This window comes from Gopherus flavomarginatus, chromosome 1 (genome assembly GCF_025201925.1).
Source record: "Gopherus flavomarginatus isolate rGopFla2 chromosome 1, rGopFla2.mat.asm, whole genome shotgun sequence".
In the NCBI taxonomy this organism is placed as follows: Eukaryota; Metazoa; Chordata; order Testudines; family Testudinidae; genus Gopherus; species Gopherus flavomarginatus.
This window is the reverse complement of record NC_066617.1, coordinates 86,561,925-86,850,282: the sequence shown is the minus strand read 5'-3', so window position 1 is coordinate 86,850,282 and position 288,358 is coordinate 86,561,925. Positions and strand designations below refer to the sequence as shown.

General features: G+C 42.3%; 2 protein-coding genes across 7 annotated transcripts; one reads left to right on the top strand and one right to left on the bottom strand.

Annotated features, from left to right (window-relative positions):
* Positions 1-49,551: 49,551 nt before the first annotated feature.
* On the top strand, positions 49,552-203,798 carry EEA1 (early endosome antigen 1). Of its 4 annotated transcripts, XM_050934246.1 has the most exons (30): positions 49,552-49,632; positions 60,798-60,890; positions 67,026-67,151; positions 88,367-88,494; positions 94,838-94,892; positions 95,001-95,060; positions 96,002-96,041; positions 96,931-97,038; positions 97,127-97,248; positions 101,125-101,280; positions 117,497-117,613; positions 127,766-128,104; positions 136,908-137,057; positions 138,493-138,612; positions 138,892-139,095; positions 141,386-141,586; positions 142,554-142,667; positions 144,268-144,423; positions 145,153-145,292; positions 147,397-147,727; positions 152,121-152,222; positions 152,936-153,130; positions 154,037-154,219; positions 178,595-178,780; positions 179,201-179,332; positions 182,307-182,492; positions 183,073-183,311; positions 195,394-195,514; positions 196,786-196,884; positions 198,688-203,798. In XM_050934246.1, the coding sequence occupies exons 1-30, from the start codon at positions 49,609-49,611 to the stop codon at positions 198,808-198,810; spliced, it is 4,350 nt and encodes a 1,449-aa protein (XP_050790203.1). In that variant the 5' UTR covers positions 49,552-49,608; the 3' UTR covers positions 198,811-203,798. The 4 variants fall into 4 exon arrangements, with proteins under 4 accessions (XP_050790203.1, XP_050790213.1, XP_050790221.1 ...); XM_050934256.1 differs by lacking the exon at positions 67,026-67,151; XM_050934264.1 differs by lacking the exons at positions 195,394-195,514; positions 196,786-196,884; positions 198,688-203,798 and adding an exon at positions 190,079-190,989.
* Positions 203,799-207,539: 3,741 nt separating this feature from the next.
* On the bottom strand, positions 207,540-272,354 carry PLEKHG7 (pleckstrin homology and RhoGEF domain containing G7). 3 transcript variants are annotated; one of them, XM_050934948.1, is made up of 17 exons: positions 272,126-272,354; positions 266,724-267,480; positions 265,729-265,751; positions 258,717-258,865; positions 256,955-256,995; positions 251,509-251,604; positions 250,350-250,499; positions 248,059-248,154; positions 244,464-244,559; positions 243,742-243,855; positions 240,693-240,867; positions 234,611-234,726; positions 233,493-233,586; positions 229,284-229,363; positions 226,732-226,891; positions 216,133-216,230; positions 207,540-208,204 (listed from the first exon to the last, which is right to left on the bottom strand). In XM_050934948.1, the coding sequence occupies exons 2-17, from the start codon at positions 267,450-267,452 to the stop codon at positions 208,097-208,099; spliced, it is 2,325 nt and encodes a 774-aa protein (XP_050790905.1). In that variant the 5' UTR covers positions 267,453-267,480; positions 272,126-272,354; the 3' UTR covers positions 207,540-208,096. The 3 variants fall into 3 exon arrangements, with proteins under 3 accessions (XP_050790905.1, XP_050790924.1, XP_050790916.1); XM_050934967.1 differs by lacking the exon at positions 244,464-244,559; XM_050934959.1 differs by lacking the exon at positions 251,509-251,604.
* Between the last annotated feature and the right edge of the window lie 16,004 nt (positions 272,355-288,358).

Here is a 288,358-nt window from a genome sequence, read left to right as displayed (position 1 = left end):
GGTTTCCTCAACCCACAATGTAAGATTAACTCTTCCCAGTCCAGTGCGGGGCAAGTGCGCCCTGTCACAGTCACCAACATTCAGATACTAGTCATCAACATTGAGATGAACGGCATGGAACAGCCCATGAAGAAATTAATAATTGAGGGTTTGAACAATGTGTAGGAAATAATGCCTGGGGCTACACATTGAATGAGTAGGGTAATACAAAATATTGAATAGCTGCTTATTGAGTTAGCACTGTTCCTCCTGTGCACTAAATAAGGGGAGGGTTCTGTGGAAGAATGGTATGAGATCATGTAAGTAAAGACAGCATCATACATTTGCACAGGGGGGCTAAACGAAGGGTGCACAGGCAATTCCAAACATCTGAATGCTTGATTTGCAGTTTTAATGCTCTTTTCATGTCATGGTTGCAGGTATGTAGTATTGAGATATAGGCCAGGATGCTATGCTATGAACACAGGCCTTCTCTGATGTGCTTTCTCCCAGTCTGGATCCACCTTTCAGAAGGGCAAGCAAGTGCCTTTCCAATGCAGTATCTGTCCCCTGAAGACAACCCTTCATCACAATACAGAATCTTCTCACTTTTCCCAGGTTCTCCAATCTGGTGTACCTTCCTGCCCAGTGCATATCCATTCCAAACCCCTGACCATGCACTTCTCTAGTGCAGACGATGGTTGGCGGTGGTAGGTGCTGTTTGTACAGATACTACTGCTGTGTTTCACTCTGTTATAAATCTAATTGCTTCAGTGGTAGATGCTTTCCCATCCTCTCTTCCTGAATTCTGTGAAATTACTTCAGATTTGTACCAGAGAGGAAAAACTTGTTTTTCTCCCACAGTAAATTGAACCAAACAAACCACCATCAACTAGGGTGATCAGATGAGAGGAAAAAAATATCAGGAGCAACAAACAAACAAACAAATAAATAAATGTGCTGCTGGCAGAGCAAAAAAAAAAAAATTTCGAAATATCGAGGCAAAGATCGGTCGGGAAGCGGGACAAACACCTAAATATCAGGACAGTCCCAATTTTATCGGGATGTCTGGTCACCCTACCACCAACAAAAATAGTGAAACTGCAAGATAATGTCAAAAATAATGTTTATCATTGTGACAGACCAACAGTACCCTGAACAAAGCTTATGGAATTAAAATAAACTTTATTTAATTCAATAAAGCATGAACTCTAATTCAATAGCACCTTTTGGGATACATTACATTAAAAATAGAATTGTGTATGTCTTGTGGCATTATGTGTACCTTCTCTAGCAGGAAAGGGATTGCTAATGTAATTCCTCCTTTGTCCGCCCTTCAAAATCACCCCTCTGGGGAGAAATGCACATGTTAGCTCAAACTGGATTTTTCAGGGTCCAACAAACAAAGAAAGGATTTTGAGATAAATAGCCTGGTGTTAAACTGCCCCTTGGTTGGTGTGTGTGTGTGTGGGTTGAAGGACTGCTCCTGTCGGAATCCATGTTAGGTGATCTCTGGTAAGCTAATGAACATGTGTTTAGGTTCTTCTATTCATTTGAATGTTTTCTCTGTAATGCTTTTATCTTAAGAATATAGTAGGCCTGTTTAGGAAATACTGTGTGGTACCTAATAGCTATAGTAGGTATACCTATTACCTGCCCTGAAGAAAAAGCAAGCAGGGTGCTTGGGTAGCTTGTCTCAGCTGGGAATAACAGTGAAGGCAGGGAACCCTGCAGCAGTCAAAGGGAGTGAGATAAGTGTCTTCACCTCCCGCTCTTCCCAGGTAACCCGCAGCAGCGAGATATCTGGCAGGATTATCTCCTGTGTAAAATGTAGGGATAGTGTTCGGTGCAGTTCCTCCCACGCTGCTCTCTGCCCTCCCCAATGCACAGAAACCCCAGTGCAGCCCTGACCCAAGCAGTTCCCCTTCCCAGGTGAGCCGCAGCAGTGAGAGCACTCATTTCCCATTACTCACCATGTCTTTGCTGCTGTGGCCTCTCTGTGCTGTGCTTGCTATGTGTAAAGTATGGTACAATGAGACTAAAAACTCCTTCACTGTGATTGTACACAATGCAGACTCTGTAATAAATGTTTCCATTTTTGTTTTGTTTTTTTAATGACAGTGTCCTTGACTACTAATAACATACCGGCCCTATCACAGACTGCTGAAAAGCTACAAAACCTGAGGAGGAAACCAAGAAAAAGCCAAGAAGATTTGGTGAAAGCAGTTATGAATCAGTCTGCCAGAGCGAGCAAGAGGCTTCAGGACTGGAGAGAAAAGATTCAGCAGTGGAGGGAAACACAAAGCAGGAGAAAGGAATTGGCTAAGAAGAAAAGCACTAAGCAGCCAATAAGCCTCCTGGCTCGCCAGACGGACTTTATGCAGTCACTGGTAGCCATGCAGGCAGAGCGCTACCGTGCTGCGCCCCCTCACCCCCCTGTCCCAAAGCTCTCTCCCTTGTGCCCCAATGTCAACTCAAAGCCCCCTTCTCCAGCATCCACGTTCTTACCACCACCAGCTGCCCCCAACACCTGTATGTTCACCTACCAGTCCTGAGAAGTACGACCCTTACCCTCTGCACTCCACCCCCATCACCATGCAGCATTTTCATCCTGAAGTGCAGCAGTCATTGCACAGCACTCCAGGCAGGACATATTCAAACCTCTGACTGTACAGTTCACCACTCTACCCCCCTGCCCTTTTACTTACTTTCTTTTCAATAAATGATTTCTTTGCTTTTAAAACAGTTTTTATTATTGCAGAAAGTGAGATACTGTACCCCAAGGAAAAAACAGGCACTGCAAATCATTGTAACCACTGCACTTCACTCCCGTGCAAGGCACCAAACATTACTGTTGGCTTTCAGCCTCAAATTGCTCCCTTAAGGCATCCCTAATCCTTGTAGCCCTGTGCTGGGCTTCTCTAGTAGCCCTGCTCTCTGGCTGTGCAAATTCAGCATCCAGGCGTTGAACCTCGGAGGTCCATTCCTGACTGAATGTTTCACCCTTCCCTTCACAAATATTATGGAGGGTACAGCATGCAGATATAACCGCAGGGATGCTGCTTTCCCCCAAGTCTAGCTTCCCATAAAGAGATCTCCAGCGTCCCTTTAAACGGCCGAAAGCACACTCCACAGTCATTCTGCATCGGCTCAGCCTGTAGTTGAACAGGTCCTTGCTTGCTCCTGTCAAGCTTCCCTGTATATGGTTTCATAAGCCAAGGCATTAACGGGTAAGCGGGATCTCCAAGGATCACAATGGGCATTTCGACGTCCCCTACTGTGATCTTCCGGTCTGGGAAAAAAGTCCCTGCCTGCAGGTTCCTGAACAGGCCACTGTTTCGAAAGATGCGTGCATCATGCACCTTTCCAGGCCAGCCTGTGTTAATGTCAATGAAAAGCCCATGGTGATCCACAAGCGCCTGGAGAACCATAGAGAAATACCCCTTCTGATTAATGTACTCGGATGCCAGGTGGGGTGGTGCCAGAATAGGAATATGCGTCCCATCTATCGCCCCTCCACAGTTAGGGAAACCCATTTGTGCAAAGCCATCCAGAATGTCCTGCACGTTCCCCAGAGTCATGGTTCTTCTTAGCAGGATGCGATTAATGGCCCTGCAAACTTGCATCAACACTATTCCAACGGTGGACTTTCCCACTCCAAACTGGTTCGCAACCGATTGGTAGCTGTCTGGAGTTGCCAGCTTCCAGATTGCAATAGCCACCTGCTTCTCCACTGACAGGGCAGCTCTCAATCTCGTGTCCTTGCGCCGCAGGGTGGGGGCGAGCTCAGCACACAGTCCCATGAAAGTGGCTTTTCTCATCCGAAAGTTCTGCAGTCACTGCTCGTCATCCCAGACTTGCAGGAAGATGTGATCCCACCACTCAGGGCTTGTTTCCCGAGCCCAAAGGTGGCGTTCCACGGTGCTGAGCATGTCCGTTACTGCCACAAGCAATTTAGTGTCACACGCGTCAGGCGACTCAATATAATCGTCCGACTCCTCACTGTCACTTTGGCTCTTAAGGAATAGCTCAACTGCCAAACGTGATGTGCTGGCGACATTTATCAGCAAAGTCCTCAGCAGCTTGGGCTCCATTTCCCACATAAATCGCGCTGCACAGAGATTCACAATGGCACCAAACTGCTGGGATGTGAAGCGATGCACCACGGGGCGTTTGAACAGGAAGCAGAATGACCCGCACCCTTCCGTCCCCTTCCCACAACCCACGGCGCCAAAATGGGACGAGGTGCTCTGTGGGATAGCTGCCCACAATTCACCACTCCCAACAGTGCTGCAAATGCTGCAAATGTGGCCACACTGCAGCGCTGGTAGCTGTCAGTGTGGCCACACTGCAGTGCTGTCCCTACACAGCTGTACGAACACAGCTGTAACTCCCGGTGTTGCACACCTCCAAGTGTAGCCATACCCTAAGAATGGGTGCTGTTGCTGCACCACTGGTAGGGGGATACAAATGGAGTTACCCTGAACTGTGACAATCATGTATTAACATTCTGTACTGTGGTGCAAATCTCACCCCACTGCCCTGCCTGCAGCAGGAACCAGTATGGCTCTGGATGTGGGCTGTGGCAGGAATTGGGGAGGTATATGCACTCTGTGTGCCATTCAGCCCAGCTCTTGGTAGAGGCTCTTTGCACACTGCTGTACAGGATTTGAGGAAGGATAGGCCTTGGGCTAGTGGAAGCCCTGCTATATGGATCTCATGGATGTTATCTGCCCTGTGGGTGAAGGTGCAGATAGGATGGAGGTTAGTATGCTAAAGCTGGTTCAGCTGCCTTGGGGGAGGATTGCTGTCTTCCAGCATCAGTGGAAATTCTAGCACACTAAGTGGTTTGCTCAGCCTGGGCACTGGGCAGAGAATGCGGAACTAAATATGCACATTTTAATACCTAATTGGGGTGTCTGTACTGCTTTTGGATGGTTAAAATGATAGATTCTTTAACTCTTAGCAGGTGGACTCTTAAATACACCCTCTGAATTTATTGGCCTTTATTAGCTTGGGTGTTTGGCAAGTGAAAGTTGGAGCATTAGTTTAAACACAGAACTGAATATTATCTGTAAATTTGCCAGTTTGGCATCTCTGCCCAGAATCGCAGGCCCTCAACACACCAGCTTTAGTTTATAATTTGCATGACTGGCTCTAAACATAGTTTGAGTCTACATGGGGTTACAACTCAGTTAGCTGCCATGGTTACTAAGTGTTTGGCCTGCCAGTGGCCTCAACTGACACGTGGTAGCCTTTAAGTTACTGGTCAGCACATTCTGTCTTCCTGAAGTGCGGACAGGATTCCTTCTTCATGTTTATGTAAATGGTTCATCTTGTTCTCTTTTTTCTAGCTGTGCGCAGTAGGACACCCCGGAATGCACTGTTCAGTGTGCTGCTGCTACCACTCCATGGGTGTCCATCTTCTGGGGCATGCTGTCCTCTGCCGGGATGCTGTGATGTAGCCACCCAGGCTTTCCCAGAATGCACTGATACAAACGCAGTTAGGCTTCATGGCAGGTGCTGATGCACAAATATGGTTGTACTGACTGAAAAGCTGCTGTCTGTGTTTGTTGCTTGTCATTGTGTAAAATGACTGGCCCCTTAACCAGATCCACAATGACAGATAAAAGCTGTAGTGTGGACACTGACCTGCTGCTTAGCTTCCTCTGTATAAATGAGTCTTCTCAAATGTCTTTCCAAGGTTCGGAAAGAAAGAAATCCTTCAAGAACTTGGGGATAGATCATCCACACTTAAGGAAGAACATTTATTGGGGGTAGAGTGTCAAGGAGAACAAATGGAAAACTGGAAGAGACTAGAGTGAGTATAAATACCCACTTTAGACAGAAAAGTAGGGGGAGCTGAAGATGAGGGATTTTCTTTTCTAATAAAAATAGAGATGGCTTCAGTTCTTTCCTCTCACCCACTGTGTTCTTGCTGTCTGGGATGTTTCATATCTATTGCTGTGTCACATGAGGAAGAAGAATGCTGTACTGAATTCTGAATTGTTGGATTCCTGTTGAACTCTCTGAGATCTGACAAAGGATTTTTTGTTACAATATGTTTACCTTGAAAGTAGACATGCAGCTAAGCTACCAAGTTCCCAGCAAAAGGCTCCTTCATCCTTCTTTAACGTTCTGTCCAAGTGGACAGGATCACTGGCACATCATCACTAGAAGCCAGATTTTTAAAGGGTAGTTTCTAGATTTTTGTTTTATTCCATAGCACACTGAGCACTGGGCTATAATTGACTTATTGTTCTTACACCAGCTTAAATGTTAAACTGCAGTTTTTGGCGGGGGCATAAGACTTACAATGTATTTACAGCCTCAAATGGAGCAAAACAAGAGTTAGGAGATAACTTAAGTGTAGCTATATTTCCTAAAATTGTATCATAGCCAAAAAATGTATGCTTCTAAACTACAGTTCCACTGGGGTATGAAGAATAGATCCAAGTGATCAGATTATTACCTTACAAGGCAAACCTTAATGACATAAACCTCACATCCTCCAGCACTAACTATTCCATGTTATGAAATATTCACTGTATGTCATTTTTCATAGCAGCTTTTTATAAAAGCACATGACATGCTATAATTAAGTGCACTGATGCTGTTTTTATGGGGTAATTATTGTACTTATGGATGAAAGATCAGGTTTTCATGTGTTTATATGAATTGCAGTCAGGGCTTCTACCCAGAAAACTATGTTAATGCAACATTGTGGATTTTGTTTATGTTCTTATACATTCCACATCATCATGGTATCTGAACATTTTCCAAGACTTCATTAAATGACATGACCAGTATCTGTTATATGTGGTTCTTTCTTCCCCCTCTCTTTCCCCAAGGATACATTTCATGTTCCTTATATTTTTAAAATACAATTTAAAAAATGTAATACATTATCTATACACTGTGCTCCGTTCCTTTTTATGTGCCTCACACTTGGCATGGAAGGTGCTGATATTTGAGGTGGAGCTTGATTCCTTTGGGCATTTATTGCACTGGCCCCAGCAAAAAACTGTCTCCTGCACAGATGAGCTCTACCCTGGATGCAGACAATTCAATTGTGTCTGAAGAGTGGAGCTGTTGTCTGCGGCCTTAGTCCTGGAGCTGCAGGTGATCATCTATGTTATCCTGGATCTGAGCCACTGAGTGCTTTTAAAAATAAGGATGAGATCTTGAACATGAGACTGTGTTCTAGGCACAGCTGCCAAGCTAGGCACAAAAGGTTACCAAACTCAGCAATGCTTCTCACAGCAATTGTAACCTGGCCCCTTAGACATCTTCAGGGGCTGATTTTCTGTTATGCTATGATCTCCTGGGCTAAGGAAGCTGGATGTAGGTTAGAGCAACTATGATGGCGACCCAAAATTGGGGAGATCCAAAGATGGAATAATGTGACCTTTCTAGCCCACTCATCTCCATCCTTTTCAGCTTTTCTAGTAGTGAGGACCAGTTCCTAGGTAACAAATTTAGTGTGTAAATACTGAAGCGGTGTCTGATCCACACAACAGCCATGAGAATTTTCCAGATCTCTTGGACTAAATGCTGCTGTTGTGTTTTCTGTGATTGGATATTGCTTTTGAACTGAAATTACCTGCAGCCTTCTCACTAGCAGGAGCAGACTGGAAAACATTCTGATCAAACGTGGACATTTTTTTTGTAAACGTAGTTCTTTTGCTGTTTGCTTGGTACTGCTGCTGTTTATCCATAATACCAGCTCCAGACAAGGGAAGAGCTGGCCATTTGAAATGTCTCCATCTCCATAGAGCAGCTGTGCCATTAGGCTTTATTTCTGCAGTGAGTTATCAACTGGTTATAATTCAGTCCCCTCTTTCCTCCCACCAACAACAGTCTTCTCATTTTGTGTACAAGCAGCAATGGAATTAGACCTCCAGCAGTTCAGAAGCCTAACTTTCTGTATGCCAGATTTAATGCAACATGTGTATAATGTGTGCAAGAGGTGGGCCAACTTTTCTGAATTTCCGCAACATAGCATAGAAGCCACACATCTATTTCTTCCTTCTCTACAAGTCACGGTGACCCTAATTCCAATTTAAATAAGGCAGAGGGGAGAAAAAGAGAAGAGCTGCTTATACTAAACTTTGATGCTGGAGTTTGGGTCAGGGAGCAGGATACTCCCCCCTAGAAAGTATTTTTAAAACTCCCAAAGCATTGTATCTTGGAGAGGTTGTGTGCGAAGAAGCAGAAAGATTTAGACATGGCCTGAATATCGGGGGTCAAAGATGAAGCTAAGATTACAGGGAAGACAGAGAGGATGGTTTTTTTGTTCACCATGATAGAGCAACCTGGGAGAAAACCTTTGTTGCAACAGGGCCAAATCTACTGCCACCAAAGAGCTAGGACTTGGCCCTTCATATGTACTGCACAGTCAGGTCCACTGGAAGTGAAACCTTTAATGTGTTCTCAGTGAAGCACTGGCCTGCTGGAGTACTGCCATGCAGGTGTGGTCCCTGTTGAGATAGACTTCAAGGCCTGGAGTCTGCCAAGAGATGAGTAGAAAGGAGATCTTGGATGCCTTCCCTCACTGTGCCCACCTGCAGTTATGCAAGGTCACAACCCCACTCCTGACTGACTGACCTGAGCACAGAAAGGATCTGTATGTAGAGATGGTTCACCTATGTTGTGTGAACAATTTGTTTGATGAATATATCCCCCCCCCCCCTTTCTTTTTCCTGTTTGGCAAGAGTTTGCAAACCAATTTCAGATGTTTGAAATAGACAATAAATAGCTTTTACAAATATGCTTTACAGTATTGTGAACCTCAAGCATTCAGAAGTCAGGAGTCAGGCCCTTCAAAATCATGAGATTGAATGTTTTTTTAACAAGCATGAAAACACTTTGAGGGTGTTTTTTTAATTTGTCATCTGGTTTCAGAGACTTTGGTGTGCACTTGAATCACATTTCCAAGATTGTCTGCAGTCATGATAGCTGGAAGCCTACTTTTTTTAAATGAAAGTTGAGATTCTCACAAAATAACATGATTCCAGGAGCTTAGGCTTTCAGAAAAACACCAAGTATCATGAGGTGTACGATAAAATCATGAGAGTTGGTGTCTCTGCATTTGATCATTTGATTGTACGCAATTTCTGTTTGAGCCTGTGATTGGCTGTGTAAGTTGCAGGGTATTGTTTCCGTCCTCTTATTGGATGATCTGATTTTTATAAACTATTTCAACTTTCAGCCCCCAACTAATTTGAAATTTGCTGTTTTAGCAAAATGTCATAAGAACAAAACTTAGGTCATATGAATATTTGTGAGCAGCGAACAGTGAAGGGGTAAGTGTGAAAAGGCCAACTGAAACCTGGTTTCTAATTCAGTGACCTTTGTTTCAAAAATATTTTCACGTTATTTAATCAGTTCCAAAACTGGCAACCTTCTTCTGGAAACAAAACAACTCAATTTTTAATACTCTTCTTTGGCTAGCCCTAAATTTGACATCTGGCTCCAAAGTCTGTGAGACTTGCTTATGCCTATGAAAAACTCTGGACCTCAATTAGCCGAACATTTTACAAACCTGGACACCAGAACCTTGCCAGTGGAGAGCTCCCACTGCTAAATGATACCTTAGCTAGGATGACAGAGTGTGTCTGTGGAAAGGGGCTTGCCACACAACCTCAGAGGATGCACACTGTTAAAATAAAACATGAGGAAAACAGGAACACATCAAGAACGGCAGCCTGTGTATTTCAGAGGCAACAAGCGCAATGCCAAGAAAAACATTGTCCTTTTGCTTCCCAGTTTAAAACAACATTAGAAAAGCAGTTGAAGATGGTTTCCACTCTGGCTGTAATTCAGTGCCAGTGTGGGTTGAAGGTTTGTATAACTTTTTTTTAAACTAGACATACTAAAGAAAATACATCTTTTTTTAAAACAAAGGCACAGAGAATTATAGCTTTTGAAGATCAAAACACATTTGTTATCCAGCCTGAAAACAATTCCTGGATGTGGGAAAATCCTAGAAGAAAGCAACAGGAAAATTGTGGCAGAAAAAATACTATTGTAGATGAGCTAATAACTGATTTATTAATCAGGCTAACATTAGTTGTAAACCTAAATAAAGGCATGTCTACAAGTGCAGCTGCACCGATATAGCTGCACTGCTGCAGCGTGTCTGGTGAAGATGTTCTATGCCGATGGCAGAAAGCACTCCCATGAGTATAATAAAACCATCTCTGTCAGCAGCAGAAGCTCTCCTGCCAACATAGTGCTGTCCACACCGGCTCTTATGTCGGTGTAATGTATGTCGTTCAGTGGGTGGTTTATTCACATCACTGAGTGACATAAGCTGTAGTGTAAACATAGCCTGAAGTATTAATTTTCCCAGGAGTGATATCTTTGTCCTTGTAGCTGTCAAATGGAGCAGTGAAGACAGAAACCCTTGTTTTACAGTTATCTAAGATAAATCAGGACAGTCTTACTGCAGCAGAACAAATTCTGTCCCTTTAATGAAGTTATATGGTGTTTTTGCCTTTTGCATATTGCCTAGGGGGATTATCTCCCCAAATAACACCATCTGTTGCAACAGTTATTAACAGCCTAGAAGTGGTACAGTGTTGGTAAAATAGATTTGTTTTTTCAAAACACTGTAGTTTTTAGTTCAGATGGAGAAGAGGTGAAAGCTGGTTTGAACTCTAAAGAGCATAAGCCTTGAACAGTAAAAGATTTAGGAGTAAAGCAAGCAAAGTGTAAAAATTGGCAAAGAGTCCTGTAGCACCTTATAGACTAACAGAAGTATTGGAGCATAAACTTCCGTGGGTGAATACCCACTTTGTCAAAAGTGTGTTATCTAGCAAGTTGAGCTGAACTGGAAAGGGAAGAGCAGCAAATAGGCTGGACTGAATTGTGGTAAGAAGGGAGAACTGCAGAACATTGGAATGAGGAGTTAAGGATCATAGGAACTATTGGAATAAAGAGAAATAACCTAAACCAGAGTCAGCAACAAAATGGAAAGGAAGGGGGAAAGGAGGGAAGCTGAACATCCATCCCACCCCTAAAATGTACTATACTCAGCCTTGCTTTCCAGATTTGCCCAGTTTTCACTTTTCTTCCTTATCCACTGTGGCATAGTTTATTTATCTTGGGACAGTACATCCTGTGTGTGTTTTTTCTTCTTCTTTCTCTTCTCTGTCTGTCTGACAGACATGAGTTGAGCTACAAAGTTCTGATCTGGTTTGATATGTTCCCAAAGTTTGGAGGAGTTCAGATCCAAGAACAAGGTTCTGGCACTCTTCAAAGAAAGGAGAAACCAAAATGGAGCAGCTATGGCTGTGTGCCTGACACTTCTGTTTCATGGAAAAGGATTCACCTCAACCAGCTACATCAAGGTAAAACTTGTGTGCTAGTTACCTAGTTGTAAAAATATAACTTGAAACCTGGAATTCTGAAATTAAACAATTTTTTTTTCTGAAATGGAACAAAAATTTGAAAGGTCGGATTTTCCTGCAGAACGGGAATTCAGAAATGTTGTTTTGACCATGTAACATGGTTTCAGAGGTAGCCTGGAGTCATGGCAGCTTCTCAGTGCAGGGAGCTGAGCAGGATGTCAAGGAATGGGGAGCTGCAGAGGTGGGAACAACTTTCTGCCAAAACTGAAATTTTCCTTCAGAGAGTATTGAATTTGCAGACAGTGAATTTTCCATGGGTAAATCACTGTGACAGAAAATTTCCAACTTGCTCTACTGAGTAATTTTCCTAAAGTAGACATGGCCTAGTTAGCACCCATTGAGATGAATGGGGCAGATCATACCTCTCAGAGCTGTTGTTTCAGGTTCCGTACTTTTGATGGTGTAGCTGATGTTGCTTGGGGGAGCTGGAGTAAGCTATACTGGTGAAAGCACAGTTTTGTTGGTATAGCTGTGTCCCCATTGGGAGCGCTTTGACAGTATAACTAAAGGTAGGTATAGGCCTGCTCGGTATAGCTAGACTGACAAAGCCTGCTAGTGTAAACATAGCTCAAGTCACTTAGAAGCCTAAGTCTTATTGACTTTCAATAACGTGCAGAAGTCAAGGTTCAGTGACAGTCACTTCTGAAAATGGGACTTAGGTGCTTTTGAAATTTTACCTCAGAACTAAAGACTTTTTTTATTATTATTTTTTTGAATGACAGCTCTGATTCTGCAGACGAAGAAGGCAGCATGACAGAGGTGCTGGTTCACTGTACTGGCTGAACCCAAAGCCTGGCTGAAGGAGTGGAGGAAAGAGTTCACGTTTCGGCTTTGGCTGCTGCTCTCCCCTTACCCCCAGTGATCTGCTCTGCACGTAACGGCAGGATCATATGGGTGAGGAAGACCTCTGAGGGAAAGGGGGGAAGTCCTGTTCCTCTTGTCTCTGAGGAGCCGTCATCCATTGATACAAAAGATTTTGGAGGAGGAGAAGGGTGTTTAGTTCTGTCCTAGAATCTGCCAGTCTTGGTGTTGCTCCCCTTCCCTCACAATGGCAGCCGCTCAGCTGCTGCTCCCTGCTTCTCACCCTGGGCTATAACTGCTAGTAAAGGGACTGGGCTTACTTGCTTGGGGGACAAGTACTCTGCGAGGCAGTAAAGGCCCTCAAAACCCCTTAAAATCTTAGCAGTTAAAAAAATGTAAAACCTACAGAGAGCGGTTACTGGTCTCATCCCTCAGTTTTCCAGTCAGCCAGGGACCTATTGAGTGTAGCTGTCTGTTAAAGATCTGCTTAAAAGTTGATCTAATAGGAGAATAATCATTACATGTGTAGACTGTTTGTAACTCAGAATTGTCCTTCTTTTCCTGAAGAGCAATGTGAGACGTTGATCCAGTAAATAATGTACAATATGAGGACTATAGGGATAATAAGGTATCACACGGTCTATACTATATTAATAGAAAGGAACTAACGTTAACCATACATAAATTACTTAACTACTCCTATTAATGACTAGAAAATAATTACTCTTTGTATTTCATTTCCAAATGTAATCTGTCATTCCCTTTGTTTTACTGAACTGGCCTTACATAACTAGTGAGCACAGCTGCCGGGTATTTTGAAGGCAAGAAATAAAAGTTTTTTTGCCACTGCCACATCCTAATCACAAGACCAAAGCTTGATGATTGGGCCTTGTCGTCAGAGGCTCCAAATAGTTACATAGTAGGAAATGACACTTCATAAATTTAAATATCAAGCTGTGCTGTTATCTACATTCAAGGCAGTTTTATGATTATTATTTATCCATTGTGCCTACAGTGTGCTAGGAGCTTTGCAGTATATACTGCTGGACTCATTCGCTGCCCTGTAATACTGACATTTTGGAATTACCACGAGAATGAATGGCTGTCTGATCTACTCTTGAAGTTTGTCAGCTATTACTCCTATTTATCTTTCTAAAATGAGAACCCTTATACTGCTTATAATGGCAACTCAACTCAAATAATAAATGCATGCATACAACTCAACTAATACAGTCCATGCACACTATCAGAATAAAATTAGCAGAAGAAGTACTACAGTTTTCCAGATGTTTGGGTAATTTTGTGGATGCTCATGTACCATGGGGATGAGTCATGCTAGGGCTTTGAAGGTGGTTACAAACTTAAATGTGGGGTGACAGCAGAGGCAAAGCCAGAGGAAGGTTTCAAAGAGAGGAGTTTCATGATCAAATAAACTGGCAAAGAAGATGAGCTTACAGGCCACATTTTGCGCACTTTGACAATGATATGCAAGAACTGGAGACCTAACTACTTTGCTTCTATCCTGCAATACATTTTACATTCTCTAGAGTTCCAACAATACACATTCTATTTAATATCTAAAAATGTTTGCTGATTTATTCCTTAACCTATCATGAAGGCCAAACCCTCTTGACTTTTTCTTGACAGGATTGGAACTACCCAGGTGATGAAGGTGTGACGAACTGGGAATGTTCTTAATGTTTTCTCTGAATACTGTGTTGGTGCCTCAGTGTCCCCTAGGCAGTTCTTAAGTATCTGGCAGAGCAAAGGGCCAGTGCACCTAAATGCCTGAGGCCTTGGCTACACTCACACTTTACAGCGCTGCAACTGGGGTGTGAAAAAACACCCCCCTGAGCGCTGCAAGATACAGCGCTGTAAAGCGTCAGTGTAATCAGGGCAGCAGCACTGGGAGCCCGGCTCCCAGCGCTGCACGCTACACCCGTAAGGGATATGGTTCATGTGCAGTGCTGGGAGAGCTCTCTCCCAGCGCTGCCGCTCTGACTACACTCACACTTCAAAGCGCTGCCGCGGCAGCGCTCCCGCAGCGCTGCCGGGGCAGCGCTTTGAAATTCCAAGTGTAGCCATACCCTGACACTCTGTCTCCTAACAACTGACGGCCTGGGCCCCTCCTCTGCAAAGGTGCCAGCTGAAGGTGTTGGAGACAAAGAGATCAGGTGACCTCCTGGCCCGGGAAAGGGGCTGAGCAGAGAGGAGGGGCTGGGGGGGGGTTAGTATTCAGAGAAAACATTAAGAACATTCCCAGTTCGTCACAGAAGGTGAGCAAGATTTGGTTCTATATTTATATCCTAGGAACAGTTGATCCCAGCTTCTATTGGACAAATCATACCAAGCTAAATATGTCCATCCTAAATGTTGTGTATTAAGTCATACCATAAGGCTCACCATAGGGTAGATGCTACATCAAGGAAGCCTCCTGGTACGTTGTTTTCATACATCTTACATGCTGAAGGATAGATGGATGTATATGATTTTAGGCAAGACTGCCGATTTGCAGCTTCTTCGGGAAATTGTAGTGTTCACTCAGACAATATTCTTAGTCTGAAGAGGTGAAACTCATTGCCAAAATGATGGCCACAATTAAAGTTAATTATACAGTTGCTGGAAACAATCAGGGAAAAAGACGATTTTTTCACTGTAGACAGTCCACCCACTCCTGGGGTCAGCTAGCCCCACATCATTGCCATCTCTTACCACAAACCAGAAGGGATTACTTTAATCCTACCAACTCTTTTTTTTTTCTTTTCTTTGAGATGGGCAGGGGACATGGAGCCAGGAGCCAGGGGCAGTAATAAAATAACGTTTATAACTTACCTCCAAAGTACTCAAAGTACTTTACAAGCACTATTTCATACCTTCCATCTGAGAAGTAGCTAAGTGTGTATTATTATCTTCAGTGTACTGAAACTGAGACAGAGAGGTTATGAGGGAACAGTTGTCGGGACTTTCTGGCTCCTGGATCTGTGTTCAGTCCACAGTCCATCCTAGTGGAAGGATATTTTCAGGATGATGGACTGTATTCCAAAGGCTTTTCACTGAAACTGAATGAGAACATTACAGAGCATTCCAAGCCCTTTTTTCCTTTCCTCTGAGATGCACTAGGAATGCAGAGCAAGCTGCCAGTAGGGATCCTGGCTCATCAAGCTTCAGGGTTGGGGGAAGGTGAGATAAGAAAGATACATCTACTTCTTGTTGCTGAAGAGTGCAAAGATTCTAGTGCTTGGTGTTTTGAAGGGAAACCACCAGGCTTGTGTGGTTTTGTGGGAGAGTTGTCCACTAGGTGTAAGAACACCAACCTGGAGGCTCAGAATGTGCCCTAAAATCCAAGCAAATAGTGGATCTTCTATGTACATATCTTCCCACCTTCCATGCAGAGGGGAGATGACCTGCTTTAGTGGCACCATCCCTTGCCACTCCCCACCACTCCCTGACTGTGCCAACCGTGTTCTATGATCCTGAAGACCGTGCTGCGGAAAAGGAGGGAAATGGAGTGAGAAGGGGACAGCAGGGAAACTGGGTGTGGGTTAACTCCACTGGCTAGTAGAGATTTTTCCTGGAAAAATTCCCTAAGTGGTACTTTATTGATTTATTTTATTTTATTCATTTTTCTGCTGAACCAACCCCAGGAGCATCTGCAGCAAGGAAAGTTCTTCCTACTTCAGCTCCACAGGGAGCTGGGCATTGGGAGGTTCCAGAGTCCAGTGCAGTGGTCCCCTGTTCTTTGCAAACAACTCTCACCTCAGACCTGACAAACTCATTACACCAAACATATGTCTTGCAGGATATGTATTGTGGCAAACTCAGGACAATTAGCTACCAGGAGAGGGGTATTAATTAGTCCCAGAGGGATTAAAAGGCCTCTCCCTATCCATTGAGGGGAGATAGCCACGGAGAAACAAGGTTCAACTGGAACAGGGGTTACCAGGGAACTAATTAGCTTCAGCTGGCCCCAATTGCTGGGGACCTTTTTAAACCCTCCCTGGCAGGGAAGCAGTGAGGAGAAGAGAAGCAGAGTAGTTGTCAGTGAGTAGGTGCAGCAGGACTCTGAAACGCTTCCTGCAAGGCAGATTGCACTCTCCCCAGAAGGAGAGAAAAACTGAGCAAGGGACTGACTGAGAAGGGATCGGCCAGACCCTGTGCGACCGGGAAGGGCTTTTGCTTTGCCCAAGCCTGTGGCTCCAAGGTGGCAAAAGACTGAGCCAGCAGAGGAGAAGCAGGTACTTTGCCACAGTATCCATAAAGAGTAATGATAAGGTATCTACAGAAAGCTTGTAAGTTGTCAAGATTCATAATCATTTCAAGATGTATGGATGGGTAATAGGTAAGGAATAATGTATTAATATTTAAAGTATCCTTCAAAGGCTTGGAGTGAAAAGTAAAGATTAGTCACCAGGATGTCTTTGGTAATGGCCCACTTGGGCAAGGGGGAGTTGTCACCCCACCCTGTGCAGCTGGTGTTGCAATGCAAGGCTCAATTGTTTAGCTTTGTGCAATTCTAAGGCTATGTCTACATGAGCACTTTTGTCCTTAAATTTTTTGTTGGTTGGGGTGTGGCCAACATACATTTCACCAACAAAAGTACCAGTGTGGACAGTGCTATGTCAGTGGGAGATGTTCTCCCACTGATAAAGCTACTGCTGCTCATTGGGGAAGGTTTAATTATGCCCAGGGGAGAGCTCTCTCCAGTCATGGAGACCTCACAGCGGTAGAGCTGTGCTGCTGTAAGGTCTGTAGTGTAGACATAGGCTAAGAGTTTGAATGGGAAACCATCAGAGGTGATGACAGTCTAAACCACTTTACAACAAGACCAGGGTTTGGCCTATCTCTGATTAGAAACAAAAGACTATTTTCAGTATAACAGAGTGAAGAGAAGGAGACTTTGCAAGAGAGCGTTCATGAATGCTTGGATCCTCATTTGTTTGAAACCAGCCAGCTCTGCTAAATACTGACCTTTCTGGGCAAAATCTACTTTGCATAGGAAAGGTAATTATTAGTAAGTGTAGACCCAGGACTGTTCTTATATCTTGTTCTGTACTGTAACCACTTGTCTCCACCATTCTCTCTCGTTTCTAGTTAAATCTTTATTCTTTCTTAAATAAACCTACTTTTGTTTTATTAGAAATGCCCACAAGTGCTGTGTGCTTTACAGCAACAGTGGTTTAAGGTAAACCTGGTAAGTTGGAGTACACTGCACTTGGGGTGCAGAGGATCTGGAAATTCTGTGAGTAGCTAGTATTGGGACTGAAGATCACCTGGGAATGATTTATTGTTAACCTGCAAGGTGAGGTTAGGGCTGACACAGCTTAGTGGAGAATTCTTGAGTGGCTGAAGATTGGTGTTGCCAGGGAGCTCACAGCCATCTACCATAAGAGACTCCCTCTCACTCATGGCAGGGGCTACCGTCTGTGCGAGGATGTTCAGGAAGTTTTCTTCCTTGAGAACCTGTTGCTGTGAAGTTTTCTATGGCAGGGAATAATTTAAGCAAAAGAATGAAACCCATTAAATTGTTTTTCCAGCATGTTCTTCCCAATCCATGCAAGTGGTAGGAGCTTCCTGGACTCTGCACATGTTTAATGTGTGTTTTTAAACACTCTACAGCAGTGGTGGGCAACCTGTGGCCCGTGAGCCACACGTGGCCCATCAGGATAATCTACTAGTGGACCGTGAGACAGTTTGTTTATATTAACCATCCACAGGCATGGCCGCTTGCAGCTCCAAGTTGCTGTAGTTCACCATTTCTGGCCAATGGGAGCTGTGGGAAGCAGCAGCCAACACGTCCCTGCTGCCTGCACCACTTCCCGCAGCTCCCATCGGCCAGGAATGATGAACCCTGACAGGTTGCATGCGGCCCATGGGGTGCAGGTTGCCCACCACTGCTCCACAGTGCCTGTGGGTGGCCTGTGCTACTTGTCTTTAGTACATAATGGTCAGAGCTTTTAAGCCAAAATGTCAGTGTCCCTCTGTAGATGAGTTAGAGAGGGGAGAGCCTGCATTCCAATCATCTACCTTGTTGTAACATGTGGATGATATTATTTACCTATATTTACAATTTGGGAAGTGCTTTTAAAGATGAAAGCACATGCTTAACTGTGAATAAATAAAATCAATGGGACTAATCATGTGCTTAAAGTTAAGCATGTGCTGAAGTGCTTTGCTGGTCAAAAAGCACTGGAAAGAATTGTATACAATAACAGACAAACCCAAGAAAAATTCTGAGAGATGTGGGATGCTTTCCTGGAAGTATATAAATGATCCTATTAAATGCATGGGTTCCTTTTTGCCTATGCCTCCTCTGTATCCATATCCTTTCTTCCCCATCTCTATCCCCCCTCCTCTGTCTTTTGCATCCATTCTTTATCTTATCTTAATAAGTTTTCTTTAACTAGTTAGAGTTTTATAAACAAATTTGTGTAAATTGTGTAATACAAATAATTGATTTATTTTTCAAGCATTGATATTACATTATAATTAAACATTTCAAGTATAGCTAAAGTTGAGTAGAAAATGGTTAATATATTATGAGAAGTTTATGGATTATGAGAATTATATTTATAGTTTATTTTTTCTGTATATATATAAAATACAAAATTAATAAAAAAGGACAAAGTGTAAAATATGACATTTTCTATGGATCATGTTCCTTGAATATCATTGAGACAAATTTCCCCAGATTGTTCAAATATTTTAAGCGAGTCTCTAGTCCTATGTCATGGATAGCCTCTTAGTTAAACATTAAACAGGATGAGACCTTCATGGGTTATTCTCTCTTCTCCTCCCACCCTCCCAAAATATCTGCTGTGGGGTTCTTCAACCTTCCTCTGAGGTATCTGCTGCTGGCCACTGTCAGAGAGAAGATGGTTTTAATATACACAAGTCTGGGCCAGTATGGCAATTCCTATGTTCCTTTGTAAATTGTAGTGGTTCCACATGAATACATTCTCTTTGCTAATTCCTTTTGGAGATGTTTGTTAATGAATGGAGGTCTGAAAATCCAGGTGACTTTTCATTATACATGAACACCTTCTTGTGGTGGATAACGTTTCACACTATATTGTCTCTGAAACTAACACTGTTGTTACCCATTCTACTTCTCCTTCAGTGATCCACAGAGAGCTCAAAGATTCCACTGCTCTGTGCTCTGCAGTAAAGGAAAAGACAATAGGGGTGGGCAGGCTCTTACAATGGAAAAAAATCAACCTGCCCTTGGTTTGATGAGAGGGTAACAAGGATCCTAGCTCAGTTAAAGGCTGCAGTGGCTTTGCCAAGCATAAGAAATAGAATGGTGATAGTCTCAGAGGACCTTGTGGTTCACTTTACTTGCACTTGCACATGTGTTTTCCACTCTGTGTTGTCCCTGAATTTGATGGATTGGTAGGAAAAGGAGGGAACCTCCTGACTGGAAATTGTCAGCTGTGGAGTTAGTTTAAGTCTGGTATGTTTAATATTTAAGAATCAGCTTGCTAAGCTTATGAAGATATTAAGAAAAAGAAGGCAAGGAATGCTCCCTCCCACTTCTAGAAGCAGAAGGACTGGAAAACTTATAATTAATAATCCTGTACTGAGCTTAGAACACAGGTATTGGTTTGCTCTTGTTGGAATTTAGCCTGTACCTTAACATTCAAAAATATGAGCTCTCCTATAGGCTCATAATGTATGCATTTATTTATTTATTTTTCTCTCACACACATACACACACCCCTGAGCTGACTAAAATATACTTATCTATTATTCAGTAGTCTCCATCTTTCACCCTGCTACTGGGTTGCTTTGTAAAACTTTAACAATAATCACATCTGATTGTAATGAAGATAAACAGCTAGTTCACAAATATAGATTTCTGCTGGAGTACAGATTGTGGAACCCATATATATTTGATCTGAATGGTTGCTTCAAACTCTTTTTAAAGAATGTAACTCTATGAAAATGCAGCACTGCTTGGATTTCACAGGCATTTTGAGTACATAATATAGAACAAATTATTCTCCTAGCCAACAGAACAAACAAAAGTCATATTGCTAATCAATGGAGTAGAAACTAAGTACCCTGGAGTAGCAAACAAATCACTCACTAGTACGGAACAGTGAACTGAGTAGAGCTGAGCTGAATGTTTTTGCCAGAAATGTATGTTCATCATCATAGGTTGTTTAGTCAAAGTCAAAATGATTTCAACAGCGTTTTGGACAGGAAGGCTTCTGAGAGACCTGAATCAAAAACTTGAACTTTCTGATAGGAAAAAAGGATGTTTTGACACAATTCCATTTTGTGAAAACCTTCTAAAGGTTTTGTTTTCTTTCCAAGGTGGAAAAAAATCAAATTTCAAAAGTTATCACAAAACGGAATTGTTGTCCTCCAGCCAGCTCCACTTCTCAGTATTCCGAACGCTGACATTATGTAATACTCTTCTTGTAGCGAAACGTCCAGTAGCACCAATTGTGTAAATTAAATATATGGCAGTGTCCACACTCACAAAGAATATCCTTAGCTACATGAGGGAGCTGCCCAGGCCTCTCCCCAACAACAAAACAAAACAAATGAAAAAAACCTCACACTACATCAGTGCTATAGCAGAACTGGAGGGAGCCCTAATGTAGACAAGTCTCTGGCAGCTTCTGGCAGCTTCTGGTGTATTATCCACCGTGACAATCAGATTTAACTAACTCTGGTGGCTTCCAGCATTGTTATCACAAAATCTTATTCCCACGAGGCGTCCCTCCAGTTCTGCTATGTAAATATAGCCAAAGCGCAAACCATCTGTGCTCCTTGTGAGTCGTTGAACCCCCAATATTGGAAGTTTAAAATAAATAAATATATAACCCCCCCAAATGTTCTCATTCATGCTCTTAAGCCTTGTCTATACTGGGAAAATTCACTGGATTAGAAAATGTGTTACTTAACAGTGATAAGTATGATTTTGCTTTCAGTGTGGAAAAGGACAGTTGTGTTTAATAATGTGCTAGCTGGTTATATGCCACTGTCCTTGCCTGCCCTGACGACAAAACAAGTTTGACCATTGCTAGTTAAAATGTATGAGTTACAATGTTTTCTAACACTGCATTTTCCCAGTACGGTGAAGGCCTTAGTTTTTCTAGTTTTATCTCCAGTTCCAGATTCCTAATTTTATTGTTATGGCTGTTTCTCCCGCAAGGAATTTGGAAATGAGATTCAGCATTTATGAAGAGGTTAGCTGTAACAGATTTTTAATAATGAAATCAAGGAAACTAATTTTTAACTATGAAGCCTGAATAGTTTTACATAGCTACACAAAATGTGTAAGTATTTGTTTACTGCTAAATCCCCCTCTCCCCCCTGCCCAGATTTAACCACTTAGTTGTCCAAAGATGTTTAGTGCAGGTCTAGAAAATACCATTCAGAAGGCCCTATGGATGGCATATGCCATACATTTCACTGAAGCTTTGTGGATCCTGACTGTCCAAGCAGTGGTAAAACAGGTTCAAGCTTTGTAGCCAGTGTGAGATTATGATGCTATATCCAAGAGCATATGCTTATTGTTAATTAGGATCAGATGTTTCCTTGGCTGAGACAGCAATAGGTGCAATTTTCCTTTAATTGTGTGAAGACATCTCTCAATCAAGGCACAAGAAACAAAGGAAAAACTAGGAGGCGGCACAAGGGGGTGGATTGTCGGGGAACTCTGTGAAGCAAGAGTTGAGCATCACATGAGTGGGTTCCTGAGAGGTTTTGGGAGGGTAGGACCATCTATAGAGAGTCCCTGTGCCTCTGCCTTGACCCTGAAAGTGCCTCTGACTCCCCAGCAGTGTTGTTTAAACTATTCATCTTATTTGAAGTTAGTAGGAATTTGCCTAAGTAAGAGCTTCAACATTTGTTTAGGATCCAGATAGTCCAGTGCCCATCTCCCTCCCTGCACCATGGTGACAGTTGAAAAGAGCTAATGAAGTCAATGAGTTCTAGAGAAATCAAGAGGCGCACACTTATAAACCACTCTTGAGTTACATGTCTGTACATTACATTACCCAAATAGGATAATATGCTTATAAAAAGTACTGTCATTTGCTGGGTCTTGTTTGCCAACTATCAGCTTGGAGCAAAATTTTACAGCTGAGTTACAAATGCCTGATAACAGTGTTTATTACCGAAACGCTGCCAGCCACTTAATGACAGCAACACACTAGTCACTTAGTCATTGTAAGACATTGTTGTTAAAATGATTACTACTTTTGCAAATGTGGATACATTTGGTGACTGTGTCTCAGTGATTCTAAGAGTAAAGGACTAAATGCTGGTTCATAGCTAGCCAGCTGGCAGTTACTGTGGATAAGCTTCCCCATAAGGTTCTGCCAACAATAATGCCTAATTCTTACATATGCAGTGTAGTTGTAACTATGTTGGTCCCAGGCTATTAGAGAGACAAGGTGGGTGAAGTAATATGTTTTATGGGACCCAAAAGCTTCTCTCTCATCAACAGAAGTTGGTCCAATAAAAGATATTTGTCTCATCCATCTTGTCTCTCTAATACTGACATAGGACTTTTCATCTTCAAAGTGCTTTACAGACATTGGGTGGAATCCTACCCTTAAGAACAGTGGCTACTGGTGGCTGTGCATCTGGACCTAGAGTTATCCTGCTGGCTCAGGGAAGGGTGGGTCAAGTTTATTTGTGGGGAGACATTGTTAAATGCCACTTCAGAAAGGAGCATCATGTGCAGTGGATGCTATCAGACGGCACAATACAGCATACATACTAGCTGAATGTGGGTTTGGTTATTTTGTCTGTCCAGCACACTACACCCCTGTGGAGCTAGGCTGAACTCATTGATGGGCATAATAGCCAAGGGCTGCCTTCCTGAGTGAGAAACATGCCACTATTGAGTGGGTGCACAACTGCTCTCTAAACCCTCTCCTCTGCCTAACACATCTGCCACTGGATTTGGCCCTTTAATGCCATTACATCAGTCCTTTCTGACATACTATCCCAGCCCTGGAGCTCTTCTGAGTAAAGATTGCCAAATCATTGTAGTACTTTTGCAATGTGGATAAATGTCCACCAAGTACTAGACTGAAGCCATTCAATCCTTTATCATGTCATAGCAAACTCACAGTATGGGCAGCCCAGTAACAGGTACCTTTTGGTTTTTTTTAGATCTGAATGGTAACATTTTTAATTGATATCCCCTTGGGAGATATTTAGAGAAGTCTAGTCTCACAGATTCAGTATGGATAGCAGGAATTTAGAAAAGAATGAAAATATATTTGCTGGAGCAATCTCTGGTGATATGATGACTCAAGACTCTCCAGGGCAATGTGTTCGGTGACATTGGCCTGGTTTGAGCAGCAGAATATTTTCAGCTAATTTTCAGTCACATAAATCCATTGAACCCAAAATCCATTGAAATTTTTCATGCTTAGCAGTATGTAGCCACTTTTACTTGCCTTAACGAATGCATACAAATAATATTGCAAATAGTGTATTCATACTGTACTGATAAAAGGAAGGTGTTCCCAGTTTCCATAAAGCTGCTGAGACACATCACTGTGTTGAATGCAATCCCTCTTTAACGTTGTAGAAGGGGAAAAAGACAAAGCAATGTATACCAAAGGGTGAAACATGTTATGTTTTCCAGTAAGGAACAGCTGTTCCATGCCATTAACACAATAATGCTACATCCTATAGTACCTATAAATCAGAGGACTTAAAGTGACTTTTGCTTTTAATGCTGAATTTCTTGTTTCTTAATTCTTGTAAACTTAAGATCTTCTCCTGCTCTGCTGGACGGCAATGATAAATCACCCATTCACAGACTTTCCTGTAAGCAGAGGAGTGCCCTTATTACAGTTTTTGATGTGAGACTATTTCATCCCAATTTATTCGTTTTTGCAGAAAGGTAAATCACCTAGTGCACACTCTGGCCAGTGTTCATAGAAGAAAATGCAGTAGATTCAACAGTTGGATTAATTTCCTGCATACCTGCAAGTCAATTATACACCTAATTTTTTGCACCCACTTTGATTTGGTAGAGTGCTAATTTGTTAATCAGATCATCAAATAGTGCTACCTAAAGCATCTGACAGAAGTTATTAAATAAAAACATTCAATTTTTATTAAGCTTTTGATCTCAAAGAATGATATAGAGTTTGTTTGACAAGACCTATTTTCCATGAAACTCCTTGGGCCCAGCTGTAAAATTAGAATAATAAAAATTCCTTTCTCCTACTGTCTTTTCTATTTATACTGTAAACTCTTCAGGGCAGGGACTTTTACTACATATTTGTATTGTAGCACAATGGGACCCAGATCTAAACTGGATCTTGTGATGGGGCATACTCCCAACACTGGCCCTGAGAGGGCTGAATTAGGCCAAGTGTGCCCAATCAGCCAAATAGGCTGCAAATAGGTCAGATTTAAGCTGGAGGAAGCTAATTAGAAGAAGGCTCACCTAAAGGAATAGGTAGGACTTCTACAAAGCCAACATATGATCATGCAGTTGAAGACTGTATCATAATTACAGGCACAAGGGGCATGAGTTAAGGTTGCATGGGCAATATTAATTTTGGCATTTCCGAACATATGAGTGCTTGACTCGGCAACTTTAATTTTTTTAATGTAGTGTGTGTGTGAGATTTACTTACACACACACACACAGTTACTTCATGATTTTTTGGACGAATAAATTCTGATGAGAAGTTCTAACCATGAAGAACTTGATTCTGCAATGTGCTGATAGCTCTGTATAGTGCTAAGTGCCCCGAACGCTCGTTTAAGTTGGTAAGCACTGAGGTTGCTCAGCACTTCACTTGACTCCTGACATTTCCATTCTTCGCCTGCTGCTTTCATTTTTGACTGTGCTGTGGCTTAGGGCAGAAAGCTCTTTTCATGCAGGAAGAAAAAAAGAGGACTTGTGCCCTCTATAGGCTTTTCTGCTTATTGCGTTAGTTAATTGACTAGATGGGGTAATACCTTTAATGGGGGGCATGGATCAGCATTCACATCACACTCCCCATCAGTATCTGGCCTAGATGGACCAAATTCGGTGATGAATCCTGGTCACGTGCCACCTAAGCCACATTGCGCATAAGCTAAGAAGATACGTTTAGTTATATCAACATGCAGGCTTGGGAGGCCATGAAAATCTCTCTTCTAAGTAATGCCTCTACTATAAGTGTTTTCAAAACGTAAAGATTTTGTTTCTGTAGCTATTATTTCTCCAAAAGTCCAGGGCTGCCCAGAGGAGGGGGGCAAGTGGGGCATTTTGCCCCAGGCCCCGCAGGGGCCCCCATGAGAGTTTTTCAGGGCCTCTGGAGTGGGGTCCTTCACTTGCTCTGGGGGCCCGGGAAAACTCTCGTGGGGCCCGAGCCCCCGGAGCTTCTTCCACTCTGGGTCTTCGGCGACAATTCGGTGGCGGGGGGGTCCTTCTGCCCCGGGGACCCGCTGCCGAAGTGCCCCGAAGACCTGTGGCAGGGGGTCCTTCTGCCCTGGGACCTGCCGCTGAAGTGCCACGAAGACCGGCGGCAGGGGGCCTTCTGGCCTGGGACCTGCTGCCGAAGACCCCAGGCCCCCTGAATCCTCTGGGCGGCCCTGAAAAAGTCATACATGGAAGTTTTTAAGTTTTTTTTTGATTTTTTTTTTTTTTTTAGTGTTATGGATTATTTTCATTTAAATCTATGTGTGTTCCTCTTTTGTGTATGTGTCTGAATTTAGCACTCATAAAAGGGGCCAGACTGACTGTAGACTGAAGCCCTCTATCTACAGCACAAGTACAGTGTAAGCAGTTTGCCAATGTACCTCAACTTTAATGTGGAGGTCAATGGGGGGATCAGTCTATATGTCAGTAACCCCTAAAGTAACACTTCAGGGAAGTAATAGGCAATAGTGACTTGGACTTATAAGCAATTGCTTCTCAAGGCAGATTTTGCACTAACAATCATAGCTATCTTTTCAGGGTGTCATTAAACACTGATAATTAATCCAGATTAATGATAACTGTTTTATATAGATGGCACAGGTAGGGACACTTTTATCTAAGGATACCTGACACTTTCTGCGGTAAGATACCGTTTTAGTTGCCTGTAATTATATCAAGCTTGTAATTGTTTAGGCTGAAATTTTCCATATTGAGTGTCTGCCTCAGTTCAAATTTTCTGGGAAAGATTCAGTTAAAATAGTTCAGCCATTTCTAAGAACAAGATTAGGGAAAAAACGTTGTTTCAGCCATTTAAAAAAAATTCTTACAGCTATTTTGTTGATGAATTATATTTAGGGCCCTACGAAATTCATGGTCCATTTTGGTCAATTTTATGGTCATAGGATTTTAAAAATAATAAATTTTGTGATTTCAGCTATTTAAATTTGAAATTTCCCAATGTTGTAATTGCAGGGGTCCTGACCCAAAAGAGGTTTGTGGGGGGATCAGAAGATTATTGTAGCAGGGGTTGTGGTACTGCTACCCTTACTTCTGCGCTGCTGCTGGCAGCTGAGAAGCTGGAGAGCGGTGACTGCTGGCTGGGAGCCCAACTCTGAAGGCACAGCCCCTGCCAGCAGCAGCAGTGCAGAATTAAGGATTGCATGTATTGCATTGCCACCCTTACTTTTATCCTGCTGCCTGCAGAGCTCGGTCCTCAGTCAGCAGCCACCACTTGCCAGCCACTCGGCTCTGAAGTTAGCAGCACAGAAGTAAGGGTGGCATGGTATGGTATTGCTACCCTTACTTCTGCACTGCTGCTGGTGGAGCGCTGCTTTCAGAGCTGGGTGCCCGGCCAACATCCGCCACTCTCCGGCCACCCAGCTTGGAAGGCAGTGCAGAAGTAAGGGTGGCAATACTGCGATGCCCCTAAAATAATCATTGTGAACCCCATGCAACTCCCTTTTGGGTTAGTACCCCCATTTTGAGAAATGCTGTTCTCCGCTGTGAAATCTGCATAGTACAGGGTAAAAGCACACTCAAGACCAGATTTCATGGGGGGAGACCAGATTTCATGGTCCTTGACACATTTTTCCTGGCCGTGAATTTGGTAGGGCCCTAATTATATTGCACTGTCAGTACTGTGTTCTCTGCTTTCTTTACAATGTATGAAAGAGTTTGTTCCATGCTCCACATTACAGTGCTCTGTTGTAGTACAGGTTGTGTTTATTATGAATTGAAGATATAAATAAATTGCTTAAACTTAAACACATCCCTGCCAAAGATGACAAATACAAGTGTAAAGGATAGTGCATCAGATAAAGAACTGTAATGATTCATGTAGCTTTGAAGCTATGGTAACAGTGGGGTAAGAAGAAACAAGGTGGGTTTCAATAATAATATTGCATATGTATCTGATAATATGTTCAATTTTTATTTTTGCTAAGCTGCTCATTAAATCAGTATTACATGACATAATAAATATTTATACTTATAGTTTCTGATGCACAATACATGTTATGAATGAGATTAGTTAAATAGTAGCATTTGGAAAATACATCACTTTAGGATTTTGGACATGTTATATTGGCCAAGACTGACCACATGAAACACAATACAGTGAATTGTGTACAATGCCATTCATACAATTTTGTCACAGTGCACTCCTGTTACAGCAATAGAAATGTTTCAGTAAAGGTGTTGGGGATTAAAGCTGATCAGGTTTTTTTTTTTTTTGGACAAAATATTTTTTCAGCATAAAATGACTTTTTGACCAAAACAAACTTTTTTGCAGAACAGTTTTATTTTGGTCAACGTGGTCTGTTTTTTGACTCTCATTCCCTATCCAAAAACTAAAACCTGAACTATTTTTGGCAAAATATTCAGTTTTCAGATTGTAAAAACTAACCTCTCCTGTTTTTTTCTGACAAAATATATACTTTAAATGACAATATTTTAAAAAGAAAAATTCAAATTTAAAAAATATTCTGTGGAAAAATAATTGGCACTTTCAAGGAGCTCAAGTTGAGACAACATTTATATACATATATTTAGAATAACAAGGCACCTGGAATAGGCCTCATTTAACATTATTAATAACACTTCAAATAAAATACTAGCAATACTAAAGCAATAACTTTGACAGAAACTCAGCCAGGCAAACACCTGTAGAGAATCCTTTCCACCCTTCATCATTATGGGAAGTGAACCCTCAGCCCTCTCCAATAGACAAAAAGAAATAGGTAGGGAATCAGATAATAATCATCAAGCCAACAGGTTATTGGAAGATTTTGGATTAAGCCATGTTTCAAGAAGAAGTGAGGAATTGGTGAGACAGAGGGAGATGAGGGAGTCATTTTTCTATAGAAGGCTGGCCTGTGGCAGCAAAGGATCAATCTATGGCAGGAGAGGAGGCCAGAATTAGCATAGCAGAAGGACTGAGTGGGAGTATAGGGACAGATGAAATCACAGCATGGAGTAGATGGTGTAGCCAGAAAAGAAAGATGCAGTTTTTCAGTGGCTAAGGAGCTAGTGCATGTACTTAGGGATAGGGTGATGTGGTTGTGTTTTATGTGTAAGGATACTGTAGCTAGACTTACATAGTTTCATTCTTTATAATGAAGCCAGAAATCTGATGCATTTCTCAATACCGGCAGTTGTTGCCAGTTTCTGGAGCACAATATGTCTAGGAGATTATGATATGAGGCCATAGTCAGAACTGCAAGATGTTTTGCACATAAAGCCAAACCTTCAGAGAAACAGAGAAAAGATGCTTGGTAAGTCTCTAAAGATCACCCTCCATGTTGGAATGCAGGATTCTGTGACTGCAGAGCAGAACAGTTCCTTCTAACAGCTGGCTCTAGTTTCTGTGGTGTTAGATTTATGTGAAGTATAAAATAAAATTATTTGATTATTAAATATAAAGGTTTCCTTGCCTTATAGTGAAGAAAACCACAGGTTTTTGACCTGCAACAAAAGTAGCCAACTGTTCCTTTCCTATTTTTTCTCTATGGCAATTGGCAAGAGTAGTAAGGCATTGACTAATATTTCTGGCTCCTAAATATGACCAAAAAGTCGTCTCTCCCCAGTTATTAGCTAGCTAATGAGTTGCCTCTTTTTAGTGCATACTATGCATGACTGCATTGTTAAAACCATTCTTAATCACTCAACAAGATCAATTCTATTGATCACTTCCACCTTTTAGTGACGTGCATTAAATGTCAACCTTAGTACTTATGAGTCGGTCTCAGGTCATGTACCATGGCAGAATGGGTACATTCTTGATCTTAGTTAGTTACAGGAACACTTTGGCTGTTGCTCTCTGTGTCTTCCTAGCAGACATATAATAAAGAAGATTTTTTTTAATTTCCTGGCTTTGTGTTTAACTAGAGATCACCATTTTGCAATTGAACTGAGACCAATTCCTGCACACGGCCTCAAAGGGGAGAAAACTATGATGACTGAATGAGTGACTTTCAACAGAGAATAGAGTAAAACAATTCCTACTGGCTCAGCAGGAGGGATACTTCCCTTCTAGAATGCTGTGAGTCATGAGGGCCTCCATTGATTTCTGCATTAGGGTTGGGCACACTATCCATACCACAAATTCAGCTACTGGGTCTGCTCTAATTTACTAGAATTATTTGTGTATGTCAACAACACAGTGGATGAAGGAGAAATAGATGAGAAAGTACCTTAGATATTTAAAACACCTTTGACAAAGACCCTAAAAAGAGGCAGTGGAGTCATGAGGTGATAAGTAAAGTCTCTCGTTGCTTACAAATTGCCTAAGTCAGGGACAGAAGAAAAAGAGAAGGGATAAGTGATCAGCTTTCAACTTGGCAAAAGTAGGTTGCCACATTTCATGCTCATGCTGAAATAAGGTTCCAGGATTGTGTCTGTGTGTGCCACTCTGGAGTCTAGAATGTCTCTTGAGTTTGTGTGAAGTGATGGAAACAGTGACAGGCATGGTTGAGAGCTCTCTTTGATCAGAATATCACCAGGTTCAATTACCGGGATTCACTGTCTGTTACCATCCTATTTTAAATTCTCACCCATTTTGACTTTATGAATTACAGCGGTGCAACAGCAAGGGCTTTCATCTACATTAAGCATGTATCTACACTATGCCAAGAGTCTTAGACCATTGTGATATCAGCCAATCACCACTCTTACTCCGCAGCTAATTTGCATGCAACAATTTCATTGGTTGTATGAGGCAGACTGCGCAGGTGGATTACTTGGCCTGACTGCCACACCCAAGCAACAGCAAGGGCTTTCAATTACAAGTGTAATTATTACTATATACATGTGTTTAATGTTTCCGGTTGCGAGTTCAAGCATTAAAAGGTAGGATGTACCAGAAGTAAAGTTCCTGTACAGCATTAATTCAGTCCTTTTGTGCATCTGAATTATGATCTAGTTTGTTTACTTTATTATATACTCTTTGTTTTGACTGGTTGAGGTTTTTACAGTTGTACATACTGTACAATCACATAGGACGATAGGATCCCTTGGTGTAAGAACAGACATATTAGCAAAGCGTCAATACATTTCTTGTTTGTTATGTTTTCTAGTATTTTTCCCCCAAATATCCCCTGCTACCATACACTCTTTCTAGGTACCTCTACCAAAGTGCTTGCCCACGGCTGATACTCTGTGCCCTTTTGCCACCCTGCAACCCCACAGAAATAGATTTAGGGTCAGTGGGGGTGGATGGTGGAAAGAAAAGCTGCCAGTCAAATGTTGCTTGTGTTGCAGTAAGTGAAGGGGCTTGTCTATATTACAACAATTTACTGAATTGCATCTGAAGAAGTGAGGTTTTTTACCTATGAAAGCTTATGCCCAAATAAATCGGTTCGTCTTTAAGGTGCCACTAGACTCCTTGTTGAACAATTTACTGTGTTTTGAATCAGGCTCTGAACAAACTAATTAAATGACACAATGCTGACCTCACTGAGTGGTCAGTGTAGATCAAGTCAAATTGTGTTCAGGGTTTAATTACATGATGCTGAACAGGATGTGTCCTGATCTACACTGTCAGATAAGTTGAGGTCAGTATCACATCATCTAGTTCAGTTGTTCAGTTTCATTCAAATACTGTAAAGTTTTGTAATGTAGATAAGCTCAAAGTATGAAATCATGGCTCCATTGACCATGGCAAAACTTCCATTGAGTTCAGTGGAGCTAGGATTTCACTCAAAATGTCTAAAGGCCTCTTCTGCCTCTTTGCAGTCCTTACTGGCAGTTGGAGCTGCATTCCTCCAAGGGGAAGGTTAGGGAGTAGGGAATCTCCCACCTTGCCTTTGGGGTTTCCCTGAGCTGGGACCAAGCATCATCATGTTGCTGCTTTTTTATTTTTATTTTTTTTTTAATTTAGAGCCAGTAAATAATTTTACTTGACTCTAGAAAGTACCCCCACAAAAAATTAATTGTATACTGAAGCCATTATTTGCCTTGTGTGAGGCAAATTGCTTAAGTTTACAGGGGTGAGCAGACATAGGTACCTGTACATAAATGAAATTACTAAATATAGCAGATGAATAGGAAGCATTGCTTAGGAAGGCACCAATAAGCATCATATTTGAGCCACACTTTGAAATTGTACAGGTTTTAGATTCTCTTTCATAAAGAATAGACAGAAATGTGACTGTAAAAATGACTCTGAAGGGTTCTGCATTTTCACAATGATTTCTAGAACAAATTTGCTTAATATATAAGTCAAAAGATTATTTTTGTATCTTGCTAACTCTTCGCCTGGAGCAGGGCAGTTGACCTTTCTGCTTCTTAAAGTTGTCATTGGTGGAGCTTACCAACAACCAATTTTTTTTTTTTGGTTTGGCCATGGAACTGAAAAAAAATCATTTCAGGTCAATGTGAAACAATAATTTTCAAATTTTTCAGCAAACCAAAGAAAAGTTTCAGGCTGAATGAAACATTTTATTTGTTTTTGAGGGTTTTTTACTTTCTAAAAAAAAGTAAGAAAATGGAAGTCAAATTCTAAATTTTCAAAATGTTTCAGTTGTCCCAAAGTTGCATTTTTTGACCAAAGAGAGTGTCTGAAAAATTTTGCCCAGCTCTAATCATTAGTAGTAAAGAATTTGAAGTCACATATGGGACTCAGAAAATTCTTGCAGAGCAAGAGAAAGTTGTGGCATTTCTGTTAAAAAGGGAAATTTTTCTTCAAAGCCTTTTCTTCATGTTTGGTGCTCCTGGTCGCTAGGAAAGGACAGCATCTGGGGCATGACTCCTTTCTGTGGAATCACCCCCACACTAAAGCGTGGGGATTTCCCTGTATAAGATACTGCTGGACTATATGGGCATGAGGTCATATAGGGCTCTGCTTGTTCTGTGAGTTTTCCATGAGGGCATTTTGGGAGTGGTATAAATAGCGAACGAATAAGAGCACAGACAATGAGGGAACCATGATGCAGGGCATCCCTGGGAAGTAATGCAGAGATTCTGGACTTCTGCTCAAACTGGTACCCAGGCATCCAGAGGTGTTTCAGTTTTTATTTCCTCTGGGGTCTTGAGACATCTGATAAACTGCGATGCAAATCCCAACCACCCCTGGATGTGCAATGAGTAATAGGAAACCCCCAAAGTTGAAACTTAGCAGCATTTCCTGGCCCTCAATGGGTGTCTTCTGGCTGGGGAGTGATCTGGCCCTCAGCAGATTATGGAATTAAAGATGCATGAGTCCAAACAGTGTGCAGTTGTCTCTTCTATAGCTGTAGTGGCCCTGGAGAGAAACTAGTAGTAGCAAAAACTTCTTTTTGTAAGTAAAGTAAACCCACGTGGTTCAAAGATGCACCAGGAAGCAGATATGTTGAGTAACAAGGTACTATTTTACAGGGGCTTTTCTGAGAGTAGCCATGCTCCAAAATATGTTTTAATTGGGTTTCTGGATAGACACTTTCTTCAGGAGTTAGTTGTGCCTTTAAGATAAAGTCCATAATAAGTGGTGGTGTGGAACCAAAGGGACACAAGGAGAGCATCAGGAGGCATCCTTTATAGGGTGTAGCTTATCCTTGTTTGTGTGCCAGTTGGTAGCTGTGGCCCCAGTCTGCCTCCTTATCTGACTCCCCTTCCCCTCCTTCAGGCTCTGTGTGCTCCTAGGGGAGTATGGTGGAATCAGGCCTTAGGCTTCTGCCTGTATTCGACAGAATATCTTAACTTTTGCCTTCTTATCTGGGTTTGCTAGAAACTTGTGAACCATATTCTCAGTTGTAAATCAGCATAGTTCCAATACGAACTCCATAGAGCTATGCTGTTTACACCAGCTGAGGTTATGTCCAGTATCCGTTAACCTAAATAGGAAAAAAAGGGCCTGATTCTGATCTATATTACTTTTAAACCAGTGTGTAACTCATTTGACTTTGGTACACTTACTCCTAATTTATACCAGTGTAACTGAAATCAGAATCTGGCCCAGGGTTTTTAATGTCATGATTACTGGAAGATGAAAAGAAAATAATTAAACATTATTAATGAAATAATTAAACAAATTTTCAACATTTCCACAAGCATTCACTTTTCTAGCCTGTACATCTGCTCAACATGATGTTACCAGCAGTGGCGGCAGCCCTACATGATATGTTCCCAAGAAGACAGAAAAGTGCACAGGCTGGCCCAGTGCAGAGGAAAAAGCTACCAGGAACCTGGTATTTAATAGCTGTTTGTTCTAAGGTGCTTTAAAAAATCATTCAACATCTGGGGGATTTTAAGGATGACACTTTGGCCCCATTGAAGTCAATAGGAGTTTTGTCACTGATGTCAATGGGACCAGGATTTGGAAGTATGAAAAATCAATACTCCAGTCAACATTTGTAACATTTTATCGCGCATGATCGGGCAAGGCTTTTTTAGTTCAGCCTGACTTTTGATTTATCAGATATCATTAAAGGTTCAGTCCTGAAATCAATAGTCAAGCAAAACGGCCTCTGATTTTAGTTACAGATGGGGGCAAAGAACAAATTTAAATTTAGATCCAAACTCCCTGTGTTCTGATTTGAACCCATCTCTAATTTCAGTGGACATTTTCACTGAAAAAGGATTACAGAAATGGGCCCTAAAACATATCTTTTCTTTGTGATTCTTTATGACTGAGTCATCTATGGAGACAGTCCAAGAATGTCTGTATTTTTAAATAAATTGTAGGGGACCTAATTACTACTGTTTATAGGTGTAGGGAAAGCTAGTAAATAAGTAAATTAAAACAAATGATTCATACCCCACTACCTGTTTTTCTTAGTGTTTCATGTTAAATTACTATGTTTTGGAGCTGGACAACTTGGCTATAAATAAGCACACCAATGTGAAGCTTAGAATACAAGCTCTTAAACCAGACTGACTTTTTCTTTTTTTTTAATAATTTTGGTTTCGACCAATTTGTCTGTTTTTAAAAATAACAATAAGGAAAAGAGAAAAACAGAAGTTTTCTGGTAACAGGTGACTCTTTTTCATACTGCACCAACCCCTAACAAACTTACGGTCTGCTTTTGCATTCCTTATGACCCAAATCTCCCAAGGAAGTCAGCAGAAGATTTGGGTGCCCCAAAAATACAGTATCAGGTGCAGATACCCGGAGGACAGGCAAGGCTCAGGTCTCCCTGTGCTGGCCACCACCCACTCTGGGGTCGTGCTCTGCTCACCAGTATTATGGAATCTGGCTGATAGACCGCAGTGCCCTGAGGGTAAAGGCTGTATTCCTGACTGGCCATTAGGCCGCACTGCCCTGAGGGCAAGGGCCATATCACTAACTTTGGCCATTGGGTCGCACTGCCCTGACAGTAAGGGCTGTAGTATTGACTTTGGCCATTGGGTCGCACTGCCCTGACAGTAAGGGCTGTAGTATTGACTTTGGCCATTGGGCCACACTGCCCTGACAGTAAGGGTTGTATTACAGACTCTGGCCATTAGGTCACACTGCCCTGAGGGCAAGAGCCGTATTATTGACTCTGGGCACTAGGCTGCACTGTGCTAATAGCAAGGGCTGTGTTATTGACTTTGGCCACTAGGCCAGACTGCCCTGATAACAGGGGTCATATCATTGACTCCGGCCGTCAGCCAGCCCACCAAAGGGTGACGGGTGCATCAGCCCTGTGACACTCCTGTACCAGTTCAGGAACTGAAAAAGTTCCCTTGACTCTGAGGAGATTGGGAAAAGAACCAGAGCCCAAGGAAGTGTTTGCCTTAGGAGAGCCAAAGTTCCCAGACCTTCTGGATCCCTCTACTTCAAGGGAATAGCACCAGACATACCATATTTGAGGCACTCCTCACCCCCACTCCGGCCGTGTACATGTGTCTGATGGTTCTGAGGGTACCACCGGTGGAACCAGTCTTTGCATTTTCGTGTTCGGAGGACACAGATGAGTGACAGAGATTGTCCACCCTTTCCTGCCACTATGAATATCAGTAGAGCCTTCTATATCATGAGAGTATCCTCCACTCCAGCTGCCATGGAGCCACTGTTTTCCTGCACCATGGGGCTCTCCTCAGCACTCTCCATATCTGTCATGCTGGGCCTACTGGGGATCCTGGCCCCAGTGCCCTCCCTTGGAACCTGTCCCTTCCACAAGGGAGGCTTTGCCTATTTCATTGTCTCTGGCGCCTTCGAGTAGATGCTCAGAACCAGCATGGAAAATAAGCCACTTTGTCTGGCTCTGATGGTACTGCTGGAACAGGAGAGATTCCTGTTATCCTCACTGGATGTGGCAGTGACTTCAACATTCCCCTCCCCCCACCTCCTCCTGATGACTTCTACCAATTCCAGGATCTCTTGTGTAGACTGACCGGAGAGCTTCACATCCCCCCGGAGGAGATCCAAGACACTCAGCATAAGTTGCCAGATAATCATTGGTGCCAAGCAGAGTCACTCCTACCAATCAATGATACCATCCTTGAGCCAGCTCGCACAGTTTGGCATATGTCAGCCACATGTATGCCTACCCCAAAGGGGCAGAAAAAAAATATGTACCAGTCAAGCAGTCTGAGTTTCTGTTCTCATGCCTGCCCCCCCCAAATTCACTTGTGGTCCAGGCAGTGATGGAACGGGCTAGGCAACAGCATCCATTCTCCATCACATTTGACAAGGAGGGCAAGTGACTGGACCTTTCAGACTGCAGTCTTCTCTTCATCCAGTCTTCAGTTCAGGACTTCAAATTATCAGGCATTACTTGCCTGTATTCTCACTATTGAGAACTTATTCAAATGAATTACTAGTGCAACACATGTACACAGCGACTACCAACAAAGCCAACCTTTATTATGTCTGCTCACGAACAACCCGTGAAGAAATAAATGTATTAATATTCATAGAGGGGACAGTGTTTTGAATCACAGGCATGTGAACTTTCATACATTTAGAAAGAGCTTCTTCTTATATTTGTTCAGATATGCACTGAAAACATCCAAGGACTCTCCGCTCTTCTAAAAATTACTCAAAAAGGTGACTTTTCAAAGAAATTCACTGAACTCCAGTACCATTAAATCCTCACACACATTGAAAATTTTGTTAATTATTACTCAGTGCCAAAAGGCTAAGTGATTTAAATGACTCAGTTGTATATACATATGACACTGAGATGCCTAGATATTGTGTATATATAATAAAGGGTTCCCTGCGTATCTTTCTGGAATGATAACATTCTCTTGGGAGCTGTCTGGATGATACTTGCAATTGCCCAAACAGTGAGAGGAAGGAGATGACCAAGGAAGAGCTCTTTATAAGACCTGAAACACAGACTAATTATATGGAGGTTAAAAGTGAACAGGTAATAAAATATAGCTATTTTTAACTGCCTACAGTTTATTCTACAATGGAATGTTATAAATACTTTCTCCAGTTGCCCTTTTTCAGTGCCACATGCTAGCGTACATATGAAGACTCTTTAGCACAAGGTAACTCTTTGGAGTAAGAGAGGATTAGAGTGGCGATGTGATAGGTGGGATCAGTGGCAGTTCTTCATAGTGGAATTTGGGCAGAGGAACCTATTGGCTGAAGGCCTTAGCAAGGGATGGACTAAATGACTCAAGAGATCTTTTCCATCTCTAACTCCTATGATATAAATATCTGGACTTATTTTTCAGATGAACTGGTGAAAGTTTGGTGGTTTTTTGTCACTGCTCTCTCACATGCTAGTCCTACCAAACTTCTGTCAGTTTTATGCACATCTCTTAAATCACTGCAGCAGAGATACATCTAGTAGAAATTTGAACATTCCCCAAAAGATTGTTCCAGGCTACAAACGTTTCTGGTTTCCCCTGGACCGAATCTAAAAAGAGGCTAAAGTGAAATATAATGAAATTCTAGGAGTTCAGACTTGCTTAAAAGCAAGATAAATGTAGTCATTGTAATAGTTAATATTAATTTTCCTGTGTTAAATTCTAAAATATAGTGCTGTAAGTATGTTAAATTAAATAACTGATGGAGATTTTCATATTTTGGCAAAGTCTCTTTTCTTTTAACACTAATAGTGAGAAGTTTTCTATTTGCTCCTAACTGGGCATTATTTTGGTTCCACTGTGGATTTAGTACAGATGAGGGATGATATACTTTGCAAGTCCTGTGAGCTCTGTCATACAGTGTGGGTTTTTTTGACTTTATATTAAATGGCCAGCTAGTTCACTAGTATGTTAATATATTTGTGGATGCAAGTCATTGTAATGCACACAAACTGAAGTTAGAACTGTGTAGACCTCTTGTGTAGACCTGCCCCTTGTCTTCATGAGACTATAAAAGTTGTGACTGAAACAAAATTAGACTAGAATTTTCTGAAGTCCAGATATCTTGTCCACCTTTCACATTGTTTCTCATTTAAAGCTGTTTTAGTTGAGGTTTTGTGCATCTTATTAGTATTATACCCTAGCCACTAATGCTTATTTCCTCTGATTTTCAGTCATGTCTATTTCTGTTTCTTGTATTGAACTGATTTCTGTCATTGGCCTCTCCAGACTTGGGGATCATAAAAATTGAAATGGTGATGTCTGCAAGAATGCAAGTTTCTGTTCCATTTTCTTGATTAAATGACTGTATATGCTCCCAAGTTGTACTCTACGTAATTTATCAGCCAATAATATGAATGGTGTATTTAGAGACAAAGAGGATCTATAGCTGAAATGCTTCTAGTCATTGCAGTTTCTTCCTTCCTAAATTTGTGTCAATATAGTTCTTCCTAATTTATATCAGATCGAAGAAATGATTTAAACTCATGAGATGGGATCTTCAAAAGCTCTTAAGTGATTTAGGAGCACAAGTCCCATTGACTTTCAATAGGGCTTCCATTCCTAAACCACTTAGGGGCTTTTGAAGATCCCATCTCATGAATATTTTCTATGTATTTTAGTGCTGTGGTAACTTATATTGCATGACTGAGTACAATCTTTAATTTGCAAAAGCTTGTTTCTTTTTCTAGTCACTACTTGACCTACTTGAGTTTGTTTATGAAATTTTGGCAATCATGTATTCTTCATTTGCCAAGTCATCTAATGAATAGATTAGGTAATCCTTTTTACTATTGTAATCCTATTTTTTTAGAATCCAGTTTCTAGAAGATGTTTCTTAATCCATGAGGAGTTCACTGTAGATGATGATCCATGAAGGTTTCTCTGTTGTCCCTTTGGCTGCTATTTCATAAGCACGTAGTAGATGTAATCATTTTATAAACATTTGCAAGAGGTAGTGTCTTGACTGTGCTGATCTTAGCATGAAGAATGTTAATACTTACATAGAAGCCTTGTTAAGGTTAATGACTTCCATATGCTAAATTGTATGACTTGTTGTAGTTTTTAGATGTGAAAAGGGGAAGAAATCTTGATTTGATTGAAAGTGCACCTGTTTTATTGCTTTATGGAAATCCAGTATTGCAGTTCTTTTTGTTTTTGTTAGTGTGAGGAAAAAATATTTTTTGTATCCTTTTGATCTTTGTTGCATGCTGCATATGGTAGTTTTAAATCTTTACTATGTTTTAAATCTTGTATTATTTCTCATTTATAATGGGCAATCCATTTAAACTAGAGGCTTATCTATTTAACTTAGATTCCTGGATTGTAAACTAAGTGTACACAGTCAAGGAAAAGGAAGTAGAGGTAATTGAAAACAGCTTGATGAAAATATCTGCTAAATATACAGCAACAGTCAAAATAGCAAGAAAAAATGTGAGGGTTTATAAAGAAAGGTTTAGAAAACAAAACCAAAAATATGTTGGCTTTATATAAATCAATAGTATACCCTCATCTGGAATACTGTGTTCAGTGCTAGTGCCAACTTAAAAATACAAGAGAAATATAATGGGTCCAAAAATCAGACAATGAAATGGATTTGAGGGAGGAAGAGACTTCACTGAAGAGAGACTGAAACAAATAGAACTCAGTCATCTCTTTAAGTTAAAAAGAGGGGACTTTTTAGAGACATAAAATAATGTTTGGTATAGTGAAGATCAGTTGTGCATATCTGATTACCTTTTCACATAATACTAGACCAAATCATGATGAAAGGGGCATTCAAAGAAACTGACAGGTAACAAATTTATATCTGATAAGCTAAATACTTTTTTTAACACAACATATACTTAACCTGTGGAACTTGTTGCCATAAAATATTGAGGCCAAGAGCTTAGTATGATTAAAACAAAGTATTAGAAATTTAAATGGATAATGAAAACTTCCATGGTTGTATAGGGTAGGATAAAAACGAAAGATGACAAACTCCGTTGCATCCAGGAATGAATCAAACACTAAGGTCCAAATCCACAAGGTATTTAGGCTCCCAACTTCCACTGGTTTTTGTATAGCACTTAACACAATGGGTTCCTGTTCCATGACTGGGACTTACAGGCGCTGCTGCAATACAGATGATGATTCATAGACTCTAGGACTGGAAGGGACCTCGAGAGGTCATAGAGTCCAGTCCCCTGCCCTCATGGCAGGACCAAATACTGTCTAGACCATCCCTGATAGACATGTATCTAACCTACTCTTAAATATCTCCAGAGGTGGAGATTCCACAACCTCCCTAGGCAATTTATTCCAGTGTTTAACTACCCTGACAATTAGGAACTTTTTCCTAATGTCCAACCTAAATCTCCCTTGCTGCAGTTTAAGCCCATTGCTTCTTGTTCTATCATTAGAGGCTAAGGTGAACAAGTTTTCTCCCTCCTCCTGATGACACTCTTTTAGATACCTGAAAACCGCTATCATGTCCCCTCTGTCTTCTCATTTCCAAACTAAATAAACCCAATTCTTTCAGCCTTCCTTCATAGGTCATGTTCTCAAGACTTTTAATCATTCTTGTTGCTCTTCTCTGGACCCTCTCCAATTTCTCCACATCTTTCTTGAAATGCTGTGCCCAGAACTGGACACAATACTCCAGTTGAGGCCTAACCAGCGCAGAGTAGAGCGGAAGAATGACTTCTCGTGTCTTGTTTACAACACACCTGTTAATGCATCCCAGAATCATGTTTGCTTTTTTGCAACAGTATCACACTGTTGACTCATATTTAGCTTGTGGTCCACTATGACCCCTAGATCTTTCTGCTATACTCCTTCCTAGACAGTCTCTTCCCATTCTGTATGTGTGAAACTGATTGTTCCTTCCTAAGTGGAGCACTTTGCATTCGTCTTATTGAACTTCATCCGGTTTACCTCAGACCATTTCTCCAATTTGTCCAGATCATTTTGAATTTTGACCCTGTCCTCCAAAGCAGTTGCAATCTCTCCCAGTTTGGTATCGTCTGCAAACTTAATAAGAGTACTTTCTATGCCAACATCTAAATCGTTGATGAAGATATTGAACAGAGCCGGTCCCAAAACAGACCCCTGCGGAACCCCACTTGTTATACCTTTCCAGCAGGATTGGGAGCCATTAATAACTACTCTCTGAGTACGGTTATCCAGCCAGTTATGCATCCACCTTATAGTAGCCCCATCTAAATTGTATTTGCCTAGTTTATTGATAAGGATATCATGCGAGACCTAATCTAATGCCTTACTAAAGTCTAGGTATACCACATCCACTGCTTCTCCCTTATCCACAAGGCTCATCCTATCAAAGAAAGCTATCAGATTGGTTTGACATGATTTGTTCTTTACAAATCCATGCTGGCTATTCCCTATCACCTTGCCACCTTCCAAGTGTTTGCAGATGATTTCTTTAATTACTTGCTCCATTATCTTCCCTGGCACAGAAGTTAAACTAACTGGTCTGTAGTTTCCTGGGTTGTTCTTATTTCCCTTTTTATAGTTGGGCACTATATTTGCCCTTTTCCAGTCTTCTGGAATCTCTCCCGTCTCCCTTGACTTTCCAAAGATAATAGCTAGAGGCTCAGATACCTCTTCTATTAACTCCTTGAGTATTCTAGGATGCATTTCATCAGGCCCTGGTGACTTGCAGGCATCTAACTTTTCTAAGTGATTTTTAACTTGCTCTTTTTTATTTTATCTTCTAAACCTACCCCCTTCCCATAAGCATTCACTGTTAGACATTCCTTCAGACTTCTCAGTGAAGACCGAAACAAAGAAGTCATTAAGCATCTCTGCCATTTCCAAGTTTCCTGTTACTGTTTCTCCCTCCTCACTGAGCAGTGGGCCTACCCTGTCCTTGGTCTTCCTCTTGCTTCTAATGTATTGATAAAAAGTCTTCTTGTTTCCCTTTATTCCCATAGCTAGTTTGAGCTCATTTTGTGCCTTTGCCTTTCTAATCTTGCCTCTGCATTCCTGTGTTATTTGCCTATATTCATCCTTTGTAATCTGACCTAGTTTCCATTTTTTATATGACTCCTTTTTATTTTGTAGGTCATGCAAGATCTCGTTGTTAAGCCAAGGTGGTCTTTTGCCACATTTTCTCTCTTTCCTACCCATCGGAATAGCTTACTTTTGGGCCCTTAATAGTGTCCCTTTGAAAAACTGCCAACTCTCCTCAGTTGTTTTTCCCCTCAGTCTTGATTCCCATGGGACCTTACCTATCAGCTCTCTGAGCTTACCAAAATCCGCTTTCCTGAAATCCATTGTCTCTATTTTGCTGTACTCCCTTCTACCCTTCCTTAGAATTGCAAACTCTAGGATTCATGATGATGAATAACTAATTAGGAAATCTGCCTCCTCCGCAGGCAGATTATTCCATAATTGTCAATTATGGGGTGTCTTTCACCTTCCTTTGAAGCATCTGGTATTGACTGTAGTTGGAGACAGAATACTTGACTATGAGGTGGACTATTGATTTGATCTGGTATGGCAAAACCTGGGTTTCAATCAGTTGTTCCTGCTGAACTATTTCACAGTGAGAACTGGGCTTTAAAGTGTATATGATGTCAAGTAAATGATCACATTCACCTAACTAATTAGTTTTGGTTTGTAAATATTTATTACACTCAACCTAATTATTAGTTGAATACAGTTTTATTGTGTCAGAAGCTTACTTGTATCCTTTTTGTTGTGTTCTAGATGGAAGAATGATAGTTTTAGACCAGATTAGGGTATTGGTTGATGCTGAGTAATTTATCCTGTTACATTGCCGTTTCAGGGAATCCCTTGCCAGCAGGACCCTATGTGTGTTTTGCCTCAGCATTAGTAAATACAGTCACTTTCTTTCTACTTGTTTTTCTTTTTGGCCTTAGAGGCCATTGTTTGAAAGAAAGGGGAAAAATTGTTACAAATTGTGGCCTGTGTTGTAGAGGTCAGACTAGGTTATCATAATTTGTCCCTTCTGGCCTCAAAATCTATGAAAAAATGTAACTAAGAGGCACAGGTGCTAACTTTCCATTGTGCCGGGAGGTGCTCGACCCCCGGCTCTGCCCCAGGCCCTGCTCCTACCTCACCCCTTCCCTTAAAATCACACCCCAGCTGCTCCCCACCTCTTCCCACCCCTTGCTACACCCTTGCCCCACCTCTTCCCACCCTGTTCTGCCCCCTTCCCTGAGCATGCCTCGTATTTGCTCCTCTCACCACCCTTCCAGCCTCATGCACACCTCGAAACAGCTGATTACGGTGGGCAGGAGACATGGGGAGAGAGGGGGAGGAGCTGATCTGCAGGGCCCGCTGGCAGGCAGAAGGTGCTGCGGGGGAGGTGCTGATGGGGGGTGCTCAGCACCCACAATTTTTTCCCCATGGCTGCTCATAGCTCCAGAGTCGGCGCTTATGATAAGAGGCATCACGTATGTTAATGAGTATGGATCAAAGTGTAACTGAGAGGAAAAAAGAACTTGTTCTGAGTGTTTTGAAAACCTGACAGTATTTTGCAATGTAGAATTTTCAGTTCAATGCTCAATTAAATGTGCAATTGCTTATGCAAATTTCCATTTCCAGTAGTACTAGTTCTTACTTATGTAAGCAGAGTCAGGATAAGCTCTACCCTGACATCTGGTGGAAAGAATTTCACAGAGTGTATTTGCATAGGCACGCCCACCCTATCCCAGACTCCCAAGCTGTGGGACTGCTTGGTGACAAATTGCTCACCCTCAGTTGGGTGGTACTGGCTAGACATGGGTTCCAAAACCCAGAGAATTGAGAGAGGTTGGGGGCAGGTATTTGTGCCTGGTGGTGCAGTCTCCTTGTGGAGCCAGAAGCACTAGTTGCACCTCCTCCTCTCTCCACTGTGGAATGTCAGAGTTGATTTTTTTTATTCCTTTAAGAATTTAAATACAGGTTACTGAGCTGAAATCACTTTGGGCTAATGGTGCACTAGCACTGGGGCTCCCCTACTATGAGCTGGAATCACTAAGAGCTGAAAATCACTAAAATCACTGAGCTGAGAGCACTGAGTATGGTGCTAACTAGTGGGGAGCCCAAAGCTATACTGTGGAACAGAGCTGCTGGCGGAGTGGAGCAGTTTGTGGGGACGGCTGGAGCGGATCACGGGACAGCTGGTGGCAGCAGAGCGGCTGACAGAGCGGAGTAGCTGTGGGACGGGTGGAGCGGCCCACAGAGCGAGCGGAGCTGAGCAGTTTGCAGAGAGAACTGGAGCAGCTCATGGAGCAGAGCAGCTGGTGGAGCGGAGCAGTTTCTGAGGACGGCTGGAGGAGCAGAGTGGAGCGGCTGGTAAAGCGGAGCAGTTCGTGGAGAAGGCGGAAGCAGAACCCACGGAGAGGCAGGGCAGTTGGCCCCGGACCGCGTAAGGTGCCCCTTTCTATCCATGCTGGGGGGAGGGACCTCTACAGATAAACTCTCGAACTCTGGGGTGGCATTGACCAGAGACTTTTGGGTTGTTGGACTTTGGGGTGATTGGACTTAAAACCCTAAGGGGAAAAAGGACAGTGCCAAACATACTTGGAGGTGGGTTTTTGTTTATGGTTTGTGTTATAACCCTGTTTGTGGTGTTTCTCCAATGGGATGCTGCATTAATTCCTTCCTTTATTAAAAAGATTTTGCTACACTCAGACTCCGTGCTTGCGAGAGGGGAAGTATTGCCTCCTAGAGGCGCCCAGGGGGGTGTGGTATGTGAGTGTCCCAGGTCACTGGGTGGGGGCTCGAGCCGGTTATGCATTGTGTTACTGAAACGGAACCCCTGGATACTGAACCCGGCCCTTGTTGCTGCCAACTCAGAGGGGCAGAAGGGTTACACTTAAATTACTCATGCAAAAATATTTTTATTTGAGCATGCAACTACTCAAGCATCTGCACCATATTTAGTGCTTAAAATACAGCCTTGCTATCTTTCACACCAACATTGTTTCTTATTTAACAAAACCAGTAGGGAATGACTTACATTTATTTTTTCTCTTACATAGCATGTCTCATCCACAAGATGGGAAAATTTCCCACAGGAGGTGCCACAGAGTCATATGTAGTACTTGCTTGTAGAAGTTTGTGGGGAAAGTCCCACCCTCTTCCAATCCTCTTCTGACTGGGCGAAAGTGCTGATGAAGTTAGAACCCACAACTAGATTTTTTTTGGAATCTTGAAACTTATCACAGGCTAAAGAGCTGCCTGTTGGGTACTGTTGAAGATAAATGGACAGATCAGCCAATCAGACACAGGTGAGGATGCCCATTTCAGGGGCAAAAGGTGTTTTGTACCTCCTGGTTAGATGCACAGACCTGGTGCTGTGATTTTAAAAAAAAAGTTCCTTGAAGAGGAAATAAAGTATTAGACGTAAACAATACATATTAGCAAATGAGAGGGAAGAAAGTACTGTACTACAAGTAAAAGAGAATTATCACTATATGTTAGGGACAAATCTTGCATTCTTTGTGCATCCAAAACATTTGAAGCCAATTAGCCTAAGTAAGGACCACAAGATTTGCCCTAAGAAAATTAGGAACAGGACGGAATTGAGTGAGTTTAATAAAGATCTGCTCCATGAAAAAGAAAGGGAGGCTGTGAAGGATTGTTTGTATGCAAGGCCTTTTATGTGTTCAGCTTCTTTAGTGTTTTCAGGTAGGTGAAGCAAGCGCTCTCCAATTACTAGTGACAGTTTGGTGGCATGCGAACCCAGGCATGTGACTCTATACACTGTGAATCTGCCAAGGCAATATATGCAGAAAACCCAGGCTGGTGAGTAAATTTAATAATTAAGTTTGAGAATTTGTGTTTAAGGTTGAGCTGAAAGACTGTATCAGAGGGAAGACCACCACACACACTGGGAAAGTGTCTGAATAAGAAATAGATTGAAATTTGATTTTTTTCTTTTTCTGTGGCCAGGACTTGGTTTGGGTGAGACAGTACTTTTTTTTTTTTTTTTTTTTTTTTTTTTTTTTTTTTCAGTTTCTTGAATTCTTAAGTTGAGATCAGTGCTATCGGTAAAAAAACCTAAACTATCCTGAGAAGTAGAAGCCTGATCCAGCAAGATGTTGGAGTCCTCCTCTGTAAGCTCAACATCCTCAGCTCTCCCTAACATCAATGGGAGTTAAAAGTGTTTAGGGCAGTGGTGGGCAGGCACGACTGCCTGCAGCTTCCATTGGCTGAGAACAGCAAACCTCCGCCACTGGGAGCTGTGGGCAGCTGTGCTTGTGGATGGTCAATGTAAAACTGTCTCGCGGCCTGCCAGTGGATTACCCTGACAGGCCGCAGGTTACCTACCACTGGTTTACGGTGACCAGATTTCCAAAGAGAAAATGGGACACCCCCAGCCACGGCCGGTGCAAGGATGTTTCGCACCCTAGGTGAAACTTCTACCTTGCGCCTTCCCCCCCCACGCCCCCACCCTGAGGCGCCCCCCCCCGGCAGCTCCCCCCCTCCGCCCTGAGGAGCTCCCCCGGCAGCAGCTCACTCCTGCTCCGTGCATGAGCACCCCGAGCGGTGGCCGCTTCACTTCTCCTTGCGGCGCAAGCATGGGAGGCAGGAGAAGTGAAGCGGCCACGACATGCTTGGGGAGGAGGCGAGGCAGGGATGAGCTGGGGCGGGGAGTTTTCCTGCGTGCCGCCCCCACCCCTTACTTGCTGCAGGAGGCCCTCCTCTGCCCCAGCTCTCTCCGCCTAAATGCTGGCGGCAACCGGGGTGGCCGAAGATCCATCCGCCGCTGTTGCTGCCAAAGAACATGGTGCCCCCCAAATGCCAGTGTTGCCTAAATGGTTGCACCGGCCCTGCCCCCAGCCGCTCATCTGAGGCCCCCCACAATGCTGTTGCCGGTTGCTCCCTGTGGGCCCCTCTTCCCTCCCCCCCTGGTGCAAAGCTGTTGCCCATGGCTGGAACACTGGGGCGGGGGGGGGGCCTTGCATGCTGGAACGCTTCCTCTCTCTCCCAGCCCTACCTCCCCCGCTGCAAGCGGCTGGCATCTCCGCTGGTCCCCGGCACCTTCTTCCACACAACACCCTACTTTTTTGACAAAAGTGAGCATTTGTCCCATTTGCTCTTGCCAGCTGATCAAACCGTCAAGAGCAAACCGGACAAATGCCTCCTTTTGGAAAAACAAGTCAGGATGGCTGAGACGGCTTAAAGGGACTGTCTTGGCCAAAATGGGATGTATGGTCACTGTAGTGTTCAGCATTATGCAGGATTAGGCCCAAGGAGAAGTAACCATGACAAGAGTTAGACATAGAATATTCTAGACTTCCCTCCCACTCCCATCTGTGACATCATGGAATGCCCAGCATTTTCACTGGTTGCAAAGCTCCTGACTGGGAGAACAGCAGTATTGTATACAGAGCAAGAGACAGAGAATTAATAATGTAACTAAAGCAATATCAAAAATTTTATAGTAAAGACAGCAATTCGACTTTCATTGTAGCTTTTACTGTCTCTGGTAAAGGCCTATTAGCAACTGCAACAAAGATTTTATTTGAGAGAGATTAGTTACAAACTAGAGACTGTGCTACGACATTAACACTTTTCTTGAATAACAGACTCCGGACTATGGTGTAACTTCTCAAATTCTCTCTCAAATGTTTAGCAGTATGCATGGAAGCAGTTAAACTAGAATTACATTTCCTTGCTTTCCCATTAGCTGCTTCAGAGATAAAAGACAGCAACCATCAGGTAAGTGAAGAGCAAATTTATTTGCAAATACAAAAAAAATCTGGACTATTTACAGATGTAGAAAAGGAAATAACAACCAAGCTCTCAAAAGTAACTATAAAACCATGTTAAAGAAGCAGTTTAAAAATAATTAAAAACACCTACTACATCAGTGGTCCCCAATCTTTTTGGCTGGGAGGCACCAGCTGAAGAACCACTGCAGCAGTGGAGCACCCGCCGTTCGGCGGCATTTTGGTGGCGACACCTCTCGATGACACTGCTTGCTGTCAACAAGTGACATCATCTAGAGGTGTCCCCCCCAAAATTCGGGGGTGACGCCTCTTGATAACATCACTTGTCGGCGACAAGCGTCATCATCGAGAGGAGTCCAGCTGAAATGCTGCTGAAATTCGGTGGCATTTCGGCAGGTGCTCTCCCGGGGACCAGGACGTGGGCGCATTAAGATGCCCCCACGGGCACCGCGTTGGGGACCACTGTATTATATCTATTATAAATAAAAACTAATTACCTAACTAAATTATCATACTATGAAATAGTCTTACAACTTTATCTTTCTTTAGGAGCTGGTGGTCTATCAATCCTGTAACCCAGGGGTCGGTAACCTTTCAGAAGTGGTGTGCAAAGTCTTCATTTATTCACTCTAATTTAAGATTTTGCGTGCCAGTAATATATTGTTTTTAGAAGGTCTCTTTCTATGTCTATAATATATAACTAAACCATTGTTGTATGTAAAGTAAATAAGGTTTTTAAAATGTTTAAGAAGCGTCATTTAAAATTAAATTAAAATGCAGAGCCCTCTGAACTGGTGGATGAGACCCGAGCTGTGTGAATGCCACTGAAAATCAGCTCGCGTGCTGCTTTTGGCACATGTGCCATAGGTTGCCTACCCCTGGTGTAACATAACAGATTCAAGGCTGGTAGTCTTTGCTTCCAAATTCTCTCTGGGTTACTACAACTGCATTTTCTACCTTTAAGACAATCCTGGTTCTTTGCATGTCAATGGCAGTTTGCCATTGAATCCCTTAGGACCAGGATTTGGCCCAGTAAAAAACATCCCCAGTCACTGAACACTTAGGCCCAAGTTTAAATCTCATTCACTGAGATTTAAGTGTATGTTTAACTTTTTTGAATTGTGCTTAAGTGAGAAAATTCATTCTTCAGTCATCAGTTGCAGGATAGTTGATTGTCTCACTAGTCTCTGCAACAGTTCAGGATGTCCTCATGGTACTGTTTCGGGTAACTATTTCAGTGTGTCCACAGCATTTATAGCCATGGATACACTAGGTATGGTCCTGTGACCCAGTGTTTTAAAGAGGAAGTTTATTGATAGCCCCAACTGGCTTAATGAGAGCAGGCTCCGGGCAGGTGCCACTCTCCTGCCCTGCTTCACTCTCCCTTTTGTCCTATGTCCTTAGTACTGGACAGACAGGGTGGTTGCCTAATAGCTTGTATTGGCCCCATTTCTGCTGCTGGGAGAGCCAGGCTTTGCAGCTGACAGAGCTCTTCCTGCCTGGCTCTCAACAGACGTGGGGGGCCATTAAAAGCGATTACCTCGCCCACCTCCCCGGTCTGTCTGCGCCTAACAGGACAGCACCAGCCCTGCCAGCACCTGCAGTGCCGCGTCCAGTCTGGCCCCGCCCAGCTAGTTGTTGCTGAATGTCCTGGGGGGCGACAGCCTGATCCCTAGTAGGGGCGGAAGGAAGCGATGGGGGGGCGTCACCCCCACAGGGCCCGGGCAGGCAAAACCAAGCGGGGTAGATGGACGTAGCGCGGCCTAGGCTGGGGAGCGGCGCAGCCCCGGCTCAGCGCCAGTTCCCAGGACTGCGGCCCGCGGGAGGCCAGGGCGCTCCCGGCCCAGCCTGAGTGACCGGCCGCTCCCGGGCAGAGGAGAGGCCCCTCCCCCAGGCCGGAGCCGGCCGGGCTCCCCGCCCAGCGGCTGCCTGTCAGTGGTGGAGGCTGGCGCCGCCGTCCCGCCCCTCGGCTGCGGCGGCGGCGGCTCCTCCTCCTCCCGGCGGGCAGCCCCCGCTGTCACCGAGCGCGCGGGCCGGGCGGCGCGGAGAGCGGGTGCCCCCACCGCGGCGCCGCGTCCGCAGGCGGGACCGGGCCGCCGTAGCCATGTTGAGGCGGATTTTGCAGCGGGTAAGCGAGTGACAGCGGCCGGCCCGGACAGCCGCGTCCTGAGGCGGCTCCGCTTCCCGCTGCCAGCGGCGGGTCAGGGCAGGGGGCAGGCGGCGCGCGTGGCCGCATGGCAGCCCCCGCCCCGCTGCCTCCCCAGGCCCGGCTCCTGCGGGCCCCCGCCCTGCCCCTTCGTGGGGGAAACGGGCGGAGGAAGCACATTCCCTGCTAGACAGGGCCATCCCCGCCCCCCAGCTGTGGGGCCGGCTGTACGGCCCGAGGGGGATTCCTCTCTCCCGTCTCCCCAGCGTCCACTGCCAGCTAGGATCCAGGCAGTGCCCCAGTCTGCCCCCCGCCCCCAACACACAGTCTGGGTGGGCAGGGCCCCCTCTTGTGCCCCAGATTGTTTCTGCACCCCCCTGGTGCAGGCCAAGGCCAGGGAATCCAGCGGAGAGAGGGCGCGGGGCGATGCAGGCCCAGGACCCCGCTCCTCTGCACCTGACCTCAGCTGCGCTAGGTGGTGTCCGCCTGATGCTGGGCTGGAGGCCCGTTCTGGCGTCAGGAGAGGGTTAATGACAAGGGCTCTCTGGCAGAGAGGTGTGTCTGCTGGGGTTGGGAGACATTACTCACTCTCCTAAGTCTTGTGTTATTAAACATACATTTCTTACATCTCCCTCTGAAGCTCTCTGAGCCATTATATGCTCACACACTCACGGAAGATCAAAATAAACTCAAGTCACACGGATTCTGTAACTCAAACCCACAGTAATCCTGGATAGTATATTTCCATTCTACTCCCCTCTGGACTCTGATTAATAAATAAACTCTAAAGTCAATTGAAATACAAATGCAAGCCAGGATACCAAAAACTACCAGCCAGCTGTCTCCTATTTTAGGAATTGGTTCCTGTGTAACTTTAGATAGGTTTAAAAATCAATTTGCGCTATTTGATTCTGAACCCTGTCTCTCCTTCTGCCCTCCTCATCTGCCTTTAAAAATAATCTCAATCGTTTACCTTGCTACTGTATTGTAGCCCTAATAGGTTGGTTGTGGTTTACATGGGTGTTGACCATGCAATATTAATGTGCAACAAAACATAGATGACAAATATAGTTGTCAAAAACATTTGGTTTCCACTGGAGTTGGATAACTGGTTCAAAGTGCAAGGGGAATGCCTTCATCTTTAGTGTTCAGCATTGGGATATGCAGAATAGAGTTGAGTCACCCAGCTAGTTGAAAGGGTGTGCTCTAATTCCTACATAACTTTCTTGCAATGTCAGTGTCATGTAGAACTTAGTCATGGCTATTTTCACCACTTATACAACTTTGGTATTTGACATCAGCTTTGAAAATTGCCCGTTTTCACAAGCATATTTGTGAAAGGGTTTGAAGGCTTTTGAAGTTGTTCTAATAATACTCTATGTAAGGATCATGTATTGCAACAATGATAAATCCTTGTTATTTGTGAGAGGAAGGATATCTGTGTACATATTGGTGTAGTTTGAAGTGTGGGGTGACTGATTTTTCTTGTGCCTCAGACTGTATTTCTGCCATAGTTTCAAATCAATCAAAGTTTTTCCCTTTGCTTATTTAAAAGTTACTGTTTACAAGGAATAGTTTCCTGCCTGAAATATGACTTCCAAAGAATTAATAAGATAACAGCAAAAAACAGGGAAACTTTACTTCCGGTGCTGATCACTTTAGGTATTATTAACATTAGTTTTTTTTTTTTAATTGATCCTGGGAAATGATCTACTTTTTAGAAAAACTTACACAGTTGTTGGAAATGTGGTCCAAAATATAAATTTAGTTAACATGATCTTTTATACAATCTAAGGCAAATATAAATGTTCCCACATTTTAAAAATTTCAGCGAAGATAGTTGTTTTTAAACAAATAAACATTCCCTTGTCGTTTTTGGAACTCAAACTAGAACTAACTGTGAGCAAAAATGAAACTGATTTCATTCATTTTTATTAAGTAGAAAGAAATACAAAATATAAACAAGAGGCATAGTGACTATGTGAACTTTAAAAACCTTACTTTTTCTTTGTTATTAGTAACATAGATAATCATATGTTGTAAGCAAACATTTCTTTAAGTTCACAGTGTCCCTTTAACAGAAAATTGTTAAAATTATACAAACAGTTGTATTCATGGGTTACATTAGAAGCAGCTCCTGGTATGTGATTAGGGCCCTACCAAATTCATGGTAATGAAAAATGCATCACAGGCCATGAAATCTGGTGCCCAGCTGGGGCTCCTACCCTGTACAGCAGTCTAGCTGCTGGTCCCAGTAGGGGCTGGGGAGAGACAAGACTTCCTCCATGGGCCACTCCTGGGGTGGGTCAGACCCACCTCTGGGAACCTGTCCAAGATGCAGGAAGCTGTGTGACTTGAGCTGTCCCCCTCCCCCATGCGGAGTGGCTGTGGCTTGAACTCTCTCTCTCTCTCTCTCTCTCTCTCTCTCACACACACACACACACACACACACACACACACACACACACACACACACACACACACACACACACACACACACACACACACACACACACACACACACACACACACACACACACACACACACACACACACACCCCTACCTGTGTGGAGAGGCTGCAGCTCCAGCTGTCAGCCATTCATGCTGCTGGGAAAACTGGACATATGGTAACCCCTCCACCCCTTTTCTGCATTGCTGCTGGTGATGGTCCTGGCTTTAGAGCTGGGTTGCTGGCTAGCTCTGAAGGCAGCACTGCTGCCAGCAACAGGGCAGAAGTAAGAGTGGTAATCCCACAATCTTCCTACAATAGCTTTATGGACCCCTCCTGCCCCTGACTCCTTTTTTAGTTGGGACCTCCATGGTTAGAACACCTGAAATTTCAGATGTAAACAAACGAAAACTTGAAATTGTTTTTTTTTAAATTAGTCAAACCTGGCCATGAAATTGACCAAAGTGGACCATGAATTTGGTAGGGCCCTATGCTGAGTTGACAAAATATGAGGAAGACTCCTGACTTGCACTGGGGTTAATAACTGTCCATAATTTTATGCGTAGATTGTATGAATACATACTAGGAGTAAAAGCTTTAAAAAGTGAGATTATGTTGTGAAATGGCTAATTTAAAGCATATATTGGTTTCTTCTATGCTTTTAAGTGTGTGATATTTGTACACATTTGGTTAATAATGAAGAAAATTACACACATTTTGCAGTCACTGAAACAGATATATTTGTAATATTTTTTTTCTTTGTGGCCATAACTTGAATTCGGTTAATCTTGTTCTTCCTAAGCCAACAGGTAGTCACGACTAATTGTATATCATAAATCCTGAAAGCGTGTAATATAGGGAAATCTCCACCTTTGTAACCTTTCACTTTGCATAGCAATTATAAGACAGCAGCAACTGATGCTGCAAAAGCACTGTTTTCATTTCATTTACAATTGTGATCTTTTTCTTTGAAGTATCCTTTCAATGTTTTTTTGATAATAGAAAGTAAACAGAATACTGATTACTATTCATCGTAGCTCAAATAGGTACTGAAGTTGGCATAACCAATCGGGGTGCATGTCTTTTTTCACTCACCTCTTCTTTTTTAACCAAGATGATGTGTTGAGTATAATGGCTTAGTCATCTGTTGTGTGTTGCATCCTGTGACTTATCTGTTTTTTATATATTGTCTATTAGGCTCCGTTCCTGCAGTCAGGTTTGGATGGATGGACCCTTGCGTTCATATGGAGCCCCATTGACTTCATTGGGTCTCCATGTGGATGCCAGGTCCTGCCTGCATGGATCTCATTGCAAGATGAGGGCTGAAGTCTTTGTCCTTTGAGGCAGGAGCTGTTTCATTTTACTTGTCTGTAAAGCAGCTTGCATTCTTCAAAATAAGTAAATAATAATATTATACAGTACACCGTGTTTCTAGCATGTGAATTAGTTTAAGTAATAGTATTGTGTAATTAATTTCAGTGGATAAAAAGTGATGTACTGAGGGCTTGGAATGATCTTATGTAATGTTAGTTTGAAATGTGAAATTACCTTTTAATAACTTGAAAATAATCCTTTCTCACTAAAATTCTGAAGGAAAAATTAGTTTGTGAATAGGCTGCTGCTTCTTCTTCTACAAATAGCACACACACCTAGTAAAAGAAAGGAACAAAGCTAATGTCCTGAAAATTGTTCAGGAGCAGAGACTTAAACGAGCAGTACTGTCTCTTTATGTTTTGATTCTTGATTTAATATTTGTTAGGGAATTCAGAATGATTGAACAATAGAAGCCTTATGCTGTATTTAAATCTCTGCTGGGAAAATTGTGTAACTTTATGTTCATAATATTGTTTTTTCATTTATTTTTAAAGAGGTTCAGTTAAAACTAATTTGAAAAATGTTTTAAAGGGCACTGCTGATAAATTTAAGTACAGTGATACACAGAGAAGTGACTGTAAAAGTGACATCGTGGGAACCCATATTTATATTCTCAGTGATTTCATCAGATGTATTAGGTTTCCAAATTTAAAATAAATAAGTAAATATATGTAAAGCATCACCTGATTTTTTTCAAAAAGGAAACTGTTCTCTTCCCCTTGCTTTCTTTGGTGGTGGTGATGTTTCTGCATTTGGTTAGCTTCCAATTTTGATGATGTATGAAGAATACTGTGTAGTTAACCTTGTTTTTCAGCAGCTGTATTGGCTCTACAGTGCTCACAGTAGTAAACTTGTACTTGTAGTTAAAATAAACAATTATGACTCAGGCACACAGGAAGCAGATCTGTTGAATAAGAAGGTGCTAGTTTTACATAATCATTTTTCCAGTGCTAACCATACTTTAGAATTCTAATCTTGTAAAAGTGTTTGTAATAGTTCTATGTATATTTTATATAGGTAGCTTTTCTCTCCCTCCCACCCACACCACATACATTTATCCAGGAGTGAATAATTAAAAGACAAACATACAAGAAAACTAAAAAGGGCATCAACCTTCTTCTACCCTCTTCTGGGTTATATAGTATGGACCATACTTATAAAGCTGTGTGTATACACTGATGTTCAGAGTGCATGGTACAGCAGTGTTTATGCTTGAAGCCTAAATTAAATGTATGTATTCATAAATATTTAATAATGAAAAGATCAGTTAAAAAGATTCGTTCTCGAATTGACCGATAAAGTCCATGCACATTATAATTTTGAAAGTTGTACTGTGGATTGATTTTGAGGTTTCAGTGTCTTCACAATATCCTACAAAATTTGCATTTAATTTTTTTATGATACTAAGTAGTTTGTCTCTGCTATATTGCTAATGGACATGTACGTTTCTCCAGATTTTGAAGGTTAGTTGTTTTTTTTTAAAAAAGCGCACACAAACCCCTTTGTAGGATGCTTTTTCCTGTGTTGTAGGCTGGAATTATGTCTGTTTTAAGTAAGCATTTTACTTTCAAAAGGTTAAAAAGATTTTACCATTATTGTTCCATAACTTTGGCTAGTATTTGCATAACACCAGGAATAAGACATGTCCTGCAGTGCATTTCAGTGTGACTATAGCACACCTAAGGTATTTCATAAAGCAGTGACTTTAATCAAGCAAGCAGTAATAACATCTTATGTTATATAGTACCTTTCATCCTGAACATTGCAATAACCATGCATTTGCAGGGCCTAATGCTTTAAAGCAATTTGTGTTTTACAAGCTATCAATATTTAATATGCATAACTCATGTTGAAATGCAATCCTCTCTGGGGTGAAGCCTGGCAGCTGTTTAACTGTGTATAGTAACATTATGTAAGAATTTACAATGGAAAGAAAACAATGTTTTCTTTATCATTAGTTGCTTCAGCAGATCTCTACTCTGACACAGAAGCACATGTTCCAGAAGTGTAGATCTAAAAGTGTCCACCCTCCCACTATCCCTTTCTTTCCTCCTATGTAGGTGGGCTGCAGAATAGTCTTCTTGTATCACTGCCAAGGCGAGCAAGTTTGCTCGTTTTTCTGTACTTCCATCTTTCTATTCTAAGGCTTCACTCCTAAAGTACACGAAGGAGCATTCTTTAATTTTTTGGTTGGAACCAAAGACCTGCTTTCATTGCAAGAGGTCCAGAAAAGGTACATCCCTTAGTTGAGACGCGTTCTTTGTATCAGAAAGGTCTGTTACCACTTGGGCTAAATTGTGTACTGGAGACATTTGAACAGATGGGAACCTAATTGGCTCTGAGGTTTTGAGAATTAAAGTTTCTCTGTTAGGGCCTGTAGGAAAGTCTCTCCATCATCCTCAGAGTTGAGCAGCTTGTAGTTCTAAGAATTCCCTTCCCATAAATAATGGGCTAAACAGCTGATCTGACAGTCTGAAGTTGTTGTTTCTCTGTGGGAGAAAAATTTAGTATCTGAGCCTCTCTGTCAGTGTGAACATGCATATATCTTCTTTGAGGTTCCTCAGTGCGAGGGGTACAAGAATGGTGTTTGAGCATAACGTTTGTTCAGCATGGCCACAGCTCCTGTACTGTATGGCAAGGTGCTTCTGCCTCAAATTCATAGAGTTTCAAGGTGAAGAGAAGTAGAATAATAACAAGATGCAGTATTCTTCCTCCCACTTGTCTAAGATAGATAAGTCTTTCGTCCGATATGTGCGCATTAAAGATGAAATTTTGCAATAGGAGTAGGTGAAACAGGCAACATTTTAGTCCTGTAGGCTCTTTGGGGAGGGGACCATGCTTTCCTTTATTTTATGTACAAAACCTAGTATTTTATGTGTATTACAGGAAACAGATTCTTAATAATTATATTTGAAGAGATTTCTTCTCTCTTCTCAGTGAAATCTTTCATTTTTTTCCTCCCCTCTGGATAACACACAGGTGCTGGGAGCAGTATGACTGTCCTTTTTCAAACTCCTGATTTCATTAGTTCAAAAACAGATGAAACCTAGAGCACATTAATGGAGCCAAGGATTATTGCCCACTACTTGGATGTTAGCGATTTTAAAAATGCTCACATACATAACTAGTTCAAAGCCCCTCTCCTTTTCACGTTAGTCTCACATAGAATCATATCCTGACTGTTTGACACCTATAAGATCTGTAGGGTCTATCTCAGAGGGATCAGTAACCTAAGGAGTGCCAATACCAATCTTGCTCAACACCCATGATGATATTTGGGCTTGATTATCCTCTTGCTTATGCAAGTGTAACTCCATTGACGTCAGCAGAGTTACTTCTTGTTTACACCAGTATGAATGGACAGTCAGACCCACTGTTAACATCTGGGTCCAAGTAGCGATTTTGCTGGTCAAGTACAGAGAGCCTTTTCCATTGGTCCCCCTCATCCATGCTGTTGAGGACTCCATTTTGTTGTACTTTACAGTTTGAAGGGCTATTATTATGGGCCATTGGGTTCTTGGTTATAAAAAATGGTTCCACCTCTACTTCTGATAAAAACCTAAATCTCCTTCTCCCACATCCATCTCATGTGAAGTCCTCCCTTTTTCCAGCTAGGAACAATAAAGTGGGTGCTAGGATCTTTTAGTTTTAGATTACAGGTTTTTACTCTCATTGCTTTTTCATTCCCATGAAGAAAAGGGGATCTGTGTCCAATGCTGATCTCAACAAATGTTTGAATAAAACAGAATTTCATATAGTAACATAATTCCTTCTGTTCGCAAGATTGTTTTGGAGTTGGACACTCAAGATGCATCCTTCACCATATCAAGAAGGCTAATGCACATGAGATACCTGAAGTTCAAGTTAGGTAATAATAATTTCCCGTACAAGTTGCTCCTGTTTGGACACACTGTTCCTTCACCAATTCTTTATTAGTGGCGTTTACTCACCTCTGTCATCTAGAACTTCAGGAATAGTCATACTTAAACAGTTGGTGTATTAGAGCTTATTACTACAACATGAGATTTGGATGTGGTTCAGAAATCCCTATCAGAAGGTTTTTTGGAACACTGGAGTCAGTGCTTCTATGCCTGTACCCTCTGTTCCCTTTACTGTAGCATAGCTGATTCTAAGAGCCCAAATTTGGGCAAGTCTGTTCTTGTTCTCAGACCTCTTTGCTCTAGGGAGAGAATCACTAAGTCTCTCAACCTGCCAGTTAGGCTCCTTGGACGTTAGTTGAGGAAGAGTTATATTTAGGTGAAATCTAGTAAAATTTATTAGCAAGTTTCTAGATCTTCACATCGTAGACATATGCTTCAAACATAAAAGTATTGCAGTAGTTTGACCTGAAGGTTGACTATTAACTGATTGTAGATGTAGTTGTAGCTCATAGGGTGTGCATGTGAGTTAGAAGCTGTTTGTCATTAAGAAAGGAAAGGGTAATTAGTGTCTTAAACATATACAAATGCTCTTACATCACATATTGTATCATTTAATCTTGTGCTAATATTCGTATGCATGAGGTGTTTCCCCAGGAGTATCAGGAGACTTTCCTGCTCCCTTTGCTGGTGGATATTTCATACCTTTCTAGAAAGCAATGATGACAGCAACCTAGCCCTCCTTGAGTATCTTGCCCATTACTTTCACAATGTAATATACATAACCCCTCTTCCCTGAACTGTTCTTATCACACTGCTCCCCACTTTGAATTCCTCCACTGAATCTCCACGTTAGCAGAACTTTATATAAAAGATATATTAGTTACTATAAAGAACATTATCTGCTGGTACAGAGGAATATGTAACATTGTTCATAACTTGTAGGTTCTATTGTGTTATGAACTGCAGCTTTTCTGCCACATGAAGCTTTTGTCACTTCTTTCATGGCCTGGCATGATACTTTTGCCCTGCCCTACTTGTCTGATCTCATTTTGTGCATTGCTCCCTGCCCTCTTCATTTCACCAGTGTTGCTAGCCTTGATACCTTGCTTTCCTATAACACACTCTGTACATTCTTCCATCCTACTCCCTATTTGTGGAATGCCCTTTCTGTGTTTATACTGATCTAATATTTAAATCTGATCCCAAGACCTACTTCTGTTAAGTACAAAATATATGGAGATAGAGCTGGAAGGGAACCTTGAAAGGTCATTGAGTCTAGCACCCTGCCTTCATTAGCAGGACCAAGTACTGATTTTGCCCCAGATCCCTAAGTGGCCCCTTCAAGTATTGAACCCATAACCCTGTGTTTAGTAGGCCAATGCTCAAACCAGTGAGCTATCCCTTCCCCTTGGTTGTGAGGGCTATAGGAAATTAACTGCTTGGTAAGAAAGCAATAGATGGTAACTTATTTTTTTTTACATTGTATCAGCTATGAGAAATACCAACGTAAGTGCCAGGTGCCACCTTGATGTATAAATTGTGTTTATATATCATATTCCTTTCTTCCACCTTTGATCCATTTTTTGCCTTTTGGATTATAAATTTTTAGAGGTGGGGCTATATCATCATCTGTGGTTAGAAATCTTCTACCATATTATGGGTGCTACTGCACTCTAATAATTTTATAGCTAGAATGAGACTATATTGTTCTCCCATGTTGTTTTTTGTCTTATTTCATATTTCCAGCAAATAGACTGAGTAACAAACAGGACACAAAATGGATAAACTTGTAGCAGTGGCCATTTCAGCAACAACTGAATGAGGAGGATGCAACAGGAAGAGGTTCTCTCTTCTCCTATCTCTTGTCATGGTCATCATTGCCCACCTCTGTTAGGTGGAGTGCATTCAGCTAATTTCCCCCTCCCACAACCACTCTCCTCATCCTATTTGATCTTCAAAGACTTCTTTAAAGTGTACTGTATGTTAGGAGCAGTACAGTAATTAGATGTAATCCTGGTGGGGAAAAAAGATATAGAATATTATAAACACAAATAGAATCTATACTTCAATTTCAAACTAAGGGAGAAAATTACATTTAGAGGCATCTTTATAAAGGGTTATTTTATTGATTTAAATTTTAAGATTTGGATTTTTTTTCCAAGACAAATAATATTATGATATTTCCATCTCTGAAGTATGTAGACAAAGCTTATTCCTGTAGCTCTCTCCCTTTATTTTAAAATTCTGTATGCAGAAAGTGTGACTACCTTATATAAGATCAAAAATATTTCCAGATTGCCCACAAAATTACAACATCAGTACTTCATTTGGGTTCTAACCCTGTCGATGGAATTCTTAAAGTAAACTTTGAGTTGGCTCTAGATTGGGAGTGATTGATGGTCTGGTTCAGAGACCAAAAGTAAAATTGTACTATAAGAGTAAACAAATCCTCGTTTTTTCAGAACAATCTGGACCCCCACAGAGTTTAAGAGGGAGAAAAATATTATGCTATGGAAGAATTTTGGTGTTTTTGATTGGCTGTTTCAATACATTTCCTTGCTAAAGTTTGCCTTGTTGAGGATGTTAACTTTCTTTTATGATTCTGATGAAGCAGTGGAACTTTTGAAGTAGATAAGAGAAGGAAAAATGAATCTCTTGCTGAAAAGTAGGATGAATTAGCTGAGGATTAGTAACATGAATCTATTTCATGAGACTTTGAATGAAGTAGTGTTTACATAATTTGTTTACTGGTTTGAAACTGTAATTTGGAAAGAAGCATATACTGGAAGCAAATGAAAATATACAACTTAATTTTATAGGATTCCCTGTTGAATAAACTAGTCTAATTTAATTGGAAGTTTGATCTATGAAGCAGTTTTAACTTTAGTTTTCTACTTATCCTCTATATTGAAATTTGGTGATTTGTAAAGTAATGTATTTTTATTTACTTACTACCTTATCAATGGGCCTACTTTTATCAGCTTTTCTACTGAATAATCTGACAAGTATAAAAGCATTGTTGTTTTAGTTAACAAAACTCCACAGTCTGAAGAGGAGTATGTTAGTATTTATTTAATATCTTGTTTAAGAGGCTAAATGTTAATTTCTAGGATTTTTCTATTAAATAACCATTTAACTGTATTTACCTGTAATCTGAATTATAAGAAGTGTGGTTTGGCGTAGTTCTTTATGTATTAGGGTTAATCTGAGGAGTGATTATTGCTAGTTGAAAATTCTTTTATATTGTTGTGTATTGATCTTTCTAATAAACACTCTTTACTCAAGTGATGATGTAAGGGCTTGGCAGTAATTTTGGATTGTACACTGTTGCATTGACTATTTATGCAGTATGCTTATCAGTTTGTTCAATTTACAAGGCATTCCTTTTTGCAACATAGACTTCAAACTCAGTTTAATAACATTTATATTTCTTCTGTTTCAGACTCCAGGCAGAGTTGGGTCGCAGAGCTCAGATTCAGATTCCTCTGCAGCCCCAGGAAATGCAGTGGATGTGAACAATGAAAGCACTTCAGAGGTATGGTAGGATAATGATATATGGCACTAGGCATCTTGGCATCTGATTCACCTCTCTTTTGAGAGGGACTTTGATTAAACATAATCTGTGTAAATGGACAAATGCGTGGAAATGTGTTGTACCAGAAAATTAACAAATGTTTCATAGCATGCATGAATTAGTGAGTTGAATTTGTGAAGTTTTCTAGCTTAAAATGAGCAGACATATTCTCAGTAGGCTTTATAGTGAAATGTCAGCACATATATGGTTAAATATGAACAAGAAATATATAAAATATATTGCTAATGTGAAATAATTTCATCTCAGAACTTTGAGTAAAGTGATATGATCCTGTGAATTTGGGTGGGGCATCAGTGATTCTACATTTGATATAAAAAAGAACCTGCATATTGGTGTAATATGCTTCAGATACATCAAGAATTGCTAAAGGATTGTGTGGTGTCTGCATTTTTATGTAGTCAAGTTGCTCTGAGAACTGATGAAGAACTCAGGCATAGGGCTCATTCATCACTTGCTTTTTCAAGCTACTCTCTAGTTGTCTTAAGAAATACCTAAATAAGTTGACTAATGCAGTAACTAGTGGCAGATTGGATTGTTCCTGTAATACAGTATGTTTGAAATTCCCTATGGACATGTAGTTAAATACAGTGGTGAATTTAATCACTACAATAAAGTATGGTTCCTTTGTGTTGAAGAGTCTAAGTTAATGATAGGTGAATCTCAGAAAGTTCAGATATTTACAGTATCTAACCTAAAAATCTGTTGTGGTCTCCTACCCAACTGGCTTAAAATGTTCCCTTCCTGTAATCCTTCTTTCCATGTACATTGTGATCTGCTGCCCATACCCATCATAGCCAGACCCATTGTATGACATCTGCCTTTCATTATAATCCCATCTGATCATCTAGTATTATATGGAATTGAGGGTCCCAATGGATCATTCATTCTGTTCCAGGCAGGCAGGTTTATCTTTCTAAATCTCCCAACCCAGAGCATTGTAAGATTTGAATGGAGATAATAACCTGGGCCCAACAGAAGATTTAGGGATCTATGTAGGCTGTGTCTACACTACAGAATTAAAGCAACGCAACTTATACCGATGACCATAAACTGTTATAGTTACAGCACTTGTGCATGTTTACACAACTCATGTCTGCAGAGTGTGTCCACAGTTGGTGCTTTAGCATAGAGAGAGAGAGCGAGCAGTGCACTGTGGGTAGCTATCTCATGTCATACAAGGGACATGACACTGAGGAGAACTCCCTTAATGGAAGCTCTCATAGTTGTGTATAAGTCCAGATGTCCTTAGGGAACCTATCCGAAGGGGTGGTGTGAAAGGGTTACTGCGAGATGCAAAGAATGTGTGTGGGGAGTGTGGGAAGGTTATGGCACGCAGTTCTGTATAGGCTGCAGGGGAAGGTGAGCACACGTGTTTTGACTGCAACATCTCTGGTCCTCCATCAGTTTTATCATTTGCTTGTGGCCCACTAAAATACATTCCTAGCCATGCTTCCTCTCCAGGCTATCTATTTTCAATTTTTCATCATTTGTCTTTCTTCGTTCCCTGTGCTCAATATCTGTGGTGTCTGACGAGCACACTTTCCTAAACATGTGCTCTTTACTCCTCCTGCTTTGCCTCCTTATCTGGTGGAGGTGCTGTGTTGGTGTGTAAGGGGTTCCCCTGAAGGGCACGTCTGCAGAAGCACAAGAAGTAATAAACAGAGGCACTCACAGCATTGAATCATTACACCTCTTTCTCACTCACTCTCCTTTGGCAAGCATACAGCTCATCGAGTGCCCTAAACATAGTGAGTTTGTCCCATCGTGAGGGGAAGGTCCAAGATGGGACAAAGGGTCTATGTGGCTTTTTAAGAGGATCACTGCAAGTGACTAGGGACACTATTATAAATTCTGCCACCATTTTTCACAGGTGGGGGAAATTGAAGCCGATATCTCACTCCTGAGGGTATGCAAGGGTGCATCTCTGGCATTCTTGCGGCTTCAGACCACGTCCCTATGCTGCTTGTCTGTGTCGGTTTGGTCCCCGCACAGGTGATTGCTGATTGATGTGACAGAGTTTCCTACAGCGAGGGAAGAAACAAAGCATGTCTGCCAAGGAACCTTCGGCAAAGGATTGGCAGGTACTTCCAGGAAAATTTCCTAGAGATCTCTCTGCAGGATTCCCGTGAAATCTCAGTGTGAATTAATGAACTTTTCTGCAGGGTCTGCAGTGCTTAGCTGTAGGGGAATGGGAAGCAGACACAAATACTGCTAGTCTTGTACATTTCTGCCCCTTTACCCACTTCTAGCACACTAAACGAAAGAAGGGACAGCACTATCTCATGTAACTGAGTAGTAGCAAATGAAAATGAGCACTTACCAGAGCTCCCCTCCTGTGTATCATGCGCGCCAGAGCCGGAGTGCTGGGACTGGCTTCAACCCTCTGGACTCAAGAAGAGACCCTGGCTTGCCACGCCTGCAGGACCACCCTGTCACCTGTGCCACCTCATGCTCCAACTCCATTTCCTCATCCACCACTTTGTCTTCGGGGTTCAGTCCACTGTCTCCAATTCCCGCTGAAGTATCCACGCGCCTCTTGTTGGTGGAGGTGGGGTTGCCGCTGAGGATGGCGTCCAGCTCCGTGTAGAAGCGGCAGATCTTTGTCGCAGCTCCAGAGCAATGATTTGCCTCCCTTGCCTGCTGGTATGCCTGCTTCAGTTCCTTGATCTTCACATGGCACTAATGCATGTCCTGTTCGTGGCCCTTCTCTGACATGCCAAAAAAAATATGATTGTAGGTATCGAAGTTCCTACGGCTGGAGCGGAGTTGAGAGTGCACAGCCCCCTTTTCCCACCGACCCAGCAGGTCCAACAACTCTGGTGTACTCCAAGCAGGATCATGTTTGCTGCAGGGAACTGCTATGGTCAGCTGGGAAGATACAATTTGAACAGTCCATACCGAGCAAACGGGAAGTGGAATTTCAAAAAATCACAGTCCTTTAAAGGAGAGTGGCAGATGCCTGTGTACCTGGCTGCGGGGCAGAGGAGTTTGAACTGCTGACCGCAGCAGCCAGCTGGGCATTGTGGGACACCTCCTGGAGGCCATTTACAGCAACATAATTAAATACAGTGTCTACAGTGACAGTGCATTGATCTAAGTTTGTCACAAAAAGCTCTGCGCCTCTCATTGAGGTGGTTTTATTTTGTCGGAGTAACAGGAAAGTTAAATCAGCGGGAGGAGCATTGTTGTGTGTACACCTCCACTGTTTTGGTTGATGAAAGCTGACTTTTTTCCGACAAAACTCTGTAGAGTAGACAAGGCCTTAGATCCTATGAGCCTTCAATAGATATCAGGATTAGGTTGAAGGGGGCTGGAAGAGGAGGAAGGGTTAATTTAATTGAATGGATCCAAGTCTTGGAGTTTCTTTTTTGGGTTAGGACTAGGGCTGAGGTCATGAAGCTGTTTTCAAATCAATGTGTCTGAATATCTTATGGCTAAGGTCAGTCTGATATAAATATGTAGAATTTTTACAATTGTGTAGGAAACAAACACCCTTGTAAATCCTCTTTGTTCTTTTCTTCATGTGCTGGGTTCACTGTGTGGTGAAAACCCTAAACAGAGAAAATCAGATCAGTGTATCAAGTATGTAATTAACTTATCCAGAAATACATATCCATCTTTGTAACCTCCCCATGTGTTAAATGATAATGCCAGATGTATTGTAGCCCAGCAGAGTCTTTCTGCTGTGCAGAATTATCTGTGCATTTACATGGCCCTGGTTTAAAACTAGTAAGACATTTGATTCTGTGTGCATCTATCCAAATGCCTGTGTATACATTGGTGACTTTATCTTGCCACTTGATGTTGAGCATGTGGTGTAAACAGTGTAGGTGGAAACTATTTAACCTTTTCTCCTGATGAGCATCAGTTATCCATGTTCTTCCAAATGTGACAGCCCTGCTCAAGCAAAGATGTCTGCGCTGGCTGGGCCATCTGAGTAGTTTGGAAAATGGATGCATACCCAAGGACATGCTATATGGGGAGCTATCAGACGGAACAAGAACAACAGGATATCTCAAGCTTCGCTATAAATACACATGCAGGCGAAATATGAAGGAATTTGGAATTGATCCTGACCGATGGAAAACCTTGGCAAGTGATCGTAAAATGTGACGCCAACTTCTCTATCAAGGCATCAGAGTCCATGACAGGAGCTGGCTCCTTCAGCTTGAAGAGAAATGAGCCCATAGGAAGCAAGCAGTTCCCAACCAAGAAACATACATTTGAAACAGCTGCCAAAGGTCATGCAAATCTCGGATTGGACTATTCAGTCACATGAGACACTGCAAACCATCTACATCATATCTCTACATCATATCTCTTGCAGATGAAAGGATGCCAACTATGTGTGCATGCATTTCCCATTTTACGCAAACAAGTGGCATGCACAGTTTTGAAAATTGAGCTCCAGAAGTTAGCTTGCGTATATAGCTTTCTGTTTTTTAACAGTTTCTGTAATAAAGCTTATTTTAACTGGAAAGCAAAATAAACCAAAAAGTAGGTTTAACTAATGCAATTTGAATCTTGGATCTTTACTCTTATTTTCCTCTTTCATCAGTGAGAGAGACATATTATTAAGGCATTGCACTCTTTTGGATTGACTTGTTAGCACATACTTCAGACAAGAGGCTAGAGGAAAAGTACTTCTGATGTTGCAAGATTTTCTTACAGCTGTTTGGATTAACTTTGTAAGTTAGGTGGTTGAACATGGTAGTGCAGTCAACAAGTGATCCTTTAAACTGAGGTAAATGACCATTCTGGGTGACAAATGTGTTGTAAATGTTGCTAATTGGTTAAAGCTGTTCTGAATTAAAAAGAGATTACTAGAGTTTTTTTGTTTTGTGTTTAATAATTTATGTAAAGTGCACTCTTACCTTGGTTACAGTTTCTTCAGAATTTAAATTTTACTTCCACATGCATATTATTGCCTCACATATTCTGAATCCATAAAAATAGTGCTTTTGTAACAGTACTAAGATAAATTTAAAAAGCCTTTAAAAAACTGCTTACCATTTAAGAAATAACTTAGGAGAAAAATAGTTGAATTTACTTTGTATAGCTCCACATCAACAGATTTCTTTTTAAAGGGACACTGTCTTCAATTTTTTCCTCCTGAAACTGTTTTTATATTCTGTTTTTCACAAGGAGCATTTAACATTACTGTAACTGAAGGAAATGAGAAGGAAAAAAATATAGTACAATCATTTGTCAGAAAAACTTTGATTGAACCCCCCCATGAAATGTTGACTTGAGTCCTCTTGTTCATGTACAATGGTATTCTGGCTCTTTCACATCCTCTTCCAGTTTATTTTTATAAAAGGTCTGAAAGCAATGTTACAAAATGTCCTGTCAGACCTTTGTACAGAACGTTGACCTAGGCTATGTCTACACTAGAGAGCTTACAGTGGTGCAGTTGTACTGATGCAGCAGCATCACTGCAATATCTCTCATGTAGCTACTCATTGCTGATGGGAGAGAGCTCTCCTGTCGGCATAATTAAACCACCCCCAACAAGAGCCCAAGTGGTGGTAGTTATATTGGCAGGAGAAGCTCTCCTGCTGACATAGCGCCGTTCACAGCGGCACTTATGTTGGTGTTACTTATGTTGCTCAGGGGTATGTTTTTTTTCCCCACACCCCTGGGTGACAAGTTATACTTACATAAGTGGTTGTGCAGACATAGCCCTAATATTTTACAATGGCTATATCATGATACATTATGCATAATGTGCCCCTTTGTAGTGTGGAGCAGTACCAAAGGCCTAGTAAAACTGATGAAAACAATTAACAAAATGAATGTACTGCCTACTGTCAAAGCTCAATGTCTCAGATATGTTTTGTTTTCAATTCACTGAACAACATTCTATTTGTCTTCTCTGTGTTTTGGACTCATGATCAGCAAAATTTCATTTTAAGAAACTTACTGAAAAGTAACAAGCACCAGCTTTGTTTCTTGCACATAGGCAATAGCATGCTTTTTAAGAATTTTAATACATATTTGACACGTAAGGTGCTCTTTCTGTTTATATTCTTACATTTTAAAAAAAGTACATACCTAAAAGTTACTGTTTCACAGGGCTTCATCTGTCCACTATGTATGAAAATGTGTGTAAGTGCCACTGCTCTGTCTGAACATTACCAGAATGAACACATTGGGACAGAGACAAGAAGACAGGAGCATCATGACCTGCCTGCTGTTACTGTGGGTCTTGTTTATTTTGTTTTGAGTGGCTTGGTAATGGGTTGCTTAAAATAAACGTCTTTCCTTTCTGGTTGCTTGGGTACCAGCCTCTTTCACTTTGTTTCTTGTGATTCCCTGCTGTAAGGAAATATGAGTTGATCTTTTTACGCATATTTACAATAAGGTATCTCTTGAGATGCTTTCTTTTGTTATCTTTCTGGTTTGCAGCCATCTCTCGTGGAATTTCTGTAATATCAGAAATTTGCATTCACTTTTTAAAAACAGTTTTTGCATGATTGTTCTCTGAGTTAATATATGTTACTTCTGCATTAGTTAATGTACTTTACTTCTGTGTTAGTCACAATAATGAACCTAAGTATAAGAATTGGGAAATCATTTATACAGTTAAATGTTTTAGAATTTCTGTTTAGCTATCTACTTTACTCTTAAGACAGACTTTTAATGGGAGTCTGGTTTTGAGGTACAGTTATAATATAGTTAGGAGGAGATATTTTAATAATATTTGGGATGGGGGAATAGGAACCTCTAAAAAACATTCAGAATTTTCCCTTTAAAGAATTTTACTAAGGAGTTTCAAGTACACTGACAAAATCACAATACAAAACTTCTTATAAAACAATTCTGAGATTTACAACACTATCATTATTTTATATCTCTCTGAGCAAATGTAAAAGCTTTTTGTTTAAGTAGCTCTTGTGTTTAGAAGTATATTTTAATAATTCTTCCATCCCTCAGTGTGGTGTTACTTTTATGTTGGTCAGTCTTCTGGCAAATCAAGTCATTTTTCCTCAATACTCATGGACATCAGATACTGAAACAATCAGTTGCAGGTGCAACTGTAACGATCAGTTGCAATTAGTCATGTGTCTAAATTATCAGAAAGGTACAACCCCTTCTCTTCTCCCCCCTCCAGGGGGAAAAGCACCCAAGCTACGCAGGTTCTGCCCTTTCTGGAAAATGGTGAATGTTTTAAAAAAAAAAAATCACTTCCATTCAGGAAAACAACCGCTGAGGAAGAATGAGAATGGGACTAGGTGATTTTTGACCATCTGACGGCCATTGGTTTGATACACAGGTGGACCTATTTACATCACGAGGCAACAAGAAAATTATAGCATTTGCCCCAGATATTGGCACTAGTGGACACTGAGGGTGAACTACTACTTTTTCCTGGGATTAGACTAGCTAATGTGTTTTTCTCCAATTCCATTATGTTCTAGGAAGATTATGGTGGCCAAGTGAGCCTTGTTTCATGCAGCAGGACCTCTGCAAACAAGGGAACCGCCTTAGCTGTTCTTGTCACCATTTCAGGATGCTCTTATCAGGGCTGCCTGGGGAAGATGGAACAGATGTATGTATTCACTAGCAAATAACAGCCAGGCTTTGTCAGGCTATCTGATTGGTCCCCCTCTGAGCTTTAAGAAAGTCTAAGCTAGGTTGGCTTTGAGGGATGGGCAGCTTGCCACTTATTAAATGATGCTGGAGTGCCGAGGAGGATCCTTTTGCCTCCCTTCTTCCAGCATCACTTTTGCCTGTGTGTGAAGGTGTTGATTGTTTCAGCGATATGAAGTACATGAAGTGGTATTTTTTTTGCATTTTCATTTCTCCACTGAGAAGTTGATACTATCATTGAAATGGTGTAATTTAAGTTATTTTGTTATTTATTGGTACTTTGCAACATTAACTGCTTGTAGGACAGTCCATGCAGAGGAAACTTTACAGCCAGATGACAATTAAATTAGGGGAAGTGATCTTTGTCCTGTGTTTTGATGACTGGGGAATCTGGGGATTGTGATATTTCAAGACAGTGAAACTCACCAATTGGGACTCCAGGGATTGTCCTGAGATTACTCTAGATCTCATTACAAGGATCAAGTATATGCTGTCTTATTGTTGAAGTGAGCTGGCCTAATTTTTGTAAGTCATATGGCCAAATTGGTCCATGAACCAGCAGGAAAAGAACTAGGGTACTGCTAATTATCAATTGGAATTAGGTGCTGCCTTTGATTAGGAGATGGGCTGCCCTTACTGTGAGAACGATTCTTTATTTCCCATATTGATGATGATTATGTTAAATAAAGTGAGGTCTTTGTTACCATGCTGTTCAGTCAAAATACATCAGAAGCAGGAAGCCTGCCTGTCAATCAGTGGGTCTACTGGATGATTGCGGTGCTAAAGCAGCACTCAAGGAAGATAAGGCCGTTGCAGAGAAGTTAAATGAATACTTTGCAGAGGTCTTCACTGCAGAGGATTTGAGGGAGATTCCCATACCTGACAAAACTCTTTTGGTGACAAATCTGAGGAACTGTCCCAAATTGAGGTGTCCATAGAGGAGATTCTGTACCAAATTGAGAAATTAAACAGTAATAAGTCATCAGGAGCAGATGGTGTTCACCCAAGAGTTTTGAAGAAACTCAAATACGAAATTACAGAACTACTAACTGTGGTATGTAACCTACGATTAAAATCAGCCTCTGTACCAGATATCTGGCGGATAGTTAACGGAACACTGATTTTTAAAAAAGGCTCCAGAGTTGATTCTGGCAATTACCGTCTAGTAAGCCTAACTTTAGTACCAAGCATATTGGTTGAAACTGTAGAAAAGAATATAATGATCAGATGCATAGATGAATACGATATGTTGGGGAAGAGCCAACATGGCTTTTGTAAAGAGAGATTATGCCTCACAAATCTATTAGAGTTCTTTGAAGTTGTCAACAATCATGCGGACAAGGGCAATCCAGTTAGGATGGTGTGCTTGGATTTTCAGAAAGTGTTTGACAAGGTCCTTCACCAGTGTCTCTTATCCCATGTCTGCTTACTTTGCTTAAGAGGGAAGGTCCTCTCATGGATCAGTAACTGGTTTAAAAAAATACAAATAACGCATAGGGATAAATGGTCAGTTTTCACAGTGGAGAGAGGTAAATAGCAGGGTCCCCTAAGGATCTGTACTGGGAACAGTGCTCAACATAAATGATCTGGAAATGGAGATAAACAGTGAGGTGGCAAATTTTGTAGATAGTACAAAATTACTCAAGATAGTTGAGTGCAAAGCTGATTGTGAAGCTACATAGGGATCTCACAAAACTGGATTACTGATTAACAAATTGTTGCTGTTTTCAAAGTAATGCACATTTGAAAACGTCCCAACTATACATATAAAATGATGGGTTCTATATTAGCTGTTGCCATTCAAGACAGAGATCTTGGAGTCATCATGGATAGTTCTCTGAAAACATCTGCTCAAGGTCCAGCGACAATCAAAGAAGCTAACAATGTTAGGAACCACTAAGAAAGGGATAGATAAGACAGAAAATATCATAATGCATTATAGAAATTCATGGTAAACTCACATCTTGAATACTGCATTCAATTGTGGTTGCCCCATCTCCACAAAGACATTAGAACATAAGAACTGCCACATGGGGTCAGACCAATGGAATTGGAAAAGGTACAGAGAAGTGCAACAAAAATGATTAGGGATATGGAATAGCTTCCATATGAGGAGAGAGAAAAAAGGCTGAGACTGTTCATCTTAAAAAAGACGTGACTGAGGAGGAATATGATAAAGTTCTATAAAATCATGAATGGTGTGGAGACAGTGAATAGGAAAGTATTATTTATCCCTTCACATAACACGTGAACCAGGGGTCACCCAATGAAATTAATAGGCAGCAGGTTTAAAACAAACAAAAGGAAGTACTTCTTCACACGACTCAGTCAGCCTGTGGAACTTACTGCCCGGAGATGTTGTGAAGACCAAAAGTAAAACTGGATTAAAAAAAGAACTGGATACGTTCATGCAGGATAGGTCCATCAATGACTATTAGCCAAGATGATCAGGGATGCAATCCCATGCTCTGGGAGTCCTTATACTTCTGAGTGCCAGATGCTGGGACTGGATGACAGGGGATGGGTCACTTGATGATTGCTGTGTTCTGTTCAATCCTTTGAAGTATCTGTCATTGGCCACTATTGGAAGGCAGGATACTGGGCTAGATGGACCATTGATCTGAATCAGTGTGGCAGTTTTTATGTTCTAATAAAAATTTACTTTACTCCCCAAGCAATTTTTGCATCAAAATCACAATTAGATGTAAAGTATTAGGGAGTAAAAGTACTGTTTACAATCTGAAATTTGGTAATTTAGCATAGCTCTTAAATTCTGTGTAGCTGTGGTAACCAATACCAAATTGTACAGCATATTAAAAAAATAAACCAGTTGAGTTATATTTATTAGTGTAATATCAGAGTGGATAGAGAATAGGAATTGCTTTTATTTTAAAATATGTTTATGAAAATGAGAGACTAATTGGAGTGACTTTTGAACTAAGATGTTGGAGCAGCCCCTGTCTCCAGTGCTCCATATACCATACCAGTGTACCTGAATTCCATCCTGCAAAAACCCAACTATTATATCCCTGAAACTCTTGAGAAGGGATGTAGGCTATGTCTACACTACACAGCTTTAGCATCACTCCTGCTAACAAAGCACTGTTCACAGCGGGGCTTGTCTGCAACATTTTTGTCTTTTGGTTTTTTTTTAACACCTCTGAAAGACAAAGGTTTTGTCATTCAATTGCCAGTGTAGACAGAGTCTGAGTGGGGAAGAGGTTGTCCCTGGAAAGATGAGGCCACATTGAAAACTTTGCTGTAGGTCTGGCCTGGGATGAGTGGCAAGTGGCTATGAAATTCCAGTATAAAGATAAGGAGATGATTCTCTGTAAAGACTGAAAGCATTATCTACATCATTCCCCCTTCCCTCCAAAGCCAGATGTGAGCAGAAAAAGTAGCAGAGAGTCAGAACCAATTCAGTCCTGTGGAATGGTCTTTCTGTGCTGTGTAAACTGTGTCTAAATCAATATTAAAATAGTTCTTTGGAATGGTTAGAGATTAGGAGGCTTCTATAATATCATTCTGCCAGTAATACTCATTGGTTTTAGACAATATTTATTTCAGTCTGTACACTGAAACTGTTTGTGGGTCTGTATATGTGTGTGGGATGGTGAAGTTTTTGTAACCATTGCAAGTTATATTGGTACAATTAAAAATATATGTATTGTAATTGATCGCAAGGAGTGCTCTGCTTTTAGTGTACTGACTTACTTCCCAAAGAATACTCAATTGCTGCAATGATGCATAAGAATATTAATGCTACCCTAAATCAAATTTGTAAAAGCAGCAAAGAGTCCTGTGGCACGTTATAGACTAACAGACGTTTTGGAGCATGAGCTTTCGTGGGTGAATACCCACTTCGTCAGATGCATGTAGTGGAAATTTCCGGGGCAGTGGGAAATTTCTAGATGCAGGCAAGCTAGAGATAAGGAGGTAGTTCAATCAGGAAGGATGAGGCCCTGTTCTAGCAGTTGAGGTGTGAAAACCAAGGGAGGAGAAACTGGTTCTGTAATTGGCAAGCCATTCACAGTCTTTGTTTAATCCTGAGCTGATGGTGTCAAATTTGCAGATGAACTGAAGCTCAGCAGTTTCTCTTTGAAGTCTGGTCCTGAAGTTTTTTTTGCTGCAGGATGGCCACCTTAAGGTCTGCTATAGTGTGGCCAGGGAGGTTGAAGTGTTCCTACAGGTTTTTGTATATTGCCATTCCTAATATCTGATTTGTGTCCATTTATCCTTTTCCGTAGTGACTGTCCAGTTTGACCGATGTACATAGCAGAGGGGCATTGCTGGCATATGATGGCGTATATTACATTGGGTCGAAATGACAGTCTGGACCTCTACATTGAATGCTTCCGCCGACGTGCACAGTCAGAAATTGTGGAAAAACATCATCGCTTACCTCATAACCTAAGTCGTGCAGAATGCAACGCCATCCACAGCCTCAGAAACCACCCAGACATTATCATCAAAGAGGCTGATAAAGGAGGTGCCGCTGTCATCATGAACAGGTCTGACTACCAAAAGGAGGCTGCCAGACAACTCTCCAACACCAAACTCTACAGGCCACTTCCCTCAGATCCCACTGAGGAATACACTAAGAAACTACAGCATCTACTCAGGACACTCCCTACACTAACACCAGAACAAATCAACATACCCTTAGAGCCCCGACCAGGGTTATTCTATCTACTACCCAAGATCCACAAACCCGGAAATCCTGGACGCCCCATCATCTCGAGCATTCGCACTCTCACTGAAGGACTGTCTGGATATATGGACTCTCTACTCAGACCCTGTGCCACCAGCACTCCCAGCTATCTCCGTGACACCACTGATTTCCTGAGGAAACTACAATGCATTGGTGACCTTCCAGAAAACACCATCCTAGCCACCATGGATGTAGAGGCTCTCTACACGAACATCCCACACACAGATGGAATACAAGCTGTCAGGAGCAGTATCCCTGATGATGCTACAGCACAACTGGCTGCTGAGCTCTGTGCCTTTATCCTCACACACAACTATTTCAAATTTAATGACAATATATATCTCCAGATCAGTGGCACAGCTATGGGCACCCGCATGGCCCCACAATATGCCAATATTTTTATGGCTGACCTGGAACAACGCTTCCTCAACTCTCGTCCACTCATGCCCCTTCTCTACCTACGCCACATTGATGACATCTTCATCACCTGGACCCATGGAAAGGAGTCTCTGGAAAAATTCCACCACGATTTCAACAGCTTCCACCCCACCATCAACCTCAGCCTGGACCAATCTAGACGAGAGGTCCACTTCCTAGACACCACGGTGCAAATAAATGATGGTCACATTACCACCACCCTATACTGAAAACCTACCGACTGCTATGCCTACCTTCATGCCTCCAGCTTCCATCCCGGGCACATCACACGATCCATTGTCTACAGCCAAGCACTGAGGTACAACCGCATCTGCTCTAACCCCTCAGACAGAGACCAACACCTACAAAATCTCCACCAAGCATTCTCAAAACTACAATACCCGCATGAGGAAATAAGGAAACAGATCAACAGAGCCAGACGTGTACCCAGAAGCCTCCTACTGCAAGACAAACCCAAGAAAGAAACCAACAGGACTCCACTGGCCATCACATACAGTCCTCAGCTAAAACCTCTCCAGCGCATCATCAGGGACCTACAACCCATCCTGGACAACGATCCCACACTTTCACAGGCCTTGGGTGGCAGGCTAGTCCTCGCCCACAGGCAACCTGCCAACCTGAAACATATTCTCACCAGTAACTGCACACTGCACCATAGTAACTCTAGCTCAGGAACCAATCCATGCAACAAACCTCGATGCCAACTCTGCCCACATATCTACACCAGCGACACCATCACAGGACCTAACCAGATCAGCCACACCATCACCGATTCATTCACCTGCACGTCCACCAATGTAATATACGCCATCATATGCCAGCAATGCCCCTCTGCTGTGTACATCGGCCAAACTGGACAGTCACTACAGAAAAGGATAAATGGACACAAATCAGATATTAGGAATGGCAATATACAAAAACCTGTAGGAGAACACTTCAACCTCCCTGGCCACACTATAGCAGACCTTAAGGTGGCCATCCTGCAGCAAAAAAACTTCAAGACCAGACTTCAAAGAGAAACTACTGAGCTTCAGTTCATCTGCAAATTTGACACCATCAGCTCAGGATTAAACAAAGACTGTGAATGGCTTGCCAATTACAGAACCAGTTTCTCCTCCCTTGGTTTTCACACCTCAACTGCTAGAACAGGGCCTCATCCTCCCTGATTGAACTACCTCCTTATCTCTAGCTTGCCTGCATCTAGAAATTTCCCACTGCCCCGGAAATTTCCACTACATGCATCTGACGAAGTGGGTATTCACCCACGAAAGCTCATGCTCCAAAACGTCTGTGAGTCTATAAGGTGCCACAGGACTCGTTGCTGCTTTTACAGATCCAGACGAACACGGCTACCCCTCTGATACTTAAAACAAATTTGACATTTTAGTTACTTCAATTGGCTTCTGTATTAATTGCGAGAGGGTGACAGGACACCTGGAAATTTAACTAGGTAACCAAGGCTGAATTTTAACTTTGAAAAATTTGGCTATAAATGTAGGCAGGATGTTCTGATATAGATCTTGTTGTAAGACTTCTCCTCCAAAGCTGATAAGCTAGCCTGAACTGTTACCCTGGAGACCACAATGTTTGGTGAAGTTTAGGCATTAATGGCACCCTCCTCTACTCCATTTCTTTAGGATTCCTTTCCCTCTGCCTAAAGAGCAAGTCCCAGACTCTGTAGAAATGTCAGTTACAGGAGTTTTTAGGAGTTTCCATGCCACACCATTGCATACCGAACGGTAAATGGAATCTTTGTCCGCTGTGTAATCATGGGATGAATAATGTTAAATCTATTTCAGATTGCCTTGGTTGTCTTTTGGCAGTTTAAATATTGCATACATTTTTAAATATATTTACCCAGTGCCCAGTGGTAAATGTGTTTCATAAGAAATATTATAGGTATTGCAGAAGATACCATTTGGTTACTCTCTTCCCCCCCGCTCAATATACAAAAGAGCTAATTTAATGAAAATCAGACCCCAGTATGTCTACTACACAGCAGTTTAAGACCAATTCTAAGCCTGGGCTCAAGCCAAGCCCTCTTGTGTCCATATTGCAAATGTGCTAACCAAAGGCTTGAATGCAGAGTCCAAGCCAGGGTGGATAAATATCAATGATTTTTTAAAAAAATGGATTTTTTTGATAGTTTTTTTCCTCAGAAAGCATTTTATCTAAAGATGGTTTTAATTAAAATATATTATAGCTCAAAGATATCTCATCATGGAATAGGTCTTACAAATTCTAATTCTATAGTATGAGACAATATATACATGTAATGTTTAAAAAAAGTTTTGTAAATGAGTTCCAGTAATTCATGGATTAGGGACCCAATCTTATGGGGTTCCAGGGGCTACTGTACAGATTATTTAGGCTAATCTTTCTAGCTACCTAACGGGAATCAGTGCTCAGTCTAAAAGATATCATCAGAGAGAGCCTAATTTTGGCAATTAATTTGTCAACTGATCTTTGATTATCAGAAGGTAAGTATGCCCAGTGGTCTGTGATGGGATGTTAGATGGGGTGGGATCTGAGTTACTACAGAGAATTCTTTCCTGGATTCTGGCAGGTGAGTCTTGCCCACATGCTCAGGGTTTAACTTATCGCCATATTTGGGGTCGGGAAGGAATTTTCCTCCAGGGCAGATTGGCAGAAGCCCTGGAGGTTTTTTGCCTTCCTCTTCAGCATGGGGCACGGGTCACTTGCTGGAGGGTTCTCTGCAGCTTGAGGTCTTGAAACCATGATTTGAGGACTTCAGTAACTCAGACATAGATTAGGAGTTTATTACAGGAGTGGGTGGGTAAGATTCTGTGGCCTGCTTTGTGCAGGAAGTCAGACTAGATGATCATAATGGTCCCTTCTGACCTTAAAGTCTATGAGATGCTTAGTTTTGTAGTTCTCAAACTGTGGATTTTTATCTTCAGAGATAACGTTTTGTTAACAGCAAAAACATTTTTAAATAAATAACAGACCTCAACTCTGTTGTCCCTCTGCAAATTTGTGTACACAGAGTCAATCCCTTACCTCTCTCTGAAAGTGCAAAGTTTCAGGAAGTTCAATTAAAAGAAGATTGTTGGGGGTGGAATAGATTTGGACAAAGAGAAGAAGTCTGGAGATAAATGTGAGAAGGGAGGGACAGGTAGTAGAAACAAAAGTGAAACTGTTTGAGCAGCATATTCTAGAAGTCTTGAGGTCTTTCTGAGTGTAGCCTTCATTGATTTGAAATCTACCATATCATTCTCACTAGAAGGGAAAACCTATAATGACAGATGAGACCCAAACTGGGTCTCTTTTACTGCCTGCTATCTCCTGTGTCTCTGAATTGTGAAGAATATGTATTAAAGTTTTAACAAGAATGCACTTTTATGTAGAAATACATGATTAAATTGAGTCTTCCTGACTAGTCTTTAAATCATGATTTAAATCAATTTGATTTAAATCAAATCCACTGTGGGCCAAGCCTGTGTTAAGCTGGCATCTAGGGTCTGAACTCTATTGATTGCCTGTGTACATGCGGCCACAGCTTGACTCAGGTCCTGTAAGTCCTCTGACTGTATCCCACAGGTCCTGGCGGCACCGGAGCAGTGTTGCAGGCAGCTAGTGCAGCATATTGGAGGCACCATTATTGTCTGGCTGAGCATGCTCCCCCTTCCTTCTCCCACAGCAGTGGCTCTGACTTCTTCTCACTGCTGCATGGAGTTTACCCGGAGCAGGGAGCAAACCTGGTTCCTGGCTGCCAGGATGTTGAGGATCATCTCTCCCCTGGCAGGGCTGCTCCCCCTCCCTGCAGGCAGCAGCTTGGTCCCTGCTCTGCTCTCTGGCCCTTGGTTCCAGGTCCCCAACCCTCCCTGGGGCTGCTTGTGCAGAGGAGCTAGGGCAGCATGCACTCTGATGGCAGTGAGTGGGAGACAGTCCCAAAACTTCCATGCAGCCTGCTGGGTATCCCTTCTCCCTGCACCCCAACCTTTGCAGATTCACTTCATTGCTCAGAAACCTACATTTTATGTCAAACTTCAAAACAGACAGAAATAAATACAAAACACATTCATTGAGCATCCCATTTTTAAAATTAAGAATTGAAAAGTTTCATTTTGGTGGCTTGGCAGCCCTATTTACCTTCGTAACTGGTGCACACAGACAATTTACCTAAGAACATAAGAATGGCCGTACTGGATCAGACCAAAGGTCTATCCAGCCCAGTATCCTGTCTACCGACAGTGGCCATTGCCAGGTGCCCCAGAGGCAGTGAACCTAAGAGGTAATGATCAAGTGATCTCTCTCTTGCCATCCATCTCCACGCTCTGACAAACAGAGGCAAGGGACACCATTCCTTACTCATCCTGGCTAATAGCCTTTAATGGACTTAACCTCCATGAATTTATCCAGTTCTCTTTTAAACCCTGTTATATTCCTAGCATTCACAACCTCCTCAGGCAAGGAGTTCCACAGGTTGACTGTGCGCTGTGTGAAGAACTTCCTTTTATTTGTTTTAAACCTGCTGCCTGTTAATTTCATTTGGTGACCCCTAGTTCTTATTTTATGGGAACAAGTAAAAAACTTTTCCTTATTCACTTTCTCCACACCACTCATGATTTTGTATACCTCTATCATATCCTCCCTTAGTCTTCTCTTTTCCAGGCTGGAAAGTCCTAGCCTCTTTAATCTCTCCTAATATGGGACCCGTTCCAAACCCCTAATCATTTTAGTTGCCCTTCTCTGAACCTTTTCTGGCTCATGTGACTCAGCCTAGAGCTGGAGAGCTCAATATTCAGATTAGATGATAGTTCAGTATAAAGCCTTCTCAAACTGCAATTGTTCTATTGAGACAGCCATCAAAGGAGCTAATTATGCACTTGAGCCCCTTAGAGTCACAAGTCCCATCACTAGCACGACCACAGTTAGGAAACAGGATGGGCAGTAGAGTTTTCCCACAGTGCATCATGTTCCTAGGGCTAGAGTGTCGACATTTGGGGAGGAGTGTACTAATATCTTTGATATATAGTTACTTTGACTCGGGTCTGTGCACTGCAGTGTGGGTGCCATAGCCCTAGGTTTGAACAGGGTCCAGAAAATTTTCCACGTTGGGTTAAAATGCAATGTAGATGCTCAAGCCTAGGGTTTCCTGACACGAGTCAGCAGACCCACTAATCCTACGCTTACATTACCATGTAGGCATAGCTTCTATTACATAAACATCACATTCTAGATATAAGTGTCTCAGACTCTTATCTTTCTTGTCCCTACTTACAGCTTTAAATTGGCAAAAAATATTTCTTGATATATTTTTTAAAACTAGCTCCCATGCTGACTTTTTGTTCAGTAACTCGATAAAAGGTTGAGTTCTCAGCGTGGGACACTCACAGCCAGTTTACAAGCATGCAGGCCACACCTTGAGTGTCTGTGTGCTAGACAGCTCTGGTTCAGCAGCTCTTATCCCAGCAGCCTGTCTGTGGCTCCACTCTGGGTTCCACCAACCTTGGTTACAATCAGCAAGGTGACCCCAACACACCCTGAGTCCTGAATCTCCCCAAAACAGTGTGCCCTGAAATGTTCAGTCTTCACCTGGGCCATTCAGAGAAATAAGGTTGTTGCTCCTTCATAGAGACAAGAGTGCATTACGTCTTATTAACTGGGTTAGATACCCCCTTCCCTTCAAACATAGCACTGAGTTGGTATATAGTACAAATAAAACAAATTTATTAACCATATGAATAGGTTAAGTGATGCCAAGTAGAAGAAATAATAGTAGAGATGATTACAAGCAAATAATAGTAAAAACATGCATCTAAAGGGCTAAAACTAGATTTACCAAGGTACAGACTTTGTTGAAGATGGTTTCTCTCACCAATCTTCCTTCTTCCCAACCATGGCTGATTTTCCCTAAGTCAGGATCTTCCACAGAAGTACAAGCTGCTGCCTTCCCTTGTTTTCCTGTGGAAAGGTCTTTGCCTAAGTAGGTTTCTCACTTGAATTCAGGCCCAGAGACTTCAACCCTCCTTGGTTGAAGGACTGATCTTTCCAGCTTACACGAGTTCTGGTCCCATGTGTTCATCTAGTGATGGATGCCAAAATGGCGTCTAGGCTTGTTTATATCATCCTAAATTCAATAACCTGTTTTTGGGAGGCAGGATAACCTCATGCTGTTCTTCCCTTGTTCCCACCCTCTTGCTGATTTTTATGTAAATAGGGCTTCCACTGTTTTTCATCACATATTGCTCAGTTTCTCGGATACAAGTAGATAGCTGTGATGTTTCTCTCTGGGAGAGATCTTTTTCCTCTTTGTTTTGGTCATAGACTGTAAAGCATAATATAAATAAGTATCCATAATTCCTTATGTAGTGTTAGTACATACAGTTCACAATGATATTGCTCACCAGTGTGTTATAGGCTTTCATAAAACACCTCACTTGATAAAATGCATGTACAGCAATATTATATACCTTCAATTGATTATATTACTTATCACCTGAGGGTCAGACCCTGTTCTTTATAGCCCAGATAAAGTTTCTCTTCCCTGCTGGAAGCCATTTCCTCCCCTGCATGTCTTTGTTTACCTAGTATGTAAATAAGACCTTTATTGTGTCTGCCTGATGACGGGACTGGTCAGAGAAGCAAATATACATTCCTTTGTCTAGGGCAGACCTATTTACCAACTTCCCCAACATGCCTGGTTTAAATGCTTTTTAGTCATCATTCCAGCATATATCCATAACTCTTAATACATGGCATGCACATGCATCACACAAGAATATTAATGATCAGAAAATTATTGGTTTTCCAATGTCACTTTTTTAGATACAAACAATAACTACAGTGAGTTGAGGTACACTGAGTTGGTCAGGCCAGCTGAAACTCATTACCTGATACCAGTGAGCTCCTTGCCTTCTGACACTCTGATGCTCTTAGCGTCAGACCTCCCCCTCCTACAGAGCTGCAGGAAGATTAATCACTGACTGACTCAGAGGCAGCAGGTCAGACCCTTCCTTTCTGGACAGGGCATCTGCCATCATTTTTTCTTTCCCCTTTAAATAGGGTTTTTGGCACCTTTATCTGTTTAGTCTACAGAACATAATATCAGAGAGTATCCATAATTTCTTCTTCGACTAATGGTCCCTACTGTATTCCACTGTGGATTCTGCAAGCACACCATGCGTTACGGAGCTGGAGAGTTTGAAAGTAATGTCCATTGGTCCATGCATCTGTCCTGGTTCACCTTGTGTCTCCGACTGGGATAAAAGGAAGCACAGACTGCCTCCAGTTCCTTCTCACTGCTGTATGCTCTGGGTCGGAACCATTAGTGTCCTCAGCTTTGGCTTGATGCTACAAAACAATTGCCATCTCAACTGATTCATTCACAATTCAGATTTTGTGTAGTCATATTGGCAGCAATAATTCCATCACTCTGTGGTTCATGGCTCTCAATAGAAAGGGCACTTACTTTCACATAGATAGTGTTAGAGGGATAGCCGTATTAGTCTGTATCCACAAAAACAACGAGGAGTCAGGTGGCACATAGATATTCACCCCACATACAGACACTTTCTTGGATTTAAGCTAGGCTCTGACCATTTTCAGTATAGAGTATTGCCCTTCGACACAGCAGCCCCGCCCCCGGAATCTTTACCAATGTATTTTCAGTCATAGTGGCTCATGTCAGACTTCATGACTGTCCTGTCTTTCCATACCTTGTCAATTGGCTCCTTGCTGCCAATCGCACCAGGAAGCCTATGCATCAACCTCTATGATGCTCCACCTCCTTTCTTCACTGGGAATCAGCATAAATGCAGAAAAATCTGGTCCTTCCCCAATCTGTAGACTTTATCAGTGCAGTCTTGAACTCTGTCACTGCAAGGGCATACCTGCCCACAGACAGATCCCAGACCATCAGCAGTGATTTCCTAGGTCTCATTGCAAGCAACCCTCAGGTACTGGCCAAAACATATCTTTCCCTACTTGGCCACATGGCTTTGTGCACTTACATCACCCAATTCGCAAGACTCCACCGTCAGTGCCTGCAAGCTTGGCTACAGTCCTGATACTCCTTAAGCCACCATTCCATGAACCTTGTGGTGACATTCCCAACCAATCTACTGTCCTCCCTCCTACGATAGACAAATCCCCATTATGTAAATATAGGGGTCCCTTTTCTCCTCTCCTCTCCTTTCCTGAGAGAACCATAATTATGGACACATCCCTGCTAGTTTGGGGAGCCTATATGAACAGCCACACAGCTCGAGGGGCTAGTGCAGTGGTTCTCAAACTTTTGTACTGGTGACCCCTTTCACATAGCAAGCCTTTGTGTGTGACACTCCCTTTATATATTTAAAAACACATTTTTATATATTTAACACAATTATAAATAGTGGAGGAAAAGCAGGGTTTAGGATGGAGGCTGACAGCTTGCGACCCCCCATGTAATAACCTTGCAACCCCCTGAGGGGTCCCGACCCCCAGTTTGAGAACCCCTGGGCTAGTGTATCTTGAAAATCCAGATGCACATCAATATCCTAGAATTATGAGCAGTATGGAGGGTGTGAGAATACTTTTGACCATTCATCTACTCTCACCGTGTCCTTATAATGTCAGACAACTCTGTGCCTGTCTTCTACCTCAATAAGCAAGGGGTAGCGGGATTCAGAAGCAATCAACCACTGGAATTGGTGCATCAACAATTACATCACACTATCTCCCGCTTACCTTCCACGAGAGCTGAATGTGCACTCCGACTTCCTCAGTAGACACTTTACACTCTACCATGAATGGGAACTTCACAACATTTTCACTCTGTGGCAGTGGTGGGCAGCCTGGTGGTTGCAAGCGGGCCGCATGTGGCCTGACAGGGTAATCTGCTGGCGGGCTGCCCGACCATTTGTTTACATTTGCATGGCTGCCCGCAGCTCCTAGTGGCTGCGGTTTGCCAATCCCAGACAGTGGTAGCTGTGGGCGGCTGTGCAAATGTAAACAAATGATCTGGCTGCCCACCAGCTGATTACCCTGATGGGCTGCAGGTTGAGCACTACTGCTCTGTTGGGAACCCAAACCAGAGTCGCTTCTCAAACGAATAGCAGATATACCACAAATTGCTCCAGAGGGGCCCTGGGTCATCGCTCCCCCGGTGATGCTTTGCTACTTTCCTGGTCAGACTAGTTCACTTATGCCTTCCCTCCATCACTGCTCCTGCCACGAGTTCTACACAAGATCCAACAGGACAGAGCCAAGGTCATCTTGATTGCCCCCTTCTGGCCTAGATAGTTCTGCTTCCCCAACCTCTGGTGCATGTCATCTTGCCCACCGATTATCCTCCCAACATAACCTGAGCTCCTGACCCAGTGCAATGGCAAGATCAGACACCACAATCCGTGATTGCTCCACCTTATATTTGGATGGGCATCATCTCTAGAATGTTCATGCTCCTCAGCTGTATGAGAGAGCCTCTCTAATAGCAGAAAGGACTCCATGAGGAAATGTTATCTAGCAAAATGCACTCTTGAGGGAATTCTGCACCAAAAAATTTAAAATTCTGCAAATTTTATTTGTCAGTAAATAAATGTGGCTCCAGCATGGCAGTGGGGAGCACAGGCAACAGGTTGCATTGAGGTGGGAGATCACCCTGAAGCCTCCACCTCCCCTGGTACAGCGACTTGGCAGTGAGGCTGTATCTGACCCTGACAGTGCAAGGGCCAGGCCTGCCCCAGGAACACCCCTGGACCCTGCCCCTCTGCATCAGGTGCACCAGGTGTGGGTGGGCAGGCTCAGCCCAGTAGGACCCAAGTGTGGAGGCTTAGTGTGTGGGAGATACAGGTTTGGGGTGAGAGTTTTCTATGTGGGGAAATCTGGGTGCGGGTGGCTCAGTGAGAGATATGGATGCACAGAGGCTCATTGGGGGGTTCCAGGTACAGGAGCAATGGGACTCCGCAGGGGATCCAGGTGAAGGTGATTGGAGCTCAGCAGCGGGGGTCTGGGTGTTGGCAGATGGGGCTTGGTGGGGGATTCAGTGGGCGTGTCCCGGTACTTGGGGAATGGGCTTGATGGGGTGGGAGCCCAGGTGCAGGTGTTTGGGGATCGGTGGGGCTGTGGGTGGGTCTTGTTGGAGAGCTTCAGGTGTAGGGGGGTAGGGCTTGTCAGAGTGAGAGTTCGATGGACCTGCTTAACTGGGGAGCCTCGGCTGCTGCTGATGGGATGCCGCATGCTGAACTCCCACTTCCCCCCACCCCCGCCGCAATTCCCCTATCCTCTTTTTTTCCTCCATCCTCCTCCCCTCACTCCAACATTCCCCTCCCCCTGCCCTATTCCACCCTCCTTATTTACCTACTGCCTCTTCCCCCCACACCCTCACCTCACTTTCCCTCATTTTGCCACCCACCCGTATCCAGCTCCACTGCGGGCACTCACTGTTGCACAGAAAAAAGGAAGGCTTCCAGCACACAGAATGGGAGAACGACTGGCACTAGGACCCAGGAGGTGGTGTTCAGCTGAAGTCAGCAGAGTGCAGACAGCCTCCTTTAGCTAAGCAGCTCTCCACTTGCAGAAGTGAGTTGGGGGGGCACATAATCCCATGTGCCCCCCCCAATGTCTCAGCTCCGTTTGGTGGGGGGAAATCCCTCCCAAAAAACTGCACCCATGGTCATCCCCACATGGCTTCTCTTTGCTTCCCTGCCATTTTCTGCAGGGAAGCATAGGAATTCTGCGGGGAGAGGGGGATTTTTCTGCAGGTATGCAGTCACGCAGAATGCCCCCAGGAGTATAAATGGAAACGCTTCTCATCTTGACTGCAGCAAAGTGGCATTCTACCAGAAACTACAGCTATTGTGCTCAGCTGTATCCTATTTTTAAAGACATAAGTTCTATCCATCAGCTCCTTACAAATACCCTTTGTCGCGATCAATGCATACCATCCCAACTACTCAGGTCTACTTGATTTCCTTACACCCTCTAACCAATAGATTATAGAAAGGCTTAATAAGGACTTTCCTGCTTACTTAGAAGGTTCCACCCCAATGGAACTTCAGTCTCTTTCTCTCAGTGCTAAGAAGGCCCCCTTTGAGCCTTTAGCTACTTATTCCATGTCCCTACTGTCCATGAAAGGAGTGGTGTAACGATCGGCACCTGCCTCTGTCAGTGCTCTCTTTGGCCAATTCAGTGTCTGCAGTCTTTCAGTTTGGAATGGGGAGGTACCAACCTCTTGCAAGCTTCCCCCTTCTGGTTGGGAGTGAGCCTGCCGTTTCTTAGTTCTTGATGATGAGGTGGCACCCACTGCTTGCGAGTGCCGCCTCTCCGCCACCGATGGTTTCTTCAGTATGTCTTCAGTGTCACACACACTGTCTGAGGGTGGAACAAACAAACAAAACCCCTTCTGGGGTATACAGCTTTACTTTCCTGCCTACTTCCTCCCTGGAGACACTGTTCTCCTGTAACAGTCCAACAGGGGCCCATTGTGGTACCCTCAGTTGGTATGTCCTTTTTGGCAGATCTCCCTTGGCTCTAGTCAGAGCAGCAGGGCCCATCACAGTTCCCTCACTTGGTCTGGCTAGGTTCTGGGCTCAGTTCTTGCTCGGTCCTGCAGCTAGCCAGGAGCTCCTTCACTGTCCCATTCTTCTGCAACCTTTCCTGGGCTCAGTCTTGCTCCCGCACTGAGCTATCCGTGGTCCTGCTGTTCTCCCAGCAAATCAGGAACCCGATTTCCCCTCTTCTAGCTCCATGCAGCAACACACTGCTTTGCCTCTGCTGCTGCTTTTTACATGGCCCATCTCACTCCTGATGGGTCACTCCAGCAGCTCCTCTGATTGGCTGCTTCCTCTGCAGCCACTCAAGGCCGCCTGGCAGACTTCTCCTTTGCTCTTTTCTGGAGCAGGGTGAGGCGGGGGCCTCCAGATGTAGTCCACTCCGTCACAGTTGGTGAACTGGGAGCCATGATAGTAGTATACTGTATTCTATAAAGATAAAGTTTCTTTGAACCTACATCCCAAGTATATCCCTAAGGTATCTGTTGAATTTCACCTTAACCAATCCCTTCACTTACCCATGTTCTTCCCAAAACTGCACGCTTCTATGGAAGAACAAAGACTTCACTCCCTTGATGTTTGACAAGCCTTGGCCTTTTACCTGCAGAGAACAAAACCAATCAGGAAATTTCTGAGATTGTTTGTCACCATAGCAGAGAGAGTCAGAGGGTATGAAATCTACATCCAGTCTCTCTCCAAATGGATGTCTGGCTGCATTCTACTCTATCAGCTCTCCAACTCTCCCCTCCTGCAGCTCTCCAAGGTGGTATGAGCTCATTCCACTAGAGCGCATGCAACAACTATGGCTTCTCTACAGATGTCCAGAAGTGGTACTCCTGAAAAGTGACCACATGGAGTTCCGTTCTCATGTTTGGAAGATGTTATGCTCTGATACAGGATTCGGCTCCTGATGCGTCTTTCAGGACAGTGGTTCTCAATTCAACCCTCCTTATCCACATCCTCGCACCCTCCTCTTACTTAAGTACTGCTTGTCAATCACCCACAATGGAATACAGTAGTAACCATCACTTGAAGAGGATGAGGTTGCTTACCTGTAACTGGAGGTTCTTTGAGACCTGTGGTCCCCATCTGTATTTCACTACCTGTGCTCCACCCCTTCTGCTACGGATCCTCTCTGATTTGTGGTGAAGAAGGAACTGGAAAGGTGGTCAGTCCCCCTACCCCACCCTTTATCACCTCAGTCAGAGGCATGAGGTGAACCAGGATGGATGTGCAGACCAACGGACAGTACTTTCATATTATCTGTCATGGTGTGCATGCATAACCCACAACGGAATACAGATAGGAACCACACTTCTTGAAGACCCTCCAGTTACAGGTAAGTAACCTCCTCTTCACTGACTGAGTTACAAATATTTTTACAGTGACATTATTGATTGGCGTGTTTAGATTTCAAATGATATAATACATGTCATTTTTTAAATAAATATGAAACCAGTGTGTGAGGTATAGTGAGTATGTCAGGCATGACACAGAGTAGTGAACCACAAATAAGCCTCTTGTGTTACACCTTACCAATCGTGCATAGGGCTTGTGTAGCTTGGTGTTTTTTACTGGGAGTTAATTGATTGTCAGTTAAATTGAGGTATTTTAACTTGTCTGCTGAAGGCTAGTCTGGACAGATCACTAATGTTTGTTACAGGGCACATCATGCCAATCATTTAACTTGAGTGTAGACAAGCCTGAGGGAGGGAGGCAATCCAAAAAGAGCATACTGCGTGAATTTACAGTGAATCTTCTAGAGTGTAAATGGATGATGTCATATTCTTTAGACCAAATAGATATGATTTTCATGAGGTAGTTATCCATCACTGACTTAGTTAGTTTGCTCACTTTTGCAAGATCAAAAGACATTTTCCCCTAATATTAGTATTGTAGACTCAAACAGGTGTCTGAATATTAAGCTATTGTTGTTGTCTTTTATTATTATTATTTAACGTTTGTTCTGGTAGCACCTATGGCCCAACCAACTGGGGGTCCATTATGCTATACAAACATAGAATAGTAGATGGTCCCTGTTTCAAAGAGCTTACAGTCTAAATAGACAAGACAGACGCAAGTTGGGGGAAAGAGTGTAATACACAAGCAGAGTGAACAGTGTGATGAGAGCAAACTGCATGTTAGTTCCATGATTATTTATTTATTTATTTTTGGACGGGAGATTTACTTACAAGAGGATCAGCTAACTGGAGAGAAAAGGGAAGGGACGGAAAGGAGGGTGAGGGGGAGAGGGCAGGGGTGAAGAGTGTAGAAGGGACAGTGAGCTGAAGTGAAGAGCTTAGACTGTGGGGGACGGGTGGGTTGCAGCAACCAGTCAGTCAGCACGGAGCAGAGAAAGTCGAGTCAAAATTGTGGCAAGTTCTCTGAATGTCCCAAGGTCCCTGCATTGGCTGCTGCTTCTTCTACTGGCTGGGGTTTATGGCTGGCTCTCCTCTGCAGTTTTCTCCCAAGCCCTCATAAGAGGGAGTTGGGGAGGCTACACCTGGTCCTACTTCCTCCAAGAGGGATGTGTAGGGGTGTGTGTGTGTGTGTGTGTGTGGAGGGAGTGTGTGTGTCTCTCCTGCACAACTCAGTGTCCAGAGGATTACTGGGGGAAGAAATGGGCTTGGCTGGGCCCCATTTTACCCTCTCCCTCAGTGCAGCAGCCCCAGCTTTGGCTGCTTCTGCCCCTGCTTGCTGGCATTTCTGGCTGGCTCTTTGCAATTTTTTGTCGTCTCATTACTATGAGTGTGGTTCGTGGAAGGTCTCCATCCTAGGAAAATCTTTGAAAGTAACAGAACTCTTTTTTTAATAAAAACTTTGTGAAAGTGCCTTTTTAACACCGCCTTTCCTCAAACATTTAAAAAAGTGACAGTCCTTTGTGATGCTACATTTCTTAAATTTGTTACAATTCTGTGTGCTAGTTTTGGGAGTGAAATTTAGCAATAGCTACAGTTTTACTGGAGAACAGCACTACATAATGAAATGGGTGTTTATTTTATGCTTTCTAGTCTTCTCTACTTTCCATAATGTATTAGATAAGTGGTATTTTTTAAGGTAACTACTCTCCTACATTTTATTTTTCCTATTAAATGGTACCAATGAATCTCTTAATTAGGATGAAAAGGATGGGAAAGGGCAAAAACTACTGTTGAATTTTCTTTCCTTTATAATAGGGCTTTATTTGTCCTCTGTGTATGAAATCTCATGGATCTGCTGAAGAACTTTTCAAGCACTATGAAGTAGTTCACGGATCTGGCATCGATTCAAGTCATGGAGGAGATGAGCATCCTTCACCGAAAAGGTAGAACAATATTAATTTGTGCATATAGTCTTCTGTCAAGGTTAAGTATTTCTAATTACTTTTAAGCATGTGCTAATCTGAACAGTTAATTATGCAATGAAGTATTTAAATCGTAATGTCCCATTTCTAAAAGCAATAAAAATATTAGTTTAAGACTATGCTAGCTGATACAGGACTGGTGATAGATAAAAATTGGGTTTACATATTGATATTGTTAAATCCATTGGTCACCTTAAATGCTGTTGATCAGTTGGTGCTGTTGACTCTTATGTCTGTAGCTGGAGTTGATGGGGGTAGCTCATGAGTGGCTTGATTCTCTTCCTATTTGAGCATTCCCAGAAATTGATTTTGGGCTTTGTTCCTTGTCCCTGAGGATTCGTTCATGCAAGGTTCCACATTGTTCCAGCTTGTTTCCCCTTCTATTCAATGGATATATGGGGCTGTTGTAAATTTCAGCCTGTATTACTTCCAGTTTATGCATTCCATGATTTTTGTCTTGGTTGTGCATGCCAATAAGATGGTGAACAGCTTTTGAGGGCGTTCACATACTATGTGGGAACATATGATGCTAATATAATAAAGGCATAGATTGTATAACTCTACTGGGTTCAACTAATATCTTGACTAGCTGTTGTCTTAGCCGTGGAGAAAACCCTTTGTGATTGACAAAAATAATAAATCAAAAATGAGAAATTATTTAATTAAAACATTGATAACCTATTGAACTCATGAAGATGAAAGATAGGGTATTTGCAAAGAAAAGAACGTAAAATTTAACATGCTGTGGCTATTAAGTTGGAGTCCATTGTGGGAAAATAAAAATAAAAATATCCAAAAGAAAATCCAAAACCTACTTGTGACTGTCTGTAGGAAGAAGGAGCTCCCATTTCTTCACAGTTGCATCTTAGGCATTGACAGAAGCAAGGCAGCAGGTCACAAAATAGCAGGGCAGGACATCCATCAAAACCTGTCATTGGAAATCTTCTTTTCACACACTGATCTGGAGGCTTCTCCTAACTGACAGTTCTCCAGTTGGCATGGGATCTTGATGACTTCACTCAGCTGAACATGAGCATTCTATTAAATACCTTAGCGGTAGTGGAGCTGTCAAAGAGTTTGACAAGACCCTTTCTCTGTAGCTCAGCAAAGAAAAGTGTCTGCACTAACATTTAAGGCTTTTAAATGTTTTGAATGTTTTTTAACATGTTTATCTTATGACATGTAAAACAAATTATTTCTTCTCAAATTGGTGAAACAACCATTCAAATAAACTAATAAAAATGATTTTTCTAGGACATTTTTTAGGAAGTAAAAAGTAGCATGACTTAATGATGACATTAAAAATGAATTAGGTAGAGCTAACATTAAATACCCTCCCCAGTCATTCATCAGTTAAGACTTGTGAACACAGGGGCTAAGGCTGGGGATTAGGCCTTTGGGAAGGTTTTGGTCTTTGGGAAGGTATGGGGCTACTCTTAAAAGTGAGTCTGTACAATTGGCATTGTAGGTTTCAATGTTTATATTCATCTGTTTATCAGATGTGCTCAGTTTACAAGTAAAAAGATGGGGATTCTTTTGTTTGCTTTTTTTTCTGTCAGTGTGCCAGCCCGGCAAATTCAACATAGTCTCTGAGAGTCAAGCTGAGTTCTTTCCATCTGGTGTATCATCACCAGTAATTAATAAAGGTTCTATAGGTCAAATCGTGCCCTCAGCAACACTGTGCCTTCAGTGAGGTTGCACAGGTGTAACAGACTGGAATGCAGTAAACAGTTCTGTTGATGATACACAAGGTGGATTGAACCAGAGCTCACTCAGTCTTAATTTTGTGTTTTGTGGGGAAAGAAGACAAAGAACAATACAAATTTACTTTTCTCACTAAAGTGAGTAGATGTGACCCTCAATATACATTGCGAACAGATTTGCTGAGTAAGATAATGTTTTTATAGTCATTTTCGCACATCACATAAAAGAGCAACTTTAAGTATATCTGGATCAAGCATGTTATATTAGATTTAGGAGAGCTGCATAGGAGAAGGCTGAACACAGAAGTGGGAGAAGGACTGGGAGTCATGCAGCTCAAGGGGAACAAAAAGAAATAAGAGTTAGGGCTTGTCTACACATGAAAGATTTAACAGTTCTTAAGCTGATATAGTTATACCAGTATAAGTCACTGTGTGGATACCCTTTTATTGCAGAAGAAGAATGGCCTTTTCAGTTTAACATAAGCCTCTTTCCAGAGTGAGATAAGCATAAATGCAGAAAAAGACTCTTTTACTGAAATGAGTGTCCACACACAGAATTATACTGGCACAGTATAAATATATTGGTTTAAATTCGTGCCTCAGGTTATGCCAAATAAACTTTTCCATTTAGACAAGGCTAAGAAAGGTGAGATATAGCTAACTATTTTGGAATTGAGCCAGGAAAAGCACAGTATTTTGAAAAGTGCCATTTTTTTTAGTATAAGCCAAGGTGTGCATTTAACCTGACAAAGTTATCAGTATAACCCCTCCGCATAAACACTTTTATTCAAGTATAAGAGAGCTTTTTTAGTTTAGCTTAAATCTCTTCCTAACTCACATAAACTAAACTAAAAAAAACCACTTTTATAAAGAATAAGTGTGTCCACACAGGTGGTTATGGTGGTATAACTATATCTGTATGAATATGTCAGTATAACTGGTAAAACATTCCTATGTGGAGAAGATCTAAATCCCATTATTGCTTTAAATAGATAACTTACAATATAGACATAACTAGTGAGACATTAGTAATATTTATTGGAGATTTTTTTTTTCTATTTACTGACCCTGAATTATTGTGTAGTATTTTTTATATTATTGTTTGGTTGTGACTGAGGCCTCAGATTATTACTGTATAGCAATAATAAAAGTAAGAAATAATGTGGTCTTGGCAGTAATATGGCTGCTGCATTCCACATTAAGGGTGGCTGCATTTCAGTGATGTGATGTGATCCTTATGTGTATAGTTTTCTAATTAATCAAGGTGAGTTGAGATTTTAGAAAGGTGCTATGCAAACTGAGTAATAACTATTTCATCCTCATATTTTGTTTTCCTGGGCGACTAGAACATCAGGCTTCTGAGTGTAATTTGAGAGTTACAAGCCCTAGGGTTTTGAGTGTCAGCGCACTCAGGCCCTCAAATTGATGTAACTGTTGGGCACACTGAATTGCGGTTTGGGTTAAATATTATATAACTGCATATTTCAGAACAAATAGGATAGCATGCTGTCTCCTACCATTGCCCCTTGACATTATATGGGAAATGAGAGGGAACTAACCTGCACTTTTAATAACATGGACTATAACACAGCTAAACATTTTAATACACTATCTTGCAATTCTAAAGTGCTATTATTTAGTTGATACAATCCAGTAAAACAGAATATAGTCTAAATCAGTTTATTTGCATATTTAACCCTTCTAATGTTTTGGGGTCTGTCTGACCCCAACTCACACAAAAATGTAAATAAAAATTGTTATGACAAACCTGTACTTCTTCATCTGTTAAGTATGCTCAGACTAGGATGGAGTCAATCTTTCCACATTGGGTTTATTATCTTACCTATTGTGATTTTTGTGTAGCAAAAAAAAAAGTAACTGAAAAGATGATGGGGTCAGTTAGACCGCCTCAATGTTAGTCAGTGGGGAAAAATGAAAGTACTACATTTTCAAGGTCTTTGGGGTCTCCTGCATCCCAAATACATAATAAAATAAAATAAATAAAACATGATAGGCAAAGCACTGGCTGTTTTCTTCAAGTATTCTCTAAGTATGATAAGGACAACTCGTTAGCATTGGTTTTATCTTCATACCCTAGTGTGGTTTTAATGTAGCAAAAAAGGTCATTCAAAAGTTATTAGGGTCAGTTAGACCTGAAATTAATTATGCAATTATTCCAGCACAGATTGTTTTTATGTTAAGGCAGCAATTATGATATGATTATATCAGTCTTTCAGCATTGTTTTTATCTTAACTGTTTCAGTGTTTTTTGTTTAAAAAAAAAAATGCTCCAAAAGGTTCTTGGGAATCTGTGAGACTCCAGATAACATTTTCCTTATGTATCATCACAGTTGTCCAGCAAATTGAGTTTCTTTGAAGATAATGGCATCACATTGGTTTTTTTGGGAAGCCTACAGTTGCTCGGAAGAGTTTCTGGGGATGCAACAATTGTCAGATGCATTTTCTGAAAAATCTATACTTGACAGATGCTGTGGCTGGGGCAAAGACACTATTGGATTGCATATGCACATTGCATGTCTGAAGGCATATGTTGTTTAGATTTTGTTGAATCACAAGTGGCATAATACATCTTTGAATAAGAGATGAATATTTCTCAGGGATTTGGGTACAGACATTTTTTCCCACTAGTACATGAATGGAACATTCCAGCCTTGCCAAAGGCTTCTAGGGAAATGTGTCTAGTGTCCTGGATACTGATCCAGAGACTAATTGGTAAGATGTTGCATCTGTTCCAGGGAATGAGATAGAAAAACACATCAAAAATGCGTGAAGTATAAAAACTTACTATTTTTAGAACATACATCAGGTATTAGCTCCATTTGTTCAAAGTAGTAGGCCCTTTATTGCAACTTTGCTGTGTTTGTGCCTTTTTTATTGTTGCTATCTATTTTCATTGTCTAAACATGGGGTCAGTTAGTCCCCAACACCTGTAGAGTGTTCCTTTTTTAAAAAACGTGTTTCATCATGGGATCAGTTAGACCCCAGCACAAGTATTGTATAATATGCTTCTTCGAATTATGTCCCTAGGGGTACTTCACTGCAGGGGTGCTTGCATCTCTGTGCTTTTGATTGGTTAGGAGATGAAACAATTAGTTCATGTGAAACAGGGAGGTTACCTTAGGAATGAATTTTGGATGTGACCAGAGTGTTTTGTGTTCTCTGTGTGTGTGTGTGTGTGTGTGTGTGTGTGTGTGTGTGTGTGTGTGTGTATATTCCTACTGTGTTTTCCACTGCATGCATCCGATGAAGTGGGCTGTAGCCCACGAAAGCTTATGCTCAAATAAATTTGTTAGTTTCTAAGGCAGTGGTCCCCAACCTTTTCAGTGTGGCGGGCACCTGACGACTAGCCGCAGAGGAGCGTGGCCGCCAGAGGGGTGGCCGCTGATATGCTGCCAAGAAGCGGCAAAGCCAACAAGTCTTGCCACCAAAATGCTGCCGAGAAGTAGTGTCATCAAGAGGAGTTGCTGCCGAAATGCCGCCAAAAATCAGCAGCATTTCGGTGCCAGTGCTTCTTGATTTTGCCGCTTCTCAGCAGCATTTTTCCGGTGGCCAGTAGGCGGGCGCACATAGATGCCATGGCAGGTGCCATGGCGCCCGTGGGCACCGGATAGAGGACCCCTGCTCTAAGGTGCTACAAGTACTCTTGTTCTTTCTACGGATACAGACTAACACAGCTGCTACTCTGAAACTTATCCTGAACGAATACTGTGTAGGGGTAATGTGCACCAGAGCCACTATTTCTCGTTTTCTCCTGGCCGAAGTAATTGCTTTCAGGAAGGCCATTTTCATTGAGAGGTATGTAAGTGAATAGGTGGCCCTGGGTTCAAAAGGAGGCCTAGTCGGTCCTCTCAACACCAGGTTTAAGTCCCCTGTGGGAGTAGGAAGGCAAGGGGGTTTAGCACATTGACTAGCCTCGTGGCACAGCACAAGGAGAGACAGTGCATGTGTGGGCCTAACGGACACTGCTACCAAAGTTCTGTGATCAGCAGCCCAGAGATGCAAGCACACCTATAGTGGAGCACCCATAAGGACACACATCTCGAAGAACCATTGTTACTGCACAAGGTGAGTAACTTCTTCTGAATCTAGAAAGTTTTAACTTATTCATAATTTTATAGTTCATTGGTTACAAGTAAAGTCAGTTTTAAATGCATCCCATATGTTACCTCCAATTTTCACATATTAGGGGTCTCCAAGACCCCAATATGGAAATAGTTGGGTTATTTTTGGTGCAATACAAGGGTGAAAAAAAAATTCCATAAACCTTAGTGCAATTACTCATTCTGAGAATAGACCAAGTACATTAGACTGAAAATTATTAAGATATTTAAGGTGACTAAGCACTTTTAAAATCTGGTGATTAGTGTGAAAATGAGATAATGGATGGCAGTTCAGTTTGTGTTAAATTTCAAAAAATAAAAAATGTAATACTGTATTAAGATGCGGATCAAATGTGAGGTGTTCTGTATCCAGCTTATTTCATAATAAATCTGAACAGGAACTATTACATGTACTGGAAGTTTAATCAACAAAATTTAACCATAACGTAATCATTTCTCAACTCCCGGATCTTTATTCAGCAATGAAATATCACTACTCCGACAAGAAGTCCAAGATTTGCAAGCTTCACTTAAGGTTGGAAATTAATTTTACTTGAATATAGTTCATGATTTCAAATTGTGAAGTGTTCTAGCAGCTTATATTGTGAGCCTGTAATACTTTCTCTTCCCTCCCCTTGTCTAGGAGGAGAGATGGTACTCAGAAGAGCTGAAGAAAGAATTAGAAAAAGTGCAGCGCCAGCAAGTAATTGCTTTAAAATACTTGAAGCAGGTTTACAACAAGCAGTTTATTATCATCTTTGACATTGAAGATTAATACCTTGTTGTAAGGCACGTGGCCCAATTCGATTAGTTCCATAAATTGATTCCTGAAGTTTTTTAAAAAATCAGTTGTATATACAATGAAATAACTGTGTATGAGGTTAAAGGGATGTTAAAGGTGCTATGATTATTCATTACTACATGCCCTTTAATTTCCAGTCAGATTTTTCCTCACAGTAGGCTCATTCAGACCATGCTCAGTTTATCTGTCATTCACTTTTGTTGCATCTATTTATCTGTAGTGAATTATTACTTCCAAAGTATTTCTGAAAATGGCAATATAATCTTAAAAACCCACAAAACCTTCTCCAAAAATATCCACCAAACAAAGTTAATTGTAGCCTCTTGCACCTTATTAAACTTGCCTCCTGAAACAATGGAGCTCTAATTTATTTTCATATATAGCAGAGTTGCTTCAGAACTGATTTATACAAACCTCAGAAATAGGCATTAGGGGTGAATTTTGCTCTATACGTGAAGGATTAAAAGTATAGAATTGCTTGAACCTTTTGGGAAAATCTGTCTTTCCTTTCGTTGCTGCTGCTTCTCTTGCAAGTTATAGTGCAGATAACATATATTGCTGTAGAGGCAGATTTCAATATAACAGAAGGCTCGTTAGATTGGAGTCTTGCTGTTCTGCATCAGTATGATAGCTAAGTGATATAAGAGGATGGCAAGTCATCTTGGCCTTTTCTGTCCTAAATTGCTCTGCAGCATTGAAGCACATCAGTCTATTTTCGTAACCATTCTAAGAAGCTTCAAGTATGGAATTCTTTCAAATGCTCAGGAAATGTCTGCTACTGAAACTTTTATTGCCTTTACTGTCTAGTGACACACTTATTCTTCATTTTTTCTTTTCTTAAGGAATCTAAGCCTGATGGAGTGACAACTGCTGCATCTGCAGGTGAGAAATATTTTAATAGAGAAGTTTCTACATTGCATTGAAATACTACAGTACTGTGTGTTAGAAAAATTAAGTTAAGTGAAACTTCAGACGTGATGAAAAATACTGTTTCCTATATTAAAAGGCTAAAATGATGCAATTATGCAATGTCTTCTCTTGCCTACATTTTTTTCAATAAGTTTATAGGGACACGCAAGGTTGCCATGTTCATTTTTAGAGTAAAGAAACATTAGAAAGAGGTTGATTGGTTCTATCATTTCTAGGAAAAAGAAGGTGAAATTATTGTGCCCATAAAAGTACTTCTGATCGTGGTTTTGATTTTTGAACATGTTCTTAATGATTTTAAATATACAAACAGTCATTGTGCTGAGTAAGACAGAGTGATTGTTGACATTTAAATTACACCAATTGTCAATGCTCATTCTGTTGACTTCAGTGCCAGTCTTCCCTACTTGCTGCCAAAGAAAACACTTTTTAAAAAATCTGCATGTTCTTAATTTTTTTGGTCCATGTTATATTTGCATGAGACACTCATGGAATAATAATGTTCCTATGTACACACACAATCTCTGGCTGATCCTTATTAAATAACTTCTGACTGCACCTCAGAAATTAGCAGTGTACAAAAAGTGACCAAAATGGATAAACTAATTTCAGTTGGTTAGTTAGATTATGAGCTCAGTCCTGCAAAATGCTATGCTCACTGTCCTATTCCAGCGAAGCACTTGAGCACATGCTTAACTTTAAGCATATGAACAGTCCTATTGAAGTGAATTGAAGTTTAAGTGAGCTTTGATGAGTTACTCTTTGTAATGCTCTTTATCAATAAAAGTTTCTGTATAACCTCTGATTTTAATTTTTTCAATAAATACTACTGTTTTTGAGCTAGAATCATTAGAACGGCAACTTGAAGAGACTCAAGTAGAAAATTTTAATATTAAGCAGATGAAAGACCTGTTTGAGCAAAAAGCCGCACAGTTGGCTACTGAGATTGTAGGTAAGTACATAAAATTATTATGCAATCTTTTCTTCTTTTAGTTAAAACCTGAATGAATGATCTTTTGCATAACTTCCTTCTTAACTAGATATTAAGGCAAAGTATGATGAGGAAATGAGTCTTCGAGAAAGTGCAGAGCAGAAAGTGACAAACCTGATGCAAGAACTACAGAAAGAGAGAGCCATAATAGAAGATTTAAAGACTGAATTGGTAATTCATACCACATTTATTATTATTTATTTATTTGGCCTTTCTCAAATGAGAAGGAGAGGGTTTTTAGTCATTTGCCCATTCTAAACATAATCTTAAAATAGACTATCATTGTTTACTTGGACAGTGATTTATCTGTGAGAGGAAGAGGGGCTCAAAAAATCCTCTCTTCTAAACTATCTATTCCATTGCTCTAAACGTCCAATAGCTTCCTAGCCAAGGAATCAAGTATCAGAGGGGTAGCCGTGTTAGTCTGGATCTGTAAAAGCAGCAAAGAATCCTGTGGCACTAACAGATGTTTTGGAGCATGAGCTTTCGTGGGTGAATATCCACTTTGTCAGATGCATGTAGTGGAAGTTTTCAGGGGCAGGTATATATATGCAAGCAAGCGAGAGATAACGTGCTTGCTTGCATATATATACCTGCATGGACCTCGTTATCTCTAGCTTGCTTGCATATATATACCTACCCCTGGAAATTTCCACTACATGCATCTGACGAAGTGGGTATTCACCCACGAAAGCTCATGCTCCAAAACGTCTGTTAGTCTATAAGGTGCCACAGGATTCTTTGCTGCTTTAGCCAAGGAATGTATATTTTGCCTGCTCTGTTTATTCAGTTATTTGCATTATTGCTAGATATGTATGACATGATGCTTGTTTGTGCTCTATTCAGAGGCCTGTGTGGCTTCCCTCATTTCAGGACTTTCATAAACAAAATATTAATCCTCATACGTGTTTTACTTAGGCCTAATTTTGCAACCCTTGCTGACGATGATTAGAATATACTCATGTGACTAGCTCCATTGTTGTTGACTTCAATGGGTGTCTCTGTATTAGCCTTTTTCCCCTCATGTTTTTCACTGTTGCTGTCACCGGGCAACTGCATTCATAAGAGCAGCTCTGCCCAAACCTTGGTGATGTGCTGGTTAAAAGGCTGGCACCTGTCATCACTTTGTCTACACTGGTGTTACCGTTGTTGCCCTTGGCTGCCCAGGACCTATATATTCCAAGAGTGTGCCTCCACAAAGGCAAAATACTAAAGAAAAGTTATTCCTAATAACACTTTTTCACCGTCATGGTCTAAGAGGAAGCTACCCAGCAGCCTTTCTTCCATATAAGGAAAAGCAGAGTAGCCTGGAGGAGCTTTCTAGCCTCCTATCATCTTCATTCACTCACTCAACTGAGAAACTTGGGCTCTGGATTTTTCTTTCTCTTCTGTATTGCTGTTGATTAGTGGCCTTTCTGCATTTCTCTGTCCACCTCTTCCTGCCACTGCAATCCTTCCATCTGCCCAACTTCACTCTCCCAGCCATTTTGCTTCTGTCCCTCCTTCTACCCTTCTTCTCTCTGTCCCGTCTCATCTTTTGTCTCTTTCCCGTTCCCTGTCCAAAACCAACAGTCCCTTTCTCCCACCCTGCTTTCCCCTCCAAAAGCCTACCTAAAACCTTTTTTTGGGTAACACATATAAAGCAAATATGTAAACAACCTATCCATCTGTGGAACTGGCATGATGTATGGCTTTATGTAGTGGTTGTATTGCTGTGTTGGTCCCAGAATATTGGCAATACAAGGTGGGTAAGGTAATATCTTTTATTGGACCAACATCTGTTGGTGAGAGAGACAAGATTTGAGCTACATAAGGCTCTTCTTGTCTAGGAAACGTACTCAGAGTGTCACAGCTAAATACAAGGTGGAACAGATTGTTTAGCATAAATAGGTAACACATATTTCAAGGGACCATTCAAGGTGAAGTGGCCTGTTAACAGCTCTCCAGTCATGGGGGCATTTACTACACTGGATAAGGTATACCATAGGTTGTGATAGGCATGTGTAGGACCCATGGACCTTGAAAGGTATGTTGTGGGGAGTGTTGATTATAGCAGAAATGGAGATATGTCTACAGTTTTGCATCTGTTCTGACAATGTCTGGTGCTACTTTGAGTTGGTGGGTCCTGATCTGCAAGGAGCTTGCGTCTGATGAGGAGCTTGGAGAGGGGTTGGGGGGTTGTTTGAAGACCAGAAGAGGAGGTTCAGGAAAGGTTTATTTCAGGATAATGTCCACATTGAGTATGAGTTGTAATTGTTTGATGATACCCTGTATGGGTTCTAGTGTGGTGTGGTAGGTGAAAAGTAGTGTTGTGTGGTTGGAGGAGGTTTTATTTCTGTGTTGAAGCAGATTCTCTCAAGGTGTTTGGATGGCTCATTCCATGATGCTATCTACTTGTCTGGTGGAGAGTCCTTGTTTGGTGAAGGTGGTTTTAAGTGTATATATCCCGGACTCTCTCCTCAGAGCATATTCTGTGGTATCTGAGTGCCTGGCTGTAGATAACAGATTTCTTGGCATGTCTGGGGTGGTTCCTGGATCTGTGAAGTGAGGTGTGGTGATCTGTGAGTTTATTGTATATAGTTGTCTGTAGGCTTCCGTTGTTGAAACTGGTTGTGGTACCCCAGAAATTGATGCTAGTGTGGGAGTGTTCTAGAGAAGGAGTTCTCAGCCTTTTTCTTTCTGAGCCCCACCCCCAACATGCTGTAAAAAACTCCATGGCCCATCTGTGCTACAACAACTGTTTTTCTGCATATAAAAGCCAGGGCCAGCATTAGGGGGTATCAAGCAGGGCAATTGCCCATGCCCCACACACCATGGGGCCTTATGAAGCAAAGTTGCTCGGGCTTGGGCTTCAGTCCTTGATGGTGGGGCTTATAACCTCGGGCTTCAGCCCCAGGGGATGGGGCTTCGGCTTTCTGCCCTGGGCCCCAGCAAGTCTAATGCTGGCCCTGCTTGGTGGACCCCCTGAAACCTGCTTTGGGCCCCTGGACCTCTGGTTGAGAATCATTGTTCTAGAGGGAGTTTAGTGGATGGATGGTGGTTGTTGACGTTGTGGAGGAGCTTAGGTCATCTGTGTAGAGGATGAAAATGTCATCCATGTAGCTCAGGTATATCATTGGTTTCATGTGCATTTGTTCAGAAATTCTTCTTCAAGGTGGCCTCTGAAGAGGTTGGTATATTGGGGAGCCATCTTAGTAGCGATGGCTGTTCCCATGGTGGCAAAGGAACTTTTTTTTTTTTTTCCTTCTGAATGTAAAATTGTTAAGGGTGAGGATGAAATGGATGAGTTTGGCAATGTGCTTTGGGGTGGAGTTCTGAATTCATAACTTTGCTAGACTCCAAAAAACATGGATTGAATAGACACACTGGATTTATATGGCTTATTACAGCAATCTATAACCCACTAACCCTTCCTCCCCCCAACTTCCCTCTCCTTCCCCGCTTCACCTTGAATGGTCTCTGGAAATATGTGTTAACTACTAGGCTAAACAATCTGTTACACCTTGCATTTAGCTGTGACATTGTGAGTACATTTCCCAAACCTGACGTCGTGCTCTGTGTAAGCTCAAAAGCTTGTCTCTCCCACCAACAGAAGTTGGTCCAATAAAAGATATTACCTCATCCACCTTGTCTCTGGGATCTGTAGCTGGGATTACGACCCTGGCTGCTTTGTCTGTAAGGTGTATCTTTTCCTTCCACTCCTCATCTGTTCTGTTGTTCTTTTGTATTGTAAGCTTTTCTGGGCAGGCACTCTGTCTTTATGAAAGTGAAAACAATGCCTAAGGCCCCACTCCTGATTGGGGTCTTTGGGTGCTACAGCAATATTTATAATAAAAACACTGATAAATAATACCATTCTCTGTTTAGATGAGAAATGAAAGTGTATTTGAAAATAAAGGGTCTGGAAATAACCCAAAATAATTTCAGCAGGAAATCTTAAATGGATTGGAAGCTTTTGCGGAGAGTGAATATGAAGTGATTCTGAAAACGTATCTGTCAGTATTAGAAATCCTTATAGGTAGTAATTATTGTTATGCTGCCTTTCAGCTGCAAAGGCCTGGTGTGGAGGATGTTTCTGTTTTAAAGAAGGAGCTGGTCCAAGTTCAGACATTGATGGACAAGATGACTTTGGAGCGTGAAAGAGAATCAGAGAACCTGAAAGATGAGTGCAAGCATTTGCAGGCAAAGTATGCGAACTCAGAGGTAATGAAGCCAAACAAAAAGGCTTAGAACATGTTTTAGCTTTGTTGTGATTTTCATATTATAATGATGAATGTTAATCCATCACACTGAATAGAATTTTGCTTTCTTCCCTAACTAGTCTGGTAGGGAGTGTTTCATTAGATTAGAGTAGATTGATACAATCTGTGCATTGGTATCCGGACACTAAATCTTTTTTAAAAAAATTCTCTTTTTAGGATGAAAAGTTAGTTTCGTACAGCCATGTAGAGGAGAAGCAACCTCCTCTGCTGGTATATGTTGTGATCTCTCAAGTGAGACAGGGAAACAGACAGAGCAATACATTTCTGCCTCAAAAATAAATTTTTTTTTTGAGTTTTCCTAAATTGTGTGCTGTAATACAGAGACAGAAACTAATTGTTACCTAAGGTTATGATTGCTACTTAACATTAAAATTGAAACATATGTTTACAAAACAGGGTTACAGTTTTAAATAACCCCCCAACCATGTAAATATATGAAAATGAACCATCAATGCAAGGTAGATAACTATTCAAATGTACTCACAGTTCATATAGTCCCTTAAATAAATGTACATGCTTTTGTAGAATATGCATTGTGACTTTTTTTTAATCATTGTAACTTCCGCAAAATTTTTCCAGCATTAACCTATTAATCAGAAGCCTTTTGACACTTACCCTTTATCACATCTATATTTTGCATATAAATTACAAACATTAAAATCACTAACAGACTCCCCCTGCCCTCCTCCTCCACAGTATCTTTCCATTCACCTGCTCATTATTGGCCATAGAAATCAACATTTTGCCTATTATCCTCCATATACAAACCAGAAACTAAATTCTTGCCAGTCCCAACTACCTGTTTTCGCCAGTAGACACCAATATATCATGTCTCATCCTTCATGGTCAGACCAGAGACACAAGTATTTTTCTTCATCCACTATTCCATTCTGAGGTTGAAAACAAAATCTGTTACTTCCACCTTAATTATATGTCCTGGAAATATATATGCCTGTATCACCCCATGCCCTTTTTTTCCTGTTTATCCTTTCAAAGTGAGACTCCACGCTCCGTATGGGATACAGATTGTAGGTGGGTTTTTCAGAAGTGCTCAGCGTTAGGCTAACCAGCATCTGTTGAACTCAATGGGAGCAGAATTAGACCAGTGTTGAGAGATCTGAAAATACTTAACAATATTTATTTAATCATGCTGTACCCAGTAGGGCACAGATCTCAGTATACCCTTTTGTTTACATGAAACTAGTACATTACCTAATCACCTAGGAAGAAGAGAAAGCAGGCCAAAGAAACTTGGAGAATGATTGGTGTTTTCATCTGTAACTAGTGATTTCAAATATTCTTAAAACTGTTGTTGTTCCAATAAGCATTTCCTGTAAAATGTTAGGTGGGTAGATAATGGAAGTCTGAATTAAGGTTGTTTTTGGAATGTGCAATGTGATTTTTATTTTTACACTTGCATGTTTATTTCAGAGAATGTCTGAACTGTGAGGATACTTGCATATTTATCTTCCTTCCTTTAACTATTCGTTTCCAGACTTTTGAACGCTTAGGCTTTCTTAAACTGGAACAATCCTTGGTGTGAATATGTTTGCACTTCAGCGAGAGGTAGCAATCTTAACACCTATAACCTTGCTGTAATTTTTGGCTTGGATCAATAAAATTTTTGATGAGGAGATGTGTGTGCTAAAAGTAACAAAATTATCTGTTTGTTAATTTCCTTCTTTTGAATATAGGGCCAATATGGAACTCAGGAGCTCTGCAAGGTCCCTACTCCACCATGACTATGTATTTCCCTGTCCTGTGCAGCTTAGATAAACTTATCAGTTTTGCAAGTTACCCCTAGCTCATGCTATTTTAGAGGTCTTTGCAATGGTGCAGAATAACTGGCCCTTCCCCCCCCCCCGTTTCATTTCAGAGCTCTACCAATTCCAGCTCCTCCTTCCTTCCTCTGCCCTGCAGAGCTTTAGAGATGTGTGGAGTAACCAGTTCTCTTGGCCTTGTACTGTTTCTAAACTCCTCAGGGTTCCTGATATCTTCCCTTTTTTCCTTGCCCTGCAGAGACTGTACAAGGCATTCATGGAGCCACATGAATTGTATATAGAGTACAGTGTTCTACCAAACAATAAGTCCAGTATTTTCTTAGTCAAGTTTAAAATATTTAGACTAAGGAGAAGCCTTCACAGACTTGATCAGACATGTATGTGAAGGAAGGAATGTCGCAGTTTGAGCCTTGAGTATACAGTAACTCCTCGCTTAACCTTGTAGTTATGTTCCTGAAAAATGCTACTTTAAGCGAAACAATGTTAAGCGAATCCAATTTCCCCATAAGAATGAATGTAAAATGGGCGGGCGGGGGGGGTGTGTGAAATAGTGTTAGGTTCCAGGGAAATGTTTTTTGCCAGACAAAAGACTATATTTTATATATATGTACATACCCAGTATAAGTTTTAAACAAACAATTTAATACTGTACACAACATGATGATTGTGAAGCTTGGTTGAGGTGATGAAGTCAGAGGGTGGGATATTTCCCAGGGAATGCCTTACTGTTAAATGATGAACTAGCACTCAGCTGATCTCTCAAGGGTTAACATGTTGTTAATGCAGCCTCACACTCTACGGTGCAGCACAAATGGAGGGAGAGGAGACAGCATGGCAGAGAGAGACAGAGACACACACTCTGTGTGTGTGTGTGTGTGTGTGTGAGAGAGAGAGAGAGAGAGAGAGAGAGAGAGAGAAGTGCATTGCTCTTTTAAGAAAGCTGACTCCACTCTGAGTAAAGTGCCTTTTTAAGTAGATCAGCAAGTTGAGACAGCAGCTGCTGCTGGCAGGCTCCCTCCATCTTGACCCCTGTCGTGTCCATCCCCTCATCCCCCGCTCTATGGAGGTGGGGGGCAGGAGGACACGCCTGCTTGGCAGCTGCCGCACAGAGAACTTAGGGAAGTAGGGAGTTGATGTGGGCCTTCCGGTCCACTCTGGTTCCAAGCCCCTCCAGCTAGCTCCAATGGGCTGCTCTTCCTGCAAGCAGTGGACAAAGTAGGCAGCTGCCAAACTACGTTAAAAGGGAGCATTGTGCAACCTTAAATGAGCATGTTCCCTAATTGATCAGCAATGTAACAGTGAAACAATGTTAATTGAAATAACTTTAAGTGAGGAGTTACTGTAATTGGTTATGTAAATTGCTGCCTCATTTTTGAGTATATCACAACTGTACTTCAGAATTTAAATTTTCATTTCAGTATATTGGCTATCTAGTCTGTATGTTTCAAAGACAATCTAAACGTGTAAACTGAACATAAAGTGATGTCTTCCATATTATGCAGAGCTAGCTCTAACAGAAATGTGAACTGCTGCTGTTCATCTTAATGGATGGATTTACATACCAAAATGGCTAACTATTTCACTGCGTATCATTTAGCAGAAACAATCTAATGTTCATTGTAACTCTTGTTGAACATAGTAGCAGATATAGAGGAGAAGGGTTGCATTGGTGTAGCTAGTTATTTTCATGCATATGAATGTCAAATCTTGGTGGGGCTGTGTGACTAAATTTCCAGTAAAGCTTTTGCAGTGGCATTAGCTATCTGTGAAAAATTGGATAGGTACTATTTAAAGTGAACCAAAGACAACTGGTATAATTTAAGTGCTAAAGTAAGTAGCAGTAATTCATTCTTCTCTAAAATGTTGCTATCTCCTCTGCATCATAATCTTTAACATGGCAGTGACTATAATGTGTGACAAGTTAACTACATTAAAATAAAATGTTGCTGTCTATGAGAAGTGATATTACATCTAATAGATTTTAAAATCAGTAGCCTGAATTCCACTTAGCTTTTAAAAACTAATAAAATGTGTTTGTGAAAAGTGCTAGATTGAGAACACTGGAAACTGACGCCCTCTACCCATGGAATATATATAGTAATGGTGGTGAAAGCTTCCCCGTGCTTGTGATTCATCCCTGTTCTTGAGGACTCACTTCTGGGGCTGAGAAATTAATTCAGTCTCTGACTATTCAGTCTGTGGAGCATGAGGGAGTTATCTGTATTATTTTCTGACAATCACATTTGCCTCAGTTTACCTGCTGGATATTATGCTGCCTGACTTCATGGAATTAAATGAAAGGAGGCTATTAGGAGGAAACTAATGGGAAATGAAACAAAGACAGAGATAAAATGCTTCCAGAAAGAATACAAAGGGTCCTTAAGGGAAGGGTGAAGGGCCTGTTAATTGGGAAATGCCTGTCTGCCTGGCTTCAACCAGGCTAGCAGGTTAATTTCTCCCAGGCCCAAGCCTGGGATCAAAGGGATACTAAACCATGAAAGGCCTTAGCCTAGAAAGGCAGGGGAGTGAATAGGCAGCAGTGGTTGAAGAGGAGTCTTTATGTACGTCTCCACTATGTTTGGAAATCCATGGTAGCGAGTCTCAAACCCTAGGTCTATAGACATGGACTCGCACTATAGCACTAAAAACAGCAGTGTAGATACTGTAGCTTGGGCTGGAGCTAGGACTCTAAGGCCTGGGTGAGGAGGTGGGCTTCGGCCTCCCCTTTTTACCATGTTAACATGGGCTTCAGAGCCTGAACCTGAATGTCTACAAAACTGTTTTTAGTGTGAGCCCACGTCTATAGACCCGAGCTTTGAGTCTTGCTGCTGTGGATTTTAAAACACAATGTAGATGTACCCTCTGATAGTGAGACACAGACAGAGTGTAGAAGAGGCTGTCTGTCTCTCCCAAACCAGCAGTAGGGGTGGCTGGGCTGAGTGAGACTTATGTAAAACTTGCACAGAAAGAATAAAGTTTAGATAAGACCCAGGGATATAGGCTTTTTATTGTTTTATCTCTTTCTCTACTTGCTGTGCACCCTTGAGTGAATAAACAATTCCTTGTTTTGAAGAAGCTGTTTGAGTCACTTTAATCAGCCTATGTCACTGGCCCTGGAAGAAAAGGCCTTACAGTAGCTAAACACAGTTGAGCCTGTTGTGGTAACACCATTGGTAAACAAAGGGCTGCAGCCAAGAGATCCATTCTGAGAAAGGTAGGATGTGTGGTTCCACCCAGAAAGCGCTGAAGGTAGTAAAACCTGTCACCAGACGGATGCACTCATGAGAGATCAAAAGGGGCCTGAAGCCCAGCTCATCCTGTAACTATAACACAGTCCTTGGTCTTTTTGCTTAGAATTCTGAGAGTGTAGACTGAGAATCTAACTAAAATGGTTTGAGTTCTTAGTGCTATATCTTCTCATGTTCAAAATATTGGTTTCCAGAGAATGTAATTTAAAAAAAAGAGAACTGTGTAGCCTGAAATGAGAGAATAAGAAAAAAAAGTACAGTTTTTAATGGATTTTTTCCTTTAAACACTGAGAAACGAAGTAGTTTTGAGGTGAAAAAATTTACCGTTTCTATATTTGTGGCATTTCTGCTCTAATTGTGGCTTCGTGTTTGTCATCTTGTGCTTGGGTTTTTTGCCCTTCATTGCTAAGGAACTAAATTATCATTTTGGCATTAACTAATTAAAACCGTTGAAAGAATTCTAATTTTTCATATTTAAAAATCATTGATCAAGCTGTATGCTGAGCTCTTCTTTTGCCATTCACCATCTCGCTTTCTTATTCATTGGATATTGTATATTGTGCTTGTTGTGGAGTTATACTTGGAAACATGGCAAGTTGCTCTTTTAGTTAGATTATGAGGATCCCAAAAGCAACTCTATCCCATGTTTAGTTTCTCACTATAGTGAATCCCACATAATATATCTTTTCTGTAGCACTTAAAACACATAAGACTTACTCCAAAAGTCTTTGAAATAATGGACAGATATAGTTAACTTTACACACTGTGCTTAACTTCATTCACTGTGGATAGTCTCACTGCAGTCAAGTTTAGCATGTGTGTAAGTCTTTGCAGGCACTCATTTCGGTTATTTTTATATGGGATAATTGCCTGCATGGCATACAACACCTGCTAGATTGTTGATATAATTTCCAGTGCATATTAACATGAATGGGGGTATTAACATAAATAAATATATGAGTATTTCTGTATAAAGTGCCTTTGTTGTGGTAAAGTCAAGATTATCTCTTTAAATAAAGGCATAGAAAGGTTCTATGAGCTAGGTATATCTCCATATATTATATTATTATAATGTTTGACTATAGATTTTGAAGAATTGTACCTACAACTTTTATCACTTCCTGTTTCCACATTTCATCCATCATTTTATTTTATTTTTTCTGCTTTCTAATGGAGACACTTACATTTGAGGTAATATTTTTGTGAAAGCCTTTTCTCATTACATTGTAATTCTGTAGTCTCAAGGTAACATCAAGAGCTTGTTAAACAGTTCCTGTTTGTTTATGGGTTTATTAATCAAATAAACACATCAGCTAGCAGGTATTTTAAACAGTTATTCAACCTCACTTTGTTGTTGTTTAATAACTAAACATGAGATTTTGTTTTGAACAATGGTTGGCAGAACTATATATTGAAATATATTTACAATAATTCTTCTATGTAGATTCTTATTCTGTTTCTGGTTTAAAAAGCTGCAATAGTGTTTGACAAATTTGTGCGCATTTTTGCATTTGCACTATCACTTCTACAAAATGTCCATATACTTTTCTGGATACTCTCACAAAATAGTATATTTGCAGATTAGAGATCCCATGTTTTTTAGTGACAACTCTGCAACTACAACAGTATAAAGTGTGCCATTATGAAAAGTCAGAGTTAATAGCAACATATATTTTTACAATGAATGCGTTTATACATTCTCTTTGCTCTTCCCAAAAATGTATCCTATTCTATGAACAAGACTGCTTCTTTCTAGTAACTTTTGTTCTACTTCAAGTGGTTGTTCATGTCCATTCAAAGTAGGTGTGCACGCGCTGCGTGCATGCCAGTCGGAAGATTTTCCCCTAGCACCGCCCGTAGGGTTGGCCCTGGCGCTCCCTGGAGTGGCGCCACTGCAGCACCCTATAAAGGGGCACGCAGACTCTCCACTCCCTCAGTTCCTTCTTACCGCCGGTGACAGCTAGCTGGAACTTTGCTTGCTGATAGCAAGTTTAGCAGTGTCCATAAAACCTCGTGTATATAGTTAGTTAGTCTATCTAGATTAGTTGTACATAGTTCTTGATGTTGGGGGTTTCTCCCCCCACCTACTTGTCGCCCCGCCGGGGCATGCCTCGGTCTCCCGGGTTTAAGCTCTGCAAGGACTGCTGAAAGTTCATGTCAAAGAGTGACCTGCACTCTGCTTGTCTGCAGTGCCTCGAGAAGGGCCACCAAAGGGACCGGTGCACTATTTGCAGGGGCTTCCATCCCAGAGCTCTCAAAGATAGAGCACAAAGACTTAGAGTTCTTCTGATGGAGGCTGCTTTGCGGCCACCTTCGGACCCAGAGCTGGCAGACGCGGTGCCCAACACGTCATCGTCGGTGCGGAGCACTCTGGCACTGGCATCAAGACTTAGGGCTCAGCCCAAATCCTCTAAAACCCAGCACTGGAGGGAGTTGGGTCATAAGAAGTTGGCCTCAATGCGGCACCGCTCGCTGTCCCTGGTGCCCGCTAGGAAGAAGAGGTCGGTGAGGGAGCGATTGCCCCACCAGGACCTCCACAGGCCGATGTCGTCTGCGGGTACAAATGGACAGGCTGGGCTATAGCCCCCAGCTGCTCTGTCGACTCCCGCACCGGAGAGAGGGCAGTCGAGTCCGGAGCGACCATCATCCCCGGGCCTTAGCAGAGACATGCATCCCCCCTCGATGCCGGAGGCATTCGAGGCGGCCTCGGACCTGCTGAGACTCCCGGTACCGGCCTCCTCGCGTCGTGGCAGGGAGTTGCCGACCATAGCACATCCCCCAGTACAGTCTAGGGGCAAGCCGGACATGCTGTCGCCTCCCTCTCTGTCCCGCGCCACCCAGGTGGCACTGGACCAGAGAGACAGCTCCTCGCCTTTGTGCCGCTCCCCAGCGACAACGGGTGCTGCTCCCCCACAGGTCCTCTTATTCAGAGATCTCAGAGTCAGAGGTGGACTCCTATCGCTCCAGCCGGTCGCGGAGCAGGAGATCGACTTCGGGTATGAGCCACCAGTGGCACCCACTTCAGTGGCAGCAGCAATGGCAACCGCCCTCTCAGTGGCTGTTTTGGACCCCCTGGGCCTACCACCAGTCCTTGGGCCAGGCGTTTGGTCCTCGCTCCAGGTTGGCCTCGGTCTCCTCAGCATCGATGGCCCCGGCGCAGTTGCCTCCTCCACCGGCACTGTCGCTGGGTAGGGGTGTGCCGCATCTAAATTTACACCCCCTAGCCAGGCATCGGCATCAGCGGCGACCACGGTTCTTGCTCAACAGGTGTTGCCAGACACTCCAAGCTGTTCATTGGCCATCCCGGTACCGGCTGCGGTGCCGCATTTGGAACCGGCACCGGCCCCGCAGCCTCGGTACCATGTGCGCTGGACCCCGAAGGGCTGGAAATGCCGGAGGACGGGCCGATCCAAGTGATTTCCTCCTCTTCTTCCCCGGATGAGGCGGTCACAGACGCGGCCATGGCACCGGCCCTGGAAGACACTAGAGTCCTTCAGCAACTGCTCAGGCGAGCGGCTCAGAGCCTCGCAATCCAGGCTGAGGAAATTGAGGTGGACATAGATCCAATAGTGGACATTCTGGCTCCATCGGGACCATCCAGGGTGACCCTACCGTTGATCAAGACTGTAGAGGACACGTCTCACACCTTGTGGCAAACGCCAGCCTCACTGGCCCCTACTGACAAAAAAACAGAGAGGCGTTATTTTGTGCACTCGAAGGGGCATGAGCATTTGTGCACCCATCGTTCCCCGGACTCCCTGGTGGTAGATGTGGCCAACCAAAGGGAGCGTCAGGGGTTTCAAGGGTTGACGCCAAAGAACAGGGATGCCAAAAGGCTCAACCTCTTTGGTAGAAAGGTGTACTCCATGGCAGGCCTTCAACTACGAATAGCCAACCAACAGGCTGTTGTAAGCCAATATGGTCATAACACATGTTCGGCCATGTCGAAGTTTACTGAGCTCCTTCCCCAGGATTCAAGGGCAGAGTTTTTGGCCTTGGTGGAAGAGGGAAAGCTCATCTCCCGAGCCTCCCTTCAGGCTGCCCTAGATGCAGTGGACTTGGCCTCACGCTCCAGGGCAATAGGTCTGGTCATGAGGTGAGGAGACTGGCTCCAGGTCTCGCGTCTTCCCTATGAGGTCCAGCAGACTATCCTGGACCTCCCCTTCGAAGGGCAGACACTGTTTTCGGACAAAACAGATAAGCGTCTGCATAGTCTAAAGGACTCGAGGACTACACTTCGCTCGCTAGGCCTGCATACCCCAGCAACCCAACGTAGGCAGTTTAGGCCACAAGCGGCCCCACGCCCTTACCAGCCTCAGAATTGTCCAGAGGTTGGGCGCAGATGGGGCAGGAACGGATGGAGCCGCTACCAGCACCACCCCTCCGGCCAGATATCCGGCCAAGCGAGACCATCGTCGGGGCTTAGGCCCCTATTTGATGGTATGGTCGACGGCCTACTGATCAGGACTGCGGAGCCTTCTTTCCCTACCTTTGGGTCACGTCTGTCCCCCTTCTACCATGCCTGGTCCCGAATCACGTCGGACAGTTGGGTGCTTTGCTCGGTAGAAAGGGGGTATTCTATCCAAGTCTCCTCCCTCCCGCCCCACCAGCCCCCTCCCCGTCCCTCTTCAGGGCCACTTCTCATGAGCAACATCTAATTCAGGAAGTGCGGTCCCTCCTCACAGCGGGGGCAGTGGAGGAAGTTCCTCAGGAGCTCGGGCAGAGGCTTCTACTCCCGATATTTTCTAATACCGAAGGCAGAAGGGGTCCTCAAACCCACCCTGGACTTGCAGCGGCTGAACAAGTTGGTGAAAAAGCTCAGGTTCCACATGGTCTCCCTGTCTTCGATCATTCCCTCCTTGGATCCAGGAGATTGGTATGCTGCCCTCGACTTAAAGGACACGTATTTCCGTATTGCCATAATCCCCTGACACTGTTGGTACCTCAGGTTTGTCATGGCCGAAGCCCATCTGCAGTTCACAGTGCTCCCGTTTGGCTTATCGGCGGCACCAAGGGTCTTCACGAAGTGCATGGCAGTCGTGGCGGCCTTTCTACGCAAGCAGGGTATACAGGTATTCCCCTACTTGGATGATTGGCTTATAAAAGGCCGCTCCAAGGAGCACATGGAAGCTCAGGTGCTTTTCATCAGGCAGACCTTCCTCGAGCTCTGCCTCCTCTTAAACGAGGCCAAGTCCACCCTGTCTCCTACCCAAAGGATAGAATTTATAGGGGCGGTTCTGGACTCAACACACGCCAGAGCGTATCTTCTGGAGTACAGGTTCTGGTCCATGTCCGAAATCATTCTCAGTCTGCACTGCGCCCGTCCACCATGGCAAGAAACTGCCTCAAGCTGTTGGGCCACATGGTGGCATGCACCTATGTGGTGAGCCATGCCAGACTCCGGCTCCGCCCACTACAATCCTGGCTAGCGACGGTATACCGTCCGGCCAGGGATCCCCTGGACTCAGTGGTGACTCTTTCCCAGGTGGTGCTGAGCTCTCTCCAATGGTGGCTCGACCTACAGAAGGTGTGCTTGGGTGTTTCCTTTGCCACCCCTCAACCCTCCCTCTCCCTGGTGATGGATGCCTCGGATCAGGGATGGGGTGTGCACTTGGGGGATCTCAGGACACAGGGCTTGTGGTCGCAGGAGGACCTCAAGTTCCATATCAACTTCAGGAAGCTGAGAGCTGTTTGCCTGGCTTGTCTTACCTTCCAATCTCACCTGGCCAGCAGATGTGTCTCAGTCCTCACGGACAACACATCAGCGGTCTTCTATATCAACAAACAGAGGGGTGCATGCTCCTCTCCCTTGTGCAGGGAAGCCCTCGCGCTGTGGGACTTTTGCGTTCAGAATGCTATCCACCTGACGACGTTCTGCCTCCCAGGGGAACAGAACGGCCTGGCAGATGCCCTCAGCTGCTCTTTCTGGGGCCCGAGTGGTCCCTTCGTCGGAACGTAGTGCTCTCAATCTTCCGGCTCTGGGGTCGTCCCCAGTTAGACCTGTTTGCTTCAGAGGAAAACAGGAAGTGTCAGTGGTTTTGCTCCCTCTGGGGCCACAGCCCAGGGCCTCTGTCGGACTCCTTCCTCCTGTCGTGGAAGGAAGGGGTGCTCTACGCCTTTCCTCCATTTCCCTTGATACACAGGGTAATTCTCAAGATCCACAGGGATCATGCCCATGTAATCCTGATAGCACCAGCATGGCCGCACCAACATTGGTACACGTCGCTCCTGCACATGTCCACCAGAGAGCCCCTGATGCTTCCCCTGCTGCTGGACCTGATCACGCAGGACCAGGGATGCCTTCGCCACCCGAACTTGCAATCTCTACACCTCACAGCCTGGTTGCTCCATGGTTGAACCCGATGGAGATGCAATGCTCCCAACAGGTCAGACAAGTGCTGCTCGGTAGCAGAAAACCCTCAACCAAGGCCACCTACTTGGCCAAATGGAAACTCTTCTCCATCTGATCCAGTGGGCGAGGGCAGGAACCATTGTGGGCCCCAATTCCCGTTATCTTAGACTATCTACTGCACTTGATACAGTTGGGCCTTTTCCTCTCCTCGGTTTGAGTTCACTTAGTAGCTATCTTAGCTTTCTACCCGGGAGAAGGGGGCACCTCGGTGTTCGCAAACCCGCTGGTTGGTCATTTCCTTAAGGGCATGGACAGGCTATTCCCGCATGTCCGTCAACCAGCTCCTACATGGGACCTGAACCTGGTCCTCTCCGCCCTCACGGGTCCTCCCTTCGAGCCCCTGGCTTCATGCTGTCTGCTGTATCTGTCATACAAGGTCGCTTTTCTTGTAGCGATCACCTCGGCAAGGAGGGTATCAGAGCTCAGGGCACTGACATTCGAACCCCCGTACACTGTCCTCTATGAGGACAAGGTCCAACTTAGACCTCACCCGACTTTCCTTCCCAAGGTCGTCTCCCAATTCCATATGGGACAAGATATCTTCCTACCGGTGTTTTATCCAAAGCCACACTCTTCCGGTAAGGAGCGGAGGCTGCATTTCCTGGATGTCCGCGGGGCCCTAGCCTTTTATGTTGAACGGACAAAGCCGTTTAGATGGTCGACCCAGCTCTTTATCGCGGTTGCAGCTGGAATGAAGGGGCTCCCGGTCTCCTCTCAGAGGATCTCTTCATGGATCGCAGCCTGCATACGGGAATGCTTTGTATATCCCAAACCCCTATTCCTCCAGTTACGGCCCACTCTGCCAGGGCTCAGGCCTCCTCTGCGGCGTTCCTGGCTCAGATCCCGACTCAGGAGATTTGTAGAGCTGCCACATGGTCCTCCATCCACACGTTCACATCGCACTATGCCATCATGCACCAGGCTAGGGATGATGCTGCCTTCGGTCGTGCAGTACTCCAGTCAGTAGTGACCTCCGACCCCACCACCTAAGGTTAGGCTTGTGAGTCACTTACTTTGAATGGACATGAACAACCACTCAAAGAAGAAAAAACAGTTACTCACCTTTTAGTAACTGTTGTTCTTAGAGATGTGTTGTTCACGTCCATTCCAATACCCACCCTCCTGCCCCTCTGTCGGAGTGCTGGCAAGAAGGAACTGACGGGGTGGAGGGTTGGCGGGCCCCTTTATAGGGCGCTGTAGTGGCGCCACTCCAGGGGGCGCCAGGGCTGACCCTACGGGCGCTGCTAGGGGAAAATCTTCCGGCTGGTGTGCACGCGACGCGCGCACACCTACTTTGAATGGACATGAACAACACATCTCGAAGAACAACAGTTATTAAAAGGTGGGTAACCGTTTTCTACATGCACAAAATAGTGTAAACTTTCATGGGATGTGCTATTCTTTTTCTAAAAAAGGAAACGATCATATTAACATCTGTACTTGTGACCAGAAATCTGTGGCTAGAATAACGTAAGGGAAGGGAAAGCATTTATAACAAATAATGCCATTTGTGCACTATGTATTTCAAAGGTAACACAATGTGCATTTTGTTTTTCTCATTCATCTTTAAAATGCAGAAAGCTGATGTTTCTCCATGGGTATGTCTACACTACGGGATAATTCCGATTTTACATAAACTGGTTTTATAAAACAGATTATATAAAGTCGAGTGCACGCGGCCACACTAAGCACATTAATTCGGCGGTGTGTGTCCATGGTCCGAGGCTAGCGTCGAGTTCCGGAGCGTTGCACTGTGGGTAGCTATTCCGTAGCTACCCCATAGTTCCCGCAGTCTCCCCCGCCCCTTAGAATTCTGGGTTGAGAACCCAGTGGCTGATGGGGCAAAAATCATTGTCACAGATGGTTCTGGGTAAATGTCGTCAGTCATTTCTTCCTCCGGGAAAGCAATGGCAGACAATCATTTCACGCCCTTCTTCCCTGAATTGCCCTGGCAGACGCCATAGCACGGTAACCATGGAGCCCGTTCAGCCTTTTTTTTTTTGCAGTCACGGTATGTATACTGGATGCCGCGGACAGAGGTGATACTCCAGCGCTACACAGCAGCATTCATTTGCTTTTGCATGATAGCAGAGATGGTTACCAGTCGTTCTGTACCATCTGCTGCCAGTGTAATTTGACAATGAGACGACGGTTATCTGTCCTTCTGTGTTGTCTGCTGCTATCGTGGGTGCCCCTGGCTGAGATCGGCCGGGGGCGCAAAAGCAAAACTGGGAATGACTCCCCGAGTCAATCTCTCCTTTATGGTTTCTAAAAATAGAGTCAGTCCTACCTAGAATATGGGGCAAGTGTACTAGAGAACCAGTGTACCAGGGAGCACAGCTGCTCCGTGTCAGATCCCGCAGAAATGATGAGCTACATGCCGTTCACGGGGGGTGCCCCTCCAACAACCTCACCCGTTGCTTCCCTCCTCCCCCAACCTTCCTGGGCTACTGTGGCAATGTCCCCCCCATTTGTGTCATGAAGTTATAAAGAATGCAGGAATAAGAAACAATGACTTGTTAGTGAGATAAAATGAGGGGGAGGCAGCCACCTGGTGCTATGACAGTCCAGGCAGTACAGAATCTTTTCTTTACACAGGAAAGGGAGGGGGCTGATGGAGCTCAGCCCCCAGTTGCTATGATGAGGACGGTTACCAGCCGTTCTGTCTCATCTACTGGGAATGACCAGAAATCATTCCTGTTTTTACCCAGGCGCCCCTGAGGCCAACCAGGGGTATTCAGCAGTTATCAAGCATGTTGTACCGTCTGCCACCGGAGAGGGAAGAGGAGCGGATACTGCTCTTTACTGCCGCAGCATCGCGTCTACCAGCAGCATTCAGTAGACACAGGGTGACATTAAAAAAAAGTCAAACGATTTTTTTTCCCTTTTCTTTCACGTGGTGGAGTGGAGGGGGTACATTGACGAGCTATTCCCTGAACCACGCCGGACAATGTGTTTGAACCTACAGGCATTGGGAGCTCAGCCAATAATGCAAATACTTTTCGGAGACTGCTGTGGACTGTGGGATAGCTGGCGTCCTCAGTACCCCCTCCCTTCCTCCTTCCATGAGCGTCCATTTGAGTCTCTGGTTTCCCGTTACGCTTGTCACGCAGCACCGTGTAGCCTGTAGATTTTTTTTTCAAACGCTTTGGCATTTCGTCTTCTGTAACGGAGCTCTGATGGAACAGATTTGTTTCCCCGTACAGCGATCAAATCCAGTATCTCCCGTATGGTCCATGCTGGAACTCTTTTTGAATTTGGGACTGCATCACCACCTGTGCTGATCAGAGCTCCACGCTGGGCAAACAGGAAATGAAATTCAAAAGTTCACGGGGCTTTTCCTGTTTACCTAGCCACTGCATCCGAGTTCAGATTGCTATCCAGAGCTGTCACAGTGGTGCACTGTGGGATACCACCTGGAGGCCAATGCCGTTGATTTGCGGCCACACTAACCCTAATCCGATATGGTAATACCGATTTTAGTACTACTCCTCACGTTGGGGAGGAGTACAGAAACTGATTTAAAGAGCCCTTGATATCGATATAAAGGGTCTCGCAGTGTGGACGGGTACAGCGTTAAATCGGTTTAATGCTGCTAAAATCGGTTTAAATGCGTAGTGTAGACCAGGCCCATATCTTACTTTGTTGCAGAAAGATTGAAACAAAGAGTAAAAGCAAGTGAATTGGACTTGTTAGCCATTGGATGGTTTGCTTCAGACACATTTTAATTAGGAAGCTCAGTATTAACTCACGTTTTATTAAAAGCAGTTACCTTTGTCTTCCACTTTCAGGACCAGATCATGCCACCTAAATCCATGCATGGAGGGGATCCTCCACACACTTATTTCCTTCCTTCCACATCACCTTGTCCCCTCCCTCACCCTCTCTTTCCCCACTCGCCCTTTCCTCTGTGCCATGCTGAGATTTCTCTGCAGTCTGGGGTCTTTGCTAGGGGAGGGGATGGGGACTGGGTGATGCACATTGTACATCTGTTCCCTCAGAAATGAGCTCTTAAAGATGAGAGCCTAGGGCAGCCATTGCTATCTGTCTAACGTATTATGTCCTCATCACTGTAGTGTCTGAACACCTCACAGTCATTAATGCATTTATCTTTACATCACTCCTGTGAGGTAGGGAACTGTTGTTGTCCCCACTTTATAGATGGGGAAATGAGATTGACGTAGATTAAGTGACTTGTCCAAACTCTCACCGGAAGTCGATGGCAGAACTGGGAACTGAACCTGGTGTCTGAAGTCACTTCTAGTGCCCTATCCACTTGACCATCCTTCCTGGCTGGTTAGAGATCTTGGCAACACTGCTGAAATGGAGCTGAGGGATCCCAGTTCCACTAAGAGTCAGAGCCATTGGAGACACAAGGCCTCCATGCCGATCCTTTGGGATCTGCCAGGTTCGGGGGTGGGCTCCTTGGCCTGTTCCACTTGAGCAGGCAAAAAACCATCTTCCTGATGGGATGATGTAAAAGGATCTCAGCAAGGGGATCCCTCCCCCCCCCCCCCCGCCTCTGGTATTTCCATGGGTACTGATCTGAGCCAAAATTTGCACATATCGTTCATGCTAATTAAAGACACATTCTTTTTTGCAAGCTGGTTTATATTTTGCCCCCACCCCCACCCCAGACCTCCTGTCTATATTTGGGCTATCAATTTAATTGATTATTAATCATAACTGTTTTGTATTTATTTATTTTTTATTAAGGCCACCATAAATCAGCTAAGGGCTGAGCTTGCAAAAGGCCCTCAGGAGGTTGCTGTGTATGTGCAGGAACAGCAAAAACTTCAAAGTTCAGTTAATGAATTAGTACAGAAAAACCAGGTAAGAGTTTTATTATTACTCACATTTGTAAAACTGGTATTTATGTGAAAATGTACAATCTGGTTCTTGTGTCACAAGCTGCATTTCAGAGTGTTAACCAAAGAGTTTAACAATATACATCATTGTGACATCAAAAGTTAAGCCTTTCCTGATTGTTCACTATCCTGATTAGCCTGAAGGGGGTAATAAATTTACAATACTATAGGACACTTGAAAGATTTTATCTTATATTATAACTTTTAAAGATAGTCAGGTCCATTACAGTTATAACTTAATTGTAGTTTTCTAATATCTGCCATTTACACTATATATAGTATTGCGAAAACACACATTAAAAATCATTAGTAAGTTCCCAGAATATTAGGAGATTGGCTTAAAAATAATTACATTTAAAAGGAAATTATATACTTTTGGGGGTTCTTTTTATGTTTCTGAGCCTTTAGGTCACACACAGGTCATATTTTGAAGCTTTTTACAATTGTGAAGGTTGGAAGCTTATTTATTTATTTATTTATTTATTTATTTATTTATTTATTTATTTATTTTATAATAAAAGCTGAGATTCTAAGCTTGAAGATCTAGGGCTTTCAGAAAAACATCAAATATTGCAAAATTTGTGATAAAATCCTGAGCTGGCATCATTGCATATGTAATATATAAATGAATACACATACGTACAATAGAAACTCAGAGTTACGAACACCTGAGTTACAAAGTGACCAATCACACACCTCATTTGGAAGCAGAAATATGCAGCAGCAGAAACAGGGAAAAAAGAAAAGAAAAAGCAAATACACTACAGTACTGTGTTAAATGTAAACTACTAAAAAAAATAAAGGGAAAATTTAAAAAAAAAAAGATTTGACAAGACAAAGAAACTGTTTCTGTGCTTGTTTCATTTAAATAGAGATGGTTAAAAGCAGCATTTTTCTTCTGTGTAGTAAAGTTTCAAAGCTGTACTAAGTCAATGTTCAGTTGTAAACTTTTGAAAGAACAACCATAACGTTTTGTTGAATTATGAACATTTCAGAGTTATGAACAACCTCCCTTTCCAAGGTGTTTGTAACTTTGAGGTTCTACTGTATTCCCTAAAGAAGAAGTGGGGGAAAAATAATAAAAGGAGACAGAAGAGAGAGAGGAGACTGGAAAACAAATCAGATAACTTTTTCTACAAATTTATGGTTGTTTCTCCATTATAACGCATGTTTGTGTACATATAAAACATTTGAATGTATTTGTATTATATGGTGACAGGTTTCCGAGTGGTTGCCATGTTAGTTTGTATCAGCAAAAAGAAGGAGGAGAACTTGTGGCACCTTAGAGACTAACAAATTTATACACAAAAGAATAAATGGACACAGATCAGACGTCAAGAATTATAACATTCAAATACCGGAGAACACTTCAGCCTCCCCGGTCACTTGATTACAGACCGCAAAGTTGCAGTACTCCAACAAAAAAACTTCAAAAACAGACTGCAACGAGAAACTGCAGAATTGTAATTAATTTGCAAGCTGGACACCATGAAATTAGGCTTGAATGAAGACTGGGAGTGGATGGGTCATTACACAAAGTAAAAACTATTCTTCATGCTAATTTCCCCCCCCTTCTGTTACTCACAGCTTCTTGTCAACTATTGGAAATGGGCCAACCTGATTATCACTAAATAAGTTTTTTTTTCTCCTGCTAATAGCCACCTTAATTGATTACTCTCATTAGAATTGGTATGACAACACCCATTTTTTCATGTTCTCTGTGTATATATGTCTTCCTACTGTATTTTTCACTGCAGGCATCCGATGAAGTGGATTTTAGCCCATGAAAGCTTGTGCTCAAATAAATTTGTTAGTCTCTAAGGTGCCACAAGTACTCCTCATTCTTTTTGTATTATGTATGATTATAATTTTCTGTGTTTGTTTGTTTGTTTATTTATTTATGTGGTGGCAACATTAGTAGTTTAGGGTAGGCCTGTGAAAGAATTCTCCTCACTTGTTGGAATTATTAATATTTGAAATTATTTATATTAATGTGGGAAATCACCAAACTCTAATTTAACCACAAATTCCTTTATTAAATCCAAAGTCCAAATGGTGTGTGTACAATTGCTCCAAACATGCCTAAAGAGTCTCAATAATAAGCAGTTTACTACATCCAAATAGTAACAAAACATTTATAAAGATTTGGTCAAGACATTTATAAATGGGTTAAACCCAAGGATGCTTAGAACTATATTTGTTGGCTCCAGTGTGGTCAGGCAAGTAGTGGCAATGAATCCTTTGAGTTTACTTTTTTTTATACTCTTCAACAAATAAGTACTGTCATTGCAAATTACTAACTTCAGTTAAAACCAATTTAAGACAATGCCCCCTTATTTCTAGTCCTTATTCAGATAAGATTTACAGCTTCCTTTGCTCCCTTCCTTCTTGCAGTCTGACAGTTTGTTCTGGATTTGCACGGACTTTAATGCTGGTGTGTGGGGTGGGAAGGGCCATGCTGGCTTATTTTAAGACAGATTCTTTTTGTCTTATTTAAAACCATTTGCACTCACCCCTATTGGTCAGAGGCCTTCTTTTTAGAAGCTTTTCCTTTATATAATTTGTTATTCTTTGAACAGACATCTTCCTTATTTTATTCCGTGTGTCCTTATCCTTATTATTTTCAAGTCTTTCCTTCTACTTGCTAATCAGGGCCTTCCTTTACAACACATATATCTTTTCGTAATCAAACTCAAGCTAACAGTGATTCTTTAATTTCGTGTTTATTGAACACTACCCCAAACCTAACCAATCGCTGTCTACCAGTATTTATTTATTTTTGGCCAAATTATGACCTAGCTAATGCAGTGGTGTAGAGGTGTCCATATACAGATAGTAGTGCTGAAGGGGAAGCAGACTCTGCAGAACTATCATGTCCTGCCTTTATGCAGCTAAGTGGGAAGGGCAGAAGAAGGCAAAGATAGGTTAGAGCTGTGCCAGCGTGTTGGGGAGCATACACTGCTTCCTCTGGGTAAAGGCCCATCATGATTTACTCTCTTCTTGGAGCATCAGGGAGACTCCTGGGGCAGGAGTAACAATGTGCTGCCCATTCCTTTGAACTCATGGCAAAGTCGCAATTGAGCCGTTTATTGTCATATCACTCTGCACTAATGATTTAGTGAAGGGCTGCACCTTCAAGTTAACTGACACATTTGACATAAGAATGTATATTGCGGGCTATCCAGGTCCCCCCCACCTTCCTGCTGCAAAAGTGATCCTATATCTATGTTTGTATCTCAGTGTAAGCGCATGTGCAAGTGTGTGTTTCTGTGTATGGGTTTATATATAGAGAACACCATAGATGTGGTAGTTGTAGCCATGTGCTCAATTAACATGACTGCCTCACTTGCACTCTGCTTATGAATGCATCTCAACTGGGCTTTTCAGTTGTCTCTTTAAAAAAAGTATTTTATCCAAGTTCTTATACTTTACACTTCACCATGATATCAGAATGCCTATTTTATTTGTATATATAATACTGTATAATACTGTATAAAATATGCAGAGAACACACAATGTTGTGGTGTAGTGTAAAGGATTTATTAGCAAGAATTTGAGATGGCACATTATTCATTAGCAGGGAAGCCTGAGGAAGTTATACAGGTCTGAACATGTCCTGAGGAAAACTTTATTCCCTACCAACCCGTCATGTTTTTGCACATGTCACACGGGTTAATAAAAAAAAAAATTTTAAGGTTTTTTACTGGGACTTTTTTTAAAGAGACAACTGAAAAGTGAGCGATTCACTTGCCCCGAGTCCAACTGTACAGGGCAGCCTCAGAGTAAGCCACAAAGAACCCTAAAAGTGACCTAGAAGAGTTTTATCTAAAATCAGCGGGGCTTTGAAACTGGATAACTTGAGACCTTTCATAATTAGAATCAAATGCTGATTCCCACTGTGAAGCTGGGATTCTCCTTTTTTCTGTGGTATAATGCTCCCATTTACAGTTCTATGGAGTCGCAACACATTGAACTTTAAACATATTACATTCCAGGAGTACTGCTTGTGATTTTAGAGGGGAAACTCCCCAAGTCAAGGAAATAAAAAAATATTTATCTGGCAGGTTAACATGGCTGTTTAAATCTATTTAATGATGAGGAAAATCAGAAATAAGCCCAGTTGAGATGCATTCATGAGCAGAGTGCAAGTGAGGCAGTCATGTTAATTGAGCACATGGCTACAACTACCACATCTATGGTGTTCTCTATATATAAACCCATACACAGAAACACACACTTGCACATGCGCTTACACTGAGATACAAACATATATAAAATCAGATATAAAATGTAATCACAACTCATGTTTAGTTAGTGTAGTTAATGAAGCATTTCAGTGTGTTATTAAACATCTCTATTATTTTGCAAGCTACATTCCTTTTTCTCATCAGCTGTAGCCTGCATGAGTGAAGTAATTTATTCCTCCTCTGTGGAGGTGCAGCATTTTTTCCAGTGCTCTCTATTTATTTCACCAATGGAATAATGTCTTGTGAATAAATCCAAGACATGTTTAGTGTATTTGGCAAATCATTCAACATATAAAAGACAGGCTTTTCTTTTTTCTCTAACTTCATTTTTTTTAGATGTTACATATTTTCCCCCCTCACAGTTGCTTTTGTAATTCCACATTGCCAAAAAATTTGGATAAATTCCCCCTGCAAAGGATAATGCTCCACTGAATGTTTTATTGTATTATCTACTATTCTGCCAAAACAAAACTGGGTCAAATCAATATGGAAAATGTTCGGGTCAAGTTTGTGTGCTGTCTAGATGCTTTTCTTTGTTTGCGTACTCCCACAATGTCTGTCTGTGTGTGTATGTGGAGATAAAGCAAGACCAAATATGGAATTCAGTTGTGATGGAGCACTTCCTTAGAAGGATGAATCATAGTTCTTGGTGTGTGGCTGGCAGAGTAGTTATTATATAGCACATTGCCCAAATAGTGTCTTGGGAAAGGAAGCATATTCATATTTAGGAAAATAGAACATAGAATGTCAGTGGGAGGCAGGGACTGAGACCAAACACTGTAGTTTAGTGTAGTTTAATGTAGAAATAACATTTGCCAAGGAATATAGTAAAATGCAGTTTAAAATTTCTTTATACTTCCCTTGTGATAGCATGATGTAAATCTGAGGCAGACCTATAATAGATAGTGAGAGTTAGCATCTTATTCCACTTCCGCAAACCAGCAGAGTTTAATCGTATATGAAGAATACATTGAAACTGATACACAATACATTTAATTCACCATATTTAATGGAATGACAGCAGATTGATGAATAAGATGACTAATCTGTAGTCAAAATAGGAAGATAACTCTGAAATCAAGGGATGAGTCCTCAGCTATGTTGAGTTCATGCTCAGTGCAGTTGAGGAGATGGTGTGGGAGGGGTGGCTCCAAGCCACCTTTTGACTCCCCCAGTCCTAGGGCTGTCAGAGCTTAAATGACCCACAAAGTGACTTATAGCAGCCTAAGAGTGCTCTAATGTGCAGCATCTGAAGTAGCCTCTGAAAACCACTCTGTCAGCAAAGGACTGGCTAGAGTACTGTGTTCCTTGGCCATGCCCCTGACTTGCCCTCACTCCAGTAAACCTTATACTGGGTGTGAGTGGGCTGGAATCATCAGCTGCTCCTATAGGGCAGCTTTCCTGATACCTTGTACTGTCCTGTGTTGAAGGTCTGGCCACAGAACTAGAAAAGTTATGAAAAGCTCCTTAAATGATGCAGAAACTTTACTTTTAATCTCCTTGTAAACTTGGGGGCTTTGAGCATTGGCCTGCTAAACGCAAGGTTATGAGCTCAATCCTTGAGGGAGTGAGCTGGGGAAAAAATCTGTCTGGGCATTGGGCCTGCTTTGAGCAGTGGGTTGGACTAGATGACCTCCTGAGGTCCTTTCTAACCCTGATATTCTATGATTCTGGGCACTTTTGGAAAAGATAGAAAACAGATATTCATGCAGAGTGGAGTATATTGGGTTTTAGTTTGTATGCCCATTAAGATTCCAGCATAGCCCCGGACAGTCTCTTTGTGTATGCATCCAGATGTTGAGATCATGTAAAGTCTGATTTAGAAGAATGTTATTCTTACAGTGATATCTTCCAGCAGCTGCATCACAATGAGGAGTGACAAATACATAAATGCAGGCCTTTAACTTAGAAGAGGAATCTACTTCTTCTAATTTTTCAAGTAAAACAATGAACTCTGAGAATAGTAGGAACTCGTGAGGAAGGACACAGACATCTGGAATTTAGATCAAGTGGCTGCAACTCTATTAATCCCATAACAGGATAATTTATCAGGCTAGCCTGTGTTGACCACAGTGGAAAATGGTAGAAGGCAACAGGCACTGTATTTGTCACATGGATTCTCCCCCTCTTTTTATAGCTCAAATTCAGAGCATCACAGTTCCAGGGATCAAATTGCTTGTATAAAACCAAGGCCCCTTAGAGCGTGCATTACTCCCAAGGCCTATAACGGCCTATTGCCCAGAACAGCCTAATGATAGAAAAAACAATAAACCTGTTAGTATGGCTCAGGCTTCCCTGCAAATCTAGCCCTTTTTCCCAAGAAAGGTGTGTTAATGGGAAAAGGGCTTCATCTGAAACCTCCTGCCAGAGCCTTTCACCTCTGCCTCCCCACTGCCAGAGCTCTTCCTTGTTGCTTTGTGAGAGCCTTTCCTGCTGCCTCAGGTTTTCCCTGCTATGGGGAACAACTCCTGCCATTTTGAGGCACCTATAAGCTACTGTGCTAAAAGTAGCAATGTAGACACAGGAGGCACTGCTTGGGACTGTAGGGAGCTGTGTAGAGTATATGCCCTAAGGTTCTGGAGTGTCTTTATTCATCTAAATATTGCCTCACTATCTACTGCCTCACTATCTACACTGCTGTTTATACTCATGCTGTGGGGCATACAGTGTATGTTCTCTACACACTGCTTTAAGTTTAGACATAAGCTCAGGTACAAGTGATAATACTTCAAATAAATGTTAATTGTTAACTGTTTCACTATTCATCAAAGCATGGAAGGAGTGAGAGGAAGTATATTAAGCAGATGTACACAATCTCCTCTTGAGTGACTGCTCATTTTGGCTAGGTGTTAGAATGCGTGGAGGGTTGAAGGGGAACATGTTTTGTTTTCCTGAAGGGGAGCTGCAGTTTCAAAAGTTTGGGAAATACTGCAATAAAGCAATTATAAATGCCACTTTATTATGTGGACATAATATCTAATATCCTGAGACCAACGCAGCAGTAATGGCACTGCACACATCATGATGTGCCTTTCTCAGTGTTAATTCAAAATTAAACTATGCCAGGGATCTCTCTTCAAGTTCTGTGATTCATCTTTAAGGTGCATGAAAAGTGTCTCATTACTTCTTTGCAGCACCTTTACATTGATTACTATTAAAATACCTTCTAAGGGTTACAAAGGTATTGTGATAATCCACGTATGAAACTGCTGTAATGCTGTTATAAATATGCATATTAGAAATCAGGTGGTGAAAAAGGCATTGTGCTGTGCTGGTGCGCCTATGCTGAACCTGTTTTCCTGTGTTAAGAAGGCTAGCTAGAGTTTTTGTTTTTCTAAAGGTTAAAACATACTAATTCACACCATAAACTCAGGGTGAAATTCTAGTACCATTGTAGTCAATTGGCGTTTTGCCACTGATACCATTGGGGCCAGAATTTTACCCGTATAACCTTCAAAACAGATATTCTGTATGTACTGTTTATTATTATATATTGCATATATAATACATATTATAATATAATCATGTAACTAAAAATAGTTATTTTGTTTTTCTAGAACTGTTGTGGAAAATGTTATTACCAGGCTAGAATTCATATTCAAACTTCAGCCTGGAGCAAATTTTCTTGGCCAAGTTGTAAGCCTTAGAAAGTATATTTTATAATGGAAACTCTGAGAGGGCTATAATTGTATTCATTCTAATGTGAGCTGCTACTGCCAAGCCATTTGCCAGATTGCAACATAACTTAAAAGCTGACGTACTGAAGAATAACTCTCCCCTCCCTCCAAACTCATTAAAAAGCAAGTAAAATAGTATAAAAGGACTTTGTCCTTTTTAAATTTGATGAAATTTAATAGTTGTTAAACTCTGTATCCTGAAAATTAGTCTTGAATAGTGTTTTAATTTTCTGTTAAACTAACCAAAGCATAATCAATTTGGGATTGGTACCTAGATGCTATGAAGAAGTGTGCTTTAAAAATGCCCGGCATAGCTAGGATTACAGTTCTTTCTGTGTCTTCTCTTGAGCCTATATATTCTAGGAATTGCAGAACATAAACTACCATCTGATGCTTTCGACACTAAACTTGTGAGTGCTGGGATTTTTCAAGCTACCAGCCAGCTGAATTCTTAGAAATGTTTTGTTTAAAGAGAATCTGAAAAACAGAGTATCCAGTTAAACTGCGGGGAGAACATTGGTAACTGAAAGATGCACACAGAGATGCTATGATGGGACAGGAAGTTAAGAATTCAGTTATATCTACATGGGGATTTTAGGGAGACAGTGAATTCCCAGAGCTGGAATTTTACTGTGACACCCAGGAAGACAGTTGATGCATTTCAGAAAGTGCCATTGGCCATTTAAGGACAGTGGTTAAGGTCTTGGCTTTAGTTCTGTCTTTGAAAGATGGCACCTCCAGCAGGAAAATGGCCTCTGTTGCTGAGGGATTGATCAGTACTGATTCAAAGGCCTTACTACTTGCAAAATGAATTTTGTTAAAGTGTGGTGAGAAAAATTTGAGACTCCAGAGCTCCTCTTCACTAAAAGGCCAGTCTAAATTTGTGGTATGTTCAAATTAAAAACAAACAACCCTCCTGAGCTGATGTGTATGCAGAGTTTTATTTTCTGACAGAAAAGTCTGGCTTGAGGGAGTTAGCTGATGTGTGTTAGTAGAACACTAACATGTTAAAACGGGCTAAATTCTGAATCATGTTATGAGTTTGCTGGTGTCATGCTATTATCATTTTTTAATGTTGCATGCGGCACTCATTTTGGCATTCTCTGTTCAAGAGAAGCTCATAGAATATCAGGGTTGGAGGGGACCTCAGGAGGTCATCTAGTCCAACCCTCTGCTCAAAGCAGGACTAATCCTCAGACAGATTTTTGCTCCAGATCCCTAAATGGCCCCCTCAAGGATTGAGCTCACAACCCTGGGTTTAGTAGACCAATGCTCAAACCACTGAGCTCTCCCTCCCCCTCAAGAAGGGTTACGACCGTTCCTGGATGGGCTCAAACCACCATCCTTTTGGTTAACAGCTGAATGCGCTGACCCATTGCACCCCAGAGACACATACTTTGAATATTTGAGGATGTTGCACTTCTCTTGAGATGTGATAGGGCAAAATGAGGAAACTTCTTGAAAAAGTGAGGTCATGATGCCTTATACCAGTGATTTTCAACCTGTGGTCCATGGCCCCCGGTGGGTCCACAGATTGTCTTAGATTTCCAAAGGGATCTGTACCTCCATTTGAAAATTTTTAGGAGCCTGCAAATGAAAAAAGGTTGACAGCTACTGCCTTACACAGAATTACAGGTGAAGCAGTGTCCCACAAATTTAAACGTACAGAGAAGTATATGAAAGGGAGAGGTACCTCTGACATGCAAATAATTTTTAGCTGTCACAAAGCAATTTGCCAAACACATGCGTGAGCTTGTAGTAACATAGAAGCTCAGTTGTTTCACTAAAACAAACCAGTCTTCAAGATGTAGAAATAATGGCAACGGAATCGGCTACCAGAAGATGAGGAAAAGGGCTTATGTAAGTAGCAAAGGAAAAGTGTTAGTTTAGCCCAGAAAGCAACTTTACTGAGCACAGTTTAAAATATATAGAGAGCAAGGGAGCCTGAAAATGGGAATTATAATTGTAATGGTATGCTATATGGACTCTGGCATTGACTGCTATAATATGAAATAGAAATTAAAATATAGAATTATTGACAGACTTATTTCATGTCTCAACTCAATTTTGGAGATGATTATTATGAGACTTGTTCATTGCTCTGCATAAACTCTTGTGAGGAAATGTGAGTAATAACAGTTGATCAGATGCAAGCAGAATTGTAATTTAATTTCCATTTAATTGCTGTTATAGAGTCTGACAGAAAAGCTGCTGAAGAAAGAACTTGATTACACCCAGTTAGAAGAAAGGCAATATGAAGAATCAGTGAGTAAAAAAAATATGCAGGCAAGCCTTCACGAAAAGGACCTGGACCTGGAGCAGCTTAGAGCAAAGTTGTCTGCCTCTGAAGCCTCATTGCAGAGGTTACAGACAGAACTGGGTGAGAAGGGGGAAGCAAGCCACAAACTTAAGGAAGAATTGTCAGAAATAGAGACAAAGTATCAGCATCTCAAGGCAGAGTTTAAACAGCTGCAACAGCAGAGAGAGGAGAAAGAGCAACATAGCCTACAACTGCAGAGTGAGCTTAATCAGGTGCGATTCCTTCAAAAACAGTGTTTTCATTCATATTCTTCTTCTCAGTACTACACTTTTCTCTATATTTTTGTGTATATGTAATATAGAGCTTCTGTGTGTGTCTGTAATATCTACATTTAAAATCTCCGGGAACTACAGTGCTGTGTGTGTGTGTGTACATTTGTTTATTGAAGGGAAAAAATGCAAACATGCTGCTAAATGTGTATTTCCTGGCTGTTATAAATGAAAAATAAATCTCAAGTGTCATGTTTTGGCACGTTAGAGAAGTAAGCAAAGAACACAAAGAAAGATGAGGTAAAGATAAAAGAGGGAGTACAGAAACTTACTCTGATCAGTACTATCACACCTGAAACTAGTTATAGGGCCAGACACTTAGTTGGAGCAAGTTGACGTAGGGTTGTGCTCGCTTACACCAGGGTGAGGGTCTGGTCCATAATTCATATAATTTTAGTTTTGTATCTCTAAGATTACTAATGCTGTTTAAAATAATTAAATTTTCTTCTCTCTGTGAAAGGAACCTCTAATTCCTTTAACCTTGTAAATAGTTCTTTATAAGTAGCTTTCCGTTTTTTAAGAATAATACTCTTCTTAAAATAAATTAGCCTTCGAGCTTATTTATTGTTTTCAGAGGGCTTGTCTGCATTGTGCCTTAATCCACATCAGCTGGAGTGTAAGTTTTAATGCATGCTGCTCGGTCAGGAACTCGCTGGCATATGTGGATCCTGCGGGTGTACACTAAAAGTTCCCTAGTGCATGTTAATATAGTCCCATTTCAAACAGCACTACATTAACATCCACTGAAGAACTTCTAGTGTGCACCTGCAGGGTCCACACAGGTCAGTTAGAGTGCAACATGCTGGTGCATGTTAGAATTCACAGCCCAGCTGATGCAGACTAAGGCACTGACTGGACAAGCCCTGAGAGTCAGAGAAATCAATAATTTCCAAATTCATCATACCGTTACTCTTGAATACGGATCTTGGGACACATCTGTGATATTCCTGTTGGAAGTTCTTCGGTAACTGACCATTGTCTCTCTCCACCTTCCCCCCCCCTTTTGTTTTGTTTTGTTTTGTTTTGTTTTGTTTTGTTCTAATCATGTTCTTCTCCTGACTCTAGGTGTGAAGTATTAGCAAAAGAAAATGTCACTTAGATTGTTTAGTTTTCTTGCCAGATATAAAAATGGGTCAAGCCTTCCTCATGTGTCTAAAAGTTTTCCAAGGCTGTAAATAACAAGGAGCAAGTAATATTGTTTCTGCTGGCTCAGAGTAGAGTAAGTTATAATGGGATGAAGTAGTACAAAAGAAAGTTTTGGTTGAATATTGTGGAAAGTTTCCTAGTTGTAAAGCTTGTTAGACTGTAGGATAGTACAGAAGTAGTAGTGGAAATCCCATCATTTGATTTCTTAAAAAATGTACTAAGCAGGGAATGTATTATAGAGAAGAGCTCCGCATGACTAGAGGAACAACAGAAAGTCCTAATAGTTTTTTTCAATTTCTAATGTCTGGATCTGTGATTTGAGCTTTATATTGGGATGCATATAGTGAATAGTCCCATAATCCTTTCACGTGCTAAATCCTATGGAGTATAATCAGAGTTACTTTCACAGAGCCGTGGGATTGACCCACTGTTATTCAGTGTTAGATTAAAGTTGACTTTGAGGTGCAGTTTTGTTTGATCTTTTTGTTGGGTGCCTCTTTGTGTGTTGTATGTGAGATCAGAGAGATGTTTGTGTTTCAAGAATAACGCTCAATCCTTCAATAAGAAATGTGTGGCTTATTCCAGCTTGGTTTACCTTACTTTTAGGCCTGTGCTTTTACAGCTTTCCCTTTTTCATGAAGTAATTTAAATAAATATGTTGGCTTGAAGCCCATCCACAAGCCAGCAATAAATTACATCTTAACCCTATGCATGCATACTTTCTACTGGAATCTCCTGTGGTTTGGCAAGAATCCAAATTAAAAAAAAAAAAAAAAGCTGATGCTTAGAGATGTGATGAAGTTTGAAGTTTCATCCATATGCTTAGGAATCCTGATGGGTGACATTGCAGCCATCTTCCTAGACCGCAAAGAATGCAATTTCCGAAAGCATAACCAACTGGCAGAGTTCAGCTGGAAACTGGTTTCAGCCTAAGAGGGCATGCTCCAGCTAAGTAGGGCTTGTGAAAGGATTTTTGGTGGGGAAAAAAAACTTGGATTGCCTAGTAAATTTCTAGGAAAGGAAGTATAGATGACACACATCCTTCAGTGATACCATCAGAAGGGAATTCAGTCCAACCAAGAAAACCTGCCTGAAGGGGGATCACTGGAGTGCCCAAGATTGTTTATTGAGACCAGTGGTCCCCAAACTGTGAAGCACGCCCCTGTAGGGGGGCATGGAGGAATACTGGGGGGGCACGTGTGGCAGGACTCAGGCCAGTCTTCACAGGAGCGGAGAAGAAGCACCACCCATCCCTGCTCTGCCCCAGCTCCCTTCCTGCCCCGCCCCAGCCCTACCTGGGCCCTGCTCCTGACTGCAGTTCTACGCCTGGCCCCAACCATGGTTCCTGGCCACGGCCCTGCTCCTGGGCCCTCTCTGGTTCCTGACCATGGCTGTGTGTTTGTGTGTGTGCATGTGTACCAGTTAAGGGGTGGGGGGCATCAGCAAAAAAGATTTGGGGACCACTGATTTAGACATGGTGGAGGGAGGACTTCAGGGTGGATTGAGAGATTCGGAGTCTATTCATGATAGAGTAACTGGTGATTCATAGAAAGAGAGACTTGTCTTAGTCTTTCCAGTTTCTTCTCTAATCGCTTTGTACAATTCCCATATATTTCATATTGTTGTTCACTTAGCAGTCTTAGTTCATAGTTGTGAATATTGGAAATAGGTTTATAGCTATCTTTTTAATTCCCTTTTACCTGTGATTGGAGTTTATCATTGCAAGGGTGTAGTCTACTAGGGTGTCTACGCTGCAATTAACTGCCTGCAGCTGGCCCATGCCAGCTGACTCGGGCTCACAGGTCTCGGGCTAAAGGGCTGTTTAATTGTGGTGTAGATGTTTGGGCTCAGGGAGCAGGCTGAGATCTGGGACCCTACCACCTCGTGGGGTCCTAGAGCCGGAGCTCCAGCCTAAGCCCAAACGTCTACACTGCAATTAAACTGATATCAGTTAAGATTCAAAGTCACAGAATACTTTTTTTGTGTGTGTGAGATTTTACCTCAGAGGAAGCTGAGGTTGTTGGTGTGTTGAAGGCTTTAATATCCTGTCTGGTCCAAAAGTCAGCAGTGTTTCTTTTAATTTTAAAATGAAATTTAAAAAATGAGAAATAGTATTTTAAATATTGTATTTTTGAAAGATATCTTTATGTGTATGCAATGTAATTATTTTAATATATGAAATATAGCACACATAGTTCATTAGGATTAATCATTTGTTCGGGGCTGAAAGAACATTTGTGGATGATCTGTTTACGGCAGTGGTGGGCAACCTGTGGGCTGCAGGGTAATCTGATTGCAGCCCATCAGGGTAATCTGATTGCTGGCTGCGAGACATTCTGCTGACGTTGACCATCCACAGGCATGGCCCCCCGCAGCTCCCAGTGGCTGCAGTTCGCCATTCCCCACCGCATCCCGCAGCTCTCATTGGCTGAGAACGGTGAACTGCAGCCACTGAGAGCTGCAAGGGGCTGTGCCTGTGGACGGTCAACATCAGCAAAATGTTTCGCGTCCCGCAATCAGATTAACCTGTTGGGCTCCAGGTTGCCCACCACTGGTTTATAGCCACAGTTCGATTGTTCCTAACGTGTTATTACATGATACTGTTCATGATTACATAATGAATTGCCATTTGCTGAATGGCTAAACGTGGTTTACATGGTAACCCACCTCACTCATTAGTGGAGAAAGCCCATGTGCCCTCTTATCAACATTGTCTCAAACAGTTGTCGGCCCAGATCCTGGAAAGTTCCATGTGCTTCTACAAGGTACAGGGCACCCTCAACTGCCATTCTAGCCAGCAGTTGGAGACCTCAGAACATTACAGGGTTATCCCTTAGTCTTCAGCAGGAAATGCTCATTACTTAAAACAGCAAGTCAATGAGTGATGTTAACACTTCTGATACAGTAGTTTTAAAAAGTACAGTTTCTCTATTTTGTTCGCATTTCGCTTGATGATGACTGAAAAGGGACTCTGACAGTGTAGCTGATGGTTTCACTTGTTTATGGAGAACACAAAATTGTGCATTGTAGAGAATATAAAAATATAACTTGGCCTGGCCCTGATGTTGTAATGATTTGAGTGGACCCGTGTGCTTGCGTGCAGCTCATTGCAGGATCAGGACTTAATTTTTTATGTGATGTGGTGAGCAAGAGTAACAAACAGTTGAGAGATGGGGGAGAAAAGAAAAGGATTTCAGTAAAAAGATGATCCAGTTTCTCAGTTTTTGATATCTGGATTGGTTAAGTGTGTGTCTTAACAATGTACTTTTTTGAGGTGACATGACAGAAGTGGGTTTCACTGACTTGTTTGAAAGAGGAGAGGCTGATGTTTTGGTTAGGCAAACAGGGATTAGACTAATGTTCCACAAAATGCGGTTTTGCATGAGGAAGGCTCTGAGACAGTAGTTGAGTGGTGGAGTGGTGGGATGCAGGGGGAGAGTAGAAAAGGAAAATATAACTCTCTCTTTTCCTTAGAAGTGATAGCTGCTAATAAATTTTGTTTTTATCATGCAACTTTGAACATGATAGCCTACTGATTGGTTGTACCTTTTTAACTGCAGAGATATTTTTTCTTTATAAGTAAGATCAGTAATAACTATATTCTGCTCGCTGTGGTAATGTCTTTGGTATTACAGCCCTATTAGCTTAAAGTTCATCACATGTCCACACTGCGCCACACCATTCCCCACAGAAGTCAATGGTTTAAGAGCTTTTGGCCATATACTCTGCCTCTTGCTTCTATAGACTAATTTTTTGTGATATTAAAGCAGAAAATAGGTATTGTGCTTAGCAGGATCTTACAGGGAAAAATAAAATGCATTTTGATCACATTTTATATTAAAGGGACCTTTATAAAGGTTAATGGTGTTTTTTAAATAAATGATTAATCAATTTATATAGCTTGTTAGAATCCAATAGGTCAATAAGTGGCATATAACCATGGCTTGTAACCAGCTATAGCCCCTTCTTCTAACATAGAATCATAGAACTGGAAGGGACCTTGAGAGGTCATCTAGTCCAGTTCCGAGGACTCGTGGCAGGACCAAGAATTATCTAGAACATTCCTGACAGGTGTTTGTCTAATCTACTCTTAAAAATCTCGAAGGAAGGAGATTCTACAACCTCCCTAGGCAATGTATTCCAGTGCTTAACCATCCTGACAGGAAGTTTTTTCTAATGTCCAACCTAAACCTCCCTTGCTGCAATTTAAGTTCATTGCTTCTTGTCCTATCCTCTGAGATTAAGAAAAACAATTCTTCTCCCTCCTCCTTGTAACAACTTTTATGTACTTGAAAACTGTTACCATGTCCCCTCTCAGTCTTCTCTTTTCCAGACTAAATAAACCCAACTTTTTCAATCTTCCCTCATAGGTCATGTTTTCTAGACCTTTAATCATTTTTGTTGCTCTTCTCTGGACTCTCTTCAATTTGTCCATACCCTTCTTGAAATGTGGCACCCAGAACTGGACACACTACTCCAGTTGAGGCCTAATCAGCATGGAGTAGAGTGGAAAAATTACTTTTCGTGTCTTGCTTACAACACTCTGCTAATACATCACAGAATGATGTTCACGATTTTTATAACAGCATTACAATGTCGACTCATATTTAGCTTGTGGTCCACTATGACCCCCCAGATTCCTTTCTGCAGTACTCCTTCCTAGGCAGTCATTTCCCATTTTGTATGTATGCAACTGATTGTTCCTTCCTAAATGGAGTACTTTGCATTTGTCCTTATTGGATTTCATCTTATTTACTTCAGACCATTTCTCCAGATCATTTTGAATTTTAATCCTAACCTCCAAAGGACTTGCAACCCCTCCCAGCTTGATTTCTTCTGCAGACTTTATAAGTGTACTCTCTATGCCATTATCTAACTCATTGATGAAGATATTGAACAGAACCGGACCCAGAACTGATCCCTGTGGGACCCCACTCGTTATGTCCTTCCAGCATGACGGTGAACCATTGATAACTACTTTCTGGGAATGGTTTTCCAACCATTTTGCACCCACCTTATAGTAGCCCCATCTAGGTTGCATTTCTCTAGTTTGTTTATGAGAAGATAATCTGAAACAGTATCAAAAGCTTTACTAAAGTCAAGATATACCTCGTCTACTGCTTCCCCGCTATCCACAAGGCTTGTTACCCTGTCAAAAAAGCTATCAGGTTGGTTTGACACTTTTTTTTTTTTTTGACTCTCACTTATCACCGTATTATCTTCTAGATGTTTGCAAGTTGATTGCTTAATTATTTGCTCCATTATCTTTCCGGGTACAGAAGTTAGGTTGACTGGTCTGTAATTCCTTGGGCTGTCCTTATTTCTCTTTTTATAGATTTATAACCATCTACAACACATGCTGCTCATGTCTCCAACAGGCTTATAAAACCTACTAAATATTTATTGAATATACATTGTTTATAAACTAAATATACATTGTTTATAAATGTGTGTTACAGAAAGGGTGACCTTCATTTCTGTAAAATGTTGTTATACTTCTGTGGATTTTTTTTTTCTGGAGCTTTCTTCCTACCTTTGGTGTTTTTCTCCCAGCATCAGGGTACAAATGACATCAATATGCTCAACTCTTGTACATATTTTTTAGAAGGAAATTACATTAATAATTTACTACAACTTCTTGCCTCCAATCACACACACAGATTACTACTGTTACTATGTCACAGCTACTAATAGTCCATCAACTACAGGTGGAATGATTTACAGTGGTTAATAGTGTGGACTTATAAAGGTAAATAACTTAGCTTCAGATATTTTTATCCACTGATGTAAGTGCTCCAGTTAGGTGAAAGTAATTTTTCTACTCTAAGGTCTGACCCATTCAATGTTTTGCATTGAAATACATCTGTCTTACTCTGTAGTTACCTGTTGCTCCTGAATCCACAAAATGGAAGCTCACATGCATATGTTGGTTGGGATTCAGTAGTGTGTAGGAGTGGGCAGGAGGTAACTAATAGCCTAAAATAACAGTTAGAGGTTTTAGAGGGAAGAAAAATTTGTTTGAATGGATGCCTGTTTATAGCAAATAAATGTAAAGAAAGCCCTCAGCTCATTTAGCTGATGAGAGAGTCATAGAATCATAGAACATCAGGAAGTCATCTTGTCCAACACCCTGTTCAAAGTAGGACCAATCCCCAATTAAACATCCCAGCCAGGGCTTTGTCAAGCCTGACCTTAAAAACCTCTAAGGAAGGAGATTTCATCGCTTCCCTAGGTAACTCATTCCAATGCTTCACCACTCTCCTAGTGAAAAAGTTTTTCCTAATATCCAACTTAAACCTCCCCCACTGCAACTTGAGACTATTACTCCTTGTTCTGTCATCTGGTACCACTGACAACAGCCTAGATCCATCCTCTTTGGAACCCCCTTTCAGGTAGTTGAAAGCAGCTATCAAATCCCCCCCACCCATTCTTCTTTTCTGCAGACTTAAACAATCCCAGTTCCCTCAGCCTCTCCTCAGAAGTCATGTGCGCCAGCCCTCTAATCATTTTTGTTGCCCTCTGCTGGACTCTTTCCAATTTTTTCCACATCCTTCTTGTAATGTGGGGCTCAAAACTGGACACAGTACTCCAGATGAGGCCTCACCAATGTTGAATAGAGGGGAATGATCACATCCCTCGATCTGCTGGCAATGTCCCTACTTATGTAGGCCAAAATGTCATTAGCCTTCTTGGCAAGCAAGGCACACAGTTGACTCATATCCAGCTTTTCGTCTACTGTAACCTCTAGGTGCTTTTCTGCAGAACTACTGCCTAGCCATTCGGTCCCTAGTCTGTAACAATGAATGGGATTCTTCTGTCCAAAGTGCAGGACTCTGCACTTGTCCTTGTTGAACCTCATCAGATTCAGTGGCCCAGTCCTCTAATTTGTCTAGGTTCTTGCTTTGTACTCTCTGGGGAAGTTTCCTATGCATCAGCCAATCCAAGAGAGTGGGTTATAAGTCCTATGGAAGGAGCTGGGAGTAAGCTACAAAAGGGCATGTGACCACAGAACACTCCTAAAGATCTAGCACATCTTGTAGAGAGAGTCAATACATCAGCCTCCCTTGTAGTGGAGGAATGCCAGGGGCTCTTGGTGAGCTGAAAACACAGTCCCACTCGCCCAGATAATGCAGAACACTATGGTATTGGAACCAGTGTAGCCAGGAAAAACTTAGAGAATGGGCCATTGGAGAGCATGGGGATGCTGATTTACTCTGAGCTCTGTGTAAGATGTTGATTCAGCCATTGCTATTTTACATGATAAATATTTTATGCATTTGGTGGAGGATGGAATTTAATCCTGGCTTTTCTCTGTGTAAGGTCACATAGCTCTTACAGAGGGGCTTCTATAAAGGGGCGAGGCTGCTTCTTCGTCGACTCACTTCCCACCTTCAGAACATACCACCCCTTTTGAGCCTATGCTCCTGCATGTGCATTTGGCTGGGTTGATTTCGCTCAGGTTTATGAGAATAATTCTCAAGATGTTTTAGTCATACCATTCTTGTATGATTAAAATCATGATGAAAATTACTATATTATGTGGATAATGAGTCTGAAGTGCAGTGTAGTGGCTGGAAAACAGACTAGTATTTTCTTCCAGTTGCACAGTAAACTTCTGGAGACAGAACGCCAGCTAGGGGAAGCACATGGTCGACTGAAAGAACAGAGACAAGTCTCTAGTGAAAAACTGATGGACAAGGAACAGCAGGTGGCTGATCTACAGTTAAAACTTTCTCGTGCTGAAGAGCAGGTAGGAGTGATACACATGATCAGATTTCACCTATGTTGTAGTGATGTTTTGTGTATTCTACTTGCAACATCCTTCTCATGTTGGTGTTTACAGAGTTAGTGCCCAGCCGACTGCTTTGACCAAGTTTGTTAAAACTTAATTGCATTTTTTAAAAATCCTCATTAAAAAAAATCTTCTGTTTTTTCTTTTGGCAAAATAGTCTATAGTACAGTTACTTTCTTGTTTTTAGAAGGCTAAGAATTATTTCCTTGCCTCGAGCCTAAATGTGCGAGGTGCTTTACAGATAAATAAAGGATATAGCCCCAGCACTTGAGGACTTTGAGGCTAAGGGTCTGAGCATGCAAAAAGATTCCCAATGCACAGAAACTTATGCCATGCATAGCAGAGTTTTGTGTATGCATATCTTTTTAGGGGATCAGGGTCCAATTGAAGAAGTAATAGACATAATATGATTATAGTGAATAATGTCTAGGGGGGAATTGGTGTCAGAAAACAGTAATTTTACTACTTTATTAATAGGTCAAGTTTTTTTGCAATAGGGCAGTACCTTAGTAACAAATATTTGCTGTTGATCTGTTTATATTAGCTATATGCAGACGTGCCAAATATCTAAGAGTGGTACATTTTCAAAGTTTTACACTGCAGTTTAGCAGACACCTCCACTCTTAGACTTTAATGAGAGTCATACAGCTAACACTGTGTGCAATGCTTTGCATGTTGGCTGCAGAAAAACTGTTAAGGTAAATAGAACATAAGGGCAGGTGTATACTTAAAATGCTGTATAAGCACAACTGCATTGATGCAGCTGCGCTGTTGCAGCGCTTTAATGAAGATGCTCTATGCTGATGGGAAAGAGCTGTCCCTTCAGTGTAGTTAATCCACCTCCCTTAGAGGTAGTAGCTAAGCTGACGGAAGAAGGTCTCCCACCGACACAGCGCTGTCTACACCGGGGATTAGGTCTGTATAACTACGTCTCTCAGGGGTGTGGATTTTTCAGACCTCTGAGCGATGTAGTTATACCAGTGCATGTCTGTAGAGTGGACCAGCCCGAAGTTGGTACTAAAACTGCTAATGATAATTAGCACTTAGAATACTTTATGAATATAAATTACTTCAACTCTACCTTATCCATAGGAAAAAAGACTAAATCTCCTTTAACAGTTTGGTGTTAAGATGTAAAATAATGCATGTCTGATACTTCAGATAAATTTTTGTTATTTAGAATTTGCCTACTGTCAGTGTTGAGAAGTACTTCAGTGCTGTGTTCGTTCTTTGCTATAGAACTGGTATGACAAATTACTACTTTTACACCTGTTTGAAATGTTAAACTGCTCAGTGTACAGTCTTTCAGTATTAGAGTAAATGATAAATGTTATTGAACTACTGAATTGTGCTTGTCAGTTTTCAGTCAACAGTCCGTGACTGTTTTTTTAAGCTAAAGGAAAAAGCAGCAAATTGCACTGAATTACAGCATCAGTTAGATAAAGCAAAACAGCAGCATCAGGAGCAACAAACTCTTCAGCAAAGCACTACAGCAAAACTCCGAGAAGCCCAGGTAAAAAAAAAACAACAAAAAAACCCCAACCCACACATTCTTTTCAAACTAGTGTATTGCAGCAGTTAATATTGCTGGTGCATTGCAACATGTAAACAAGCTGCATGATTTCCTAATGTAAAACATTTTCTTTTTTTAATTAAACAACAATAAAGGAATTTATAATTTCAAAATAGAATATGTAGTAAGTATTTGTGAAATTTGATATCTAACATTTCATGCATCAGGAATAACTTTTAAGGTTCCTATACTTAAAGAAACTATTTAATTCATTTTTAGAATGATTTGGAACAAGTACTGCGTCAGATAGGAGATAAGGACCAAAAAATTCAAAACCTTGAGGCCTTGCTACAAAAGAGTAAAGAGAACATCACCCTGTTAGAAAAAGAAAGAGAGGACTTGTATGCGAAAATTCAAGCAGGGGAAGGAGAAACTGCAGTTCTGAACCAGCTGCAAGAGAAAAATCATACTTTGCAAGAGCAGGTAAGAAATGCAAAAGCCTCCAATACTGTTAAGAAAGTTTGTGTAAGAAGAATCTCCTTTGTTTCTATCTCCCAATCTGCAGCTTCAGCCTCCACTGTACTTCACTCTTTCTTGGATACTGTATTTCTTTAGTATCTCTTTATAAAATTCACAAGATTTCTGTGACATTTCCCTCCCCGCCACCTCTTCTTGTTCTGATACTAATACATTTTGGTGCTTCACATCCAGGTGCACAAGTTGTGCACTTGTCTATGGAGGATGGTGTTATACAGACAATCAAAATGATTTATTATTATTTTTTCTTACCTCTATGGAAATCTAATCGATAACATATTTGAACAAGAAAACACATAACATACACTGAATATGATTTAATGAAAAGATCTTTGAAGTTGGAATTTACAATCACAGTATACCATCTGAAAGGTACATTATTAGATTTTTTAAGGTATTTTAAAAGTAATTTTAGCTGCATAATCTTTTAAAATATGTGTATGTATATACACACATATTTTTAAAAAGCTATGCTGGAATTAGTACTACTTGTGCATACAATTTTTACTTCATATTTTTGCAAAAAGTAACATGATTGTATATTAGTGACTCTTTTTTGTACTTACAGGAATTTTTTTAGTATACTGTTTCAAATACCAGTATGGTAATATTGTTGCACACTTACAAAGGTTATTAGAACACCGTGTTCTCCTTTTGCAGCATATGTGCAACACGTTACTAGTAATTAGAGCTGAATGTGAGTTCTGTTGCATATAGTCCATAGTGTATACTACTGGTACAAATAAGATAGAAATGTACTAGTTTCCAATACCAGCTGTTACTGTTTGTAACCGAAGGAACACCTGTGTCTTTTATGAGCTACTTGAAAAATATTTTGGTAGCAAACACATGTCAATTTTTTGTAAGTAATTAATGGATGTTTTTTGCCATACTTGCTATAAACTTATAATAAAACATACACAATATATAGAATACTAATATGAATTAAATGGAGTTCAGTTCATGTTTATTGCAGACACAGAGCTTTGAAACTGGCAAAAATTAAATTGATAGGGATATATTATTTTCTAGATAGCCACATGTAACACACATTAGTGTTAATGGTAATGTGGAAATACTCTTATCCTGAAGAGTTTATAATCCAAGGTACTGATCATATGAACATTTATACATGTTAGTGGGACTACTCATGTTGCGTAAAGCATGAGCAGAAGTGTTTGCAGGGTCAGGCCTTAAGAAGACAGGTGAAACGTGAAAGGTGGAGGGAGAGGGATTACAATCAAATGTATATAATTTTCTGTTGGACTTACTTGTAAATTCTTGGCAATTACATTCTATATTCAAGGAGCAAGTGCTGTGTGTTGCATTTTTCATACTGTTATGAGATGGGAGAAACCTTGTGTCAAGCTAAAGCCTCATTCAAATTGATGAGTGAACATGCAAAATAAATCCCAATAGTATCTGCCTAGAATCTAGCACCATGTGGCAGAGGGTTTTACTGGGTATTATGACCAGGAGTGTGTGGGAGGAAGTAAGGGTGAGAGCACACAGAAATAGAGAGCAGACGAGAACAGAGAGAAGGAGAGGCAAGGAGCCTGTGACCATGAAAAAAGCTAGAGAGCTTTTGGATTGGTGTTGGCTGTAAGCTTAGAAACTGCTCCTTTTGTTCTTGGCTCCCTCTGTATTCAGAGGCCCATTATTTTGTACGTTCCTTCCAATAAACAGGACCGCAGCAAATAAAATACCATCAAATTCTACTTCCAGCTGGAACATCCCCTGGGCCCCAAACTATGACTGTCCACTCAGGTGGAAAAGAGGCAGTAATACATAACCAAAGGGTTGAATCCAGGCCTTCAATGCAAAGCTTAACTCAGCCTAACTATGGAACCACAACTGGTGCTTCCATGATGTGTTTATATTATTTTTCTTATAAGTAAAGCAAGAGTCAACCATCCTCATCTGTCTCTCAACCTAGCCAACGCTAACTGGGCACACACAAAAGGATATACACTCACTGTGTTATATTAGAGTGATCATGCTTGCTGGCTTTGAATTCTTGTCAAAATAGTTATGCTTTTAAAAGTTGGGGTCACTCATGTATTGCACACAAAAATTAAATGCATTGTTGTTGTCCAGAAAGAGAAACTTTGTAGAATCAATAAGTGGTGAAGTTGATCAGTATTGGGGCTTCATAACCAAGACAACATGTTTTGAATTTTAGAGTGTTTTTAATTTTGCCTTTGGACTTTTAATTGGCAGCTTATTTATTTTATAGGTAACTCAGCTAACAGAAAAGCTGAAGAATCAGTCGGAGAGCCATAAACAAGCCCAAGAGAATTTGCACGAGCAGGTGCAAGAGCAGAAGGCACATCTGAGAGCTGCTCAGGACCGTGTGCTCTCCCTAGAAACAAGCATTGGTGAACTAAATAGTCAGCTAAATGAAAGCAAAGAGAAAGTATCCCAGCTTGATTTACAGGTAATTTACCTTTCTACTATATCCTAATGAAAAAAAATCCATCTGCACTTCATCATGGAAAAAGGTGACCTTTGTTGAATATACAAGGCTAGTAGGCTAAGTTTCTACTAAAGTTTGCTTCTTCTGTGAGCAACAAATGACCAAATGAAGTGCAATAAGCAAGATATAATCCAGCAAGATATCAGTGGTTCTAAGATACAAGGATTGCAACCAAAAAACAAACAAACGCACCAAAAAGAACACAACCACCACCAAGGAATCAGTGAAGGAGAAGTTATGTCTCCTTAAAAGACTCAGACTTGCTGTGTGCATTAAGGCTAAGAAGCTTGTCTGAAAACTGTTTTAGTGATTCTACAGTCCACATGTCAGGGTGATTTCCGTTGACTAAAAGGAGAGCTGGATTGGACCCAATAACTCAGTGTATGTCTACACTAATCGTGGATTGATGCTGCGGCGATTGATCCACCGGGGGTCAATGTAGTGGGTCTAATGAAGACCCGCTAAATCGACCGTAGATCGCTCTCCCATCAACTCCGGTATTCCACCAGAATGAGAAGCATAAGGTAAGTTGACAGGAGTATTTCTCCCATCAACCCAGTGCAGCGTAGACACTGCAATAAGTCAACCGAAGCTACGTCGACTCCAGCTATGTTATTCTTGTAGCTGGAGTTGCATAACTTAGGTGGACTTAACCCTAGAGATCTGCTTCAGAGAAGAACAATTATTCGTAACTTTATTTTATTTTGTTCCATTCTGTCTTCAGCTGTCTAAACTTTGTTGATAACTTGTGTTTTAGCTATGATTTCTGTGTCCAACATTTCATCACGTCAGAATTACTAAGAATTAGCAATAAATAGCTAGTATTAAATTGCTTGTTAGTAGGAAGAAAATATGAGTTAAAAGCAGCTGCAATCAAGAATTCTTTTTGATCTTCACATTACAAACATTGTAACGCTCTTCTTTTCAGATAAAAGCAAAGACTGAATTACTGCTTTCAGCAGAAGCATCAAAAGCTGCACAAAGAGCAGATCTTCAAAATCATTTGGACACAGCCCAGAATGCACTGCAAGATAAACAACAGGTAGGAGAAATTAATTCTACTAGATCATCTAAGATAACCTTCATACAAAACCAAAAGGACAATTTGGTTTGGGAAAAAAAAAATCAAAGTCCTTATGGATTTACATTTGCGTTGGAGACATTATTCAGAGTATTTGAATATGTGATATATTTTGTCCTGTTTGCTATAAGCAAGGCCCTGTGTATTGTAATGCAGTGGTCTCCAACCTTTCTCGTCTGGCTGGCTCCAGATGACGAGCCATGGAGGACCGTGGCAGTGGACGAGCATCCGCTGAAATTCCGCCGACAAGTGGCAATGTCAATAGGCGTCGCCACCAAAATGCCGCCAACAAGCTGCATCATCCAGAGGTGCTGCCGCCAGAAATCGGCGGCATTTCGGCAGTGACATCTCTGGATGACGCAGCTTGGCGGCATTTCGGCGGATGCTCGTCCGCCGGCCAGTACGCGGGTGCACTTAGACTCCCCAGCAGGCGTTGGAGACGTAATGTGTAATGTGTGGAATTGACTGTGAAATCCACCTCTGCTGCAGAAATGTACTTTAGAATCTAGGCTTCCATATTATAATAGAATTGTTTCTAACCTGTGTGATTATGAAGAGAGACTTTACAAAGTATACTGAGTGTAAAACAAAGCAGTGTTGTTTTTCTGGAGTCTGCAGATTCAAGATAAAAAAGCAGACTTCAGCTAAATGAACAAACATACTTTTACTCCAGAATAAGTGTGTGTACACACACACACACACTCTCTCTCTCTCTCTCAAACAAAGAAGGGATGAATTAAAACCAATTTAGTTACTTGGTGAAAGTCTGTGTGCACTCCATCCCTAAATTAGCACGTCTCATTGGGGTGCCAGTATTGAAAACAAATGATAACAATTAACTATCAACCTGGTTAATTGTTTTGCTGCTGATTATTTCAGTAGAAACATCCACACTTTCAAACCACTTCCAAAACTAACACTGGCTCCCATGCCTTCTCGGGTGGGGAATTGATTATCAACATACATAGCACAAGTCCTTCTGTAGTGATTTTCAATTTCAATTTAATTAATTAAAAACCTCCCATATTTTATTTTAAATGAAGCTGCTGATTATTTTATCAGTCTCTTTTATTAGTGTGTTGCATAAGTTAGGTCTAGCTCACCATAAAACACGTGGGTCTTTTGACTATCAGCATTGTGTGTTCCATTTCTGATAGAAAATAATGTTGTTCCATGTTGAACCAATAGTTTCCAAACTATAATCCGTAAGCCATTGGTGTATGTGCAGAGTTGACTGGTCACATGGTATTGAATGTCCTTGTTCCTGCTAAATTTAATTGACTGCTACAAATAGGTTAATATTATGTTCCCATGCATGCAATAGCAAAAAATTGAAAAAATGTTTGCTCATGAAAAAGTTCTACCTTAAAAGCAATTTGAAAAGAATAAGCTATTGCATATGCTGTTTTTCTCCAGTATAACATGTACATTTTTAAAAATTTCATATGAACATTTTAGACAAGTAAATATTTAGGCATATGTTTAGAGAACTCTTTAATAATTTAAAAAACACTCATCCTTTGATAAAAGTAACCATTTTCAATTATATTTTACTTCATAGGAGTTAAATAAGGTCAACACTCAGTTAGATCAGGTTATGGCTACGCTGCATGACAAGCAAGAATATTGTACACAGCTGGAAGCCAATCTTAAAGAGTATAAAGAGAAACGTCTTTATTTAGAACAGAAAACGGAGGAGCTAGAGGGACAGCTTAAGGTTTGTATTCGGAAATGAAGAACCTGAGTTTATAAAATTAGCTTTCACCATGTAAAGCAACAAAATTGTTTCATAATGCGTGGTAACAGCAGTGTGGAAATTGGAGGAGGAGGATGGCCAGCCACCTAAAAAGTGGTGTTGATAGTATTCTCTTTTCCCAGTGTTTCCTTTTTCAGCTGATGAATGAGAAAGTGGGGTCATGCCATAACTGCCTGCACTGCCCCAGCCTCCTTTCCCTCCAGTTGGAACCCTGAATATAATTCATGGAGAATATTAAGAGATGAGACATAGACCACTTCCTAAATTCAGAGTTCTCATATTTGTGGTTATATAAACTTCAAGTAACTTTATTCAAGTGCATAAGTGTTTGCAGGATCAGACCCTAATGTGTACACATCTTCAGTGTATTACATTTGAGGCAGGAGGCAAAAAGCTAGAATACAGTAACGTGGGAAGTGTATACAATTGCACAGAGGTGGAGTATGTTCCATTTATAAATTATTGGGTTATTTTTAGATTACAGTATTTTAAGCATCTTACAGATATTTGACTACATTAAAATATAGAAATACGTTTAATTTTAAATGTATGTGAAGACAAGGGGTGAGATCTTTACCCCTGCTGTAGCCCCTTTATACCTGGAGTCTGGAAGCATTTATGAACAACTGAGCGAATTTTCACTCTGGTGGTTGTGTAATGGTAACTGTAGCTTTTTCTTTTCTTTTACAGAAACTTGATGCTGACATTCTTGAGGTTAAAGCAAGCAAAGAACAAGCTCTTCAGGAGCTACAACAGCAACGGCAGCAGTGTACAGATCTAGGCCTCAGAACAACAGAACTGACTAAACAGCTTGAAGCAGAAAGAGAAGTGTATGCTAACACTGTTGAATGCATTACTTTTCAGACCTAGAGACCTAGATTCAAATTTGAATTGTTCTATAAGAACAAAAAAATGCATGTTTATACTCTTAGACTAGAATTGAAATTATTATTCACCTTCACGATCACCAGGCCTCACCTAAAACACTAGAGTAACCCCGCACCTCAGTTCTGCATCTTTTCCCCCACAGGGGAGAGAATCATTGCCTTGTTTGACTTGCACTTCAGCCATCAGCCTTCACCCCATAGATGAGTCACCAAGTACCGTGACTTAACCTGAGTGGGTTGAGATGTACCCAGTGTACTTCCTCCATCTCTTCTGTACACTCTGGGTATGGCAACACTTGAAATTTCAAAGTGCTGCCGCGGCAGCGCTTTGAAGCGTGAGTGTGGTCGGAGCGCCAGCGCTGGGAGAGAGCTCTCCCAGCGCTGCACGTAAACCACATCCTCTACGGGTGTAGCTTGCAGTGCTGGGAGCCGTGCTCCCAGCGCTGCATCACTGATTACACTGAGGCTTTACAGCGCTGTATCTTGCAGCGCTCAGGGGGGGTGTTTTTTTACACCCCTGAGGGCAAAAGTTGCAGCGCTGTAAAGTGCCAGTGTAGCCATGGCCTAAATCTAGGTCCCACTTGTTGTATCAGCAGCAGAAAGCTTGTTATCAGCAAACAACCTTGTACTATTATACCACCCTCTGAAAAATTAGGGGGTCCTTCCCAGTGTCAAAGTTAGACTCAGGACTCACAGTTTGTCAGACCACTCTGTTTTATTAGCACAGCGCTCTGCTAATAATACCCAGATAATGTGAGCACCATGCAAGACAGAAACTCTCTTATTTATACAGATAAAAGGGTGAGAACTTAACAAGATAACAAAGGAAGCAGAATTGACAGGTTTACCTGAGGCTAAACTTTCATAGTTAATTTCCTTACTAACTTTTACCAATCTCCAGTTAATGTTTCACCATTAGCTTAAGTGGACTCATTGTTTATGCCTTAATGTTTCTTTTCCTGACACCTGTATTTTAACATTTCTTATTTCTGCTTAAAGGTACATACAACATTTCTTTAATCCATTCTTATTTTTACAATATAATTCATTCTACTTTCACACCAGAGGGGCTCAGATCTTTAATATGTATATAAAAGAGATATTCACCATCACCACCTATATCTGATATATGGGTAAGAAGAGGTTATATTGTCATAGAACAAGTGAGAATATTGGAATTCATATGCTTGACTAAGCGGATTTAAGTTTTGTGTGATAAATGGGTAAGGGAGATTCAGCCCATAGGTGGAAAGTTAGTGGGGATACAGGATAGCATTAAAGCTGGTGTGAGAATCTTATTGCAAATGCAATTTCTCCAGCACTTAGCACAAACAAAAACTACCACAAAACATATTTGGCAATGTTATTGTGTTGAAAGTCAGTGTTCTCTCAACTTTTAACATTGTCTGGGAATAATGTCTGTGAGACTCTTATCGTAGAACCAAAGGGTATGTTGCCAGTTGATGGATCTGAATATATTAACCTGTTCAGACATCTGCTGAGTAAAAAACCTTAATATGGGGTTTTATACATCTTGATTTACAATTTGCATGTTAGCTCTCCAGGGGTGGTTCATAGGTGTAATGTTTAAAGAGGAACCACCAGCCTGAAAATGGGACTTCAGAGTGTGTCATTCATTTTAAGTGTTGAAACGAAACAGCAATATATCATCTGAAAAACATGCTTTAAATTAGTAGAACAGTTAACGTATTTGATTATAGAGAGTAGATTTAATTACACAAAACAACTTATCAATAATTTTTTTAAGGCCATGGCTACACTGGCGCTTTACAGCGCTGCAACTTTCACGCTCAGGGGTGTGAAAAAAACACCCCTCTGAGCGCTGCAAGATACAGCGCTGTAAAGCCTCAGTGTAAACAGTGCCGCAGCGCTGCAAGCTACACCCTTAGAGGATGTGGAGTACGTGCAGCGCTGGGAGAGCTCTCTCCCAGTGCTGGTGCTGTGACCACACTGCAGCGCTTTGAAGTTTCAAGTGTAGCCATACCCTGAGTTTTGTATTTCACTGTTCTCCTTTGCATTTGCACAGTGTATCTAGTACTAAATTGGATTTGGAGAAGAAATCTGATGCCCTGGAACAAGCAAAACAGCAAATATCAAAGCAAGGGGAAGAAAAAGCAAGCCTTAAACGGGACCTTGAGAAATTAAATCAAGAGACAAATAAACAACGAAGGGAACTAGATGGCAAGATTCAAGTAGCAACATCAGAGCTGCAGAAAATGAAGTTGGAGAAAGACACTTTATTGAAAGACCTTACAGTTACCAAAGACAAATTATCGAAAACCATTGAATCCTTGAAGGATATAAAGGATGAATTGGAAAAGGAGAAGCAGAAAGGAAAAGCTGCTGTAGCAGAAATGGTCAGTTGTGGTTTTAATCAGGCATCCAGTATTGGGTATTTTTCAATTTGCTCATTCATGATTGTCAGCTCTGCTTTGCATTCTAGTAGGAAAACTGCTCATATTTATTGCAAAGGTGATGGCAGCAACTGTGGAAATGATGATTGCCTTAAGAAAAACAAAACTGAGATATAACTGTAAGTCCTGAATTAAGTTGTGGCTGGATGTTTTTACAGGTAAACATTGGTTCATACCAGAAACAAGACCCCTTTAATTCCTTTTTAATATGGCAAAGAAAACCACAGACAGTGATGAGCATTGAAACAATTATACATGAAATGTGGAAAACACTGGACAGCCCTATAAAAACATAGGTTGTGAAACTTTGCCAAAATGCAACCTACATTTGAGAACAATGAAGTCAGTTTTTCTTAATCTATTATAGTTTTGGTTTTCTAATGTGTTTTATGTAGAACACATTGATGCACTTGCCATGAGTGTGATGGAAGATTGCTGGTTCTGGTAAGCGTAATGGTGTCTGGAGAGACAAGGTGCGTGAGGTCATATCTTTTATTGACCAATTTCTGCTGGTGAGAGAGAGGAGCTTTTGAGCTTACACAGGTCTGCAGAGCTGAAGAAGAGTGCTCTAAGCTCTCACCAACAGAAGTTGGACCAATAAAAGATATTACCTCACCCACTTTGTGTCTTTAGTATCTTGGGAACAACATGGCTACAACATTGTATAGAATAATTGTGTCTGTCATTTTGGGAAATATCACACCTGAACATGTTGCAGGAGCTGTCTGAAAACCAAGTGAGTCCAGTGATCTAAGCAGCAGCAGTATGGTAGCAAAATGCTTGGCCATGAGTCCATTATTGTAATAAAAGTGGCCCTTACTATTACTGTGTTTAAAACAATAATCCCCGTTTTTATTTTTCTTTTTTTTTTTTTCAAACTATGGCTGCTTATAGCAACATCAGCTGGTACAGTGGCAATACGTATTTTGTAAATTTTCTATGTTTAAAAGTTATTGTAGGGGTATTTTTCCCCAATGTCTTTTCCTGTTTTGCGTCAGACCATCTCTCAGCTCCCATGTGTGATTGTTATTTTTATTTCCACTCAAAAGTAATCTGTATTTACAGTTACAAATAACATTTCTCCTCACCTTCTATCCCTTTTATAAAAAGCCCTTTTGTTTCTTCTTTAACAAATGCCAATAGTTGCAATGTTTTACAAAGGTATGTCTACACTTAAAACACTGCAGCGGTGCCACTGTAGTGCTTCATTCAAGATGCTAGTATGCTGACAGGAGAGCTTCTCCCATCGACATAGTTAACCCACTTCTGTGAGAAACGGCAGCTGTGTCAAAGGGAGAAGCCTTCCTGTTGACATAGCGCTGTCTGCACTGGGGGTTAGGTCGGTATAACTGAGTCACTCAGGGATGTCGATTCTTCACACCCCTGAACGATACAGTTATACTGAGTTAAGTTTATAGTGTAGACCTGGCCTTAGCTACTTCTGCTTAACTATTTACATTTACTCTAATAACTGGAAGGGTTTACTCTTCAGTTTATACTATTAAAAATAAGATCCATATCCTACTTCCAGGGAAGTCCATGGGAGTTTTGCCATTGATTCCAGGGAGTAAGATTTGGACCGAGAGAGAGAGAGAGAGAGAGAGTGTGTGTGTGTGTGTGTGTGTGTGTGAGTGAGTGAGAGAGAGAGATACGTTAAGAGATTTTAGATCACATTACTAACAAAGGTTCCTATTCTGCTATCCTTACTTACTCTGTGTAATGCCTTACTCCAGAATTAATAAAGATGGTGTTTTGAGCCTATACTGTTCCCTGACAAGGGGAAGAATCTCAGTATTTATTGGTACCTTAAGAGGAATCACCCTTCCCTGCTTTAAAACAGTCATCCTTGTGGTTCCACTTCTGAGCTGCCAATCTAGGCCTCAATTCAAAAAAGCATCCCTATTCAGGAAAGCACTTCAGCACATTTGTCAGACCCAGGGACTTAAATGCTACTTAAGCACATGCTTAAATTTAAGAGTAAATAGCATTGAAGTCCATGGGTCTGAGAAATGTGCTGAAGTGCTTTCCTGTATCTGGGCCTTGGTGACCTGGGAAGAATGACTAGGGGTATGTCTGCACTACGGATTTTTCTGATTTTACATAAACCGGTTTTGTAAAACAGATTGTATAAAGTCGAGTGCACGCGGCCACACTAAGCACATTAATTCGGCGGTATGCGTCCATGTAGCGAGGCTAGCATCGATTTCCGGAGCGTTGCGCTGTGGGTAGCTATCCCATAGCTATCCCATAGTTCCCGCAGGCTCCCCTGCCCATTGGAATTCTGGGTTGAGATCCCAATGCATGATGGTGCAAAAACAGTGTCGCGGGGGATTCTGGGTAAATGTCCTCACTCATTCCTTCCTCTGTGAAAGCAACGGCAGACAATCATTTCATGCCCTTTTCCCCTGGATTGCCCTGGCAGACGCCATAGCATGGCAACCATGGAGCCTGTTTTGCCTTTTGTCACTGTCACCATATGTGTACTGGATGCCGCTGACAGAGGCGGTACTGCAATGCTACACAGCAGCATTCATTTGCCATTGCAAGGTAGCAGAGATAGTTACCAGTCGTTCTGTACCGTCTGCTGTGCCATTGTAAATTGGCGATGAGATGACGGTTATCAGTCATTCTGTACTGTCTGCTGTTGTCATGGGTGCTCCTGGCTGGCCTTAGCTGAGGTCGGCTGGGGGCGCAAAGACAAAAATGGGAATGACTCCCCGAGTCAATCCCTCCTTTTTGGTTTATCTAGAAATAGAGTCAGTTCTGCCTAGAATATGGGGCAAGTGTACTAGAGAACCAGAGAGCACAGCCGCTCCGTGTCAGATCCCGCAGAAATGATGAGCTGCATGCCATTCACGGGGGATGCCCCTGCAACAAACCCACCCGTTGATTCCCTTCTCCCCCAGCCTTTCTGGGCTACCGTGGCAGTGTCCCCCATTTGTATGATGAAGTAATAAAGAATGTAGGAATAAGAAACACTGACTTTTTAGTGAGATAAAATGAGGGGGAGGGGGAGGCAGCCTCCAGCTGCTATGATAGTCCAGGCAGTACAGAATCTTTTCTTTAGATATGAAAAGGAAGGCGCTGATGGAACTCAGCCCCCAGTTGCTATAATGAAGACGGTTACCAGCCGTTCTATACCATTTACCGGGAATGACCGGGAGTCATTCCTATTTTTACCCCGCCGCGCCCCGCCGACCTCACCTGAGGCCAGTCAGGAGCACTCATAGGCTGATGACGAGGGTGGCTATCAGTCCTTTTGCAAGGTACCATCTGCCACCGGGGAGGGGAGGGGAGGGGAGAGGATGCTGCTATTTCATTGCTGCAGCACTGCATCTACCAGCAGCATGCAGTGGACATAGGGTGACATAAAAAAGTCAAGAAACATTTTCCCTTTTCTTTCACGGGGGAGGGGGGGGGTAAATTGACGACATATACCCTGAACCACCCCGGACAATGTGTTTGACCCTAGAGGCATTGGGAGCTCAGCCAAGAATGCAAATGCTGTTCGGAGACTGCTGTGGACTGTGGGATAGCTGGAGTCCTCAGTACCCCCTCCCTCCCTCCATGAGCGTCCATTTGATTCTTTGGCTTTCTGTTATGCTTGTCACACAGCATTGTGCTGTGGCCTCTGTCTATCATAGCCTGGAGATTTTTTCAAATGCTTTGTCATTTCTTCTTCTTTAACAGAGCTCTCATAGAACAGATTTGTCTCCTCATACAGCTATCAGATCCAGTATCTCCCCTACGGCCCATGCTGGAGCTGTTTTTGGATTTGGGACTGCATGACCACCCGTGCTGATCAGAGCTCCACGCTGGGCAAACAGAAAATGAAATTCAAAAGTTCACGGTGCTTTTCCTGTTTACCTTGCCAGTGCATTCGAGTTTGGATTGCTGTCCAAAGCGGTCACAATGGTGCACTGTGGGATACCGCCTGCAGGCCAATACCATTGATTTGCGGCCACACTAACCCTAATCCGATATGGTAATACCGATTTCAGCACTACTCCTCTCGTTGGGGAGGAGTACAGAAACAGGTTTAAAGAGCCCTTAAAGGCTCGATATAAAGGGCCTCATTGTGTGGACGGGTGCAGCGTTAAATCGGTTTAACGCTGCTAAAATCGGTTTAAACGCGTAGTGTAGACCAGGCCTAGGACTAGGTTTTCAACAATTATAGTTTATAGTACATTGCAAGGATATTTCTGTGCCAAATACAAATTCTGATGTAAGAGAATGCAAGTGTTCTTTCTTGGTAGTTTGTAATTTTTGTAATAATAGCTGAAATGGATTTGGTAAAGTTGACAAAAAATGCTCACTAGGTAATCTGTTTTTTTAGGAAAAATCTTGCCAAGAAAGTAAACACCAGCTTCAAGTACAGACAGAGTCTGTAGCTAAAGAACGGAATGAGTTGAAAAACTCACTGGAAAAACAGGAAGGGGTAAGATTACTAATTCCCAATTACAAAAAATAATAATATATCAATGACAGCTTTTCCAATCACATGTGCAGAGATCAGATTGGAGGGGGAAAAAAGTAGTAGTATTCTTCCAAGCCCTATGCAGTTGACACCAAAACAAGATGAGTCACAGAAGATCATCCCTGGTTTTGGTATGCTCTTCATACAATACATACAACAGATGAGCATTGTCCCTCTGCTTTCTTACATTTTTTGAAATAGTTTACTATGATAACATGTAACTTGTCATTAGTTTTTCGAGTTAACATCTCTTTTAAATTAGTAGCGACAGTTCACACCTCTCAGATCTGTTGTTTCAAGCTTATTCAGACATCTGCATTACCATTGTATGTATCATTTTATCAGTATTCTGTTTGGGAGAAAATTTTCAGAAACTCTTGAGAGATTTAATTGTTTTTGAAAATCTCCCCGTAGGAGGTTCTTTGTAACTATATGGACTAGTCTTACCTTTTAAAAAATAAGAACTTACATTCTAGAGCACAGAATAGCCACGTCAGCAATAAAAGATCTGCTGCCAAGCAACTGTGGCGTGGCCCAGTTTAGCCGTTGCATGAAAAAAAGTGCTGTACAGTTAGATGTTAGCTGTAAATAATTCTTTTGTTGTACAGCAACACAAAGTAATAATGATTAAGGTAAAGATAATATGCAGGGTTTTTTTATATTTTTAAATATAGATTTCTAAACAGCTGACAATAGAGCTTGATTCAGCACGAGAACAAATACTGGAGATTCAGGGTGTCCTAAAAGAGAAGGAAAAGAATGAGCAGCATCTCCAGGGAAAGCTGAAAGAATTGAAGGAATCGTTTGATCAAAAGAGAAGGCAAACTGAAACACAGCAAGCTGAATTAAAAGGTGTCCTTTTAGAAAAGGTAGTTCTGGCTTCACTTCATTCCGCTTATTTACAAAGGAAATTAGTATTAACTCCTCTGATGCAGGCTCCTGTTTTATGTCGTTATGTGGGTGCTAAAATAGCTATTTACTGTAGCTGAAATGTGTTACTGAGAATGGTAAGGTCAGGATGCAGAACTGAGCCCATCAAGTATTGTTCAAGGTCAAAACTATAAAAATGTTGAGTGTAAGGCCCAAATAGTGAATTATGGATTATGCAAGTAGTACACCTGTCATCGAATTGATAAAAATAGCTAGACCTGCTGTTCATTCTACTGCATCTGTATGCAATGTGGCAAGAGTTGCCATCTTGTCGTATAGCAGTATGCAGTTTCATGAGAATAATTTAGACAAGAGTCCTCAGCATTTTGGAGCATCAGTGGTGGTTTTAAACAACTCATTTTGTACTGTAAGAACAGAATAGAGAGTCTTAATGACAATATGAAAAGTGAACTATGATGAAAAAGTTCAAACTCCATATAGCTTTAGGGATGTTAGTGTCATGTGCTGTACTATTAAATGATGTCGGCACTCAGTCTATCATTTATCATATAAAGTATTGCAGTGGCTTTCTGTTGTTCTGCCCATGAGAACTGCAGGGTTTGGAAACACTAGATGTTTGAAAACTGGCCTCCTTGTGTTTAATTATTCTCTTGTTGTTAGCAAGTAAATCACAGTATATTAATGTAAGAAATAATATGATTTAATAATATGACCTTGTTCAAATTTTGTAGCTGGGATAAGTAATAGCTATGCTTCTTTAATTAACATTTCTTAAAAAATAGTTTAACAAAACTGAGATAGCAAATATCCATATTTTACATTTTATCTTACATGCCTGCTTTGTACTGTAAAATATAAATCCAGGATTCGTATGTGTGTTTCAGGCAGAACTAGAGAATAAATTACAGCAGCAGGTGACATTATCAGCACAGGAGCTTAAAGCAGAGAAAGGAAAACTAGCAGAGCTACAGAAGATCCATGAAAAAGATCAGGAAAATATGAAAGAACTTCAGCTGGATCTTTATGGTAAAGAATCTGAGCTGTTGGCAACAAGGCAAGACCTTAAGGTACAGTGTCTTTTTAAAGTCAAAGGTGACTTAATAATGTTTGTCTTCAGGATGAATACAAAGAAGGAAAGTGAGAGCAGTGTGAAGAAAAAACTCTTTTGCTATTGTGACAAAGTTCCTCCTTTACCTTGGTAGGTCCTTCGCCTATTGGCAGATTTGCTCACCTCAGTGATCTTCCCCACAGTCTGGGTCAACTCCTCCTGTGTCTGATCAGGAGTTGGGAGGTTTGGGGGGAACCCGGGCCCACCCTCTACTCCGGGTTCCAGCCCAGGGCCCTGTGGATTGCAGCTGTCTATAGTGCCTCCTGTAACAGCTGCGTGACAGCTACAACTCCCTGGGCTACTTCCCCATGGCCTCCTCCAAACACCTTTATCCTCACCACAGGACCTTCCTCCTGGTGTCTGATAATGCTTGATTGTCTGATAATTCCTCAGTCCTCCAGTAGCACACCCTCTCGGTCTCAGCTCCTTGCGCCTCTTGCTCCCAGCTCCTCACACACACTTCCTCTCCTCTGGCTCCTCCTCACCTGACTGGAGTGAGCTCCTTTTTAAACCCAGGTACCCTGATTAGCCTGCCTTGATTGGCTGCAGGTGTTCTAATCAATGTAGCTATCTCCACTGCCTTCTGGAAAGATCTTAATTGGCCCCAGGTGCCTTGATTAACCTGGAGCAACTGCTGTTTGGTTACCATGGTCCTAGGGATTTGTTTAGTCTGGGGCTAACATACCTGTTCCTCAGTACTTTACTGTAGCCATCTGTCCTTGCCCCATCACACTATGTATAGAATTGTATTGTGTTCTTTCCCTCAGGACACAGTACATGTTGGAATTAATTTAAATGCCAAGTATTTTTGCCTGATGTACCTAGAATGCCCTTCCATTTCACAAGTGTTTTGTAGCAGTGCTGTTGTCTGAATTCTGGGAACAAGGTGGAGGATTTAGGAATACTTGGTTCTTTCTTTACACATTCCACTTTGTGTAAAGCTTGTCCCCAGTCTTACCCCTGCATAATTCCCAATCTGTGGAAACAGAAATTCAACTAATGGCATCCATTTCTGCCAACACACAAGGGAGCAACTCCAAGAGTATTTCCCTCCCCCACAATTTAGTGCCTTTTTTGCTCCTTTTTATGGACGTAACAGGCTTTGACAGTGCGCCTCAGCTTGCATTCCTGCAACAAACCTGTTTAGTCTGTATTGTTCTACTGGTGATCCAGTTGTTTTGGCAAATTTACATACTATTTTCATTTAAGATATATTTTTAAAGGGATTTCTCTTTAGTGGGACCTATTTTACATATAAAGTGATGCAGCCATACCATCTTGATTCAGATGCCAAATCTAAGTAGACCCTGACATTGTCAGTGCTTCGATTGGAGACTTCCAAGAAAGCCCAAGTACTGCTGGGACTGGTGTTGGAGAGTCAGTAGATAGTGCTTTTTCCTCTCAGTCAATACTCATAGTCATAGAGTTAAAACCAGAAGTGACCACCAGTTCATCTCTTGTGACAGCCTGTATATCACAGGCCACCAACACCATCCAGCACCCACACACTAAACCAAACACTCAAAATTAGACTTAAGTATTACAGCCCACAGGAGATTAGACCATTATGTGCCACAGGCAGAGAATGGGGATGACTGACTGAAGCAGTGCCCTAGCAAGTGTTAGGAAATATCATGGTGCTAGAGGAGTTATCTTTAGGGTGAGTTGCAAAACAATTGGCCCTGACCATGTGTAGTCATTAAAGGTTCTATGGCCCTTTCTGGAAAGAAAGGTCTATTAGCCCTTGTGTCTGGGCCAAACTGCAGTGCTCATAGACTCTAAGATCAGGAGGGACCATCATGATCACCTAGTTTGACCACCTGCACATCGCAGGCCACAGAACCTCACCCATCCACTCCTTTAATAAACCTATAAGCTCTGGCTAAGTTAGTGACATACTCAAATCATGATTAAAAGACTAAAAGTTACAAAGAATCTGCCATGTACCGTAGTTTAAACCTACAAGAGAACTATGCCCCATGATGCAATGGAAGGCGAATTCTCCCCCCTTCCCCTCCGGTTTTTTGCCAACCTGACTTGGGGGAAAATTCCTTCCGTATTCCAAATATGGCAGTCAGTTAGACCCTGATCATGTGGTCAAGACTCACCAGCCAGACATCTGGACAAGAATTCTCTGTGGTAACTCAAAGCCCTCCCATTCTAGTGTCCCATCACCAGCCATTGGAGATATATGCTGCTAGCAGTTGCAGATACCATCCCCTCCATAAACTTATCAAGGTCTGTCTGGAAGCCAGTTAGGTTTTTGCCCCCACTGCTTCCCTTGGAAGGCCGCTCCAGAATTTCACTCCTCTGATGGTTAGAAACTTTTTTCTGATTTCAAGTCCAAATTTGTTGATACCCAGTTTATATCCATTTGTTTTTGCGTCCACATTGGCTCTTAACTTAAATAACTCCTTTCCCTCCTTCATATTTATCCCTCTAATGTATTTATAGAGAGCAATCATATCTCCCCTTCTTTGGGTAGGCTAAACAAGCCAAGCTCTTTGAGTCTCCTCTGATCATCCTAGTAGCCCTTTTCTGCACCTGTTCTAGTTTGAATTCATCTTCCTTAAACATAGGAGACCAGAATTGCATACAGTATTCCAGATGAAGTCTCACCAGTGCCTTGTATAATAGTACTAACACTTCCTTGTCTGTACTGGAAATACCTTGCCTGATGCCTCCTATGACTGCATTAACCTTTTTCTCGGCCGCATCACATTGGTGGCTCATAGTCATCCTGTGATCAACCAATACACCAGATCTTTCTCCTTCTCTGTCACTTCCAAATGATAAGTCCCCAACTTATAGCAAAAATTCTTCTTGTTAGTCCCTAAGTGCATGACTTTGCACTATTAAATTCCATCCCATGTCTCTTATTCCAGTTTTCAAAGTCCTCCAAATCTTCTTATGTGATATTCCGGTCACTGTCTGTATTGGCAACTTCTTCGAGTAGTGTCCCTGTGGATGCTCCACTGTAGGGAGTTCCAGGACACAATCTGGGGGAAAGTGAGGGTCAGAGGAGGTTGGCAATAACAAGAAAACAAGGTTTTCAGTCTTAGCAAATGTATAATTTTATAAATTTTATAATTGTGGTTCTATTGTACTAAAATGCTGTACGAACATGGAGGCAGTGTATGGGTTTTTGTTTTATAATAATATCATCACTGAACAAGACAGTTTAATAAAATGCTAAAAGACCACTGTAAAATATAGCTAAATTGAAAAGATGTAAAAAACAAAACAAAAATCCTATTCAGAAAATTCCAAATAATGATCAAAAGATCAATTTATTCTTAGACCACATAAAGAATATAATTGACTATGAACACATCCTTCTAAACTGTTTTCACTTTGGTACTTATGTGCTAGATATACAAAACCAGTAGAGCAAAGATTTGGAGAGTCTTTATTTTTTCGTTTCCTCTCAGAGGATATTTTGTCATGTCATGGTGACACATCCCATGTTACATTATAAGTAAAGCCCTCTTAGTTTTCTCAGATACTGTTTCCTGTAATTGGAGTTCTTTAGCCTTGTTGCAATTGATGTCATGGCCACCATAAATATCTAGAAATACATGACAGAGAGTACAACTTAATGGAAAAGTAGGCCAAAAAATGTATTGCATGTGGAAGTAGATTGATAAATATTTAGGGTTGCAAATTATATTTGCTAAAGAAGGTGGAATTTTCTTTTTAAAGAAAAACTAAGGATGCCTTATAAACTAACTAAACTTCAGTGGCTGCAGAATATAATCGGCTTGGCCCACAGTTACAGAAATGCAATTCATTCTTTTGTGTCTCGTAGTAAATAAGTATGTCCCTATTTAGTGTTTTTAATGTTCTATGCAAAATAGATAGGTTCCAAAGATGATATAAGCAAAATATTTGGGGGGTAGTTCCTGAGATTCCCATATGTTCTCTGAAGCTGCAAGTTAAGAATGATGTGCACAACTAATGGGATTGTTTTTACCTAAGGACACATAAAGAAAAACAAAAACATTATTACTTCAAGAGCCCATCAGTATTTTATTTTTAACATCTTGACCTCTTCCCCCATCCCCTGCCCAACTTCATCTGCTGGGAGAAGGCTCCAGTCTTTTGTGCGGTGGGCTGGCCCTGAGGCAGGTGCTCCTCACTGAGGCACTAATAGATGATGATCCTCATTCTGAGATCAAGTGCTAATGCTTGGGTATCTGTGTAGAACATTTCAGTTCAGTTCCTTTGTGACAGTGATTAGCAAAGCAGGTCCTCATCAGAATTGCGAGTGTGAATTGTCAGTTCTGTGCTGTTTCTGTGGACGTTGGCTTCAGTTTGGGCAGTGTTTCTGTTTCCTTTTGTTCATGTGTCATTTTCCCCTTTCAGCCTTTGTGATTTCACTTGAAATTGCAAACTCCTGGTGTATAGAAACGCTATCACAGATCAATTTTGGAGGTTTAAAATTTCTGATTTTTCTGTCATTCTGAGGATCTCACATGGCAACCAGTGCACCTTTGGCTTTCCATGCAAAGGGATGTGAAAAAATGTCACATAAAATTTAAAACGTTTAAAAATTATTAAGAAACTGTTTTCTGAAATATGTATTTAAAATACATGAGGGACTGTGAGTTGATGGTAGAGAGATTTTGCTATTCCTAATCCAGCCATTCCAAACTAATACCAAGAAGTCATACAACCCTATGCCGTTCTCCATATATTATGAATAGCAGTGGCCACAGTTGGTTCCCAGGAGACCTAGGCCTGTCTCACTGTTGCGGAGCCTGTGAAGAGTGGTGGTCAGTTTGTTTTCCAGGTACGTTTTTTGTTTTTTTGTTTGTTTCTGTAAAGGGAATCATCCTGAGACAGCACCTAAGAGAGAAATTTAGAACTCAGTGATACATTTAAAATATGTTGAATTTCAGAAGTGAAATTCTGTCTCTATGGAAGGCGATGGGAGTTTTGCCGTTGACTACAATGAGACCAGGGATTTACAGTTTGACCTTTCATATGTGGAAAACCAGTTTTGTTACTGGAGAAGGTTTTCTTCCACCTGTTCCCATTCTTCCTTCTCTGCTTTCATTTCCATAGTCAACCTGTGGAACTCTTTGCCAGAGTATGTTGTGAAGGCCAAGACTATAACAGGATTCAAAAAAGAACTAGATAAATTCGTGGAGGATAGTTCCATCAATGGCTATTAGTCATGATGGGGAGGGATGGTGTCCTTAACCTCTGTATGCCAGAAGCTGAGAATGTGCGATAGGTGATTGATCGCTTGATGATTACTTGTCCTGTTCATTCCCTCTGCAGAACCTGACATTGGCCACTGTCGGAAGACAGGACACTGGGCTAGAAGGCCTTTGGTCTGACCCAGTATGACCGTTCTTACGTTCTTATGTACCGGGTCTAATAGTTACAGCTGCTGAGGTTTCTTAGAGCAGAGGAGGCTCTAGGGTGGTTTCATTTGGGTCCTGCCTGGCACTCACCCCAAAGTAGCGGCTCTTGCAGCTCCTATGCTGTGGGGCTGTCCAGGCTTGGCTGTCTGTTCCAGGTGTTGCAACCTCCGGGGTTGCAGGACTGCTCTGGTTCGACCCTTCCCCCTGCTTGGACCAAATTTGTGTGAGTGGAGTTGTGACCTGGCTCATGGGATTGCAGTGCCACTAACTCAGATTTGGTCTACCCGAACTCCTATCATCATGACAGCTGGGCTACCCCTAAGAGTTGCTGGGACCCCTGCGGTTGCAATGCCTGAAGCAGAGAGACGAGCTCAGTCAGCCACGTGGGACAGGAGCCACAGGAGCTGTCACATGACTCTTCAAAACCCAATTTTGGATCCCAACCCTGTCCTACGTAGAGCATTGGTGCAAAGCAAAATGGAAGCGGTTCTCATAGTTAACTTTATTTGCAAAGAAAAAGTGCCTGTTGTTGTTAACAGACTTCCCTATATTGACTCTGTATCATCAGCCTTGAAATAGGTCGCCCAACTGTAGTTCTTCCTTAGTTAGAGCAAGTTCACTTTTTGGGCTGAAAGCATAGCTAGATTATGATAGTAGAGAAGGAACAAGGCTGATACTGCAGGACTGTTAATTTCAGTGTCTCTCCAATTTTTGCTTTAAAAAGGGGAGGAGGGGGAAGAAAATGTTCCTATCCTCCTTAACCCAGGACATGCTGTATAGCTTTTATTGCAGTATAAACTTAGAAAGTATGTGTTTTAGATTAAGAAAGTGAAGAAAAAATTTGTGTTCTCCATTGGCAGTGATCTAAAAACCAGTGGTGACACAGAAGTAGTATTTTGATATTCAGATGTTAAAGTAGTAGAATCGCTAAAGTCAGGCAATTGTAGCAGAATTTCATCTTCTCAAATGCAAAATTAACCACTCATAGGCTACATAAAACTAGGGACTTTGCTTAATATTAATAATAAATACACCTGAGTCAGAACCACAAAATTTGGATTGCATCTGGATCCAAAGTTTGTGTGCGGGTTCAGGTCCAAGGTTTTGGTTTGGCCCCATCGCTACAATGAAGTATCTCATTCATGGTGTGTTGAAACATCTGGAGTCAATTTGTACAACACAGATCTTTGAAACATATAAACTAGATGATCTTGAATGTTTTTCTTGTCACTTCAGGTCTTTTAACAGAAGAAGGATAGTCATTGCAAAGCAGTGATGAGTCCACGTGATGTCAAACCCAGTTTTGTTAAAGAGAAGTTTAAATAAACTTGATTAGGTCTGAATGTGAGATACCCTCACTGTTAGCCTTCACTTTAGCTATATAAAAATATCTTTGGAATGGCTAAATGGTTTAACACAACATGGCACACAGACACTGGGAGGCTAGGGTTTCAGACAGATATGAAGCTAGATGGCCTCAAGCCATGTTGTGATGTGAACTGAGGTGGCATGTATAGTGGGATGGGTAGGATTGGAGGGCATGAGTTGAGCTGTACTAATAGCACCATCTGCTGGCATGAGAATAGAATGTCATTGTTAAGCACCATCTGCTGGCATGAGAATAGAATGTCATTGTTAAACTACTGAGTAATTTCCTGACCTTCCTAGCTAAAGGAATCAGTCTGCTGTGGAAGCTGCACAATGATGAAAAGCAGATCATGGGAGTTCAAGGGAAATCTTATAGCTTGAGATATTTAGGTGACATTGTTCCATGAAGGCTAGCCTTAGATCAACAACTGCTCTGATGAGCCCAATTCCTCCTCTCCCATCAATACAATTAAAGAAATGAAGGCTGGTTATCATCAAAGCCTTTATTTTAATAAGGAACATACGTTATGTCACTTTAACCAAGGTGAAAAGATTTGGTGTAATCTGAAGGGGTGGATGGTGTGACAGAGGTGGGCACAATAATGTTTTAAAAGTCAAATTTGAATTAATGTAGTTTGAAAAGAAAATACGATGTGTGTGTATGTGTGTGTATAAAATACACACACCTCTGTACATTACAATTTAATACATACTTTTTCAGTTTAAAAAATTGCCTTGTGCCTCCCCTCACAAAAATGGCACCAAACCAATTCACTCTGGCTAAAGTTAAAGTTATAGAAAGGATATGTTCCTTTTTAAAAATAAGGGTGTTAATCTCTTGCAATTCTTTAACTGTATTGATGGTGTGTTTGTGGGGGGGAATGGATGGATAGATTTGAGCTGATAAATTCAAAAAAATTATATTCTCTTTTAATATATGTAAATTGGGGGGGACTTTGTATTATTTACAAAACTTGCCCTTTTTTTCAAAAAGTTACATTGTCTGTAAGTGAATGTATAGTGCTGTAAGGAGGTGCCCTGGCTCCCTGCCGCGCCTGAGAGGGACGAGCCAGAGCAGGTGCCTCAGTGGGCGGAGCCAGTGCCGCCTGTCCCCGCCCCTGCAGAAGTCAAGGGGCGGGACAGGAAGTATAAAAGCCTGGCCCAAGCGCTCAGTTGGCGGCCGGAGAGGACAGACGCTGGAGCCCGAGCTCCTGCCGGGCCCAGCCTACCCTGTGCTCACTACTCGGAGGAACGCTGGCCTGACCTGCCTCGCGCTCGGTATCCGGAGGAGCGCTGGCCTGACCTGCCCTGCGCTCACTACCGGGAGGAGCGCTGGCCGGACTTGCCTCATATCCGGTACCCAGAGGAACATCGGCCTGACCTGCCTTGCGTCCGGTACCCCGAGGAGCGGCCTGAGCTTCCCTACGACCGGCATCCCGAGGAGCGGCCTGAGCTTCCCTACGACTGGTATCCCGAGGAGCTGCCTGAGCCTCCCTACGACCGGTACCCAGAGGTGCCCATGATCTGGGACCCCCCAGACGAAGCTGGCGAGAGACAGGTACGCAATGGAGTGGGAGGGCCTGCGTTCCCCCGCCACCCTCCGAAGGGTGGCAGACTCCCCCTCTCCCTGGCCTGAGGAGGCCTTCTGTGTGGACGTATGTCATACTGTGTTTGCTCAGCCTGCTGAAGGCCTGAGCCTGAACTGCTACTGCCCCGCCCTGTCCAAGGGCCTGGGCTGATATACTTTGTTTGCAGACCCTTTATTCCCTCAACGCCTGCTGAGGGGTTAGGCCTACCCGGACTGCTGTGTGTAAGGAGGCGCCCTGGCTCCCCGTCGTGCCTGAGAGGGACGAGCCCCGACACCGCCGGCTTACACGTGGTACCAGAAGTGGGGAGTTCCGCCCAGGATGTGGGCGCGGACTCTTAACGCCGGTGAACGGGGGGCTGCGGGAGAGGGAGCCCCCTCCCCCGAGATGGACATGTCCCAACTCGTCGCCCTTCTGACCGAGAACCAGGATCGGCAGCAAGCGGCTCAGTCACGGCGGCAAGAGGAGCAGCAGGCCGCCCAGCTCCAGCAGTAGCAGCAGCTCGTCGAGCAGCTGGGGACTCAACAGCACCAGCTGATCCAGGACCTGGTTAAACAGCAGGAGGAGTTCCAGCTGAAATGCCTCCAGCACCTTGCCGCGGAGCGGGCCCCCCGAGAGGGGGCCCAGTCGGGAGGCACCAATGGGGGCCCGAGCCCCCGCCCACCGATCTGACTGACCAAGATGGGCCCTGGCGATGACCCCGAGGCCATCCTGGTCACCTTCGAGCGGGTGGCGACCGTCGCGGGGTGGAACCCTGACCAATGGGCCTCCATCCTGGCCCCATACCTGACAGGAACAGCTCAGGCAGTCTGTCGAGGCCTGTCTGCCGAGGCCGCCCAGGACTATAGTCAGGTGAAATCCGCTTTCCTGGACGCCCTCGACGTAAGCCCGGAGACTTTCCGACAGCGGTTCAGGGGCCTGACGTACCCCTCCGGGGCCCGGCCTCGTATGGAGGCCCAGGAGCTCCGGGAGACCTGCCGGTGGTGGTTGCAGACGTATCGGAAGAGCTGGCAGAGCAGGTGATCCTCGAACAGTTCACTCACATCCTTCCATCGTGAGGAAGAGCCTGGGTCTTCCATCATCGACCAGCAACACTGGCCGCTGCTGTCACCCTGATGGAGGACTTCCTAGCGACGGAAGCCCCGGTGGGCCCAACTGGCCGAACAACCCCATCGGGGCCGGAACGCCCCAACCCCGAGAAGAAGGCGATGCCCACTCGGGCTGCAGCCCCACCTGGGAGGCCAGCCCAAGCCCCAACTCCTGCTCCCCGGATGATGCCCTGGAACCCTGCTCGGAACTCCCCCAGGATTCGTCCCCGATCGGGACGAACTGACCTGGGGCCTTGTTTCTCTTGCGGCAGGTCAGGACATCTCCAGAGAGACTGCCCCCACAGGGAGTGCCCCTTTGGCCAAGTCTGCTCCGGGGAGGCTCGGGCCCGTCGCCGACAGCCCGCCAAGATTACGGCTCCCGTGGTGGTTGAGGGGTACCCGACCGTGGCCCTCCTCGACTCCGGCTGCGGACAGATGTTAATCCGCGACCACTTAGGTTCCCAGGCGGATGCACGCCTGGGGGAAATTCACCTGCAGTGCATCCACGGCGACATACGGCCTTACCCTAGCGCCTGGGCCCAACTGACAATAGACGAGGTGACCCGACGGCTGGTAGTAGGCCTCGCACCCAGGCTGGCGTATCCAGTGATCCTGGGCCCTGACTGGCCCGAGTTTCCGGCTGTCCTGCGCCAACATACCGGAGGTGGCATGGGTCCCGTACCGGCCTTGGAAGGAGAGACCCCAGAAGGGAAGGAAGATGAGTGGGGGGCCCCCGAAATGGAGGAGGATGAGCAGGACCATCCCGAGCACCCCGTCGAGATAAAGGATGGGGACGATGCTTCCCCGGAGGGGGCAAGGGGTCCCTCAGCCCCCGCAGACTTCTGCCGGGACCAAAGAGCTGATCCCACCCTCAGTGGGGCATATGAGCAGCTCGCCGCCGTGGATGGGACTATCCTCGATCCGGGTCGAGCAGCCCGATGGCCGCACTTTGAGTTGCGGCAGGACCGCTTGTATCAGGTCGAGAGGGACCCGCACACCAGGGAGCCCCGAACTCAACTCCTCGTGCCCTGATGTCATCGACGGGCAGTCATGAAACTGGCCCATGATGTTCCGGCTGCCAGACATCTGGGTACCGAAAAGACCCTGGCCCGAATATTGGGACGCTTCTATTGGCCGGGGATACACCGTGAGGTGAAGGACTGTTGTACCTCGTGCCCGGATTGCCAGTTGACCGCTCCGGCAAGGACGCCCAAGGCACCGCTGGTCCCAATGCCACTAATCGAGACCTCGTTCGAGCATGTGGCCATGGATCTGGTGAGGCCCCTCCCTAAGAGTGTTGCGGGGTTCCAGTACATCCTAGTGATGCTGGACTATGCCACCCGGTTCCCTGAAGTGATCCCGCTCCGTAACATCACCACCCACACCATTGCAAGTGAACTGGTCAAGGTCTTCGCCCGCGTCGGCTTGCCCCAGGAGATCCTCATGGATCAGGGGATCAATTTCACCTTGCAGCTGTTGGAGCAGGTGTGCGGGCTCCTAGAGATCAAGCAGCTGCGGACATCGGTATATCATCCCCAAACCGACGGGTTGGTAGAGAGGTTCAATCGAACCCTAAAAGACATGTTACGAAAATTTCCCCCGGAGGACCTCTGCCGGTGGGACCAGCTACTCCCGCCCTTGCTTTTGGCGGTGCGAGAGGTCCCCCAGTTCTCAACCAAGTTCTCGCCTTTCGAGCTATTGTATGGCCGCCGACCCTGGGGCCTCTTGGACCTGATGAGGGAAACCTGGGAGCAAATCCCATCACCCGCCCAGGATCTCCTACAATATGTGATCCAGCTCCAGGAGCGTCTCAAACAGGCTGGGACCCTGGCGCAAGCAAACTTGAAAGCCGCCCAAGAAATGCAGGCCCAGACATACAACCGGGATGCGCGCATCCGTGACTTCCAACCTGGAGACCGGGTCTTACTCCTCCTTCCCTCCAGTGAGTCCAAGATCCTGGCTTGATGGCAGGGCCCTTATGAGGTGGTTCGAAAGGTGGGCCCCGTTACATATGAAATTCGTCAGCCTGACCAGCGGAAAGAGGTCCAACGGTACCACGTCAACCTCCTCAAGCCCTGGCGGGAACGAGAAGGGTTGTTGATCAATCCCTATCCACCGGAACCCGAGCTAGGGCCCCAGGTACACCCCAATTAAGACCCCGAGGGACCCCAGCTTGGGGAAACGCTGACGGAAGAACAGCTCGAGCAGACCCGCTGCCTCCTTCAAGCGTTCCCCCGTACTTTTACGGCTCAGCCGGGACACACCTCCATCGTCTATCATCGGATTCAGATGGAGCCGGGGGTGGTGATCTGGGCCGCGACCAGACCCCTGCCGTATCACCGAAGGCGGATTATTGACAACGAGGTGCGGGCGATGTTAGACCTGGGAGTAATCAAACCTTCGCAGAGTGAGCGGCGTAGTCCAGTCGTCCTGGTGCCAAAGCCCGATGGCTCCCAGTGATTTTGTATTGACTTTAGGCGCATTAACGCCGTCTCCAAGTTTGACGCCAACCCTTGCCCCAGATAGATGAGCTGCTGGCCCGGTTGGTGGAGGTCCGCTATATCACTACCCTGGACTTAAGCAAGGGGTATTGGCAGATCCCCCTGGAACCGGCCTCCAGGGAGAAGACCACGTTCGCCACTCCGACCGGCCTGTATCACTTCACACGGATGTCCTTCGGCCTTCATGGGGCACCTGCCACGTTCCAGCGCTTGATGGACCGCCTCCTCCAACCACATCATGACTACGCCGCAGCCTATCTAGATGACGTAGTCATCTACAGTCAGCAGTGGGAGACCCACCTAGAAAAGGTCGCCGCCATCCTAAAGTCCTTGCGGGGGGCTGGGTTAACGGCCAACCCTAAGAAGTGCTGCATCGGCTAGCGGGAGACCACCTACTTGGGGTATACCGTTGGAAATGGGCAAGTGAAACCTCTCGTGAACAAGGTTCAGGCCATCGCAGCCTGTCCTCCGCCGATCATGAAGCGCCAAGTCCGCCAGTTCTTGGGGCCGGCGGGATATTATCGACGGTTCATCCCCCAGTTTGCGGCGATGGACGCCCCGTTGACCGGGCTCCTCACCAAGGACAGCCTGCGACAAGTACGCTGGACCTCCGAGTGTGACGAGGCTTTCCAGTCGCTTAAGGCAAGCCTCTGTAGCAAGCCGGTCTCGTTTAGCCCTGACTTCCATCGACCATTCGTCCTGCAGACCGACGCGTCGGAAGTGGGGCTCGGGGCTGTCCTCTCACAGGAGGTGGATGGGGAGGAGCATCCGGTCCTCTACATCAGCCGGAAGCTATTCCCCAGAGAGCAGAACTACGCAGTGGTCGAAAAGGAAGCCCTCGCGGCGAAGTGGGCCTGCGATGCCCTGCGTTACTACTTCTTTGGGGCCCCGTTGACCTTGGTCACTGACCACTCTGCCCTCCAATGGTTGTGCCGTATGAAGGACCACAACATGCGACTTCAACGGTGGTACTTGGCTATGCAGCCCTACGCCTTCACCATCCGCCACAGGGCTGGAAAGGACCACGCCAATGCTGACTTCCTTTCCCGCTTGGGAGGTATGGACGAGCCTGGCCCCGTTGCCCGGGAGCCAGCCTTGAACGGGGGTGTGTGTAAGGAGGTGCCCTGGCTCCCTGCCGCGCCTGAGAGTGACGAGCCAGAGCAGGTGCCTCAGTGGGCGGAGCCACCGCCGCCTGTCCCCGCCCCCGCGGAAGTCAAGGGGCAGGACAGGAAGTATAAAAGCCCGGCCCAAGCACTTAGTTGGCGCCCGGCGGCCGGAGAGGACGGACGCTGGAGCCCGAGCTCCTGCCGGGCCCAACCTACCCTATGCTCACTACCCGGAGGAACGCTGGCCTGACCTGCTTCGCGCTCGGTATCCGGAGGAGCGGTGGCCTGACCTGCCCCACGCTCACTACCTGGAGGAACGCTGGCCGGACTTGCCTCATACCCGGTACCCGGAGGAACGTCGGCCTGACCTGCCTTGCGCCCGGTACCCCGAGGAGCGGCCTGAGCCTCCCTACGACCGGCATCCCGAGGAGCGGCCTGAGCCTCCCTACGACCGGGATCCCGAGGAGCTGCCTGAGCCTCCCTACGACTGGTACCCAGAGGAGCCCATGATCTGGGACCCCCCAGACGAAGCTGGCGAGAGACAAGTACGCAGTGGAGTGGGAGGGCCTGCGTTCCCCCGCCACCCTCCCAAGGGTGACAGACTCCCCCTCTCCCTGGCCTGAGGAGGCCTTCTGTGTGGACGTATGACATACTGTGTTTGCTCAGCCTGCTGAAGGCCTGAGCCTGAACTGCTACTGCCCCGCCCTGTCCAAGAGCCTGGGCTGATATACTTTGTTTGCTCAGCGTGCTGGAGGCCTGAGCTTGAACTGCTTACTGCCCGGCCCTGCCCAAGGGCCTGGGCTGATATACTTTGTTTGCAGACCCTTTATTCCCTCAACGCCTGCTGAGGGGTTAGGCCTACCTGGACTTCTGTGTGTAAGGAGGCGCCCTGGCTCCCGCCGTGCCTGAGAGGGACGAGCCCCGACACCGCCGGCTTACAAGTGCTCATGAAAATGACGAACTGCTAGCCGTGGGCTGGATCGAATTAAACAAATAGTGTATGAGATCTTCCAAATGCACCTCAGTCTTGGTCTGGGTGCTTTTCTAATCTAGTCCTGGTCTCTTCCATAGACTATGCCAGCAGTAGAATGTATTTGGGGAATTACCTTGCTTCATAGCATAGTCTTCCTGGTTGGTGTCTTTTTTATTTTATTTGACCTTTCTTCTCTGTGTATTTGCTAGTAATCCTTCCCTCCCACCCTCCACACCCTCAAATTCAAACTACACATGTAATAAAAAGAGCAGGAAGACTAGTGCACCTAACCCACTGCCACCCGGTACATACTGTGTCCTCAAAATATTTTCTAATGCCTTATCTGCTTTTCCCACTCCCTGTTTAAAAACATTCTAATAAATATCACATTGATCTCATTACCTACCCAATTTGCACTTTGTTTTATTCCTTATTCAAGAATTTAAAGAATTCTAAAAACTTAAAATTAAACTAGCATTAACCTGTTTAATAGGACCCTTCATTTTTGGTTTTTATTTTATTTATTTTTTCCTGGGAGTTTATCAATGTTTATTATTATAACAACAAAATAGGTGAAAATCAGTGGGAAAAAACTGTTAATCATTTTTCTGGGTAAATATCAGGGACTATTTTGGTGGATGGAAGGAGAGGGGAAAAAGTATTCAGTAGATGAATGGTTTGATGAACAAATTCAGTATGGTTTGCTACAGAATTCAAAATCAATGTCACCTCTAAGTTTAAGAAAACAATATATCTCTAATCTGAAACTAAAACTTTTTATTTCAATATACAGTTTACTGTTGTAGACTGAGAACTATTAGCCTATAAATATTTACATTTAATAATTGGGCCACACCATTTTCAGTGCAGATACTCAACTGCATCCCTTTTCTCCTGTTTTTGTTTTTTTAAGCTTTTGAATATTTCCTTGTGTTCTGAAATGTATTCTGACACAGATTTTCATTTTCTTCCCATTTTAGTGTGTCAGATCTTTAAACCATTATCTGCTAACAGCTTGAAATGTGTGCATGGTGGGCATGAGATTCATCAGTATGTTGAGATGTGCACATGCTTCTGAGATTGCGTGCATGCCTGTTTATTGTGTGCATCTTCTAGACTAATACATAGCCTTACTTCAACAAGCATTTTTGCATATACACACCGACTAATGTATTCTTGTAATTTTTTTACATATATATGTATATAAATGGACTACTCCTTTTGAGCCTTTGTTCTGAAAATGACCTGAACATTACCAACACTCTGTTCCAACAAGCGGACAAATACAAAACGACGTGGATGCACCCTAGGTCCAAACAATGGCATCTGATAGATTATGCCATTGTCAGAAAGCGAGACATCGAAGACGTAATGATCACCAGAGTAATGCGAGGCGCAGAGTGCTGGACAGATCACAGATTAGTCAGGATGTCTCTTCAACTTCACATCGCTCCCTCTCGGCACAAACACCCTAAGCATGTGCGACCTGCTTTCAACATAGCCAAACTGAAGGATGCTCATTGTTTCAACAATTTCCAGAGGAGTCTTGATGACAAACTGACATCCCATGGACAATTGATCGGTACTGTAACCGAAAAGTGGGACCAGTTCAAGCAGCTAGTGACTGACACAGCAATAACATCTCTTGGACCAAAGAAAAGAACACATCAGGATTGGTTTGATGAAAACCAAGAAGAAATATGCTCAGCACTGGAAGTAAAGAGAAAAACCTTTATCGAATGGCAGAATGACCCCTCCTCAGTCTCTAAACGGGACCATTTCAAGTACCTTCAGAGCAAAACAGAAAGACCTCCGTCAGATACAAGACAACTGGTGGAAGAGCAAAGCCAAAGAAATTGAGCACTATGTTGAGACTCACAATTCAAAAATGTTCTTCAGTGCTATTAAGACTGTCTATGGACCTTCTAAACCAAGGACCACCTCATTGCTCTCATCAGACAACACAACGCTGATTAAAAATAAAGAAGGCATCAACGAAAGATGGCAAGAACACTTTAGCAAGCTTCTCAATAGACCATCAACCGTGAATAATAATGTCCTCAATGAAATTCCACAACAACCTGCTCTGACAGATCTTTACTTTCCTCCCACTATAAATGAGATTAAGAAAGCTGTTAGCCAGATGAGTTCAGGAAAAGCTCCTGGAAAAGATGGCATACCAGCAGAGAGATACAAAGCAGCAGGTCCAGCAGCATTAGCAGCTTTCCACAGCGTGATCATCAGCATCTGGGAGGATGAAAACATACCCCCGGACCTCCTTGACGCTACTGTTGTCTCTCTTTTCAAGAACAAAGGCAGCAAAGCAGAATGTGGAAACTAGAGAGGCATATCCCTCCTCTCCTTTGGTGGGAAGATCATCGCCCGCATCATCTTGAACCGCCTAATAGCCAGTATTTCCAAGGCAAATCTACCTGAAAGTCAATATGGTTTCCAGCCTGGCTGGAGCACAGTCAACATGGTGTTTGCTGTCAGACAAATACAAGAGAAGTGCATTGAACAGAACATGCACCTGTATGCTGTCTTCATAGATCTGACAAAGGCGTTTGATACCGTCAACAGGGAAGCCCTTTGGACCATTCTAACACGACTTGACTGCCCAAGAAAATTTGTCCAGATTATACACCTTTTTCATGACAGCATGACAGGCGAAGTATTGTCTGATGGAGCCACATCAGCCCCCTTCAACATCACCAAGGGCGTGAAACAAGGATGTGTTCTCGCACCTGTCCTATTTAACCTGTTCTTTGCATACGTCCTTAACCATGCAATGAAAGATCTGGACCGAGGTATATACTTGAAATACTGGCACGATGGTTCACTTTTTGACCTCCATCACCTGAATGCAAAGACTAAGACAGTGCAGAAACTCCTTTTTGAGGCACTCTTTGCCAACAACTGTGCCCTCATGGCTCACACTGAAAATGATTTTCAGCACATTGTCAACAAGTTTGCTGAGGCCTCACAACTCTTCAGACTAACTATCAGCCTCAGAAAGACAGAAGTTCTTCTCAACCTGTACCTGGATCAAATGCTTCTGTCCCGAGTATCTCCATTGACGGCACTCATCTTAAAGTAGTGGAGAACTTTAAATACCTGGGTAGCGTCATATCCAGTGATGGATCACTGGATAATGAGATCAATGCACGAATATCCAAAGCAAGCCAGGCACTTGGCTGTCTGCATGTCAAAGTTTTAAACCACCACAACATCCAGATGTCAACAAAACTGCTTGTGTACAGAGCTGTTGTTCTCTCCTCTCTTTTGTACGGGTGCGAAACATGAACACTATATAGGTGTCACATCAAGCAGCTTGAAGCATACCACATGCGCTGCCTCCGCAACATCATGAAGATCTGCTGGCAAGACAAAGTGCCCAATCTCGAGGTCCTCAAGAGAACCCAGATGACAAGCATCGAAATGATGATCATGAAGTCACAGCTGTGCTGGACTGGTCATGTCAACTGCATGGATGCCAACAGAATCCCCCGTTAGCTTCTGTATGGTGAGCTCTCCCAGGGCATCTGGCATATAGGTCGTCCATGGAAACGTTACAAGGACACCATCAAAGCCAATCTTCAGTATCAAACCAAGGGACCTTGAGGACGCTGCCAGCGACAGAACACAGTGGCGTGCAACAGTTAGAAATACCTGCATCGCCTTTGAGGAAGACCTCTGCCGGCGTCTACAAGAGGCACGCAAATGACGTCACAGAGCATCAGCAGCGCACAGTCCACTGACCGCGAACTTCCCATGTACCATCTGCAGCAAAATGTGCACCTCTAGAATTGGCTTGTAAAGTCATCAGAGGGCACACGATGAGACCAACAATAGATGATCTGCACAGATTTGTCATCATCAGATTGATAGACTACCAAGAAGAAGATATATATATAGTATCATGCACTATAGTCTATTTTTGTAATAGAATAAGTTATTTTTTATATATTTGAATGAAACAAAGGTAGGATGAACATCAGGAAAAAATAAATAATACTTTTTTGTAAAACCCAGGATTTTTTAGTTTAAAAATCAGTTTAAACTGAAAACGAAGGAGCTTATCTGTTAAGTATTCATACTTGTGTAGCAGTATTATAGCTATAAGCTAGATAGGATCTAAGATGTCAGTGTGGACATTAATATTTAAGCTGGTCTGACATTCAATCCGGTAACGGAGGGTACTGCTACTCATACAGAAAGACAGTCACACAAACAGTGTGTTATACATTGGAGTAATTATCTGTTTGTTTAAAGAATATTTACTACTGTTGAAGAGGATACTAGTTAGAAAAGGACACTGTAGTGTGCATGTTAAAATTGGCCCGTTAAAAATAATGGATGAAATAGTAATGGGCAAAACTCCCACTGATTTTGGTTGGGCAGTTTTTCACCTAGTATTAAAATGTCATAGTCTGAGTTGTCATCGTTGTTGAGTTCTGGCAGTCTCCCACATCATAAAGGCCTTTGCAAGAACCAATGGGCAAAATTCCCATTGACATCAACGGGACCAGGATTTCACTGCACGTTTTGAAGAGAGTTTAGTGTCCACTTAAAATATCTTGGGAGATATTGCCATAGCTCTACTGTTGGGCTGTGTTCTGTTTTATTTGTTACCAGATACTGAAGCAGGTTTTAATGACTGAGGCCTGGTCTACACTACGCGTTTATACCGAATTTAGCAGCGTTAAACCGATTTAACCCTGCACTCATCCACACAACGAGGCCCTTTATATCGATATAAAGGGCTCTTTAAACCGGTTTCTGTACTCCTCCCCAATGAGAGGAGTAGCGCTGAAATTGGTATTGCCCTGTCGGATTAGGGTTAGTGTGGCCGCAGATCGACGGTATTGGCCTCCGGGCAGTATCCCACAGTGCACCATTGTGACCACTCTGGAAAGCAATCTGAACTCGGATGCACTGGCCAGGTAAACAGGAAAAGCCCCGCGAATTTTTGAATTTCATTTCCTGTTTGCCCAGCGTGGAGCTCTAAACAGCATGGGTGGCGATGCAGTCCCAAATCCAAAAAGAGCTCCAGCATGGACCGTACAGGAGATACTGGATCTGATCGCTGTGTGGAGAGACAAATCTGTTCTATCAGAGCTCCATTACAGAAGACGAAATGACAAAGCATTTGAAAAAATCTCCAGGCTATGATAGACAGAGACCGCAGCAGGGACTCAGCACAGTGCTGTGTGACAAGCGTAACGGAAAGCCAAAGAATCAAATGGATGCTCATGGAGGGAGAGAGGGGGTACTGAAGACTCTAGCAATCCTACAGTCCCCGCAGTCTCCGAAAAGTATTTGCATTCTTGGCTGAGCTCCCAGTGCCTGTAGGGTCAAAAACATTGTCCCAGGTGCTTCAGGGTATATCTCGTCAATTTACCACCCCTCCGCCCCCCGTGAAAGAAAAGGGAAAAAAATCTTTTCTTGCCATTTTTCAATGTCACCGTATGTCTATTGCATGTTGCTGGTAGACGCGGTGCTGCGGCGCTGAACAGCAATATCCCCTCCCCTTCCTTTCCTGATGGCAGACGATACAAAATGGTGAAAAAACATCATCATCCCGTGAGTGCTCCTGGCTGGCCTCGGTGAGGTAGGCTGGGGGCGCCTGGGTAAAAATGGGAATGACTCCCTGTCATTCCTGGCAGATGGTTCAAAATGCTGGGAAACCATCCTCATCATAGTAGCTGGAGCCTGAGCTCCATCAGCCCCCCCGCCTTTCATGTGTAAAGAAAAGATTCTGTACTCCCTGGACTATCATAGCAGCTGGAGGCTGCCTCCTCCTCATTTTATCTCGCTAAAAAGTCAGTGTTTCTTATTCTTGCATTCTTTATTACTTCATCACACAAATGGAGGGACACTGCCACGGTAGCCCAGGAGAGATGTGGGAGGAGGGAAGCAACGGGTGGGGTTGTTGCAGGGGCACCCCCTAGAATGTCATGCAGCTCATCATTTCTGTGGGATCTCTGGGGCCCTGACTCGGAGCAGCTGTGCTCTCTGGCTCTTTAGTAGACTTGCCCCATATTTTAGGCAGGACTGACTCTATTTTTAGACAAAACATAAAGAAGGGAATGATCCGGGGAGTCATTCCCATTTTTGTCTACGTACCCCCAGCCGACCTCAGCGAGGCCAGCCAGGAGCACTCATGACAGCAGCAGACGGTACAAAATGATGATAACCGTCATCTCATCGCCAATTTACAATGGCAGACGGTGCAATAGGGATGGTAGCCATCTCTGCTACCTTGCAAAGGCAAATGAATGCTGCTGTGTAGCACTGCAGTACCGCCTCTGTCAGCAGCATCCAGTGCACAAAGAGTGACAAAAGGCAAAACAGGCTCCATGGTTGCCATGCTATGGCGTCTGCCAGGGCAATCCAGGGAAAAAGGGCACGAAATGATTGCACTGCTCTACAGCCAAAATGCTTCTGAAATAAATGTAGTCCAACTTTACTAATTCTGGGTCACTGAGAATGAAAATGATGCTTAAAATTGTTGATTGGCTCTAGTTTTCAAGATATGCTATTGGGTCAGTATATACGACCCTTGACTTGGGAATGGCGGAGGATAAGTGAGTTATAAAGGGAAGGGATCTCAATTTAAACCAGAAATGACTAAACTACATCTTTGACTGGATCTATGAATAAATCTATGACTGGGTTTGGACAGTACTTGCTTTTTAGGCAAAACAATGAATGATGCAATCTGAAGCTGGTATTGCGTCATACATGATATGAATTGCATCATGTTATTCCTAGACGTCATGGATGATGCAATCATGACGAAGCTTACATCACTCTGCTGAACAAATTGCCCTATATCAGCTCTAGAAATCATCCAGTGTCGTGCTCTCTTATTTGTCAGTGTTTGATTTTGCAAAAGGACACATTTCTGTTTAGCCAAAGTGAGCAGAGATGCCTCGTACTTGTGTGAACAGTGCAGATAACTTCTGCTATGTTTGTGGTGAAGTGACTTTTGCATCACAAAAGCGCAGTATAACCACTCTGGTTAAGAAAGCCTATCATCTTTGTTTTGGCTGCAAAATTGGAGATCAGGACAAGAGGTGGGCCCCACACATATGCTGCAACACTTGTGCAACAAATCTTCACCAGTAGTTGAACAGAAAAAGGAAATCTATGCCTTTTGCAGTGCCAATGATTTGGAGAGAGCCAACAGATCATACCAGCAATTGTTACTTCTGCATGGTGCCTCCAGTTGGGAAAAGTGTGTCAAAGAAGAAAAAGTGGACTGTGCATTATCCAAACATTCCATCAGCTATATGCCCAGTACCCCACAGAGAAGGACTGCCGGTTCCTGATGCACCAGAATCATTCTCACTTGAGTCAGATGAGGAAGAGGAAGAGGATGAAACTTCTGGTCCTGAACCATCAATGTCACAGAACCCACATTTTCTCCCATCCTCCTCCTCTGAACCACATCTCATAACACAAGGTGAACTGAATGACCTTGTCAGGGATTTGGAACTACCCAAGAGTAAGGCAGAGCTGTTGGGCTCCAAACTACAGCAGTGGAATCTCCTGGCAGGCTATCAGGGCAAATGGAGCCCATCAATGCTTGCAGACTATTGCTGGACAGGGACAAGAGATGCTCCATTTAATGAATGCAAGAGACAAGCCAAGAAGCGCCGAGTAGACACTGAATAGGACTAAACTATGTACATAATAGTTTTTTGCCTTTTGTTTCATAATAAATTTTAATTATATATAACCCTTTTGCTGATTTTTAAAGTGTTACATAAACAGGACAGGTGAAATATTATCATGTAAGGCAACCATAAACACATGAAAAGACCTAGGTTTACAATTTATGATTAAAACTCTACTATCTACACAATATACATAGATATAAAATGTAAAAACTTAAATATCTTAGAAACAGTAGCCCATCAGTTGTTTTAATTGTCATATTTGAATTCAGCACATCAAAATACATAATAAATACCACATTTTATCTCTGAAGCAGACGACTTCGCAAAGATTGTAGACCAGTGTTGTGTGCCGTTGCTTTCACGGAGGAAGGATTGAGTGACGACATTGACCCAGAATCCCCCACGACATTGTTTTTGCGCCATCATGCATTGGGATCTCAACCCAGAATTCCAATGGGCGGGGGAGACTGCGGGAACTATGGGATAGCTACAGGATAGCTACCCACAGTGCAACGCTCTGGAAATCGTCGCTAGCCTCGGTACATGGACGCACACCACTGAATTATTGTGCTTAGTGTGGATGTGTGCACTCGACTTTATACAATCTGTTTTACAAAACCGGTTTATGTAAAATCGTAATAATCCCATAGTGTAGACATACCCTTACATTCTTTTCCTTTTTACCTGTCTTTGAATATGGTTTGGGATATGCTCATTGTCTAAGTTTCATAAAGATAATATGCCTTTTTATAAGGTACCATCCCTCTGTGCTTAAATCTCAACATAATCCTCTTACTGAAGCTTTGTGATTCTAAGTGGTAACAATAAATCTGACCTTAAGCATTGTTCAGTTATTTATTTATTTGTTTACTGAAAAACAGGTCGTTTTTCTGATATTCCTTAGTTCTACTGTCTTGAGTCACCATCTGTTCCTTCCATTGATGTAGCCAACTCTGTTTTCAAACACTACTGTTGAAGTGCTCCTGTTACGAAAGTAGTTTCACCAACCTCAAGGGCTCAGAATTTATGAACTGGGCTTACAGATCACGAAATCTAAAAATATTGAGGCTTTTTATTTGCCTCTGACTTTTCAAGCTTTTCTGCACCACCATGAAAGCAAGAATTGTTTTTAAACTGAGTACTCATGCAATCTCATGATTCCAGCAAGCTGAGGCTTTAAGAAGAACACCAAATATTGTGAGGCTTCTGAAAACATCACAAGAGTTTGGAACACTGTAACAGTAGCCACAGTTTACTTTGAGCGAGAGGAGATGATGAGTTTAACAAACACACACTCTATGAAGGGGATTAAATCTTTAGTTTTATTTTTAACACTTGAGTTTCTTGTAGTGTTTTAATTTATTTGGTGGAAATTAAGTGGTTATCAGTTGTGTTGAGTAAAAAACATTTTCAAGTGCTAGCATCAATGAATAGTGAGCCTTAAGTAAGCCTTGTCTGCACCAGATTTTTTTCCTTTAAATTTACCATTACTGGTAGCAATGATTGGAATTTTAATTGTGCATACGCAGACCAAGAAGCTCTAAAAATTGGTGAGAGAAAACATAGCAGTCAGCGTATGCTGTACTGTATACTGTGTAAATATTTTTGAATAATGTCATTCAATAAATTTTCAATAATTACTTGTATTATATGAAGTTTGGAAGTTAAAGTGCAGTCTACTATGTGCTCTAATTTACACAGAGCAAGTGCCACTTAATTAAGATGTGGTTAATAGAGATGTCTTCTTAATTGGGACTTGAACCAATTTTATATAATTTGTGTGTTTACGCACCTAGCACCTTTTCACATAATTTGTCTCTTCCTTTGCTCTTGCTTAGCTCAGACACTGTTCTCAAAGTACCTTTTGGAAATGAATTGCAACCTCTTTTGTCTATGACAAAGTGTTGAAATTATTACTTCTGCTCCTGATTTGCCCTCCCCTAAGATAAAGTTCAATTTGCTTCTCTTGTTATTGCTCAACAGCTGTTAATTACAACTTAACAGTTACTTCATTCAGTTCCAGTTACCTTATTATTACTTATGTGTTTTACTGTTGCTCTCACAATGTTATAGGCATTGTCCCAACAAGAGGATGTAAAGAACTTGCTTTCCAAGAAGACAGGTTAGACATATGAGGGAAAGAGAGAAACCATAGAGAGTTTGGGACTTTGCTACAAGACAGGTGGGATTTTCAGAAGCACTCGTGATGGGCCTAACTCTCTTCCCATTGAAGTCTATGGAAAAACTCAACAGGAACAGAGTTTAGATAGCACTGAATGCTTCTGAAAAATCTCATCCTACCACTTTATCTATTTCTCATGTGTACAATTACCTATAATAATAGAGCAATTCAAGTGCCTGAAGAAATAAGTTCATTTGTTTTGCATTAATTTTTTTACTGTGTATTTTCCTTCTTGATGCATTTGAAACATGTAAACTCCAACTCCTATTACTGGAAACATTATTGGAGAAGTTTTTCTTTCCCCAGATGTTAGTCTACTAACTGTGTTCTACTGAAATTTTAAAATGAAGTACTATGCACCAGAAGCTAGTCTTTCCATGCAGATGCATAAGATGTGTTTAAATTATTGTGACTAATTTGGAGATCTTGAAATGGCTTTGACAGACGATTTTCAGAACTGTTTTTTTAATTAGTCCACAGAGGAGAAACTTGCTCTGGCTCAAGAGGAATTAGTTTCAAACAGAAATCAAATTGGTAACCTTAATCAGTTGATCCAAGAACTTAAGACTATAAAGTCTACTCTGGAGCAGGAGGTGTCAAGGAAAGAACAGCAGCTGAAAGAACAGAACAAAATGTTACAGGAAATCCAGAAAGACAAGGTAACTTCCTTTTCCCATTACCTTTCTCCTCTTTCCTGTTTTCTAATGGAAACACATTTAGAAATATTGTACTAATGCAATTTATACCTGTGCTTACAGCAGTTTATTGGACCACTGATACATAAAAGATTTTAAACAAATAGTTGAAATGGCAGAATATATTAAAACAATTTCAGCATAAGTTAATTATCCCCTAGGGGACATGTACTGAACAAAATGAATGCGAAAAGAAAAAACAGATTATTGATTTTAAAGATTAAACTAAATGATAGGGTTTTCTCTAAGATCAGACAAAATGATTGTGGATGGAGGTCTGATACAATCATTCTCCCATCAGCAATCTTTGTAATCAAGAGGTTTTTGATAACTGTGGAAGTCTGGATGAGGTCCCATTTTTCCTTTTGATTTTTTTTTCCCAAGGCTTTGAAAGAAAAAGATTTGATTAATGAAAAATCTAAAACAACAGAGCTCCAGCAAATAAAGAGTAAGCTGGAAAAAGACAGTACTAAATTGAGTGAAGAGCTTAGGACCTGCAAGCAAGAATTTGAGAAGGTATGTTGAGACACAAATTGGAACTACAGATAGTAATAAGAAAATGCATGAACATAACACGTTCAGTCAGAGAATCTCAAATTGCTTTGCAATGATGGGTATTACTATCTCCATTTTACACATGAAGGAACTCAAGCACAAAGAGATTAAGGCCCAGACCTACAAAAGTACTTAGGAGCCAACTCCCACATCAGGCACCCCAGTCCAAACTTTAGGAAGCATGGAGATCTTTAAAACCTCTGATCAGCTTCCACCTAACTTTGTAGGTGCCTAAATTTTTTCTGTAAAAGTCCCCCAGGTGCCAAAGTTTCTGCCACTGGGTAAGTACGTAACGCCTCAGTCTAGACTTCCAGGCACCTATTCTCATGGCTAAGCCCCAGGAGAATCCTCAAACCAGGTGAAGATAGATGTCCCCGCTTATCTTGTGGGGCCCCGTCCAGTTGGTGTTCTCAGAGCACTGGGCTATTGGTTATTTTGATGTGGATCAGTGTCTCTTGTTGAAGCTGTTCTACTGAGTATAAATAATTAAATATGCTTTGGGCCAGAGAGTGAGAATGACTCTATAGCCTTGTGGGTAGGGTACTCTCCTGCAATGCAGGAGGCCCAAGTTTAATTTCCCTCTCCATATCAGGCAGAGGGGGTAATTGAACTGGGGTCTACCACACTCTGACTGTGTACACTAACCATTGGACTAAAGATTATAAGGGAGGCCTTCCCTCCCCTCTGGTCCTTGGCTGTTTTGTGAGGAGCTAGATGTGCGCTGCCATCACTTCTGTAAGAAACAGCTTATGCACCTGACTCCAGGGGAGGGTCCTTGGCTGTGGGTTAGGTGATAGGTGTCTTTTTCCAGTCCAGATTGAGGCGCCTCACTCCCTGAGAGGGGCAGGGCTAGGACCCACCTTTCTCCTCAGCATCTCCCATTGACTACTTTAGGCAGCCCCCTGCCTAGTGTACTAGCTTCTGTGGATCCCATTCTTAGATGCCTCTCTCTCCCCAAGTATTCTGTAGGGAGCCTGGGCACCTTAACTAGGGTTTGTAGATTCCTCTGAGGTGACAAGGGCCTAAAAGTTAGAAGTTGCAATCCCTAAGTCCCTTTGAGGATTAGGCCCAAGTCATTTCTCCATTGTCTCACAGCAAGACTGGGTCAGTTGGTTGTGATCCAAGTCTCCTGACTTCAAATTCTGTACTCTAACCTCTAGACCCTGCTGTCTCCTTTTATATAGATGACTCTAAGCAATTAAATATCCAGGCTTTCTCCCAGTGTTTTAATAAAAAGTGGACAAGAGGAAAAGTTCTCACTCTGTGCCCCCAAATTCTGAGAAGTGAGGAAATTAAACAGCCTCTTCCAGCCCTACAACAAAACAAGAAACAAACCTAAAACCCAAAGCAAAACCAACATCTTAGTTTTATTAAGGTACATGTTCTCACTGATAAGGAAAGCTATGTAAAGTGTGACGTTATCGGCGTGGGAGGATTTTAAGCTGTTTTTGAGTGGTTGTATCCAACCTGAACTCTGATTTTTAAAAGCGACACTCCTAATTAAAGAAATGTGTACATTCATTAAAAATGTACCTACCTGTCACTCTTAAGTGCTTGTAATTTATTGCAACATTAACATACCAAACCAATATTAGTTAAACCAATTTTGTTAAAACTATTTTAAAAAGCACTCTTGAGGCAAGACTGAATCTTTTTAAGGATACTTCACTTTAAAAAAAAAAGAGAGAGAGAGAGAAAAGAAAAAGAGAAAAATTGGAGGATAGAATGTTGAATTATTTTTTGTAGTCTTTGTTTGTATTATAAGTGCTCGTTACATTTACCATCTCTAAATCTTTTCTGTCTCTTCTGAAATCTAACACTTTTAAAAGACAGCCTGGCTACATTTTCTACATTTAATTACATATTATATTTATTAATAGTAATGTATTTGCTTCTGCTGGCTTCCCCAATGTTGTAGGTGGTTTTGTGAGTATAAACGAAGACACAGTCTGTCCCACAAAGAGCTTACAATCTAATTAAAGTAAATTAATTTTAAAATAGCCTGAATATTTATAAGTTCTATGGAAATACAAAAAAAATACTATGGCTTTTAGATGTTCTTTTGTGATCCAGTGTCTAAAAATGATGATTACTTGCAGAGAATTCAATGCCCAATATATTTTGATTTTGGGAACACTAACTATAATTGTCACACACTTCCTGAAACCTGTGTGCTAAAAAAAGAAGGAATTTACAGAGCTGCAGAGAATTTTAAAACACACACAAACTGGGATGTCAGCTTAATATTCACCTCTTGTTCTCTGTGGTTGCAGTCAGACTGAAACCAGAAATATCTCCACTTATGAAATCAAGTATGGCCATATCATCCACCCATGGGTTTGAAAGGAGAAAAAAGACTTTATCCTTGTGATGTTTTGTCTTGACTTTCAATGGAATGTGTTCTACGAAAAGTTAGCACACCTATTTCCAGTACAATATGTAGGTAAATATTTACAAACTTAAGACCTGTAGAAACGCTCCCATGCAGTAATTGTTTCCAGTGGATTGATTAAATAAATAAAAATTCCCTTCTTGCCACCACAGGGTTTGTAACTCCCACCTTGCGACACTTACCTAGTGCAGAAAACCTGACAGTCAAATTTATTAGAATCTGACTTAAAGAAAAGTGAAATTGACAAAGCTACTTCTTGACAGAAAGGTAGAAAGTAAGCAAACATAATTTCCACTATTTTCTTGGAGAAGTAAATTAGAATTTTTTTTTCCTGTTTGTGGTAATCTAAGATGTAATTTGTAACCTAGGTAACGAACTTAATTTTTTTTTATAGTGTCACAGTCAGTTGATATTTTGTGCCATAAAGACATTTGCTCTCCTATCCCAGGAAATAGTTATCCTCAGTCTGAAGTTAGTTCACAGATAAGTTTTACCATTTTATTTTTAGACCTTATATGATAGTTTAAACTTGTATTTTAACAGGAGATGACAAATCTAAAGGATGCGAAGCAGCTATTGATTCAACAGAAACTAGAGCTGCAGGGCAAAGTAGATAACATGAATTTAGCTCTTGAACAGGAGAAGAAGAATCAGCAAATTATCAAAGATCAGCTGAAAAAAAAAGAGGAAGAACTGAAGAAGGAATGTGTTGAGATTGAAACTAAACTGGTGAGCATGTATAGAATTTATGTGTCTTTAGCACATCTCTGGTTCCTTCCAAAAAAGGAGAGAGGCATACTTAATTTTAATTTCATGGCATTTACATTTTTAATCAATGATTTGTAAATATTTCCAAAAACCTTCAATGTGAGACAGATTATGTTGTAGGGAAACTCAGGTACAATAGGCTCAGCACTATTTTGACAAACAGATACAAATCCATAGTGGGACCATAAGCAGGCATTTGTTTCGTATAATAGCCATTTATGAATTAAAACTAATTTAGATTTGAAATTGTAAGTACACGGTTTTTCATTTCTCTGCCAGAGTTGAACAATACCAGAAGGGCAGAATCTGGTTTTCTATCACTTATAAGGAACATTGTTCCATTAGAAAAAGTCACTCTTTGAAAAGACGTGCCCGAATAACTCCCTGTTAGCTGTAAAATATCAAAAATGGTTTTGCAGATGTACCAGAGATAAGTGTTACCATCATTTTAATTTTGATGTTGGAGTTGATAACACACCAATCTGGTTACAAACTCAGAGCTATTTGATAGCTCGTTGTTCAATGATTCCTTTTTTCTCAGCGCACAGAGATAAAAGAGAAAGAAGAAGAAAACAGAAAACGTGAGGAGGTGGAAGCCAAGCTCACGATGCAGATCACAGCTCTGAATGAAAATCTCGCTACAATGAAGAAAGAGTGGCAGAGCAGTCAAAGGAGGGTCAGTGAGCTAGAGAAACAAACGGATGATTTGCGTGGGGAGATTGCAGTTTTAGAAGCAACAATACAAAATAATCAGGATGAGAGGAGAGCATTGCTGGAGAGGTAAGTCAGTGAGTGTAATGTGGGTGTGTGCTTTCGGTTGCTTATTAGGAAAATGATAAATTAAAATTTGAAAAATAGTGTTTCAGTCTTCCTAGTGTTCTACGTAAATTTTGTATGTATTGTACTGCTCCCAGTGTTCCAGGTAGGGGTTTCCAGAGAGTAAAGGCTCCCCTCCTTAACCCCAGCAAGTCTTAGCAGGCTGTTGAACCAGTCAACCAGCTAACCAAACAAGAGCCTCCACACCCTGTGAGCTTTGTGATGGAGTGCCCACCTCCTGCTAACTTTTGCAGGTACATCATGAGTTGCATCCTCATGAAACTCAAGATGCTCACCAAGGCCCCAAACCATGTTGACCTTAAGAGGCTTGTGTCCATCCCCTGCAAATCCTTAATTGTGCTCTTTTGGAGCCTCTCGAAATCCATCCTGCACACATGCAAGCATTAGGAGGGACAGTCAGTAGCCTTCATGAATCTTAGAAGGCCTTGCAGAGGGGACTTCCATAATCTGAGTTGGTTCCTTGGGGCTCCCTCCACTGAGGATCCTCTGTTTCAGAGTCAGAATAGATTCATCAGCTTCCCAGTGATCTAGAACAGACTTGTCATCTCCCTATAACACAAAAGAGGCTTTTGGACTTTCAAATGTGGCCACCAGTGACCCTTCTAGGATTCAGCATATGGTTGGGCCTATTGTGAGCCTCTTAAAGCTCGTAAAGAAGACAGACATGCTTCTCAGACTCACTAGATGTTACCCTCTCCTACGGGCCTCTTGATTTCCCATCCTAAGCTTCTGACCTCTTAAGATCCATCCTGCTACCTCTATTACAGATCTCCTAAACTCTGCAGAAGCAGAGCTCTTTTTCTTCTGTTTGCAGGACATCCTGAGGTCTGCATGAGGGAAGAACCCACTTGTGAGATGAAGGAAACCCTTTATGAGGGTATCTGTGGGAAAACTCTTCTTCTGACCATCAAGCTTCCTTAACAAATTATGTTTTGAGCTTTAGGTCTGCAAGGAAAAGGGCTAGAGACTTTTTTTTAATAGCTGCTTAAATCTCCAGCAGCAGTCCCCTTGCTGTGCTAAACTCATCAGAGCCAGTTTTCTGAAACGTTACAAACACAGAAATGAAAACATTTTGAAAATAGGCTTTAATCAATTACATTTTGTTCCTGGGCATTAAATTGTGGCTAGGAAGGGACCTCTGCTTCTTTGGGTACGTGTACACTACAGGATTATTACGATTTTACATAAATCGGTTTTATAAAACAGATTGTATAAAGTCGAGTGGACGCGGGCACACTAAGCACATTAATTCGGCGGTTTGCATCCATGGTCCGAGGCTAGCATTGATTTCTGGAGCGTTGCACTGTGGGTAGCTATTCCGTAGCTATCCCATAGTTCCCGCAGTCTCCCCCGCCCCTTAGAATTCTGGGTTGAGAGCCCAGTGGCTGATGGGGCAAAAATCATTGTCGCAGGTGGTTATGGGTAAATGTCGTCAGTCATTCCTCTGGGAAAGCAACGGCAGACAATCATTTTGCGCCCTTTTTCCCTGGATTGCCCTGGCAGACGCCATAGCACGGCAACCATGGAGCCCATTCAGCTTTTTTTTTTACAGTCACCGTATGTGTACTGGATGCCGCGGACAGAGGCGATACTCCAGCGCTGCACAGCAGCATTCATTTGCTTTTGCATGATAGCAGAGACAGTTATCAGTCGTTCTGTACCGTCTGCTACCTGTGTAAATTGGCAATGAGATGACGGTTATCTGTCCTTCTGTGCTGTCTGCTGCTATCATGGGTGCCCCTGGCTGAGATCGGCCGGGGGCGCAAAGGCAAAACTGGGAATGACTCCTCAAGTCAATCCCTCCTTTATGGTTTCTAAAAATAGAGTCAGTCCTGCCTAGAATATGGGGCAAGTGTACTAGAGAACCAGTGTATCAGAGAGCACAGCTGCTCCGTGTCAGATCCCGCAGAAATGATGAGCTACATACCATTCACGGGGGGTGCCTCTGCAACAACCCCACCCATTGCTTCCCTTCTCCCTCAACCTTCCTGGGCTACCGTGGCAGTGTCCCCCCCATTTGTGTCATGAAGTTATAAAGAATGCAGGAATAAGAAACAATGACTTGTTAGTGAGATAAAATGAGGGGGAGGCAGCCTCCCGGTGCTATGACAGTCCAGGCAGGACATTAAGCGGTGTGGGGGAGAGGAGCCAGCATGCCACTGCTATGATAGTCCAGGCAGTACAGAATCTTTTCTGTACACAGGAAAGGAAGGGGGCTGATGGAGCTCAGCCCCCGGTTGCTATAATGAGGACGGTTACCAGCCGTTCTGTACCATCTACTGGGAATGACCGAGAATCGTTCCTATTTTCACCCAGGCGCCCCCAGCCAGCCTCACCTGAAGCCAGCCAGGAGCACTCACGGGTTGATAATAAGGACGGTTACCAGTCCTACTCCACCATCTGCCACCGTGCAGGGGAGAGCAGTGGATACTGCTCTTCACTGCTGCAGCATCGCGTCTACCAGCAGCATTCAGTAGACATAGGGTGACATTAAAAAAAGTCAAGAAACAATTTCTTTCCCTTTTCTTTCACGTGGGAGGGGGAGTAAATTGATGATCTATTCCCGCCAACCAACCAGTGGCGTGGTTCATTGTCTGAACCACGCCAGACAATGTGTTTGAACCTACAGGCATTGGGAGCTCAGCCAAGAATGCAGCTACTTTTTGGAGACTGCTGAGGACTGTGGGATAGCTGGAGTCCTCAGTACCCCCTCCCTCCCTCCATGAGCGTCCATTTGAGTCTCTGGCTTCCCGTTACGCTTGTCACGCAGCACTGTGTAGTCTGTAGATTTTTTTTTCAAACGCTTTGGCATTTCGTCTTTTGTAACGGAGCTTTGCTAGAACAGATTTGTTTCCCCATACAGCGATCAGATCCAGTATCTCCCATATGGTCCATGCTGGAGCTCTTTTTGGATTTGGGACTGCATCGCCACCTGTGCTGATCAGAGCTCCACGCTGGGCAAACAGGAAATGAAAATCAAAATTTCGCGGAGCTTTTCCTGTTTACCAGGCCAGTGCATCTGAGTTCAGATTGCTGTCCAGAACGGTCACAGTGGTGCACTGTGGGATACCGCCTGTAGGCCAATACTGTTGATTTGCGGCCACACTAACCCTAATCCGATATGGTAATACCTATTTTAGCGCTACTCCTCTCGTCGGGGAGGAGTACAGAAATCGGTTTAAAGAGCCCTTTATATCGATATAAAGGGCCTCGTAGTGTGGACGGGTACAGCATTAAATTGGTTTAACGCTGCTAAAATCGGTTTAAACGCGTAGTGTAGACCAAGCCTTTGAATGTCCTCAGCATATTGCCACTCTTGGGATATGTGCCGACTGGTGACGTTGAATGGTACAAACTTATTCTAGCAATGCCTATTCTGAGCATTCGTGTGCCTCCTCCTTACACCTCCCATCAGTGTTTGAGCATATTCTGAGAATGGGGCTATAAAAGGGGGCATGGAAACAGTTACTGCCTCAGTTCCTTCCAAGCACTACCACAGATGCACTTGAGCCTTCTTTAGCATCCAAAAATGAAGAAGATTGCCCAGTCAGCAACAAAAACCTCAGACGTGCTTCCAAAAAAAGAACATAGTAACAGAAATGGCCTTAAACAATATGCGTTCCATGCTTGAGGCCTCTTTGGAACCAGGTCCTTCAGTTCTGAAGAAGAAGCAAGACCAAGCACCTTTCTGGGTCTTGCATTGTCTTCTATTCAGGGAACTCATCAGATCCTTCAGATTGCAAACATGCAGATGTGAAACTGATTGGAGACCAAGATCACTCTGTTGGGTCAGGACCTAATAAATAGATAGATCTCTCTCTTGTATCAACACTGATACCTTCAGTGATAGTTTCCACTTAGGTACCAGTGGAACTGCATTTATCAGGTCAGTTTCACACTTCTTCAGCAGAAGAGAGAGATTTGGATAAGGATCCAACTCAATGCTTTCCCTCACAAAAAACAGAGTAGATTCCTCAACACGTGGATCTTCTGTGATGCTACTACTTCCTCCCCGCATACCTATAGGTTCACCTAGAAAGACTCTCTCACCCTTGTTGCTACTATGGTTCCCTACCTCTGTAATACCTTATTCCTTATCCGTTCTGGGTTTTGATCCACATTTAGAAAAGGAGATGGATACATCAATCTACCTGCAGCCTCGACCTCAAGGCTGGTTTTGTGACAAAGATTATTGCAAGTTGATATTTCCTCATTACTGTGAGATGCTACAGAACTGGACAAATTGGCATGAGTAGCAAGTGTCTTCCTGGATGCATTGGCCATACTAGCCAATTCCAGGGCTTCCATTTCAACCTCATTCAGCTGTGATGACCTTGATTCCACACTGAGGCAAGGAAACTTCAGCACATACTAATGTATTGGATCCCAGGCATTCAGATCCTACACCATTGGATCTGAGACCAAGAGATAGGTCCCTTACAAAAATTCAGGATATTCTCCGTGATGAGAAAGAAGTTGATGTGTTTTCACAAGCTGGTATTGTGCATCAAGACTTCGAACCCACAGGCAAATCCTCCCCTGAGGAAAATATTGGAGTAGCCTCAGCTCTCTCACTATCTGAGGATGCTATAGAACTACAGGAATCAGTATGCAGAATGGTGTCTAAGTTAAAATGACCTTCAGTTTACTTCAGGAAACTCCTTATCCTGTTTTTTTATACTGGGGAATATATCTACTGAGAAAGTATCTCTGCCTCTTTGGGAAGGTCTCTGCCAGCCAGCAAAATCAGCATGAAATGCTCTTATCTTCATGTCATATGATTGCTAAGAAAACTGATTGGTTGTATGAGATCCCATATGAAGAGTTTTCTTTTTTCCATGTTCATTTTCCCTTTAACTCTCTTGTAGTAGCTGCAACAATGCAACGTTCAAGAATGGGACTTTTACATTCTACTCCAGTGGCAGAAAAGGGAAATAATTAGATTGCATGGAAGAGAGGTGTTTGTTTCAGCTTCTGTGAACATGAGAATAGCTAACTACCTAGCTGTCTTGGACAGATAACAGTTTCATTTCTAGGACAAGATCTCTCTTTTTTACAAAGAATCTTCCTGAGGAACACTGCAGACTGTCTAATGCTCTTTTTAAAGAGAGTCTAAATGTTGCTATGCATGCATTGAGAGTGTCTTTTGATGCTTTCGATACATCAAGATCAGGACGATATCAGCTGCAGCAGTAACTATCCACAGACATGCATGGCTACACACACCTTCTCTGCCCTAAGAAGTGAGGTTGAAGATTGAAGATCTTCCTTTTGAGAGGGATGATCCATTTGGCTCAAAAATGGATGAATTGTTAGAGAAAATGAAAGAGACTAGACAGCTGCCAGGTCCCTGAGTCTCTTATAGCTTTTTAAGAGAAGAATTCCTAAACCTGCCTTCAGATATCAGACAATATTGTGCTCATTATTCTTGATATTCCAACAGAGGTAGACAATACTACCAGTAGCAATAACAGCAGCAGTCATCATCATCATCCTAACACCAGTATAGAAGGCATCCATTTAAGTCTAAGCTGAGACAAAAGAATTCATCTTTCACTACTTCTGACAGATAGACCTTCAGTTTGACATGGGGTTAGAGAGCAGCAAACCAACTTTGGATTCGATCCCCCTATTCTTTGGAGACTGTTTATGCCACTGTTTGAAATCAACTTTTTACTTGGGGAAGGACTGATAGAAGAGGTTCTGGTAAATTTCAGAAGTTGGGGTTTCTACTGCCACTGTTTCCTAATCCAAATATTACAAAGTCTTTGCCCAGTCTTGGATCTGAGGAAGCTAAGCACATATATTTGAAAGTTTCACTTTAGAATGTTAACTCTGGGTTCCATTATTATGTCCTTTTCTTTGATTTGCTGCTTTTGACATAAAAGATGCTTACTTTCATATTTTGGTAAGACCATCACACAGGAAGTACCTGCGTTTCACCACTGACCAGAACCATTTCCAGTACAAGGTCTTTCCTTTGGCCTTTCCGCTGCACCCAGAGTCTTTTCAAAATGCCTGTGAATAGTGGCAGCTTTTCTGAGAAGAAAACCACTACACCACATATTCATCATAGTGAAATTATTATATGATATGATTATGGCATGATTAAGATACATTTTGTACAAGATGGGTCATGTGAGATGTCATTGAAAAAGTTATGATTTGCTGAATATGATTCTTATTTGTATGCATATATCATTTTAATATATGAAGTTATGAATATTGACTGTGGAGCTGTATTTCAAATGTGCTTACTCTGGAAAACACCCAGAGCTAGTCTTTCAGGTACAACAGTGATGAAGCTAGATAGTGCTTAACGGCTCATCAACAAAGACAATAGGCTGTGAAAAAGCTTACCCTTCCTATAAAGATTTCAGCCTGCCTGTAAGTAATGGCTGCTATGACTCAGCAAGGGCACATGACCAGACCACATGATACTGAACTCCATTTTGGGTACCTATATTTTTCCATGCACTAGGCTTGGAACTGTTTTTGGAACAAAGGATTCCCACCATATGTAAAAGCTGTATAAGTTGGGGTGTGACATCATCTAGGGGTCTCACTCCTCTAGGGTGACCAGATGTCCCGATTTTATAGGAACAGTCCCGATTTTTGGGTCTTTTTCTTATATAGGTTTCTATTATTCCCCCACCCCCATCCCAATTTTTCACACTTGCTGTCTGGTCACCCTACGCTCCTCACACAAGAGAACTCCTGGAAACACCTGAGGAGCAAAGACTGAACTAGGGGAGGTGCAGGTTGCAAGCTAAAAGGATTTCTAGCCTTTGTATGGAAACCTGGTGCACTGCTTGTATCATCAGCCAGGTGAGAAATTGCTAATTCATATCCAATCTTTCTAGTAGTTTAGACTTAGTTTGCAGTTTTGTTTATTTGCTAGATAATCTGCTTTAATCTGTTTGCTATCACTTATAATCACTTAAAATCTATCTTTTTGTAGCTAATAAACTGATATTTTGTTTTATCTAAACCAGTGTGCCTTTGAGTGAGGTGTCTGGGGAAAATTCTCAGCTTGGTTAACACAAGCTTGTTGCATATCTTTCCCACATAGAGGGGAAAGTGAACTATTTATGAGCTTACATTGTACAGATCCCTGTGCAGTGCAAGATGGTATAATTTTGCGTTTATGCTCTAGCAGGGGGCGTGTTCCTGGGGAGCTGGGAGATTGTCTGGTGTTGCACTCTGATAGCTCAGTTTAGGTGAGTGATGCCGCCTGCTGTCGTGTTGGATGATAACAGGGCCTGGTGAGGCTAACTGTGTCTCGAACCAAGCAGTGTGAAAATAGAGCTAACCCAGCTGTGTGTCGTAGAGGCGCGCAGCGGTTCCCATGTTTCATGGACTGTACCCCGGGGTGACATCCCATCACAAAGGGATTTTCGTGTTTCTGTGTCTTTGATTTTCTCCTAAAAGCAGCTTCCAGTGAAAAGAAATCATTGCCAATGCCTTCACAGTTGCTGAAGACGTCATATACCTTCTTCGAGTGCTTGCTCATATTGATTCTAATTAGGTGTGCGTGCGCCGCGTGCACGTTCATCGGAAGATTTTTACCCTAGCAACACTTGGTGGGTCGGCTGAGTCACCCCCTAGAGTGGTGCTGCCATGGTGCCGGATATATACCCCTGCCAACCCAACGGCCCTGCAGTTCCTTCTTACTGCCCGTGTCAGTCATTGGAACAGTGGAGTGTGTGGCTTAGCTGATCTCCACTTCCCTAGCTACTCGTAGTTCTCTCGTTATTCTTGTGTATATAGTTGAAATTTCTATAGTTGCAGTTAATTCCTGTTCGTATTTATAACATTGTTAGTGTATATTGTTAAGAGGGGTTCGGGGATTAGCCCCTTCCCCGCACCCGGTGCCAGGGCTGATGCCCGGTTCACCGGGTTTCAAACCATGCTCGGCCTGTCACAAGCCGATGCCAACAGGAGATCCCCACGACTCCTGCCTTAAGTGCCTCGGGGAATCCCACCTTGCTGATAAGTGCCGGATCTGCAAGGCCTTCAAGCTGAGAACGAAAAAGGAGCGGGACTTTAATCTCAAATAGCTCCTGATGGAGGCAGCTCTTACTCCTCTGCCCTCGGCACCGAGCGCTGGACAATCCACTGGCAGAAGTGCTCCTTCGGCACGGGATCGCACTGGTACTGCTAAGGCCTCTTGGCACTGACCATCGCCGGTACCGGTGTCTGCGCGGCACCGTTTTCTCTCTACCTGTGGGTGAAGAGACATAAGACTCCTGCTGCTTTCGTGCCACCTGCACCGCAGCCAGAGCACCCAGCTACATCGGACCGCCCGGCCCCTACACCTGTTGCGGCACCGACAACGTTGGCACCGTCGATTCCAGTCCCGCAAGGGCCGTCGAGTCCGGTACCTGAAAGCTCCGTGGTTGAGCTCACTATTCCCTCCACGCCGGAGACATTTTCCACGGCGAGGGAGCTGATCGCAATGACAGAGTCTGCCCTGCCTCAACCCCCAGCACTGCCGGTGCGGGTCATACAAGGCAAGCCGGCCTTGATGAGACCACCCTCTGTCGGCACCGCAGAGCGGCACCGCTCACGATCACGATCCCACCGGCCTTGGTCCCATTGCCAATCCCAGTCCCGACGCCGATCGCAGTCTCGGCACCGATCCCCTTCTCGGTACCGGTCACACTCGCAGTACCAATCAGCGTCCCATTCGCCGGCCCGGTACTCTCAGCACCAATCCAGCTCCAGGCACCGTGACTCTCGCAGCCACTCCAGACACTGAGCTTCGAGATCCTGGTTGACCTCCTGGCCCTGCTCCGGTCATTGGTCCCGATCTCGTTCCCGGTACTGTTATGGCTCCCGGTACCGATCCCTGGTGCCACACAGAGCAAGATCAGTCATAGAGGGAGACTCTTCCCAGAGGTTTTCAGCCCCTCCTTGGCCATCCCGACACGCATCAGTGTCCTCTCATGCAGACAGTTCCTATGCACAGGACCGTGACTCCGATGTGCTCACCAGAATCTTCCAGGAGACCCAGGCCTAAGATCAAGGCCCCCATCAGTGATCATTCTGGATACTTTGGGCATATCATCAGGCCCAAGGTGTACCTCCAGTCCCATCTCGCTCTGCTCCTTTGGAGCATCAGGTGCCGGAGGTGACTATCAGCTGCCCGCCTCCTACTGGTACAGCGGAAGCGCCTATTCAGCTGCCAGACTCCCAGATCCCACTGGAGCCGGAGGTCATCCAAGAGCAAGAGTCCACACAGGACCCGCTTGTCCCTGGCCTCTCCTTTTCCTCCTTTCCTGATGAGGTGGTGGCGGGGACATCTTCCACGGGCCCTCCTCCAATTGACCTGGGGGCCCATCAGTACCTCCTGAGACGTGTGGCACTTGATATGAATCTCCAGGTAGAGGAGGTACTGGAGATAGAGGACCCGGTGGTGGATATTCTGTCAGCTGATGCCCCCACAAGAGTGGCCTTACCATTCATCCGGACGATCCAGGCCAATGCTGATACCATCTGGCAGTCTCCAGCCTCTATTCCACCCGCTGCCAGGGGGGTTGAGCGCAAGTACATGGTGCCCTCTAAGAGGTACGAGTACCTGTACGTCCATCCTCCTCCCTGCTCCCTTGTCGTACAGTCTGTCAATGAGAGGGAACGCCATGGCCAGCCAGCTCTGGCTCCAAAATCGAAGGAGGCTAGGCGCGTGGACTTACTGGGCCGTAAGGTACACCGTGCAGGGGCCCTCCAACTCTGGGTGGCAAACCAGCAAGCCCTGCTTAGCCGCTACAACTATAACACCTGAGCGGCGATGGGCAAGTTCACGGAGTTAGTCCCTCAAGACTCTTGTCAAGAGTTTGCTGCCCTCTTGGAGGAGGGGAAGAAAGTGGCGAGGACTTCCCTCCAGGCCTCGCTGGATGCAGCAGACTCCGGAGCCAGGACTCTGGCCTCGGGAGTTGCCATGAGATGCATTTCATGGCTTCAAGTGTCAGGCCTCCCGCTGGAACTACAGCATACCATATAGGGCTTGCCCTTTGACGGTCGAGGCCTCTTTTCTAAAAAGACTGACCCTATGCTGCAAAGCCTGACGGACAACAGGGTCATTATGTGCTCTCTTGGCAGGCACGCGCCAGTGACTCAGCGCCGGCCTTTCCGCCCCCAGCCTCACCGCCCTTACCCTCCGCCTAGACAGAGGCAGGACTTCGACAGAAGGTGTGGTTGAGCCGGTCGTAGATGGCAGTCAGGACCCCAAGGGGGCCAAAATCAGGGTCCCACCAAGCCACCTACGGGGCCAAAGCCAAACTTTTGAAGGTGCAACCGAGGACGGCGTACCAGTTACTTTCCAGGATCCTTTCCCTCCCTTTTACAACCATATCTCCTTTTTCCTCCCTGCGTGGTCCCAGCTAACTTTGGATCATGGGGTCCTACACATGATGGAACTTGGGTACCACCTCAGTTTATTTCACCCCCATCCTCGTCCCTCTTCAGGGACCCCTCTCACGAGCAACTCCTCTCACAGGAAGTGCGGACGCTTCTTGCCATGGGAGCCATAGAGGAGGTACCAAAGGACGAAAGGGGCAAGGGGTTCTACTCTCGCTATTTCCTAATCCCCAAGCCGAAGGGAGGTCTCAGACCTATCCTAGACCTGCGAGAACTCAACAAGTTCATGATAAAGTTGAAGTTCCGCATGGTATCCCTGGGGACCATCATCCCATCCCTGGATCCCAGAGACTGGTATGCCACCCTCAATATGAAGGATGCGTATTTTCACATCGCCATTTATCCTCCACACAGACAGTACCTCCGGTTTGTAGCCAACCATCAACATTTCCAGTTTACGGTCCTTCCGTTCGTCCTCTCTGCAGCCCCAAGAGTATTCACAAAGTGCATGGCTGTAGTCGCCGCGTCCCTCCGCCGCCGTCAGATACACGTTTTTCCGTATCTCGACGATTGGCTCATTTGAGGGACCTCCGAGGCACAAGTCACCCATCATGTGGACATCGTCAGGGACCTATTCATGAGTCTAGGCCTGATGATCAATACAGAGAAATCCACTCTGGTTCCCACACAGAGAATGGACTTCATTGGGGCCATCCTGGACTCCAATCTTGCCAGAGCCTGCTTACCACAGCCTCGATTTAAGGCGATGGTAACAATTACCCGAGGCCTACAGAACTTCCCAACACCTTTCCCTGATGAGTCGCATGCCAAAGGTTGCCAATCCCTGCTCTGAAATTCTTATATACTGCTGACTAAACTCAAGTCCCAAGAGTGGGAGTGTGCAGAGGACACTCAAAGAAGAAATGAAGGTTAATTGTCCATAAACAAGGTTCTCTAAGATGGACTTTATATATTCACACTCCCTGTCCCCCTTCCCCTCTTCTGCAAAGTCCTAACTATTCAGGCTCTTCATTAGCAGTGGAAGAAACTGAACCAGTGACTGCTGCCATGCACCCCTTTATAGCCCTGCCCTCAGAACATGCTCAGATGCTGAGGGGAGGATATGGCGGGGTGGGTGGGGGGCTGTGAACATTCAGATAGGCACTGCTAGTTGAAGGCTGTACTGTTCAATAGCACCGATTGGCATATATCCTAAGAATGTGAATATGTACCGTATGTCTTGAAGAACCTTGGTTACAGGCAAGTAAACTTCATTTTTTGTTCTCTCACCTCCTTTCTGTTTGATTTGCTGCAAAGTGGCCTGCCAGAATTGCTGCTGCTGCTTAATGAGACTGTCCTGTTCTGCACTTGTGCAGAGCAGCAAGCTCCAGCTGGTGGGAGTGCATTGAGTCCTGAACCCCCTCTGAAATCTGGGCCTTGCTGTCCCTCATTTGGTACTCCCTCTGAGAGTGAGGCTCAGATGTGATCTTAGGTTAATTGTTAAAATACTACATTAATTTCCCAGCCAAGAAATACAGTGGTTAATTATGGTGATATATTTATTTGTTATGGACAGATGGCCAAACTTTTCAGTGGTGACATTTTGCCAAATAGGATAGGAATTGCTTTGTAAGCATTTAATTTAGTACTTGCTATCCATCTTCAGGTGTATTAAAAGTGAGGGAGAAATCGAAAAGCTTCAAGCCAAACTCCTGGAACTGAAGAAAAAGCTGGACAATACAACTGCAGCAATGCAAGAGCTAGGCCGAGAAAACCAATCGCTACAGGTATGAATTACATTGTGGTGACTAAGCATGCCCTTACCAATATATAGTGATGAAAACTATTTTGACTTGAATAGTGCATTGTCACTCCAGACATGTTAAAATGAGGCCCAGTGCACTTCAGGAGGCAGTTGATATCAGTGGGAGCTTGTCATAAACAGATAGTTAAGGGTTAATGTCTCTCTTACCTGTAAAGGGTTAACAAACAGTGAACCGGAAACCTGACCAGAGGACCAATCAGGAAACAAAATACTTTCAAATCTCGGTGGAGGGAAGCCTTTGTTTGTGTTTTTGGGTTTTGCTTTGTTCTCTCTGGGTCCTGGAAGGGACTAGACGTGCAACCAGGTTTCTTGCCAATCTCCCTCCTACAGTCTCTTATATGTTCAGAATAGTGAGTATTAAGTAGGACAGGCGGTTATAGTCTTTTGATTGTTTTCTGTATTTGCAAATGTGTAGTTTGCTGGAAGTATTTTAAATTGTATTTTGCTGGAGTGGGGGGCTTCTTTCTAGTGTCTATAAGTTGAAAGACCCTGTAACTTTTACCATCTAAATTACAGAGACAACTTTTACATTTTTTCTTTCTTTTTATTAAAAGTTTTCCTTTTAAGACCTGTTTGATTTTTTCCCCTTGTAAGGTTCAAAGGAACTGAGTCTGTACTCACCAGGGAATTGGTGGGGAAAAGGAGAGCGAGGAAGGCAAGGGGGGGGGAAGGTAAATTTCCTCTTTGTTTTAGATTCATGAAGCTTGAATCTGTATTGCCTCTGGGTGAGGGAGAAAGGGGTTTGAATCACAGTGATCTTCCAGGGTAACCCAGGGAGGGAAAGCCTAGGAGAGGCACTGGTGAGGGAAAGAGTTTACTTTCCTTGTGTTAAGATCCAGGTGGTCTGGATCTTGGGGGTCCCCAGGGAAGGTTTTGGGGGACCAGAGTGTATCAGGCACTCCAAGTCCTGATTGGTGGCAGCTATCAGATCTAAGATGGTAATTAAGCTTAGGGAAATTCATGCTGGTACCCCAACTTTTGGACTCTAAGGTTCAGATTGGGAAAATATACCATGACAGAGCTTTCATGTAGGTTCAGAATTCAGCCCATAGTTTGGACATCAGAAAGTTCTTTTTTATTTAAATAACTGTGAGGTGGCATTCTAACGCTGAGTCACCATGACTGATCCTCAGTGTTTTATCCTGATGCGTACAGCATGTGTGATGTAGTAGAGGACATTAATAAGAAATGGACTTCCATTTAAAAAAGTCTGTATTTGTTTTATTCATCCAGATCAAACACACACAAGCCCTCAACAGGAAATGGGCAGAAGACAATGAGGTACAGAACTGTATGGCCTGTGGGAAAGGCTTCTCAGTGACAGTCAGAAGGGTATGTGTGCCTTTGTGGGGATTCTCTAGAACTTTTTTTCTTTCTGAACTGTTCTGGAGTTGAAGCAAAGTTAAAGAGTATCTTTAAAAGGTACTTCTAAACCTCAGTACAGCTCAGAAACATAGATGGTTTGTATTGTTTCAGATGTTATAAATAAACTGCTCAAGGCTTTGTCTACACACAGGTTTTGTGCTGCTTTAACTATATCTGTGTATAACTAGATATAGTTGAAGTGCTACAACTGCCTCATGTGGACACAGGTTTTACCAATATAAAGGTACTGACATCAGTGTGGCTTATTGCTGTAAACTTAAATTCAGGCCTGATGTAAATGAGTGTAACTGTGTAGAAATCAATAGTGATACTCACTTACATCAGGCATGACTTTAGTGTGATATTTTGGTTTTGAAGTACTTTTTAAGCACTGACTCGATCTAGAAATAAAAGATTTACACACAGCTCTGTCAGTGTAATCTTGTCCTGCTTCCCCTCCCATCATTTGCAGTCCTTTGGTATTTCCTGAGTCACAGTTCAGGGAAACTGCACCTGTATTTCTGCTCACTGGTTCAGCAAGGACACCCAATCTTGGTTTTCAGCTCCCCAGGTGTTGCTTTTCTTGGGTGGAGACAGCAGTCTCTCTCCCTTCTGACCGGGGCATTCCCAAACTGGACAGTTCCCTGCCTTCACTGTATCAGTCCCAGCACAGACAGATGCCCTGGGACACCAGACATCTGTCTTTTCAGAGACAGATAACAGTGTTATTGCTACATATATAAGTTACCACACAGTTCTTTGTAATCAAATGCATTTTATTCTTATGGTAAAAAATATTACAGAGAAAACATACTAAAAACAATAAAAGAACCTACATGCATGCTATTAAGTTTGCCAGAATTCATCCCAGCTCTCACATGGGCTCTGGCAAGTGCAGTCATTTAATATCCCATCTTATGGGCATCCTTGTGGTTACAAGTTCATCAGAGCTTCAGCTCAGAACGAGCACATAGTCTTAAGAGGTCTCAGCAGGCAAAGTCTTTCCAAGGATTGGGGCTCTCTGTGGACCAGGGGACCTGTCCGCTGGAAGAAGGCCTTGAGCCAGATAAAAACCCAGACTTTTGTCCAAAAGTCTTTTCTGTTGATCCCTGGAGAATCCAGTTTGAACTAGTATATGCATTTTGCCTAGGAGGGTGGCTTCAAAGACTGATAATGGAAAAAGTTCATTAGCAACCCCACCTTCCTACTACAGAAGGTGTATACAATGCCACAACAACAGATACACAATTGCATTTTTAATACAACATCCCCATGGGTGTTAATCTAATTCAGTAAGGTTTAATTTAAGCTTCACTGAGTTATCTTAATTCTATAAGATTTGTTCAGTATATTATAGGATGTAGTCTATCACAACTGCTAATTGTATGAATTATAGGGTGGTTTCAGCCATTTGATTAAGTCCATGAAACATGCATCTCATGCACTTAAACAAGATTGAGGGTAAAACTTTCAAGTAACTCTTAAATCCCATTAAAAGTAATTTAGGAGCCTACGAGTCCTTAAAAGTTAATGAGACTTAGGCTCCTAAGCCACTTAAACACTTCTGAAAATGTTACCCTTATGCCCTTTAGAGATGGAGTTGGATATAAATCCAAAGTGCCTTTTAGCCCCCAATGTTAAAAATTTAAACGCACATCTGAAATGAAAATATGTAATTGATCTGATACTTTATGTAATAATTTATTTTCATGTACTGTGCCCACTATGCTGTGTTGACAATTCAATATCTGTTGTTTTCATCTTTCACAGCATCACTGTAGACACTGTGGAAATATCTTTTGCGCTGAGTGCTCCGCAAAGAATGCCTTAACTCCTTCTTCTAAGAAGCCTGTCCGTGTCTGTGATACTTGTTTTAACGACTTACAAGGATAACTGGTTATCTCAAATGGCACTTAAACGTTATGCTAGAATTAGAATTTCTGTTGATGCACTTCGTACAGCACTCAGACTACTATTCAGTTTGAACAATGATTGTAACACTTGCAAAATTTAGTATATTTTAAAATGTTTTATTGATACTAAGTAAAACTATTGTATTTTTTGTGAGACGGGCTCAGATCATCCTCAGCTTATTGCCATTTACCCAGGAAAGAGCTTTTATGTCTACGTAAGGAACACCTAGTTATTTGTAAATAAAGTTTAAACAGAGAAGTAACAATGTATTTTTTTAATCTTTAATTTTTGTGTTCAGAAGAAACGTATGTGATATTGCAGTTTTTGTTTCTTTCAAAACAGTAAGTTGCAAAAATTTGCAATGATTTTGTGTATCAAATATTGCTGTTTCAGTGGCATAATTAGATTTTAATTGTTGCATTTGATTGCATAACTAACATTCTTTTAAATCCCCTAGTAATTTCTTTAGGAGTTGTTCTCCTCTCTTGCTCTTGAATTTTTCTCTCTAAGGCGCCAATCCTGCAGTGGGGGCAAACACCTGTACCCACATGGAACCCTGCTGATCTGCAGGGGGCTCTGTGTGGTCACAGCAGTTTGGCCACATAGCGCTTATTGCAGTATCAGTGCCTAAATCATCGCCCAGCTACAGCATTTGGATATTGAAGTATCTGTATGTGTACTGTAAGGTACTAGCAATTGTACAGACAAGCTAGAAACAGGACTGCAAGTTTGGCTTCTGTTCTAGGAATGTTGCATAAAGCTCTCCCATATTGATTTATAGATTGGTTGAATAGAATATAACTTTCTAGATTTTCCTATCTGTGGACATATAAAAAAATTATCCTCAGTTCTGTTCTTTTTCTTTCCCTACTAACCACAGAAGCCCTTAAAGGTCCTTGGTTGGTCTTTAAGGAACACCCAACTGTCCTATGCTAGGTTTCCTACTAATGAGCAATACTTGGAGATTTTATATGATCTTCTTTTTGTCCCCCACATTAACTGGAAGAGGTTGGAATGATTCTGTCCCTAACTGACCTGGTCTTTCCACTGCTTCTCCTGAACCTGTGATGCTAGCATTTTTCTTAATCCTGGGTCTTTCTTGGTACAATAGTTTCATGATTTGGCCTGCTCAGAATGGTAGTTGAACCTGCTGCTGTTTTATTTATATACAAAACAGTCAGACTTAATTAAGAGGTGAGGATATAATTTTAGACTTCGTTACTGTCATATTTTCTTCTCTCTACTTGTGCTGGAGGAGTTTTTAAAAGTGATGCATATATGTACCTCTCTTTGTTGTGTAGGCAGAAAAAGTAAAATGTACGTACCTGTAATTTTTCCTTCTCCGAAGTGGGCTCCTGCTGCTCTATGATCCATTGCAACTGGGTTATTCCTCATCTTCCAGACCTATTGCCTCTCTAGCTCTCCCGCTAACTGCCCAAGGTAAAAAGACTCTAACTGTAAGTTCTAATGAATAAATATTGTGAAGATTAGCCATCTCCATTCATGCCATCTTACTGAAGGCATGAATTAACAACCTCAGAAATGGTAGAGCAACCCTCAGTTTATTGAACTCTCCAGCCTCATGGTTGTGAAGACCCTGCTGCTTCTACGGCTACAGCTTTTCCTTCTGCCCCATTCTATGTGACCTGCCCCTTGAAGAGATAGGGAATGTTTTTAAAACAAACAAATCTGCTTTCTGCATATTTATAGAGGCAGGTATTAAGAGGGGAAAGAGTAGAGTTGGGCATGAGCACTCATGATTGAAGTCTCTTACTTATGCCGTAAACCTCTGTGAGCATTAAAGCTTTTTTTAAAGTGGATTTACAGATATACAACAAAATTATGTACTCTTCTTCCTTAATGCGTAGTGCAAGATCACAGACCTGGCAAGCTGGTGATCTGAGCACCTGGACACTCTCAGCAGTATTGCTGGCAGGCCAGGCCAATATGGTTCGCATGTAGGGAAAGTGGAAGGAGAAAAATGTAATTGCACCTCTGCCTGTAGATTCCAGCTGTCATTGGTAAGAAAAACAATTGGCTGGTGTAGTACAAAGGCAGGTGAGATAAAACCCACTGACCTTAAAGGAGGCCAGACAGGAAAGGCAGTGGTAGGTTAGCAGAGAGAGATCATGCTGCATAAACCAATGTGAAGGAGCTGAAAGGGGGAATATAGTCACTGCTCAGAACCCTGAGGCTGCCCTGATATAGTGGTGACTGGTAATAAATATGGTGAATCAGATTCATTGGAGTGGGGATTTTTTTAAACTAGTTTTTAACTGTAGGAGTCAGAACTGCCCTCAGAGAGAGGGGTCTGACAGAACCATAGAGGGGGAAGGGCTAAGCACAAGAAGAACTGGCTAAGGCTATTTCTGGAACAACTGGGCCAAAGAAGTCTGAAAGGAGTGGGAGGTCCTGCCCCATGGGATTTTCCAAACCCTCTGACTAACTGGCTGGATATCTTCCTTGGCACCATATCTCACCCCAGTCAGAACAGAAAAATGGCCAAGGACCTCTGACTTGTTGCTTTCAAATACCGTATCCTGTTGGTGAACATAAATTAAGGCTTGCCTGCCACATTTCTGCTGTTGGAGTCAGCCCTTGCTGGTATGTTTGTTTCACCTTGGCCTGGAGTTCTGAGTAGCCTAGGACCACTGGCTTGGAGAGCCTGCTGAGCCAGCTTCTGTTGCTGCATTTCTGCCCCAAACAGCTAAAGCCGTATGCCACATTGTTGTGCAGGATGGAAGGCAGTACAGTAGTGTGTAGCTGGGTCTGAGCAGGAGCTCCTTTGATCTTAGCTGCTACCTTGCTATGTTTTCTCCTCTAGTGCTGGTTTCTTGCAGACTCCTATAGTCCAAAGATCCTTCATCTACTAGGAGACACCAAGGAGAAAGAGAAATATAAAAAATTATAATGGAGAAAAGCTCCAAACTGGAGATGGAAAGACCTGGAGGAAGCCCCTGCTTCTGTGAGCAGATTTGAGACACTAAAGAGTTAGAGAAGCAGTCACTTTTCTGACACACTTGCTGGTACTGGTGTGTGACACTAAAGAGAGAGGTGTGTGGGGGGGGTTGTTTGTTTGTTTGATTTTAAAGAGAACCCTGTTCTTGGAAGATACGAACTAACCCAGTTGTAATGGATCCTGGAGTACCAGGTGCTTATTAGGAGGAATAATTTTGTCACTCTTTGAATGACTTAGACTGTTGAGATCATCTCACTGGAAAATCTTTTCTTAGTGAAGCAGGAAAAGATGTTTGGAAACAAAAATGTGAAGTAGCTTTTTGCAAATTATTGCCAAAAATGATTGCTGTTTGCCAAACTGTTGCTTGACATAAAATAAGTGACCCCTAAAGCACAATATTCTCCAGAGCGCAGTAGGGGCCCCATGAAACTCAAGTCCTTTCTAGTTTGTTAATGTAATTTAAATGCAATATGGGAATAAATGCTTCTTACAACATTTGAAATTTATGACAAATACCTGGAGATTGGAAGGAAAATGCTGGAGCTTAAGACCAGAAGGAAAATAAACATTGTCTAGAGTATGAGTGAAAGCTCTGTAATGACACTATGATTGGAAGAGGTTGAGAACTGATGAATTAATTCATTGCAATCTCCAAAAACCTCTGGAGGAGTAGGAAATATAATTGTCACTTGCACTATGCACTTTTTTCTTTCTAGCATAAGTGAATATAATATACAATAAATGGAATGGCAATTTTGAATGCATAGATGTAGTAATCAATCCACAGTGGGAGGTATTCTTAGCTGGATTGCTCATTGAACTATATAACTCCCCTTTGTTGTTAAGGGGAGTTGCACTCATAATTTCTCTGCACTCTAGGGGCGCATAACCCAAGGACACACATAACAAAGGAATTGACATGGTCTTTAAAAAGCATGGCTGTGTTTATAAAGCTGTATCTTAAGATTTAAAATGATATATTAATTGTACATATTTAAAAAAAAATCATGCTAATCAGTTTTCATTCTCCAAGTAGGAACTCTTGTTCTCACCTTAGATTATAGAGTAAGTTTGAAACTAATACATATACACAGTTACACCAGAAGTCACTAAATGGTTTACTTTTCAGAAATAGTAATAACAGAAAAGTAAAATTCTTGTAGAGAAACATGTACCTTTATTTGTCAGTTCCGTCCCCCACTTCCCCTCCCCCCCCGGGGCTCTAAATAAAGCTATTTGCATTTTTAGAGAGAGAAAACATAACACACCACTTACATTAAGATTTTAAGAAAACAAAGAGATTTACTAGTAGTAAACATTAACCATTTCTGCTTTTGTCCACAGCATACCATATTATACTATGCACTCATCATACAGCAGGTTCATGAGTATCTTTTCACTGGATTACACAGAGGACATTTGAAGATATTAAATAGGAAAACTCTCTGATGTTAACCCTCTCTGAACAGTGTTGTTTTAGAAGCAAAAAATTTGGTGAAGTTTCCTCTCCCCCTGCCTTCCAAATTTAAAAATAAAACCCCAGTCTTTTTTGCATGCCTTTTGGGGTGGGGATGGGGATTAGAGGGGTGAAGAGAGTGGTTTATGGATAATATGTTCATTGTTTATATGTCAACAGGCCAGTGCTGGCCGGTCCAGAGCTCCTACTGTTGGCTCTGTTGCAAAGTACTTTGTTGTATCACCTTGTTAAATCCCAACTCCTGTCACCAAAGGGATATTATAAGACTGTCTCACTGGGTTAGTGAATACCAGAACTTTTTATAGAAATGTGTTCAAAACGCTGCTTGTATAGGATTTGTCACTTTTGTAATAAAATAAAATAAAATAAAAAAAAATCCAGCCCACCACTCGATGCCATATATAATTTTATTTAAACTACCTCTCAGTGTGTAATTCAACCAAGTAGTCCAGTTTAATAGGGTTTCCTCACTGTAATGTTATGTAACAGTTATAGAGACGGCCAAATTTGCAAGTGTCTATCACCCCCCCCCCCCAAAAAATAGTGGTCTTTTAATCTTTTTTGTATATTTAAACAGTATCCACTAATTTCTAATTATTGTAGACTCGGTCGTTCTTTTTTACTTCTGTAGTTTTAATCCTACAACTCTAGCAGTTGGAGAGGAAATAAATCACTACCACAAACTTTCATAGTTATGATCTGTTGGGTTACAACAGTTGTATAGGGAGCTTTGTCATAGCATCATCCATTAATTAATCCACTCTTAATTTAGCCTTTTTTTCCCAGCACTCTAGATATGAACTTCATGAATGGATTTCTGTAATGGACGCATGCTACTAATTATATTGCCTTGTTTGCCTCTTTTCTGAATTTTAATAATCAGTTTATTATCGTTGCAGATGTGAATATTGGGCATAAAATTGACTAATTTTCTGTGTAATTGTATAAAATAGAATTGAAAAAAAGCTTTATGTTTTTAACCCACTCTTTAGAGATAATGTATTACATTTGCCTTATTATGCAGTTTTACCTACGAACACTGCACTTCTTTTAAACTGGGTCATACACTCCTAATGGGCATACTACAAAACTTACGTATGTGTAGATAGACTTTGCATGAACATTTTTTCATCAGCTTGATTTCTAAGTCTTACTTTCAGTGTTGTGTTTACTAATTGTGATCATGTAGTTGTGCCTTACATTGTGAAAGAGTTTAGTCCAGTATGCACTGCAATTCCTAAACTCTGCAGTTGGGTGGTGACCAAAGTTGTGGACAAGAAAATGATACCATGCATCACCTAATTCTGTATAAAGTATGATGGACAGATGCTTGTTGAAATGTTACTTTTGTTTTCTAATCTGCTGAAGGAATAATAATAAAATTAGATCTTTCTAATAGACCAGTTCTGTAATTTTCACACTTGTCCCATCTTAAACAACATTATTTTGAACTGTGGGTTGTATTAGTTTAAAAACTGATTGTCAGGAATCCAGAAACTGGAGAGCAGACTTGGCTTTCCATTTTCTTGTTCCTGGAGGAACTGCCAAGAAACTTTTCTCTATTGCAAGGAGGTGATAAGGGCCATTATTTAATCAATTTCAGCCTTCAGCAATTTCATTCAAAGTGATTTGCTTTTCCTCTCTATCTCAAAATCTGTCTCCACACTCAGTTACTAGAGGTGGCTATTGTGTATATTGGACATTGGCTGAGTAGTGTGTAGCAGTCAGTCCCTTCTGTCATTGACAGTGTTACCTTTGTATTATGTCCAGTGTAGTCTGTATTGCTCTGGCATGAGTGAGAGAGGCTCAAAGACTGCTTCCTAGTCTAACAAGCTCTTTTACTTTGCACCTGAACACCCTTTTGTAGGTCTGTCTTCACTGCAGTGTTAACCTGAGTGATTGACATTCAGGTCTAAGCACCAAGGTTATCCCAGTTTGGGTGTAAGCAGCCACATTGCAAAGCCATACCTTAATTACTGTCTCCTTACTGGTGCTACACAAACCCATCTGAGGTGCTAGGACTTTTGGGATCATATCCCATGGTTCTTAGTGCTGCGTTAAGCTGAGCAGCTCCGATTGTTTCCTAGTGAATTGTGGAAGAACTTGTTTGTCCTTCCGGGCACTGGAGGAAAATCACTGGAGGACTATCAGCACTCAAGGGATGGACTCTGAGTCCTCATTGGAAAGTGGATGGGTTGCCAGCGCAGGTGTAAACAGCCCTGGGACTTCAGCATGTAACTTAGGACAGGCCAGCTAGCCTGAGTGTAGAGCCAACACCACACCGAGAGAGGGTTTTGTGTGTAGACAGCAGCTAGGGTAGGGGTAACACCCCAGTAAGAGTCTGAGTTAACGTTGCAGTGAAGACAAGCACTAAAACTGTGATGGTTTCTGCTGAAAATTTTATATGCTGGGGTTGAATATTCAAATTCTTCTGCACATTCACAATCAGCATTTTATGTATAGTCTACATAGTCATCAGTAGAGCCCTGTGAATTTCCTCTTATGTGGTATAATTTTTTATTTTATTTTTATTTTTGGAAACTTCTTGTTTTGTTTTATCCATTCTCCCCCCATGGCCCCGGGGGCAGGGTTTGCAGAGTGAGCCCACCCTACCCTCACCCCACAGTGATGGCTGCTGTCCCACGAGGCTGAAACTAAATTCCTGCTTCTGGTGTTGCAGCCGGGTGTTTCGGGTTGCAGTGCCACTCATATTTGGCTCGGCTGCCTCTCCGTCATTATGTGTCAGAGGGGTGATAGGGCCAAATTTGGGTGAGTAGCATTTTATTTTGTTCGAATTGTTTTTCATTTTATTTGGTGTTATTTCGCATTTGTGAAATACAGAATCACATGGGGCTCTAATTTTCAGTATGATCCTTGAACCCTTCCTCATGCTTTCACTGAGTCTCGTAATCTGGTGCTGAGTAAATCTAAAATATGCTCTTACATTCTGCAGTTGTTTAATGTAAACCCTGTAGGTACTTTGCCTCCTTATAATTTATCTTAAGAAACTGATCCTGTGTAGCATGTAGGTATGTTGGTTTATCCTGAGTGTTTGGTTTGACCACTGAAGTGTTAAGTCACACTGAACTATCTCAATCGAAAGTAAATACTTAGTTTCTGAAGTAAAATGGAGCTGTCTAAGAAAGGTAAGAAGTAGCCATCCAAATCCCATAGCCTAATCACTGATTGAGGTCCAGTATTGAAGAATGAGAGCTCTGACAACTCTAGAACAATACATTGTCTTTGAGAAAACCACCCATGTGAGGTCTGTTGACCAATTTAGCCAAAGTGAGACTTCTTGACATTTATTCCTTCTTTAGGTAAAAGACCTTCTGTGCAATGTGATTTCATTCTGATTGTGTGTAGTGGAACGTTATCAGTTCACTCAGTGTGAGATATAAGGAGGAGATTTTTGAAGGCACAAAGGGCAGTGAGGTACCCAACTGCAAATTGGGCACCATTTGTGCCTTTGAAAATTCCCCCTAGAAGTAAAATATTAGTACAAGTATTTTTTTATTTTTTTGTGGTGGTTTAGGTAATAGATAAGGAAACCCATGTTCTGTCACCCAACCACAAATGAGGATCTTTCTCAAAAGATTCTGTAAAGCCCCACTGCATTTGAACGTATTAGGACAGTGAGTGAACTCAGAAAATAATCGTCCTTGCCTTTCCTCCTGCCTGGACACACATTTTTCAAGAAAATGTTCCCTCTTCTGCTCTCAGTGGAGTAAGAGCAGTAAGGCAGCCCACCCCTGTGGCTAGAGCACAGGTGGGCAAATTACAGAGGCCCGCAGGACCCTCCTGCCCGGCCCCGGAGCTCCTGTCCTGGGAGCTAGCCCCTGGCTTCTCCCCCACTGATCTCCCCACTATCCCCCCGCAGCCTAAGTTCACTGTGCCACTGGCGCAATGCTCTGGGTGGCGGGGCTGCGAGTTCCTGGGGCAGCGCAGCTGCAAAGCTGCAGCCTGATCCAGTGCTATGAGCTGCGCTGTGGCATGGCTGGCTCCAGCTGGGCAGCACGGCTGCCTGTCCTAGTGCTCTGGGCAGAGCGGCTGTAGCGCTGCCAGCCACCAGTGCTCAGGCAGTATGGTAAGGGGGCAGGGAGTGGTGTGGGTGTGGGTGTGGGTGTGGATGGGGTTGGGGCAGTCAGAGGGTGGAGAATGGGGGTTGAATGGGGGCAGGGGTCTGGGGGGGGCAGTCAGGAAGGAGAGGGGGAGTTGGATGGGGTGGTGAGGGGCAGTCAGGGGCAGGGGTTCAGAGAAGGGGTGGTTGAAAGGAGCAGGGGTCCTGAGGGGGCAGTCAGGAATGAGAGGAGGGGTTAGATGGGGCTGCTGAGGGCAGTCAGGGGCGGAGGTTCCAGGGGTGGTCAAGGGACAGAGAGCGGGGAGGTGGGGGTGGATGGCAGAGGAGTCCTGAGGAGGGGCTGTCAGGGGGCGAGAAGCAGGGGAGGTTGGATGGGGGTGGGGGCCGGGCCACGCCTGGCTGTTTGGGGAGGCACAGCCTCTTTCACCCAGCTCCCCATACAATTTCTGAAACCTGATGCAGCCCTCAGACCAAAAAGTTTGCCTGCCCCTGGACTAGAACCTTCCTCTGAGAGAAGCTAGAGGGCACCTAAGAGTGATTCAGTTGTTCCACTGAGCTCACTATCCCACCTTGTCTCTGTTTTATTTTTAGTTCCACTCTGGCCAAGATGCACCATGCCCAGCCCCCAACCAGTCAGGTCATAGGGCCATTGTTACCAGAAACTAACAAGGATTGTTAAAAGAAATCATTTTACTACCACCATGTAGACTGGCTTCAAACTGGATCTGTCAATTTTGCATTTACACAATTAAATTTCAGAGGATTCAGATGGCAAACAGAAAAAGGAGCTTTTCTGAGTTTCATGTCCGTTGGCATATTTGGAGACCGCAGTTTCTATCTCTGACATCCATGTTTTCTGTAAAAGGAAAAATAATGCTTGATAAACCCTGAGCACCTAAAAAAGTTTTGATAACGAATACCTGAAATTTAGAGTCTTGAATCTATAAAAATACATTGTACAGTGTTTGATGGGGCACATTCTCAAAGCTTACTTCTAGAAGAGAAGGTTGATTTATGTCCATAAATTGTCCCATAAACCTGGGATCCAGATTCTCCAGTTTGGCTCAGGGCATATTACGCTCATAAGCTGTGAAAAGTAGCCTTAAAACAACCAACATCTCTGTGGATAGGGAAACTCTGTGCCACCTCCTGCACAAGCCATCTCCTCACTCCCATCATCGGAGGAGGAACATGGGTAAGACATGGCACTTCAAAACTCATGATTCTTCTTTGGAGTAAGGTTTGTTACAGACCTTATGCCAGAGCAGGCCCTCTGCTATCCCCATTTATTCCAAGGCCATTCGCTCAAGTATTCACACAGTAGAGAATCAGGCCTGGGTTTTGTTTAGTAACACAAATAACTTTTCTATGATCCCAAAATAGGAACTTTTCACTATTGATTAGCCTATATGTGCAAAGAGTGGAGCATAGGTTACAATATCAAGCAGATAAAGGGCAGAACAAAATTGAACCACAATACAAGTTCACAATACAACTACCATGCAGTCTCTAGCTTTCCTATAGAAAACATGATTGAGAAGCCATGGTGCAATATTCCCACTGGGCTGGTAACTGCACTGCAGTGCAGAGATGACACTGGTCATATTTGTGGATGGCATCATCTTACCCACGGGCAACAGACAGTCTTCCTTGTTAATACTGTTACTCTGTCTACCCTAGCACTTGTGTCAGTAAAACGTACGTCACTCGGTGTGAAAAAAACACCCTCATAGACTCATAGACTCTAGGACTGGAAGGGACCTCGAGAGGTCATCGAGTCCAGTCCCCTGCCCTCATGGCAGGACCAAATACTGTCTAGACCATCCCTAATAGACATTTATCTAACCTACTCTTAAATATCTCCAGAGATGGAGATTCTACAACTTCCCTAGGCAATCTATTCCAGTGTTTAACTACCCTGACAGTTAGGAACTTTTTCCTAATGTCCAACCTAAATCTCCCTTGCTGCAGTTTAAGCCCATTGCTGCTTGTTCTATCATTGGAGGCTAAGGTGAACAAGTTTTCTCCCTCCTCCTGATGACACCCTTTTAGATACCTGAAAACTGCTATCATGTCCCCTCTCAGTCTTCTTTTTTCCAAACTAAACAAACCCAATTCCTTCAGCCTTCCTTCATAGGTCATGTTCTCTAGACCTTTAATCATTCTTGTTGCTCTTCTCTGGACCCTCTCCAATTTCTCCACATCTTTCTTGAAATGCGGTGCCCAGAACTGGACACAATACTCCAGTTGAGGCCTAACCAGCGCAGAGTAAAGCAGAAGAATGACTTCTCGTGTCTTGTTTACAACACACCTGTTAATGCATCCCAGAATCACGTTTGCTTTTTTTGCAACAGTATCACACTGTTGACTCATATTAAGCTTGTGGTCCACTATGACCCCCAGATCTCTTTCTGCCATACTCCTTCCTAGACAGTCTCTTCCCATTCTGTATGTGTGAAACTGATTGTTCCTTCCTAGGTGGAGCACTTTGCATTTATCTTTATTGAACTTCATCCTGTTTACCTCAGACCATTTCTCCAATTTGTCCAGATCATTTTGAATTTTGACCCTGTCCTCCAAAGCAGTTGCAATCCCTCCCAGTTTGGTATCGTCCGCAAACTTAATAAGCGTACTTTCTATGCCAACATCTAAATCGTTGATGAAGATATTGAACAGAACCGGTCCCAGAACAGACCCCTGCGGAACCCCACTTGTTATACCTTTCCAGCAGGATTGGGAGCCATTAACAACTACTCTCTGAGTACGGTTATTCAGCCAGTTATGCACCCACCTTATAGTAGCCCCATCTAAATTGTACTTTCCTAGTTTATCTATAAGAATATCATGCGAGACTGTATCAAATGCCTTACTAAAGTCTAGGTATATCACATCCACCGCTTCTCTCTTATCCACAAGGCTCGTTATCCTATCAAAGAACGCTATCAGATTAGTTTGACACGATTTGTTCTTTACAAATCCATGCTGGCTATTCCCTATCACCTTACCACCTTCCAAGTGTTTGCAGATGATTTCTTTGATTACCTGATCCATTATCTTCCCTGGCACAGAAGTTAAACTAACTGGTCTGTAGTTTCCTGGGTTGTTTTTATTTCCCTTTTTATAGATGGGCACTATATTTGCCCCCTTCCAGCCTTCTGGAATCTCCCCCGTCTCCCATGATTTCCCAAAGATAATAGCTAGAGGCTCAGATACCTCTTCTATTAACTCCTTGAGTATTCTAGGATGCATTTCATCAGGCCCTGGTGACTTGCAGGCATCTAACTTTTCTAAGTGATTTTTTACTTGCTCTTTTTTTATTTTCTCTTCTAAACCTACCCTCTTCCTGTAAGCATTCACTATAGACATACCTTCAGACTTCTCAGTGAAGACTGAAACAAAGAAGTCATTAAGCATCTCTGCCATTTCCAAGTCTCCCGTTACTGTTTCCCCCTCCTCATTGAGCAGTGGGCCTACCCTGTCCTTGGTCTTCCTCTTGCTTCTAATGTATTGATAAAAAGTCTTCTTGTTTCCCTTTATTCCCATAGCTAGTTTGAGTTCATTTTGTGCCTTTGCTTTTCTAATCTTGCCTCTGCATTCCTGTGTTATTTGCCTATATTCATCCTTTGTAATCTGACCTAGTTTCCATTTTTTATATGACGCCTTTTTATTTTGTAGGTCACGCAAGATCTCGTGGTTAAGCCAAGGTGGTCTTTTGCCACATTTTCTATCTTTCCTAACCATCGGAATAACTTGCTTTTGGGCCCTTAATAGTGTCCCTTTGAAAAACTGCCAACTTTCCTCAGTTGTTTTTCCCCTCAGTCTTAATTCCCATGGGACCTTACCTATCAGCTCTCTGAGCTTACCAAAATCCGCCTTCCTGAAATCCATTGTCTCTATTCTGCTGTACTCCCTTCTACCCTTCCTTAGAATTGCAAATTCTATGATTTCATGATCACTTTCACCCAAGCTTCCTTCTACTTTCAAATTCTCAACAAGTTCCTCCCTATTTGTTAAAATCAAGTCTAGAACAGCTTCCCCCCAGTAGCTTTTTCAACTTTCTGAAATAAAAAGTTGTCTGCAATGCAGTCCAGGAACTTATTGGATCGTCTGTGCCCCGCGGTGTTATTTTCCCAACATACATCTGGATAGCTGAAGTCCCCCATCACCACCAAATCTTGGGCTTTGGATGATTTTGCTAGTTGTTTGAAAAAAGCCTCATCCACCTCTTCCACCTGATTAGGTGGCCTGTAGTAGACTGCCAGCACGACATCACCCATGTTTTTTACCCCTTTTAGCCTAACCCAGAGACTCTCAACACTTCCGTCTCCTATGTCCATCTCCACCTCAGTCCAAGTGTGTACATTTTTAATATATAAGGCAACACCTCCTCCCTTTTTCCCCTGTCTATCCTTCCTGAGCAAACTATACCCATCCACACCAACATTCCAGTCGTGTGTATTATCCCACCAAGTTTCAGTAATGCCAATAATGTCATAGTTGTATTTATTTATTAGCACTTCCAGTTCTTCCTGCTTATTACCCATACTTCTTGCATTTGTATATAGGCATCTAAGATACTGGTTTGATCTTGCCTCCCAGTTTTGCCCTGACCCTCCTTCCTCTCTGCCATTATAGCCCGTGCTCCCTCCTGTTTCCAACCCATTTCCCAGGTCTTGTTCCCCACTTACCTGTGGGCTTTGCTCACCTGTCCCCGTCGAACCTAGTTTGAGACCTAAGTTACACTGACTAAAGCGCTGGTGTGGACAATGCTGTGTCGACGGGAGACGCTCTCCCGCCAATATAGCTGCTGCCACTCATTGGAGTGATTTAATTATGCCAACGGGAGAGCTCTCTCCTGCTGGCATAAAAGTAGCTACACTGGAGACCTTACAGCAACACAGCTGCAGTGGTATAGCTGTGCCACTGTAAGGCCTGTAGTGTAGACATGGGCTTAGATCAGTTAGTTGCCAGAGCAGTTAGTCACGAGATACTGCTGGTGTGTTTATGACATCCGATGAGCATGGACAGACATAGTAAGATAGCACCAATTTTTTTTGTTGGATCACGGAGGGTCGTTACAGGCAGCTATTGCTCCTCTCAGAGAGCTCTTCTATGTGGTGTCCAAGAAGGTTAGATCTCATCTTCCTTCCTACAGGATATATCTCAGACCTCTAGAAGAAGTAACCCCTGTGGCCTTCAGTGCTACGAGTATACTGATGGCCCCCAGACCTACATTCTCTTATCATCAAAAGCAGATCACTTCCTTGTGTCGCAAAGCCTTGTGAGAGAAACACCTAGATGAAAATCACCTGGCTAAAATTCAATCTGGGCAGCACAGAAGTGTTGCTGGTTGGGAAGAGAGCAGTGCTCTGAAGATCCATAATGGAGAGCATTGGTGGTGCAGATGGTGTGAGTCTCAGGGACCTAATGGACTCCTCACTGCTCCAGGACACCAAATGAAGACTAATACTCAGAAATGTCTCTTCCCACCTGAATGGCCAGGAGGCTAACTGAGATCCTGTGTCCTATCGGATACAGATCTAACCATGACTGTCTATGTCATCATCACCAGAATCAGATTGTGTAGCATTGTATTCAAGTAAGACATTAGGGGCAAACAAAACAAAACCCAGAGATAGCTCAGTGGTTTGAGCATTGGCCTGCTAAACCCAGGGTTATGAGTTCAATCCTTGAAGGGGCTATTTAGGGATTTGGGGCAAAATCAGTACTTAGTTCTCCTAGTAGAGGCTGGACTCCATGACCTTTTGGGGTCTCTTCTATGAGATAAGTATATCTCCATATATTATTATCATTAATCTTCAATCTAACCAGTGTTTGACATAAGCAATTCAAATGTGTGACTAGAAGCCATGTTTTATTGCATACTACACCATGATTGATAAGTTCTATCATTTAAAAGCATTTTAATCTGTTTTAAGGATGTTTTCTCACTGGATGAATTAAATAAACCTGTTTTAAAAATAGAAAGAAAAACAACTACAGTCATGTACAACTCTAAGGAACCCGCATGTAAGTCATGAACAATGTTTGAATACTGGATCTTTTCTATTTCTAGCACAGACATCTCTCTAACTTTTGATCTAAGAGGGTAACAGTTATCTATCTGTGGAGCAGCCAGAGTAGGGAAGGAGGGTGACAGACATACTTTGAAGTGGGTGATCGTGACAGGGGACACTCACCTCTCATGAGCGCCTCCTGTCACGTGCGAACCTGCACACTCTCTCTGTGCTCCCAGAGCCCCTGACAACTGTTAACCTTGTTAATTGGGTCTTCAATGGCCCAGCCCTCTGGCTAAGTCACACACAATCAATACATGAACAAACAAACTTGGGGGTAAAAAAATAAGTCCAATAGGGCCTATCATTGAGCCCTGGTTGGTACTTGCAGCCCTGTCACTGGGCTCAGTTCTCAGCCCTTCTGGGCTAGCTTTAGGCCCATCCCTGGCCTGGTATGGAGCAGTGTCCACAAGGCTGTCTCCCTGGAGACTTTGCCTTATCAGTTCTTCTCGACCCAGCTTTCCATCCAGGTTACTCCTTCAAGGTCGGTCCCCTTCCACGGGTAATAGAGTTCAACAAAGGGTTGGTGCTCTACAGAGTCGTCAGCCATGTCCCTGAGCCCTTAAAATTCCAGCTTTGTGCTTGGGCTTCTACATGAAACTTGTCCCCTTCTCGGGCCTTTGGCCACTCTGCCAATGGCGGGGGGACCCTGGCCTGCCCACTACTCCAGGCTACAATCCAGGGACCCAACAAATAGCAACCACATGCTGCTTCCTTTAATTCTGTTAGTGCTGCCGTTCCTTGAGTCATTTCCCACGTAACCCCTTCCTCTTCACCCTTACCTCAGAGCAGAAGTTCTCAACTCTCTTCCTTCCTCCTGGAATGCCAATGCCACCAGAACCTGTCTTCTGATTCTCACTTGAGCACCAGCAAGGGACACCTTCCTTACACCTCTGGTCCTGCCAGAAACTTACCTGCTGAGCCCTGCAGCTCCTTTTAACTGTGCCTGCTTCATTCTGATTGGCCGCTTCCCTGCAGTCTCTCTAGGCAGACCTGGAGGACCCACCTTCACTGCTCCTTTTCCACAAGTAGAGTGTAGCGGGGCCACAAAGTGTCCAACAGAGGGCCTGGTACACTGTGTCACAGTGATACAGCTGTGTGCTACACAGTAGTGAAATGTTGGGTTCAGGATTGTTGGGCTCAATTCCTGGCTCTAGGAGGAAGGGTGTGATTTCATGGTATGGGTCAGAAAAGCCAACCAAATAGACTGGGCAGAGCCTTTCTGATGGGCTGCACAGCTGTGCAAATGAGACTTAGGTCTGCCATATTAGAGACTTGGATTCTACTCCTAGCTCTGCCAAAGTGACTTTGTGCAATTTTTCAATTAACTTATCTATCACGCTCTCATATGTCTGTTGAATGTTGTCTGACTGCGCTATGCAGCGGTACAGGGAGCCTGATTTAGCTGTAATATGGAACATCCCACAAAATCTAGTAAATCTAAGAGCTGTCCTCAGCTGCTTCAGGATGCAGTAGCCTTTTCTGAATAGGACAGGTCAATGAGACCATATCATTGGTGCTCCATGCAATGTACTGGCTCTCTTTGAAATGCCCCATCTATTTCAAGATCCTGATCTACAAAGTTGTCAGAGGATCACAGGCAGTGTTTTCATTCTTAGACCCATAACACCAGCTGTAAACATCAAGGTCCCTTGGCTGAGCTAGTTGAAAATTGTGCTGATTGTGAAGTGCATAAATGAGGCCAGCTCGTTTCATGTAGGCCCCCAAAATACTGTCCAATGCGATATACCCTTTTACAATAATGTGGAACTGAAAGACAATGTGTTGTTGCATTATTATTAACCTATAACGCAGATGCTGTTTAATATCAGGATTTTAGCGCTCAATCGTATGTTGCAGGACTTGGAGAAGATGGAAGTAAACTGGAACACTGCCAATGTTGGAGGGCTAAGTATTGTAGCAAGACTGTAACTCCTTTCAGAACCTATTTTGGATGTGATCCAGTGACTTAGAAGTAGAAAGTGTATATTTATTGCCTTGCCCGGGGGCACTTTGTCTACCATGTTCTGTATTTTTAAGAATTAGTGTTATTTGAAAGTCTCATTTTGTTCTTCCAGGTGCTAATGAATGAAATACAACTTATAGAACCAATCCGTTATGTTCCATGAAATGCCTAGCCCACATTTAGATGCTGCAAATAAATAATAAAACGTAACAGTCTGTTACTCAAAATTCAGGATGGTGTGCAGATGAAGGGGAATTTACATATTCTTGGAATCAAACTCACTTTCTTGGAGACAGATACGTTTTCATACCATACCCACTGGTATGAAATTACAATAGTTTTATAAATGTATATAATAGTATATAATACACATTTTCAGAGTGTGGTGTGGGATAATTAAACTGACAAGATCAAAGTTTTATGGTCTTAACATTATTACATACAAATTGTTTTAGTTTTTGGGAATGGTTCAGTTTCTTGATTCCTGTTATGCAGGAATTGAACTTTAAGAAGTCAGAATTTGAAAAGCTAGTATGTGACCTGCTGGAGGTCCTCACTGAAAATCAGTACCTGGGTATGGTAATTACAAACTCTATAACAGTGGAAGATTTGTTTCAGGGAAGAGAGTACATCAGGTCATATTTCTGTCAGATATAGTTGCTTCAGTAAAATTCTCTTTAGGAGAGATCTTTCCTTCGATACATGTAATTTTAAAAAGGTCTTATAAAATGCAGAACTTACTTTGACCGTCTCTGTTTGTGCTTGTAGTAAGAAGACTCCGATACATTGTTGATATCTATTTTCATGTTGTATTACAAAAGCATTTCGCAGCCCAAGGACTATAAAACAAAACAAAGCAAATGAAAGCCATTTTATCAGAATCCTATCAGATTGATTCACTATATATCAATCATATCTTTGTTTCTCCTTGGAAAATCAACTTTTCTGATTGCTTTTTAGGGAAACACATGCTGGCACTTTGAATTTTATGTTATGAAAAAAGTAGCCTCAAATTATTTCAAAAAGTTGGTTCTGCAATTAGCTGCTTTTGAGTCTTGTTCGGGGGGAAATGATCTAAAGAGATATGCTATGTGCTGTATTGGAGATTCTGTGCTGAGCCCAAGAGACAAAGCAAAGAACTTGCAGCCCAGGGGAAAGGGGTGGGTCCATGGTGGCTTTAAACCACCTGTGCACTGTACAGACACTCGGATGCTCCTGTGGCTGGAGAGGTCCCAGGTGTAATTTAAACAGCCCGTGTGAGTTATGGCTGCCCTATAGACTCCTTACTTAGACTTAGAGTCTCCTGTGCCTAGTGGCACATAAGGCAACCCATTTTCCCCACTGCTGTCTGTCTAGAGCAAGATGTTTGACTCCATCAGATGTTGCCATAATGGAGACAACTTCCTTTTTGATCATCCTGTGATAGGTCATTCTTTGTCCTGCATGGCTTCTCTTCCCTCCAGTGGAAGCAAACCTAAGATGCATCTTGTCCTTCTACCATGGGGTAGCCTGATGACCTGGCTGAACCACCGTAACCATCTCTGTCTGATTATTCAGTCCCCAGTGTGCTGGCAAAGTTTCTTCTTAAAAAGCACTACTGAAATTCATTCAGCTTTCTCTTGTACCCTTCCACCATCTGCCACGTTTCCAAGGTGTAAAACTGTGTGGGAGGTCAATAGCATTGTACAATATCATTTTAGTGTGTAGATGTATCTTCTTACTCTTCCAGATATTTGACAAATGGGAATATAGTTTTTCCTAATCTAAATCTCCCTGACTTCAATTTAAGACCATTATTTCTTGTCCTGTCCTCAGTGATTAAGGAGAACAATTTATCATTCTGCTCTTTAAAACAACCTGAATGTCAGAGCCCTGTGAAAGTAAGAGGGGTGGGGATAGGAGTCTCGGTGTCCTGGTCAGGAAGCTGCACAACCCCCTCCTCCTCCAATCCCCCCAGGGTCCTCTCTAGACTGGCTTAACCTGTTCTTCCCCACTGTTCAAAGCATAGAGCTAAATAGGCTTCATTAGGAGCCTCTCTTGTTATTTTAGTTGCTCAATCAGAGCTGAAACCAGTTGTGGTAGGACTGTGTTTCTGCCCTGCCTGCTGAAAGCTAAAATCACGGAGAGCTGAAATCACTTGAGATGGGGCAGTGTTTCTGCCCAGCCTGCAAAAGAGCTGAAAATCTCTGAGAAGTTGATGTGCAGATGTCACAGCAGAGGCAGAAGGTGACTGACAGTTAACTGGCAAATGAGCGACCAGCAGGGTGGTGGCAAAGAGGTGTGATGAGCAGCCAGCAGGACGGTGGCAGAGAGGCGCAGTGAGCAGCCAGCTGGGTGGCTGGCGGAAGGGTGCAGCAAGAGCAGTGAGCAGGTGGCCGGTGAACAGCCAGCAGAGCGAGTAAGATGCCTCTTTACCCCTCACCCATGGTGGGAGGTGAAGTCTGCAGGTGCACCTCTGAACTCTGGGTCTGCACTGACCAAGGACAGCAACTGTGAATGTGGTGGAGGGATGGGTCGGACATGTGAAAGGGACTTTTGGGTTGTTGGACTTAAGACCCTGAGGGGAAAAGAACAGGAGTACTTGTGGCACCTTAGAGACTAACAAATTTATTTCAGCATGAGCTTTCATGAGCTACAGCTCACTTCTTCGGATGCATAGAAAGGACACTGCCCAACTTACTTGGTGGGTGGGTGTTTTCCCAAATTAACTCCGAGTTAATTACCTCCTCTTATTAAAAGTTTCTTTTCTACACTTGGACTCTGTGCTTGCGAGTGGGGAAGTATTGCCTCAGGGATGGTGTGTAATTTTCCCAGGTTAGTGGGTGGGGACTCGAGCCAGTTCTGGTTTGTATTGATGGATAGGAACCCCTAGATATTGAACCTGGCCCTGGTTGCTGCTGGCTCCACCTGGTAGAAGGGTTACACATGTTTGCTGAAATTCCACAGAGTTTCATGATCTCCTAGAGAGCTTCTTTATCAAAGAGTTTTATAAATTCAATTAAATTGAAAACAATCTTCTGCTGGTATTCTAAGCCTTTCTCAAAAAGTTTTGGGAAGGCGGAAACCTGGTCTGAACACCACCCAGGGGGTTGAAATCCATGATATTCTTCCTGAGTACTTCGGCAATGGCAGTTTTCATCCTATTCAAACTGATCATGCCAAACGCTTTTCTGGGTGCAGATAGGAATGTCACCCCTCTCCAATGAACACAAGTAAGCTGGTGCCCCTCTTTAGGGATCATGCAGATAACACCTCTTAGGCTTCAGCACTGCCTGGAATCTCCACAGCACTCCATATTGTGATCTGGCCCCCAACATGCTCCTGACATCAAGGCTTATGATAGGGTCCTCTGAAAGATAGTCTTGTGATTGTCTTCTGCAGTGCCTGCTCTGGGCAAATCTTCCTCTAATCAGTTAACGGGGCTTTGAGAGACCCTTTATGCTACCCTGGCCCTTTGACCTGGCATAAAGGGGCCGAGAGGGGTGAAGAGCTTTCATACCTTTCCTTAAGATTTTCCATCAAAACAGAGTGGAATCAATTATAATTGAAGTAAGAAAGTAACTAGACCTTTTTAAAAAGAAAAGCAAAATGGAATGCTTTTAAAGGTTGGTGTTCCAAGCTATGTCACTATGCAGTAGATAAGGGTTTGTCAACACAGCATTTTGGAGTGAGCCTCCCAGCCCAAGTCAGCAGACTTGGATTAGCGGGACTCACTCTAAAACTAGCTATGTAGATGTTTGGAAGTTGCAGCTCGAACTGGAGCTCAGGCTATGAAGCCCACCGCCTTCCAAAGGTTCAGCGCCCGAGCCTCAACTTCAAAATGCTGACTACACAGCTATTTTTAGCATATTCATGTGAGTCTATCGACTGGCCTGGGAGGCTTGCTCCAAAATGTAGTAGATGTATCCTTAAGTGCTCTCAGGTGCCATAACTCTTTGTCAGACGCTATATTCTTTTTCACACATGAAATTCACAGGGGTGTTGAGATGATAGACATCGTTGAAATGTAGGATTGGATGGAACCTCGGTAGGTCATCTAGTCCAGTCCCCTACACTGAGGCAGGACTAAGTATCATCTAGACCATCCCTGTCAGCTGTTTGTCTAACTTGTTCTTAAAAACCTCCAAAGACAGAGATTCCACAGCCTCCCAAGGTAACTTGTTTCAGTGCTTAACTACTTTTAGAGTTAGAAAGTTTTTCCTAATCTCTAATCTAAATCTCCCTGATTTCAATTTAAGACCATTACTTTTTGTCCAGTCCTCAGTGGTTAAGGAGAACAATTTATCACCCTGCTCTTTACAACAACCTTTTATGTACTGCTATCATATCTTCTCTCAGTCTTCTTTTCTCCAGACTAAACAAATCAAACTTTTTTCAATCTTCCCTCATAGGTCACGTTTTCTAGACCTTTAATCATTTTTGTTGCTCTCCTCTGGACTTTCTCCAATTTGTCCACATCTATCTGGAAATATGGTGCCCAGAACAGGATACAGTACTGCAGCTTAAGGCCTTATCAGTGCTGAGTAGAGTGTCTTGCTTACAACAGTCCTGCAAATACATTCCAGAATGGTGTTCACTTTTTTTTTTTTTGGCAACAGTATTACATTGTTGACTCTTATTTTGTGTGTGATCCACTATATTCTCCAGATCCTTTTCTGCAGTACCTCTTCCTAGGCAGTCATTTTCCATTTTCTGTGTATGCAACTGATTATTCCTTCTGAAGTGGAGTTCTCTCCATTTGTCCGTATTGAATTTCATCCTATTTAATTCAGACCATTTCTCCACATTGTCAAGATCATTTTTAATTCTAATATGGTCCTCCAAATTGCTTGCAATGCCTCCAAGCTTGGTATCATCTTCAAACTTTATGAATATATTCTCTATGCCATTATCTAAATAATTTATAAGATATTGAAGGGAACTGGGGCCAGGACAGATCCCTGTGGGATCCCACTGAATATATCCTTCCAACTTGACTGTTCTTTTTGCTCATACAGACTAACACGGCTACCACTCTGAACCCTACTCTCTGAGTATGGTTCTCCAACTAGTTATTGGAAAGTTTATTTGTTAAATTATTGCTATGAAATAATGTTGCAGTAGCATGTCCATCCCCGCTAAAGTCAATTTATTTTTAGGAACAAGATCTCCTGAGGGGAAAACACAAGGCAAGAGTGTTTTGAGAAAGAGAGACCACACAGCACTTTTCCTAGCTGCTTCTTCAGATGGGGCCTATTGTTCATGGTCATTGATTTATTGCTGTTATGTAATAAATTTATTGCAGACATTAGTTCACACAGATGCAGCACTGCCTCTAATGCTGAAGGTTGATTTCAATTCCAAGATGGGCCTGCAATTGGCCCTAATTCAATAGAACTCTTGGGCATGGGTTTATCTATAAGCGTGTCTCTAATCCCATCTCTGTTCAGCAAAGCATGTGCTGAATCAATGCAGAACACAGCTGTGCTTGGTTTTGTTCCTGTTTTCAATGGTGTGTACACCAGACATTTCTCTACCTAAACGGCCCACACTGCACAATTCCCTCTGACTTCAGTGAAGCCAGGATTTCATCCCAAGTACTTAGGTCTGAGTTGTTGTTATGGGGACTTTCCCTGGTGGCTTGCATTTCGGGCTGCAGTTTCCCTGGTACACCCTTTCTCCCTCCTGGGGTATGTGCTGGGGTAGCATTGCTACACTGAGCCTTGGAGTGGGGCCAATTCTGATTTCATTATTTATTTATTTTTATTCCCTGCTTCCATTAATGCAAATGAGATCAGAACCTGGCCCATTTATTTTATATTTAGTACTGCTGGGAGGACAGAGCAAAATTCAGTTCTGAGAGTGCGAGGTGGGATCACCTCCCTGCAAATGATGCCCCTGGTCTGAGGTTATCTTTTAAAGGCATATATCCCAGAGGACAATGCAGAGTTCAGGCTGCCAAGACACACCTGTCATCTCTAAATCTGCTGTATTTGAGGTACCTTTTTGATAACCATTTAGCTCACACCATTTGCTTTGGAGCTGTGTGCTTTTATGTAGTATTTACTCTTATAAAATGCCTCTCATCAAAGTGCCAGTCAGACCACAAAACACTCCTGGGAGATACCAGCAGGTAAGTGTTATATAATCCTCATTCTGCACCTGGGGAAAGTGAGCTGCAGAGTGGTTAAACTCATGTCTCGAATCGTTAAGTACAGCAAATCCACAGCAGCACTGGAGATATAACTCAGAACTCTTGACCCTTACTTCTGAGATCTACAGGGAATGCAGCTATTCCGTTTTAAAGATGAAATTTTTGGAACTATTGTAAGAAACTCTCAACATCATCAATGGCAGAATCTACACTTCACAGCAGTAAAGATTAGCAATCTTTACTGGAGCAGCATATCTGTGTCTGTAAGGATTAGCAATCTTTACTGGAGCAGCATATCTGTGTCTGTAAGGAAGGATCCTTCCAGTTTACAGGCATAGGATTCTCAACAGAGAGAAATCATAAGGAACTGCAAAATTTAAATTCCGAGCAGAGATGTTAAAAGGCATGTTGGTCCTTATGTACTTTCAAAGACAGATTTCCACTATTACTCTTATATCTCCAGTATGCTATAGAGCAGGGGTCGGCAAACTTTCAGAAGTGCTGCACCAAGTCTTCATTTATTCACTCTAATTTAAGGTTTCGCGTGCCGGTAATACATTTTAAAGTTTTTAGAAGGTCTCTTTCTATAAGTCCATAATATATAACTAAAGTATTGTTGTATGTAAAGTAAATAAAGTTTCTAAAATGTTTAAGAATTTTCATTTAAAATTAAATTAAAATGCAGAGCCCCCCGGCCCGGTGGCCAGGACCAGGGCAGTGTGAGTGCCACTGAAAATCAGCTTGCGTGCTGCCTTTGGCACACGTGCCATAGGTTGCCTACCCCTGCTATAGAGTATGGCTTTGCCTTTAGGACTGGCTTCCTAGCATTATGAGGGTAAGACTTCTCATCATTGGACTGATATGTGGCAGGCTTGAGACTAGAATTAGAGTGTGTAATTTACAGCTCTTGTCTGCTGATAGAATTCTGCTCTGAAGGGTACTTCCTTACTGTTGCAATGGACTATTTCTGCAGTCAGCTGGATTTCTTTCCAGGATAGGACCTGCCTTCAGCAATATGACAGATGTGCTGTATTTATCAGATTAAAAATCAAGCTTCCATCTATGATTAATTTGACCACTGCAGGTCAGCATAGCCCAACAAAAATACGGCTCTGAGAGCATTTCTCGAAATATTAAACACTTGGAAGTTACCAGCAGTGAACTCTATCCTGCAGGCTGCACATAAATTTTCATCACTTCCATTCCATTTTCACAAGCTCACAACTTTCTAGGACATTTATCTTTTGGGCTGTAAATTTCCATTCTCTGTTCATTGTTTAAAGAAAGAAACCCTGCTAATGGATCAGGGTCAGATCATGGATGGCTACAGTGTGAACTGTCAGCTCTTTGGGGCATGGGCAGCTTTTTCTGTGTGTGCACAGCAGCTAACACAATGGGGCCCTGGACTAGGACTGTGGTCCTTGGCACTATTGCAATACAAATAAAAGCTGCTCTGGACACAATCTGTAATAAGGCTTGAGGGTAGGAGAAAAGGTGGATTGAAAATTGCTTCTGGACTAGGCTCAGGGTTTTAGCAGAATTCGTTAAATCCCCATTAAATATTCTTCCATGCAGCATGAGAGGCACAGCGTCTGCTCCTCTCGGATCACTGCGGAGACAGCTTTAATGGGAGTGATTGTAAATATCTCATTAAAACGTGCAGCCAAATTGTCCCAATGAGCTCCATTGCAGATGAGTAAACTGAGGGGAAATTTTAGTCCTGCTACTTTTAGGTGCGATGGCAATATTTTGTATGTTCTAAGATTGCTTTTTAAAAAAGACCCCGCTCTCAAACCCTGCCCCCTATGTCTCTTTTTTCTGTTGCAGAGGTACAACTCTCACAATGTAATCAGCTGTGCCGCTGCTGTTCATTCAGCCTTGCAGAAACTCTTCTCTAGTGGCTGGGAACTCCCCTACTGCATCCACTTCAGTGGGGCGTAGACATCAAAATCTAAGTGGGGAACCACTTAATAACCTTATTAGGCACAGAAAATATTTTCTCAAATCATTAGGAAATTATATAAAAATGCCTCTGCTAATGCTAGTGCTGAGCACAGACCATTCCTTAATGCCAGAAGGAATCTGCTGATGTTATAAATGTATTGCACTCCAACACCAGCACTAGCCAGTTGCTTATCCCACTGCCAGACCCTGAGGGAGTCACATCATCTCCCAGATCACAGGCAGTGGAATCACCCACTGCTGCAAAGTTCCCAAATGGATCCTCACAGGCTTCAGTCCCCACAACTGGCTTTTAGAAAATATTTGATGGGTTAGTGTAACAACGACAGACTCCAATCATCAGTGGGTGGGATCAAACCTGGGACCTTGGGAGTTAAATACGTGAGCCTCTATTGCATGAGCTAAAAGCCATCTGACCCTTAGCTAAGGCTGTAGAGCAGACTCATTAATCTCTAAGTGGTCTTGGTGCCACTGGAGGGAACAGAGCTTCACCCCCAGGAGGTCTGTGAGTTACAGTAGCTCATATCTTCTTCTTTCTAGTTGTCCTTGCACTAGTCCCAGAGTTCCTACTGCTGAGTTTGGTGTTATGCCAGCCCATATGGCTACCACTGGAAAAAGCCCATGAAAAAATTGCTCACAAATTCCATAAACTACCAGGTCTGAATAAGGACTTTAAAGTCACTTTCGGTTGTCCTGCCCTGGGAACTGCAATTGATTCTTAATGTGGCCAGGTTGACAATACTTTGGTACACGATGGTACACAAGGCAAATGTTTTGCAGAACACTATGAAAGGGTGTAGGGGTTTTTATGTATGTATTTAATTAGAGGCTTTGAATGTAAAGCCCCATGAGCTACCATGGATTGTCCAGGATTGGGGCAGTGCAAGTCCTCCTGACCCTTAAAGAAGATTTTCTTTCTTCCCCCAACTCAAGATCCTCCCATGCCATGTTTAACTGTTGACCTGGAAGTCAGCCACTTGTGGGAAGAAACTTAATAATACTCACATTAATAACTGATTTTTGGATCTAAGTCAGAATATTAACTACAACGTCCTGCTAATAAATTACAAGAATGAAATTCAGTATTGTTGTAGAATCATAGAATAGAATCAGAGACTATCAGGGTTGGAAGGGACCTCAGGAGGTCATCTAGTCCAACTCCCTGCTCAAAGCAGGACCAATCCCAACTAAATCATCCAGTTGTGTTGGTCCCAGGTTATTAGAAAGAAAAGGTGGGTGAGGTAATATCTTTTATTGGACCAACTTCTGTTGGTGAGAGAGACAAGTTTTGAGCTTACATAGAGCACTCCTTCAGGTCTGGGAAATCTGTTCCACCTTGCTTTTAGCTGTGATGCTGGGAGCACCTTTCCCAGACCTGAAGACAAGCTCGGTGTAGCTCAAAAGCTTGTCTCTCTCATCAACAAAAGTTGGTCCAATAAAAGATATTCCCTCACCCACCTTGTCTCTCTAAGAATGAAATTCTTCATTTAAACTGAGCCCCTAGGATGAAATTACACTGTAACATCAACCCTGGAGACTGAGTGATTCAGTTCTAACCCTTGGTGCCTTTTACAAGAAATTAGGCTGCCTACCTATGTTCACGGGGAGGAGCTTTCTACTGCCTGTGCCTCTCCTCCTGTTTGATGCTGTTACTTTGCACTAATCTGAACTCATAACAAATTTAGCATGTGAAGGAATCTTTATGCTTAAGGTCTTCTGCTCAGATCAGAAGCCACTACATCTGTCATGTGATAGCATTATCCTCATTATTATTATTTATTATTGTTAAGTACCAGTGATGTGTCCAGCCTTTGTACCAGACACAAAAATTAAGTCAGTCCTTTCCCCGGGGGGGTTTCACTCTAAAACACAGACTCAGAGGAGACAGGATGTACTAAGAGACCAGAGAGGGAGTTATGTTACAGTTTAATGAGTTATTCTGAATGACTATTTTCTGCAGTGTGACATGGTGATAGAGAGGTGTTCTGGGATTATTAGGGTTTGTGGACATTGTGGTCTTTAGGAAGGACCTGAATGGGAAGGAAGTGGAGACCCGGTGTCCCGGGATATAGAGGTGTCCCATGCACAGTGGGCAGCATGGAATATGGCACAGAGACAAGAATGGCAGAAGTCAACAAGTGAGGCATTAAGGCTATGTTAATTAATGGACTGCAGGCGGGATGTAGGCGGGGGGAAGAGAGACATACGGCTCAACACTTTGATGACGTGGTTCCAGATCTGCTGCAACTTTTACGTGTGATCTGATGGAGCACTAGCTGTACAGCTAAAGTACTGTACACTAGCAAACATTTCACTACATTGCAATAGTCCAGCTCATTGGATTTCTCATATTACATTCCCAAGCAGTTTCTTAAGCAACAAGAATCTGTGTATGCCCAGACTAGCACATCCAAGATCAGAGAGGCAGATGTTGCCCTTAACTTCACCTACTGGGTGCAGTGCAAGTCACGGGCCATTTGTTTGCTGGATTTAGACTGTATTGGTAGGGAGATGCATCTAGACGCGCACACAGAGACAAACAGTGTCTGCAGCAGGTTTAAGAAGCCATTATTTTTTAATTCTGATGCAGGTGCTTTTATCTCCTTGTTAGTTGTTTGTTCTCTTTGCTGCCTGGCTGGGCAGTGGTGTGGAATGCCGATGAGTTGAGATGGATGAACTTCCAGGCAAGCATAAATTCTGTGGGTTTTAGGTTTGTTTTTAATATCTGTGGATTTGAGGGGCTAGATTGCTCTGTGGACAAGCAGTAGGATTTTGACAGTTAACTTAACTTGTATGGCTCTTTGTTATTTCTGTCACTCAGCCTTAGGTTCTAGGAGGCTCTAAACTGAAGCAAGCATTAAAGGTGGTAAACTCCCCTCCCAAAACTCTAGAGTCACTTTATAGGGCTCCATAGCCCTGGGAGAAAGTGGCCACTCTCTATAGGATTCTCCTTCTCTCCAAAGCCATGGGGAAAAGCAGCACAAATTACAATAGCTAGGATCCAGTGACTTGCACGGCTTCCACTGTCATCCTTGAAACTCCCCGCACTCCCTACTCCCATGATTCAGGAGGCAAGTGGCTCTCATGGGAACTCTCTGGTGGCAGGCCTCCCTTAGGAGCCATTTGATGCTGGCGCAGGAGAGAGGTGAGTGGGTGGGTGCATGTGGTGCAAAGGCCAGGGGCTCTATATATACACTGTACATAGAAAGCTGCCTTACGAAATATACAAAACACATTAAGCATACCTGTCACATGGAATGGATCAATATTTTTGAGTGTCAGTCTGTCTAGTGGAATGGGCTGGTCCAGGACTGTACAAGAACCACCATCTTTTACCAAAGACTGAAGCTCAGGAGAAAAGGAAGGACATACAGGTATTAAACCACTGTCTGAGCCCCCGTATTTCTGAAAATGGGAAGGGAAAGCACTTGATTATATAGTCACCACACTCCTTTGTATGTTTTCAAACTCTAGCCAATAAATATCTCTCACAACTTGTTTTCCCCACAGAATGTGCTTAGAGGCCTCATCTGTATACTCAAGTATGAGGGGATAGCCATGTTAGTCTGTATCCACAAAAACAACAAGAATTAAAGATTTATTTTGGACTTTCACTCCATGCGTCTGAAGAAGTGAAGTTTTTTACCCGCAAAAGCATATGCCCAAATAAATCTTTTAGTCTTTAAGGTGCCACCAGACTCCTTGTTGTTCATGTATATACTAAGCCTCAAAATAAAACATTTTTCTGTTATCTGAACAACCTTTAAAGTATGCAACTAACCTGCATATTAAAAATCAAAGCCAAGCCCAAGAGCACAAAACAAACCATACTAGTGTTTTTTTTCAAATGCTTTGTTTAACACAGGTTACTATTCTCTTCACACTTGTGGGTTTATCGCTGCTAGAAAATACGCCAAGTGTAGAACCCTGTGCAGTCCATATCAGTGGCTTGGTACTGACACCTGTAATGAGGGATTTGTAAAGGGCCACACATGTGATGCAGTGCCTCTGAAACATGATTCACGCAGCAAACTCTCCTACGGGGGCCTGCATATGTGGTTCAGAGCAGTGGTTCTCACTCTTTCCAGACTACTGTACCTCTTTCGGGGGTTTGATTTGTCTTGCGTAACCCAAATTTCACCTCACTTAATAACTACGTGCTTATAAAATCAGACATAAAAACCTCACAGCACACTATCTCTGAACAATTGCTTTTTCATTTTGTTTGTGTGAAGTTTTAGTTTGTACTGACTTTGCTAGTGCTTTTTATGTAGCCTGTAGTAAAACTAGGCAAATATCTAGAAGAGTTGATGTATCCCCTTGGAAGACTGCTGTGTCCCCCTAGGGGACACATACCCTTGTTGAGAACCACATGACTGGGAATGTGACTGTCATGGTGTTGCTGACATAGACTCTAACCTGTGCCCTTTCAAAACCTATAAAATGTGATAACTGCTGTCTGTTTAAAACCACTTCTAAGTCAGACAGTGTCTCCTGCAATCATCCATTGCATTACAGCATGTCACCTTTGCTAAACCATTACATGAGCTTCATAAATTTAACTGACTTTGTACTCAAAGACACTGGAGCCTCAAATGCCAAATGGCTGTTCAGTGGTGAATAAATAATAATACCTAGCTTTTATATAGTGTGTTTCATCAGCAGGTCTCAAAATGTCTTACAAAGGAGGTATCCTTGCTCCCATTTTATGCCTGGCAAGGAGAGTGGCAGAGATAGAACCCAGAGCTTCTGAGTACGTTGCTATTCTTTCCACGAGGCTAACATTTTCACTGTTTCTCTCTCCTTTTCCCCATTAGCTCCCAAAAGTTCTGATTTCTTTACACAAAAGACTGCAAGTTTATAGGACTGATATGTACTATTAAAGTGCCAAGCACACTTCAGAAGATGTAGTTGGCTTTAGAGATCCAGTATGTTAGGTATGAGAACTGGGGGAACAGTAAAGGAATTAAAGAAATGTCCAATAATACATACCTTGGACACCATATCAGTCCTATAATATCACATCTTTATAAGCAGCAAAGAATCCTGTGGCACCTTATAGACTAACAGACGTTTTGGAGCATGAACTTTCGTGGGTGAATACCCACACATATTAGGAATGGCAATATACAAAACCTGTAGGAGAACACTTCAACCTCCCTGGCCACACAATAGCAGATCTTAAGGTGGCCATACTGCAGCAAAAAAACTTCAGGACCAGACTTCAAAGAGAAACTGCTGAGCTTCATGTCATCTGCAAATTTGACACCATCAGCTCAGGATTAAACAAAGACTGTGAATGGCTTGCCAACTACAAAACCAGTTTCTCCTCCCTTGGTTTTCACACATCAACTGCTAGAACAGGGCCTCATCCTCCCTGATTGAACTAACCTCATTATCTCTAGCTTGCTTCTTGCTTGCATATATATACCTGCCCCTGGAAATTTCCACTACATGCATCCGACGAAGTGGGCATTCACCCACGAAAGCTCATGCTCCAAAACATCTGTTAGTCTATAAGGTGCCACAGGATTCTTTGCTGCTTTTACAGATCCAGACTAACATGGCTACCCCTCTGATACTTCACATCTTTATACACATCTCCTGTAATTTAAACTGCCCTGAAGAACTACTTTACTCTTTGCTATTTATATTAAAAAAAAATTACTATCCTTCATAGACATTATTCCACTTGCATTTTTCTCTTAAAAATAATTCTTCCAATATACTTGCATAAATATTTTCCAGGCTGCAAAAAACACATACAGTAAGTGTGACTGTTTCTGCCCATTTTTACCTTTTTGTTATGTTTAGTTTTGGTAATTAGTAGAAAATCATTGAATAAAAAGAGGTAGACATCAAGGATCCTTGTACTTTCTGAGGAGAAAAACAAAACAGTAGCATGATTGTTTTGAGGAATGGCAATTTCTATTCTAAAGCAGATCTGTGTAACGTGGCACATTTTAAACAGACCTCCAAATGTGGCACTCCACCACTCATTGTCTCTTTTGTGTTCTCACACACTCCAGACTTGAAAGGCAATCTGCTTCATCATTTTGGCCATTCATAATTGTGGCACGTTGCAGCCACATTATCATAAAAGACCAGCAGTTTCTCATTGCCAAAATAACTCAGATCATATATCTTTGAACACAGCTGCAAAGAGCAGCGTGCTGTTGACCAAACAACTCACTTATGGGTCACCAGGGAATATTAACCCTACGGCACCTGCAGACACATAATGAGGGTAAATTCCAGTGTTCATCTGGAGCCCTTAAAAATAGTTGTACAAAGTCTCACCCCATTGTGCCTACATGATACAACTCAGATTTTCATGTTGATGGCATTATAAAGGTCCTTCAGTAACTACACAACGTAGAGTGGACTCAACTTCCATCACTACATTGGCAGTTAGAGAAGAAATAGTAAAGCAAAAGTCTTTTAAGGGCAATTTTTTTTTATAAGTATGCCCTGGTTCTGATTGGGGCTTCTAGGTGTTCTGGTACTATAAACAATGAGTAATCATGCATCAGAAGCAAAGGCGATGGTTTCAAAGGGAAATAGGGAAACTCAAGGATCCTGGAATGTTGCAAACCATTTTGAGCTCTGGGAGTCTGTTGAATCAAATGCCCAGCCTGTGGAGCTTGCACCTCAGTCTATCTTTAAGGCTCCCTCTAAAGGTTTCCAACTTTCTGCTGTTTCTTTTTATTTCTTGCATGGTCCTGTCTCGCTACACTAGTCTCTTCCAGAATCACTTCCTTTCTCTTCTGCAGACCTTATCGTTTCCTGCCCTTTCCTCTTTTCTGTCCCTCTTCTCTCTTACCAGCAATATTCCTGACTCCAGTCCACACCCTTTCATGCTATCACTGGCCACTCATAAGCCTTTTATATCCGGTGTCTTCACCCCACCTGTTACTTTTGATGCCTTAGATAGGAGCACTCCAGGGCCAGCATTAAATAAAATGTTAACTTCAGAAGGTGTGGTGCCATTAGGAAATTCCATACTCAGAATGTTTGTCTTGAAATGAACAACCGCTCAAAATGCATTTCTATTCTCAGTGTTGAGGTCAGACTGGGACAGCCAGAACTTTCACTTACAGGCAGTCTGGAGAATGGGGAAATAGTTCATTGAGTGCTTGTTCTGAAATGTTTTAGTTTGAAAATGACTTGGTTTGTTGCAGGAGGCAACAGCAATAGCTACTAGAGGTTAATGATGTCATGGGCTAACCACTTGTAGGAAGCAGGGCTGGATTAAAGATTTTGGGGAGCCTGCAGGGGGAATAACTGGAGGGTGCCCATCCTGCACTTACTCCACAATGGCTCCTGTCCTGCACTGGCTCCTGACACAGCGTGCAGGCGGGGCCCTTCCCCCCCACAATGCCATACCCCGCTGCTTCCTTGCCCTGGGGTTTTTGTGTGTGTGTTGTTTTTCCTCTGGGTGGTCAGGCTGCCCCTGAGATGGGGGCCCTGTGCAAGTGAACCAAGTGCACATTGGTTAATCAGGGACTGGCTGGAAGGTTGTGAGAATCTCCCTTTATCTCACCAGGGATTCAGGACAGTACACACCAGGTAACATGAGAATTCCCATCTTATTTGTTTAAAACTTACTTTCCTTGGGCCTCTTAAGGCCCAAGTATCATATTAAAGCTCTTGTATAATTTTTGTCATAACTCATTCATGCTTAGCAGTGGAATATATTTGATCACATAGTATTACCTGGATTATAATGATGTAATTTTTTATTATAAACTCTGTCCAGTAGTCTGTCTAATCAGTAGCTAATCTGTTATGTTTTATTCAATTTATGCTAGGTACTTTTGTCCATCATTGTCTTACAATTTCTACAGTGGCTGTACCTAATATGTTTCCTTCGATTTTGTGCTGGTGGGGGAAGGTATTGTGAGCTTGAGAAAGTATTTCTTCTACTTATAACAACATCAGGATAATTGATCCTTTGATCCATTTCCTGCTGGGAATTGAGGTTTTCATTTTGAAGGTGGTGGAGGTTTGTGGCCAGCCTGACTTTCAGCCATGAGTCCCAGAGCTGTGAGCCAGCTACTAAGAACTGCATCTTCCACATACCATCCCTAATATTCATATTGGTGCATTATGCTGAGATGGTGTGGCAGGCTCCAGTCGGGATTTCTGGGCCTTTGTCTGTTTGCTTCTGATTCCCAATACTGCTTTAACATAAGGTTTTGATTACACTATTTTAAAATGGTAGGAAGAGACATTTTAGTCATCGAATGTCCAGTGAAGTAAACCTGTTTCTTAGGATGGAAGCTATGATCAGCATTTCACTCATTTTCCTTTTGGTTTCAAGGTGTAATAAGAAACAATCCAGTTTCGAGAGAATTATCTGAATAAAAATGCTGGGCACCTCAGGGTGTTGACACTGGGCGTGGAGACACACAGCACACCTCAGTATCCGACTGTGTGTGTTTTTAAATCTGTGTCTTTGGGAGATACTTTCCCATTTTCAGCATCTCAGCCTGGTTAGAATTATGTTTTTTCATTTTCATCTTGAAAATGAAAAGATCAAGAAACATTGCCAAATCACGAGCTCTCTCAGATTGCTTATGTTAGCTAAAAGAAGTTAAGCTTGCAAATTTATTTCTGCAAGATTTAGGGACGAGCCATCCTATCTGTCTTCGGTGTAAATTTCTTCCTGCAAGAAATGTAGAACCTTAAGAGATACCAGTACTTAATCTCATCAGCAGTGGACAGCTCAGGTGATGGGGGTTGCTGACTGAAAGTTTGGGGATGAGAGGAAGAGCTGGGTTAAGCTGCCCCCTTCCACCAAACCCTCCCAAACAATAGGAATACATTTTTGTAAATTAAAAAAGAATTGTTTTAATTTATGCCCCAACCATTACACCTGTTCTACCACCTTACATTTTCATCTCCCTGTTGCTGGCCTGTTTCTGTGGGAGAAGGAGAAACCTTGGTCTGGTCCCTTCATCTCCAGTTTATGATGATAGTTGTGAGGGTAGGAGAAAGGTGAATCACAACTTCTACACCTTAGTCTCTTTGCCTCAGTGCCCGACTGCACTAATCAGGGAATTTTAAACTGAAGACTTTTTTCTCATGCCTAAGTCACCGTTGAGACCTTTATCCTTCCCCACTGTGCTGTTCGCAGTGGCTCTTCTATGCTCTGTCTTCCTTGCACTTGGATAAGGACAGGGATGCTGACACTGCCCAGTCTCTACCTCACACTCAGGTAGGGATGAGCATGCTCAGCCTCTGCTGCCTCATGCTCAGATAGGGATGTTGACTTATTCATCCAATGAGACAAACCTGCACGTCTTTACAACATGATGCGTGTGCTGCAGAGATACGACATTGTCTTATGTTGTGCCACAGCAGCATAATGTGATGCTGTTGGGATTGCCGTGAAGGACATGTTCCAATGCTGTAATGTACTGCAGCTGGCAAGATCATGTCACTGGTGGGATAGTCTTAAGAGTCGCCTGTTTCAATAAGCTTTTCCTCACTAGCAGTGGGCACAGTCTAGTGTGGTAACACCTTCCTCCTTGAAGACATCCACCAAGGCTAATCCCTTAGAAAAATTGTTTTATTCTTTCCTTAATCTTACGTATGGCACCTATATACTAGTAATGCGATGGATGCACTAGAACTGCTTAGATACCTACATCAATCACACAATAACAAGGATGCCTTTTTACAGAGCAGTCTCAACTTCCTCTGTGTTCCCTGAGCCATAATCCTGAATATTGCAATAAAAAACTTGCTCTGAAATTTGGACATTGGCCAGTCAAGGTTACTTCTTCAGCTTGACTGGCCAATCCAGATGTGACAATAACCAATCACAGAGATTACTCTCCTCTTGGCAGTTTAGCTATTTCTCCCTCGCTGCATAACGCGTTGTATATTTGTTTTCCTTTGATCCATATTTCTAATTAATCAGTGGGGCACAGATCCGTGCTGTACTGACCATACAGAATATGGTTCTGTAATGCTGGAACATGAATAAAATGGCATTTACCTGCAAGAGTTAACCTCCCTTCGCGAAGAAGCTGTCTGTTTGAGGAAGACAAGATGTTTTCACTCATGTTTTCTCTCAAAATATGTTTCAGATACTTGGAAGAAAAAACAGAAAAGAGAATCATACAAATTTGACCTGGAACTGGAAATTGACCAGTTGTTAAGTAGTCTGAGAAATACTCTTTGTATTTGTAGGATATGCAGGTTTATATCAAACTAAGCACATCAGACAGCTACCAACTAAGCATGGCCATGTTTTTTTTCAGCAATATTATGGATTAAACAAGTTTAATTCTTGGAAAATTCAAACTGGGATCATCTTCTTTAGAGTGAATTTAGTGAATTTAACAGCACTGAACATCAAGGTGAGCCCCACTTGGCAACTGTACCATAATGTTACTTAATAGCAGGCTGCAAAGGCAAGGGGAGGTCAATGGGTCACCTTAGCAGAAAGCAGAACACATTATCATGGAAAATTCATATTTTTACATTATTCAAACGCTAACCTGAATTTCTTAGGTTCGTCTTGGGAAGTGGGGAAGGTGAACAATTTTGCATGGTTTTACCTTAAAACCAGCTAATAAAGGAATAATAATAAGTAAGATTTGTATCAACCCTATATAATTCTTGGGTGGGGATACTTCTTCATCTCCCTGGAGTAAGCAGCGTGGATCTCCCATAGATTGTTGGACCAGGTGACATCCCAGCCTCAGAGCCAAGTGCGACAGAAACCCTTTCCACTTCCCAAAAGGGGAAATGAGGACTCTGGTTACTGCTAGAGATGCAGCAGCAGGAAACAGTCCTTCTCTCCAGCCCTGAACTACTTGTGTGAGTAAAGCTAAGCACAAAGAGGGTAGGTTTTTCAAGGCTAAGAACATCTGTGCACATGTGTCTGCCCAGCGCCTAGCACAATGGAGCCTATTCTTGATTGAGGCATCTACATATTACCAGAATATAAAAATAATAATAATGTACATTCACATTAGTTGGAATACAGAGATGATTATCATCTTTAGACCACAACACTAAAGTTGGCCAAATGTAGGAACCATATGAAAATTTTCTTCACAGAAAAAGTCCTCAGGCTGACATTTAAATAGTAGTGAATACACTGCTTACCTCTGGGAGAAAGAACTTTTTGTCACGATCCCAAAGTGGAGGCCAAATTATAATCTCTTGCAGCTGCCTAAATTTCTGAAAATTGTCCAGCCATTTTACTTTACCTTCAAGATCTCCTGAAAAATACAAAATATCAGTTATCCCCATGGTTGACAACAAGCTTGGGAGATGTTGAATGCCTTTAACAGTGCTAGACTGCAGTGGAAATAGAGGGACTCTGGCCTAGACCCTCAAAGGTGTTTAGATGGCTAACTCCCAGTGATTTCAGTGGGAGTTTGTGCCACTCTGTACCTTGAAGCAACACCCTGGAACCCCCATATTCATCACTGTCAGATAATTATGATATGTTTTGTACGAAGTATGCCTTGTGAGGCATCATTTTAAAAGTCTTGCTCTGTTGAACATTAATATCTGGTTGGATTGTATGTGCTATCATTGTATGGGAAGTTATGAAGTTTTGTTACGTGTGTGTTACTGAAATATGTTGTGCGGTTGGGAACATCCACAGCCAGCCTTTCAGGTACGACAGTGGAGTAACCAGTCATGCTGACAGCCCATTAAAGAGAATCCACTATTCCAGGAACTGTATACAATGGAGATTTCTCATGGAGAGAGTGTTTATAATGGAGACTGCTTGACCAATGGGGGCAGACCTCTACATCAGAAGCAAAGATTTTTTCAGCAAACTGGAAGAAATTAGAAAACAGGGGTAGTGATATCATCACTTGGCCTTGTTCCTGCCACAACTCAACACCTGGAAACACTTCTGGAGGTCAAAGACTTTCAACTGGGGAGCATGGTCCCAAGCTGGAGGAGAGTTCCAGCCTGTGTACTGAAGATTTGTGACCTCTTTTACCATCTCTCAGGGTGGGACACTGCTTTATTCAAATCCTGGTTAGTTTGTAGAACTCAGACTGCGAATGTATTTTATTCTTAGGTAACCAACTTTGATCTTTACTGTTACTACTTATAATCACTTAAAATCTATCTTTCTGTAGTTAATACATCTGTTTTATATTTTACCTAAAACAATGTAGTTTGGTTGAAGTGTTTGGGAAATCTCAGCACAGGTTACAAAGACTAGTGATTGTCCTCTCCACATCAGGGGAGGGGCAGTCTGGGTAATGAATTTGCACTGGTCAGGCTTCTGACCAGGGCATGACAATATATGCTGGGGATGTAAGGCTGGAGATCTGTGGGGGATTGGCTGGAGCCTCTCTATTATTGGTTCATGGGTGGCTGAGGGAAGCATTCATGAACTCAGTTGGGTGTGTCCCTGCCTGTGGATGTCTGTGTAAGTGCAGTACTTGCCAGAGTTTTGTAGCTTGCCAATGGCATCACAGTGTGAGAGGAATACCCCAGCTTGGTGGAACAGAGGGCTCAGCGGTCCCACAGTCCAGGTTGCAACCCTGGAACCACAGTTAGCCACCTAAAACCCTTTGAGGAGCTGGGCCTTTCAGGCTTGCAAGGTTGGGCCCAAAGCTTACATTGTAAGCTATCAGTGAAATCCTGGCTCCATTGAGGTCAATTGCAAAACTTCCCTTGACTTCAGTGAGGCCAGGATTTCATCCCATGTGTTTAAACAGGTTTGAATACCCTGTTGTGATATGTTGGATGTCATGGTACCAGTTTGATACTGGAAAAATGTCTGACTCTAAAGTTTCACTTATTATTTTGTCTTAAACTTCACTTAAAACCCCCTGATATTCCAGATTGGACTCCAGTAGCATGAGAAAGTTCTTTACTGGTTTAATTAAGGGTAAATTAGCTTTTATCATTTAAGGTCTGATTCAAATGCCATTGGAATCAATGACAATCTTTAAGAACAAACTTTAAAAGGAAGGATGGTTTTGTGATTCACTCACTGGACTGGGACTCAGGAGATCTATTCACAGTGTGTAAAGTGAAGCAAGTGTGTTAGTCTGCAGGATCAGGGCCTTAAAGAGCAAAACTTCAATATGACTCCTAATTTTGCATGCAACACTGCAGTGTGCACACACACACTCAACAAGGAAGGGAATGCTGGAGGAAAAGTTACCCCTCACACCATCCCAGCAAGGCAGGTAAGTTGTAATGTCACAGATGAAAACATGAAGGCAGACAGGCTAAGTGGCCCAAAGCCACTCCCTGATTTATAATCCTGGGCAGAGATCACTGGTCCAGGCACATGCCAGTAGGTGTATTCACTTTCTATGTATTAATACTCTCATTGACTTCAGTGGGAGTTGGATCGGGGCCCTGGAGAATAAGTTTGCCTTATAATGAGCTTCAGAGCTATCAGATATTTACAGCTGCAAACAGGGCCATAGCAACAAAGAACGTGGCCCCCTCTGAACATATGTCTGGGGCCCCTTACAATGCAGAAACTGGAATGCGGTATTTATTTTATACCATATACAGGGTTCATATTATGTATACATAGACCTACAGTGTACATGTATTCCGTATTTACGCAAAGTGCTTCTTTCGAGCCTTGTTCTCCGCAAATTGGTTAATCAATGCATCATAGTCCAGAGATCTGGCAATCTTGTTTTCGATTGAGATAACTGCAAGCGCAGAAAGCCTGTCATCTGTCATAGTTGAGTGCAGGATATTCTTGATCAGTTTCATTTTGCTGAAGCTCCTTTCAGCACCAGCGACAGTAACTGGTGTGGTCAGAAGAATTCTGATGCAAATGCAAAGATTCGGATATATCTCCTGAAGGCTGTTCTTGTATATGTACGTTAAAAAATTGTTTGCCATGACAAGTCCTCTCTCTTTCTTGATGACATAAATAAAACTATTCAATTCCATTATGAGTTCGTTGGCATCAATGTCTCCCATTTTTCTTTCAAAATTTTTGCTGTGATTCTCCAGTTCATTTTCTCTGTGACACTGCTTCAGGCTGTTAGCGTTGTACAGAAATCCAAACAACTTATAGCACTCCACGAGTTGGTCAAATCGCGACGAAACAGAAGGTATGGCCTGATCAGTAAGAACAAGAAAGAACTGCTATTTGAATTTTTCTTCAGCAGAAAGACGACTCAAATCATCAGCACATTTGTAATCAAACATTCTCTTCTTATGTCGCACCCTGGTTTCTGGAAACACCTGCTCAATATCCATATGCTCTGCTATTTCACGTGCATTTGTGACCACACAATTATATCCTGTATTTCGATAGTCTTCCAAAACCTTCATTGTAGCACCGACTTCTGCCTGCAGTACGTCAATTGACACATCTGGTGACTGAATTAATTTGCTGGTTTTATTGACGTGAAATAGTATATCGAACCACGTGTACACAGGCAGAACAAAAGGCCACGTAGAAACATGGTCTAAAAGCGCACCAGCTTCTGTTGCTGTATTGCCATCTTTCTTTTCGAGCGCATATTCTCACAAAGATGACAAAGCATTGCACAATTCTTCAAGGTGATAACGCAATGGCTTCACAGCATCAATTCTCAACTCCCAACGAGTGTCCGATAACCCTTTAACAGATATTGGCATATGTTCTTGAAGTATATCCCAACGTGAAGGTGAAGAAGAAAAGATAACGTATATTCTGTTAATCAGACCGAAAAAGTCAACAGCATATTTCGATGACGTTGCCGCGTCTGAGATCACAAGATTCCAAGTGTGAGCTCCACATGGTACATACAAGGCATGGTCATTTATTTCTAGCATGCGGGCTTGAACTCCTTTATTCTTTCCTCTCATATTTGCGCCGTTATCATAAGCTTGGCCTCTCATGTCAGCAATGTCTATTCCTAAGTTTGCCTTTTCAAGAAATGCTTCCAATAAGTCCTCGCCAGTTGTATCATGAACATTAAGAAAACCAACAAACGCTTCATGAATATTGACACCATCTTCACCGTTGCATTCAACAAAGCGTAACACCACAGACATCTGTTCTTCATGTGACACTTCGGAGTACAGTCCAAAATAACTGAATAATATTTTGCTTTTTTAAGCTGTGCTATGTTGGCCTCTTGAATGTTACTGGCAACAAGTTGAATCAGCTCGTTTTGGATCTGTGGACTGAGGTACTGAACATGTGTCTCTGCCTTCTTAATCCTCTGTAAAAGTTCGCTGAGAACAGTATCATACTTTGCAAGCAATTGAAACAGTCCCAAAAAGTTGCCATTCAAAGGCTCGCCGAGCTTTTCATTACTTCCTCGAAATGCCAAGTTTCTTTCGGACAAGAAAATAACGACATCAACCATGCGTTTGACAACATTTCTCCAGAAATCTCTTTCTTTCAGAAAAGCCTGCAATTCGAGTTGGTCAATAGATGTACGGTTTACTATGCCTGACCGAAGGTCAAACCATTTCACCATACAGTCTTGATGACCTTTGCCTGTTTCATGCTGCTGAAGTCTTTTTGACAGTGCTTTCCAAGCAGATGTTCCACGACATAGCGGTATGTCGCCAGTGCCAAATAATTTACAACAAAAACAAAAAATGGCATCTTTCTGAACTGAGTACATTAACCATGAACGTCTTATTTTCTCACCATTTGCCATGGTTCGATAGAAATGAGTACTTGTGAACCTCCGTCTTTCCTCGTTAAATGGAAATTCATAACTTTCATTCTGCTGCGGTGGGCCACGTGCGACAATGTCACACACTTGCCTGTCCGATATTATATACGGCCAGTCTCCTGGATCATCAGTCAGTGGTTCAGATTCAGATACTTCTTTCCCAGCAGCAGCTGGAATATCTGTCACAGTTTGTTTGGTAGAACTACTGGCTTCACCTTCGACCTCACTTGAAGCACTTCTGGATACTTCTGGATACGATTTGTCGCTGCTAGCGCTGTCCGTTTCATGTGCCTATACCTGTACGTTGGATTGCAGTGCAAAATACGTTGACAACTTTGGAATTTTCTCAAGTTCCTCCTCGGCATCTTTTGCTGCCTTTCATTTACTAGCTCTGCTCTTATACATTCTCTTAGACATCACAAAGCATGCTTCTGAGTTGGAAACAATAAAAAACTAAACAACTAAATTAATAACATTTATCCGCTGACCGCCATTATGAACTCAAATACACATTCTTTGAATGGGTCCAACTAAAATTCAAAACTGACCGACAGACAACTGATGTAGCCAATAGCATTATGATGTATCATAATGACTTCACGGTTTTGTCAGTAAAACCGACATGGATTGTGCAATAGCGTCAATAAATGTCACTTACCTAGTTATACCTTACATTTTTTTTGCCACTTTTAGGGGCCCCCTTCCTTGCGCGGCCCCCTCCGGTCGGAGGGTACGGAGGGCGCTCGCTACACCTCTGGTGCAAATTGTGGGTTCCAAGAAATGACTGAATGAATTGGTTATTTATGTAAAATAGAATCCAGTATAAAAACCCATCCATTTTTTTCTGCATAAGCTGGAGAAAGTTTTCCTTAGCTGAGATGGCTCCCTAGGTACCTTAAATGTAAAGTATCAGAGGGGTAGCGGTGTTAGTCTGGATCTGTAAAAGCAGCAAAGAGTCCTGTGGCACCTTATAGACTAACAGACGTATTGGAGCATGAGCTTTCATGGGTGAATACCCAGTTCATCAGATGCAGGGTATTCACCCACGAAAGCTCATGCTCCAATACATCTGTTAGTCTATAAGGTGCCACAGGACTCTTATATGTAAAGACTGTCATTCTGAGAGAGGTTGTTGACATGATATGCCCCTTGTGTGTGGAATGTTATTCTTTTAAGGATTAAACCCTTTGAATCCTTCCCAGACATGAGTCCATCTCAAAGACCTCTTTGTTTAAGATATTCCTTGATTTGTTCCCATTTGTGAACTGCTCTCAGCTGTTAGCATGTCTATGCAAATGATTCTCTGTGAATACAAGTGACTGACTGATTTATGTGCTGCATTACCATACTGAAGGAAGGCTTTGACAATATGAGAATGGTACCAGGCAATTTTGAGAGAAAGAGAAGGACTCAAAGGGATCGCAATGAATTTTTCATGCCACCAAACACATCTTCAAACAGTAAAAAACAACAACCTCATTTACATTTGAACCTCAAGTGCGTAAACCCTCAGAGAAAATGCTAAAAGGAGAATTTGACTTTTAATCTCAGCTACTTACGTAAGGACTTTTCCACTTTTTCCTTAATAGAGAGGATGGTGGCTTTCTGTGCTGCATCAGTGCTTCTCTTCCAGATGTTGTTAAGGAGGAGGGGATATCGGGTCAGTCTGTGTAATGGAGCCACCAGCAGTTCTGGCAGATGTAGTCGTTTGCACTGTTCATTTTGTTCACACCACTATTAAATATAAAGGAAGACTGTTTTAGGATCTACAACCTTGTGGTGCTTTCTGACCAAGCCATTAATAAGAAATTAGCTGCATCAACTGACTGAAATGAAATGGGGATCCACTTGTGATGAAGCCAACTCACTTCCCAGTGAAGTCAAAGGAAAGGCTCCCTTTCACTTCAAGAGGAGCTGAATCAGTCCCACAGGTTAATCTTTGGTATAGATAACTTCACATTTCAGGCATTATACTAATTCCTAATAATATGTTTCTTCACTATACCATTTAATCTTATCAAGAAAAATCTCAGTGAGTGAATTTTGCCCTTAGATGTGTGTCTGTTGCCCCTGGGGGACTCCTGGTGGTACGAGAGCTATTCAGACCCCAAATGCCCCTAGTAGGGGCAGGACACCCAGCCTCCACCCTGGAGCTGTCCATAAGAGTGAGCTCATTTTTCAGATTTAAATAGAGTAAAATCTGAAAGCTGAGCAAGTTTGAAATGATGATGTCCATTATTTAGTATTTATGTAGTGCTACTGGTCTGTGTGATGCTAAAGATAAATAAAAGTGGCAGGGCCCTATCCCATGCAGTCTATGGGGGGCTAAATTTGGTTAGTGTAAATCCGGATTAACACCACCGATTTCAGATATATGCAGTGTAACTAAGAGCAGAATTTGATCACTCCTGCTCACTTTAGGAGTCCATAAACAATAACTCTTCAAGCTTGGCAAGAGTTTAGGTCAAGTCAATGGAGCTACAGCTACGTGACAGGGAAAAGCCAAGCCGCTAAATGTAGTACTGTTGTGTTAGCCTCCCAGTCTCCCTCTTCTTCCTAACTGGTTTCAGATACAGTAAAACAAAATGTATCTCAAGGGGTAAAAATGACATTTACATCTAGGAGCTGCTGTTTTAGTTCCATCCTGTGCACTCAAGGAGATTCTCTTCCCTTCCAGATGGGTCACAGAGATATAAATATGCAAAAGTGAGGAAAGCATTCAAGTGTTCTCCCTTGGGTTCAATGAAAAATCTACTAACTCCCTTCTCACAAAAACACGCAAAAGCACTACCATGCTCTTTCATTACATTCATGTGCTTGGTGCTGTTTGCTTGGTTTATATACATGCTTTTAACTTCCATCTGCAAAGAGAATTCAGACTCAGAATGAAGTATTAAAGCACATATCTTATTCTGAACAGTGTGCTTCTAAAGTCTGATATGACCATGTGACTATAAACATGGCTTCAAATAAAGACAGAGCTTAAGTGACAAAACCACCACACCAGTCTCTCGAATCTCCTGTTTCTCAGGTGTGCCAACTCTTGTGAGTTTCATATAAGTTTCACGCTATTTGGTGTTCTCATTAAAGCAGCAGCTCCTGGAGTCAAATGATTATATGAAAATCTCAGCTTACTTTTAAAAAAATGAAAGTTTTTAGCCCCCTTGGTTGCAGAGAAAAGCGTGAAGATGTAACCTGAACAAATCCTAAAGGCTTAAAAATAAGAAGGGAAATAAAAAGAATCCCATATTTATTATTTTTAAGATTGCTTGATTTTTAAACCCATCTTCTGACTCATGATTTTTGAATGCCTGAGGTTGGCAATACTTACTTCCTGTCTGCACATACTATTGGAGTGGCTGGTTCCTTTCTGGCTTCCACATTTTATGTTTCTATTTTAAATGTCCCTAAGGGCTGGCGTGTGCACCTGTTCCTTGCATTGGTGAGCAGTTACTTGTAAGAATAGGTCCACTGAAGCTCACATAACTACTCATCAGAATCACCAATGGCAGTAACAGGGTCACAGTCTAGCTCTAAGCAGCAGCCCATGGCAGCAAGTCTCAGAGTCTGGGTGGACAGACTCAGACCAGCGGGGCTCTGGCTACTGTGCTAGAAATAGCTGTGGAGACAACACTTTTAAGATGAGGCTCAGGCTGGAGCTTTGGCTCTGAAGCCCACACCCCTCCTAGGCTTCAGAGATCCAGCCCAAGCTGCAGCATCTACACAGATAATTTTAGTCCCAAGTCTGTTGATCCAGGTTTGGAAGCAGGGGTGGCTCTAGACATTTCGCCGCCCCAAGCAGGGCGGCATGCCATGGGGGGTGCTCTGCCGGTCGCCGGGAGGGTGGCAGGCAGCTCTGGTGGACCTCCTGGCAGAGCGTCCCCTGCGGTATGCCACTCCAAGCATGCGCTTGGCGTGCTGGGGCCTGGAGCCGCCCCTGTTTGGAGGCTCACTGTCACGGGCTGTGTAGATGCAAGTCACAGAATCTGATTTGGTACAAGGTCTGATCTTTGAGCAGATAACATAAAACAGAAAATCCACAAACCCCTTAAAAATAGGCAGTTATTTTAGATTCTGCCCTCATTGTTGGGAGATCCCAAGAGGGGATCATTGCATTAGGTACTTAGTTATGTCAACTGCTTCACTCTCATCCCAGTGTTTGCAGACATCACAAGACATTATGCATCGGCCAACCCTGCTGCTCCTACCCTGAGACAGGCAGTAACATATGACAGGTTTGGATTAACAATCCAGCTGCTTGACCTGCCCCGGTTAGAAGCTAGTTCTAACATCTAATAATTCTGTATTTTACAGGTTGCACTAATTGAATGTGCATTAATATGCAGTTGCCATTGGAAAAGCACTGTATGAATGTAGTGGATGAAAACCTGGTGCCACTGAAGGTGCACATGTCAATGGAAATTTTGCCTATGACTTCAATGGAGCCAGGATTCCACCCAATATATTTAAACCTGTGGTATCGTTAGCATTTCAAGAAAAAAGGCATAGACTGTTATCTGAAATAGAATATAGGCTTTTCCAATTTGTATTTAAAGACAAGATAGGATGGTTGAAGACTCAACAAGGAGAGCAAAACCAACACTTTACTTTCAGATAGATTCCAAAATCATCTCTCTGCCTCAGGTTCTCCAAGTAAAAGATGGCTGAGGTGTAATGAAGGCAGTAAATCTGGTGTGTCTGGCAGAGGTTACCTTGAAAATACTGCAAGACAAAAGATTTAGAAGTTTAATAAGATTGAAAAAGAGGAATGTCAAAGTGAGGGGCAAAACAATGGAGTAAACAATCTACTTTTCTTAGCTTTTATAAGGTACATTTTGCCGGAGATTTGATTATAACAGGGAAAATTGAGCTACACTAGAGAGTAAACTTGCCAAAGAAAACTACTTTCTTAAAGAATCCTGCCACAACTTTAGCAATTCTATGGGCATCTGCAGTGTTGAGACTTTACTGCAGGAAAAATAAAGTAGATGATAAAAAAATGCTAGGCTACAGAACAGCTTTGCATAGCCTCATATTTAGGAATGTACTAAGGTATCAACGTGTGTTAGAGGCACTTACAAATCTGGGGTGAAATCTTGTCCCCAGTGAAGTCAATGGCAAACTCTCATTGATTTCAGCGGGGCCAGGATTTCACCCAGTGAGTGAAAGAAGAGTGAATGTATCTCTGAAGCTCCCATTGAACAGATTGATTCCTCCTAGTAGATGATCTAGGTCTTTTAGTAAAAGTGGAATGTGACCAAGAAAGCAGCTTCACATACTTTCTGCACTACATTCAGAGTCCTACTACAGAGCATTTCTGATCTTGTTACCTTTGTGAGTACAGAGATGAAATCCAGGGAGGATTCAGATGCAGTGACATGTTCCTTTATAATTTTGAAAAAATCAGTCACAAAACTGAGACTCACCTAGTCAAGGAAAGAAAAAAAAATAGTTTGTCTGCTTTTCTGAGCTTTATTTTTACCACTAAATCTTTTTAAAGTCCAGGTCCTGCAACTGACTCCATACCCAATTGAGCCTTGTACTTGCATGAAGCTCCATTGGTTGACTTTAAGTCAGCAGGCACAATCCCTTTCAGAATCATGGTCTAAGTGCTGAAGTTAACACAATCCTGTTATAAACACACACTTAGGCCTTGTCAAGCACTGTTTAACAAAAATGATGAAACGATTACATTTTTCCAGTTACATTTATTTTAGAACAGTAGCTACATAATTAATTGGAACGTTAAACATAAATTAACACTGGGAATTACAGAAATAAATGCTGTACACTGATCTCATGTGACAGAACACTGTAGATGCAATGTGATTAAAGAGGTCTTCAAACTCATTTGGAAAGCGATTGTAATTTATAGTCAATCTTATTTCAATTTCCTGAAGCTAATGAAAGACATTTATTTAAAACTGCAAAGGGACCAGAATGTGAAAACTGCCTTTGCAAGCAAGGCATTCTCCCAAATTGAGTTTTTCTTAAATATTTTCACTTAGATGCTAGTGGTTCTATCTGAATCTCCACATCTTGTGCATCCAAAGAAAAATTTACTATGAAATCTACATTTACTATGAAGTGGTATCAGGGATCTTCAGTATTCCTGTAGAGACAGAATTGAAAATAACTACTGTAACTCCAGTATCATAGTGAACTACATGAAAATGCTGGGATTTTAATTTTAACCACTATATTTTGTTTAGCAAATTTGTGTTTCTACATAGCTTTCGGGGAGTTGCTTGTTGTACAATATGCATTCTAGCATGTTGGCAAGGTATATTTTATATATTTCACAACATAAAATTCTTTTATGGCAAGAGTGTCAGTGTCATTTTCCCCACATTTGACCATAATGGATGTTACTATATTATATACACATGCAAAGATTTAAAAAACCGTAATGGAAAAAGTATTAAAAATAACACTCAATCATGACTGTATCGTAATCAACCCTCCACAGGGTTCATCCTGTACCTACACATAATTCAACCCCCTCCCTTGTCTCAGACCACGATAGGGCCAGGCAAAAACTTGATGCATGTTTATTCTGATGTTTAGTTTATCGGTTGTTTCTGTAGGGAGGCCAGGGGGAACTGAGGTCATAAGTCACTTCTTGGAGTAACAATTATTATTTTCATTATGATGTCATATTATAGTGTGACGGGGCATGCATGCCCTGCACTGGGACTGCAGGGATTAATTCCTCTCTTTGGGCCTAGGAGGTCATGCCCCCTCGATGCTGCTGGGCATCTTCCAGTTGGAGACCAGGTATAAAAGGGAACAGCCCAGCTCATTCAGGGCGAACCACTGGAGAGGGAGGAGGTGTGCTGCAGGCTCTGTTGAAGGACCGCTGGCACTTCACAATGCAGAGGCTAGCCAGACTGTGGCGACCAACAACCCTGAGGCTCCAGATGCCACAGAGAGAGGAGAGATCATGGGAACCCTGAGACGACAAGCTGTGGAGAAGCAGGTTGGAAGCAACCCAGGGAATCTTTGTGGGGAGGTGGTTGTAGAACCAAGACTAGCTCATCATGTTTTGGCCAGATCCTTGAGCTGGTGGCGGGCAACCCTGCTACTGAAAGGGCCCTGGGCTGGGACCTGGTGGAGAGGGAGGGCCTGTGTTCCCCTAACCAGGCTGCCACCCATTCTGGGGTTGTGGCCCATCTCACCAGTTCTATTGACTCTGGCTGCTAAGCTGCAAAGCCCTGATCATGAGAGCAGCTCTATTGACTCTGGCTGTTAGGCCACCCCTCCCTAATAGAGAAGGTGAGTATTGACTTTGGCTGTTAGGCCGCACTATTCTGGGACCCAGCGGGTCACTCAGACATGGTCGTGGGGCTATAACAACCCTTGCCCCATCCCAAAAGGGAATGAAGAATGCATGACCCATGACATACAGTAACATCAAAGGGCTCTAACTAAATAGAGACCCAGTGGGCTAGGCACTGCATAAGCAGAGTAAAAATCAGGGCCTTGTCTTGAAGCAATTACACTCTAAATAGACAAGAAAGATATCGGGTGGGGGAGGAAATACAGACACAAAGAGATGAACTGATTGGGTTAACGTCACCCAGCAAGCCAATGGCACATAGGGAGTAAAATCAACATCTTCTCACTGTCAATATCTACTAGCTCATACTGCCTCTCGCCAATAGAGCTCTAATAATAACACTTAGCCCTCTGTGTGTTCAAGCCACTGTGCGGATACTGATTAATCTTTGCAATTCTTATTATAGAAGGCAAACACTCTCTGTGCTGGTGGAGGAAGAGCAACAACGAGATGTCAATGACCATGGGAAGTGTAACTTTGAGGAGGAAAACTGCAACACACAGTTTTCTTAATATAGTAACATTTGATCTTAGTGATCATCTTCTGTAGTGCTCATTCATTGTCGGAGTCAGAAACTGTTCCCAAACGCTACCCCCTATTCAATCAGGGTGATGTATTTGCTTTTATACCGATAATTTTGTATTCAGTGAAAAGAATCGGTTCTGAAATAATTTCTTCTGTCTTATGTGATGCTGTCAAAGGTAGGGCAGAGTTTTGCTTTGCCATTAATGCTGGGTAACAACTATTTCAGCTTGAAGGAATGCCAGGTATTATCATTTGCAATCTTGACTAACTTGTCTTGGCATTAAAATGCCTTGCAGAGAATGCTGTCCTTTGAAAATGGAGATCTTAGGCCAGGTTCTCTGCCTTGTTGAGTTTACACTCAGGGTGGGTGGTGCTAAGGATCCCTGAGTCTTTTACTGGCCCTAGCACAAGTCAGAGCAGTGTAGAGACTACTTTAACTTGCACACGTTGGAGAAGAGTCCCCAGGGGGACTGGCCACCAACTGAGAATAGACAGACCACAGAGCATTCCGGGTGTGTCTTCTCTCCACCTTGCCCCAGAAGCTGCAGGGTGAGTAGCACACTAGACAAGCATGTCAGCTGGGGAATCCCGAGCTGGGGAGATGTGGGTGGTTTCTGTTCCCTTTGTCCTTATGGAGTAGCACAAAGGGACCATAGTGTAGCAGACACTTCATGTCTATGCACTTGTTGGAGACGGGAAATTCACTGTTATATGCATCTGGCTGTTGTGATTGTTCTGCCATAATGTTTGTACACTGAGGACTGCCAAAACTCATGATTTAACAAAACTCTATTTTAAAGAGTTAATTCCAAACTCGTCTTATGACTTTTAATTCAAAACAGGAAACGATCAGACTACAGCCATAACCAAAACCCCAATGGCTCTATGCCTGTTCATGAAATCATTTGGACTGATGATGCCTCACCCAAATTGTTTTGCCAAAGAGGGAGGGGGAAAGTGTCCTTAGTGTCCTGAAATCTGGGTCTGGCAATTCTTTGTGTTCCTCTTTTTTAATTATGCTTCAGCTTTTGATCTAAATGAGATTTTTTTTTCCCCCTCACCTGGTTTAACTCCTCCAAGTTCGAAAAAAGTCCCCACACATCCACATCCATGAGGAACTCGTTGTTTTGCAGGTATTTAAGCGTATTCACAAATATCTTTAAAAAAGACAGTAAAGCCATATTATTTATTATCTGCATTAATTCAACATTAACAAACCAATTAATTTGCAGAGGGCAGATAGATTTACCATATATTCCTTCATAAGCCGTAATTTCACTGGCAGACTACAAAATGGCTGGGCTCACATCATTTAGGAGCAAGTCTTTTATGGCCTGCACAAAGCCTAAAAATAATGGTTTGTGGGCAGGAACTATGCAGTGACTGACGTGAGAGAAACCATACGCAGCCAGCCCACTGACTGCAATGTAGTCCCATCATGCCAGTTATTCTATTCTGTGGTTGGGAATGGGGGCTGAAGCCTCTTTAGACCTGTATTGGGGGGGTTTATACCCACAGATCCATGCAATTACAGACCTGGTAGTCATGAACTCTGTCCTCTAATCTAGGCCCACCCCAGCTCTTTCCATCTACCTCCAGGTTGCTGCTTTGTATGCTCCAGAATGGAGGGTGGAAGACTGCCACTAAGTAGCTGAATGGCTGTAGGGCCAAGGCTTTGAGAGGCTGGGTGGCTTGTTCAGTTTCTCTTCTTTTAGGGTGACTTTCAGTGGCGCTGAATGAATACTGAATACATTACACACCAGCTGCTGTAGCTTGGCTCTTTGGGGGTTGCACTGACTTATTGTGATTTCTACCAAACAATGGCCCCAAAGCAGCTAAAAATGAGCTGAGAAATATAATTTATTTAATGGAAATGGCTTTACATGAAAACATGAATAAAATGTCTATTGATGTTGCCCAAGGTGCTAGGGGAGGAGTGAAGAGAGTGAATGCCGATGCTTATCCCTGCATTGGTCTAGCTGCCATGACCTAATGATCTGAGAGCCTGAGAAAAAAAGCCACTTGAGGAGGAAACGCTCCATAGTCTCAAATTGTGGCTGAGCTTGGTTAGAACAAGGGCAACATTTAATAGTGAGAAATATTTAGAGCAGCAAGAAATAAATGGAACCGTGAGAGTTGCCAAACTCTTTCATAAGCACATTTGTTTTCGCTGCTGGAGGATAATTGGAAAGGGGGATGATGGGAGGGATGGTATGTGGGAGGGGAGGCTGTATCATTTGTGAGCCACATGGGGCCTACTGCTGTATCTACCTACCTTTCTCTCTAGGTTCTTACTCCTCACTCATCACCACGGAGTCTGTTTGCCTTGCAATACCCCCTGCCTAGCAGGAGAACCGCTTGCAGTTAGCTGAGCTCCTCAGCGATCCTCTACCACTTCCACTCTTTAAACAAATGTTTCTAGATGGCTGGACACTTTCAAGCTGACTTTTCCCAACTGTCCCGTAACCCCCCCCCTCCCCATTTCTGACCACCATAATGGAGCTGTCTGTGCTCTTCCTCATCCACCTGACTTTGGACCATTTTCTTCTATGACTAAATGACTTTTTTCAGCATAAAATTTGCTTTTCAAAATGCAGTTCCTCCCTGGACCCTATCATTCTTCCTTTGAGAAACCAGAGGTAGAGGTGGTGAAACTAAGAGTGAGTGAGTGAGTGTGTGTGTGTATGTGTGTGAACCCTCTTGATAGATCTTCCTTTATCACCTATAAAGGGATACTGCGTGGCCTAACAGTCATGCAGCCTTACCACAGTTTGTTCAACTTTGAAGATGCTCCTAATTTTCCTCAGGATAAGGTTAGGTTTGATTTTATTTTTTCTGCTGGGTGGGAGGAGAGCTTGAAATACTAGAATTACTGCAATACTAGAATTTTGCATTTTCAGGTTCTAATCTGGAAACGCAAATACAACCCATTAGTCCTCTTCAAGCTAAGCTATTAAAAGCCAGGAGTACAAAATGAAATGGACTAGGAATAATGGAAAGTATAGCATTATGAGTCTGAAAGGGGAAGTGGAGAGAGAGTGAAAGACAGACTAAAATGACCTCTGATCCTACTGGGAGTACAGAACGCACTGAACCAAGAGAGATTGATGCAAAGCACTGAGAAGAGGTACACAGAGGAAAAGATTTCATCAGGATGAAACGAAAACCAGAGAATTGTGGAAACAGGTTTAGAAAACAAGACACGAGGAGCACAAAAGTACACAGCATAAAAGTACAAGTAATTTCCACTGAGATATGAAGAAGGAGAGGTTATAGATGACTTTCTTCTTGCCTCACTAATGGCAGGACAAGCCCCATGTTTAATCTACTGGAGAAATAAATCCAAAGTTACCATCTTGAGAACCAGTAAGTGATCCAGAAAGTAACTGCATTCGCTTGTAAAAAGCTCCCACATAGCTTCTTTTTTCCTCATTTCTAATGGATCATCAGTGTCTTTCTCCTCAGTCTGTTGAGTCGTTACCATTTCATGCCAAGTTTTATTCTGTTGATTGGAGGAGGGAGCGGGGGAAGGAAAAAACCTTATACATTTCATGCAAAAGAGCTGACTGATTCATAAACTGCGGCAATCTTTATGCAATGTATTAAAATACAGTATAAATAACAGAATCAGAGAAATGTAAGGCTTCGAGAAGTCATCAAGTGCAGCCTCTTGTGCTGCGGTAGGACCAAGTAAACCTGGCCTGGATAACAACAGTTCTCAGCCTTTGGTTGGATGTTTAATAGTTAAAAAATAAAAATCTTGACATTTTACTCTTGAGTATTACAAAGCATATATATAATAACAGTAATGCAGAATAATTTTTTGCATTTATGTAGCACCTTCCATCCAAGGATCTCAGGATGGTTTGCAAACATTTTTGAATTTAACCTCACATCATCCCTCTAAAGCAGAGGTGTGTTATTCTATCTGTTTTTCAGATGGTGAAATCAAGGAACAGAGACCTTCACAGTGTAGCTACAAGGCAGCTGGGAGAGAGCCTCCCCCTGTGGAGGGAGACACTCGAGTTAGCTTTGCTTGAGCCAGCACACTAACAATTGCAGTGTGGCCATTGCAGCAGGGGGAGAGGTTTGGGCTAGCCCCCTGAACTCTGACCCACTAGCTCAGGCGGCTTGAACTCGGGCAGCGAGCCTGAGCCACTTCCAAGGCGCCACAGCCACACTGCTCTTTTTAGGGTGCTAGCTTGAGGGAAGCTAGTGTTCTGAGCTGCAGTGTAGACATACCCTAAGTGACCACGGGCACATGAAGCTTGGCAGACCTGGGAATAAATCCCAAATTGCCTGTCTCCTAGACTTCTGTCTTAACCACAAGACTTAACCACCTTCTGTTGTAACAATTATACCCTAAATTTATATACAGATTCTCCATGTAGATTGCCTATGTCGATTACTGGCATGGCAAAGATTAATTTAAAAAGGGACACAAAGAAGGGAAACAAGTTTTAAATCCATTGGAGAGGACTATCAGTGTAATATACTGAGTATTTTAGTACCTTAAAACTGTGAAACTCATATCCGCTGTAGTCTGTGATCTTAATAGTTGAAAGACAGTTTTTCAGATCAGACATTTGCTTTTGTTTGTCTTTACTCTGTTAAAAGATAAATTCTACATGTTATAATTTAAAGAGGTAGATAATATGCTTATTAGCTTCAGTAATTTTGTTTTAATCTGCAAGGACCTTCCCTAATGTTTGGTTTCTTTGCCAACCCATGTACACATAGCCAGTGAAAGGAGTGCAGATGCAGCGCTGACATTTGCTTCTACATATTGGATATGGATAGGAGCCAAGGTCAAGATGGCTCTTTGGCACAATGAGATTGAGTTGTACAGCGTGGTAGTCTTTGACTGTTGCTAACCCAGAATATCACAAGTGATAATGGGCTATTCTCAAAACCCATCTAGGAATAAACTCAGTTTGCTTTGCTCATGCAAAAATCAGTGATATGAGACCAGGAAATCTATGAGGGTAGAAGTTTTTTCAAAATATTTTAATAAACTACACATTTAAAGTGACACTATCTGGTCAAATTTGCCTTAACATTTAAGGTGCTTTTTTTTGTAAAAATAAGATTTTATGAACTCTAAAAGAGATTTTTCCATGAAATGAACAATAATAATAAAAGAATCAATGGATTTTAAAAAAACGAAACAAACATTGCTTGCAGTATTTGCACACCAAACCTCACAGCATTATGCTTAGTGCCACAAAGATTTTAGAGTTTCAAAGTGAATGTTTACTTGACTGTGTTTCATATTTGCTTTCAGAGACCATTTGGGGGCTTGTATTTCATACTCTCAAAAATTAATTTTAAGATGAATGCTGGAATATTTGCCAAAAGGACCTTTTGAAATGTGTATTTCATTATGATATTTGAAATTCACAGTTTGATCTGTGATGGTCAGTTCCATAAGATGTTCTGTCAGTGAGCAGAAACAATATTGCTTGATTTTCTAATTAAGGCACTGATCCTGCAAACATGTAGGCATGTGGTTAACTTTTATGTCCATGAATAATCCCAGTGAACTCACTTTTGAGTGAACATCAACATTAATAACAAATGTTTCTTACCATTTGAATAGCTTGTTTGTAGTTTGTTGCAAATTTTAAATATTTGAACCTCAAAATTCTCAGTTGCAGGTTACAATCCAACAAACACTTACGCACATGCTTAACTTTCAACATGCAGATAGTCCCATTCAAAAAGAGCAGACTGGCAGACTAACACCATAATAATGTAGCCAATTATTTATGCCTTTAAAGAACTAACATGTGAATAATGTATTTACCTTTAAACAAAGTAAAGACAAACAAAAGCAAATATCTGGTTTAGAAATTTGGGTTTCAACCATTAAGATTACAGAATGTGACAGATATCAGTGTCACGGTTTTTACTAAGGTATTGAACTCAAGCAGACTACTCAAGTAGCTTAAGCTATATATGCATTAGTGTTTGCAGGATCGGCACCTATAACTGTAAGGATTATAAAGTGAAAGTGAATAAGGAAAAGTTATTTACTTGTTCCCATAATATAAGAACTAGGGGCCACCAAATTAAATTAATGGGCAGCAGGTTTAAAACAAATAAAAGGAAGTTCTTCATACAGTGCACAGTCAAGCTGTGGAACTCCTTGCCTGAGAAGATTGTGAAGGCTAGGACTATAACAGGGTTTAAAAGAGAACTAGATAAATTCATGGAGGTTAAGTCCATTAATGGCTATTAGCCAGGATGGGTAAGGAAAGGTGTCTCTAGCATCTGTTTGTCAGAGGGTGAGATGGATGGCAGGAGAGAGATCACTTGATCATTACCTGTTAGGTCCACTTCCTCTGAGACAACTGGCACTGGCCACTGTTAGTAGACAGGATACTGGGCTGGATGGACCTTTGGTCTGACCCAGTATGGCCAGTCTTATGTTCTTATGATTTTGAAGTTAAAATGCCTAATATTTGCAACAAACTCTCACATGCTATTTGATTGGAGATGGAAATACTTGTCAAGAAATTTGTGAATAACTTTGACAAATACAACTGAGAATTTAGTTAACAGAAAAAGAAAGACATTATTCAGTGCAAATTGCTCACTCATCCTTAACTGTGAGAACAGGAAGGTGAAATTGACTAACTAAAAGTGAAATTTACTCATGTATTTTCATTATCCAAGCTGCCAGGAAACCAATGAAAAAATAAAAAACCTAAGCAGATAAAAGTAAAATAAATGTAAAATATTTAAATTTTTTAAATAATTTAGTTGTGGTTGGCAACCTAGAAAGGAAATTAAGTTGGTCTTTTTTTTAAATATGATTATTGACCTGTCTGTTCAAATAAAGTTTCAATCTGTATCTACAGTGGTGTAACAGAAATCAGTTTTCCCTTAGAGTTCAATTTTACCCTAAACAGAGAAGTACATTTAAAGTGTGTGTGTGATTTAATAACAATAAGATGACAGATTTCTATAGTGCTTTTACTGCTCTGAGGGACAAAGAAGTTTGAAGCCTCATTAGCTACCATAGCAGCATAGGAATCTGAGTTTGGTTTGAACCTCCTACGGTGGAGTCACTAATGAGAATAATTATAGAGACCATTTATTGCCATCTGAAACCAAAGACAGTGAATATTATGGTAACTACTGTATTGCTACTAAAGAAACAAAATGGGACAATGAACTGATATAAACAAGGATACAGAAATTGTATCCTCTATGGAAAAACATTTTCATAGTTTAGTTATTTATTTATGTGAAAAAATATATGCACATACTGAAACAGTACAGAAAATATGGGGCCATAATTTTCCTGGTTTAATAATGCAAGCCATATATTCAGAAATATTTATTTTAAACAGTTTGGTAGCATCTGGTATTGGAGTTACAGGAAGAGTTTTTATTTCCCATTGGTATTTGGGTGGTGGATGGCGGGGAGGAGAGGAGAATGCTTCAGAAGTTTTTCAAATGAATTATCATTGCTTTCTTTATTGAAAAAAACACTCTGAAAATTGTCCGCACTTGTTTCATTGTTCTGTCCTAATTTCTTAAATCTCACCAATGCCAATGGGATTTAAGCACATATTAATTGCCCTGCTGAACTGAGGTCTAAATTGACAAATAAACAGGAATGTTTGTGCTCATGCAGGGAGAACAAAATGAGAATAAAGTGAAGACATGTCTCAAAAGATAATCACCTTAGCCCAGATCCAAGTCCAAGTGTAAGTGAATAAATAGTCATAAAAAAAGATGGAGAAAAGTTTTTCTCTCTTGCCCAGAGGGCAGGACAAGAGGCAATGGTTCAAACTACAGCAGAGCAGATTTAGATTAAATCTCAGGAAAAAACTTTCTAGCTGTAAGAGCAGCAGGACAATGGAACAGAAGGGCCTCGGAAGATTTTCAAAAGGAGGCTGGAGAGCCATCTGTCTTGGATGGTAGACACAACAAATCCTGCATCTTGGCAGGAGTTAGACTAGATAAATAGTTCTCAACTCAGGGATTGCACACAGGTTTCAGAGGGTCCACAAAGCAGGGTCAGCATTAGACTCACTGGGAACCAGGGCAGAAAACTGAAGCTGGAACCCTGCCACAGTGGGCCTGAAACCCAAGCCTAAGCAATTTAACTTCCCAGGGCCTCTTGCGGCATATGGCCTCCTGCAGCATGGGGATATGGACAGTTGCCCTGCTTGATACCTCCTAATGCTGGCCCTGGCTTTAATATACAGAAAAACAATTGTTGTGGCACAGGTGGGCTGCAGAATTTTTATAGTATGTTGGGGGGCCTCAGAAAGAAAAGGGTTGTGAACCTCTGGACTAGATGACCCTTGCGGTCGCCTCTAACCCTATTATTCTATGATTCAATCTGGATACATGGGTCTGCCTGCACACATCAGCTTGCAGGATCCAGGCCCTACTAATTATACCAAGGAAAATAATTATCTTGTTATGGGAATTTTTGAAGGAAGTCAGAACAGATCCATAAACTCTGTTGCAGCATTACGCCACTGGTAGAACAATCTTGACTAACATTAGGAAGTTGTCACATAGAAAATAAATACTTTACAAAAATATATTGCCTGTTGAAGCTTTATTTATTAACTATAGGAACAAAATTTAGATAGAAAAGTAAAATAAAAAAATTAGAGAAAGTCCATTTAATTTTCACCAAACCATCCCATTTCTATATTTTAAATCATATTTCTAACACATAGTCCAACCGAGGGGTTGAAGCTACTGCCCTTACACATGTGAATTGTCACACGCATTTCAAGGGGGTTAATCATACAAATAAGGGAGTGGGATTCAACCCCTATTTTGTAACATTTTGGCCCCATTTCTAACATTTCAAGTATATGTGCTGCCATGTACTGTGTACGGCTAGAAGGGACCATTAAGAACACCTAGTCTGACCTGCATAACACAGGCCAGAGGATTTCACCTTGCAAATATATGAACTGTGAAATACTTGTTGGTAAACTATTAATTTAACCTTTCTGACTCATCAGTGTAGCTCTGTATGTACTTATAGCCCTGATCACTGTACTGACTGAGTGCCCAAAGGAGCAGTAGGTTAATTTTAAGTTTCTGATTAACGTTAAAGCACTCACTTTAAACATCTTTGGGTTCCTCAGAAGATCATTTTGAGTTTGGGACTAATATTGTTTTTCAAAATTACTTGTTGACAATAAATACAATAAAAACTCCCCAAGACCTAATTGTGCATAGGCAGGTGACTAACTTTCAAATGACCCCATATACATCTACAAGTGGAAACAGCAGCTCCTTTCAGTAGCAATTCACATATTATTTCATTTAGAGACACTTGAGAAATTTGATACACACAAACGGATCAGGAACAAGGGCTGTGCTAGCAGATTGCATTGTAAGAGTGGGACCTTAGAGACAGGGTTAGGCTGGCTTTGCTCTTAGCAGGGCTCTTCAACTATTGGTAAATAGTATTTATTTCAACACATCAGATTTGTTTCATTGCAACATGTTTCTTTCAGTTAACACCACTGATGAAGTGATTTTTGACTCCAATATAGTAGGATACTTTAACAGATACTTAACTTTAAGTATTCGAGTAGTCCCATTGTTAACTTCTTGGCCTCAGTGACATGTGGCCATAAGAAAGCAAGAGCTTTACAAGATTAAAAAGGAATTAGACGGTTGCACGAATAGCTAGAATGTTTGTAATTAAAGCCAACAAAAATTTTGGAAGTGTTATTAAGCCTTGCGCTCAGGGCTTAAACCAATTTATATCTATTAGAAATCAAGCTGAGACCTATGTAGGGGGTAGATCACCCCACGGATTACCTGGCTGAAGTGGGGCATTTATTTTTAATTTCATCGGCCCTCTGTCTTTCTTCAGAGATAGTAAAATGAACAACCAAGTTAACCTTTCACAGCTTTAATCTGTGGGAAACTATTATAGGAAAAATTATGTTGTGAAATACTCACAGCTCCTTTTCTGGCAAATGGCCACCTTGGTTTTTTGGACTCTAATGGGTAAAATTAAAAGAAATAAGTTGTTGGGTACAAAAACAAAAGAAAGATCATTAATATTATTTTGCGGCTCTTTTTTTTGAAGAAGACAAATAACATTCTTAAGGAGAAGAAATAATTTATACTTAACTAAAATTTATCAGCTGTGTATAGGCAGTTTGTGAGGTTGAGCTAAACCCATTGATGACTTTTGGAACAGGTCCCATACGCAAGTGTGATGTGTACCAATGACTGGATTTTCAGAGCTGCTGAGTGCTCACAGTTCTCATTGTCAATGTGAGTTGCAGGTGCTCAGCACTGCTAAAAACCCAGCGACATGGTTGCAAGTTAATTTCTTACAATGATGTGATCAATTAGACTTCACATTAGTTCTTTAAAATGACATCATTCAACTTTCAAGAACACTAGGCATAGCTGTTCATTACAGCATCTAAGGGCTTGTCCACTAAGCCCTGGTCTACACTTGGGGGGGGGAGGGGATCGATCTAATTTACACAACTTCAGCTACATGAATACCGTAGCTGAAGTCGACGTACTTAGACCTACTTACTACGGTGTCTTCACTGCAGTAGGTCAACTGCTGACCCTCCCGCATCAACTCTCCTGCACCTCTTGCAGAGTTGGAGTACAGGAATCAATGGGAGAATGCTCGGGGGTCGATTTATCATGTCTAGACTAGACACAATAAATCGACCCCCGCTCGATCAGTTGCTGCCTGCCCATCCAGCTGGTAGTGTAGACATAGATAAGTTTACCAGCCTAATTATACCACTACAGTTATACTGGTATAACTTATTATATTGGTATAGATATACCAGTAAATTTTCCCATGTAAACACATCCTAATAACTTAGGCCCTGATTCATGAACACATGTGCTTAAGTATCATTGCATTAAAATTGAAGTTCAAAACTACATTTTAAAATCATGATTTAGACAACTGTCAGTTTAATAGTTCCAAAATAATATCCTATAAGACTGTGCATCATTTGATATTCCTTAATAGCTCACTACACCTAGCCTAAGTTCTGACCTTTTTAATTCTAAAGAACCTAAGGATTTGTTTACACTATTGCCTAAGTTGATGTAACTTACATCGCTCAGGAGTGTGAAAAAGCACCCTCATAGTGACACAAGTTACACAGCCCTACGCCTTGTCTACACCAGTGCGAAGTTGGTGGGAGATGCTCTCCCACCAACACAGCTTTCGCCTCTCGTTGAGATGGAGTAATTATGCTGACGGGAGAGTGTTCTCCCGTAGTGCATCTTCAGCAGATGCACTACAGTGGTGCAGCTGTGCCAATGTAGCACAGTAGTGTAGACTAGCCCTAAGAAAAACAATCTATATTTGCCTGGGCTTGAGAAAAGCAGTGAAGTATCAAGCATTAGGAATATTAAGCCTCTGAGATCTATAGTTTGACTCACCTTATTTATCTCATAGACTTTCTTTCGGAGTAAATGGCTTATAAAATAACGATGATTCTAAACACCAGTACCACTGTAGGCAGAATTCACTGATCAGCTGTATTATACAGTTGATCGGCAAAGAAGCCTGATAAGAGTAAATCCACAGTGAATTTTCATATTTGCACCTGGCAGTTTCAGCTGTGAATATTTGCTGAAGCCTGAGGGGTGTTGGTTTTATGTCCCAAGTATAATTTAACTTTTTCTTTTAAAAATATAAATTTGTGTGTGGTTTAAATGAATCAAAACCCACCCTGTACTTGACCTGCATTTAGCAGCAATGATGAGCGTTGCAGGTAGTCAGCTGCATCATCTGACACTAGGAGGTCTCCAGGGAACACCTCAAGTCCGGGCAAGCTTACCACCACAGAGCTACGTCTGCGTTCTGCTGATCTACATGAACTACAAGAGAAAAAACTTCAGAGCCTCTCCTAATAGTATTACATAGGTGATTTATTTAGTGCTCATTGCTAATAATAAGCAACCACAAGCAAAAAACCCAAAAGCACACTTGGGATCTGTATAATACATTAAGAAAATCAATAATTTAATGAACAGAAAACTGGACCCCATGCAGAAAAAACCCTGCTTTCACTTGCTGGCACTAACATTGTCACTCCTAAAACAGGCATGCCAGACACATCCTAAGAAGTCTCAAAAGACAAAGTATTAAAATGTACAGTGCTGTCATAATTTCCCCCACTACTTGTGATGCTATGTAAAAAGAATGATAACCTGGTGTATGCTACCGTATTATCACTAATGTGTTACCACTGTTGCACAATTTCACTAAATCTGATACAAAGTAGGTTATGTAAGGTATAAATGCAAAGTTGTAATCTGCTAAATTTGATAATCCTGTTTATATACATCTATCATCTTTGTATTCGAAGTTAAGAATATTTGCTATGTATTTGTATCTCAAGAACGTGTGGTGCTCCTGGGTGATACCCCCAGACAGATATTCATCAACACTAGCCAGCCTGAAGAACAATCAAGTATTCCAGGGACCGTCCTGAAAACATGTGATGACTCAGCAAGGCATGTAAGGACATGTGATCTAAGACTCTATCTTTTACCAGTAACTTTCCATGCTCATGTGAACCTGGACCCCATGTTGGCCAGTAACTTTCCATGCACATGGGCTGAGCTATAAACTGCAAGCTGTGACATGACTGCTTTGTCTTCATTCTTGCTCCACATCTCTGGACATGATTTCTAACAAAGGAGAGCTTTGAACAATGGACTGAGGACCCCCAATCTAATGGGTGAATGAGAGAGACTTATTACAAGTTAGCAGATTTAACATCACTACTATTATTCTCAGCTGCAAACTGTGAAACCAGCTGTAATGTGTATGTTTCCTTTAACCAATTAATAACTCTCTTCTTTTCTTTTTATATTAATAAATCTTTAGTTTTTAGTTATTAAAGGAACTGGCTACAGTGTGATATTTGGTAAGATATTGACTTGGGGGAGTGGTTGATCCTTAGGAATCAGAAGAATCTTAAATATGACGACTCTGGTTTTCAGTAACGGCTCATCAAAAAGACTTGATATTTGAGTGGTGGGAGGGGCTGGATTGCCTAAGGACACTGTGTTCTTAGTTTCTTGTTAAGCAGTGTGGTGATACAGGAACTCATTTTACTGGCTTGGTGAACTCTAATGTTAACATAACCAACAGTTTGAGGTGTATCTGTCCTATTTTTCATCAGTTTGCCCTGAATGTGGCATTCTCAGTTGCATCCCACGCCAGGCATGGCCGACACTGTTCCTTTTACAATGGATTAAAATAAAATGGACTTCTGCAGCATGTTTTCTTACGCAGTCCCACTGAATTATTGTATACCATATTAATAGGTAATAGGTAAAAAGACTTCTATATATTAGCCAAAAGGAGCATTTAATAAAAGAATAAGGAACCTTGTCTAGTAAGATACCCATAGAGTTTACAACCAAGGCCAGGGATTGAAAATTTAAGAGTGGAGAAACAAAAGGTTAAAGTTCTTGTGGAGGCATTTAAATGCATTCAGTGATTCACTTTGAAGCCCCTACAAGCGAGTGCTTGAATAAAGAATAGGATAGCAGCACCCTGGGATGGTAACTAAGTCCACACATGGGTGTAGGAGCCTTTGGGCTGCATGGATAAAGAGGGGCTGATTTAATCTTTGATGTAACTCAGCTGATTTCAAAACAAGCTAGAAAATCAGAAAAGAATTTCATGGGATTTTTAAAAAGTTTGAGTATACCTTTGAATATGTCATGTCCGTTTGGCCGTTTTCAGATGGTTTCATGTTTATAAATCTCTAGAGAGTGTTCAGTCAAAGTTGGTAATTATTCTAACAGTTTCTAACCCTCTTAATTTGCAGCATAATATGCCTTCACAAGGCTCGCTGGTGTAAGGCAAGCAGCTCTTTCCAACTGTTGTTACTAACATAAGGCTATTCCATTTTTTGTTAGAGCTGATGCCGGGAGAAATGGGAGTTGTTAATTTAAATGTAAGTATATGTGTTTGACTGAATTTCATTTTCAAATGTATTGTTAATGTTTTGGTTTAAAGTGAGGCTCTGAGATTTATTTTTCATGTAATCCAACACTAATTCTTAGATTGTAAACTCTTTGAACTGGGACCTTTTGCCATGTGGCTGTGAACACAGTGCAAATGTTCAATGATGAAAACAGTCATGGTCCTAGAGCCCAGTTTTAAAACTGCTTCTGAAACTACTTTTAATTCCAGTCATGGTAACCTTGAAGACACTTATTTTACAGTACGAGCCAGCTGCTGTAACATAATGGGCAATAAACAACTTCATGTGGTATAATAGCTAAACTGTAATGATCAGCAGTGTAGTGAGTCGGTGTGGCTCCCCTCCTGCCCAGGAGAGGGAGCGCCCAGCCAGAAGCCTGCGTGGGTGGGGCTAAGGAGCAGTGAGCCCGCCCCTCACAGGGTCAGGCGACGACCCGGAAGTACAAAAGCCGGCCGTCAGAGCTCAGTTGGAGCCCTCCGCCGGGAGCAGACCTGCTGCAGGGAGCTCGAGACTGGGAACCCTCTAGGGCCCAGGACAGCCGCCCTGACTGGCTGAAGCTTCCCCGCGCCCGCTACTTGGAGGAGCTGCCGGAGCTTCCCTGTGCCTGTTACCCGAGGGAACTGCTGGAGCTTCCCTGGGCCTATTACCTGGAGGAGCCGCCGGAGCCTCCCGGCCCTGCTGTTATCCAGAGGAACCACTGGAGCAAGCCAGCCCGGACTTCCCTGAGGAACTACCGGACCTGCCACCCAGCCCTGGCCGCGAGGAGCCCATGCTGCTGGACTTCCCGGGGGTGACCCCACGGACCACGTAGGCCCTGAGGGGAGGTCGGAAGTAGCCCGGGGCAGCCGACTCCGGTCAGGCTGCAACCATATCCAGCCTATGTCAGTGTGTTGCAGGCAGGATCCCCACTGACGCAACAGCGGACCGTCTGCTGCTGTTAGAGCCCGGGGCTGGGACGCAGTGGAGTGGGTGGGCCTGTGTCCCCCCTGCTACCCCACTTAGGAGTGGCAGTCTCCCCCTCTCCCCGGTGCTCAGGCCTACGGGCCTGGGCTTATAGACTGTGCTTTGCTCAGCCCTGAGCCAAAAGGGCCTGAGCTTGGTGACTCTGCGTTTGGTGCCCCGCCTGAACTTAGGGCTGGGCCCCTTTAAACTGTATTGTTGCTCAGCCCTGAAGCAGAGGGCCTGAGCCCCCCTTTGACTCTGTAGTGTGCTCTGCCCCGAACCCAGGGACCCGAGCCTTGTAACGTTGTTTGTCACCCAGGACCGCAGCCAGGGGGCCTGCCTGGCCAGAGAATGTGTAGTGAGCTGGTGTGGCTCCCCTCCGCCCCTCGGAGAGGGTCGAGCCCCGGTCCCACACGTTCACAGGCAGATTTCCAGCAGCTTGGATTCATGAAACCAATTTAGAAAATTGTTATTGATTTTAAAAAGTAGCTAATGATAGTCAGTTTTGACACTGAATGCTAGGTTATTGACAACACTGATGACAAACAACCGGTAGCGCTTTGTCATTCTTGGTAATCAAATTAAACAGTAGCATAATCAAAAATCAGGATAAAGTTCTTCATTGTCAAAGACACGTGCATCTAACTGAGCTCATCATTTAGGTGTGCAAATCTCCTACATGTATATGCAAGGTGAGGACACGTGTGTATGTCTACTGTAGACGTAAGCAGGCAACCCCAACTTGGATGTATGCATCAGTGACTCGTATGCCTGAATCATGCATACACACGTGGATGTGTAAATCTGTGATCATCTGAGCCAAAGTTTATATTGAGTTCTTTTGTTGGTTTTACAGGAGACAAAAAGCTGGAATCTTGTGCAATTGAATTATCAGAGTTGAGTTCTCTACATAGAAATGCAGCATTTCACCATTATTTTCTGCCTACAGAGTGTTTGTAGGTGTGCATTTTTTTCAGGATTTTTTCTTCTTGGGAGGAGGGGAAGAATTTCATGACTAAGTGCTTGAATGAAAGGATTGTGTTTACCATAGGAATGAACTGAAGCGCAACAAGAGTGGCAAATATTTGTGCAATAATTCTTCCTTTAAATCTGGTTTGCCAGTGAAACAACACAATGTCAACGGTTTGTATTACAAAGTTATTGAAAATGATTTAAAACCTTTAAGTAAATCAGGATCTGGAAAAATCAAACATACACTATGTACAATCTCTCCTAGCAATGGAATGAAACTTCACATGGTATGTTTTTAAGGTGTGCAATTTTGATGTGTTCATAATTTTCTCTTAACTACACCTATATCGTGCACCATGTTTGATTTTAAAAATGCTTTCAAAGCTGTTACTAAAATAAATCTAATTTATGTAAGAATAAAAACAATTAGATCACAAAGATGAGCATTGTAGGATGTGTGCAGCACTAAATTAGAATGTGGCATACTCCAACAATATTATAAGCAAGTTCATTTGCAGGGCACAAGGGAATGAACAGGATTTCAAAAATGGATAGGCCTATGTCCCATATCCCAGTGAAAATGGACTGTCCTGGTTACACTTGAGAATGAGAGGTGTGTCTCTTGGGGAAGGGGGGAGGGGGGAAGCTCGATCATTTGGGTAGTAAATTCCTCAGCATGTCAATGGAATGGGGTAGGGTGAAGATGAATTCATAGTAAACTGAGAGGAAAGGGCAAGTCCATTAGGAATGCAGGTGCAGGGATGCATCTCTGCCCTATAGGCTCTTCTGACTGATCTGTGAGGTAGTGCTAAGAGCGATACAGCCAGCCCTCACAGCAGTCTTCTAACTGAAGAATTCTCTGACACTCCAATAGCATTTCTTCTGGCCGTGATACCAAGGGATTAGGGTTGAATTAACTGATTTGGATAAAATCAATTGAACAAATGCTTTGCTGAGAACTTGAACCCAATCCAATTACTGAACTTCAAAATTTTGTTTAAAACAAAAGAAAACAATAACTTTTTTTTCCTTACAGCTTTGCATATCTTAATTTTGGCCAGAATGAGAAGTAGAGATAATGATGTACCATCAAAATCATAAAATATTCTCACAGTATTTCCTATCCAGGAGCATACAACTCATTCTGTAAGGTTTCCACTCTGATTTCTTGATTAAACAGATCCAGATGAGACTGGATGTAATTCAGATACACTTGGAGTGCCAGATTCTCAGCTGGCGTAAATTAATGCAGCTCCAATGAAATCAACTAAATTACCCCAGCTGAAGCTCTGAGTACCAAACTTTTGTCCAATTCAATCATCAGAAGCTTTCAGATCTACTCACTAGCAGATAGATTTTAGCAGAACTATATCTCCGGCTCATACAAACATTCATGCTATTACTGGGCCTGTATCTATGCAGCGTTGCTCTGACACAGACAGATCAGAATGGCTATTCCCATAGTAACTGTTAGTCTCCTGTTTACTGAAAGCTCCAAAGACTGAAATATGGGTTGGGATTTACAGCAATTCAGATAATGTGGGGAATTGGCCCACCCATAAGCCATATGCCTTTAAACACATTCACACACCCTGGAACATGTCTTAGCAATTTCCTTTCCATGTGAGGCATTGAACAAATTAACCCCCACTTTTGACATTCACTCACTCCCTTAGGAATTGGGAGGTCTCTAATGTAAGTCCTATTAAAATCAAGTCATTAACTCATCACTTGAATGTTGTTTGTGAGGCTATTCCTGCTGTTTAGTTTAGTTTCTGGCCATCGAGAAGCATCACCAACCTAGCATTAACAGTTTTACTGGTCCTGCACCTTCCATATATCCCACCTAAAATTTTCAAGGTATCTTTTCATTAAAATGATTATAACACCAGGAAACAAGGAACTGATTTGTAGGGAGGTGCTGGTGACGCTTATCTTGTTTTATGTTCTTGTTTAGGGTGACCAGATAGCAACTGTGAGAAAACTGGACAGGGTGGGGGGTAATAGGCTCCTTTATAAGAAAAACTCCCCAAAATAGGACTGTCTCTTTAAAAACGGGACATCTGGTCACCTTATTCTTGTTGCTATTTTTCTTTGTTGTGTACGTAAAATTCAGGTGCGCAAATATTTACAGAAAGGAGACACAAAAGGAGTACAAGTGTGGCTGAAGCAAATTCAATTTGAAATTCAAGTTAATATTCCCTGAAAATTCTTTGTGGTATTCACCCAAATCTTCTAAGAGCTTAGTGAGATCGGTTACACCAAACTGCACTTTACAACTCCGTATCATGGCAGTAAACTGCTGTGCTAACTCTTCTAAGCAGAGAATCCAAGTATTCGTTTTGGTCCGGAGGGTTAACAATCCCTTCACCTAGCAGTAATCCTACATCCAATTCTCTTGTGAGAACAATATAGAGCTGTTCTGCTAGTTATTCTCCAACGCTATTATAGAAAAAAAATCACTCGAGATTTTGGAATGTTTTACGTTCTTCAACAGATGAAATCTGACACTAGTTAATCCAAATGGCTAGACCTGCTTAGCAATTCAAACCTATTGTGTAGCTGTCCCAGACAGTCCAGCTGAAACATATCATGGCATGTCAGTCCAGCTGAAACATATCAGGGCATGTGCAAACATATCAGGGCATATCAGAGAGAGGGCCTCTCTAATAAATCTCATTAACAAGCTTCAGTATAAACTAACTAGTGATCCTATAATTTAAATGTGAGTTTTCTATGCATGCACATATAGTGAGCGTTCCACTAAATTTAAAAGAATAATGGATTTAAGCTTAGAATAAGATAAAACAAATACTTACGTACCTTGATATAAGTAGTTCCTTTTTCTGAAAGAAAGTGAGACGTTGTTACTTATTATGAAAGACTAATCTAGTCTTTTTTAAGAAGCATCAGTTTCCAATGGAAATAGGATTCCAGACTCTAATATGGGTCTAACTGATTATTTCCTGAAAGATGTTTATGAGGCAATGGGGCCAGAACTCATTTGATAGCAATAATATCTTTCTATATTGAGGGAAAAAAATAAAGTAAAGCTATTTAGATTTAAATAAAAAATACGCGTTGGGCCCTGATTCAGTAGTGCATTTAAACACATGCTTAAGTCCACCTTTATTCAGCAAAGCATGTGCTTAAGTGCTTTGTGGAAGGGGGCTGGACTGAATCACATAGAATCAAAGAACTGGAAGGGACCTTGAGAGGTCCTCTAGTCCAGTCTCCTGAATTCATGGCAGGGCTAAGTATTATCTAGACCATTCCTGACAAGTGTTTGTCCAACCTGCTCTTAAAAATCCCCAATGATGGAGATTCTACAACCTCCCTAGGCAATTTATTCCATGCTTAAAGTTAATCATTTACTTAAGTGTTTTGCTAATACAGGCCCTTACTCACCAATTGTGAATGAGAAACCTTCCTTCCTTCCTTACACAGATACAGGTCTGTTGCATCTTACGCTGGGGCTATGTTCCGCAGTCAGCGTGTAAAGCAAAAATCTCGTATAGTCAAAATTACATTGAGTGTAATGGTGGGCGGAATCACCCACACTACAGGTACAGTATTAAAATTGTTATTTTTCTCTTTGTTTTTGTTTTTGCCGACTGCATAAAGCTGAAATTGTGCATGTTAAATGCACTTAAGATGTGACAGACCTGTGTTGGTCTATTTAAGCAATGGGACCCAGGCCAGGCTGTGGTTAAATCAGACAGGCCCTGGTTTAGTTTGCCCATAATTTACTTTGAGATATAATTCAAGCATACAGAGCTGAAGAAGGGGACGGAATATTCCACTCTAGCTCATGTTACCTGCACGCATACCTGCTGAGTAGTGTTAAGCTGGGAAATTTGTTCTCTCCCAGGCAGGGTAGCAGTGTTGATCTTCCAAAATTTTTGAAACACTGGCTCAGAATTACCATTGCTGAGCTGATCTTTTTGATGTGCTAGCTTTGATTTGAGGTCAAAAATCTCCAAAGCAGCTAATGGAGTTTCAGAGTTTTCTTTGGAAGACAGCAATTTTTCATGAATGCAGGAGGGTAATGAAAAGGAGGAAGAGGAATAGTACATAGTACAACGAGGTGGACTTTTACAAATATGCCGCAGTGAACCAGCATGCTCCCTCTGGCTTCCCAACCTAGTGTCATCAAAGCACTCCTGAAGTCCTGGAGCTTGCGAGAAAGAGGCCACACTATTTCTTAACCGCCTTAGCGTTGGGGAGGTGGAAATTCTGCCTGGAGCATGCCTGTCAAACTGGAAAGGTGCACTGTGGCTTTCCTCATGCTCCTTCGATGGAACCTTTAGCAGGATTGGAGGCTCACTGCAACTTCTCTGGGTGCAGCCAACTAGTGACATGTTACAGTCCATACCAATTGAGATAGCCCTTGTTTCGCAGGGCTGGAAGCCATCACTTTCTGAGTCACTGTTTCCTGACAAATCAACATTCTTTTCATGTGGGTCAATCTTGTTTAGATGACATTCTGCTTTGGGGTAAGTTTCTTCATCCAGTTCCAGAGAATAATCACAAACTGGTTGTTGCATCCTTTAGCTACAGCATGCAGACCTTTAGCTGTTATCAGTTAGAAAGAACACAATCAGAAAAGAAACATCCATTCTTGTACTGAATGTTTCCAATTTAAACTCATGTACGTCATATTCCTTTTTAATTAATTATTATCTCTTGTTGAAAACCAGGTACTGTTTAAGAATAGGACTGAAAAACAAATTCCTGACCACTATTCTTTGATGTCACAAAGCTCTTTTAAATCATTATTTGTATTTACTATACATTGACATGTTCAGTTCTTGTGTAACTGCATTTACTAAAGTCAATGGAATTTAATATAACTCTAAGTTAATGCAGTTGGCCCAGGGATAAATTTGACGTATGGATTTAAATGGTCAAAAGTGACTAGTGATTTTTGGGTGCTCAGTTTGAAATGCCTTAAAGGGCCCAGCTTTTCAGAGGGATAGTCAGCACTTTCTGAAAATCAGATGCCTCACGTTGTGCACCAAAAATCACCAGTCGCTTTTGAAAATTAAAAAATTCATGATAGTTAACAGAAAAGGACGACTTTCCTATTTAAGGGGCTCATAAACTGTCTCTGTCTCTCACTGCATATTATAACAGATACATAACTGCATGGCAGAATGGATGTTCTATAAACGTAACTATCCTCCTAAAGAGCCTGGTGTAGAAAATATGTCGGGTTGAAAATTCTAGCTTTGTTTGGTATCTCTGTTTTCTTGTTAGAACTTTTGATTCTCCTCTTGCCAAACACATTCTTTCCGTGTTTTATGTGTACTTACATTTAATATGCCAGCATGTACAAGTAAAGAAACAGAGATAGATACATTGATAAAGATGCATATGTGTAATTATAGCCCAGTGTGTGCAAAGGCTAAACATCTCACCATAAAAAAGAACAATAATTGTTGAGTACTATTGAACTTTGAGCATTCTGGGAATTGATTGGTACAAAGTTAGTTCATGCAGGGGGTCCTGTGGTTGAAGACGACTGGGGAAATCTAAAATGTTCAATGATCTTGAAATTCATCCTTCTACCTCTAGTGTGAGGCTTTGTGCATATTGTCCTTATTAGTATGATGGGCTGTGACATAATACATGTCATTATAGTACTGTTCTCCAGAGTCAGACTCAGCATTTTAGGGTAGGACTGACTTTCCATGGACTATTGCATTTGATGCTCTCCTGGAAAGTGCCATGTGAATCTAAGGTACTTTGTTCAGTGCTCAGATATAACAATGGTGGGCACTGTAGATACACCTGCAAAAGATATGGACTCTCACCTCCCATGATCATTCCCCTATAGCAATTTTTCTCCATGTGAATATTCAGATTTTCTTACAAGGCAGTTTTGCTTGTAGCATAGAGAGCTTTAGGATGGGTATCTGAAAAGACCCTGTTCTAAAAGGTTTCAGGAGCAAATAAGAGTTTCATGAGCTCAGAGGCCCTGTATCTATTGTGTTTCTGGGAGCTGGGCAGGCGGAAGCCCCCCCATTGCTAACTGATCGTGCCCCCAGCCTAAGGGGAGGATCTACAGGACCTCAGAACCCCACTGATTCTGGGGAACAACGAATAAAAGAACAGGGACAGGAGTGTGGTCACAGGGTCATAAGAAGGGAGCCTGAGAGGGACACCGAGCAGAGAACCCCAGACAGTGCCCAATGCTCCTCAAAGGCGTCAAGGGAGCCAGTGGACGCCCCCCAGAGGAACACTGCCTGGATACGTGAATGGACTAAGGACTGGAAACAAGCCCCACAGTCACAGGAGTCTCCATCGGCCAACCTCCTCTCCCTGGTTGCGTAGATGGCCATTTAAGCCAGGTGGAGGAGTAGGTTGACCGGGAGGTCCCGGGACTTTGTGAGGCCACGGATAGGGAGCGCATTGAGAAGGAGGTGAGGGGAAAAGTGCAGCCAGAAATGTAACAGGATACTGGTGAGGAGCCGGTATAGGGGCTGCAACCTGTTGCACTCTAAGTAAATGTGCACCAGGGTCTCCCTCACGCCGCAGAAGGGGCAGGTGTCTGGGACAGGGGTAAACTGCACCAAATATACGCCCGTGCTCACGGCCCCATGGAGGAGCCGCCAACTGATATCCCCAGCAGGCCTTGGGACCAGGGTAGAGTAGAGGCTGGCTTTGTGTCAGGGCGGGACACGAGGATGAGGAAGTGAAGGGTATGGAGCATGAGCATGTAGAGATGCTTCCTTGATGCGGTTTGGAAGCGGACCGGCTGCAGATCGTGCAGCCAGCTTGTGGAGAAGGGGTGGGGGGGCCGGTCAGGTCCATGGGGTAGGGGCCCGATGAAAAGGTCCAGAGGGCTCAGGGTGGTGGGTGGGCAGGGCGTGCCCTCTCGCAGGACCCGGTCGCGGTAGGCCCAAGCAGTGGGTGGCAAAGCAGCCTCCACCTCCTGTAGTACGTGCCGGGGAGTACAAGGTCTGGAGAGCAGAGGTCCTGTAGTGGGGCAACTGCTCCACTCTTGGAGAACAGGGGTTAAAACAGCCAAGCTAGGCTGATTGGAGTAGCAGCCACAGCTGTAGCCAGCTCAGTTAGGGCCCAGCTGGCCCTAATAAGAGGGCTGTGGGCCAGAAGCTGGAGGAGTCTCTCTCCAGCTTGGAGAGAGAAAGACCTGCCTGCCTGGGAGCTCAGGGTACAGGGAATGAAGCAGGGCTGGGGAAAGCCAAGAGGAGCTGGAAAGATCCAACCTGGTAAATCCTCAGGCAGTGGGCCTTGCTAAAAGGCCAAAACAAGTACTGGGGTTGCAGAGGCTGCAGCCTGGGCTTAGGCAAAGGCAGCTGGTCCAAACCCCTTGCCAATGATGAGTGGCCATTACAGACTGCAGTCTGCCCCAGTGAGTGGGGCTAGATAATGACTGGCAGTAGCCACTGAGGCAAGGTGGGGATAGAGGGTTGGGGGTTCCCCTGGGAGAGGAGACCCAGATTGTGGATTACTGCTGGGGGCAGAACCCTGAGGTAAAGGGGCACTGGGGTCTGGGTGAGACATGGGGCCAGCAGCAGGTGTGAGACTGGCTAGGAGGCAGTGCTCCATATGCTGGAGAGCTAATTCCCAAGATGACCATCAGGAGGCACTGTGGTGGTGAGTCTTGCTTCACTACAGGCCCCGACTGAGCAAAGTATAAAGGCACACGCTTAACTTTAAGCTTGAGTAGTACCATTACTTTCAATGAGACTAATTATGTGTTTAAGATTAAGGATACAGCTAAGTACTTTACTTGATTGGGGCCAGAGTATCTTAATTTTTCTTAGGCCTTTTTCTGCCAAGAAGTGAGACTACAGCACTGTACTATATTAGGAATAACATTGAAGCCAGCAATGCCCATGACCCTTTTTTCTTTTTAAGCAGGACAAATGAGCTATATCAAATAACTATTATTTACTGAGAAGTTAAGCAAATAAAATCTCACAATCATTTAAGACAAGGCTAACCTGTATTTTCTTTTCAGCAGGGAAACAGGATGCTTTGATATAAATAAAATTGGTATTATGTAATCAAATAATAAAAAAGTTAATAATCAAGCTATAGTGGCAATTACTTGGCAATTTATCTGGTAATTAAATGTAATCTGTTTTATGTTTCATAATGTAGGAAGGTGTAGTTCCCAGATATTATGGTAATAGTCCCTCTAGAAATGAATTGATAGGTAAGAAAATAATTAATGATAAACTAGTTATTTAACAAATGTGGTCTCATTTTGCTAACAGAATATCTGCAAACCATTCAGGATTTCCCCAAATCTATTTGTTAGTTGTTTGTTCAAATATATGCTGTTTTTTTTACCCCGCTTGATTGATTGAATGTGGCTTGTGAAATTTGATCTGGTGTGGCTTAATTTTAAATCATGTGGTATTGTTTCTATTCTCTCATTGGATACCAATTCTCTTGACCCAAATTCTTGAATGTCCAACTTTAAAATCTATTTTTTGCAACTTTTGATGTATGCAACTTTTACATTTGCTTTCCATAACCACTTCGTCCAATCCAATCACTCAAATGTTTGCAGGAAGCAAATGCAAAATTTTCTTGAACATGATGGAAATGAATTAATCACAACTGTGACAAATATCCATAGAATTTTTTTTGCCTTATTTACCCATCTTTGAGAGAGAGTAATCAAAGCATGTGCTCATTAAAACTGAGATACACTTGGAATCCACACTTTCCATAAATCACACACAAAATCTGTGTTATTTCTCTGTTTCTCATCTAAGCTGTAATAGCACATGGCTGTAGTGAGATCTTCTATTATTATGGCTTCATGATCTTTTCAGCATTTATTAATATACTGTGAAGTTTTTAAAAAAAGAACAACAAATGCAATGCATCACAAAATATACTTCTGTTCATTTATTTGGTGAATGTAGCTTAGTTTTATAAGTGACCACTTGTGTGTCTGCAGAATTCTATAATTCACAATAGGGCTTCCAAATATTAATATGAATTAAGAAAGTTTTACTGTGTAGACTTTATTTTTGTTAAACATATATACTCTGAAGCATCATTTGAATTAAAACTTATTCTCTGGAAAGCTCTTACATTAAACTGAACATATAATAAATTTCAATTTTTTGAAATTAGGATCTCAAATACTTCTCAGCAACACAATCTTGACAAAGCAAAACATGATATAAGAAAAGGACAGACAAACAGACATACTGTAGGTCATTAAACTTACTGCTTTATACAGCTGAAGAATTGATTTCATTCTCAAATTGAAAGTTGACAATCTGTTCACATCCTCTGAAAATATAACAAATAAAATGTCAAACATTTAACTTGCTTCACTGTATATTGGACTCAGCTGAAGCGACACCTTTTTCTCTTTCTAAGCTTCCTTGCTGAGTGCTGAAATAGGGAACTAGTTTTTCTTCCTGTAGATTCAACGTTTCTAGGGGATTTGTTTACCAAAGGTCAGGTGAAGTGGCTTCAGGATCAATGCCAGTTTACAAATGGTAACATGATCCATTTTAACACAAGATAATAGCATTCGCTCTCTAGAATAATTGTCTCTCCTCTTTGCTTTTCATTTTCCCTTTCAGATTGCTCTGGATAGACTTGTACTGATAAGGTTTGGCAAAGGAAATCTCACTCATGTAAGGAATAGTTATCAAGAACAGATGAAAATCTAAGGAACAATCCTGTTTCTATGCAAGTGTCTTAAGCAATTAGAGCTGTCTGAATTAATCATTAAATTATTCACAATCAATTAATTCAGCACTTTTTTTCTGTTCATGCATTATCAGCAATCAGGTTGGGATTCTAACAAGTATGTTCACAATTGTTTGAATTGTGTGGAGAAATTGTCTATGGATTATTCAAGAACTAGTCTGAGTATTTGCAATTCTTTTCACTGCTATACAACTGATTTAGCTAAGCTACCTGGTATCATTTTTCAATCCGTGATTGGGTGCTTAAAACTGAAGTCCTGTTTATTTGTTCACAAATTATCCATATCATAATTGTTCAAATCTATTGTGCAAGCAATAAAATTTTTCAAATGGCCGTGCAAACACTGCTAGTGCAAGTATTCTCAGTGATATTTCTTGTACTAGAATTTGTGACATTTTTCACCTTCTTTGCAAAAATATTTAAATAGAAAAGTCACTCAACCCAAAGGCACATGAATAAGTCTGATCCAGTACTGACTGAAGTCAGTGGCAAGACTCCCACTGAATTCAGTGGGGATTGGATTAAGGTCCCAAGTGGAGAAGACAAATTGGAAAGTTTTATTCACAAGAATACTCATAAATACTTGTTTTCTGTTTTCATCTGGCTCAGCTAGTAATAGAAAGGAATGGAAAAAACTTTCCCTTCCCTCATTGATCTTGAAACATCCTTTACAATATAGGTGGATTTGTTTTAAATAGAAAATCTTGAATCGGCAACTAAGGCCATGTTTTTCCACCCTCAGCTTGTCCTTTAAATTGACATCAGATGAGGTGGAGCAGATCATCTTCTTCATGAAATGCACACAAATCTGTTCTGATAATGTGGAGGCCACCCTGCCTCATCGCTGGTGTAAGGGTGCTACAGCTGGGAGGAATGACACAGCCTTGACAAAATCTTTGATAGTCCCCAAACTACAAAACTAATACCACCTTCACAAATTGTACACTGAAAAGGTCAAGAAGAAAGATGACCTCTCTAAACTGATGGCAGAAATATTCACCTCCATGCCTTGGGAAAGGGAAAGGAAGAGGTCACACCTGGCTTCTAAAAAACATTCTTTATAGTTAACTCCACTTTGTCTTATGGCAGGCCTTCCTTCTCCCCTCATTGTCAGTGCTGTCAAAAGGAAGCTGGTTTTGGGTATGGACTCCTGAGTGTTGCAACCAGAGATATAAACCTACTTATCACTCTAGAGAGACTATAGTCTGCCACTACTAAATAAGTCTCTTGCAAAAGTAAGTAGGCTGAGACCCTGAGAAGATTGAATCCATTAGTGTCTGTTCTGCAGTGGGTGTCAGAGCTGATCATTAGCAGTAGATCATTCTACTCTATTTGGGTTCTTACACCAGGCCCATCACTGTGGTATTTGGTGTCTGTGAAACTTTTCCTATGATCTCTCTCTGTTGCTACCACAAGTGCAACTCTGCCAGTGTCTGTAATGGTGAGTGTATTATTCTAGACAGAGCTCCAAGTAGCTGCCAGCATCTAAAACATTCCTGTCTAACTGGCCAGAGCAGGTCTAACTAACACACCACTTCAAACTCTGGAACCCATTGGCCCCTTGAATACCATAGTTCTCTTACTCTTGGTACCACCAATATATAGGCCAGATCCTTAGCTGGTATAGATTGGCAAAGTTCCATTGACTTAAATGGAGCTACACTCATTTACACCAACTGTGGCTCTGGCTCTCTATCCCAAACAATTTAACAAATTTCAGGTTATATTTTGAATATATTAATGGATGATTTTGACCCTTTTAGCTGCATACTGGACTCAGTCTTTGTTTTATACTGTCATAGCATTCCCTCTCAGATCTGAACCTTAGAGTTCAGAAAATGAGATACTAGCACCTGAATCCTCTAAGCTTAATTACCAGCTTAGATCTGATAGCACTGCTACCACCCAAAAATATAGTGTTTTGGGGCACTCTGACCTCCCCAACCTTCCCTGGGGACCCCAAGAACCCAGATCCCTTGGGTTCTTAAAACAAGGAGAATAAACCATTCTCCCACCTTTCCCCCTCCCAGAATTTCCCTCCCTGGGCTATCCCGAGAGATACTGATCCAACCTCTTAGATCACCATACAGAGAAGCATCTCCCTTCTCTTCCACAAAGAGGCAAACAGATTCAAGGAAAACAGAGAGAGATTCTTTCTCTCCCATCTCCCCCACCGGTCCTGGTGAGTTATCCCAATCTCCTGGAATAAAACAAGGGAAACAAAAAAAAAAAATCAATCAGGTTCTCTAAAAGAAATCTTTTAATAAAAGAAAGGAAAAAGTAAAGAATTATCTCTGTAACTTCAAGATGTAAATATTACAGAGTCCTATAGCTTACAGACACCAGAAAGAGACTTTCCCCCCAATACCAATACAAATCAAAATATTCCCAGCAACTACACATATAAAAGTTAACCAGCCAGATCCACAATTGCAAATAGAGTAAAACAATCAAAAAGCCTAAACCGCCTGTTTTTACTTACTATTTGAAAAGAAACTTAGAGAGCCTGTAGTAATGTCTGGTTTCTCTCAGACCCTCCGAGAGAAGAACACACAACGGACAAAGAACACACACAAAAGCTTCCCTCCACCCAAATTTAAAAGTATCTTGTCTTCTGATTGGTCTTCTGGTCAGGTGTCCAGTTCCCTGCTTGTAACCCTTTACAGGTAGAAGAGACATTAACCCTTAACAATCTGTTTATGACATATGCCATGCCCAAGAAGCATTAAATCTCTCTAGATTACCAATGGGTAAAATGATTATGTTAAATAAAGATTAGTTTCTCCTGGCTGAAATACTAGTTGCCAGGATTTCTACTTAACCCCTGGGTGCGAGAATACTTTACACACTTGGAAGCCAAGAGAGGTTGTCTGTGTCAGCTATAGTAGACAGTAACTCCTCACTTAACATTGTAGTTATGTTCCTGAAAAATGTGACTTTAAGCAAATCCAATTTCCCCATAAGAATCAATGTAAATGGGGAGAGGGGGAGTGTTAGGTTCCAGGGAAATTTTTTTCACCAGACAAAAACATATATCTATTACACACACAATATAAGTTTTAAACAAACAATTTAATACCATACACAGCAATGATGATTGTGAAGCTTGGCTGAGGTGGTGGAGTCAGAAGGTGGGCTATTTCCTAGGGGATGCCTTACTGCTAAATGATGAACTAGCATTCAGCTGAGCCCTCAATGGTTAACAAATTGTTAATGTAGCCTCAACCTCTACAAGGCAGCACGAATGGGGGGAGGGGAGACAGCATGGCAGGCAGAGACACACACCTTGTGGGGGGGCAGGGGCAGGGGAGAGAGAAGGGCATAGCCCCTTTAAGTACGCTGACCCCACTCTAAGTACATTGCCTTTAAAAAGATATGGAAGTTGAGACAGCAGATGAGGCCAGCAAGCTCTCTCTGTCCTGGATCCTGGCCTGTCCCCACCCTGCTCTATACGGAGAAGGGGTAAGTGGGGCCAGGAGCCCCTACCTTTCCTTTGCGCTCCTGCACAGTAAGCAGGAGGCTCCTGAGAGCAGCTCCAAGGCAGAGAGCAGGAGCAGCACATGCCAGTGGGGGGAGGACAGCTGAACTGCCATTTTCAGTGTGTGATAAGGAATGTGACAGGGAACATCTTGTCTGTGGGATTTGTGTTGGAAAGATCCTAATAGAGAGAAAAATAGCATTAAAAAAGGAAATGTGTATTATTTCTCCTTGCAATTAAGAGCGAATGCTGTCCTTTGGGCCCAGCCCGAGTTACCCGGCTGTGTGCTGGGAAAAGCAGAGGAAGTGTGGGGAGGTGTTAATCAAATATTGCACCACAGGCCATAGAACAGAAGCAGAACAGTAAGCCCATGGCTGTTCTGTATTGAATGTATGGGGGAGATGAATGGCTGGATGATAGATCTATTTCCCTGTCCCTATGTTGCTCCCTTTCTCAGCTCTGCTCTGTTGTGTGAAGGAGATCCTCAGATCCTGTCTCACTTATAGCAATGCATTGATTCTGCTGCATGCACCTGTGCAGAGCGGATGCAGGGAGATCCTCTTTAATTATGAAAAATGTGCTACTAAGGAGCTTAAAAGGACTGAGAGGCAAGAGAGTACCTTAAATTCAAACAGTTGTATTTAAACACCACTGACAGAGCAATAAATAAATCTCCACTGATTTCACCATTTGCTCCTAATGATTCAAGCTTCAAAAGACTGAATTTGCCCTAAGTTCAAAGATCTAGTGGCTTGTTATCCAACATACAGTTAATTCAAATGCCAAATGATAAAAAGAATCTAATTATGCTTTACTTCAAAGCAGTTGGTGTAAACAATAAGCAAATGTGGAAAAAGAAAAAATAGCAGTTGGATGTCTATAAAGATGGAGTGAAAGTAAAATGCGCTCTTTCTTTAATGTAACAGGAAAGAAAACTATAGCTGAGGCACTGAATAGATAGAATATCATGAAAATGTAGAGAGGCATAAACCCATTTTTTTCCATATCCCAGAATATTGAAAGACAAACTTCCTGTTTACGCTGTAAAAACTATTGAAACATAGTTCTTTTACCATGGAGAACAACAAATACAGAACTTTCTAAGGCTGTCTACACTGCACTGCACACTACTGGTGGTGCCACAGTGTAGCTATGCATTGCAGTGAAAAGCAGGCTGCGTCCACACTGTGGTATGTAGCTACACATGTCCATGAAAGGCTCCTGTGCGGGGAGGCAGTGGGGAAAGGCTCCTGCAGGGAAAGCTGTCAAAGGCAGAGACTTTTTCTATTGCCTTCTCCCCTGCCAGATCCTTTCCCCACTGCTGGAGCCTTTCCCTGTGGTGGGCAAAGACTCCAGTAGCAGGGAGGCGGTGGGACATTACACTGCTAAAAGTAGCAGCGTAGATGGGAAAGGCACTGCTTGGGCATGTAGAGACCCATGTAGGGCACATACTTAAAGGGTTCAGACATGTCTTTGCTTTAGTTACCTGAGCAATGCCTCACTGTCTACAGTGCTGTTTATACTCGTGCTGAGGTAAGGGTGGCAGTGTGTAATGCATAGAATCTACATACTGCCCTAAAGTGTGTGCAGGGTAGACATACCCTAGTTGTAGGTAGGGGTGTGTGTGTGTGTGTGTATATATATATATATATATATATGCAGGCAACCTCACTCCATAAGAAATTCCCTCATTAAAACATATTTGTGCCATGGGGGCTTCTCAGTGATTGACTACCATGCACTAAACACAACGTACATCATAAATACACCCACAAAAACTATCTGAGAAGAATGTGATTAAGGTTGCAAATTCAAGCACTCATAAAGTGAGGGAATGCCAGAATTAAGTTTACGTGTGCAACCTTAATTTGTGCTTGCCCATTATGACACGGTCTTTAATTACACAATCACATACTAATTTTTGAATAGTAACTATAGTGAATTTAGAACCAAATTAACTTCAGGGAATTTGGCTGGAAAGGTCTAGCAGGGCTCTACTGAGCATGTGCAAACTGCAATTTTTCAGTGTAGCCAGATTTGGATTGCTTTTTCACAGGAACAGTCAAAGGCACACCCCTGTCAAATTCCAGGTCCCTCCTCTAAAACAGGAGCTTCTCAAATAAAAAGTTGTCAGAATTTTTTCTAACATGGGCAAGATAATGTACTTTTCACTAGCCTCATTCTCTAAAATGGCTGAACTCTTTTGGCTGAAGTTTCCCAAACCCTTCAGCCTGAGGCAGATAGCCACTATAGAAAATTTCAGCCCAAATGGTTAAAATTAGGCAAAGTTACAAGCAGCTGAAAACAGAGTTGTATAATGAGAAGTGTCAGGCAACATTAATAATAGAAAGTGCTACCAGCCCCACCTATAATAAAGATATTTAATAATATCTAGTACTTTTTATCTATAGCTATCCATACTTTTTATAAAAGGGGGTAAATATTGTTTTCTATTTTACATGAATATATAGAGCTAGAGTCCATCTGACATATGATATATGCATTACATTATAAATACTGTAGACAGCAAATGAAAATATGACCCATAGAATAAAAAAGCCAGCCCCCCCCAGTAATAAATCAAGATGAATATGCAACTAAACCCAAATGCTAACTCTGTTTTTCAGCACCAACTGCCTAAACAACCATTTAACTGCATATCCGTATGAAAACCTAAACAGAAAAAAATAGCGCCCCTCCTACTGTAAGAAAGGGATGTGGGTAGTTTAGAAAGGATAATCTTCCTAGTTCTTACCAACAGCTGCTATCTTCCAACATGTTAGTGTATCACCATAAACAAGGGAAAATGACCTCAGGCAGGCTCCTATCATTGATATTTAAAAAGCTAACAGTGGCATGCAAATACAACGCTTACTTCAGGAGTAAATGATATGAAAAATAAAGGGAAGGTGGCACTCCCTTACTGTACTCTTGTTTGGGAATGTGCATGTAATGTTCTGAAATGTGTAGGTTTTTCTGATTGTCTGAGGAGAATGTAACTACACAAAAAGATCATACTAACCCCCTGTAAGCACTTTGTGTAATCTCCCTTCATACAGGGTTGAAGAACGCAATTGGTGTTACAAAAAGAATAACTTACTGTTCCTTTAAAACAGAATGTTTCCAAAGCATTTTACAGAATATATAGAGAGCTTGCCACCAGAACTATCCAGGTCTTAGGTAGAAGCTAGAGTTAATTAACACATACCAACACTATGCTGCAGGAAGTGCAGAAGAATATCATCTTTCAGTTGAAACTTCAGGGGAATTTGAGTGGGAAGAAAGACATTACCCTGCTGGGAATTAGCCAAAACAAATTCAATTAATGGATCATTAAAAATCTGCTGCTGTCAGTCCACAAAATCAGTATGCTCCAAAAAGTCCATGAGAAATTAAAAAAAGATTGTAAATAGTTCTGTAGTGTTTGGAGATAAATGTAGGTCATGCAACTTAGTTGGGCACTGGCACCAATGTAATTTCCAATGCACTGTGCTGAACAGCACAGACATTTATTTTTAAGCAACCAACCCTGCAAACCCTTGGCATGAGGGTTTGATAGCAAATCCTTGATAGCAGCAAGACCAACTGATTGAGGGCTTTCAGGATTAGTCTGGCATAGAGACATCTTGAGCACCTCCAGATATCTCACAGGAAATAGGCTAGAGAAAGACTTTAAGTTGTTCTCAACCTATTTGGGCTCAGAACCCATTTGTAAATGTTTACGGCATGTTGCTTTTTCTGATTTTCTGAAAGACAAAAATAACATTTTTCTATCCCTTCCTGTATCAGTTAGGTAATTTGCATCAACACAGGCTTGGCTTTTGGATTCAAAGCCATCAGCAGAGCTCAGAGACTCTGTCTTAAAAGGGACGCAATCAACTTCCACCAGAGTTTTGATTTCTTTCCACTTTCAACTCCTGCTTACAAAACACACAGAGATCTGAAAAAGAAAACACAGTCTACTGCGGCTCTTTTTGGAGCCCTAATAGGATTTTAATTCAGTAGCACATTTCATTTGTATTTCTTTTACCCCCTTCTACAATATACACGGCACATGTCCTAGGGAAAATGTACATTCCTTCTATACTACAACTTTTTTTTAAACGTTAGACATATCAATTTTTACATAAGGTGTAACTGTTTCTTTTGTTCTTATAGAATTTTCATGTACCCTTATCAAAGGAACAGTCTGATTACACAGACTCATTTTAAGGCTCAGTGTTTTCAACATTGCTTCTTTTTGTTTTGTGCACCTCATCTCTGCTGTTGCTTCAGAGGGTCACTGTTAATTTCTTATTCTTTCACTACAGCTCTTATCTGCTATTTTTACAAAAAAAAAACCCAACCAACCAAAAAGACTTCAGAATCTCTCCCTATTCTCCTGATTTTGACTGCCCTATTGCAGCCATGACTTGGTCTTATTTAAAAACATTTTAAATTTTGTAAAGAATCAAGTTACCCCTTAAGGGTTAAATGCTAAATTCCAAAGCCAAACAACACTAATTACCTGTGTTTTGCAGAAAGGTCTGTCAGTTTTGCAATTTTGAATTAAAGAGTCAAATGAATTTTTAGTGGCATTAAAACAAAAACAAAAACAATTTATCTCACACCTAGAAAACAGGAGTTTTACAAACCAGATGTGTTGGTTTAGATTCTTAGAACTTTACATATTTTCACAGACAAATAGATACATACACATTTTCTTTTCCTTAATATTCCTTTACACTGCTTTGTTTTTACATAGCTGTATATTATTTGAATTATTTTTAGGCACTCTTTTGGAAAAGGGCCCATTTTTCCTTCAGAATGGCTGCAAAGAAACCAAGAATTCTCTCTCTTTAACATGGTCCCTTTTAACATTTTCACAAAGTTTAACTGCTTAATTCTCTCCAGCCTCTGTAGAGTTAACTTTTCACTCTCTTTCATTAAATCACTTGTTTATCTCCCAAAATGACACCTTCATGAACCCAAATTTAACTATTTTAAGTATTGCTCCAGGGATTCATGACTGCGCTTACTGCTTTTCTAACTCCTGACACAATGCCCTTAGGGCTTCCAACCTGTTTTTCAGTTTTTTTGGTTTTATCTGTTGCTTGCCTGCTTTTCTGGGACCGATCCTGCTATTTCCAATGAACCATTTGTGAGTGATATTGTGGTCATTTCACAATTTTTTTGAAAGAAATGTTTAAGGAAAGGCACCAGGAAGGGTGGGGGCTAGTTGAGGATCCCACTCTTCTTTCTGAATTGGTAGTGGAACACTAAAGAATTAGTTTTTGAGGCAGACAACAAAGGGGAACAGAACAAGGGGCTTTTTGTCCTTTTTACATTGAGATGGGAGTATTAAGGGGGTTGGATCGATGCAGGGTGGTTTTTTTTTGAGAACGAGATAAAGGGAAGTGCTCAGTCTGGTGGTGGGAGTGGAGGCTTTTAATAAAGCTTTTAACTTATTATTTGAATATTTGAGAGGAGTGAGTTTTGATTTTGTCCACCTACGATTTGCCTCTTCCCACCACTGCATGAAACAATTAACCTCTCCTTTAGCCAATTTACTTTTAGGTTGGCCGAGTTTGTCCTTTAAGACGTCCACTCGGTCTTTGTTCCAAGATTTTAACAGTGGCCACTGAGTTTTGGGATCCCCCTGAGTTAGCCTAGACCATTTTTCCAGAAATTTACGGGACTCTGGACCCTTTTTACAGGAGTCCAGACCCATCCTAAATACATAAAATGAGCAGGCGTTCGTTTAGGGAACTGTCCCGACTTAGATGTCTGGTTACCCATACAGGAGGACTTCACACACCAATCATACAAGAAGAAAATTCGGGTTCATCAGAGCGATGCCTGGTGCAACACACAAAAGGAGCCCACAGGCTACTGCCTCAATCAACCTTGCTTTCACACCAAGGGTTTTACCCAAAGTGTGGTGCGGCTGCGATTGTGCAGATTCCACTCACTCAGACCGCAGGGACAGGAACCCCTTGGTCGGCCGATCCCCAGACGGAGACGGCACCCAGACTCAAACACTCCACAGGAGGATGGATAGACACAGAGACAGGACAGTCCTCAGTCCGGACAAAACACAGAAATAATTACCTGACGAGATTCCTGATGTCAGATCTCGGGATCCCTACCAAAACAGAGTGGGAACCAACAGGTTCAATGGCGTAGACTTCACTGTGGTCGTGCGCCTTTCCGTTCTAGTGGAGGACCACTCGGGCCAAATGCCCAGGTGCTGGCTGCCACGGTCGTCCTACAAAAACGGTCAGGAATCACACAGCCCCAGTGAAGACGGTTGCCATCTTGGTGGGACCTCCAAATTGTCAAAGTTAGACTCAGGACTCACAATTTGTCAGACCACTCTGTTTTATTAGCACAACTCTGCTAATAACACCCAGATAATGTGAGCACCATGCAAGACACAAACTATCTTATTTATACAGATAAAAGGGCGAGAACTTAACAAGATAACAAAGGAAGCAGAATCTGATAAGTTTACCTGAGCTAGGCAGGCATATCTTATTTCCTTACTAACTATTACCAATCTTCTGTTAATGTTTCACCATTAGCACCATTGTTTATGCCTAATGTTTCTTTTCCTGGCACTTGTATTTCAACATTTCTTATTTCTGCTTAAAGGTACATACAACATTTCTTTAATCCATTCTTATTTTTACAATATAATTCATTCTACTTTCACATGTTATATGCAAAGACAACACATGGTCTAATCTTGTTGGTATTCACTGACTATGATTCTAAGCAGAGAATGAATGGTATGGTTTACTTTCTCCATTCCTCATTTCTCACAGGATGGGCAACACTGGTCCTCACCCTGCTTATCTGGAGATGTCAGCAAACCTTGTCTAACAATCGTCATTCAAGTTCCTTCTCCTGATCACTGCAGATGTAGCTGGGTGGGCTGAACTGCAACACTACGTTTCATCAGTGCATCTGGAACTGAGTCAATCTTTTTATCCTTTAGTGGTTGTGCCACCACGTACTTTGAGAAGGTGTTGTGCACTACCAACAAATACCGATTTTCATTGAGTGTTTCTGCTAGAGGGCCTTTCAAGTCAATCTGTATGTGCTCCTAGGGTTTATGAGATTGGGACATTTCCCTTAAAGGAATTCTGCCTCTTCTTGCTGGCACTTTCCTTTCTTGACAAGAAAGTACATTGTCCTTAACATCTGTAGCCATGCTCAGCCAAAAAAATCAGTTGGCTACATGGCTCAGTGTCTTTTCATATACCAGGTGGCCTGCCAATGACAGTTCAGTACAGTTCTCTGTAAGCTTGCTGGCAAGACAAGTCTGTTACCTTAATACACCACCAAGCTGGTAACCAGAGCCCAGATCAATAGGTAATCATTCCTGAATGGCATTGAACTTCCCCAGCCAGGTTCTCCTTCTGTAGCTCTGTTGGCACACCAGACACAACTCAGGGTCCTTAAACTGCTCTTGCCAGATGTGCTCACAAGACCAGCCTGAGTCTATTCTCACTGCCTTCGCCCACTAAGTGCATCTGCAACCACATTTTGCTTTCAAGGTTTATGATGAACTGTGAATGTATATTCAGACAGTTTGTGTATCAATTTCCACAGGCATCCTTCTGGGCAGTGCTTCATAAGGAGCCACTGCAGTGCCCTCTGGTGTGTGTACACTGTGAATTCCGTACCTGCTAAGCAGGGACAATGGGCCTTGAGGGCCTCCACAATAGCTAAACGCTCCATTTCTGTAGCTGAGCACTAATTTAATTTCCAACTTTCAAAAGCCATTGCAGAAATTGAGTTAATCAATTTGTTCAACTGTAAATCCAACAGCAAGTTTTGAGGCATCCCAGGTTATCATGAGTGGACAGAGAATTTAAACACAGCATGGTTTAGCAGTCCTTCCTTCAGTAACTCAAATACTGTTTGGTATCCCTCCATCCAGACAAAATTGCCCTTAGGTAGGTGGTATAATGGTGCTGCACACTCTGAATATTTAAAAAAAATCTCCTATAGTATTCTCAGAGGCCTGCAAGCTTCTGTACCTCCTCCAGGTTTGTATAATGTTCAGTTTCTGGGGCTCTAACCCATTTTCCTAGGAAGGTAATGTGACTCCTCGCAAACTGACATTTGTGCAAGTTTAAACCCTAACTCTCTAAAAAGCTTTAGAATCTTGTCCCTATCTACCAGATATTCCTCCCATGTTTTATGGAAACAAATGAAGTCATCTAAGAGTGTGAGGATGTCTTCAGTTCTCACAATTTGGGTCAGATCATTTACTCCCTGCTGGTACTGTGTCCCTGGTATATTTACTACATCTCTGGTGCATTCATGAGACTAAATGACATTCTGCAGAATTGAAACAGTCCCACAGGGTGTCACAAAGACAGAGTTCTCTCAATCCTCAGGTGCCACTTTAATCTGATGGTTTCTAGGCACCAAGTCAAAATTGCTAAAATAGTTTGTTCCTGATATTGTGTCCGGTGTTTATTTTATCTTATAAACATCTGTGTCACAGCTTGGTAAATCCGTGGGCAGAAGAATAAGGCCCTTAAAAGAATGGACTCATGTTCACATCGTTATGGATATTGTATATGGGCCATTGTGAAGACAGTTGCTTACAGGTCAATCATGTGATGGTCCACTGGTTAAACATGTAGGGTGAAATCCTGACCCTGTTGAAGTCAATGGGATTTCTTACATTTACTTCAAAGGACCTAGGATTTCATCCCCAACCATTGTTATGGCTGATAGATACATAAATTTGGAACTCTAAAGTCATGGCTCCCACAGCAAATGTTACGCAGCCTGCCTATGCACATATAAGGGTTTATACTCAACTGGCATAGTCAACTGAAATTACTGAAATCAATGGAGCTACTCTGATTTACACTAGCTGAGGAACTGGCTATAGTATTTTGTATTACCCAACCATATATAGAGACATATGTGCCATGTGGTCAAGTAACCATTAAGCCAGGAACCATCACTTTGACCTTCTTGACACCTGTGCATTTACATTCTCAATGGCAACATTGGATTACCGTAGTATTTTGCATTGAAGGAAGCAAAGATAAAAGCTTGAGAAAGAACCATAGCAAGGCTGGCAAGGAAACACTCTCTGTTATGCAAGATTTGCTAGGATTACGTGTTGTTAGATTAACATGTTTTCTTTAGTGCTAGATTAAGAGGAAAATATTAGGGGGGAAATAGGGATGTTATTTTTTTAAATGAAAGGACAGGTGAAGGTATAGTTGATACAGTAGTTGTCTTTCTGCCATGTGACAATTTTCTTAGCACACTCTTTGACTCAAACTAAAAAGCATCTTGGAAATTATTACAATATAGATTTCTGAGTTCATCTTTGGTGCTAACAGTGCCTATCAGAGAGCTATTTTATTGACTGTAATCTTATTAGGATACTTGGTTAGTGCACTTAAGAACATACCACAAAGGCAAGTGAAAGAAGACAGCTATGAATTTAATCCTATGGTTTACCTCTCAAATATAAAGCATAGCACCATGTATGATGCAGGGACCCCTTAGTGCCAGCTGGAAGACGCCACATTGGATGCCCAGGATGTTACAACAATAACAAAAACTATGTACTTCTTCACACAAAGCAGTCAACTTATGGGACTTATTGCCAGGGGATGTTTTCAAGGCCAAAACTATAATGGGGTTCAAAAAAAAATTAGATAAGTTAATGGAGGATAGGTCCATCAATGGTTATCAACCAAGATGATCAGGGATACAATCCCATACTTTGAGTGTCCCTAAGCCTCTGACTGTCAGAAACTCAGACTGGACACCTGGGATGGACCATTAAAAAATTGCAATTTTGTTCATTCCCTTTAAAGCCTCTGGCATTGGCCATCATTAGAAGACAGGATTCTGAGCTAAATAGACTATTGGTCTGACCCAGTATGGCTGGTCTTACATTCTTAAAATGTCTTAATCTCATATTTTGATTAATAATTTCTTATGGGCTTTTTTCACACTTATGAGATTTTCTGTTTGGAAAAAATTGCTAAATTCTAGTGATTGATAGAGATTAGTATACACCAGGGATGAAATCCTGGCCTCATTGAAGTTAATGGAAGTTTTGCTTTTGACTACAGTGGGGCAAGGATTTTACCCCAGATATTTTCAATCTTTCAATAATGCCTTGCTATGAAACTTGCAGGCGGGTGTATGAATTAACCTTTAAACATTCTGATCTGATGGTTGCTCATATTATTTCTTGTAATTTGTCAAGTGTGGTTTCTCTCTGGTCCCTGTTTTAGCCTATGAAAGACACAATGTGGTATGCTAATTTACTGGAGTTCTAAAGTTGAGTCTAAAGAGAGGTTACCAGCTACTTGTTTTCATCTGGCCAGTGTCACCACTCTTTGGCTGGAGCTCTTGTATTCCTGAAGGAGTCCAATCTCCTGCCCCATTAGCAGGGAAGAAAGACCCTGGAGCAACTGTAGATTCCAGATTGTCTATTTTGTAGCCTCCTTCATTGTTCCTATACTAATCACTGGATTTTCTTAGGACAATGCCTTTAGTTCATTACATAAGGTAGGTTTCAATTTATGCTTTTGCTGATGGTTTATAGTACCTGTTCTGTACCTTGCTCTTTCTGTACAGGCATTCTTAACATACAGCATAAACATGCCTTGATTTTGACTCCTTGAAATGATTATTTTTAGGTCTGGTGAAATATTTTCAAAATTTAGATTATGGTTTTTGTGCTGTTTTTTTTTGAAATTTTGATGAAAGGTTTTCAGGAAAAAATGTGTGTGTATTAGATTTTTTTTTCCAAAATATATTCTGCATTTTTGACCAGTTCTATTTATTTTGTTGTACAACTCTTTCCATATTTCACTCTATTTCTAGCTTATCTGAATCTCTTTGATCAGGAAAACAGGCTGCAAATCTCATGAGAACAGGCCATTTTATAATATTTCAGCTTGTGAAAAGTTAATACAGTCTAAGGGGATGCTTGTGGCATTTCCCTCTCACAGAAGTCCTGGGTTTCTCAACACAAGTATTGCTATGGAAGTGGGTGACACTGGACTTAAATCACCTAATCTACATCTGATGTGTAGATTCACTAATAGAAAAAAGAATATTTGAAAATGACCTTGGTGCTTTTTTAGTGATGTGCAAACTCGACCTGAAAAGGTCTTATTAAGACCACACAAAAAAAAATTAGATTTTTGTTTTACTTTAGAAATTGAGATCTTGTGTACCAAGGAATACTTTATGGCAGCTAAGAAGTGAAATTATGGCATCCTAAGATCCCACAGCAAACTCAGTGGGGAAGGGAATCTGTCTACACTAAGAAATTAGATCACATTTATTTAAGTCAAAATTTAGCCTCCAATTTTACAAAGTCGATGCTGCATGTCCCCACTATGCACATTCTGTCGGCGGAGTGCATCCTCACTACCATGGCTAGCATTTGACTCAGGGAGTGATGCACTGGGGGCAGCTATCCCACAGTTCCTGCTGCCGATTGGAATTCTGGGTTAGGATTCCAATGCCTGATGGGACAAAAACATTTCCGCGAGTTGTTTTGGGTACATATTGTCAGCCTCCCATGATGCACTTGTCCCCTCCCTCCCTGAAAGCAAAGGCAAACAATCATTTTCACGCCTAAGCCTGCATTACTCCTGCAGATGCCGTAGCATGGCAAGCATGAACCCACTCAGCTGTGCACTGTTGTTGTGAGCATCACAAACACCTCATGCATCATCCTGCAGTATTTACAGAGCCTAGCCAGGAGCTGCTACGCAGAACAATATGATGCCACACAAATAGCTGTGCTGGAAGCCATGGAATGGAGCAATTCACACATGCTGGCTGCGGTAGCCGGACTTGTTGACATGGTGGACTACTGCTTCTGGGTCTGGGAAACAAGCACAGACTGGTGGGACCACATTGTGATGCATGTATGGGATGAGGAGCATTGGCTGCATAACTTTTGAATGCATAAGGCCACTTTCATGGAACTTTGTGAATTGCTTTCCCCAGCCTTGAAGTGCATAAATACCAAAATGAGACCTGCTCTGACAGTTGAGAAGTGAGGGGCAATAGCCCTGTGGAAGCTTGCAACGCCAGATTGCTACTAGTCAGTCGGGAATCAGTTTGGAGTGGGTAAATCTACAGTGGGGGCTGCTGTGATCCAAGAGACCAGGACAATCAATTCACTTCTGTTAAGAAGGGTAGTGACTCTGGGAAACATGCAGAACATAGTGGATGGCTTTGCTGTGCTGAGGTTCCCTAATTGTG

Coding starts and splice junctions, on each gene's coding strand:
- EEA1 (XM_050934246.1), top strand. CDS start 49,609: ATGTTGAGGCGGATTTTGCAGCGG. Junction 117,614..127,765: donor AATTAGTACAGAAAAACCAG/GTAAGAGTTTTA, acceptor TTGCTGTTATAG/AGTCTGACAGAAAAGCTGCT. Junction 139,096..141,385: donor ATCATACTTTGCAAGAGCAG/GTAAGAAATGCA, acceptor TTTATTTTATAG/GTAACTCAGCTAACAGAAAA.
- PLEKHG7 (XM_050934948.1), bottom strand. CDS start 267,452: ATGCAACAACCAGTTTGTGATTATTCTCTGGAACTGGATGAAGAAACT. Junction 240,868..243,741: donor ATTTTGGAATCTATCTGAAA/GTAAAGTGTTGG, acceptor TATATTTAATAG/TGGTGTGAACAAAATGAACA. Junction 229,364..233,492: donor AGGGAGGTTAACTCTTGCAG/GTAAATGCCATT, acceptor TTTTCTCCTCAG/AAAGTACAAGGATCCTTGAT.